Consider the following 246932-nt stretch of genomic DNA (forward strand, 5'->3'; position numbering starts at 1 on the left):
AACAGAGCTGATAATAATTACGGTGTTTAAGCGCTGACTACGTGCCAGGCGCTGTACTCAGCGCCGGGGTGGATACAAGCAAATCAGGTTCCACACGGTCCCCGTCCCATATGGGATTCACAGTCTCAAGCCCCGTTTTACAGATGAGGTCACTGAGGCCTAGGGAAGTGAAGTAACAATAATAATGATTAAGTGCTCACTATTGATTCATTCATTCGTTTAATCATATTTCTTGACTATGTGCCAAGCCCTGTTCTAAACGCAGGGGTAGATAAAAGGCAATTCATTCACCCAGTCGTATTTATCGAGCACTTGCTGTGTGCGGAGCACTGTAATAAGCACTGTGGAACGTACAGTTGTACAGGTAATAATAATTATTAAGTGCTTACTATTCATTCGTTCATTTAATCGTTTGTATTGACTGTGTGCTAAGCACTGTCTAAGCGCAGGGGTAGATGTAAGGCAATTCATTCATTCAGTCGTATTTATTGAGCGCTTACTATGCGTAGAGCACTGTAATAAGCGCTTTGGAATGTACGATTTGGCAACAGAGACAATCCCTGCCCAACAACGGGCCCACAAGTCTAAGCGACGGAGACGGGCAACAAAACAAGTAGTCTGGCGTCAATATCGTCAAGATGAAGGGAATCACACATCATTAAGGAAATAGAGTAATAAATAATATATACAAATATGCACAAGTGCTGTGGGGAGGGGGAGGGGGAAGAGCAGAAGGAGGGATTGGGGGGAATGGGGAGGGGCAGAGGGAAGGGGAGGGTTCAGTCTGGGAAGACTTCCTGGAGGAGGTGAGCTCTCAATAGGGCTCTGAAGAGGGGGAGAGAGTTAGTTTGGCGGAGGTGAGGAGGGAGGGCGTTCCGGGACAGTGGTAGAATGTGGGCCAGGGGCCGACGGCGGGGCAGGCGAGACCGAAGCCCAGCGAGGGGGTGAGCGGCAGAGGAGTGGAGCGTGCGGGCTGCGATGGAGAAGGAGAGAAGGGAAGTGAGGTAGGAGGGGGTGAGGGGATGGACAGCTCTGAAGCCGAGAGTGAGGAGTTTTTTTACTTGATCCGAAGGTTGATAGGCAACCGCTGGAGGTGTTTGAGGAGGGGAGCGACGTGCCCAGAGCGTTTCTGTAGAAAGATAATCCGGGCAGCGGAGTGAAGTATAGGCTGAAGCGGGAAGAGACAGGAGGTTGGGAGATCAGAGAAGAGGCTGATGCAATCATCCAGTCGGGATATTAAGAGAGATTGTACCAGCAAGGTAGCCGTTCGGATGGAGAGGAAAGGGCGGATCTCGGCGATGTCGTGAAGGTGAGACCGGCAGGTTCTGGTGACGGTTTGGATGTGTGGGGTGAATTAGAGAGCGGAGTCAAGGATGACACCGAGCCTGCGGGCCTGTGAGACGGGAAGGATGGTCGTACCGTCCACGGTGACGGCAAAGCCCAGGAGAGGACAGGGTTTGGGAGGGAAGATGAGGAGCTCAGTCTCGGACATGTTGAGTTTTAGGTGGCGGGCAGACATCTAGGAGGAGCCGTCCTGAAGGCAGGGGGAGATACGCGTCTGGAGGGAGAGAGAGCAGGGAGGAGATGTAGATTTCGGTGTCATCTGCTTAGAGAAGATGATAGTTGAAGCTGTGGGAGCAAGTGAGTTCACCAAGGGAGTGAGTATAAATGGAGAACGGAAGGGGGCCAAGAACTGACCCTTGAGGAACCCCTACAGTTAGGGGATGGGAAGGTGGGGAGGAGGAGCCCGCGAGGGAGACCGAGAATGAACGGCCAGAGAGAGAAGAGGAGAACCGGGAGAGGACCGAGTCAGCGAAGCCAAGGTGAGATAGGGTGTTGAGGAGAAGGGGATGGTCGACAGTGTCAGAGGCAGCTGAGAGGTCGAGGAGGATCAGGATCGAGTAGGAGCCATTGGATTCGCAAGAAGGAGGTCACGGGTGACTTTTGAGAGAGCGGTTTCAGTGGAGTGGAGAGGATGGAAACCAGAATGGAGGGGGTCCAGGAGAGAGTCGGAGTTGAGGAATTCAAGGCAGACACTGTACTAGCACTGGCCTCCGTACAAGATAATAAGGTGGATACAGTCCCTGTCCCACATAGGGTTCAGAATCGTAATTTCCGTTTTACAGCTGAGAAGACTGAGACTCAAAGAAGTCAAGTGATTCGCGCAAGGTCACAGAGCAGACCTGTGACGGACTGATCGACTGATTAGTTCTGGCAGTCGGGGGGACCCCCGATCCCCGCCCTTCCTCCAGAGCCAGTCGGCATCCTGGAAACACGAGCACCGTTGCCACGTCACCAGATTTGGGGGGCAGTCGATCCATCAGTCAATGAGTGATCAGTTTAATGAGCGCTTACGGTGTGCGGAGCACTGTGCTTAGCACTTGGGAGAGGACCATCGAAAAAGAGTGGGTAGCCACGTTCCCTCTCGAGGCTGAGGCAGTGGCTGAGGTGGTGAGATACTGGGGCTTAACACTAACATCCTGGATATGAAAGTATCCAGTGCCATATTCAGGGGCATTCATTCATTCAATCGTATTAATAAGAAGAAAAAGACGATGATGATGGTATTTAAGCGCGAGCCATAGAGCGCTGCTGACGGAAATCTAAATATAAGGTCAACTTTGTCCATTCAGTTGTATTTATTGAGCTCTTACCGTGTGCAGAGCACTGTACTTAGTGCTTGGAAGATACAGTTTGGCAGCAAGTAGAGACAGTCCCTACCCAACGGGCTCACCCTCTAGAAGGGTGGAGACAGACAATGAAATAAAGCAAGTGGACAGGCATCAATTTAAATAAATAGAATTATATATATATATATATACATCATTAATAAATAGAATAATAAATACGTACCTTTATACACAAGTGCCTATCCTTGCATGCTTAAACTCTGGCCGGCAAAACCGTTTCTTCACCTTTATCGACAACCCTGCCCGTCGTCCTCGACAGCTGTTCCAGACATTTAATTCCCTCCTCATGCCCCCTGCCTCCCTCATCCCCTGCCCGCAGTGAGCTGGCCTCTTACTTTATTAAGAAAATTGACACCCTCAGGTGTGAGCTCCATAAAATCTCCCCCGCCCTTCTCAGTCCCTCCCCCTTCCGGCCCCCTCTTCAATTTTCCCATTCTTCCCAGCGGTAGCTCTGGAGGAGATCTCCTGCCTCCTCTCGAAAGCCACCCCCTCCACCTCCGCATCCGACCCCATTCCTTCCCACCGCCCTAACTCTCGCCCCCTCCCTTCTTCCCTCCCTAACAGGCATCGGCCATCTTCAACCATTCGCTCTCCAAAGGCTCCTTCCCCACCGCCTTCAAACACGCCCGTGTCTCCCTTCTCCTAAAAGCCCCTCCCTTGACCACCCCATCTCCCTCCTACCATTCCTCTCCAAACTCCTTGAGCGAGTCGTCCACACCCTCCGTCTCAAATTCCTCTCTTCCGGTTCTCTCCTGGTCCCCCTCCGATCTGGTCACTGCCCCCTTCACTCTGCAGAAACGGCCCTCTCAAAGGTCACCGATGATCTCCTGGCCAAATCCATCAGCTTCTACTCCATCCTGATCCTCGACCGCTCAGCTGCCTTCGACACAGTGGTCCACCCCCTTCTTCTGGAAACGTTATCCAACGCTGGCTTCCCCGACTCAGTCCTCTCCTGGTTCTCCTCTTTCATTCATTCATAATAATAATAATATTGGTATTTGTTAAGCGCTTACTATGTGCAGAGTACTGTTCTAAGCGCTGGGCTACACACAAGGGAATCAGGTTGTCCCACGTGGGGCTCACAGTCTTAATCCCCGTTTTACAGATGGGGTAATTGAGGCACAGAGAAGTTAAGTGACTTGCCCACGGTCACACAGCTGACAGGTGGTGGAGCCGGGATGCATTCGTGCATTTCATTCAGTCATTTATTAATAATAATAATAATAATGCTGGCATTTATTAAGCACTTACTATGTGCAGAGCACTGTTCTAAGCGCTGGGGTAGATACGGGGTAATCAGATTGTCCCTCGTGAGGCTCACGGTCTTAATCCCCATTTTACAGATGAGGTCACTGAGGCCCAGAGAAGTGAAGTGACTCGCCCACAATCACACAGCTGACAAGTGACGGAGCTGGGATTCGAGCCCATGATTTCTGACTCCCAAGCCCGTGCTCTTTCCACTGAGCCACGCTGCTTCTCATAATAATGATGATGATGATGGTATTTGTCAAGCGCTTACTCTGTGCCCAGCACTGTTCTAAGTGCCGGGGTAGACACAAGGTGATCAGGTTGTCCCAGGTGGGGCTCACGGTCTTAATCCCCATTTTCCAGATGAGGGAACTGAGGTAGAGAAAAGTGAAGTGACTTGCCCAAAGTCACACAGCTGACAAGTGCTGGAGGCGGGATTAGAACCCACGACCTCTGACCCCCAAGTCTGGGTTCTTTCCACCAAGCCACCCTGGCTTTTATTGAGCGCTTACTGTATACAGATCACTGTACTAAGCGCTTGGTAGTTAGCACTCAGTAAATACGACCGACTGACTAGAAAAATGAAAGGACTAGAAATAGTCCGTTTCCTGGGGGTGGCCCACGAAGAGGGCCAGGATTGTCGGTGTCATTCGTTCGTTCGGACTTATTGAGTGCTTACCGTGTGTCGAGCACTGTACTACTAAGCACTTGGGAGAGGACAGCAGAACAGTAAACAGACACGTTCCCTGCCCACCGCGAACTAACCCCCTCTCAGCCCTCAGAGGACATCATCTCTCCGAGAGCAGGGAGCGTTTTCTTCAGGGTCACAACCCAGGGGAGGCCGGACAACCTTCTGGACTGGGCCGAATCTTCCCTGACGTGAGCCGCGCTTGCGGCACTCATGCATTCGATAGTATTTATTGAGCGCTTACGGTGTGCAGAGCACCGGACTAAGCGCTTGGAATGGACAATTGGGCAACAGATCCAGACAATCCCTGCCCGATGACGGGCTGACGGTCTAAACGCCTCCTGTCGCTCTGTCTCCCAGGCTGGGCCCGGCCGGAAGCCTCGGCACCAGACCGTCCGTGAGGAGAGGCCCCGGCACGTGGAGATGGCCCGCCCGGGCCGGCTAGGAGGCCGCCGGGAGGCCCGGGCCGACGACCACGAGCCGATGCCGGAGGAGCCGACGCCGGGGGAGGGGTGGGGCCGGCCCCCCGGCTCCCCGCTCGAGGCCCGGGGGTCGCCCGTGGCCGCCGACGGGGCCGCCACGCTGGCCCGCGGGACCAAGAGGAGGAGGAAGAAGGAGGAGTCTCGGCCACAGTCCGTCATCGTCTACCGCTCGGAGAACCAGGGGCCGGAGGAGGAGGAAGAGCAGGAAGGGCAGGAAGACGGGGAGCCCTCCAGAGAAGAGGAGGGAGCCAGATTCCTGGGGAACCCCTCGGTGGACGGTGAGTCTCTCGGGGCCGGTCTGGCCGCCGGCGGTGCCCGCCGGCCACCCACTGAGGGGGAAGCTCCGTACTGGAACGCCCGGGACGTTACTCGGATGCCAGCCTTCGGATGCCGGTCCGATCGGTCGATCTTTTTTTTTTCCAATCGCATTGAGCGCTTGCTGTGTGCAGAGCACTGTACTAAGCTCTTGGGAAAGTACAATCAGTCGTATTACAGTTTAAAGGCCGGGGGGGAGCGCGGTAATCAATAATAACAACAACTGTGGTGTTTGTTAAGCTATTACTATGCGCCAGGCACTGTTCTAAGCGCTGGGGTAGATACAAGATCATTGGACTGGACACAGTCCCTGTCATTCATTCAATTCATTCAATCGTATTTATTGAGCGCTTATTGTGTGCGGAGCACTGTACTAATAAGTACTTAGAGAAGCAGCGTGGCTCAGTGGAAAGAGCGCGGGCTTGGGAGTCAGAGGTCACGGGTTCGAATGCCGGCTCCGCCGCTAGTCAGCTGTGTGACCTTGGGCAAGTCGCTTACCTTCTCTGTGCCTCAGTTACCTCATCTGTCAAATGGGGATTAAAACTGTGAGCCCCACGTGGGACAACCTGATCACCTTATATCCCCCCAGCGCTTAGAAAATGCCTTGCACATAGTAAGCGCTTAACAAATACCGCAATTTATTTTACTTGGGAGTGTACAGTATAACAGTAAACAGACACATTCCCTGCCCTCAGTGAGTTTATAGTCTAGAGGGCGGAGGCAGACAATAATAGAAATAAAGGGACAGGTATGGACATAAGCGGTGTGGGGCTGGGAGGGGGGGAGATGAAGAAAGGGAGCAGGTCAGGGCGACGCAGAAGGGAGTGGGAAAAGAGGAGAGGAGGGCTTAAGTCAGGGAAGAGATGGGCCTTCCATAAGGCTTTGAAGCAGCCTGGCCTAGTGGATAGACCAGGGGTCTGGGAATCAGAAGGTCACGGGTTCTAAGCCCAGCTCCACCACTTGTCTGCTCTGTGTGACCTTAGGCGAGTCACTTCACTTCTCCGGACCTCAATTCCCTCATCAGTAAAATGGGGTTGAGAGCGTGAGCCCCACGTGGGCCAGGGACTGGGGTTAGCTCGTATCCGGTACGACGCTTGGCGCACAGTAAGTGCCTACCAAATAGCGCGGTTCTTAAGTGGGGGAGGGTGAGGCGGCTGTGAGTTTGTTGTGGGCGGGGAACGTGTCTGTCGTAGTCTCCCAGGCGCTTCATACAGTGCCCGGCACGCGGTAAAGGCTCTCTAGAGACGATTGAGCGAACGAAGGCGTGGGTGGCTCGATAGATGGGCCGGCCCGGCTCCCCTGTCCCCTCTCCCCCCCGCAGGCGCCCGCTACGTGACCCTGACGGGGACGGTGACGCGGGGCCGGAGGAAGGGCCAGCTGGTGGACATCCACGTCAGCCTGACGGACCGGGAGCTGCGGCAGCTGAGCGGGGCCGCGGACCCCCCGGGCCGGCCCGCCTGCCCCCTGGGGCCCGACCGGGGCCCCCACGTCCTCCTCTGGACGGTGGCCTGCCTGCCCGTGGTCTTCGTCCTGGCCTTCGTGGTCTCCTTCTACTACGGCACCCTCACCTGGTACAGCGTGTTCCTGGTGTACAACGAGGAGCGTGCCTTCTGGCACAAGGTGTCGTGCTGCCCCTGCCTGGTCCTGTGCTACCCGCCGCTCATCGTGGCCCTGGCCGGCTCCCTGGGCCTGTACGCCGCCCTGGCCCAGCTGGCCTGGTCCTGGGGGGCCTGGTGGCGGGCGGCCCGCGACCTGGAGAAGGGCTTCTGCGGCTGGCTCTGCGGCCGGCTGGGCCTGGACCGCTGCGCGCCCTACAGCGTCGTCGAGCTGCTCGACGCCACGGGCGCCGACACGCCCGCCGGGCCCTCGCCCAGGCCCGCCGCACCTCCCGTGGAGACCTCGGCCGTCTGAGCGGCCTCCCTTCCACCCCCCGCCCTCCGTCCGGCGTCCCCTCCCCGACTCCGGCCGGCGGAAGGGGCGCGCCCTCTCCTTCCTGGGGGGAGGAGGAGGTGACGATCACACTCACGTCGCTCTGAACTCCCCCCAGCCTGGGTGCCCATATGCCCTACATCCTCCCACCCACCCACATTCCCATGGTCTCCCAATCATGGGGGCAGGGGGGTCTCTCACTCTCATTCCACATGGGGGAGGAGAAGGTAATGACCACACCCACGTCCTTCGAGGCCCCCACCCCATCCTGGGTGGGATAATAATAATGATGGTGGTATCTGTTGAGCGCTTACTACGTGCCAAGCACTGTTCTAAGCGCTGGGGGAGATACGAGTTTATGAGGTTATGAGGGACCCCCCCCCCCCCCCACCTCCCACTCACTAATGTCACCCCCTCCCAAAACACACACACTCCCGAGGTCTCCTAAGCGCAGGGTGGGGCGCTCAGTCTTGTTCCACATGGAGGAGGAGGTGACGATCACATCACCACCCGGCTGGTTTGAGCCCCCATCCCCGGGTGGGACAGACACCACGTCCCCCTGCCCCCTCCCACCTCCCGCTCACTAACGTGAGGCCCCGCTACACACCCCCATCAGCTTCTGGGCACAAGGGGGGAGGAGGAGGTGACTATCACACCACCACACGGTCCCTCCCGCTCAGTCCAAGCCTCCCCACCCTGGGCGGCATCTACACTCCGCCCACCTCCCCGCTCACTAATGGGGCCCGAGGCACAAGAGACGGAGACGGACGCAGAGCCAGTCTGAGAAAGAGACAGAAAGTGCTCTGTCTGTAGTAAGCACTCAATAAGTACCCCTGCTTGATTGACAGGTGAGAGTGGTGAGACGAGAGAGGCGGAGAAAGAGATGAGACAGAGTTGAGCAAGGACAGAGTCAGGGAGAGAGAAGCGGAGAGAGATAAAGATGAGTGGTGAGGCGAGAGAGAGAACCAGTCAGAGAAAGAAAGAGAACCTGTGAGAGATGGAGAGGGACAGATAGAGATACGAATGATAACATGAGAGAGCCAGTCAGAGAAGGAGATGAGAGAGACAGAAACTGAGTCTGGGAGAGAGGGACAGAAAGAGATAAGAGTGGTGAGATGAGAGAGGGACAGAAAACATGAGGGAGATGAGCAAGGACACAGAGGGAGAGAGGAGCAAAGAGAGATGAAGATGAGTGGTGAGATGAGAGAGACAGCCAATTTGAGAAAGACACAAGACAGAGAGACAGAGAGAGGGACAGAAAAAGATATAAAAGAGTGGTATTACCAAAGACAGGTGAAAAAGAGGGACAGAAAGAGATGAGTGGTGAGATGAGAGAGACAGATGAAGAGTCAGAGATGAGAGAACAACAGAGAACATGAGAAAGCTGGTCAGGCAGAGGGTGACAGAGACACGGATAAAAGAGATGAGTCCTGTATGACGCCACTGTTCCAGTGCACACCTACGTAGCCAAACTGTGATGTCACTGGGTCATACTATGCACATGTTCAGTGTTCTGTACAATGTCATCGTTTCGCTAGGCACCTATGCTGTGCTTCGCGTGACCTCACCTATGTCACTCTGCGGGGCCCTGCAGTGCCAGGCCACCGTCCCCCGCCCCCGGGCCAGGCCACCATTCCCCTGTCCCTCGGGTGCTAGGATGCTGCTCCCCTACTCCTTGGTGCCAGGCTGCCGGCCCATACCCTCTCGGCTCCAGGCCGTTGCCTCTCTGGTGCCCGGCCGCTGCCCCGTCCCCCGTGTGCCCTGAGGCGGCGCTCCCCAGGGACGCCGTCTGATGCCACAGGCCCCGCGCCCCTAGGGCTCGGCCGTCCAGCCCGGGGGCTCTGACGCTCCCTTTTGTCCGCCTCCGTTTCCCACCTCAGAGCCCCTGTCGACATCCCGCCGGATTCTCCGATGCCCGACGGGAGGCTCCTGCCTCTCTCCCACCTGGGAACGGGGTGAAGAGCGATGCTCGGAATTCCGGAGCCGGAAGGGACCTTTTAGGGGTCATCGGATCCAGCCCCCAGTGTCTATGGCGTTCGGGAGAGACGCCCGCCGAGCCTTTAAAAAAAAAATTTTCGAGGGAGGAGGACTGTTTGGGTATCCTGCTCCGGGATTCATCCATCATTCTCGCTGACGATCGGGAAATCCCTCAGAACGACTAACTGAACTCTCTTTCCGGTGCGGTTAAAAGCCATTTCCTTCCTTGACGGGGCAGAGCAAGGCCTCGGAATCTCCCCCCTAACGACTCTCCAGAGACTTGAATGGATTTCTTTGTTTCCCCTCAACCTCTCCTGCCCAAAGCTAAACCACTCCAGCCCCTCTCACCCCACCTTTCGTCACCTGGCGTCCTCTTCCCCGGATCCCCATCCCGTTTCCCCTCGGCCTCCACCCAGAGCGACAGCTCAACGAGCCGGAGGCTCCGATTTCCCATTTGTTCTCCGGTGCGCCGTTTTGAAGAGTTTACACTCCCTCCCGAGACGAAGCCCCAGGCCCCCGGAGGGACGGTTTTTAACGATCCACGCTTTTCTCTGGGAAAACATCCCATTTTATGTTCTCTAAGAGAAGAGATGGGCCTGTCCCTTTTTGGTGCTTTGACAGAACAAAAAGGCCCCCACAACTCGGTGTTTGTGACTGCCAAGAGGGTCTTCGGTGCTGACTCCCGCTGCCCCTTCAAAACGTCTGGCTCACCTTGACGTTTCAGTCTTCACCCCCTGAGCGTCGATGGTCCCCCCTCTCGTCTCCCACTCCGAAAGCACTTATGTACATATCTTCAAACTTCCCTGCGTTCCCCCCAACGGTAATTTATTTCAGTGTCTGTCTCCCCCACTAGACCGTAGTAATAATTGTGGTGTTACTTAAGCAATTACCAAGTGCTAGGTACTGTAACGATAATAATAATAATGCTGGTATTTGTTAAGCACTATGTGCAAAACACTGTGCTAAGCGCTGGGGGATACATGGTGATAAGGTTGTCCCACTTGGGGCTCCCAGTCTTCATCCCCATTTTACAGATGAGGGAACCGAGGCACAAGCGCTGGGGTGGACACAAGCAAATCGGGTCGGACACAGTCCCTGTCCCAACCGGGGCCTCGCATTCTCAATCCCCATTTTACAGATGAGGTAACTGAGGCACAGAAAAACAAAGTGACTTGCCTGAGGTCACACAGCGGGTAAGTGGCGAAGCCAGGTCCTTCTGACTCCCAGTCTCGTCCTCTTATCTACTGGGCCACGCTGCTTCTAGAGGGTAGGGATCGTGTCTGTTGTTCCGAAGCACCCGGTACAGAGCCGTGCACTCGGTAGACTATGAACTCCTTGAAAGCGGGGATCGTGTCTCTAACATCTGTCCCCCCCTCTAGAGCGTAAACTCGTTGTGGGCAGGGAATGTGTCTGTTTATTGTTCTGTTGTACTCTCCCAAGCGCTTAGTTCAGTGCTCTGCACACATTAAGTCTCAATTATCCAGTGGGCTGATGATTCACTGTGTGGATTTTCCAGGCCAATTTGTGGCTACAGGACAGGGGGAGGGGTCAGAGAGGGCAGGATTTATCTGGTTTATCCTCTAGGTCGGAAGCTCCCTATGGGCAGGGAACAGATCTAATGTTGGTATTTGTTAAGCGCTTCCTATGTGCAGAGCACCGTTCTAAGCGCTGGGGGAGATACAGGGGAATCAGGTTGTCCCACGTGGGGCTCACAGTCTTAATCCCTATTTTGCAGAGGAGGTCACTGAGGCCCAGAGAAGTTAAGTGACTCGCCCACAGTCAGCTGACAAGTGGCAGAGCTGGGATTCGAACCCATGACCTCTGACTCCAAAGCCCGGGCTCTTTCCACTGAGCCACGCTGCTTCTCTCGCAACTGTTGTATCTACCAGCCGTTGTATTGGATTCTCCCCAATGTTCGGTACAGTGCTCTGCACACGGCAAGTGCTCAATCAACACTACCGATTGACTGACATTCAGGGCCAAGGGATCCCTCGGGGCTGCTCCGTGTCGCCTGGATGTGACATTCTCCCCTCCGATCAATCGAGCAATCCATCAATTGTATTTATTGAGTGCCTACTGTGTGGAGAGCACTGTACCAAGCACTTGGGAGAGTAGCGTATAACAGACACATTCCCTGCCCATAATGAGCTTACGGTCTAGAGAGGGAGATAGACACGAATATAAATAAATTACGGACATGGATTTGAGTGGTGTGGGGCTGGGGGGGGGGGATGAATAAAGGGAGCAGGTCAGCGTGACGCGGAAGGGAGTGGGAGAAGAGAAGAAGAGGGCTGAATCAGGGAAGGCCTCTTGGAGGAGGTTGGAGCCTTGGATAAAGCTGGGAAGGGGGGCAAGGTAATTGTCAGATATGAAGAGGGAGGGCGTTCCGGGCCAGGGGCAGGAGGTTGGTGGTGAGATGGGGGAGATGGAGGCACAGCGAGTAGGTTAGTATTAGAGGAGCAGTGTGTGCGGGCTGGGTTGTGGTGGGAGAGTAACAGGGTGAGGTGGGAGGGGGCAAGCTGATGGAGGGCTTTGAAGCCAATGGTGAGGTGGCCCGCCCACTTGGCTTCTCTAAAGCTAACCTACACACCGTACCTCCATCTCCCCTGTCTCTCTGTCAACCTCTCGTCCACCTCCTGCCTCTGGCCTGGAACGCCCTCCCTCTTGAAATCCGACAGGACGATGACTTCTCCCCACCTACTGAAGGCCCATCTCCTCCAAGAGACCTTCCCAGACTAAGCCCCTCCTCTCCTTTTCTTCCATTCCCGTCTCCCTGATACGGTCCCTTTAATTCATCTCCCCTTCCAGCCCCACGGCCCTTACGTACATATCCATAATTTATTTATATTAATGTGTCCTCCCTGCTCTAGACGGTAAACTCACTGTGGGCAGGGAATGTGTCCGTTATAGTGTTGTACTCTCCCAAGTGCTCAGTACAGTGCTCTGCACACCGTAAGTGCTCAATAAATACAAATGAATAACTCCCGGGCCCTTGCTCTTTCCACTAGGTCCGGCCGCTTCCCTGTGTTTTACTGTCTGTATCCCCATAGACTGAAGGTGATGTGTGAGCAGAAACCTGTCTACCATTTATATCGTACTGTACTTTCCCCAGCACTTAGGACAGTGCTTTGCACAGAATAGATGATTCAGTGTCAGTTTATTGTTATATTGTACTCTCCCAAGTGCTCAGTACAGTGCCGCGCACATAGTGAGCACTCAATAAACACGATTGACGGAATGAATGACTATCTCCTTGAAGGCAGGGTTCGTGGCTACTTAATAAGCATAATAATTGTGACTACTTAATAAGAATAATGATTGTATTTATTAAGTGCTTACCTTGTGCCAAGCACTATTCTAAGCACAAGGGCGGGCACAGAATAGTCAGGCCCGGGCTCTCCCGAGCCCTTAATACAGTGCTCGGCGCACAGTAAACACTCAATAAATACCCGGCTCTGCCACTTGTCTGCTCGTGTGACCTCGGGCAAGTCATTTCACTTCTCTGGGCCTCATTTCCCTCATCTGCCAAATGGGGATTGAGACCGTGAGCCCCATGGGGGACGGGGACTGTGTCCAACCTGATTATCTGCAGCGATCAGTACTAATGATGATGATAATTATGGTATTTTGTTAGGCACTTACTATGTGCCAGGCACTGTTCTAAGCGCTGGGTGGTTACGAGCAATCGGGTTGGACACAGTTCCTTTCCCATGCGGGGCTCATAGTCTCAATCCCCATTTGACAGATGAGGTAACTGAGAGGTACACAGTGCCTGACCCACAGTAAGTGCTTAATGCCATTAGTATTATCCATGAGGATTAATTATTATATTATACTGGGGAAGCAGCGTGGCTCAGTGGCAAGAGCCCGGGCTTGGGAGTCGGAGGTCATGGGTTCGACTCCCGGCTCTGCCACTCGTCAGCTGTGTGACTGTGGGCGAGTCACTTCACTTCTCTGGGCCTCAGTTACCTCATCTGGAAAATGAGGATTAACTGTGAGCCTTGCAGACAACCTGATGACCCTTTATCTACCCCAGTGCTTAGAGCAGTGCTCTGCACATAGTAAGCTCTTAACAAATAACAACATTAATCCCTGCGCCGCCACTTGTCTGCTGGGTGACCTTGGGCAAGTCACGTCACTTCTCTGGGCTTCAGTTGCCTCGTCTGTCAAATGGGGATTAGACCGTAAGCCCGTCAAAGGGCAGGGACTGTCTCTGTCTGTTACCGATCTGTCCATTCCAAGCGCTTAATCCAGTGCTCTGCACCTAGTAAGCGCTCAATAAATACTATTGAATGAATATAAATACTACTGAATGAATGGGGATGAAGACTGTGAGACCACGTGGGACAACCTGATGACCCCGTATCCCCCCAGTGCTTAGAACAGTGCTCTGCACACAGTAAGCGCTCCACAAATACCAACGTTCTTATTATTACGTTTCTATAAGCGTGTATGACGAGGCGGCCAGCATTAAGCGCAGCAGGAATGCGTGGCTAAGAGAAACAGCGTGGCTCAGTGGAAAGAGCCCGGGCTTGGGAGTCAGAGGTCATGGGTTCGAATCCCCGCGCTGCCCCTTGTCAGCTGGGTGGCTGTGGGTAAGTCACTTCTCTGGGCCTCAGTTCCCTCGTCTGTAAAATGGGGATTAACTGTGAGCCTCACGTGGGACAACCTGATGACCCTGGATCTACCCCGGCGCTTAGAACAGTGCTCTGCACATAGTAAGTGCTTAACAAACACCAACATTACTATTATTATTATTAATCCTCATGGGATGCAGCGTGGCTCAGTGGAAAAAGCCCGGGCGTATCCCGACTCTGCCCCTTGTCAGCTGTGGGACTGTGGGCAAGTCACTTCACTTCTCTGGGCCTCAGTGACCTCATCTGGAAAATGGGGATAAAGACTGTGAGCCTCACGTGGGACAACCCGATGACTCTGTATCTCCCCCAGCGCTTAGAACAGCGCTCTGCACGTAGGAAGCGCTTAACAAATACCAACATCATTATTATTAATAAAAGGACCTCCGGCCCGGCCCCGCCCTCCTCTCCTCCGGCTGCCAAGCAACGGCGCCTGCGCACAGCGGCCGCCGGCGCGCGCGCTCCGCGCGCCCCCCCCCCCACCGGATATGAGCTGAGGGCGGGAAGCTGCAGCCGGAAGTGAGGGCGGGGAGCGCTTCCGGGAGCCAGCATGGCGCCGCCGGGAGGCAAGGTAGAGCGGCCGGACCTGGCCTATTCTGTCATGTCCCGTCCTCCGCTCCCCGTCCTCAGCTGCGCTCAGCTCACCGGGCGGGGGCGGGAGCGGGAGCGGGGCGGCGGGCGGCGCCTTCCCCGCGGCGGAGCCGGGAGGAGGCGCCTCGCCACGGGGAGTCGGAGGGGGGCGGGGCCGTGCGTCAGGGGGCGGGGCCGTGCGTCAGCCTGCGTGACTTACGTCAGGGGGCGGGGCCGAGAGAGAGAGAGAGAGAGAGAGAAGTAATAGATTGGCATTTGTTCAGCGCCCACTAGGTGTCAAGCGCTGCTGCTGCTGCTGGTGGCATTTGTTCAACACTTAATAATAATGTCGGTATCTGTTAAGCCCTTACCATGTGCCGAGCACTGTTCTAAGCGCTGGGGGAGACACAGGGGAATCAGGTGGTCCCACGTGGGGCTCCCAGTCTTCATCCCCATTTTCCAGATGAGGGAACTGAGGCACGGAGAAGTGAAGTGACTCGCCCACAGTCACCCAGCTGACAAGTGGCAGAGCCGGGATTCGAACTCGTGACCTCTGACTCCCAAGCCCGGGCTCTTTCCGCTGAGCCACGCTGCCGTGTGCCAAGCCCTGCTGCTGATGGTACTTGATCAGCGCATAACTATGTGCCAAGCGCTGCTGCTGCTGCTGCTACTGATGGTACTTGTTCAGCGCTTACTATGTGCCAAGCGCTGCTGCTGCTGATGGCATTTGTTTAGCACTTGCCATGTGCCAAGCCCTGCTGCTGATGGTATTTATTCAGCACTTACCCTGTGCCAAGCGCTGCTGCTGCTGCTGCTGGCATTTGTTCAGCACTTACCCTGTGCCAAGCCCTGCTGCTGATGGTACTTGATCAGCGCATAACTATGTGCCAAGCGCTGCCGCTGCTGCTACTGATGGTACTTGTTCAGCGCTTACTATGTGCCAAGCGCTGCTGCTGCTGATGGTATTTGTTCAGCACTTACTCTGTGCCAAGCGCTGCTGCTGCTGCTGCTGCTGATGGCATTTGTTCAGCACTTACCATGTGCCCACCGCTGCTGCTGATGGCATTTGTTCAGCGCTTACCCTGTGCCAAGCGCTGCTGCTGCTGCCGATGGTACTTGTTCAGCGCTTACTATGTGCCAAGCAGTACTGATAATAACAATAATAATGTTGGTATTTGTTCAGCGCTTACTGTGTGCCAAGCGCTGCTGCTGATGGCATTTGTTCAGCGCTTACCCTGTGCCAAGCGCCGCTGCCGATGGCATTTGTTCAGCGCTTACCCTGTGCCAAGCGCCGCTGCCGATGACATTTGTTCAGCGCTTACTCTGTGCCAGGCACGGCTGCTGCAGATGATGGTGGCATTTGTTCAGCGCTTACTGTGTGCCAAGCACTGCTGCTGCTGCTGATGGTACTTGTTCAGCGCTTACTATGTGCCAAGCACTACTGATAATAATAATGTTGGTATTTGTGAAGCGCTTACTATGTGCTGAGCACTGCTGTAAGCGCTGGGGGAGATACAGGGTCATCAGGTGGTCCCACGTGGGGCTCACAGTCTTCATCCCCATTTTCCAGATGAGGGAACTGAGGCACAGAGAAGTGAAGTGACTCGCCCACGGTCACCCAGCCGACAAGCGGCGGAGCCGGGCTTCGAAACCATGACCTCTGGCTCCCGAGCCCGGGCTCTTGGCCCTGAGCCGCGCTGCTTCTCTATACCGCAAAAATGAAAAAAAAAATCCCTACTGTTAATTTAATAACAATAATGGCATTTGTTAAGCGCTTGCTCTGTGCGAAGCACCGTTCTAAGCGCTGGGGAGGATACAAGGTCATCAGGTTGTCCCACGTGGGGCTCACGGTCTTCATCCCCATTTTACAGATGAGGGAACTGAGGCACCGAGAAGTGAAGTGACTCGCCCAAAGTCACACAGCTGACAAGTGGCCGAGCTGGGATTCGAACCCGTGACCTCTGACTCCCAAGCCCGTGCTCTTTCCACTGAGCCACGCTGCTGCTACGTGCCGGGCACTATACAAGCGCTGGGGTAGATCCAGGCTAATCAGGTCGAACACAGCCCCTGACCCACAAGGGGCTCATAGTCTTAATCCCCAATTTAGAGACGAGGGAACCGAGGCCCAGAGAAGTGAAGTGACTCGCCCAAGGTCACACAGCAGGCAGGTGATGGAGCTGGGATTAGAACCCAGGTCCTTCTGACTCCCAGGCCGGGACTCTAACTGCTAATAATATTAATATTAGAGAAACGGCGTGGCTTAGTGGAAAGAGCCCGGGCTTGGGAGTCAGAGGTTGTGGGTTCTAATCCCACCTCTGCCGCTTGTCAGCTGTGCGACTTGGGGCAAGTCACTTGTCTGTGCCTCAGTTCCCTCATCTGTAAAATGGGGATGAAGCCTGTGAGCCCCACGTGGGACCACCCGGTTACCTTGTATCCACCCCGGCGCTCAGAACGGTGCTTGGCACGTAGTAAGCGCTTCACGGTTACCATCGTCATCGTTATTAATATTATCGCTGATAATAATAGTTGTGTTATTTGTGGAGCGCTTACTATTTGCTGGGCACCGTGCTGAGCCCCAGAGTGGATACAAGCTAATCGGGTTGGACACAGTCCCCGTCCCACGTGGGGCTCGCGGTCTCAATCCCCATTTTCCAGATGAGGTCACTGAGGCCCAGAGAAGTGAAGCGACCTACCCAGGGCCACACAGCAGACAAGCAGTAGGGCCGGGATGAGAACCTACGACCTTCTGAGTCCCGGGCCCGGGCTCTAGCCACTGCACCCCACTGCTTCTCGAGGCCACGCCGCTCCCCGTCCTCCCTCCTGCTTAGACCGTGAGTCTCCCGTGGGAGGGGGATCGGGCCCGACCTGATTTTCCCTTACCTACCACAGAGTTTAGCACAGTGCCTGGCGGCTGGGAAGGGCCAACCAAGGAGGGCAGCCGCGTCGGAGGGCGGCGGGAGCGTCCCGCCGGTCCCCGGGTGACGTGGTTCTCGGCTGCAGGCGGCGGTGGTGCTCTGCGTGGACGTGGGCTTTGCCATGGGCACCTCCGCCCCCGGCGACCAGTCTCCGTTCGAACGAGCCAAGAAGGTGATGAGCATGTTCGTGCAGCGCCAGGTGAGTGGCCCCTGAGCTCGCGGCCCTCTGGCACGGTGGGGAAATGGACGTAGAAACCCCAGCTCCGGCCCCATCCCCAGCCCAACCTCGTCCCGGCCCTGATGATGATGATATCTGTTAAGCGCTTACTATGCGCCGGGCGCCGTGCTGAGAACTGGGGTGGACACGGGCAAGTCGGTAGGACACGGTCCCCGTCCCACGTGGGGCTCACCCTCTCGATCCCCAATCGACAGTCGAGGTCACTGAGGCACAGGCAAGCGAAGCGACCTGGCCGGGGTCGAACAGCAGACGAGCGGCGGAGCCGGGCCCCGGGTCGGCTCGGCCCGGCCCCCGCCCCGGCCGGCCGGGCAGTCGTATCTACTGGACGCTTACTTACCGAGCGCGGACCCGGCCGCGGCTTAATTCCTGCCCCCGCCCAGGTCGACCCGGAGCCGGGTCCGCCCCGACCCAGCCCGGCCCCGGCCCCCGGCCTAATCCCGGCCTCGGCCCGGCCTTCACCTTAGGGGGTTCTGCCGCAGAACTCTCGGAAGGGACCCGGGGTCCGGAGCCCGGACCCGAGCCGAGCACGCTGGAATTGGCGGCCGGACCCGGGGCCGCTCGCTGCCTCCCCTTCTCGCCCCGGCCGGCGTCTCCCGGCCGGAGGAAGCGGACTCCGAGGTGTCCGCCGCTCCGGGGAACCGGGAAAACAATTTAAAGACTCGGGCTCCCGGCGGGATCCCTGTTTTCGGTTTGTCCTTTCCGCTGAAGCGGCGTGGCCTAGTGGAAAGAGCCCGGGCCTGGGAGTCAGAGGACCTGGGTTCTACTCCCAGCTCCGCCACCTGTCTGCCGGGTGACCTCGGGTAAGTCGCTTCACTTGTCCGGGCCTCGGGTCCCCCATCTGGGAAATGGAGACGAAGACGGGGAGCCCCGTGTGGGACAGGGACTGTGTCCGACCCGACCGACCAATCTGTCCCTTTTATTGAGTGCTGACTGTGTGCACGACGGCACTGTACCGAACGCTTGGGTGAATATACCACAACTGTATGAGGGACACGTCCCCTGCCCGCAACGAGCCGACAGGCAGGGTTCCTGGCTCGCCCGCGGAGCGGAACGGTTCCCTTCTCGGCCTCGGCCGGCGGCGGGTGGGGTTGGTTAGGTGGAAAGCTAGACTGTAAGCTCCTTACGGGCGGGGTACGCGTCAGTTTATTGTTGTGTTGTCCTCTCCCAAGAGGCTAATACGGTGCTCGGCACCCAGCGAGCGCTCAGTAAATGCGATCGAATGAACGAATGATGTCGCCCAAAGGCAGAAGGACTTAGATCCTCGTCCCGGCTCTGCTGCGTGACCTCGGGCAAGTCGCTTCGCTTCTCTGGGCCTCAGTTGCCTCGTCTGTAAAATAGGGATTGAGACTGAGCCCTATATGAGACAGGGGCTGGGTCCAGCCCAGTTGCTCTGTTTCTACTCCAGCGCTCAGTACAGTGCCCGGCGCGTAGTAGACGCCTAACAAATCCCACAGTTGTTATCGGTTATTATTTGGGGGTCCTGCTGCAGTAGGTAGTAGCCCCAACCCCCAGGCTGGACTGGACATGGAGAGGACACTGACGGAGACGAGAGATGGCATAGCCCGCTCGGCCTTTTCAGTCATTCATGCGATAGTATTTACCGAGCGCTTACTATGTGCAGAGCACTGTACTAAGCGCTTGGAATCTACAGTCCAGCAACAGATAATAATAATAATATTGGTATTTGTTAAGCACTTACTATGTGCAGAGCACCCCGTTCTAAGCGCTGGGGGAGATACGGGGTCATCAGGTCATCCCACGTGAGGCTCACAGTTAATCCCCATGTTACAGATGAGGTAACTGAGGCACAGAGAAGTTAAGCGACTCGCCCACAGTCACACAGCTGCCAAGTGGCAGAGCCGGGAATCGAACCCATGACCTCTGTCTCCGAAGCCCAGGCTCTATCCCGAGACAATCCCTGCCCAATCACGGGCTCACAGTCTAATCGGGGGAGACGGACGGACAGAAACAAGACAACATCGTCACGATAAATAGAATCAAGGGGATGGACGCCTCATGAACAAAATAAATAGGGGAATAAAAATATATACAAATTGGAGTTTCTTCAGACGGACAAAAACAAGACAACATAATCACGATGAATAGAATCAAGGGGATGGACACCTCATGAACAAAATAAATAGGGTAATTAAAATATAGACAAATGGGAGTTTTTCCACGGCGGTAGGGCTGGCTCAGTCTCACATTTTCAAGGCCCATTGGTCGGTCGGGTCAAGGCATCAATCCATTCATCAGTGGTATCTATTGAGCGCTTGCTGTGTGCAGAGCAGAGCTTGGGAGAGTCCAGTAGAACCGGGTTGATAGACGCGCTTTGCCGCCCACGGTGAGGTTTTGTCTCCGGGGCGGGCAACGCAGACATTAAAATACATCACGGCTAAGCCCTGGGGTGTTTGAGTGCTGGGGGACGGGGTTCACTTTGCTTCAGAAGAATTCCAAACTGGCAGAGCTGAAACATTTCACAGGATCTGGTAGCCGGGGCTCAGGGGGGGATTGGAATCTGGGCCAGGATAAAGTCACCAAAGGCGTTTTTTGGAACCCATATAGTTCACGAGAACTCTGGAGTTTGCACAGAGTATAGGCATACGTATATTTGCTCGTGATATACGCGCGCGCTCACGTCACAAGCCAGTGGATCGATCAATCGATAGTATTTACTGGGCGCGGAGCGCTGTACTGAGCGTTTGGGAGAATCCAGTACAACAAAATTAGCAGATACGTCCCCTGCCCACACCAGTCTACGATCTAGAGGAGGAGACAGATGGTAATGGAAATCAATAACTTAATAATAATATTAATCGTAGTATTTGTTAAGCACTTACATTGTGCCAGGCACCGTACCGAGCCTTGGGGCGGATCCCAGCAGATTGGTTGGACACGCTCCCGGTCCCACGTGGAGCTCAGAGTCTTAATCCCCACTTTAAAGACGAGGTGACCGAGGCCCAGGGAATGTTGGTGTTTGTTAAGCGCTTACTATGTGCCGAGCACTGTTCTAAGCGCTAGGGTAGACACAGGGGAAATCAGGTTGTCCCACATGAGGCTCACAGTCTTAATCCCCATTTTACAGATGAGGGAACTGAGGCACAGAGAAGTTAAGTGACTTGCCCACAGTCACACAGCTGACAAGTGGCAGAGCTGGGATTCGAACTCATGAGTCCTGACTCCAAAGCCCATGCACTTTCCACTGAGCCACGCTGCTTCTCTTAAGTGACTTGCCAGAGGCCACCCGGCGGATAAGTGGCAGAGCTGGGATTGGAGCCCGTGACCCGTGCGACTCCCAGGCCCGTGCTCTACGCACCACGCCGCTCTGCTTCGCCCGACATCATCGAAACCCTTATTTGTAAATTGAAAAGTAATATGCAAATTCCAGATGTGTCCGTAGGTACTGTGGGGCTGAGGGTGGGGCGAACGGCACGTGCCCAAAGGTCCCAGATCCAAGTGCGAGGCGGGAGCCGTGGGACGTGAGACTCTAAGCCCTGATCTCCGCCCCCCCCCGGGCCCAGGTGTTTGCCGAGAGCAAGGACGAGATCGCCTTGGTGTTGTTCGGCACGGAGGGCACACGGAACGCCCTGGCCGGTGACGACCAGTATCAGAACATCACAGTGCACCGACACCTGATGCTTGCCGATTTCGATTTGCTGGAGGACATTCAGAGCATCGTCGGACCGGGCTCCGAGCGAGCCGACTGTATCCTTTCCGGCGGGGACGGGGCAGGGGTGGCGACGAGTCCCTTCCCCTTCCGGGCCCGGCCCGCCCCGGAAAACTGGGGGCGGGCGGTGGGAAGCGGGAACGGGAGTCCCCGGCGCGGTCCCAAGCCGGAGGCGGGTGGGTTTGGGGCAAGAGTGGGTGGATCTTTCCGTTTCTCAAGAAGGCCCCGGATGGAAGACGCCCCCCCCGGGCCCCTGTCGGTCGGTCGGTCGTGTTTATTGAGTACTTACGGTGTGCAGAGCGCTGTCCTGGGCGCTTGGCAGGGGACAGCACAACAGTATAACAAATTCCCTGCCCACCAGGAGTCTAGAGGGAGAGACGGACGTTATTAATGAATAAATTGCGGAGATGTCCATACGCGCTGTGGAGCTGGGGACGGGGGAGTGAATGAAGGGAGCAAGTCAGGGGGATGTAGAATGGAGAGGGAGAAGAGGAGAGGAGGGCTCAGTCTGGGAAGGCCTCTTGGAGGAGACGGGCCTTCGATGAAGCTCGGAAGGAGAGGAGAGTCACCGTCAGATTTGAGGAGGGAGGGCGTTGCGGGCCAGAGGCGGGACGTGGGGGAGAGGTCAGCCGCGAGATAGACGAGATGGAGGCACACCGAGTAGGTTGCCGTTAGAGGAGCGGAGGGTGCGGGCCGGATTGGAGCAGGGGAGTAGTGAGGCGAGGTGGGAGGGAGCAAGGGTTTGGACGGCTTTACTGCCGACGGCGAGGAGTTTCTGTCTGATGCGGACGTGGATGGGCAACCGCTGGAGGGTCTTGAGGAGAGAGAAAACATGATGATAATAATAAGAGAAGCGGCGTGGCTCAGTGGAAAGATCGCGGGCTTGGGAGTCAGAGGTCACGGGCTCTAATCCAGGCTCTGCCGCTAGTCAGCTGGGTGACCTTGGGCAAGTCACTTCACTTCTCTGGGCCTCAGTTACCTCGTCTGTCAAATGGGGGTAAAAACAAACAAACAAAAAAAACCCTGTGAGCCCCACGTGGGACAACCTGATCACCTTGCATCCCCCAGCGCTTAGAACAGTGCTCTGCACCTAGTAAGCACTTAACAGATACCCCAATTTATTTTTTTTTAACACTACTAATAAATGTGGTATTTGTTAAGCGCTTACTATGTGTCAGGCTCTGTACCGAGCGCTGGAATGGATACAAGCAAATTGGATTGGACATAGACCCTGTCCCATGGGGGGCTCGTAGTATGAAGGAGATATTCATCTATCCAATTGTATTTATTGAGCGCTTACTGTGTGCAAAGCACTGTACTAAGCCCTTGGGAGACAGGAACATTCTGGCCCATAACAAGCACAGAGTCTAGAGGTGGAGACAGATATTAATATAAATAAATAGATGAATAAATAATTACGAGTACATACACATGTACTGTGGGGACGAGAGGGAGAATGAGTGAAGGCGCCAGTAAGAGAGGCATAGAAGGGAATGGGAGAAGAGGAGAGGAGGGCTTGGGAGTCAGGGAAGGCTTCTTGGAGGAGATGGGCCTTCGATATAAGGTTTTGAAGTGGGGGAGGGCAATTATCTGGCTGATAAAGAGGAGGGAGGATGTTCCAGGCCACGGGTAGGATGTGGGCGAGTGGTCGGCAGCCAGACAGACGAGACGGAGGGACCGTGAGAAGGTTGGCATTAGAGGAACGAAGTGTGCGGGCTGCGTTGGAGCAGGGGAGGAGCGAGGTGAGGTAAGAGGGGGCAAGGGGACGGCCTGCTTTAAAGCCAGTGGTCGGGAGTTTTTGTCCGACGTGGAGGTGGATGGGATGGGGACAGATTCAAGTGCATAGTTCATTCGTTCGGTTGTATTTGCTGAGCACTTGCTGTGTGCAGAACACTGTACTAAGTGCTTGGAATGTACAGTTCGGCAAGGGATAGAGACAATCCTTGCCCGACGACGGCTCCCGGTCTAAAAGGCTGTTCATTCATTCATCCGTTCAGTTGTATTTATTGAGCGCTCACTATGTGCGGAGCCCTGTACTAAGCGCTTGGAACGTACAATTCGGCAACGACGGGCTCACGGTCACGGGTGACGCAGCGGGAAGGGAAAATAGGGTGGGAAGATGGAAAGGTGGTCAGGGAGGCCTCCTGGAGGAGGCCATAACTGGGGTATTTGTTGAGCATTTACTGTGGGCGAAGCACTGGTGGGGTTGTCCCACGTGGGACTCGCGGTTTAAGAGGGAGAAGAAGCAGTGTGGTCTAGTGGAGAGACCACAGGTGTGGGAGTCAGGAGGACCTGAGTTCCAATACCGGCTCTGCCGGCTGCGTGACCTTGGGCAAGTCACTTCACCTCTCTCTATCCCCCAGGCCTCCTGTCCTCCCTCCTATTTAGCCTGGGAGCCCCACGCGGGACGGGGCCCGTGTCCGACATAATTAACTCGCGCCTACCCCGGCACTCTGAACGGTGTTTGACGCGTAGTGAGCGCTTAACGGATACCATAAAATAAAATAAAACCCGGGTAATCCCCATTTTAGAAAATGAGCTCTGAAGAAGCGAAACGACTCGGCCAAGGTTACACGGCAAGGCAAGTGGAGGAGCCCGGGATTAGAACCCAGGTCCTCTGGCTCCCGGGCTCTTGGGAGAGCGGAGACCTGTGGGGTGCGAGGGGGGGGGGGGGGAAATTATCGACGAATTAAAGCGGGCCCGGCCCGTCGCCTCTGCCTCAGTTGACTCTTGTCCTTAACCGGCTCAGTCCTGGATGCTCTCATCGTGTGCATGGACCTGCTGCAGAAGGAAACCATGTAAGTGGGGCCCGGCCGTGGGGAGGGGGCCGCGCCTGGGCTTCGTAGCGCCACGGATGGCATTCATTCGTTCAGTCAATCAACGATAGTTATCGAGCGCTTACTGTGTGCAAAGCACTGTGTTAAAGCGCTTGAGAGAGTACAATAGTTTGCTTGTTTTGCCGCCTCCCCCTTTTAGACTGTGAACCCGTTGTCGGGGAGGGATTGTCTCTGTTTGTTGCCAAATTGTACTTTCCAAGCGCTTAGTACAGTGCTCTGCACGCAGCGCTCAGTAAATACTAGCGAATGAATGAACGAAGTCATCACAGGCCGCGGGTGGAGGTGAGGCGAAGAAAGAGGCCGGGAAAATTTTCAGTCTGCAGACTCAAGTTTTTCTGGCGGAGAAGGAAGAGATGGAGCGGGCGGCCCCGAGGCCATTAAACCTGTCAGAACGGAACCATCGTTCATTCATTCAATCAATGGTATTTATTGAGCGCTTACCGTGTGCAGAGCACTGTACTAATCACTTGTGAGAGTAAAGTAGTTTACTTGTTTTGATGCCTGTCTCCCCGCTTTCTAGACTGTGAGCCCGTTATGGGCAGGGATTGTCTCTGTTGCTGAATTGTACTTTCCAAGCGCTCAGTACAGTGCTCGGCACACAGTGAGCACTCAATAAATGCGGTTGAATGAATGAACAATATAACACACACAATCCCTGCCCACCATGAGCTTACCGTCTAGAGGACGCCACCACCATGCCCTTCTCTGAGCGGTGGGACAGCTGGGGGGGGGGGGTGGGGGGGGGCTTTCACTTTGCACCCAGGCATTTCATTCATTCAATCGTATTTATTGAGCGCTTGCTGTACGCAGAGCACTGTACCAAACGCTTGGGAAAGTATACCACAGCAACAAAGAAGAGTGACAGTCCCTGCCCACAACGAGCTCACAGTCTAGGCGGGGGCAGGCAGGCATCAAAACAACTAGACATCGATAGAAATAAATAAAATAACAGATATATACATAAGTGGTGTGGGGCGCGGAGAGGGGGGAAGAGCAAAGGGAGCAGGTCAGGACGATGCAGGAGGAAGTGGGAGATGAGGCAAAGGGGGGGGCTTAGTCTGGGAAGGCCTCTTGGAGGAGATGGGACTTCAGTAAGGCTTTGAAGGAGGGAAGTGTGATTATTTGGCGGATTTGACGAAGGAGGGTGTTCCGGGCCAGAGGTGGGACGTGGGCCAGGGGTCGGCGGAGGGACAGGCGAGAACCGGGCCCAGTGAGGAGGTGAGCGGCGGCGGAGGAGCGGAGCGTGCGGGCCGGGATGGAGAAGGAGAGAAGGGAGGTGAGGTAGGAGGGGGCCAGGGGATGGACAGCTTTAAAGGCATCGGTGAGGAGTTTTTGTTTGAAGTTTTCGTTTTCGTTTGAAGTTTTTGTTAGGGGAAGCGGCCTTCCCCGGGGACGGCATCTCCCTACCGGAAGAACCACTCATCCCGGCCTGACTCCCTTGGTCCACACGTGACAAATTGGGGTTCCTCGAGGCCGCTCAGCCCCTACTTGTTTATCTGGGTCCTTTTAGAAAGGGACTCAGTACGTTGTTCCCTAATGTAACAGACCTCTCTGTCTCTCTTCTCCCTCTCTCCCTTCTCACCCCCTCTCTCCCCATTCTCACCCCATTCTCTCCGTCTTCTCTCCCCCTTCTCTGACCCTCTCCCTTTCTCTCACTCCCTTTCCCTCTGTACCTTCCCATCTCCCTCCCTCCGTCCCTCTTTATCCCTCTCTCTGCTCTCTCTTTCATCTCTCCCTCTTTATCACTCTCTGCCTGCTCTCTCATCTCTCTCCCTCCCATCATCTCCCTCTTTTTTTTTTACTCTCTCCTCTATCTCGTCTGACTTTCTCCTCATTTTCTCCTCTTTCTCTTTTCCCTCTCTCTTCCTCTTTTCCTCTCTCCCCTCTCTTTATGCTCTCTTCCTCACCTTCCCACCCCCCCCCCCCCCTTCGTTTCAGAGGAAAGAAGTTCGACAAGCGACACATCGAAGTGTTCACTGACCTCAGCAGCCCCTTCAGCCATGACCAGGTGGAAGTCATCATCAGTAACTTGAAGAAATATGGCATCTCCCTGCAGTTCTTGTAAGGATCCAGCCCCCCCCGAGAGACCCCGTGATCAGGCGGAAGGGAGAGGGAGCGGGGGACGTGGGCGTAGGGAGGACATCTAGGAAGGGCCCCGGGCCTGAGGAAGCCAGAGGGTTCTCGGGCCTTCCTCGGGGCCACCCAGCACACTCACACCACACTGGGGGTAGAGCCGGATGTTCTGTTGGACTCCCACGCTTGGGAGCGTCCGGTAGAACCGAGCCGGTTGCCACATTCCCTGCCCTCTCCGAGCTTATAGTCTAGAGGGGCAGCTCTAATGACGTTGGTATTCGTTAAGCGCCTGCTATGTGCCGAGCACCGTTCTAAGCGCTGGGGAGGATACAAGGCGATCAGGTTGTCCCACGTGGGGCTCGCGGGCTTCATCCCCATTTTACAGATGAGGTAACCGAGGCCCAGAGAAGTTAAGTGACTTGCCCCAAGTCACAAGCGGCGGAGCTGGGATTCGAACCCGTGACCTCTGACTCCCAAGCCCGGACTCTTTCCGCTGAGCCACGCCGCTCTCCAGGAAAGGGGTCTGCATCACCTCAGGATGTAACTGTCGCTCCGCAGCCTAGAATCTCCCGGGGACCTTAGCTTGCCTTTCTTTCATTCATTCATTCATTCATTCATTCATTCATTCATTCATTCATTCGTATTTATCGAGCCCTGACTGTGATACTAAACACTTGGGAAAGTACAACAACAGTAATAAGAAGAATGATGGTATTTAATAATAATAATTATGTTGGTATTTGTTAAGCACTTACTATGTGCAAAGCACTGTTCTAAGCACTGGGGTAGATAGAGGTTGGCTCAGTGGAAAGAGCCCGGGCTTGGGAGTCGGAGGTCATAGGTTTGAATCCCGGCTCTGCCACTTGTCAGCTGGGTGACTGTGGGCAAGTCGCTCCTCTGGGCCTCAGTTACCTCGTCTGTAAAATGGGGATTAACTGTGAGCCTCACGTGGGACAACCTGATTACCCTGTATCCACCCCAGCGCTTAGAACAGTGCTCTGCACATAGTAAGCGCTTAACAAATACCAACGTTATTATTGGGGAAGCAGCATGGCTCAGTGGAAAGAGCCTGGGCTTCGGACTCAGAGGTCATGGGTTCGACTCCCGGCTCTGCCACTTGTAAGCTCTGTGACTGTGGGCAAGTCACCTAACTTCTCTGTGCCTCAGTTACCTCATCTGTAAAATGGGGATTAACTGTGAGCCTCACGTGGGACAACCCGATGACCCTGCGTCTACCCCAGCGCTTAGAACAGTGCTCTGCACATAGTAAGTGCTTAACAAATGCCAACATTATTATTATTATTATTATTATTATTATTATTATTACAGGTTGTCCCAAGTGAGGCTCACAGTCTTAATCCCCGTTTTACCGATGAGGTGACTGAGGCTCAGAGAAATGAAGTGACTTGCCCTCAGTCACCCAGCTGACGAGTGGCAGAGCCGGGATTCGAACCCGTGACCTCCGACTCCCACACCCGGGCTCTTTCCACTGAGCCACGCTGGTATTTGTTAAGCACCTGTTGTCTGTCTAAGCCCCGGGGTTGATATGAACTAATCAGGTTGGATCCAGTCCCTGCCCCACATGGGGCTCACACTCTTAATCTCCGTCTTACAGATGAGGTGACTGAGGCACGGAGATGTGAAGTGGCTCGGCCAAGATCACACAGCAGACGTGTGGTATCTACCATCTGTCTACCCCAGTGCTTAGAACAGCGCTTGGCGCGTCGTAAGCGCTTAACAAATATAGTGATAACGTGGTAGAGCTGGGATTAGAACCCAGGTCCTTATGACTCTCAGGCCTGTGCTCAAATTCACTAGGCCCCGCAGAAGGCGATGCCGGAGGCCCGGGTGACCCAGGGGACCACGGTTCCCACCCCGCCATGGGGCTGATGGGTCCCACGGGTTCCCGACCGTTTGTAGAGAAGCATCACAGGAGGGACAGAGAAGCGGCGTGGTTTTTTGGGACGAGCACGAGCTTGGGAGTCAGATGTCACGGGTTCTAATCCCGGCCCCGCCGCTCGTCAGCTGCGTGACCTGGGCCAAGTCGCTTAACTTCTCTGTGCCGCAGTCACCCCGTCTGTAAAATGGGGATGAAGATTGTGAGCCCTACTTGGGACAACCTGATTACCTTGTATCTACCCCAGTGGTTAGAACAGTGCCGGGCACATAGTAAGCGCTTAACATACCAACATTATTACTACTGTTAGACATCAAAGCACTACCGTTCTTTGTCCCGTAGCCTGCCTTTCTCCGTGGGCAGAGAAGAAGGCGGTGCGGGAGACCCAGGAGACCACGGCTCCCACCCTCCCAAGGGGCTCACTGAGCAGCAGAAGGAGGGCCTGGACATGGTGAGGAAGACCATGATGACCCTCGAAGGCGAGGACGGGCTGGACGAGGTGTACTCCTTCAGGTCGGCCGGCGGCGATGGCGGGCGTCAGGGGAGGGACCTTTGGGCACTCGGCCTTTCAAGAAGAACCATTCCAACGCTTCCCTCGGGAACTCGATTTTTGGCTTTGAATCTCGTCTCCGGTCATAGCTCTCTGGGGTCCTCTCAGCTCCCCGTCCTGTCCCGGCGCTCTGGACTCCCCTCGGCGCCTCGTTCCCCTTCCTCGGCTCTCTGGTCTCCCCTCAGCGCCCCGCTCCCCATCTCCAGCTCTCTGAAATCTCCTCAGTGCTCCCTTCTCCTTTCCCGGAAATCGAAGCTCCCGTCAGTGCCCCGTTCCCCTGCCCCGGCTGTCGGGGCTCCCCTCAGCACCCCGTCCCCCTGCCCCAGCTTTCTGGACTCTGCTCAGCGCCCCGTTCTCCTGCCCCAGAAATCGAAGCTGCCTTCAGGGCCTGTTCTCCTGTCCTGGCTCTCTGAGCGGCCCTCAGGACCCCGTTGCCCTGCCCCGGATATCTGAGCTCCCCCGAGCACCCCATCCTCCTGCCCCAGCTCTCGGGCTCTCCTCGGTTCCCCGTTCCCCTTCCCTAATCCTCTGAACTCTCCTCAGCACCCCATTCTCCTGTCCCAGAAATCTGAGCTCCCCTTCAGCGCCCCGTTCTCCTGCCCCGACTCTCTGGGCTCCCCCCAGGCCCCTGTGCCCCTGCCCCCAGCTCTCTGGTCTCCCCTCAGCACCCTTTCCCCTTCCCCAGCTCCTTAAACTCTCCTCAGCACCCCATTCTCCTGCCCCCAGAAATCCGAGCTCCCCTCAGCGCCCCGTTCTCCTGCCCCGGCTCTCCGGGTTCCCCTCGGGGCCCCGTTCCCCCATCCTGACTCCCTGGTCTTCGGGCTCTGCCCCGACTCTTTGCTCCCCTCTTTCCTTCCCAGATGGACCACCAGTCGGAAGACGAAACCGATCGGTCCCGTATTCCCCCAACATGCGTACCCACACGTGCACTCCCCTAACACATGCACACTACCCATAATAACTGTGGAATTTGCTTACTAGGTGCCCGGCGCTGTACTAAACGCAGGGGTGGATTCCAGGTAATTGGGTTGGACACCCAGTTGAGCCTGTCTCACAGAGGGCTCGGAGTCTTAATCCCCATTTTACAGATGAGGTGACCGAGGCCCAGAGAAGGGAAGTGACTCGCCCAAGGTCACATAGAGGGCAAGGGGCAAAGGCAGGAATAGAACCCAGGTCCAAACTCCCAGGCCTGGGCTCTTTCCACTAGGCCACGCCACCCCTCAAACACAATCAAGTACATGCTCCCACATGTCACACACCTGTACACACACACACACACACACACACACACAGGTAGGGAATGTGTCTATTTATTGTTATGGTGTTCTCTCCCAAACACTGAGGACGGTGCTCTGCACACAATAAGTGCTCAATAAATAATAATAATGATGGTACCTGTTAAGCACTTACTATGTGCCAAGCACTGTTCTAAGCACCGGGGTGGATAGAAGGTAATGAGGTTGTCTCACGTTGATCCCCAGTTTCTTCATTCATTCACTCGATTGTATTTATTGAGCGCTTACTGTGTACAGATGTTGGTATTTGTTAAGCGCTTACTATGTGCAGAGCACTGTCCTAAGCGCTGGGGGAGATACAGGGTCATCGGGTCGTCCCACCTGCGGCTCACAGTTATTCCCCATTTTACAGATGAGGGAACTGAGGCCCAGAGAAGTGAGGCGACTTGCCCACAGTCACACGGCTGACAAGTGGCAGAGCCGGGAGTCGAACCCACGACCTCTGACTCCGAAGCCCGGGCTTCTTTCCACTGAGCCACGCTGCTTCCCCTGAAGACCTGATGACCCTGTATCTCCCCCAGCGCTCAGAACAGTGCTCCGCACATAATAAGCGCTTAAGAAATACCAACATTATTATTATTAAAGCGCTTGGGAATGTGCAATTCGGCAACAGATAGAGACGATCCCCGCCCGACGACGGGCTCACCGTCTAAAAGGGATGAGGGACCCGAGGCCCAGAGGAGTGAAGTGACTCGCCCAGAGTCACGCAGCTGATCAGTGGCGGAGCCGGGATCAGAACCCACGACCTCTGACTCCCAAGCCCGGGCTCTTTCCACTGAGCCGCGCTGCTTCTCTCTGAATATGAATGACTCACACACTCTCTCTCTGCCTCATTTTACCTCAGCGAGAGCCTGTGCCAGCTGTCCGTGTTCAAGAAGCTTCAGCGGCGGCCCATGCCGTGGCCCTGTCAGCTGACCATCGGCTCCCACCTGTCCATCAGGATCGTGGCCTACAAGGCGGTGAGCGACGGCGACGCGGGGACAGGCCGCCGCCCCCGGGCTTCCCGCCGACCCCCTCCCCTTACCGGCGGCATCGCCGGTGGGCTCTACCGAGCGCTTACTGGGGGCCGAGCACCGGGGGAGAGGACACCGCAACGGAGTTGGTAGATGCGGCCTCTGCCTACAGCGAGCTGCAGTCTCATAATAATCATAATGTTGGTATCTGTTCAGCGCTTACTACGTGCCGAGCACTGTTCTAAGCGCTGGGGCAGATACAGGGTAGTCAGATGGTCCCACATGAGGCTCACAGTCTCCATCCCCATTTTTCAGATGAGGTCACTGAGGCCCAGAGAAGTGAAGTGACTCGCCCACAGTCACACAGCTGCCAAGGGGCAGAGCCGGGATTCGAACCCATGACCTCTGACTCCCAAGCCCGGGCTCTTTCCAGTCTAGAGAGGGAAGTGGACTTTTTTGTTTTTAAATCTGTTTTTTGTTGAGCAGCTGCTATGCGCCGGGCACCGATCTGAGCACTGGGGTAGATACAAGCTCATCGGGTTGGACCCGGTCCGGGTCCCACGTGGGGCTCACAGTCTTAATCCCCGTCTCGTGGCTCAGTGGAAAGAGCCCGGGCTTGGGAGTCAGAGGTCCTGGGTTCGAATCCCGGCTCCGCCACTTGGCAGCTGTGTGGCTGTGGGCAGGTCACTTCACTTCTCTGGGCCTCAGTTACTCCATCTGTCAAATGGGGATGAAGACCGTGAGCCCCACGCGGGACAACCTGATGACCCTGTGTCTCCCCCAGCGCTTAGAACAAACTTAACGAATACCAACGTTATCACTGCTATTATTATCTTACAGAGGAGGGAACTGAGGCGCAGAGAAGTGAAGTGACTTGCCCAAGGTCACCTGGCAGACAGTTGGCGGAGCCGGGATTAGAATTCAAGTCCTTCTGACTCCCAGCCTGCTCTAGCTCGCTCTGCAGCTGGGGATTCTCTGGAGAGGCTTGATCTCTTTTTTTTTAAAAAAAAAACGGTATTGGTTAAGCGCTTACTATGTGCCAGGCACTGTACTGAGCACTGAGATAGATACATAATAATCAGGTTGGACACAGTCCGTCTCCCTCAGTGGACTCCCGGTCTGAATCTTCGTTTTACAGATGAGGTAACTGCGGCCCAGAGAAGTGAAACGTCTCGCCCAAGGTCTTCTAGACTGTGAGATCGTTATGGGCAGGGAGCACGTCTGCTGACTCTGTTGTGTTATACTCTTCCGTGTGCTTAGTACACGTGGTAAGCACTCAGTAAACACCATTGATGGCTTGAGCGGAGCTGAGATTACAATAATAATAATGTTTTTATAATAGTAATGTGACTTGTTAAGCGCTATTTGCCAGGCACTGTTGTACTGTACTTTCCCCAGTGCTTAGTACAGTACTCTGCACAGTAAGCACTGAATAAATACGATCAATTGACTGATTAGAACCTAAGTCCTTCCGACTCCCCTCTGTCTTTCCCTCCCTTGTTCTCCACCACCTCCGCTCTCCCTCCCCTTTTCCACCCTCCTCCCCTCCTCCTCCTTCCCCCTCTCTCTGTGCCTTCTCCCCCCTCCGATTTGTAGACTCGCATTCGATTGTATTTATTGAACATGTACTGTGTTTAAAGCGCTATTCTTAGAGAAGCAGCGTGGCTCAGTGGAAAGAGCCCGGGCCCGAGAGTCAGAGGTCATGGGTTCGAATCCCGGCTCTGCCGCCTGGCAGCTGTGGGACTGTGGGCGAGTCACTTCACTTCTCTGGGCCTCAGTTCCCTCATCTGTAAAATGGGGATGAAGACCGTGAGCCCCACGTGGGACGACCCGATGACCCTGTGTCTCCCCCAGCGCTTAGAACAGTGCTCGGCACATAGTAAGCGCTTAACGAATACCGACATTATTATTATACTAAGCGCTTGGGAGAGTTCAGTATAACATCAGACACATTCCCTGCTTACAGCGAGCTCACAGTCTAGAGGGGCAGACAGACATTAATATAAATAAATAGATAGATAAATACGTTACAGCTACATGCCTATGTGCCGAGGGGAAGGGAGGAAGGATGAGTGAAGGAGCAAGTATGAGTGGGGCAGAAAGGAGTGGGAGAAGAGGAGAGGAGGCCTCAATCAGGGAGGGCTTCTTGGAAGAGATGGGCCTTCAGTAAGGCTTTGAAGCGGGGGAGAGCAATTATCTGTCCGATGTGAGGAGGGAGGGCGTTCCAGGCCGGAGGTGGGACGTGGGCGAGAGGTCGGTGGCGAGAGAGATGAGATCGAGGTACACCGAGAAGGTTAGCATCGGAGGAGAGACGTGTGCCGCCTGGGTCGTAGCAGGAGAGCGGTGTGAGGTGAAGTTGGAGCGGGAAAAGTGATTAAGTGCTTCGAAGCCGACGGTGAAGAGCTTTTGCTTGTTGAAGAGGTGGTTGGGCAACCTCTGGAGTTCCTTGAGGAGTGGAGAAACGGGGTCTGCCCGTTTTTGAAGGAAAATGATTCCGGCAGCAGAATGGAGTATGGGCTGGAGTGGAAAGAGACAAGGGGCGGGAGGTCAGCAAGGAGGCCGAAGCAGTAATCAAGGCGGGATAGGATAATTGGTTGCATTCATGTGGTAGCACTTTGGATGGAGAGGAAGGGGCGCTTTTACTACCCGATAAATCCTCCACTAGAAGGTGGGCTGGCTACGGAGAGGAAATCAAATCGGCCCACCTTGCTTCTTGTGAGCAGTTCCATCCTAGGATCCTAGGGAAGCAGCGTGGCTCACTGGAAAGAGCACGGGCTTTGGAGTCAGAGGTCACGGGTTCGAACTTGTCAGCTGTGTGACTTTGGGCAAGTCACTTAACTTCTCGGTGCCTCAGTGACCTCATCTGTACAATGGGGATTAAGGCCGTGAGCCCCACGTGGGACGACCCGATTCCCCCCCCCCCCGTGTCTACCCCAGCGCTTAGAGCAGTGCTCGGCACATAGTAAGCGCTTAACAAATACCAACATTATTATGATTATTATTATTATTAGGATTTGGGACCAAGGGGAAACCAGACTTTTATCGACTCAACTGGGGATTTTTATTTCCTCGGGAATCGGAATTATCCGTCACGTTCCGGTTCCCGACCTAAGCAGTTAAGATTGCTTCTTGATGATAATGATAATGATGATGATGGCGGCATTTGTTAATTATTATGTATCGAGTACTGTCCTAAGCGATGTTCGTTTGTTTTCCGTCCTCCGGAAATAAAGATCTTAGAGGAGAAAGTCAAGAAGACTTGGACGGTTGTGGACGCGCGGACCGGAAAGAAGGAAGACTTGCGGAGAGAGACCGTCTACTGCCTGAATAACGACGACGAAACGGAGGTCCAGAGAGACGACATTCTCCAAGGTGCGTGGCTACCGGCGGGCCCTCCGGGACTGCTTGCCGCGGCGGCTCGAACGGGCGCTGTACCCAACTCCCAGGAGCTCTTACCGTAGGAGGTGAATGATTTCAAACGCGCTGTCTCGATGGTGGCTGGATTTAGAGCCGCCGGCTTTGCCAGGTTATTCCTGGATCGGTCAGCTCCTACCTCGGATCCCAAGGAGGTCGAATTATCCTTGGCTTGTTCAGCTCTCACCTCACGTCACGGGGAGGTCGGATTGCCCCTGGCTTGGTTAGCTTCTGTCTCAGGTCATTCATTCATTCATTCATTCATTCATTCATTCATTCATTCATTCATTCATTCATTCATTCATTCCGTTGTATTTATTGAGTACTTACCGTGTGCGGAGCACTGTACTCTACATTTGGGAGAGGACAATAGAACGATAAACGGACATATTCCCTGCCCACAGTGAGCTTACAGTCTAGAGGGGAGAGAGACATTGCAAGGAAACTGAATTATCCCTGACTCGGTCAGCTCTTTCCTCAGGTGCCCCGGAGGACGAATTATCCCTGACTTGGTCAGCTTCTATTGCAGGTCATTCATTCAGTTACAGTTATGGAGCGCTCACTGTGTGCAGGACACTCTACTAAGCACTTGGGAGAGTACAGTCCCTGCCCACAGTGAGCTTTTAGTCTAGAGGGGAGGGAGACGTCCCAAGAAGACTGAACTATCCCTGGCTTGGTCAGCTCCAATCTCAGGTTATTCATTCATTCAGTTGTATTACTGAGCACTTTCTATGTGCAGAGCACTGTACTAAGCACTCGGGAGAGGACGGTAGAACGATAAACGGACATATTCCCTGCCCACAATGAGCTTACAGTCTAGAGGGGAGAGAGACATTCCAAGGAAACTGAATTATCCCTGGCTCCGTCAGCTCTTACCTCAGGTCCACAGGAGGACGAATCATCCCTGACTTGGTCAGCTTCTATTGCAGGTCATTCATTCAGTTACATTTATTGAGCGCTCACTGTGTGCAGGACACTCTACTGAGCACTTGGGAGAGTACGGTAGAACGATGAACAGATACATCCCCTGCCCACAGTGAGCTGACGGTCTAGAGGGGAGAGAGAGGTCCCAAGAAGACTGAACTATCCCTGGCTTGGTCAGCTCCTATCTCAGGTCATTCATTCATTCAGTTGTATTTAGTGAGCGCTCACTGTGTGCAGAACACTGTACTAAGCACTTGGGAGAGTACAGTTTAGCGATAAACAGGCACAGCCCCTGCCCACAGTGAGCTGACGGTCTAGAGGGGAGAGAGAGGGCCCAAGAAGACTCAACTATCCCTGGCTCGGTCAGCTCTTACCTCAGGTCCAAAAGCCCCAACTACAGCCCATTCGGGCATCCTGTCCGTCGGAGTTTTAGACTGTGAGCGTCATGTGGGATCTGACCATCTCACACCTACCCCAGCGTTCAGTACAGCGGTTGGCCCGCAATAAGCCCCTGAAACGTACCGCAACTGTTGTTACGATTCAGGGTCCCAAGAGTTGGGGCTTCACTCCTGGCTTGTTTAAAAGAGGGGACGCTTACACGAGGAGGCTTTCGATGACTTCGTCTTTACTCTCTTCTTTAAGGGCAGTTGAGAGATCTGTCTGTCAGTCACTCGTGCGATAAGTGCCCGGAGGCTGATGCGGTAATCGAGGCGGGAGAGGATAAGTGCTTGGCTTAATAATAATAATGTTGGTATTTGTTAAGCGCTTACTATGTGCCCGACACTGTTCTAAGTGCGAGGGTAGATACAAGGTAATCAGGTTGTCCCCACGTCGGGCTCACGGGCTTCATCCCCATTTTGCAGATGAGGTAACTGAGGCATAGAGAAGTCAAGTGACTTGCCCAAGGCCACACAGCCGACAAGCGGCGGAGCCGGGCTTAGAACCCACGACCTCCGACGCCCGAGCCCGGGCGCTTTCCACTGCGCCACGGTAGCAGTTTGGATGGAGAGGAAAGGATGGATTTTAGCGATGGCTTGAAGGATGAACCGACAGGATTGGGCGACAGATTGAATCTGTGGGTTGAGTGAGAGAGAAGAGTCAAGGATAATGCCAAGGTCACGGGCTTGCGAGACAGGAAGGATGATGCCGTTGGCTACGGTAAGGGTTTGGGTGGGAAGACGAGTTCTGGTTCGGATAGTGTGATTTACTACTTCATTGATGCGTTAATTTTATGAATAAATATGTAATTAATTTCAACATACTTTTCCCCCGTTGGAGTGTAAGCTCTTTGAGAGCGGGGATCATGTCTGCTAACTCAGTTGTACTGTCCCAGGTCATTCATTCATTCATTCATTCATTCAGCCGTATTTATTGATCACTTATTGTGTGCAAAGCACTGTACTGAGTGCTTGGGAGAGAACAGTACAAGAAACCGAGATGTTCCCTGCCCACAACCAGCTTCTACGCTGTAAGCCCGGTGTGGGCAGGGATTGTCTCTCTCTAGTGCTGAATTCAAGCACTCAGTACAGTGCCCTGCACACAGTAAGAGAGAAGCAGCGTGGCTCAGTGGAAAGAGCACGGGCTTTGGAGTCAGAGGTCATGAGTTCGAATCCCGGCTCGGCCACTTGTCAGCTGTGTGTGACTGTGGGCGAGTCACTTCACTTCTCTGGGCCTCAGTTCCCTCATCTGTAAAATGGGGATGAAGACTGTGAGCCCCGCGTGGGACAACCTGATTCCCCTATGTCTACCCCAGCGCTTAGAACAGTGCTCGGCACATAGTAAGCGCGTAACAAATACCGACATTATAAGCGCTCAATAAATATGATTGAATGAATGAATAAAGTGGAGGAAACAGATATGAAATGAATAAATTACAGATATGTGCTGTGGGCTGTTCTGCATGCAGAATGTGCTCGATAAATATCATTGATTGATTGATTGATTGAAAAACAGTACCCCCTAGTAGAATCATGAGGAATGCCAAAAATTAAGCGCTTATCGCGGGGCTCCGCACCCGGTAAGCGCTCGAGAAATAAGATTGATCGGCGCAGTGGAAAGAGCACGGGCTTTGGAGTCAGGGCTCATGAGTTCGAATCCCGGCTCGGCCACTTGTCAGCTGTGTGACTGTGGGCGAGTCACTTCACTTCTCTGGGCCTCAGTTCCCTCATCTGTAAAATGGGGATTAAGACTGTGAGCCCCACGTGGGACGACCTGATTCCCCTGTGTCTACCGCAGCGCTTAGAACAGTGCTCTGCACATAGTAAGCGCTTGACAAATACCAACATTATTATTATTATTATTGATTTGCGCTGGCTCTCAGCAAGATTGGCCTGGCTAGAAAAGTTCCAGATTTCTCTGCTGGCCAGCTGGGCTCTGTGATGTGCTTCTTGAGGCAATTTTATTGCGTCACTTGGCCCGGTGATTCTGCGTTGCAGTGAGCCTCGGCGTCTTGGCAGCGATCATGTTTGCAAGCCTTGCTGGGCTCTCCCGTTTAGGCCCGGCCCTTTGGTAGCTTGTCAAGTGCTCGTCGTTATCCGGGGCCCCTTCTTTCAGGCGGATAGTCAATCAGTCCGGGGTATTTTTTGAGCGCCTACCGTGCGCAGAGCACTGTTCTGAACTCTTGGGGGAGGGCAGCGTACCAGAGTCGGCAGACGCGTTCCCTGCCCACAGCGAGCTTGCCGTCTAATCGTTCAATAGTGTTTATTGAGCGCTTACTACGTGCAGAGCACTGTACTAAACGCTTGGAATGTACAGATCGGTAACAGAGACAGTCCCTGCCCTCTGACGGGCTTACGGTCTAATCGGGGGAGACGGACAGACAAAAACGACAGCAGTAAATCGAAAATGTAATTACGTGTTGACGAGGATCTTGAAATGAAATGGATTGTTAGGGATCTGCGCTGTGTATGTGTGTGGTGGTTATTGTAATAATAATAATGGTATTTATTAAGCGCTTAGTATGTGCCAGGCACTCTGCCGATGCAAGCTAAGCCCCCTTTCCCTCTGCTCCTCCCCCTCTCCCTTCCCCTCAGCACTGTGCTCATTTGTATATATTTTGTATATATTTTTACTACCCTATTTATTTTGTTAATGAGGTGTCCAGCCCCTTGATTCTATTTGTCGCGATTGTGTCGTCTCGTTTCCGTCCGTCCCTCTCCCCCGACTAGACTGTGAGCCCGTCGTTGGGCAGGGATTGTCTCTATCTGTTGCCGGATGGTCCATTCCAAGGGCTTAGTACAGTGCTCTGCACATAGTAAGCGCTCAATAAGTATGATTGAATGAATAGGCTTTATTAAGCACCCACGGGGTGAGGAGCACGGAAATAAGTACTGGGAGAGAATAGACAGGTGGGAATTAGATCCGACCCTTGCCGCTCAGGGGGCTCCCGACCTAAATAATGACGACGACGGGGTTTGGTAAGCGCTTCCTACGTGCCGAGCACTGTTCTAAGCGCTGAGGCGATACAAGATCGTCGGCTTGGCCCACGTGGGGCTCCCAGGCTTCACCCCCATCTTCCAGATGAGGGAACTGAGGCCCAGGGAAGTGAAGTGACTTGGCCAAAGTCACACAGCTGATCAGCGGCAGAGCGGGGATTAGAAACCGCAACCTCTAACTCCTAAAACCTTACTCTTTCCACTAAGCCGCCCTGCTCTGTGTGTCTGTGAGTTGTTGTTGTGATAGCAGGGAGAGTAATTATTAAATGCTGATCGTGTGTGGAGCACTGTAGCGAACTTTGGGAGAGATTGCAAAGGTGGGAATCGGGGTCCCTGTCCCTCGGCGGGGGGCGGGGGGGCGGGGGCGTGTGGGCGCCTGCACGCGTGCTCGCACGCTTTTTCTCTCATTAATGGGGCGTTGAGCGCGCAGCCCGCGAGCCCGCCCCGTTGCCGTGGGCCGGCGGCTGATTTTGGCGGCCCCCGGGCCGCCGTCACGGCCTCTCCCCCCTCCGTCGTCTAGGCTTCCGCTACGGCAGCGATATCGTTCCCTTCTCCAAAGTGGACGAGGAGCAGATGAAGTACAAGACGGAGGGAAAGTGCTTCTCCGTCCTGGGGTTCTGCCGGGCGGCTCAGGTGACCCTCCTCCGACCCTTCCTTCCCCCACCCCCCGCCCCCACCTCCCCGCTCCGGCCCGGTCTGAGGCGGGCGGGCTGCGCCTGACGGGACGCGGGGCTGGGGGCTCGAGAGCCGGGTCCCCGCCCCGTTCGGCTCAGCCGCACACGCGATTCTTTTTACGGTATCCGTTAAACGTTTACGGCGTGCCCGGGCGCCGTACCAGGCGCCGGGTGGATACGAGCTCATCAGGTCGGACCCGGTCCCTGTCCCACGTGGGGCTCACGGTCTTCATCCCCGTTTTGTAGATGAGGCCCGGAGAAGTGAAGCGACTTGCCCAAGGTCAAACAGCAGACAAGCGGCGGAGCCGGGATCAGAACCCAGGTCCTCCTGGCTCCCGGGGCCGGGCTGTAGCCTCTAGGCCGCACCGATTGTCACGTGCTGCGCCCCTGCTCCTCCACTGGCTTGTTGCACCCCGGGGAAGGGACAGAAGAGTGCAAGGAATCTATAATTCATTAATCAGTCTGTCCATCGATCCACCAATCAGTGACTTCTATTGAGAGGAGAGCACTGTGAACCCCCCCGCCCAGGTCTCATGAGCACCCAAGGCAATTCATTTTTTTTCCTAATGGTATTTGTTAAGCGCTTACTGTGTGCCAGGGAGCAGCGTGGCGCAGTGGAAAGAGCCCGGGCTTGGGAGTCGGAGGTCATGGGTTCGAATCCCGGCTCTGCCCCTTGGCAGCTGGGTGACCGTGGGCGAGTCGCTTCACTTCTCTGGGCCTCAGTTCCCTCATCTGGAAAATGGGGATTAACTGTGAGCCCCACGTGGGACAACCCGATGACCCTGTATCTCCCCCGGCGCTTAGAACAGTGCTCTGCACATAGTAGGCGCTTAACAGGTACCGAGATTATTATCACTAAGCGCTGGGAGAGATGCGAGTTAATCAGGTTGGACCCAGTCCTTGTCCCCCATGGGGCTCCCGGTCATCATCCCCATTTTACAGAGGAGGGAACCGAGGCCCGGAGAAGTGACGTGATTTGCCCCAAGGTCACCCAGCGGAGGAGCAGCCTGGCCTCGTGGAAAGAGCACGGGCCTGGGAGTCAGAGGACCCGGGTTCCAAGCCCCGGGCGGCCAGATGTCGCTGGGGGACCTTGGGCAAGTCGCTTCACTTCTCTGGGCCTCAGCTCGCCTGTTCTCCCTCCTGCTTAGACTGTGAGCCCCAGGCGGGTCAGGAACAGCAAGACAGCACGCTAAGAAGCAGCCTGTTGTAGTGGATAGCGCACGGGCCCGGTAGTCACGAGGTCATGGGTTCTAATCCTCGTTCCGCCCCTTGTCTGCTGTGTGACCTCGGGCAAGTCACTTCGCTTCTCTATGCCTCAGTTCCTTCATCTGTCAAATGGGGATCGCGACTGGGAGCCCCGCGTGGGACAGGGCTTGTGTCCAACGCGATGAGCTTGTATCCACCCCAGGTACAGTGCCTGACACATAGTAAGCGCTTAACAAATGCCATAATCATTAATTATTATGATTATGATTAGGAACTGTGCACAACCTGATTCACTTGTAGCTGCCCCAGTGCTTAGAACAGCTTCTGACACATAATTTAAAAATGTGGCAGAGCAGGGATTAGAACCCAGATCTTCTGACTCCCAGGCCCAGGCTTAATGATGATGATGATAATAATGATGATGGTATCCGTTAAGCGCTTACGACGTGCCCTGCATTGTATTAAGCGCCGGGGTAGCTACAGGATCATCAGGTTGGACTCAAGTGGGTCTCACGGTCTCGATCCCCATTTGACAGATGAGGGGACTGAGGCACAGAGAAGTGAAGCGACTTGCCGGAGGTCACACAGAAGATGGGTGGCGGAGCTGGGATTTGAACCCATGACCTTCGGATTCCCAGGCCCTTGCTCTGTCTATTAGGCCATGCTGCTTATTTATATTAATGTCTGCCTCCCACGCCAGACTCTTAGCTCGCTGTGGACAGGGACCGTATCTGTCGTACTGTTATATCGTACTCTCCCGAGTGCTTAGTACAGTGCTCTACACATTGTTAACGCTCAGTAAATACGACTGACTGACCGGCTGACCCTCTCCCCGAGGGCGTGCTGTCTGTGGAGAATACTGTGGAGCAAAACTCTTCCTTTCTTGGGAAGTGCCTTGAAAAGCATTTCTAAATAATCCAGTCCCGAAGAGTTCATGTACCATTCATTCAGTCGTATTTATCGAGCGCTTACTGTGTGCAGAGCACTGTACTAAGCGCTTGGAAAGTACAGTCCGGCAACAGATAGAGACCATCCCTGCCCAACGACGGGCTCACAGTCTAGACAGGGGAGACAGCAAAACAAAACCAGTGATAATAATGTTGGTATTCGTTAAGCGCTTACTATGTGCAGAGCACCGTTCTAAGCGCTGGGGGGAGATACAGGGTAATCAGGTTGTCCCACGTGAGGCGCACGGTCTTCATCCCCATTTTTACAGATGAGGTCACTGAGGCCCAGAGAAGTGAAGTGACTCGCCCACAGCCACACAGCTGACGGGTGGCAGAGCCGGGATTCGAACCCATGACCCCCGACTCCCAAGCCCGGGCTCTTTCCAATAAGTAGCCACGGCCCCGTGTGTCACATATTTCACATGAGCATCTTTCCTCCTGTTCTATTCCTCTTCCGTTTGCCCGTCCAGGTGCAGAGGAAATTCTACATGGGGAATCAAGTGCTGAAAGTCTTCGCAGCAAAAGATGACGAGGTGAGGCGGGGACGTCGAGAGCGAAATGAAATTAAGGTGTCCCTCTTTCAGTCACTTAAGTGGTATTGATTGAGCCCTCTCCGTGGGCAGGCCACTGTGCTGAGCACCTGGGGGAGTCAACTCATCTGTCGTATTTACTGAATGCTTACTACGTGCAGAGCACTGTCCTGAGCGCCTGGGAGAGAACAGTATAGCAGAGTTGGTAGCACGTTCCCTGCCCGGAGCGAGCTTACGGTCTGGAGGAGGAAACAGATGTTCCTATCAGTAGGGGAATTAAAAATAAATAAATAGCGGTATTTGGTAAGCGCCTACTACGTGCTAAGCACTGGGGGATACGAGGCGATGAGGTGGTCCCACGTGGGGCTCACGGTTTTAATCCCCATTTTACAGATGAGGGAACCGAGGCCCGGTGAAGTGCCTTGCCCAAAGTCACGCCGCTGGCAAGCGGCGGAGCCGGGATTAGAACCCGTGACCTCTGACTCCCGTTGCGGCTGAAATCATAAGAGTAATCGTGGTATCCGTTAAGTGCTTAGTGTGTGTCGAGCACTGTCCTAAGCACCGGGAAGGATGCAGGATAATCAGGTCAGGCACGGTCCCTGTCCCGCACAGGGCTCACAATCTAAGTAGGAAGGAGAATCACTCAAGCAGTCCAGAGCACTGTACTGAATGTTTGGGAGAGGACGACGCTCCTCGTAACGGGCTCACGGTCTAGAGGGGGAGGCGGGACGTTGGTATACGTCGACAGATTACGGATGTGGACGAAAGCACGTGGGGCCCGGAGGGAGGATGAAGAAAGGGAGCGAGCGAGTCAGGGTGATGCGGAAGGGAGGGGGAGAAGAGGAAGGGGGGGGGGCTCAGTCGGCGAAGGCCTCTCGGAGGAGGTGGGCCTTCAACGAGGCTTTGAAAGGGGGGGGGGGGTCGGGGCTCAGTAGAAAGAGCCCGGCCTTGGGAGTCAGAGGTCGCGGGTTCGAATGCCGCCTCCGCCCCTCGTCAGCGGTGTGACTGCGGGCAAGTCACTCCTCCTCTGGGTTCCCTCATCCGTCAGTGGGGACGGAGACCGTACGCCTCAGGCGGGACAACCCTGTATCTCCCCCAGCGCTTGGGACGGTGCTCTGCCCATAGTAAGCGCTTAACGAATGCCAACGTCATTATTGGAGGAGGGAGGGCGTTCCGGGCCAGAGACGGGACGCGGGCGAGGGGTCAGCGGCGAGACAGATGAGCCGGAGGCCCAGCGAGGCGGCGAGCGGCGGCAGAGGAGCGGGGCGCGCGGGCCGCCGCGGAGGAGGAGAGGAGGGAGGTGAGGTGGGAGGGGGCGACGGCTTCGAAGCCCGTGGTGAGGAGTTTCCGTCGGATCCCTGCCCTCGAGGGGCTTCCAGTCGACCCCCGCGAGTACTACGTTAAGCACTTAGGAGAGGGTAATAGAGTCGGGGGACCTGAGCCCCTCCCCCTCGACCCGCGTCCAGGCCGCCGCCGTGGCCCTGTCCGCCGTCATCCACGCGCTGGACCAGCTGGACGCCGTGGCCGTCGTGCGCTACGCCTACGACAGGAGGTCCAATCCGCAGGTCGGCGTCGCCTTCCCCTTCGTCAAGGAGGCCTACGAGGTAAGAGGCGCGCTCCCCCGCGAGCCCCCCCGGGGAGGAAGGGACCCCCCCCCCCCCCCCCCCGCGGGAGAACACGGGAGAACGGGAGAACACGTAGTCAGCGCTAAACAAATGCCAGAGCACTGTGCTGAGCGTCTGGAAGAGGCCGGTGGAACAGCGGTGATGGGCGTGTTCCCTGCCCACAAGGAGCTGCCAGACTAGACGGGGAGACCGGCGGTAAATGTCAGAATCCCGAAGCGAGGGAGGAACGGCTCGCCTGGGGCAGGCGTCGAACCGCCCGACGCGATGATCTTGTATCTGCCACAGTGCTTGGCACGGAAGCAGCGTGGCTCAGTGGCGAGACCCCGGGCTTGGGAGTCGGAGGTCTTGAGTTCGAGGCCCGGCTCCGCCACCTGTCAGCTGTGTGACTGTGGGCGCGTCACTTCACTTCTCTGGGCCTCAGTGACCTCATCTGCAAAATGGGGATGAAGACTGTGAGCCCCACGTGGGACAACCTGATTCCCCTGCGTCTGCCCCAGCGCTTAGAACAGCGCTCTGCACATAGTAAGCGCTTAACAAATACCGACATCATTATTATTACCGCCGTGATCATTAGTACCAGCTCATTTTTTGAGGGAGACGATAATAATGACGTCAGTGTCTGTTAAGCACTTACTATGTGCAGAGCGCTGTTCTAAGCACTGGGGGAGATGCAGGGTAATCAGGTTGTCCCACGGGAGGCTCATAGTCCTAATCCCCATTTTACAGATGAGGTTACTGAGGCCCAGAGAAGTGAAGTGACTTGCCCACAGTCACCCAGCTGACAAGTGGCAGACCGGAAGCCCGTCAAAGGGCAGGGACCGTCTCCATCTGTTGCCGATGTGTACATTCCAAGCGCTTAGTACAGTGCTCCGCTCGCAGTAAGCGCTCAGTAAGTACTAGTGAATGAATGTTTTTCCGTTCAATTGGATCTTCTTGTCTTCCTTCCCCCCCCCCCCCCCCCCACCGGCTCAGTGCCTCATCTACGTGCAGCTGCCCTACATGGAAGACCTCCGCCAGTACATGTTCTCCTCCTTGAAGAACAAGAAGACGTGTTCTCCTAGCGGTCAGTCGGCCTCCACTCTGGGCCACTTATTCAATCGTATTTATTGAGCACTTATTAAGAATAATAATAATAATAATAATAATGGCGTTTGTTAAGCGCTCACAATGTGCCAGGCGCCGTCCTAAGCACCGGGGTGGACCCTCTGCTCCTCCCCCTTCCCCCTTCCCCCTTCCCCTCAGCACTGTGCTCGTTTGTATATATTATTTATTCCCCTATTTATTTTGTTAATGAGATGCACATCCCCTTGATTCTGTTTATCGTGATCACGTTGTCTTGTTTCTGTCCGTCCGTCTCCCCGGTTTAGACCGTGAGCCCGTCACTGGGCGGGGACGGTCTCTATCTGTTGCCAAATTGCACATTCTGAGCGCTTAGTACAGCACCCTGCACATAGTAAGCGCTCAATAGATACTACTGAACGAATGGATGAATACAAGCAAATCGGGTTGGACACAGTCCCCGTCCCACGTGGGCTTCCCAGTCTCAATCCCCCTTTGACAGATGAGGGAACTGAGGCCCAGAGAAGGGAAGTGACTTGCTCGAGGTCACACGGCAGACGAGTGGCGGAGCCGGGATTAGAACCCATGTCCTTCTGACTCTCGGGCCCGGACTCTTTCCACTTGGCCATGCTGCTTCTCGTTAGCTTGACGTTAGGGGAGGAAGGGGAGTGTAGTAAAGTTTGTAGAACCAATCCGTGTTCTCATTCATTCAGGAGTATTTATTGAGCGCTTACTGTGTGCAAAGCGCTGTACTAAGCGCTTGGAATGTACAGATCGGTAACAGATAGAGACGGTCCCTGCCCACTGACGGGCTTCCGGTCTAATCGGGGGAGACGGACGGACGAGAGCGATAGCGATAAATAGAATCGAGGGGATGAACAACTCATTAACAAAATAAATAGGGTAATAAAAAAAATATATACAAATGAGCGGAGGGGAGGGGAAGGGAGGGGGGGAGGAGCAGAGGGAAAGGGGGGAAAAGGGGGCTTAGCTGAGGAGAGGTGAAGGGGGGACATAGGGGGGAGCAGAGGGAAGAGGGGAAGCTCAGTCTGGGAAGGCCTCTCGGAGGAGGCGAGCTCTCAGTAGGGCTCCGAAGAGGGGAAGAGAGTTCCTGGGTTCTCAAGGAGCTGACAGTCTGCTGGGTGTAGAACGCTGTACCGAGCGCTTGGGAGAGGACAGTGGAGTTAGGAGACGCAATTCCCGCCTTCATGGAGCTGACAGTCTCCTGTGTGCAGAGCACCGTACCGAATGCCCGGAAGAGTACAGAAAAGGGACGAAGGCCGTGAGCCCCACGTGGGACGACCTGATCACCTTGCGTCCTCCCCAGCGCTTAGAACAGTGCTTTGCACGTAGTAAGCGCTTAACAAATGCCGTCATGGTCGTCATCATCAGTCTTCTAGAGAAGCAGCGAGGCTCAGGGGAAAGAGCCCCCCAGCTTGGGAGTCTGAGGTCATGGAGTCGAATCCCGGCCCTGCCGCTTGCGAGCGGTGCGACTGTGGGCAGGTCGCTTCACTTCTCTGTGCCTCAGCGACCTCATCTGGAAAATGGGGATGAAGACTGTGAGCCTCACGTGGGACGGCCTGATGACCCTCTATCTCCCCCAGCGCTTAGAACAGTGCTCTGCGCATAGTAAGCGCTTAACAAATACCAACATTATCATTATTATTATTATTAAAAGTGAGCAGACGGGATCCCTGCCTACAAGGAGCTGCCAGTCTACTGTGTACCGAGCACTGTACCGAGCTTTTGGGACACTACAGTAGAGAGAAGAAGCGTGACTTAGTGGATAGAGGCCTGTGCAGAAGGACCTGAGTTCCCATCCCAGCTCCTGTGTGATCTTGGCCAGGTCACTGCACTCATTCATTCATTCGATCGTATTTACTGAGCGCTTACCGTGTGCGGAGCACTGGACTGAACCCTTGGGAGAGTCCAGGAGAGTTAGAACAGGGGGAAGAAGAGCTGATTTCAGGAGCTAATAGTGCCGGGTGAGGTTGCTGTTGAGAAGCAGCGTGGCTTAGTTGCAAGAGGCCGGGCTTGGGAGTCGGAGGTTGTGGGTTCTAATCCCGGCTCTGCCGCTTGTCTGCTGGGTGACTTTGGGTAGGTCGCTTCACTTCCCTGCACCCCGGTTCCCTCATCTGTAAAATAGAGATGAAGATTGTGACGGACAGGGACTGTGTCCTACCTGATTAGCTTGTATCCGCCCCAGCGCTTAGAACGGTGCGCGGCACCTAGTAAGCGCTTAATAATACCATCGTTATTATTATTACCGGGGAGCGGCGTGGCTCAGTCGAAAGATCCCGGGCTTGGGAGTCAGAGGTCATGGGATCGAATCCCGGCTCCCAGCACCCGTCAGCTGGGTGACCGAGGGCAAGTCACTTCACTTCTCTGGGCCTCAGTTACCTCATCTGTAAAAGGGGGGTGAAGACTGTGAGGCTCACGTGGGACAACCTGATTACCCTGTGTCTACCCCAACGCTTAGGACGGTGCTCTGCACATAGTAAGCGCCTAACAAATACCGATATTATTATTATTGTCTCCCGCTCGCCACTGAGGTTCTTTCTTTTCTCTCTTTCTCGGCCCGTTCGGGTCGGCAGAGGCCCAGTTGTCCGCCGTGGACGCTCTCATCGACTCCATGAGTTTGGTGCACCGGGACGAGGAGGGAGACGTCGTCGAGGACACCTTCCCAACCACCAAAATCCCAAACCCCCAGTTTCAGAGGCTGTTCCAGGTGAGGGGCCGAGGCCCGGAAAAGGCGGCAGCAGCGTGGCTCAGTGGAAGGGGTCCGGGCTTGGGAGTCAGAGGTCATGGCTTCTAAACCTATAAGCCCGTCAAAGGGCAGGGACTGTCTCTGTTACCCATTTGTACACTCCCAGCGCTTAGTACAGCGCTCCGCGCATAGTAAGCGCTCAATAAATACTATTGAACGAATAAACCCGGCTCCACCACTTGTCCGCTGTGTGACTTTGGGCAAGTCACTTGATTTCCCGGTGCCTCCGTTCCCTCATCAGTAAAATGGGGATGAAGACTGTGGGACAACCTGACAACGTTGTATCCCCCCAGCGCTCAGAACAGTGCTTTGCACATCGCAAGCGCTTAATAAAGCGCCATCGTCATTATCCTCGATTAGTTAAACAAATGGATTACTTTCTAGTATTTGTTAAGCACTGAGGATCTGGGGTAGAGCCAGTCTAATCAGGTTGGACCTACTGTCGCTGTCCCCTGTGGGGCTCACAGACACCTGACCTTGGGCGAGTCACTCGGCTTCTCTGGGCCTCGGTTCCCTCGTCTGGAAAATGGGATTAAGATGGCGAGCCCCAGGTGGGACAGGGACTGTGTCCAACCTGATTACTTTCTGTCTTCCCCAGCGCTTACAACGGTGCCTGGCACATAGCAAGTGCCTAACGAATACCCCACACAAGAAAAAAATCTTAATCCCCATTTACCGGCTGACGGAACTGAGGCCCGGAGAAGTGACGTGACTGGCCCAAGGACGCCCAGCCGACAAGTGGCGGACCCAGGATTAAAACCCGGGACCTTCTGACTCTCAGGCCCGGGCTCTATCCGCTACCCCATGCTGCTTCGTGGCTTAGTGGAAAGAACCCGGGCTTGGGAGTCAGAGGTCGTGGGTTCTAATCCCGGCTTCACCGCTTGTGTCGGCTGTGTGACTTTGGACAAGTCACTTCACTTCTCTGGGCCTCAGTTCCTTCGTCTGTAAAATGGGGATGAAGACTGTGAGCCCTACATGGGACAACCTGATTACCTTGTATCTTCCCCAGCGCTTAGAACAGTGCTCTGCACAGAGGAAGCGCTTAACAAATACCATCTTTATTATCACTATTATTACCCCAGTGTTTAGAACAGTGATTGGCACATAGTAAGCGCTTAAACAAATACCGACATTATTATTATTATTACTATTACTTATCTGCCCCTGTGCTTAGCGCAGTGCCTGGGACATAGGGAGTGCTTAATAAATACCAGAAAAACAGAAACAAACCCGATTTAATGGAGCGACTCCCCTCGGGGCTTGTCTGACTCTGGCCCCTGGGGCCACGGGAGGAGGAGGAGGACGACAAGGAGGGGGAGAAAGAGAGAAGGAGTCAGTCAATCATAATCAATCTGAGCACTTACCGTGTGCAGAGCACTATCCTGAGCACCTGATAGAGTACAGTATGACAATATAATAGACCCATTCCCTGCCCACAATGACCTTACAATCTAGAGGGGAAGACCGACATTAATATATATAAATAAATTACAGACAGGGACATAAGTGCTCGTGGGGCTGACGGGGTGAATTTTACGGATGAGGAAACTGAGGGCCAGAGAAGTAGAAGCAGCGAGGCCTAATAATAATAGTAATGCAGTAATAACGGTATTTGTTAAGCACTTACTGTGTGCCAAGCACTGTTCTAAGCACTGCGGTAGATACAAGGTAATCAGGTCGTCCCACGTGGGGCTCACAGTCTCAGTCCCCATTTTATAATTGAGATAACTGAGGCCCAGAGAAATTAAGTGGCTTGCCCCAGATCGCACAGCAGAAAAGTGGCAGAGCCGGGATCAGAACCCACATCCACTGACTGCCAAGCCCGGGTTCTTTCCACCGAGCCACATAGATAGGGCACAGGCCTGGGAGTCAGAAGGTCCTGAGTTCTAATGCCAGGTCCACCGCTTTTCTGCTGTGTGATCTTGGGCAAGCCACTACGCTTCTCTGGGCTTCATCTCCCTCGTCTGGAAAACGGGGGTGAAGACCGCGAGCCCCACGTGGGGTAGGCAGTGTACCCGACTCGATTTGCTCCCATCCACCCTGGCGCCCAGTACGGTGCCTGGCACATAGTGAGCGCTTAACAAATACGGCAGTCGTCATTGTCGTGGTGATTATCATGGGACGTGACTCGCCCAAAGTCACCCGGCTGGGAGGCGGCGGAGCCGGGATCGGAACCCGGGTCCCCTGGCTTCCGGGCTTGGGCTCATTCCCCGAGGCCGCGCCGCTCCTCTAACCCCTGCTCCGGCTGTCCGCCCCACAGTGCCTGCTGCACAAGGCTCTTCACCCGAGCGACCCCCTGCCCCCCATCGAGCCCCACCTGCTGAGTATGCTGGGACCCCCCGCGGAAGTCACCTCCAGGAGCCAGGCCCCCCTGGCCCGCGTCAAAGCCCTCTTCCCGCTGAAGGAAGTCCTGAAGAGGAAGGACCCAAAGACGGCTCAGGACATCTTCCAGGACAAGTAAGGCCCGCCGCCGTCGAGTCGGTCGGCCCTCCGTCCTCCCCCGCCGCCTCCGCCGGGGCGGTTAGGGGTGAGGGGTCGCCCTGGGGCGCGGGGGCGGCCGGGTGGTCCGGAGAAGGCGGTCCGACGTGGAAATTGCGGCAGAACGGACCCAATTGGGATTATTCTGTCTGTCATCTATGTGTTTATGTGCATTAATGCCCGTCTCCCCCTGTAGACTGTGAGCCCATGGGTGGGCAGGGAAAGAATCACCTATTTCCTATTAGACCGTGAGCCCGTCGTCGGGCAGGGACGGTCTCTATCTGTCGCCCAGTTGTCCATTCCAAGCGCTTAGTCCGGTGCTCCGCACCTAGTAAGCGCTCAATAAATCCTATTGAATGAATGAAGTACCCTCACGGGCGCTTAGTACAGTGCTGTGCCCACCGTAAGCGCTCAGTAAATACAATAGACTGAACGAGCGAATTAATCTCCAGGAATGTGGGAGGAAGGCTCCCTTGGAGCTAGCAATAATAACAATAATATGGTATCTGTTAAACACTTGCTCTGTGTCAAACACTGGGGTAGATCCAAGCTAATCAGGTTGGTCACGATCCCTGTCCCACATGGGGCTCCCAGTCTTCATCCCCATTTTCCAGATGAGGTCATGGAGGCCCAGAGAAGCCAAGTGACTCGCCTGAGGTCACACAGCAGATCAGTTGGCAGACACATTGCCTGCCCACGAGAAGCTGCTGGTCTAGAGGAGGAGCTTACAGTCCTGAGTTCGGTCTTTAAATGCTGGTGTTCATTCATTCATTCAGTCGTATTTATTGAGCGCTTACTAGGTGCAGAGCACTGGACTAAGCGCTTGGAATGGACAAGTCGGCAACAGGTAGAGACGGTGCCTGCCCTTCGACGGGCGCACGGTCTAGTCGGGGGAGACGGTCAGACAAGAAGAATGGCAATAAATAGAATCAAGTGTTAGTAGTAGTAGTACTAATGCTGACTCTCTCCCCCTCTTCCAAGCCCTACTGAGAGCTCACCTCCTCCAGGAGGCCTTCCCAGACTGAGCCCCCTTTCCCTCTGCTCCTCCCCCCGCCCCCGCTCTTCCCCCTTCCCCTCCCCTCAGCACCGTGCCCATTTGTATATATGATTTATTACCCTATTTATTTCGTTAACGAGGTGCATTTCTCCTCGATTCAATTTACCTTGATGACGTTGTCTCGGTTTGTTTTCTTCTGTTTTGCTCTGCCGTCCGGCCCCCCCGTTTAGACCGCGAGCCCGTTGTTAGGCGGGGATGGTCTCTATCTGTTGCCCAGTTGTCCATTCCAAGCGCTTAGTACAGTGCTCTGCACCTAGTAAGCGCTCAATAAATACTATTGAATGAACGAATGAATATTTAGAGAAGCAGCATGGCCTAGTGCTTTAAACGTGAGCCTAGGGATCGGGAGGTCATGGGTTCTAATCCCGACAGTGCCACCGGTCTGCTGTGTCACCTTGGACAGGTCACTTCACTTCTCTGGGCTTCGGTCGCCTCCTCTGGCAAATGGGAATCGAGACTGTGAGCCCCGCCTGGGACAGGGACTGTGTCCAGTTCAGTTTGCTTGTACTCACCCCAGCACTTAGTACAGTGCCTGGCACATAGTAAGTGCCGAACAGATACCGTCATTACTAGTAGCGGTAGCGGTCGTTGACGTATTTATCGGGCGTCTGCTTGGTGAGGTACGCGGCGCTGTGCCAAGTGGATAGAGCACGGCTCTGGAAGTGAGAAGGACCTGGGTTCTAATTCATTCATTTATTCATTTTTTCATTCAGTCGTATTTGTTGAGCGCTTACTGTGTGCAGAGCCCTGTATTAAGCGCTTGGAAAGGACAATTCGGCAACAGATAGAGACAATCCCTACCCAACAACAGGCTCGCGGTCTAGAAGGGGGAGACAGACAACAAAACAAGTAGGCAGGCCTCAGTATCATCGAAATAGGCGAATACAATTATAGACATATCATTCTATATTTCTATATATATCGTTATTAATAAAATAGAATAATAAATATGTACAACTATGCACAAGTGCCGTGGGGTGGACAAGGAAGTAGAGCAGAGGGAGGGAGTCGGGGCGATGGGGAGGGGAGGAAGAGCAGAGCGAAACGGGGGCTCACTCTGAGAAAACTTCTACCGTGATGATCCAAGCACTTATCCTATCCCGCCTTGACTACTGCTTCCGCCTCCTCACCGCCCTCCCGGCTTCCTGGCTCTCCCCACTCCAGTCCATACTTCGCGGTGTTGCGCGGATCATTTTTGAACAAAAACGTTCCGTCCGTGTCTCCCCACTCCTCAAGAACCTTCGGGAGCTGCCCCCCCCCCCCCACCTCCCCCTCAAACAGAAACTCCTTTCCGTCGGCTTTAAAGCACTCATTCGGCTCACCCCATACTCACTGAGATCTACTGCAGTCATTCAATAGTATTTATTGAGCGCTTACTATGTGCAGAGCACTGTACTAAGCGCTTGGAATGGACAGATCGGTAACAGATCGAGACAGTCCCTGCCCTTTGACGGGCTTACAGCCCAGTCGAGCTACGGTCCAGCCCACACACCCCGCCCTGCCGGAGCCAGCTTGCTCACTGTGTCCCGATCTCATCGATCTCACCGCCGACGCCTCTAATCCCAGCTCCACGACCTTGTCGGCTGCGTTACCTTGGGTCGGTCGCCTCAGTTCCCGCATCTGTAAAATGGGGATTGAGGCTGTGAGCCCTATGTGGGACAGGGACCGTGTCCCGCCTGATTAGCTTTTATCTACCTCAGGGCCTAGCGCTTAGTCAATATCATTCATTCATTCATTCAGTAGTATTTAATGAGCTCTTACTTTGTGCAGAGCACTGTTATTATTATTATGCTCTTAGGAAGTACAGAATAAAGAAGTGACTCATTCCCTGCCCACAAGAAGCTTCCACTCTAGCGGGATTGTTTATTTCCCCCCAACAAGCAGCATGGCTTAGTGGATAGAGGGCGGGCCAGGACGTCAGAAAGTCATGGGTTCTAATCCCAGCTATGCCACATTGTCCGTCGTGTGACTTTGGGCAAGTCACTTCACTTCTGTGTGCCTCAGTGACCTCATCTGTAAAATGGGGATTAAGACTATGAGCCCCACGTGGGACAGGGACTGCGTCCAACTCGATCTACTTGTATTCACCCCAGTGCTTAGTACAGTGCCTGGCACATAGAAAGCGCTTAACTAATACCGTTATTATTATTAGTACGTGTTAAGCACTTACTATTTGTCAAGCCCTGTTCTGTGTTGTGGGTTAGATACAAGTTTATCGGGAAAGACGCAGTCCCTGTCCCACGTGGGGCTCACCGTCCGAATTGGAGGGAGGAGAACTGGATCCTCATTTTCCAGATGAGGTAACTGAGGCACGGAGAAAGGAAGTGACCTGCCCAAGGTCACACAGCAGACAAATGACAGAGCTGAGATTAGTCAGTTGTATTTCTTGAGCACTTACTGTGTGTAGAGCAGCGTACTAAGCGTTGGGAGAGTACGGTATAACGGGGGAACAGACACATCCCCTTCCCACAGCGAGCTTACAGTCTAGAGGGGAAGAAAGACATGAATAGAAATTAGTAACAGATATGGATGTATGTGGTGTGGAGCTGGGAGAAGGGATAATAACAACAATGTTGGTATTTGTTAAGCGCTTACTTGGAGAAGCAGCGTGGCTCAGTGGAAAGAGCATGGGCTTTGGAGTCAGGGCTCATGAGTTCGAATCCCAGCTCTGCCACTTGTCAGCTGTGTGACTGTGGGCGAGTCACTTAACTTCTCTGGGCCTCAGTTCCCTCATCTGTAAAATGGGGATTAAGACTGTGAGCCCCATGTGGGACAACCTGATTCCCCTATGTCTACCCCAGCGCTTAGAACAGTGCTCGGCACATAGTAAGCGCTTAACCAATACCAACATTATTATTATTATGTGCAGAGCACTGTTCTCAGCGCTGGGGTAGACACGGGGTAATCAGGTTGTCCCATGTGAGGCTCCATTTTACAGATGAGGCAACTGCGGCACAGAGAAGTGAAGTGACTTGCCCACAGTCACACAGCTGACAAGTGGCAGAGCCGGGCTTCGAACCCATGACCTCCGACCCCCAAGCCCAGGCTCTCTCCGCTGAGTCACGGGAATAAAGGGAGCGGGTCAGGGCGAGGCAGAAAGGAGTGGGAGAAGAGGAAAGGAGGGGTCAGTCAGGGAAGGCCTCTTGGAGGAGGTGGGCCTTCAGTAGGGCTTTGAAGCCGGGCAGAGTCACTGTCCGTTGGATATGAGGAGGGAGGATTACCGTGGTAGCCGTTGGGATGGAGAGGAAAGGGTAGATTTTAGTGATGTAGCGAAGGTGAGATGGACAGGATTTAGTGCCGGATTGAACGTGGAGGTTGAATGAGAGAGCGGGGTCAAGGCTAAGGCCCCAGTTACGGGCCTGTGAGACGGAAAGGATGGTGGTGGTGTCGTCTACGGGGATGGGAAAGTCAGGAGGAGGACGGGGTTTGGGTGGGAAGATGAGGAGCTCTGTTTCGGACGCGTTAGGCTTGAAGTGACGGGAGGACAGCCGAGTAGAGATGTCTCGAAGGGGGGAGAAAATGCGCGACTGAAGAGAGGGCGAGAGATTAATAATAATGTCGGTATTTGTGAAGCGCTTACTATGTGCAGAGCACCCTTCTAAGCGCTGGGGTTTTCCCTCGTGAGGCTCCCGGTGAGGTCAGTGCGGCCCAGAGAAGTGAAGTGACTTGCCCACAGTCATCCAGCTGACAAGCGGCAGAGCCGGGATTCGAACCCAAGACCTCTGATTCCCAAGCCCGGGCTCTTTCCACTGAGCCACGCTGCTTCTCCATTAGGTTAGAACCCAGGTCCACCGATTCCCAGACCTCGGCTTCTTCCACGACTTTCCACCCTGGCCTTTTTGGGCGGAAGTGCGGTAATGGTATTTATTGAGCGTTCACCGGGTGCCGCGCACCGGTACCAACCGTTTGGGAAAATCCAGCGGGAGTAAGGGACGCTTTTCCTGTCCACAAAGAGCTTCCGGTCTTATTTGTTCCAAGAAGAATGAAAGGGCAATCGCTTAGTAGAGTGCTCCGCACGCATCAAGCGGCATGGCGTAGTAGAGCCCGGGCTTGGGAGTCAGAAGAAGATCATGGGTTCTAATCCCGGCTCTGCCGTTTGTCTGCTGTGAGACCTTGGGGAAATCACTTCACCGCTCTGGGCCTCAGTTCCCTCATCTGTCAAATGGGGATTCATTCATTCATTCAATAGTATTTATTGAGCGCTTACTATGTGCAGAGCACTGTACTAAGCGCTTGGAGTGTACAATTCGGCAACAGGGACAGTCCCTGCCCATTGACGGGCTCACAGTCTAATCGGGGGAGACGGACAGACAAAAACAATAGCAATAAGTAGAATCAAGGGGATGTACATCTCGTTAAAACGATAGCAATAAATAGAATCAAGGTGATGTACATCTCATTGGCAAAATAAATGGGATAATGAAAATATATACAATTGAGCAAACGAGCACAGTGCCGAGGGGAGGGGCAGGGAGAGGGGGAGGAGCAGAGGGAAGGGGGGAAAAGGGGGTTTAGCTGAGGGGAGGTGAAGGGGAGGTAGAGAGGCAGCAGAGGGAAAAGGGGAAGCTCAGTCTGGGAAGGCCTCTCGGAGGAGGTGAGCTCTAAGTAGGGTTTCGAAGAGGGGAAGAGGATCAGATTGGCGGAGGTGAGGAGGGAGGGCGTTCCGGGACCGCGGGAGGACGCGGCCCGGGGGTCGACGGCGGGACGGGCGAGACCGAGGGATGGCGAGGAGGCGGGCGGCGGAGGCGCGGGGCGTGCGGGGTGGGCGGTGGAAAGAGAGAAGGGAGGAGAGGTAGGAAGGGGCGAGGTGACGGACAGCCTCAAAGCCTAGAGTGAGGAGTTTTTGTTTGGGGCGGAGGTCGATGGGCGACCACCGGAGGTGTTTAAGAAGGGGAGTGACACGCCCAGAGCGTTTCTGCGGGAAGATGAGCCGGGCAGCGGAGCGAATGGGGATTGAGAGTGTGAGCCCCATGTGGGACAGGGACTGTGTCCAACCTGATAAGCTTGTATCTACCCCAGCACTTAGTAGGGTGCTTGGTCCATAGTAAGCGCTTAGCAGATACCTTAATTATTATTACTGTTATTATTATGCGCTCAATAAATTCAATTGATCGATTTCCAGCTGGAATAGTCAGCAGAAGTAATTGAGCACAGAGGGTACCGTACTTTGCACACAGGCTGAAGGAAGAGGGGTAATAATTGTGATATTTGTTAAGCACTTACTCCGTGCCAGGCACCGTACTAAGCGCTGGGGTGGAGAGAAGCAAATCGGGTCGGACACGGTCCCATGTGGGGTTCACCGTCTCAATCCCCATTTTACAGTTGAGGTAGCTGAGGCCCAGAGAAGTGAAGCGACTTGCCCGGGGTCACACGGCGGACGAGTGGCGGAGGCCGGGATTAGCACCCGTGACCTTCTGATTCCCAGACCCGGGCTCTCTCCACTACACCATGCCGCTTCTTTTAACACTAGGGATGTCTGAGGGGAGGAGGGGGTCCGAGGTACTCTTCTATTCATTCGATAGTATTTATCGAGCGCTTACGAGGTGCAGAGCACTGTACTAAGCGCTTGGAATGTACAGTTCGGCAACAGATAGAGACAGTCCCTCTTTCTGCGATACCACCCTACCAATCGATCAATCATATTTGTTGAGCGCTTCCTGTGTGTGGAGCACCGTACTGAGCGCTTGCGAGAGTCCAGTGCCGCAGAGTTGCTAGTCACGCTCCCCGCCCTCAACGAATAATAATAATAATAATAATAATGTTGGTATTTGTTAAGCGCTTACTATGTGCAGAGCACTGTTCTAAGCGCTGGAGTAGACACAGGGGAATCAGGTTGTCCCATGTGGGGCTCACAGTCTTCATCCCCATTTTACAGATGAGGGGACTGAGGCACAGAGAAGTTAAGTGACTTGCCCACAGTCACACAGCTGACAAGTGGCAGAGCCGGGATTCGAACCCATGACCTCTGACTCCAAAGCCCGTGCTCTTTCCGCTGAGCCACGCTGCTTCTCGAGTTTACGGTCTAGAGGAGGAGACAGTCTGGGGCCTCCACCCATAACCCTCATTCAATCATTCAGTAGCATTTATTGAGCGCCTACTGTGTGCAGACCACTGGGAGTCAGAAGCTCCCAGCTCTGCCGCTCATCTGCTGTGTGACCTCGGGCAAGTCATTTCACTTCTCTGGACCTCAGTTCCCTCATCTGTAAAATGGGGATCGAGACCGTGAGCCCCCTGGGGGACAGGGACCGTGTCCAACCTGATGATTTCGTATCTGCCCCCTTCATTCATTCAATCGCATGTATTGAGCGCTTACTGTGTGCAGAACACTGTACTGAGCGCTTGGAAAATACACTTCTGCAACAGATAGAGACAATCCCTACCCGACAACGGGCTCACGGTCTAGAAGGGGGAGACGGACAACAAAACAAGTAGGCATCGGTAGCATCAAAATCGATAAATAGAATTATTTATCTAATAAAGCGCTTAGCCCCACTACTTAGTACAGTGCCTGGCACATAGTAGGTGATTAACAGGTACTACAATCATTATTATCATTACTGAGCGCTTAGGAGCATATGATCTAAAAATAAACACATTCCAGGCCCACAACGAGCTGACAGTCTAGAGGGAGAAACGGCCACGAATAGAAATAAAGAAATGACAGCTACGGACATGAGTGGTGCGGGGCTGGGAGGGGGGATGAAGAAAAGGAGCGGGTCTGGGCGACGCAGAAGGGAGAGGGAGAAGAGGAGAGGGGGGCTTAGAGAAGGCCTTCGGTCTCCTCCCCACCTCCCCCTCCCCAAAAGACCCAAGGCATCCGTCGTCGGCAGGCCCCGTGGGCCCCCGGCGCCCCCGGCCCACCGTCTCCCGAACCCGGGAGGAAGGCAGGGCATTTTTCACAGTGTCATTCCCCTCGTGGACCCAGCCGTAAGGGGCAGAGGCTCTGTATCGGACCCGCCCCGGGAGGCCGGGGGTGTTCGTGCCTGTTGCCGTGGTGATAGGATTCCTCCCAGGCTTAGGCTCCCCTCCCTTCCCTTTCTGGGAAAACGGTCCCCTGTCCGCAAGCCCGCTGGCTGGTTTGCCTGTCGTTCAGCAGCGGAGCGTGGCTGAGTGGGATCCCAAAGCTGTCCGTCCCTCGTCTCCTCCCTCCCAGCCTCTGTCCCTCTCCCCTTCTCCTTTCCTCTCTCCTTCCCCTCCCTTCTCCCTTCCATCTCTCCCCTTTCCCTCTCCTCTCCCTCTTTCCCTCTCTTCTCCCTCTTTCCCTCCCTCCCCACCACCCTCCTTTCTTCTCTCTTCCCTCTCCCTCCCCTCACTCGCTCCCATCTTCCTTCCTTTCCTATCCTCCTCCCTCTCCCTCCCTCCCTCCTCCCTTCCCACTCTCCTCCTTTGCTTTCCCTTCCCTCCCATCCTCCCCTCCCTCCCTCTCACCACCTGCCTCCTTTTCATCTCTGCCCCTTCCCTCTCCCCTCTCTCCTTTCCTCCCTCTCTCTTCCCTTCCCATATGTGCTTTCTCTCTCTCTCTCTCTCTCTTTTTCCCTCTCCTCCTCCCTCCCCATCCCTGGAGTTTCCCATGACCACCTCTTGGAGCCTCAGAAACTCTGCAGCTATTTGGAACCACTCCCTTCTCACTCCCCTCCCACCTCTCTCTCTCTACCTCTGTCTCTTTCTCTCCGTTTCTCTCTCTTTCTCTTTCTCCCCGTTCCCTCCCTCTCTATTCCTTTATCCCCATGGCAAGAGCCCAGGCTTGGAAGTCAGAGGACGTGGGTTTTAATTCCAGATCCGCCACTTGTCAGCTGTGTCGCCTTGGGCAAGTCATTTAACTTCTCTGTGCCTCATTGACCTCATCTGTAAAATAGGGATTAACTGTCCCACGTAGAACAACCTCCTGATTACCTTGCATCTCCCCCGGCGCACACAGTAAGCACTTAACAAATACCATAATTATCACTGTTATCTTTCTCCTCCACTCTCTCTGGCTCTTCTTCCATCTATCTCTATATCTTTCTCCCCATATCTGTCTCTCTCTTTCTCTCTCCCTCTTCCTCTCACCCTCTCCCTCTCCCAAAGCCCCAGGGCACGATCATGCTTACTGTGTGACCCTAGACTTCTCTGAGAGAAAAGTGCTCTGTAAACTCAAGCAGTATTCGTTTCTCAGCGGAGTCGTACGCAAACAGCAAAGAGGAAAACTTGGACACATTTTGCCAATTGGGCATCTTGGGAGAAGGCTAAATCCAGGCCGGATGGGTGACCCCTGGATTTTTTGCACCAGACTTTACTTTTTATGGCATTTATTAAACACTTACTAGGATCCGGGTACTTTCCTAAGCGCGGGGGTTGAGAAAAGATAACCAGTTGGGACACAGTCCCTGATCCACGGGGGTTCAGAGTCCAAATTAATGGTTGTCTTGTCTTATGCCGTCGAGTCGTCCCCGAGCCATGGCGACTCCACGGACGCATCTCTCCGAGAACGCCCCACTCTCCCTCTGCAGTCGTTCTGTTAGTGGATCCACAGAGTTTTCTTGGTCAGAATCCGCAAGCGGCTTACCATCGCCACTTTCTGCGCAGTAAACCTGAGTCTCCGCCCTCGACTCTCTCCCGGGCCGCCGCCGCCCAGCACGGGGGAGTTTCGACTTGTAGCCGATGGCCTGCCCCTCGCCGGCCGCTGCCCGAGCTAGGAATGGACTGGACGGGCCTCTGCTTGACGTAGCCGAGACCGGTAGAGGACTGGAAACTCTCCAGGTGCCATCCTGAAAGGGAGAGTACAGTAGTAGTGGAAGTAAATGGATTCTTACTTAAAATATTAATGATAATACTAATAATGGAATTTGCTAAGCACTTACCGTGTGCCGGACACTGTACTAAGCGCTGGGATGGACGCAAGCAAATCGGGTTGGGCACCATCCCCGCCCCACGTTGGGCTCACCGTCTCAATCCCCATTTTGCAGATGAAGTTACCGAGGCCCAGACTAGTGAAGTGACTTGCCCGAGGTCACGGCGGCAGGCAGGAGGCGGCGCCGGGATTAGAACCCATGACCTTCCGACTCCCAGGCCTGGGCTCTACCCGTGACGCTTTTCACCACCTGCACTTGCAGTTTTGTCCCAAACGGGACCCGGCGGTGCGATTTTGCGGCTACTGGGCGGGGAACGGTTCTACCGACTCTGTGGTATCGGACACTCCCTGGCACTTAATACAGTGTTCTTCACGCACCAAGTGTTCAATAAATACCATTGGTGGATCGATTACAGCTGCAAAACAAGCAAAGCAGGGTTGCCATCAGCCAAGAATAGCCGCCCACAGGCTTGGTGGGAGGGGTGGTGTGGGTGTGTCGGATGGGTGGGGGATCTGAAGACTTGGCGGGGAGATGGATAGGAGAGGGGAGGTTCATTCGGTGCTTTGCACATAGTAAGCGCGTAAATACCATTTTTATTATTCATTTGCTCATTTTTTTTTGAATGTTTACTGTGTGCAGAGCACCGGTGGCTCAGTGGGAAGAGCCTGGGCTTTGGAGTCAGAGGTCATGAGTTCGACTCTCGGCTCTGCCACTTGGCAGCTGCGTGACTGTGGGCGAGTCACTTCACTTCTCTGGGCCTCGGTTCCCTCATCTGTAAAACGGGGATTAAAAGTGTGTGAGCCCCACGTGGGACAACCCGATGATCTGATGACAGTGCTCGGCACCTAGTAAGCGCTTAACAGATACCAACGTTTATTTTTACTAAGCGCTTGGGAGAGGACAGTAGAACAGTAAATGGACGTACTCCCCGCCCACAGGGAGCTTACAGTCTAGGGGGGAGGAAGAAAAAATTGGTGCCCGTTAAACGCTCGCTATGTGCCGAGCACTGTTCTAAGCGCTGGGGTAGATACAGGGTCATCAGGTTGTCCCTCGTGCGGCTCCCAGTCTTAATCCCCATTTTACAGATGAGGTGACTGAGGCACGGAGAAGTGAAGTGACTTGCCCAAAGTCACGCAGCTGACAGGTGGCGGGGCCGGGATCAGAACCCACGACCCCTGACTCCTAAGCCCGGGCTCTTTCCCCCGAGAAGTCGGGCAAGGGAACCCCAGCCCCCGGTCCCCAGGCAGTCCCGGTGCCTTTCTGTGTCGGTAATTGCGTCGAAACAAAGGGAAAAGTCTTCTCCCTCGGCCTCTTTCAGCCACCAAGAGGAGCCCGGCACCAAGAAGGCCAAGATGGAGGAAGGCAGCGCGTTCTCCGTTTGCAACCTGGCCGAAGGCAGCGTCACCAGCGTGAGCCGAGCTCGCCGCCTCCTTTCTTCCCCGGGGGGGGGGGGGGGGGCGGGAGGGGCCCACATCATCGGCATCCTCTTCGTATGTCCAGTGCTCACTCTGTGTCGAGCACTTTCCTGAGCGCTGAGGGGAGATGATAGAGCCTCAGCAGGTTGGACGCGGTCCCTGGCCCACACGGGGGCTCGCCGTCGTCATCCCCGTTTTCCAGATGAGGGAACTGAGGCCCAGAGAAGTGAAGCGACTTGCCCGAGGGCACACGGCAGCCCAGGGGCAGAGCCGGGATCGGGACCCAGGTCCTTCTGACTCCCAGGGCCGGGCTCTAACCACTAGGCCACTCCCGGAGGCCTCGCTCGCCCAACCTCTGCCAGCCGGCCGGGTGGCACTGGGGAAATCGGCTGTGGCCCAATAATGATTTGCTGCGTGGCTCAGTGGAAAAGAGCCCGGGCTTGGGAGTCAGAGGTCGTGGGTTCTAATCCAGGCTCCGCCCCTTGCCCGCTGTGTGTGACTTTGGACAAGGCGCTTCACTTCTCTGAGCCTCAGTTCCCTCATCTGTGAAATGGGGATTAAAACTGTGAGCCCCACGGGGGACAACCTGATCGCCTTGTATCCCCCCAGTGCTTAGAACCGCGCTTTGCACATAGTAGTAATAATAATAATAATGTTGGTATTTGTTAAGCGCTTACTATGTGCAGAGCACTGTTCTAAGCGCTGGGGTAGACACAAGGGAATCAGGTTGTCCCACGTGGGGCTCACAGTCTTCATCCCCATTTTCCAGATGAGGGGACTGAGGCACAGAGAAGTGAAGTGACTTGCCCACAGTCACACAGCTGACAAGTGGCAGAGCTGGGATTCGAACCCATGACCTCTGACTCCAAAGCCCGCGCTCTTTCCACTGAGCCACGTAAGCGCTTAACAAATACCACCATTATTAATGGTGTAGTAAGTCCTTGGTGCCCAGGAATTTTGATTACGTATCCTATTAGGTGATTTTCATTACCTACTGGAAAAACTCAGGCTAATAATCCTTAGTTCTTTTTTTAGAAAACTCTCCAACCTCTTGTTTAAAAATCGTATTTAGTAATAATAATAGTGTTGGTATTTGTTAAGCACTTACTGTGTGCACAGCACTGTTCTAAGCGCTGGGGGAGATTCAGGGTAATCGGGTTGTCCCACATGAGGCTCACAGTCTTCATCCCCGTTTGACAGATGAGGGAACTGAGGCACAGAGAAGTGAAGTGACTTGGCCACAGTCACCCAGCTGACAAGCGGCGGAGCCGGGATCCGAACCCACGACCTCGGACTCCCAAGCCCGGGCTCTTTCCACTGAGCCACGAGTGGTATTTATTGAGCCACTTATTATGTGCAGAGCACTGTATTAAGCGCTCGGAAGAGGATAGGACAACAGAATTAGCAGACGTGTCCCCTGCCCATAAAGAGCTTACAGTCTAGAGGGTGTCGTTAAGCGCTTACTACGTGCCAGGCACTGTACTGAAGCAGCGTGGCTCAGTGGAAAGAGTCCGGGCTTGGGAGTCAGAGGTCATGGGTTCTAATCCCGCCTGCACCGCCGGTCAGCTGTGTGACTTTGGGCAAGTCACTTCACTTCTCTGGGCCTCAGTTCCCTCTTCTGTAAAATGGGGATTAAGACTGGGAGCCCCACATGGGTCAAGCTCCCCGGCGCTTAGAACAGCGCTTTGCACATAGTAAGCGCTTAACAAGTACCATCATTAATCAATTACTGAGCCCTGGCACAATACTAGCTGTGACTCCCAGGCCGGGGCTCTATCCGCTGCGCCGTGCTGCTTCTTTGTTTGCCTTTCTACTTAGGCCGTGAGGCCCGTGGGGGACAGGGACTGTGTCCAACCTATTTAGCTTGCATCTGCCCCAGCGCTTAGAACAGTGTTTTCCACTTAGTAAGCGCTTAACCAGTACCATGTCAGCTGGGTGACTGTGGGCAAGTCACTTAACCGCTCTGTGCCTCAGTTACCTCATCTGTAAAATGGGGATTAAGACTGTGAGCCCCATGTGGGACAGCCTGACCACCTTGTATCCTCCCAGGCGCTTAGAACAGTGCTCTGCACATAGTAAGCGCTTAACAAATACCAACGTTATTATTACCATAAAAAAACAAAGTCACGCACAATCCCTGTCCCAGAGGGGCTCCAGTCTAAGCATGAGGGAGAACAGGTATTGAATCCCCATTTTCCAGATGAGGAGACTGAGGCCCAGTGAAGTGACGTGACTCGTCCAAGTTCTCCCAGCAGACGTGTGGCAGGGCCGGGATTAGAAGCCAGGTCCTCTGACTCCCGGGCCCAGGGCTCTCACTGCTAGGCCGTGCGGCTTTTCTGCCTCCGTGTGGCCCCGCGCGTCTCTCGCGGAGCTCCCACGAGCCAGCCGGCCGGCCGCACGGAGCCCCGTGGGTTCTCCCGTTTCTCCGGGTCGGGGCAGAGGCGAGCGGTGACCCACGGTTCTGGTGTCGGGGGGTTGTTTCGCAGGTGGGCAGCGTGAACCCCGCCGAAAACTTCCGCTTCCTGGTCAGGCAGAAGAACGCCAACTTCAAGGAAGGTGAGCCCCGTTCCCCCCGCCCGCCCCTCGGCGGAGAGGCCGGCCCGGCCCAGGACCCTCGGCTCCCAACGGCGCGAGTTCTCCGTGTCCGGGGAACGGGTGGGCCGATCCCGTCCGATCGGCCCCTCCGATCCTTTTGTTGTTACAGTGGACTCTCCCAAGCACTCAGTGCAGTGTTTTGCACACAGTTAGTGCTCAATAGATATGATTGAATGAGTGAGTCCGTCCGTCAGTCAGTCGGCAGAGCACTTACTACGTGCGTGGTATTTATGGAGCATTTACTACGTGCATGCTATTTTGGGAGCATCTGCTATTTGCATGGTATTTATCGAGTGCTCGCTACGGGCATGGTATTTACGGAGCACCTACTATGAAGCGGCGTGGCCTAGTGGAAAGAATCCGGTCTTGGGAGCCAGAGGTCGTGGGTTCTAATCCCGGCTCCTTAGGGCAAGTCACTTCGCTTCTCTGTGCCTCAGTGACCTCATCCGCAAAATGGGGATTAAGACGTGGGGAGCCCCACGTAGAACAACCTCATTACCTTGTATCTACCCCAGTGCTTAGAACAGTGGTTGGCACATAGTAAGTGCTAAACAAGTACTGTTATTACGGAGAGCTTAATACGCGCATGGTATTTATGGAGCACTTACTACGTACGTGGTATTCATCGAGCACTTACTATGTGCCGAGTACCAGACTAACAGAATTAGCGGCCACGTTCCCTGCCCGTAATGAGCTTACAGTCTAGCAGGGGAGACGGACGTTAATCTGAATAAATGAGTGATTTAATATATGTAGAGATATGTGCATAATATGTTTTGGGCTTGCGGGTGGATTGTAAACTCATTGTGGGCAGGGATTATGGCTGTCTATTGCTATATTGTACTCTCCCAAGTGCTTAGTACAGTGCTCTGCCCCAAAGATCACAGATCCAAGTGAAGAGACAACGGGCAGGGAACGTGTCTACCAGCTCTGTTGCATTGCACTGTCCCAAGCGCTTAGTACAGTGCTCTGCATACAGTAAGTGCTCCATTATACCCTTGATTGATTGATTGGTTGATTAACAGAAGGGTTGGGGGGACGACTCTGCAGCTCAGAAATGGGGAATAACAATGTTGGTATTTGTTAAGCGCTTACTATGTGCCGAGCACTGTTCTAAGCGGGGAAGGGTCCCGGATCTCAGGGACCCAAGAGGGAGGGGAAAGGGATGAAGTTGGATGTCATGAAAGCTCGTGACCAGGCACCCAGAGGAAGTTCTTGTTACTGTTTGTTGTTAATGGAATCTGCTGAGCGCTTACTATGCTTACTAGGAGAAGCAGCGTGGCTCAGTAGAAAGAGCCCGGGCTTGGGAGTCAGAGGTCATGGGTTCTAATCCCGGCTCCGCCACTGTGGGCAAGTCACTTCACTTCTCTGGGCCTCATATACCTCATCTGTATAATGGGGATTAAGACTGTGAACCGCACTTGGGACAACCTCATTAACTTATATCCACCCCAGCGCTTAGAACAGTGCTTGGCACATAGAGTAAGCGCTTAAAAACTACCGTTATTATCATTATCATGTGCCAGGCACCGTATCAAGCGCCGGTGGCGATACGCACGAATCAGGTTGGACACGGTCCCTGTCCCACGTGGGGTTTCCGGTCTTCATCCCCATTTTACGGATGAGGGAGCCGAGGCCCAGAGAAGTGACGTGACTTGGCCGAGGTCACGCGGCTGACAAATGGCGGAGCGGGGATTAGAACCGTCCGGAGCGCTGGGGTAGAGACAGGTTTATCAGTGTGGACACAGTCCCTGTCCCTCGTGGGGCTCACAGTCTGAGTAGGAGAGAGTAGGATTTAACCTCCTCCGTGCAAAGACCCGTATCCATTGCAACCATATTTTAGAGAAGCAGCGTGGCTCAGTGGAAAGAGCACGGGCTTGGGAGTCAAAGGTCATGGGTTCTAATCCTGGCTCTGCCACTTGTCAGCTGTGTGACCTTGGGCAAGGCACTTGACTTCTCTGTGCCTCGGTTACCTCATCTGTAAAATGGGGAAGAAGACTGTGAGCCCCACGTGGGACAACCCAATATCCTCGTATCCCCCCCCCCAGCGCTTAGAACAGTGCTTGGCACATAGGAAGCGCTTAACAAATACCAACATTATTATTATTATTGTCCGTTAAACGCTTACTAGGGGTCAACACTGTTCTAAGCCCTGGCAGAGATGCAGGTTGATCAGGTGAGACACCGTATCTGTCCCACATGGGGCTGACACGTGGAGGCTTACAGGGAGAACGGGGATTGAATCCCCGTACTTTCCGTCCCTGTCTCACATGGGGCTCGCACTCTTATCCCCTTCTTAATAATGTTGATATTTGTTAAGCGCTTACTATGTGCCGAGCACTGTTCTAAGCGCTGGGGTAGACACAGGGGAATCTGGTTGTCCCCCGTGGGGCTCACAGTCTTAATCTCCATTTTACAGATGAGGTCACTGAGGCACAGAGAAGTGAAGTGACTCGCCCACAGTCGTACAGCTAAGTGGCAGAGCTGGGATTCGAACTCATGACCTCTGACTCCCAAGCCCGGGCTCTTTCCACTGAGCCACGCTGCTTCTCTGATGAGGTAGTTGAGGCACAGAGAAATGAAGTCACTTGCCCGGGGTCACACGGCAGACCTGTGGCAAACGCTGAACGAATACCATCCCAAAAGGATTCGGGATTCCTTCCCACAGCTGCCGAGCCCCGGCCCCAATCCCGGCCGACGGCAACGGCCGCGGACGACGAGAGGTCCGAGCAGGAAACGAGCGGAACCTCTCGCGGAGGTGCGGAGGAGCGGGTTCAGGCCATTAAAGCTCCCGGCGACCCCCTCCCGGGGCCCGGGGTTTGAATTTAACAGGAAAGAGGCAGCAGGCGAGGTGGGGGGTAGGTGGGGAGGCAGCCGGGCGGGACGTGCTTTTATTAGTGCAATTTCTAAGAAATTACAGGATTTAACGAGAAAATCGTTAAGCGTGAAAATAATGGGCCGAGACTTAAGTTGGGGAGCCGGGGAGCCTGGGATCGACTCAGCGAGCTATCGGTGAGGAAAAATCACCCTAGAGGGCGGGCGACGTTCTCTTCTCGGGAAGGCGGGCCGGCAACGCCTCCGCCCCCGCCGGCCCCGTTTCGTGAGCCGCCGGCCACGCTCCCGTGCTGTCCTCCGATATAGCGGGCGAGGAGCGGCGCGGCCCGGTGGGAGGAGCGCGGGGCTGGGAGTCGGGGGGACCTGGGTTCCGATTCCGCCTCCGGCCCGCTGCCTGACTGTAGTCAGTCAGTCGGTCGTATTTATTGAGCGCATACTGTGTGCTGCAGAGCACCGTACCTTAGCATTTGGGAGAGTACGATGTGACAGACACGTTCCCTGGTCACCGTGGGCTTACAGTCTAGAGGGAGAGACAGACATTAATATCAGTACAGATGAAGAAATTACAGACAGCACCACCAGCCGCCCTGCCTCACGAGCCCGTAACCTTGGCGTTATCCTCGACTAATCTTTCTCATTCAACCCACACATGCAATCCTTCCGGTCCCACCTTCGTCACATCGCTAAAATCCTCCCTTTCCTCTCCAGCCAGACCGCTACCGTCAATCCAGTCGCTCCTCCTCTCCCTCTTGGATGACTGCATCAGCCTCCTCGCTGAGCTCCCAGCCTCCTGCCTCTCCCCACTCCAGTCCATATCTCACTCTGCCGCCCAGGTCGTTTTTCCAAAAACCACTCCGTCCGCCTTTCCCCACTCCTCAAAGAACCCCCGGGGGTTGCCCGTCCCGCGTCTGCGATGGTTCTGCTGTGTGACCTCGGGCGGGTCACTTCACTTCTCCGTACCTTGGTTTCCTCATCTGTAAAATGAGGATTAATTCATTCATTCAGTCGTATTTATTGAGCCCTTAGACTGTGTGCAGAGCACTGTACTAAGCACCTGGAAAGCACAGTTCGGCAACAGATAGAGACAATCCCTACCCAACGACACCCTCGGGGTGGCTCAGTGGAAAGAGCCCGGGCTTCGGAGTCAGAGGTCACGGGTTCGACTCCCGGCTCCGCCACTCGTCAGCTGGGTGACTGTGGGCGGGTCACTTCACTTCTCTGGGCCTCAGTTACCTCATCTGGAAAATGGGGATTAACCGTGAGCCTCACGGGGGACGACCTGATCACCCTGTATCTCCCCCAGCGCTTAGAACGGTGCTCGGCACATAGTAAGCGCTTAACGAATACCAACATTATTATTATTATTATTAGAAGGGGAGAGGGGAGAGACAGACAACAAAACAAAACAAGTAGATAAGCATCAATAGCGTCAAAATAGAAATATAGAATGATAGATATATACGCAACAATAAAATAAGTAGAATAATAAATATGTACAGATATACACAACTGCTGTGGGGCAGGGAAGGGGGTAGAGCAGAGGGAGGGAGTCGGGGCGATGGGGAGGGGAGGAGGAGCAGAGGGAAAGGGGGGCTCAGTGTGGGCAGGCCTCCTGGAGGAGGTGAGCTCTAAGTAGGGCTTGGAAGAGGGGAAGAGAGCTAGTTTGGCGGCTGTGAGGAGGGAGGGCGTCCCAGGCCAGAAGTGGGACGTGGGCCAGCGGTCGACGGCGGGACGGGCGAGAAGGAGGCCCAGCGAGGAGGTTAGCGGCAGCAGAGGAGCGGAGTGTGCGGGCTGCGATGGAGAAGGAGAGGAGGGAGGTGAGGTAGGCGGGGGTAAGGGGATGGGGCCCGTTGTCCTCATTATTTCGGTAGTATTTGCTGAGTGCTTACTCCAAGTGCTTACTTAGTACAGCGCTGGGGTAGATACACCGCCATCAGATCGGACACAGTCCCTGTCCCACGTGGGGCTCGCGGTCTAAAGTCAGCCCCGATCTATATCAGTATAACAGACACATTCCGGGCCCACAATGGGCTTACAGTCTAGAGGAAGGGAACGTGCCTGTCAACTCTGTCCTATTGTATTCTCCCAAGCGCTTACTACAGTGCTCTGGAGAAGCAGCATAGTGAATAAATTGTGGTATCTGTTAAGGGCTTACTATGTGCAAAGCACTGTTCTAAGCGCTGGGGGATGCAAGGTGATCAGGCTGTCCCATGTGGGGCTCACAGCTTTTTAATCCCCATTTGACAGATGCGGTAACCGAGGCCCAGAGAAGTGAAGTGACTCGCCCAAGGTCACACAGCTGACTGGCGGCGGAGCCGGGATTAGAACCCGTGACCTCTGACTCCCAAGCCCGCGCTCTTTCCACTGAGCCACGCTGCTTCAATAATGTTGGTATCCGTTAAGCGCTTACTGTGTGCAGAGCACTTTTCTAAGCGCTGGGGTAGACCCAGGGCTATCAGGTTGTCCCACGTGGAGCTCGCAGTCTTCATCCCCATTTTACAGATGAGGGAACTGAGGCACAGAGAAGTGAAGTGACTTGCCCACAGTCACGCAGCTGACAAGTGGCGGAGCTGGGATTTGAACTCATGACCTCTGACTCCAAGGCCCGTGCTCTTTCCACTGAGCTACGCTGCTTTGGGAGTCAGAGGGTCTTGGGTTCTAATTCTGCTCCGCCACTTGTCCGCCGCCTGACCTTGGGTAAGTCACTTGTGTATATTTGTACGTATTTGTTATTCTATTTATTTTATTAATGATGTGTATATATCTATAATTCTATTTATTTTGGTGCTATTGATGCCTGTCTACTCGTTTTGCCGTCGGTGTCCTCCCTTCTAGACTGTGAGCCCATTGTCGGGTAGGGATTTTCTCTATCTGTTGCCGAATTGTATTTTCCAAGCGCTTAGTACAGTGCTCTGCACGCAGTAAGCACTCGATGAGTACAGTTGAATGAATGAATGAAAGTCGCTTCACGTCTCTGTGCCTCAGTTATCTCATCTGTGAAATGGGGTTGAAGACCGTGAGCCCCACGTGGGACAGGGACTGCATCCAACCCGATTGGCTTGTAATAATAATAATAATAATGTTGTTGGTATTTGTTAAGCGCTTACTACGTGCAGAGTACTGTTCTAAGCGCTGGGGGAGATACAGGGTCATGAGGTTGTCCCACGTGAGGCTCACAGTTAATCCCCATTTTACAGATGAGGGAAATGAGACACAGGTTAAGTGACCTGCCCACAGTCACACAGCTGACGAGTGGCAGGGCCGGGAGTCGAGCCCATGACCTCTGACTCCGAAGCCCAGGTTCTTTCCACTGAGCCGCGCTGCATCCACCCACCTTAGCGCTTAGTACAGTGGCTGGCACACAGTAAGCCTACAATTGTTATCATTATTAGGGGGGGAAGGAGAACAGGTATCCAATCCCCACTAGACAGAGGAAACTGAGGCCCAAGAAGAAGTAAAGGACTCGCCCAAGGTTCCCCCAGCAGGCCAGGGCCGGTGTCCCTGACTCCCAGGCCGGGCTCTTTGCGCACGGCCTCGGGTCACCGGTGCGGTCTGCCCTCCCCCAGCTGGGCCGGACCCACAGGGTGCCCTGAGGCTCGGGTTGGCTGGGCTCACCGGACGTGGCCGGTCCTCAACCGGTCAGTCGGTCCTATTTTTTGAGCGCTTCCTGTGTGCAGAGCGCTGTACTGAGCACTTGGGAGAATACAACACAATGGAACAGACAAATTCAACTTACTGGGGGCAGAGAACGTGTCTGCTTCTTGTCCTGTTGGACTCTCCCAAGCGCTTAGGACAGTGCTCGGTACGCAGCAAGCGCTCAGTAAATACGATGGAATGAATGAACGAACAGCCCACGAGGAGCTGACAGTCTAGAGCACCCACCCTCCCTCACCTAAAGAGAACGAGAGAGGGGGGCCAGGCCTGAGACCCCGCGAGAAACCCGGCGTTCCGCTTCCTATCTCCCCAGTGGGCCAGCAGCTGGCGAGCCGCATCCACCAGTTCCTGGAGGCCAAGGGGCTGCAGTACTACCTCAAAAGCCTCGACTGCATCAGAACTTTCCGCCAGGAGGCCGTCCAGGTAATGACGTCCCTCCCCCTCGATATCTTTCCGTTGGACGCCCCAGAGCGCTTAGTCCAGTGCTCTGCATACAGTCAGTGCTGGATAAATACAGTTGACTGACTGACATAATGATAATCGACTAGTGGAGAAAGTCTAAGCACCAAGCCAACCTTATTCATTTCAAATTTATCCTTTCCTGCCTTGACTCTGCCCTCTCCTCTGCCAGGCAGAACTATTTTTCTTCCCTCATCGACGCCCATGGCCGTCACCCCCTCCAATTGTTCCGGACTTTTAACTCTCTCCTCAGGCCCCCCGTTCCTCCCCCTCCCTCATCCCTCACCCACAATGATCTGGCCACCTACTTCGTTAGGAAAATTAACACTATCAGGTCTGAGCTCCCCAAAGTCACCCCTCCCCCTTCTCCTTCCCCTCCGCTCCCAATCCTCTCCCCTACTTTTCCATCCTTCCCTGCAGCATCTTCAGAGGAGATCTCCTCCTTCCTCGCAAGTGCCACCCCCTCCCCCTGTGCTTCGAACCCCATTCCCGCTCACCTTATAAAAACCATCGCCCCTTCCCTGCGCCCCTCCTTAACTTCTGTCTTTAACCACGCACTCTCCAATGGCTTCTTCCCCTCTGCCTTCAAACGTGCCCAAGGCCGCCCCCCCCCCCCCATCCTTAAAAAAACCCCTCTCTCGACCCCACCTCCCCTTCCAGTTATCGCCCTATCTCCCTACTACCCTTCCTTTCCAAGCTCCTAGAACGAGTCGTCTACACTCGCTGCCTAGAATTCCTTAACTCCCATTCTCTCCCGGAGCCCCTCCGATCTGGCTTCCGTCCCCTCCGCTCTACCGAGACTGCCCTCTCTAAGGTCACCCGTGACCTCCTTCTTGCCAAATCCGATGGCTCCTACGCTATCCTAATCCTCCTTGACCTCTCAGCTGCCTCTGACATTGATGACCATCCCCTTCTCCTCCACACCTTATCTCACGTTGGCTTCACAGACTCCGCCGTCTCCCGGTTCTCCTCTTATCTTTCTGGCCGTTCATTCTCGGTCTCCTTTGCGGGCTCCTCCTCCCTCTTCCATCCACTAACTGTAGGAGTTCCTCAAGGGTCAGTTCTTGGCCCTCTTCTGTTCTCCATCTACACTCACTCCCTTGGAGAACTCCTTCGTTCCCATGGCTTCAACTATCATCTCTACACAGATGACACCCAAATCTACATCTCCTCCCCGGTTCTCTCCCCCTCCCTTCAGGTTCGTATCTCCTCCTGCCTTCAGAACGCCTCCACCTGGATGTCGGCCCGCCACCTAAAACTCAACACGTCCGAGACTGAGCTCCTCATCTTCCTCCCAAACCCTGTCCTCTCCCTGACCTTCCCGTCACCGTGGACGGCACTACCATCCTTCCCGTCTCACGGGCCCACAACCTCAGTGTAATCCTTGACTCTGTTCTCTCATTCACCCCACATATCCAATCCATCACCAACACCTGCCAGTCCCCCCTTCACGACATCGCCAAGATCCGCCTTTTCCTCTCCATCCAAACGGCTATCGTGCTGGTACAGTCTTTCATAACATCCCAGCCGGATTATTGTGTCAGCCTCCTCTCTGATCTCCCTTCCTCCTGTCTCTCCCCACTCCAGTCTACTCTTCGTTCCGCTGCCCGGATCATCTTCCTGCAGAAACGCTCTGGGCATTTCACTTCCCTTCTTAAAAACCTCCAGTGGTTGCCTATCGACCTCCGTACAAAACAAAAACTTCTCACTCTGGGCTTCAAGGCTCTCCGTCACCTCGCCCCCTTCTACCTCACCTCCCTTCTCTCTTTCCACCGCCCACCCCGCACGCTCCGCTCCTCTGCCGTTCACCTCTCACCGTCCCCCGTCCCCGCCTGTCCCGCCGTCGATCCCCGGCCCACGTCCTCCCGCCGTCCCGGAACGCCCTCCCTCCTCACCTCCGCCAAACTACCTCTCTTCCCCCCTTCAAAGCCCTACTGAGAGCTCACCTCCTCCAAGAGGCCTTCCCAGACTGAGCTCCCCCCTTTTCCCAGCGCAGGTGAAAAGTAGTAATTATGGTATTCCTTACGCACGTACTCTGTTCCAGGCACTGTACGAAGCGCTGGGTTGGATACAAGCAAATCAGGTTAGATAGAGTCCCTGTCCTATGTGGGGCTCACAGCCTCGATCCCCATTTTACAGATGAGGGAACTGAGGCACAGAGAATTCACTCATTCATTCAGTCATATTTACTGAGCATTTAGTGTGTGCAGAGCACTGTACTAAGCGCTTAATTGAAGTGATTCGCCCAAGGTCACACAGCAGACAAGGGGCGGGACTGGGATTATAATAGTAATAATAATGATAATCATGTTGGTATTTGTTAAGCGTTTACTGTGTGCTGAGCACTGTTGTAAGCGCTGGGGTAGGTACAGGGTAATCAGGTTATCCCACGTGAGACTCACAGTCTTCATCCCTGTTTTACAGATGAGGTCACTGAGGCCCAGAGAAGTGAAGTGACTTGCCCAAAATCACCCAGCTGACAAGTGGCAGCGCCAGGATTAGAACCCATGACCTCTGACTCCTAAGCCCGGGCTCTTTCCACTGAGCCATGCCGCTTCACAACCATGACCTTCTGACTCCCGGGCCTGAGCTCTACCCAGAGAAGCAACATGGCATAGTGGCAAGGGCCTGGGCTTGGGAGTCAGAGGTCGTGGGTTCAAATTCTGCCTCTGCCAGTGATCAGCTGTGTGACTTTGGGCAAGTCACTTGACTTCTCTATGCCTCGGTTCCCTCAGATGTAAAATGGGGATTAAGTCTGTGAGCCCCATGTGGGACAACCTGATGACCCCGTATCTATCCCAGCGCTTAGAACAGTGCTCGGCACATAGTAGGAGCTTAACAAATACTATCATTATTATTATTATTACCCACAAGGCAGTGCTGCTTCTGAATGGACTTTGGCGCTTCGGCCTAGACTTTTCCATTCTGGGTAGCCCTGATGACAGATTATCTCTCAGTGGCAGAGCTGTAAACCTCATTGGCAAAGGCAAACTCTCCTGCCACGATAAGACTTTGCTTCATAGGCGAGCACTGGACTAAGTCCTGGGGTCGATAAAAAAAAACAGATTGGACCTAACCCCTGTCCTAAATGGGGCTCACAGTCTAAGGGGAAGGAAGAACCGGTATTGAATCCCTGTTCGATAGATGGGGAAACTGAGGCCCAGAGAATAATAGTAATTGATTCTATTTATTGCCATTGTTCTTGTCTGTCCGTCTCCCCGATTCGAGACGGGCAGGGACTGTCTCTATCTGTTACCGATTTGTACATTCCAAGCGCTTAATACAGTGCTCTGCACATAGTAAGCACTCAATAAATACTATTGAATGAATGAATGAATGAATCATAGTAATTGCGGTGTTTGTTAATAGTAGTGATGGTATTTGTTGAGCGCTTACTATGTGCTGTTCTATGCGCTTGGGGGGATACAAGGTGATCGGGTTGTCCCACGTGGGGCTCCCAGTCTTCATCCCCATTTTCCAGATGAGGTCACTGAGGCACAGAGGAAGTGAAGTGACTGGCCCAAGGTCACACAGCTGACAAGTGGCGCCGCCGGGATTAGAACCCATGACCTCTGTCTCCCAAGCCCGGGCCCTTTCCACAAAGCTATGCTAAGCACTTAGTATGTGCCAGGCACTGTACTAAGCACTGGGGTGGATTCAAGCAAATCAGATTGGACACAGTCCCTGTCTCACGTGGGGCTCACAGTCTCAATCCCCATTTTCCAGATGGCACCGGGGCACAGCAGACAAGTGGCAGAACTGGGATTAGAACCCATGGCTTTCTGACTCTGAGGCCTGTGTTCTCATTCATTCATTCAGTCAGTGGTATTTATTAAGCACTTACTGTGTGCAGAACACTGTACTGAGCGCTTGGGGGAGGACAGTACAGCAATAGAGAGACAATCCCCGCCCACAGCGGTCTCACAGTCCAGACCCGGGGGGAGACAGACGTCCATCCCAGTAAACAGGCATCAGTACGTCGTGCTGCTTCTACAGAGAAGTGAAGTGCCTTGCCCAGGGTCACCCAGCAGGCCGGTGGCGACGTCAGGATTAGAACTCCGATCCCACGACTCGCAGGCCCGGGCTCTTTCCGCTAGGCTGCTTCTCGGGTTTCCAGTTCACCCATGTAGAGGGAGCTTTGGTGTGGGTATCGCCAGGCTTTGGGGTTACGCCGGTTGGATTTTTCTGTTCTCTCTGTCTCTCCGACCGCTCATTTTTTCCTTTAAAGTTATCAGGAGAGCAGCACTTTAATGATTTCCTCCGGGCCCTGCGAGATCAAGTGGAAGAAAGGAAGTTAAATGACTTCTGGGAAAGCGTCACTGAAGGTAAGGTAAGGGGGCCACTGACTCTCTAGTTCCCCTTTTGAAGTGGAAACACCCCAAAAACACTTGTAGAAGAGGTGAACGCTGCGGGGGGGAGGCGGGGAGGACGGGGAGAAGGAGCCGCAGAGCCCAGTGGAAAGAACCCAGGTTTGGGAATCGAGGAAACTTCTTTTTATTGATTGATTTTTAAATGGTATTTGTTAAGTACTTACTAAGTGCCAAGCACTGTACTAAGCACACTCAGCAGCATGGCATAGTATGAAGCAGCAAGACGCAGTGGAGAGAGCACAGGCCTGAGAGTCAGAAGGTCATGGATTCTAATCCTGGCTCCGCCACTTGTCTGCTCTGGGACCTTGGGCAAGTCACTCCACTTCTCTGGGCCTGTGTTACCTCATCTGTCAAATGGGGATCACTGCTACTACTACTAATAATGTTGGTATTTGTCAAGCGCTTACTACGTGCAGAGCACTGTTCTAAGCGCTGGGATAGATAGAGGGGAATGAGGTTGTCCCACGCGAGGCTCACAGTCTTCATCCCCATTTTCCAGATGAGGGAACTGAGGCACAGAGAAGTGAAGTGACTTGCCCACAGTCACACAGCTGACAAGGATCAAGACCATGCATGAGACTCTTGTGGGACAGGGATTGTGTCCAATCCGATTTGCTTATATCCACCCCAGCGCTTAGTACAGTGCCTGGCACGTAGCCAGCCCTTAGCAAATATAATAATTATTATTTTATCCCTCATTACATCCCTGGGAGGTTGGGCAAGGTAAGTATTATTATCTTTGTTTTTTTCCTATGGTATTTGTGAAGTGCTCATTATGTGCCAGGCAGTTTACTAAGCACTGGAGGAGAGACAGGCTCATCGGGTAGGGCACGGTCCCTGCCCCACATGGGGCTCACAGTCTCAATCCCCATTTTACAGATGAGGGAACTGAGGTCCAGAGAAATTAAGTAATAATAATAACGTTGGTGTTTGCTTAGCGCATACTATGTGCCAAGCACTGTTCTAAGCACTGGGTTAGATACAAGGTAATCAGGTTGTCCCAGGTGGGGCTCCCAGTCTCCATCCCCCTTTTACAGATGAAGGAACTGAGGCACAGAGAAGAGAAATGACTGGCCCAAGGTCACACAGCAGACAAGTGGCGGAGCCGGGATTAGAACCCACCACCTCTGACTCCCAAGCCCGGGATCTTTCCACTAGGCTGGAGGGGGTTGGCGGGGGGGGGCTTGGACCTGGAATGTTGTTTTACCAGGTGATTTTCTTTTCAGACGGGATTACTCTGATCACCAAAGACGAAGCTCCGGGAAGCTCAGTCACCACTGAGGAAGCCCAAGAGGTATTTATGATTCTTCTTATTATCATGAGAAAAACAATAACGATGGGGTGTATTAAGCGCCGACTCTGCGCTAAGCGCTGGGGTGGAGAGCACATAACTAGATCGGCCACAGTCTCTGTCCCACACGGACTCACAGTCTACGAGGGCGAGAGAGGACAGACAGTCGAGGCTTGGAGAGGCGAAGTGACTCGCCCGAGGTCACGCAGCGGGCCAGCGGCCGAGCCGGGACCGGACCTGGGCTCTTGTGCTCTTTCCACTAGGCCATACCGCCTCCCCGGCATTTTAGTGACTTCTTCAATTCCTTACCCTCGGCTTTAAAGCTTGGCCCCCTCCTACCTCACCTCCCTGTTTTCCTGCTACAACCCAGCTCGCTTCACTCCTCTGATGCCAACCTCCTCACTGTCCCTCCATCTCGTCTACCTCGCCGCCCGACCTCTCGCCCACCTCCCGCCTCTGGCCCGGAACGTCCTCCCCCTTCACATCCACCGGACGATGACTCTCCCCGCCTTCAAAGCCTTACTGAACGCCCACCTCCTCCAAGAGGCCTTCCCCGACTAAGCCCTCATTTCCTCTCCTCCACTCCCTTCCGCATCACCCTCGCCCTTGGATTTGCAACCTTTATTCACCCCTCCCTTATCCCCACAGCACTTAGGTCCCTAACGGTAATACATTTATTATGTGCCAGGGACTGTACTAAACGCTGCGGTGGATGCAAGCGAATGGGGTCGGACACAGCCCCTGTCCCACCAGGGGCTCACGGTCTCAATCCCCATTTTACAGATGCGGTAACTGAGGCCCAGAGAAGTGAAGTGACTCACCCGAGGGCACACAGTTGACAAATGGCCGAGGCAGGGTTAGAAGCCGTGACCTTCTGATTCCCAGGCCCGTGCTCGATCCACTATGCCGTGTTACATCTCTGGCTCCCTCTCTAGAATCTCTAGACTCCCTGTCCTCTTCCTGACTTCCCCATCACTGTGGACGGTACGACCATCCTTCCCGTCTCTCAGGCCCGCCACCTCGGTGTCATCCTTGACTCGGCTCTCTCGTTCACCCCACACGTCCAATCCGTCACCGACACCTGCCGGTCTCACCTTTACAGTATCGCCAAGATCCCCCCTTTCCTCTCCACCCAAACGGCTACATTCCCGGTACAAGCTCTCATAATATCCCGGCTGGATTACTGTGTCAGCCTCCTCTCTGATCTCCCTTCCTCCCTTCTCCCCCTGCTCCGGTCTATTCTTCATTCTGCTGCCCGGATCATCTTCCCGCAGAAACGCTCTGGGCCTGTCACTCCCCTCCTTAAAAACCTCCAGCGGTTGCCCATCGACCTCCGCACGAAACAAAAACTTCTCACTCTGGGCTTCGAGGCTCTCCATCCCCTTGCCCCCTCCTACCTCTCCTCCCTTCTCTCTTTCCACCGCCCACCCCGCCCGCTCCGCTCCTCCGCCGCCCACCTCCTCGCCGTCCCCCGTTCTCGCCTATCCCGCCGTCGACCCCCGGGCCACGTGCTCCCGCGGTCCTAGAATGCCTTCCCTCCTCACCTCCACCAAACTAAATCTCTTCCCCTCTTCAAAGCCCTACTGAGAGCTCACCTCCTCCAGGAGGCCTTCCCAGACTGAGCTTCCCCTTTTCCCTCTGCCGTCTCTCTTCCCCCCTTCACCTCCCCTCATCTAAGCCCCCTTTCTCCCCTTTCCCTCTATCTGTTGCCGAATTGTACATTCCAAGCACTTAGTACGGTGCTCTGCACATAGTAAGCGCTCAAGAAATCCTATTGAATGAATGAATGGACTGTAAGCTCCTTGTGGGCAGGGAACCAGTCTACCAACTATGTTGAATCGTACTCTCCCAAATCCTTCGTACAGTGCTCCTCAATTCATTCTTTCATTCATTTGTATTTATTGAGCGCTTACTGTGTGCAGAGCACTGTACTGAGCGCTTGGAATGTACAATTCGGCAACAGATAGAGACAATCCCTGCCCAACAGTGGGCTCACAGTCTAAAAGGGGATCAATAACTATGATGGGTGGATTGATTCACTTCTGACCCAGCTGGCTGTTTTGGCAGCAAAGTGGAATTCATTCCTCTTTGAGAGGATCCTTCCCCTAAGGCCTTGTTGATTCGACTCATTCATTCATTCATTCATTCATTCAGTGGTATTTATTGAGCGCCTACTAGGTGCAGAGCACTATACTAAGTGCTTGGAATGTACAATTCGGCAACAGAAAGAGACGGTCCCTGCCCAACTCCCCTCATTATTCATTCAGTCGTATTTATTGATCGCCCACCGTGTGTAGAATATTGTACTAAGTGCTTGGGAGAGTTCGATAGAACAATAAACAGACACATTCCCGGCCCAAAACAAGCTTCCAATCTGGGGTTGGTGTGGGGGCCACAGCCTCCGACAGCCACAGGAAGTCAGCATAGACTCCCCAAGGATTTCCTGAATAGTCTCAGACTGCAGAGCCCTCAGCGAACCCTGGGGGGCTCGAACTGGGGAGCATCCCCCGATCCCCGCCTTCCCTTTTCCCTCCCTCCGCACCCCCAGCCCAACCTCCAAAAACCCCAGAGCGGCCCAGGACGGCCCTCTCTGTGTTTTCCAGTCCGGGGCCCGGAACAGTCCGTTTCGGCCGGAGGGAGCGGACACAGAGGCGAGGGAGGCCAATCGGTCAATCAGTCAGCGTTATTTTTCCGGGGCGCTTTCTGCATGCAGAGCACTGTCCTCAGCGCTTGGGAAACTACAAAACAACAGAGCCGACAGACACGTCCCCTGCCCACAAGGAGCTTACCGTCTGCTGGGTGGGGACGGACATTAAAGTAGGTTAGGGAGAGGCTCATTTTGGGTGGGGAATGTCTGGTATGTTGTAATAATAATAACTATGGTATTTATTAAGCTCTTACTATGTACCAGGAACTACACTAAGCGCTGGGGCACATACAAGCAAAGGGGGTTGAACACAGTCACAGTCTCAATCCCCATTTTACAAATGAGGTAACTGAGGCCCAGAGAAGTGACCTGCCCAAGGCCACATAGACAGGTGGTGGAGTGGGATTAGAACCCATGACCTTCTGACTCCCAGGCCCGGGCTCTGTCCACTACACCATACTGCTTCGATATGTACTCTCCCAAGTGCTCTGCACACTGTGCTCAATAAATAGGAGTGATTGATTGGTTGATTAGGGAGAGGGGACATAAGAGAGGGTAAGGATATTAATGAAGTGTTGTGATGCTGGGGTGAGAATCAGAGTGCTGAAGAAGTGCACGGTTGACAATGCAGAGGCGAGGGTGGCTGGGGGAGGAACGCGCGGCTAGACCCCCTCCACCCCCGACCTCTCCTCCGCAGCCTCGAAAGTAATTTCCAACCCTGCCAACATCTGTTGGCCCGTTCTCCTTTCTCCCAAGAGTGAGGTAAAAGAATTTGCATTTGTGATGGCCCACTTGGGGTGATTAAAGGTAGTCACCCCGAGCAAGTTTCTATCTGGTCTCCCCCTCAAGCCCGGCGGGTGGTGTGTAATGCAGATCAGTGGTTATCACTCCCCACTGGCCCGAGGGGAGAGGGAGAGGACGAGGGAGGAGGAGGAGGAGGGGGACAGGCTGGATCCGTGACAGAGAGGGGTCAGTCAGAGAGGAAATCAGCATGGCTTCATCCCCCGCTCCCGGCCCGTAGCTCGAATTTGTTTATATTGGTGTCTGTCTCCTCCTCCAGACTGTAAACTCATTGTGGGCAGGGATTGGGTCTCCCCAGCACTTCGTACAGGGCTCTGCACACGGTAAGCGCTCAGTAACTACGACTGACCTACCGACGTGACTCGGAGTTGGAGGCCCTGGATGCTAATCCTGGCTCTTGCCTCTTGCCTACTGGGTGACCTTGGGCAGGTCCCGTAACTTCTCTTCCCTTCAGTTTCCTCATCTATAAAGTGGGAATTCAATACCTGTTCTCCCTCCCCCTCAGAGCCCCAGGCGGGGCAAGGGGAGGTCATCGGTGACCTCGCATCGGTGACCTCGCAGAGGGTCATTTCCATGACGTGAAGGGGGCAGAAGCCCGACGAGAGGGGTTCAGGGTGAGAATCGGAGGAGAGGAAGTGGAGGCGGCCGGGGTAGACAACTGGCTGAAGGAGTTTGGAGGGGAATGGTAGGAGGGAGCCGTCGGGTCAAGGGAGGGTTTTTTAGGCTAGCCGATGCAAGAACATGTTTGAAAGTATGGAAGAAGTGAATGCTTGAAGATGGCAGTCAGGGAGAGGACGGCGAGGGGGGCAAACGTTTTGAAACGAGAAGGGATGGAGTCGGAGGCAGAGGTGGAGAGGGATGGATTTTGAGGGGAGGCAGGCGATAATAATAATGTTGGCATTTGTTAAGCGCTTACTCTGTGCCAAGCACTGTTCTAAGCACTAGAGTAGATACGTCATCAGGTTGTCCCACGTGGGGTTCACAGTCTTCATCCCCATTTTACAGATGAGGGAACTGAGGCACCGAGAAGTAAAGCGACTTGTCCAAAGTCACGCTGCCGACAGGTGGCAGAGCCGGGATTAGAACCCACGACCTCTGACTCCTAAGCCCGGGCTCTTTCCATTCGAAGGCGATCTCCTTTGAGATCCTGCTGGGAAAGATGGGGGAGTCAAAAAAAGGGGTGGGAAGAGGGAGGAACTGAAAAGGAGCAGAGGTGATTTTAGGGAGATCACGCCTGTTGGTTTCAGTTTATCAGTGAACTAGGAGGCCCGGTCATCAGGGGCAAGAGATCGGCAGGGCTGAGTGGGGGAGGATGGAGGCGGGAGCGGAGACGGGAGATTCGAGGGATTTAAACGTCTAGAACATCCGGCGTGGGCAGTGGGCGTGGGAGTCAAGAAGGATGGAGAAGTCCTGTTGCTGACAAGCGAGGGGCAGAGTTAAAGCAAGAGGGATGAAGGTGAGATGGAAGAGGTCGGTTTTCTGGGTTTCCTCCAGCAGCGCCCTGCAGCTCGAGCACGAGAGCGGAGGAAGCAGGCTGTGGAGGGGATCCAGGGCTGTGGGTTAGGTGGTATGAGATCGACGGAGGGACAGGGGAGCGAGTTCAGTGGCGAGGATGGAGTTGAGAGTGTGGGTTTGTGCGATAAGAGAAGGAGGTATAGGGGTGGGACGTGACGGCTTTGGAAAATGGGAAGAGGTTGAGGGATCGGATGTCTCTTTGGGGAAATAGGATGGGTTTTGGAGGTCGGGGGAGAAGGCAGGTGAGGGGGTCGTGGTCGGATACAGGGATCTCCGAGTTGGTGAGGGTGGAGATTGGGCGGTGATTGGATAAGATGAGATGGCGCTTGTGTCCAAGCTGGCGAGTGGGTGAGGTGGAACCAGTGGTCAGTGGAGTTGAGGAGTGCGGGGAAGCGGCAGCAGAAAGGTCGTCAGGGACACTGAAGTCCCCGAAGATCCATGTGAATGTTCCGGGAATTCTGGAATGTTCCATCCTCTGTCTCACAAGCCCACGAGCTTGGCATTACCTCCAACTCATCTCTCCCATTCAGTCAGCCTATTCGATGGCCAAATCCTGTCAGTTCTATCATCCCAATAGCTCCAGAAGCCTCCAGGGACTCGTCACGTTTTCCTCAACTACTGCATCCAGCTGCTCGCCGGCCTCCCTGCTTCCTCGCCTTAGCCTCTCTCCAATCCACACTTGACTCTGCTCCGTGGATCATCTTTCCTAAAAAGACTTAAGGCCGTGTTTCCGCCCTCCTCAGGAACCTCCAGTGGTTGTCCATCCACCTGCACGTCAAACAGAAACTCCTCACCGTTGGCTTTAGGGCACTCAGTCACGCTCTCCCTCCTACCTTACCTTGCTGATCTCCTACTACAATAATAATAGTAATGATGGCATTTATTTAAAAAAGTTGGTATTTTGTTAAGCGCTTACTATGTGCCGAGCACTGTTCTAAGCGCTGGGGTAGATACAGGGTAATCAGGTTGTCCCACGTGAGGCTCACAGTCTTCATCCCCATTTTCCAGATGAGGGAACTGAGACACAGAGAAGTGACTTGCCCTCAGTCACACAGCTGACAAGTGACAGAGCCAGGATTCGAACCCATGACCTCTGACTCCCAAGCCCGGGCTCTTGCCACTGAGCCACGCTGCTTCTCTATAAGCGCTTACTATGTGCAAAGCACCGTTCTGAGTGCTGGGCCAGCTCACACACACCACTCCTCTCACGCCAACGTACTCTCTCACGCCCTCCCTCCTGCCTAGAACTCTCTTCTCCTTCACATCCAACACACTCCTACTGGCCTCTGCAGTCCCGAGTGTTTAGCAGAGTGCTGTGCACATTGGAAGCACTCAATAAATACCATTGATTGATTCCAATCGCTTAATAGAGTGCTCTGTACACAGTAAACTGTAAGCTCCTCGAACCCGTACTCTCCCAAGTGCTCAGTACAGTGCCCAGTACAGAGTGAACGCACGGGTCTGGGAGTCAGAAGTACCTGGGTTCTAATCCCGGCTCCGCTACCTGTGTGACCTTGAGCGAGTCACTTAACTTCTCTGAGCCTCAGTTACCTCATCTGTAATAATGGGGATTGAGACTGGGAGCCCCCTGTGGGTCCACCTGATGACCTTGTATCTACCCCAGCGCTTAGAACAGTGCTTAGCACATAGCGATTAACAAATACCATCAGCTTCATTATTGTTATTATTATTACGAGGCAGAGGATGGAACATTCCAGAATGTCTGGAACATTCACATGGATCTTCGGGGACTTCAGTGTTCCGGGCGGTGAGATAGGCGGGATTTGAGACACAATGAGAAGGTTAGTATTAGAGAAGCAAAGCGTGCGGACAGGGTTGGGATAGGAGAGGAGCGAGGTGAAGTAGGAGGGGGCGAGGGGATGAACGGCTTCAAAGCTGGTGGCGAGGAGTTTTTCTCTGATGCAGAGGTGGATGGCCAACCACTGGAATTTTTTTGAGGATTGGGGTGGCACATCCTGAACATTTTGTAGGAAAATGATGGGCAGCAGAGTGAAGTATGGACTGGTGTTGGGAGAGGCAGGAGGCTGGGAGGTCAGCAAGGAGGCTGATGCAGTAATCCAGGCCAGATAGGATGAGTGATTATAATAGTAATAATAGTGGTATTTGTTAAGTGCTTACTATCCGCCAGACACTGTACTAAGCGCTGGGGTGGATACAAGCAGATCAGGTTGGACACAGTCCCTGTCCCACGTGGGGCTCACGGTCTCAATCCCCATTTTCCAGATGAGATTAACTGAGGTCCAAAGAACTGAAGTGACCTGCCCAAGGTCACGCAGCGGACAAGTGATGGAGCCAGGATTAGAACCCATGACCTTCTGAGTCCCAGGCCCGGGCTTTAGCCACTAGGCCATGTGCTCTGCACCCACAGAGCTATAAGCTCCTTTAGGGCAGGGATTGTGTGTACTAACTCCATTGTCCTCGTCCAAGTGCTCAGTATAGTGCACAGTAGACTGTAAACTCTTTGAGGGCGAGGTCATGTCTGTCTAATAATAACGATCATGGTATTTGTTAAGCTCTTACTATGTGCCAAACACTGTTCTAAGTGCTGGGGTAATATAATAATAATGATGGTATTTAAGTGCTTATTATGTGTGAAGCACTGTTCTCTGCGTTGGGGGGGGATACAAGGTGGTCCCATGTGGGGCTCACAGTCTTAATTCCCATTTTACAGATGAGGGAACTGAGGCACAGTTAAGTGATTTGCCCAAAGTCACCCAGCTGACGAGTGGCGGAGCGGGGATTAGAACCCCCGACCTCTGACTCCCAAGCCCGGGCTCTTTCCACCGAGCCACGCTGAACCCACGACCTCTGACTCCCAAGCCCGGGCTCTTTCCACTAAACCACGGTGCTTCTCTAACCACCTCATTGTCCTCTCCCAGGCACCAAGTCCTCAGTGGGTACTATCGACCAGTTGACTTAGTAAAAATAATGATGGTCTTCATTAAGTCCTTAGTATGATGCCGTGTACTGTGCTGATCCCTGGGACAGATACAAGATAATCAGATGAGACAGAATCTCTGTCCCACCTGATCTTCTTGCCAGACCCAACGGCCCCTACTCCATCCTAATCCTCCTCCGCCTCTCAGCTGCCTCCGACACCGTGGCCCACCCCCTTCTCCTGGAAACGTTATCCAACCTCGGCTTCCCCGATTCTGTCCTGTCCCGGGACGGACTGTTCTTCTCTTATCTCGGGCCGCTCCTTCTCAGTCTCCTTCGTGGGCTCCTCCTGTGCCTCCCACCCTCGCACTGTGGGGGTCCCTCATGGCTCGGTTCTGGGCCCCCTTCTCTTCTCCATCTACACCCACTCCCTCAGAGAACTCATTCGCACACGTGGCTTCAACTATTCATTCCATCGAATTTATTGAGCGCTGGGTGCAAAGCACTGTACCGAGCACTTGGGAGAGTACACTATAACAACAGACAGACACATTCCTGCCCACAGTGAGCTCACAGTCTAGAAGGGGAGACAGATATTAATATATGTAAATAGATAAATACATTATAGATTATACATAGGTGCTGTGGGAATGGGAGGGAGGATGAATGAAGGAGGAAGTCAGAGTGGCACAGAAGGGAGTGGGAGAAGAGGAGAGGAGGTTTTAGTCAGGGAAGCCTTCTTGGAGGAGATGGGCCTGGACGGATGATCCCCCCTGCCCCCCACGCCCAGAGCGCTTCCTCATCCCCCTCCCCACGGGCCGGCCCTCCTCAGTGCATTCCCATCCGACCCCTCCCCACTCCTTCACTCCCCCCACCCCCTCTCCCCTGCCCTGTCATACTTTCCCAAGCGCTTAGTACAGTGCTCTGCACACAGTAAGCACTTAATAAATATGATTGAATGAATGAATCCTGTCCCAGCGCCACCCCTCAGCCCCCTCCCCCTCTACTGGCTCCCACCACCTCACTCCAGTCCTTTTCTCCCACTCTTATTGTCCCCACCCACGGCCCCCTCCCCACAGCCTCAGCCAGGCGCGGCCTGTGGATCCCCTGCTCCGTCACGGGGAAGCTCCCCTTCATCCTTGACCTGTTCCCGTCTCAGTCCCTCCTCCTCCTCGCCATCGCCGAAACCGGGCTCTCCCCAGACGACGGAGTCTCCCCTGCCGCTCTCTCCGGAGGGGGACTCACTGGAAAAAGGGGGAGAAGGTGGCTTCCTTCTCGATCCCCCTTCCTTCTGGGTTCTTTCCACTGAGCCACGCTGAACCCCCAACCTCTGACTCCCGAGCCCATGCTCTTTCCACTAGACCAACGGTGCTTCTCTGACTACCTCATCGATGGCTTTCGCACCATCCCGCCTCCCCCATCCCTCTCTTTCCCTTCCTTCCAAGCCCAACTCATCCGCCTCTACTACCCACTCCGATTACTAGTCCCGGTCATCTACCAGTCCCAGCTCCCACCTCCAACCTTCTGAACCATTTTGATGCCTTTCTCACATTCCTTCCCTCCTTCTCCATCCCTACGTCGATCCTTGGGGACTTCAGGAGCTATGCGGATGATCCCGATGATCTTTCCACTGTCCACCTCTTCTCACTCGTTTATTCTAGTGACCTCCTGCTCCATCCCACCTCACACGCTCACCAATTTGGGCACTCACATGATCTCGTCATCTCCAGGAATTGTTCAGTCTCTTACCCTCACCAAGTCTGAAATTCCTCTATCTGACCACAGCCTCCTCACCTGTTCACTTTCCCGTACACCCACCCCCCAAACACCCATTTCCCCCAATATTTTTGCCCACGGAGGCCTCCGTTCTTTCAACCCTCTCCAGTATTCGACAACCATCCTTCCCCATTTGGTCTCTATACTCAAACTACCTTCTCCTCAGGCACAGATCGACACATTCAACACCACCCTCTCCACTGAATAATAATAATGCGGGTATTTGTTAAGCCCTTACTATGTGCCAAGCACTGTTCTAAGCGCTGGGGTAGATACCGGGTAATCAGGTTGTCCCACATGAGGTTCACACTTTTAATCCCCTTTTTACAGATGAGGTAACTGAGGCCCAGGGAAGTTAAGTGACTTGCCCTACGTGACACAGCAGACGGGTGGCGGAGGCAGGATTAGAACCCACGTGCTCTGACTCCCAAGCCTGTGCTCTTTCCACTAAGTCACTGCTTTCCTCCCTGCCCCTCCACAGGTCTCTTACCACTAACCCACAGCCCTGCATCCTCTCCTGTGCCCGAGCTGTGGAATGCTGTTGGAGGAAATCCACACATCTCTCTGACCTTGTTCACCTGAAATTCATTCTTCTCTGCTTCACTCAGGCCCTCTCAGCTGCCCGACAACAATATTTCTCTTTCCTCATTCACTCCCAAACCCACTGCCCCCGCTAGCTGTTCCAGAAGTTTAACTCTGTTCTCAAACCTCCTGTCCCCCCACCCTCACCATCTCTATGCCTCAGTTAATTCATCTTTAAAATGGGGCTTAAGACCGTGAGCCCCACGTGGGACAACCTGCTCACCTTGTATCCCCCTTGCGCTTAGAACAGTGCTTTGCACATAGAAAGCGCTTAACAAATACTATCATCATCACTATTATTATTATCTCTTTCCTCTAATGATCTGGCTACATACTTCATCAGCAAAATTGACAGCATCAGGCGTCATCTCCCTAAAATCTCCCCTGCGCCTCTCCAATTCACCCTCCTCTTCCACCGTCTTCGGCTCTCCCTACGTTCCCTGCGGTAACTCAAGGTGGAATCTCCCTCCTCCTCTCTAAACCTACCCGTCCGCCTGTGCTTCTGACCCCCATCCCCTCATACTGTTTTAAAACTCGCCCCCTTCCGTCTTGACCGCCCTCTTCAACCGTTTGCCTTCTAACGGCTTCTTCCCCGCCGCTTTCAAACGCGCTCATGTCTCTCCTACCCGAAAAAAAACCCTCCCTCGATCCCACGGCTCCCTCCAGCTGTCACCCCATCTCCCTCCTACCGTTTCTCTCCAAACTTCTTGAGAGAGTTTTTAACCCCTCTGTCTCCACTTCCTCTCCTCCAGTTCGCTCCTACATCCCGTCAAATCTGATTTGTGCCCCCTTCACTCCACAACGACAACTATCTCTAAGGTACCCAGTGGCCTTCTTCTCGCCAAATCTGACAGCTTCTACTCCATCCTCATCCTCCTGGACCTCTCAGTTGCTTTTGATACTGTGGACCCCACCCCCTTCTCGAAACTCTATCCAACCTTGGCTTCACTGACCCTTTCCTCTCTTGGTTCTCCTCCTATCTCCCTGCCCACTCCTTCTCAGTTTCTTTGGCGGGCTTCTTCTCCTCCTCCCACCCTCTGACATTGGGGCTCCCTCCGAGCTCAGTTCTGGGTCCCCTTCTCTTCTCCCTCAAAACCCACTTTCTCAGAGAACTCATTCGCCTCTACAGCTTCGACTCCCACCTCTGTGCAGTTGATTCCCAAATCTCCATCTCCAGTCCTGATCTCTCTCCTCTCTGCAGTCTTGCGCTTCCTCCTGCTTTCAAGACCTCTCTACTCGGATGTCCCGCTGACTCCACAAATTAAACATGTCCAAAACTGAACTCCTTATCTTCCCACCCAAACCCTGTTCCCCCCGTCTTTCGCATCACTGTAGACAGCACCACTATCCTATCTCACATGCCCATAACCTTGGCATGGTCCTCCACTTATCTCACTCATTCCACCCACGTAATCAATGTCACCAAATCCTGTCACTTCTACCTTCCCAACATTGCTTAAATCCACCCTTTCCTCTCCATCCAAACTGCTACCAAGCTGATAAGAGCACTTGTCCTATCCCACTTTTTCTAACGCGTCTGCCTCCTCTCTGACCTCCCGGCCTCCTGTCTCTCCTCACTCCAATCCATACTTCACTCTGCTGCACAAATCATTTGTCAACAGAATTGTTCGGTTCATGTCTCCCCACTTCTCAAGAACCTCCAACCTCCACATCAAACAGAAACTCCTCCCCATCGGCTTTAAAAGACTCAATAAACTCGCCCCCGCCTACCCCACCTCACTAATCTCCTCCTCCGGCCCATCCCGCACACTCTTCTCTAGCACCAGCTCTCTCACTCTATCCCAGTCTCATCTATCTCACCGCCAACCCCTTTCCCACATCCTCTCCCTTAGCCTGGAACTCCTTCCCGCCCCATGTAAAATAAAAAATTATGGTATTTGTTAAGCGCTTACTATGTGCAAAGCGCTGTTCTAAGCACTGGAGTTGATACAAGGTAATCAGGTTGTCCTCCGTGGGGCTCACAGTCTTGATCCCCATTTTACAGATGAGGTAACTGAGGCACAGAGAGTTAAGTAACTTGCCCAAAGTCACACAGCTGACAAGTGGCGGAGCCGTGATTAGAATCCACGACCTCTGACTCCAAGCCCGGGCTCTTTCCACTAAGCCACGCTGCTTCCCTAATATAGGCCAGACCCCTACTGTCTCTCCACCTTCAAAGCATGACTAAGGTCACATCTCCTCCAAGAGGCCTTCCCCGATGAAGCCCTCTTTTTCCGGGCTCACTCTCCATTCTCCGTCGTCTGTGCACCTCGATCTGCGACCCCTGGACATCTGCTATTCGCCCCATCCCCATCCCCACAGCGTTTACGCACATATCTTTAAATTGCATATTATAAATTATTTAATCGTATTAACGCCTGTCTCCCCCTGAAGACTTGTAAGCTCATTACGGGCAGGGAACGTGTCTGCTAATTCTATTGTATTGTCCTCTCCCAAGCGCTTAGTACAGTGCTCTGCATATAGTAAGCACTTAATAAGTGCAGTTGATTGATTGAAGATTCCCAAATCTCCATCTCTCCCTCTGCAGTCTCACATTTCCTCCTGGCTTCAGAACATCTTGACTTGGATGTCCCATTTGAATCCTGGCTCCCTTTGATTTTCTCCCTTTGTTATGCTAGGCTTCTTCTGGGCCCTCAGTAAATCCGAGCAACCGGATTGATTTTGCTCACCTCCCGTTGTTATTGTTTAGCATCTCATTAGCACTAGGTATGTGCTCGGGGGTTCATTTGGCAGACGGGCTGACGGGATATTTGCCACCATTTGCCAGCTCATCCTCCCAGAGAAAGAGGCAGGGGAAGCAACGGGAAGTGCCCCGATCTGGGAGTCAGAGGACCTGGGTTCTAATGCTGGCTCCCCCACGTGTCTCCTGTGTGACCCTGGGCAAGTCACTTCGCTTCTCTGTGCTTCAGTTATCTGCAAAAGGCGGATTAAGACTGTGAGCCCCACGTGGGTCAGGGACTGTGTCCAGCCTGATTACTTTGTATCCATCCCAGCGCTTAGTACAGTGCCTGGTGCATAGTAAGGGCTTAACAAATGCCATCGCTCTCCCTGGTCCCTTCCAGCTCCCAGGCTCTAAGGTGTGGTTGGGGTCGGGGTGGAGGGAGGGTGGTGAGGTGAGGGGTAAATCAGGGAAGGCCTCCTGGAGGAGATGGGGCTTTTTAGTAGGACTTGTGAATCTAGAAAGCCTTTATGGTTTCCCAGAGCTGAAGTTGCAGCTCAGTGATGTTGAGATGGGGGAGGGTGTGTGTGTGTGTGCGTGTGTGTGAGAGAGAGAGGAAGAAAGGAAGGAAGGAAGAAAAGAAAGGAAAAAAAGAAAGGAAAGAAAGATATTCCTGACTTTGGGGTGGGGCAGCTCCCTGGCTCGTCTGTTGCTTGAGGGAGAATTAGCGTGGCCCAGTGCATAGAGCCCAGGCCCGGGAGTCAGATGAACCTGGGTTCTAATCCTGTCTCCACCACTTGTCTGCTAGCCTTGGGCAAATCGCTTAACTTCCTTAGTTACCTTATCTGTAAAATGGGGATGAAGACTGTGAGCCTCATGTAGGACAGGGATTTATATCCACCCCAGTGCTTAGAACAGTGCCTGGAAAATGGTAAGTGCTTACCAAAACCCACAGTTATTATTGTTATTAATAATAATAATAAGCATTGGTGCAGGATTACAGCCTTCCTTCACTCCGTTGAGATGGTACCGTTTGTTAAAAAAGCAGCCGTGATCCAGACTTTCATTCCATCACGGGCTGACCTTCTGTTATTAGCACAATTTTCCAAGCAGCTTAAATTGCCAGGATTGGTCCACAGACCACCCCTATTTACTGAATTTAAAGATAGTCGATTAAGTGGAAAGAGCCTGGGCTTCGGAGTCAGAGGTCCTGGGTTCGACTCTCGGCTCTGCCACTTGTCAGCAGTGTGACTGTGGGCAAGTCACCTCACTTCTCTGGGCCTCAGTTACCTCATCTGTAAAATGGGGATTAACCGTGAGCCTCACGTGGGACAACCTGATGACCCTGTATCTCCCCCCAGCGCTTAGAACAGTGCTCTGCACATAGTAAGCGCTTAACAAATACCAACATTATTATTATATTGAGCCCCCGAAGCGAGACAGGTACTGTGCCCAACTCGAGCTTTGAACAGTGCCTGATACATACTAAGCACTTCAATTCCTTAAAAAAGAGATAAAAAGAATCAGAACCCGGGGTCCTGGGGTCTCGCCTGAGCCTCGGTGCCTGGCTTCAAAATTCAGTGGAGCTCTCGTCTCTGGCCTTGTGGGCCCCTGCTCGGGCCCCGGGATCCTTCGCCGCGCTGCCCTGGTGGGGAGGTGGCGGCGGGGGAATCCGCCCGGCCGGGGAGGGTCTCGTTTGGGAGGAGGGTCTCGTTTGGGAGGAGGTAGGTAGGGAGCGATCTTAGGCCCGTAGGAAGCGGAGGCTTTTTCCGGCCAAGGAGGCGGAAGGACCCGTTGTTGACTGCGGCTGGCTCCGTCTCGTTGCGTTGCAGTTTCTGGCCCCGAAAGAGAAGGCGGCGGTGGCGGAGGCGGCCGTGGGCGAGGACGGCGGAGACGTGGACGATCTGGTGACCGGCGGGAGCCCCCGCCGACGGCCCGGAGGGAGGGAGGGAGGGAGGGAAGGCCGGCCACGGAGTCGTCATCCCACCCCACTCCACCCCACCAGCCGGCAGTCCCCGGCACGCTAGCGCTCCGACACCCAGGCACGCGGGCACACGCTCCATTCGTTCATTCAGTCGTATTTATTGAACGCTTACCGTGTGCAAAGCACTGTATTAAGCACTATGGAGAACTTCTCTCTGCTTCAGTTCCCTCATCTGTAAAATGGGGATGAAGACTGTGAGCCCCACGTGGGACAACCTGATTACCCTGTATCTACCCCAGCGCTTAGAACAGTGCTCGGTTCATAGTAAGCGCTTAACAGATACCAACATTATTATTACAAGAGAACGATAGAGAAAGCCACATTCCCTGCCCACAACAAGCTTACCCTCACCCCCGCCAGCACACAGCTCCTAAGAGGTCACAGGAAGTGGAGAAGCAGCGCGGCTTAGGTGATAGAGCCCGGGCCTGGGATCAGAAGGACCTGGGTTCCGATCCTGGCTTTACCACTTCTCTGCTGTATGACCTTGGGCAAGTCATTTCACTTCTCTGGGCCTCACTTTCCTCATGTGGAAAACGGGAATTAAGACCGTGAGCCCCATGTGAGACAGGGACTGCGTCCAACCAGATTTGCTTTGTATCCACCCCAGTGCTTAGTACGGTGCCTGGCATGTAGTAAGCTCTTAACAAGTGCCACAATTATCATTATTATTATTAGAAAGGCGATGGGAGCGCTCAATGCAGCCGGCACTGCTCCTGGGGTCCCAGGGGAGCAGCGGTCAGGATTTATGAAAGCGGGGAGAGCTCCTCAATCACTGGTTTGTATTCATTCAATAGTATTTATTGAGCGCTTACTATGTGCAGAGCACTGTACTAAGCGCTTGGGATGAACAAGTCGGCAACAGATAGAGACGGTCCCTGCCGTTTGACGGGCTTACGGTCTAATCGGGGATTGAGCACTTTCTGTGTGCAGAGCCTTTTACTAAGTGCTCAGGAAAGTCATTAGAACACAGTTGGTAATAATAATGATGATATTTGTTAGCGCTTACTATATGCCAAGCACTGTTCCAAGCGCTGGGGGAGATACCAGGTAATCAGGTTGTCCCACGTGGGGCTCCCAGTAAAAATCCCCGTTTTCCAGATGAGGCAACTGAGGCCCAGAGAAGTGAAGCGTGTTGCCCAAGGTCACACGTTTGAAAGTGGCGGAGCCGGGATTAGAACCCACGACCTCTGACTCCCAAGCCCGGGCTCTTTCCATTAAGCCACGCTGCTCCTCTGTGGTAGGCACATTCCCTGCCCACAAGGAGCTTCTGGTCGAGAACTGTCCCTGACTACTCCCTCTTCTCTCTTGCAGCTGGACATGATGTGAAGGCTCCCGGCTGGAGTCCCGGCGGCCCGAGGGATGCCCCGAGGCCTGCTTGGAGTTGGGGGGGGCGGCTGTGGGTCGGGGGGAGGGGAGGCAAGCGGCAGGGGAGACCTTCTCCCCTCACCGGCCTCCCAGAACCCATCCGGGGTCAGGACACCGAGCAGTGGCTTCCGAAGGGGCCGCCGTCTGAAGAATGAAACAGACGGGCCGCCCCGTCCCCCCCCCCCGCTCCGTCCCCACCCACGCCCCACCCTGATCGTGGAGCGGACGTGGATCCACCCACGCACATAAAGAGAGAGAAAGAAGCAACGTCACTTTGGTGCCTCGGTCATTAGCCTTTCCGCCGTTCGAGTCCTTCCCGGTGACTCGGGCGACATCTTCGCCTCGGCCGGCGGACGGAGAGGGCACGAGACCTCCCGGCGGGGCCGGCGTCACTCTGGACGGCCCGGATCTTAGCTGGGCTGTCTGCCGTCGCCCGCCCCCAGCTCCAGTCTGAAATTGCGTTTGCCCCGCCCCCGCCCTCTGCCCCAAAGGAAAGGGTACCGGATGCCTTCTGCGCATCCAGCCTCCCTCCACCGAGGCCGGTGCCGTTTCCCGGGGCCCGTCTCCCCGCGCCCTTCCGGGAGGTCCCGGCAACTCCCTCTCCGAGCACGTGCCGCCCGCCGGGCTGGACTTTGGCCGTTGACACGTCCCCGCCCTCAGAGAGTCTCGCGTGGGCGCAAAGCCCCTGATTGCCGGGCCACCAATCCGCTTCTTCATCCGGTCAGTGGTCACCGCCACCAGAGTCCAATCTCACTGGCGGGGCAGGCCAGGACCCTCCCTCTTGGGTCCGGTGCCATCGCTTGGCTGTTGTCTGGGCCCTCAATTAATGAATTAATTTAATGATGGTATCTGTTAAGCTCTTACTATGTGCCAAGCACTGTTCTAAGCTCTAGGGGAGAAACAAGCTAATCAGGTTGTCCCATCTGGGCCTCATAGTCTTAATCCCCGTTTTACAGGTGAGGTCACTGAGGCACAGAAAAGTGAAGTCACACAGCTGACAAGTGGCGGAGCCGGGATTGGAACCCACCACCTCCGCCTCTCAAGCCCGGGCTTTTGCCACTAAGCGAGTGCCGGGCTGAGGTGAGGTGTCGGATTGGAGCCCGGGGTTCCCCCCGCCACGCGGCTGAGAGCTGGAGAGGGGGAGGGGAAGGAGGTGCCGGAGAGGGGCGGGACCCCCGTTGGACTGCAGAGCACAGGGGGTGGACCCCGGGTCCCTCCAGAGTGGGGGAGAGCGCTGGGGAGGGCCGGACTGCAGAGGGAACGGAGCGGCTCCCTCCACCGCGGATCTGAACTCAGGACGGTGGGAGGGGAAGGAGGTGCCCCGCCGCTCAACTCCAGAATGTGTAGGGAGGTGAGGAAAACGGGGGCGGAACCCGGGCTCCGATGGAGCTGGGGGAGGGGGAGCGGGGGATCCCCACGACAGCGGCGGCCCGAGCTCTCCGTGGGGGTTCCCGAGCCCACCCTCGCTCCCGTCCACCCCCCAGCCCCAGGGCCACCCTCCCTCGCCACCACTCTCCCGCTTCCTGGACCTCGGAGGGGCTGGCGCTAGATTGTGTAAACTCACCGTAGGCAGCGAATGGGTCAGTCGGATTGTTCTATTGTCCTGGATCCCGGCCAGAGAGAGATGCTAATAATAATGTTGGTATTTGTTAAGCGCTTACTATGTGCAGAGCACTGTTGTAAGCGCTGGGGTAGATACAGGGTGATCGGGTCGTCCCACGTGAGGCTCACAGTTAATCCCCATTTTACAGATGAGGTGACTGAGGCCCAGAGAAGTGAAGTGACTTGCCCACAGTCACCCAGCTGACAAGTGGCAGAGCCGGAATTCGAACCCATGACCTCTGACTCCCAAGCCCGGGCTCTTGCCCCTGAGCTGGGGAAGGGGGAGGACCGGGAGGCTGTGGCTCCCCCAGAACCAGGGCAGAGGGCCTCCGGGGTGGCCCGAGGGGTGGGGGCGAGGGGCTCGGGGGTCCCCTGGGACACGGGCAGAGGTCTCCAGGGTGGCGGGAGCCAATCAGTCAGTTGTATTTATTGAGTGCTTGTTGTGCAGAGCGCTGTACTAAGCGTTTGGGAAAGTACAACAGTAAACGGTGAAATTCCCTGCTCACAACGAGCTCACGGTCTAAAGGTGGGGAGAACGGTCATTCATCCATTCAATTGTATATATATTGAGGGCTTACTGTGTGCAGAGCACTGTAGTAAGCGCTTGGCAAGTACAATACAGCAATAGAGAGAGACAGTCCCTGCCCGCGACAGGCTTACACCCGTGGCCCAACTGGGTGCCGGGTGGGATGGTCTTCCCACGGATGCGGACCCCATGACGGCGAATGTCCCCCAACCTCGGTCCCGCCCACCCGGGACCAACCACCTCCCAGGGGCATCCCCGGGGGGGTCCCGGCTGGGGCTCAGGGGGCCTCTCGGTTCTGATCCGCCTGTCCGGCCAGCTCCGTTCCCCGGGATGCCGCAGTCCCCCGTGCCCACGGTTGGGTGTCGGGGAGCCGGGAGGCGGGCCTGGGGCGGGGAGGAGGGGGCGCGACAGCCTGGCTGATGCCTCCCCATCCCGGGGGCTCTGCCCGCCTGGGGGTGGGCCCGACTTCTCTGGGGCGGCGCCTTTGCCTGGGGATGGGGGCGAGGGCTCTGCCTGGGGCCAGGCCCAGCTTCCCTGGGGACGGGGTGGGGGGGCTCTGCCTCGGGGTGGGCCCGGCTTCTCCGGGGCGGGGGCTCTGCCTGGTCACAGAGGAGGGGCTCTGCTTGGGGATGGACCCGGCTTCTCTGGAACCGGGCCCAGCTTCACCGATCTCTAACAATATAACGGACACGTGAACAACCCCTCTTTTCCTCTTCTCCCACTCCCGTCTGCGTCGCCCTGACTTGCTCTCTTTATTCATTTATTCCGTCATTTACTGTGTGCAGAGCACTGTACTAAGCGCTTGGAGAGTACAATTCAGCAGAAGAGACAATCGCTGCCCACAGTTTGCTCAGTCTAGATGGGGGGAGACAGACATTGTTACAAGTAAACAGGCATCGATATAAATCGATAAAATGACAGATATGTACATAAGTGGCGTGGCGCGGGAAAGAGCAAAGGGAGCGAGTCGGGGTGACGCAGAAGGGAGGGGGAGATGAGGAAAAGCGGGGCTTAGTCGGGAAGGCCTCTTGGAGGAGATGGGCCTTCAGTAGGGCTTTGAGAAAGGGGATAGAGTCGTCGTCTGACTCTATGAATGTCCATCTCCCCTTCAAATAATAATAATAAGAATAATGTTGGTATTTGTTAAGCGCTTACTATGTGCCGAGCACTGTTCTAAACGCTGGGGTAGACACAGGGGAATCAGGTTGTCCCACGTGGGGCTCACAGTCTTGATCCCCATTTTACAGATGAGGTAACCGAGGCACCGAGAAGTGAAGTGACTCGCCCAAAGTCACACAGCTGACAAGTGGCCGAGCCGGGATTCGAACCCATGATCTCTGACTCCAGAGCCCGTGCCCTTTCCACTGAGCCACGCTGCTTCTCTAGACCGTAAGCTCGTTGTGGGCAGTGAATGCATCTGTCATATTTTTACATCGTAGGCTCCCAAGCGTTTAGCGCAGGGCTCTACACGCAGTAAGAGCTCCATAAATACAACCGACTGCTCACGAGGAGCTTACAGTGTAGAGGCTCTCCCCACCACTTTCCGGTCAGTCCCCAGATGGGGGGGCTGGTGGCCGGGAGGGGCTCGGCGGCCAGCAGACTCCTCTCCAGACCTGGCCCGCAGCCAGCCCCGGGAGCCGGATAAAAAATGAGTCGACTATCCCCGGGCTGGACCGCCGACAGACCCACCATCTGCTGCCGCCGGGATTAATTAAAACCGGACCTGACCGCGGCGGGGCCCGGAAACCGATCACTCAGTGGCGTCCTCCCGCTGGCCGCGGACTCCTCGGGCTGACGGGGAGAGGGACGGGCCTCTCGGGACCCGTGCCGTGGAGGAGAAGCTGCCAGGCCAGCACCGCCATCCCCCTCTGCCCACGCTCTCCTGGCACAACCCACGCCCGCCCTGCGTGAAACCTCCTTCAAGGCAGGAATCGTGTCGATCCACTCCATAGTGGACAGGTCACTTCTCTGGGCCTCGGTTACCTCTTCTGTAAAATGGGGATTAAGAGTGTGAGCCCTGTGTGAGACAGGGACAACCTGACTAATTTAAATCTACCCCAGAGCTTAGAACAGTGCGTGGCACATAGTACGTGCTTAACAAGTACCATAATAATAATTATTATTATTATAATAAACTCCGGCCCAGCCTCAGAACTTCCCAGGGGGTGTCTAGCCGGCCAGGTACTCTGCGGAAGGGGAGATCCGAGGCCCACACCCCTCACGGGAGCCGGGATGTGTCAGGCCACGATGGGAGACGGCCAGATGATGTCATGCGGCACCCGTGTGACGTCACTCGTTGCAGGCAGAGAACGGGTCCGTTTATTGTTCTGTTGAACTCTCTCAAGTGCTTAGTTCAGTGTTCTGCCCACAGTAAGCGCTCAATAAATACCACTGAATAAACGAACATCACTCTGTGGGATGAATTGGGGTTTTTCAGATTCAAGTCAACACCTTTAACCCTAACCCCAACCCTATCCCATCTCCTGCCCTGGGCCGCAGAGTCCCCCCCACGCACCCTCCCCACACTGTTCAGTCGTATTTATTGAGCGCTTACCGTGGGCAGAGCACTGTACTAAGTCCTTGAGAGAGTACAGCTGGTATAGTGAATGAATCATGGGCTTGGGAGTCAGAAGATCATGGGTTTTAATCCCGATTCTGCCACTTGTCCGCTGTGTGACTTTGGGCAAGTCACTTTACTTCTCTGTCCCTCAGTTACCTCATCTGTAAAATGGGGATGGAAACTGTGAACCCCCAGTGGGACTGGCTCTGTGTCCTACCCGATTTGCTTGTATCCACCCCAGCACTTAGTACAGTACCTGCCACGTAGTAAATGCTTAACAAATGCCACAATTATTATTATTAATAACAGACACATTCCCGTTCCCTAGCCACAGCGAGTTTCCACCCACCCCATGCCCCGACGCCAAACCCCTCTTCGGTCTGGTGAGCAGGTGATGATCCCGGCTCAGTCTGTCGTGAGCCGGTCCCCGGGCCTTGTCCCCTCGTCCCCGGCGGGCCCTCGCCACCGCCTCCGGCACGCTGCTCTCCACCTAGGGCCTCATCCTAGAGTGCCCATCCCGGGGGGTCTCATTCTGGGGGTCTCGATCCCAGAGGGAGGCCTTATTGTTACTGTTGCCTTATTGTACATTCCAAGAGCTTAGTACAGTGCTCTGCACCCAGTAAGCACTCAATAAATACGATTGAATGAATTCTGGTATTTGTTAAGCGCTTACTGTGTGCCAAGCACTGGTCTAAGTGCTGAATAATAATTTCGGTATTTGTTAAGCGCTTACTGTGTGGCAGGCACTGTACCAAGCGCTGGGGTGGATATAAACAAACCGGGTTGGACACAGTCCCTGCCCCACGTAGGGCTTACAGTCTCCATCCCCATTTTCCAGATGAGGAATCTGAGGCCCAGAGAAGTGAAGTGACTTGCCCAAGGTCACGCACACAACAGACAAGTGGCTTAGCTGGGATTAGAACTCAGGACCGTCTGACTCCTAGGCCCAGGCTCTATCCACTACACCATATATGCCAGGCACTGTAGTAATAACAAAGTTATCTGTTAAGCGCTTACTATGTGCAGAGCACTGTTCTAAGCGCTAGGGTATATACAGGGTAATCAGGTTGTCCCATGTGAGGCTCACAATCTTAATCCCCATTTTACAGATGAGGTAACTGAGGCACAGAGAAGTTAAGTGACTTGTTCACAGTCACAGCTGACAAGTGGCAGAGCCGGGATTCGAACCCATGATCTCTGACTCCCAAGCCCGGGCTCTTTCCACTGAGCCACGCTGTTTCTCTAACTAAACACTGGGATGGATACAAACAAAACAGGTTGGACACAGTCCCGGTCCCACGCGGGGCTCCCAGTCGCAATCCCCATTTGACCGATGAGGTCACTGAGACCCAGAGCAGTGAAGGGACTTGTCCGCGGTCACACAGCGGACAAGTGACGGAGTCGAGATTAGAACCCACGAGTCTCTGACTTAACCTGTCCTGTGTTCTATCCACTACGCCGTGCTGCGGCACCCGACCACCCCTCCGGACCCTCTCCCCGCGTCCCCTGACGAAGAGGGGGGTCCGGGCAGTTCCCCGCTGCCCTTGGGGTCTGAGGAAGGAGAAGGGCGGGGCAGGCAGAGAGAGGGAGGACAAAAGCTCCCCAAGTTTAAATAAGTGGAGCTAGTCAAAGATTCCTTCGTTTTGGAGGGTGGGGAAGCAGAGGATCTCGGTAAAAATGAAGCTCGAGATGTCGGCCAAGTGCACGCAGAGGGAGAGGAGGGTGAGATTGCTCATACCTAGGGTCCTCTTGAGGTGGGCGCCGTCTTGAATGTCTCAAGAGGTCATTTTGAAGGGATCAGAGACGTTATGCCATCCCTGCTGCACAGAGATGGGGAGGGACAGGCATCGAATGAATACCCATTTTACAGAGGAGGAAACCAAGGTGTAGAGAAGTGAAGCGACTTGCCTAAATTCACGGAGCAGGCAAGTGGTGGAGCTGGGATTCGAACCCAGGTGCTTTCGACTCCCAGCCCTGGGCGCTTTCCATTAATCCACGCCGCTTCTCGAGATAGACCAAAGAAAAGAAATATTCTGACCGAAAAAAAGTTGTGTTTGTTTTTCTTAAAAAAAAGAGGGAAAAAATCAGATTTGATATTATGGTTTCCAGAAGGAGAGGGGAGGCAGAAGTGTGGTCGGTTCCATGACAGACTGCCATATTTTGGGGTATGACATGCTAAGTAAGCGCTATCAGTCAATCAACCAATCAATAGTATTTATTGAGTGCTTACTATGTGCAGAGCACCGCACTAAATGCTTGGGGGAGGACAAAATCCTTCAAGATGATCTGACAAACGAGCGGTTTCTAGAAACTCTTGATCGATCGTCTTCGGAGTTGAAAGGACGGAGTTTCGCCCCCATCTGAGCGGTTCGGGGGGGCAGAGGTAGGAAGAGGGAGGCGGAAGGTTTCTCCGGAAGTGCATCTGAGCACCTCAGGACGATGGGAGAATGGGGTGTTAGTATCCATTCTCCTGAAAGAATAAATCTCGTGGAATTTCTGGTTTGGAGCTTGGTTTCTTGGAGAAAAGTTTTGAAAGATCATTGTTGGCTCATGGGTCAATTGGCCAAAGGGACCTACACATACACACTCACACTCTCTTACTCTCTCTCTCTCTCTCTCACTGTCTCATATCTGTCTCACTGTCTCCCCTTGCCTTGTTCACCCTTTTTCATCTTTCTACCCCCTCTCTCTCTTCCTCTCTTTCCCTCTGTCTCGCCATCTCTGCTCTCCATCATACTCTCTTTCCCTCTCCATCTCACTATCTCCTGATCTTTCTCTTTCACTCTGTCTCACTGTCTCTTGCTCACTATCATGCTGTTTCCCTCTCTGCCTCACTCTCTTGCTCTCCATCATTCTCTCTTTCCCTCACTGTCTCATTGTCTCTTTCTCTCTGTCTCTTTCCCTCTCTGTCTCACTATCTCTTGCTCACTCTCATTCTCTTTCCCTCTCCATCTCACTGTCTCTCATTCTTTCCCTCTCTGTCCCAGTGTGTCCATTGTGTCTCTGTCTCACGCTACCTTTCTCTGTGATATGCTCACTCTTCGTTTCCTTCCCGCCTCTGTCATAGTCCCTGTCTCTCTGCCACTCGTAGGCCTGGTGGACTCATTCAATCATTTATTTATTGCTTACTGTGTACAGAGCACTGTACTAAGCACTTGGAGGAGTACGATAGGACAGAGGTAGTAGACACATTCCTTACCCACAGCAAGGTCCCAGTCTAGAGGGGCATACAGACAATATAAACCCCACCTCCACCATTCCTGCTCTGGTCTCAGGAAAGGTTTGTGGTTTCCCGGCACTCAGAAGACTCGGAATTCGGCCGTCAGATGAGAAGAAGAGGGAGAGAGGAGGTCATTCTCTGGCTGACTGGATGGAGGGGGACGGAGGTAGGAGAGACTGGATATTGGTGGACTGCTTGGGGGAGAGGGGGTTGGGGAGGAGGCAGATCCTTGTCGCCATGGAGTAGATGCCACCAGACACTGGGCTGCTTCTTACCAGCTGCTGTGATAACTCTAATAATAATAATGATGATTCTTAAGTGCTTACTATGTGTCAAGCACTGTTCCAAGCACTGGAGTAGATACAAATTAATCAGCTTGGACACAGTCCCTATCCCACATGGGGCTCACACTCTTAATTCCCATTTTACAGATGAGGTAATTGAGGCCCAGTAAAGTGAAGTTACTTGCCCAAGGTCACACAGCAGACAAGTGGAGGAGCTGGGATTAGAACCCAGGTCCTTTTAACTTCCAAATCTGTGCTCTAGCCACTAAGCCACAATGCTTCTGTATAGGAGGGGACAATCTAGCTGAAGTGTCCCTCCCTCTTCAGTACCCTGAGTCACAAAGAGGAGGTGGGGCAGGTGTTGCCAGGGGCCAACAGGCAGGGGGGTTTACCCTTCCTCCTCCTCCTCGGCTTCTCCTTCCTTTCCCTTTCCTCCTCCTCCTCCTTCTCTTCTTCCTTCCCTGTCCTCCTCCTTCCTTTCCTTTTTTTCCTCCTCTTCCCCTTCCTTTCCCCCTCCTCCTCCCTCTCTTTCCCTTCCTCTTCCCTTTTTCCTCCTTCTCTTCACCTTTCTTTCCCCTTCCTCCTCCCTTTCCCTCCCTCCTCCTTCTCTTCCCCTTTCCCCATCCTCCTCTTCCCTTTTCTTTCCCCTTCCTCCTTCTCTTCCCCTTCCTTTCCTTTTCTTCCTCTTCCTGCCCTCCCTTTCCTTTTCCTCCTCTTCCTGCCCTCCCTTTCCTTTTCCTCCTCTTCCTGCCCTTCCTGTTCCACCACCTCCTCGACACCCTGAACCTCTAGGCCCAACAAAATGGCCACTTCCCCCGCCCCCCCCCCGCCCCCCAGCTAACTTTTAACCCAGAGTTTCCAGCTGTGTGATGTGGTACATCAAATCTCCATCTCCATCCCTGTTCTCTCCCCCTCTCTGCAGTCTTGCATTTCCTCCCGCTTTCAAGACATCTGTACTTGGATGTCCTCCCGTCACCTCAAACTTAATATGGTTAAGACTGAATTTATCTTCCCACCCTGTCCTCCATCGTACCTTCCCGTCACTGTTGACAGCACCATCATCTTCCCTGTTTCGCAAGCCTATAACCTTGGCATTGTCCTTTACTCCTCTCTCATTCAACCCACATATTCCATCCATCCATCCATTCATTCATTCATTCATTCAATAGTATTGATTGAGCGCTTACTGTGTGCAAAGCACTGTTCTAACATTTGGGAGAGTACATTATAACAATAAACAGACACATTCCTGCCCACAACGAGCTCACAGTCTAGAGGAGGAGACAGATATTAATAAGCCACCACAAAATCCTGTCAGTTCTACCTTCACAACGTTGCTAAAAGCCACCCCTTCCTCTCCATCCAAATGGCTACCACATTAATGCAAGCACTTATCCTATCTTGCCTTGATGACTGCATCAGCCTCCTTGCTGCCCTCCCTGCCTCCTGTCTCTCCCCACTCCAGTCCATAGTCCATTCTGCTGCCCAAATCATTTTCCTTCAAAAACGTTCAGACCATGTCTCCTCACTCCTCAAGAAACTCCAGCGGTTGCCCATCCACTTTGCCTCAAACAGAAACTCCTCACCTTTGGCTTTAAAGTACTCAATCCCCTTGCCTCCTCCTACCGCACCTCTCAGTTCTCCTACTCCAACCCTGCCCGCACATGTTGCTCCTCTAATGCTCACCTCCTCACTGTACCTCAATCTTGCCGATCTCGCCCCCGACCTCTTGCCCATGTCCTGCCTCTGGCCTGGAACACCCTCCCTCCTCATAATAGGTGGACAATGACTCTCCCCCACTTCAAAGCCTTATTGAAGGCCCATCCCTCCCTCCTCCCCTTTCTTCCCACTCCCTTCTGCATCCCCCTGACTTGCTCCCTTCATTCATCCTGACCCCACAGCGCTAATGTATAGATCTTTCATTTACTTATATATATTAATTTCTGCCTTCCCCTCTAAATTGTGAGCTCGTTGCGGGGAATGTGCTTGCTGGTTGTTGCATGGTAGTCTCCCAAGCGCTTAGTACAGTGCTTTGCACACACTAAGTGCTCAATAAATACGATCGAATAAATGAATGTGGTAACGTCAACCCAGGTTTGACCTTTGACCCTAGAGAACATGTCTACCAATTCTGTTCCATTGTACCTTCCAAAGTCCTTAGTACAAAGTTCTGCACATGGTAAGTGCTCAATTTTTTTATTGTATATGTTAAGGGCTTACTATGAGCCAGGCCCAGAAATGAGCATTGGGGAAGATTCAATATAATCAGGTGGGACCCAGTCCCTATCACATAGCAGAATCCTCATTTTACAGGTGAGGGAACTGAGGCATGGAAAAGTGAAGCGATCTGCCCAAGGTTGCACGGCAAATGGTGGAACCAGAATTAGAACCCAGGCCCTTTTGACTCCCAGGCCCGGCATCTAACCACTAGGCCACGCTGTCTCAGATCCAACAGGCCAAACTCCAGGTCCCGGTTTAGCTGTTTGAGCCCCACACAGACTCCCCAAACTCCACGGACTGTCTCTCTTTATGATGATGGTGTGGCTTAAGCGCTTACCATCTGCCAAGCACTGTTCTAAGCTCTAGGGGAGCTACAAGGTAATCAGGTTGTCCCACCTGGAGCTCACAGTCTTCATCCCCATTTTACAGATTAGGTCACTGAGGAACAGAGAAGTGAAGTGACTTGCTCAAAGTCAGACAGCTGACAAGTGGCAAAGCCGAGATTGGAACCCATGACCTCTGACTCCCAAGCCCGGGCTCTTTCCACTGAGCCGAGCTGCTTCGCTGAATTGTACTTTCCAAGCGCTTAGAACAATACTCTGCACACAGTAAGTGCTCAGTAAATACAATCGAATGAATGAAAGAATGAATGAATTGAATATTCCTGCCTGGTGGGCTGGTGGGGCTGAGTGGGGGGATCGTCAGGGATGAAGAGGAGCACGTGTGTGCTTTCCCAATGGAACAGGATACTGACAGTAGGGAAAGAAATTTTATTTTCAAGCTTTTAAGAGAATATTACAAACAACGGAGAGTTAAAAAAACCCTAAAAACTATTTAAAAAAGTAGTTGACAGTGTCCCCTGATTACCCACCCGGGACTCGGCTTTTGTGCATCCAACAGGAAACTCCTCTCGGCACCAACGGGCTCGCGTCCTGGGGTGGCGGGTCCAGAGAACTGGACTTTTGGGGGGGACGCCCCCTCCCACCTTACGCTCCGAGCCCTGGCTAACGGGGTGATCCGGTGGGGTCGGGGGGTCGGGGAGAGGACAAGGTGCAGGCCTGTTAGGTTTGTAGAATTCCCTCCCCGATCTTCCCTTCTTGACCTCCCGTCCTGCCTCCCGGGCCAGACGGATACTTTTCGAGGGGACGGTACGGGGCTGGGTTTGTGCCTCTCCGTCGGTGCCGGGGACGGGGGAACAGGCCGGGAGGGGGTCCCCGGCGGCCCCTCTCCCGGAGATCGGGGTCCCGGTCGCTGGTGCCACCGTCGGGGACTGCGTCGGGACTGTGCTCGAGAGGCCCACCGGGAATCCGAGATGCCGTCAGCCGGGTCATCTAAAAACGCCGGCGGGGGTCCCCGGAGGGCTCCTGCCCCCTCCCCCAAACTCCCCAGGGGCCGTGTGGGGGAACGGGGAGCTTTGGTAAACGCCTGTGGGGGGAGGAGATACCCTATCTCTGACCCCAGCCCCAGTGCCCACCCCTCGCCCCCCACCCAACCCCTTGTCGATGACCCTTGCCCGGGCCCAGGCGGGAGGGCTGGCTTGCAGCCCCCCGCACTCCCCTCCCTCACCCTACCCACCCTCCCCCCAAACCTTCCTCTCGGCCCTCCCACTGCCCCGCCTCAACACGGTCTGGGGAAAGAAAAGTTAAAAACAAAACAAGGCTACGAATACTTTGCGTCATTCAAATCACCTTCACATGTGGATCTTCGTGTGTGTCTGTTTGTGTGTGTGTGTGGGTTTGCGTTGAGGGCCACTGCCTCGGTGACACAACAGCCGGCCAGGCCAGTGTGGTCCCCCGTTCCTCTTGGCTGCCTTGTCAGGATGCGGTGTGTGTGTGTTTGTGCCGAGGGCCAGTGCCACGGTGAAATAACAGCTGGCCGGGCCGGTGTGGTCCCCATTTCCTCTCGCCTGCCTTGTCAGGACGAGTGTGTGTATGTGCTCGTGTGTGTGCGTTTGTGCCGAGGGCCACTGCCGCGGCGACACAACGGCCGGCCGGGTCAGCGCGGTCCCCATTTCCTCTCGCCTGCCTTGCCAGGATGAGGTGTGTGTCGGGTGCCCGTGTGTGTGTTTGCGCTGAGGGCCACTGCCACGGCGTCACAGCCGGCCAGGCCAGTGCGGTCCCTATTTTCTCTTGCCTGCCTCGTCGGGACGGGTTGCGTGGGTGTACGCGGGGGTGCGTGTGCGTTTGTGCTGTGGGCCACTGCCACGGTGGCACAACAGCCGGCCAGGACCGTGTGATCCCCAATTCCTCATGCCTGCCTTGTCAGGACGAGAGGTATGTGTGTGCCTGTGTGTTTCTGCGCTGAGGGCCGCTGCCACGGCGACCCAACAGCCGGCCAGGCCAGCGCGGTCCCCAATTCCTCTTGCCTGCCTTGTCAGGACGGGGGGCGCGCGCGCGCGCGCGCCCGCGTGCGGGCCGACGAGCGCGCTTTAGTCGATATTGCATTTTGTCATGGTTGTGGTTCTGCCGTATTTACCGGCCGGACGGCAGGTGGAAGGGCGTGACGGCTGCGCACCGCGTGCGCGGCACGTGCCCCGCCTGCGTGAGGCTCCGGCTCCGACTCGGGAGGCCCCGGCCGGGGCTCGGGCGGGTCCGGCCGGGGCCGGGCTCCGGCTCCGGCGGGTTCGGCTCCGGCGGCGGCCCCGCCCGTCACACGGTGGTCACCCTCATGACGAGCTCGCGGCGGCCGCCCGGAGGGCCGCGCTGCTCGTGCGTCCGCAGGTGGCTCAGGATGTGCAGGATGGTGTAAGCACAGTGGTGGTCGGCCAGGGGGCCCGAGGCGGGGCCGGGGGCCCGGGTCGCCCCGGAGGCCGGGGCCGGGGCCCCCTCGGCGGCCGTCGCGGCGGCGGGGGCCGAGGGGTTGGGCCGGGCGGACGAGGAGGCCCGGGGGTGCGTCCTGCCGCCCGACTTCTGGTCCTCCAGGTCCTTGGCCTTGTCGTAGTTCAGCACTTTCCACTGCTGGTTGACGGCCTGCCAGCGCTTGAAGATCCGGTAGACCGACGGGCCCTCGTGGATGATCAGCCCTGCGGGACCGACCAGAGCGGCGGGGGCCGTCAGGGCCGGGGTCGGGGCCTGGGTCGGGACCCGGGGAGAGGGAGGACCTGGGGGCGGGGCCAGTCAGAGGACGGGGCCGGGGGGGGGGGGGAGGGGGGGCGTCTCCGTTGGGGCCCCGGGGGCCTTTCCTGCCTCACAATCAACCACTGGTATTTCATTCATCCAATCGTATTTATTGAGCACTTACTGGGTGCGGAGCACCGGACTAAGCGCTTGGAATGTACAGTTCATCCCACTCTCAATCCCACTTTTATCGAGCTAAAACTCCTCACCTTTGGCTTCAAAGCTGGTCCATCCCCTTGCCCCATCCTACCTCACCTCCCTTCTCTCTTTCTACTGCCCACCCCATAGGCTCCACTCCTCTGCCGCTCACTTCCTCACCCTCCCCCGTTCCCGCCCATCCCGCCGTCGACCCCTGGCCGTCCTCCCGCCGTCCCGGAACGCCCTCCCTCCTCACCTCCGCCAAACTCACTCTCTTCCCCTCTTCAAAGCCCTACTGAGAGCTCACCTCCTCCAGGAGGCCTTCCCAGACTGAGCCCTCCCTTTCCCTCTGCCCCCCCCCCTCCTCCCCATCGACCCTTCTCCAGCCCTCGGCTCTTCCCCCTCCCCCTCCCCACAACACTTGTATATATTTGTACACATCTATCATTCTATTTATTAATAGTGTGTATATATATCTCTAATTCTACTTATTTATATTGACGCTATTGATGCCTGTCTACTTGTTCTGTTCTCTGTACAAACAGAACAGAGCCCTGTTGCCAAATTGTACTTTCCAAGCCCTTAGTCCAGCGCTCTTCGCACAGTAAGCACTCAATAAATACGATTGAATGAATCGAATGAAAGAACACATTTTTTTTCCTTAAGACATTTGTTAAGCACTTACTTACTGTCGACCCGGCACTGTCCACTGCAGACAGGGATTGTCTCTCTTTACTGCTGAACTGTACTTTCCAGTACTAGTCCAGTGCTCTCCACAGTGAAAACTCAACAACTGAGGGACCTGAGGCTCGGAGAAGTAAAGCGACTTCCAGGTCACACAGCAGAGAAGTGGTGGAGCCGGGATTAGTACCCAGGTCCTTCTGTTTTTATGTTTTTAAAAGTTTTTAAAAAGATAGGTTTTTAAAAAGACGTCCCCCGTCAGGCCTGGATGGTCTAACCGCACAACTTTCCGGAGGCAGAGGACTGGACTAGATGGAGCTGTGGAAGCCCCTGACAGCCCTAGGAGAGCAGGGTTCGTTGATGGTGATTCTCTGGGCCGGCGACTTGGGGGCCAAAGGGGAAACGTCCCTCTGGGGATCACGGAAAATGAGGAAAAAAATCATCATTTGGTCTCTTGTCTGCCTCCGGGGGGGGGGGGGTGGTTTTTCTGAAGCGGTGAATTCATTTGCTCTCGTTAAATCGTAATAATTGGACGCACCGAAGCAGAGGACGCCTGATTCGTTTATCTGCTGAGAGGCTCACACGTAGCCTCTGGCGGGGCTGTGCTGTGGCAGCGGGTCATAATAATAATCGTGGTATTTGTCAAGCGCTTACCGTGTGGCTCTGCACGTAGTAAGCGCTCAAGAAATACTACCGAATGAATGTATTTTAACGTTCGTCTCCCCCTCTAGACTGGAAGGTCCTTGCGGGCCGGGATCGCAACTCGGTCGTACCGCACTTTCCCAACCGCCTAGTCCGGCGCCCCGCACCCGGTGAGGGGGACAGAGTCACGACGATAATCCCGCTAGTGACGGTGATGGCGATTCTCCGTCCGTCCCCCGTCCCCCCGCACGCCCCGTGTCCACGGAGCCGCGTGGCTCGGTGTCCCCGCCGTCACCCACCTACGCACACCATGTCCATGAAGCCGTACATCCCGTAGCAGATCTGGAAGAGGAGGTCCTGGCGCTGCCACTTGGCGGAGGGGCTGAAGGTCGACCAGATGAGCCAGGAGATGCTGGCGATGAGGAAGAGGGAGCCCAGGATGGCCGCCGCGATCTGCACCTTCTCAATGACGGTCAGGGAGATGGCCTGCCACTGCCCGGGACACCGCCGCACCTCAGGGCCTGCCCGGGCTTTAGCCGGCCCCGCCCATCTCCTCCTCGCCCACGGGCCGCCCCTCGCCCCGTCGGGGCTTCGACCGCCAGGTCGCCCTCTGCACCGTCGGGTTCTCGCCCGCTTGGTCGCCCCCTGCCCCATCTCCTCCTCGCCCGTCGGGTCACCCCCTGCCCATCTCCTCTTAGCCCACGGGCCGCCCCTTGCCCCGTCGGGTTCTCTCCCGCTTGGTCGCCCCCTTCCCCATCGGGTTCTCTCCCGCTTGGTCGTCCCCTGCCCCATCACCTCCCCGCCCGTCGGGTCACCCCATGCCCATCTCCTCCTCGCCCACGGGCCGCCCCCTCCTCCATCTCCTCTTCGCCCGCCGGGCCGCCCCTCGCCCCGTCGGGGCCTCGCCCAGCAGGCCGCCCCCTGCCCCTCCTGACACCCTCCTCTCGTTGGGCGACCCCCCGTCCCCTGCCCGCTTCCCCCCGCCCGCTGCCCGCTGGCCCGTCCGGTCCTTTCCCAGAGGCCCCCGCGAGGCTGCGGCCCATGGGGCCGACAGGGCGGGCCCACCGCGGGGGACGGGGCTGGCCGGGGCGCACATCATGGATGGATGGATGGGTGCATGGATGGATGGATGGATGGGTGCATGGATGGATGGATGGGTGGGTGGATGGATGGGTGCATGGATGGATGGATGGGTGGGTGGATGGATGGATGGATGGGTGGATGGATGGGTGGATGGATGGATGGATGGATGGATTGACGGCCGGGGACGGGGCTCCCGAGGGGCTGCGAGGGGCGGAGCGGGGCCCCGTCGGGACGAGGTGGCGTGGGATACCTGGAGCGGGTTCTTGGTGCTGATGGCGATGACGTGGTACTTGTAGTAGCAGAGCTCGCAGCTCCAGCAGCCGCGCTCGCTGATCCACTTGATGAGGCAGGGCTGGTGCGTGCACCGGACCGACCCGTCGCAGCGGCACGGGCTCAGCAGCTCCCCCTGCCGGCCACGGCGGAAAAGGCCCTCAGCGCCGGACCCAACCCACCCCGCCCGGCGCTGCGGCGCCCCCTGCCGACCGCAGCCGGCCTGGGCCTCAGCGTGCGGGCAACCGTTCGTTCCTTCGTTTATTCATTCATTCATTCATTCATTCGTTCGTTCGTTCGTTCGTTCGTTCGTTCGTTCGTTCGTTCGTTCGTTCGTTCGTTCATTCGTGCTTAATGAGCGCTTACTGTGTGCAGAGCACTTCACTAAACGCTTGGAGTGGACAATTGGGCAACAGATAGACACCATCCCTGTCCAACAACGGGCTCACGATCTAATCTCCCTTGATTCTATTTATTGCTATTGTTCTTGTCTGTCCGTCTCCCTCGATTAGACCGTAAGCCCGTCAAAGGGCAGGGACTGTCTCTATCTGTTACCGATCTGTCCATTCCAAGCTTTAGTACAGTGCTCTGCATATAGTAAGCGCTCAATAAATACTATTGAATGACTGAATGATCCCGGCTCTGCCACTTCGTAGCTTTGTGACTGTGGGCAAGTCACTTCACTTCTCTGGGCCTCAGTGACCTCATCTGGAAAATGGGGATGAAGACTGGGAGCCCCACGTGGGACAACCGGATTACCTTATATCTACCCCAGCGCTTAGAACAAGTGCTCTGCACATAGTAAGAGCTTAACAAATACCAACATTATTATTATTATTAACTTCTCTGTGCCACAGTTATCTCATCTTTAAAATGGGGATTGACTGTGAACCTCACGTGGGACAACCTGATGACCCTGTATCTCCCCCAGCGCTTAGAACAGTGCTCTGCACATAGTAAGCGCTTAACAAATACCAACATTATCATTATTATTATTATTATTAAAAGGGAGAGACAGACAGCAAAACGAAACAAGACCGCCCCCTGCCGACAACAGCAGTAATGGCAGCGAGCCCCGGACCGACCCGGCGTCGCGGCGCCCCCTGCCGGCCGCAGCAGTAATGGCGGTGAGCCGGGGATTGACCCGTCGCCGCGGCGCGGGCTCAGGAGCGCCCCTGCCGGCAGACCTATACAGGTGCACGTCGGCGAGGCACTTCATTCCTTCACTCCTTTACTCATTCAGTCATTTTGTCGTATTTAATAGTAATAAGAATAATGATGGTATTTGTTAAGCGCTTACTATGCGCCAGGTAATGTTCTAAGCACTGGGGTGGATGGATCCAGGTCATCAGGTTGTCCCACGTGGGGCTCACAGTCTTCATCCCCATTTTCCAGATGAGGTCACTGAGGCCCAGAGAAGTGAAGCGACTTGCCCAAAGTCACACAGCTAAGTGGCAGTGCCGGGATTAGAACCCGCGACCTCTGACTCCCAAGCCCGGGCTCTTTCCACTGAGCCACACTGCTTCTCACACACTCCACTCCACTCCATTCCACTCCACTCCACTCAACTCCACTCACTCACCAGCCTAGCACGTGGACACAGAGCTCGGGACTGGGAGTCAGAAGGTCATGGGCTCAAATCCCTACTCCCCCCCCCCCCCCCCCCCCCCCGCCTGCAGTGTGACCTTGAGCAACTCATTTCACTTCTCTGGGCCTCAGTGATGTCATCTGGAAAATGGGGGATTGAGACCGTGAGCCCCTCCTGAGATGGGGACTGTGTCCAACCCCATTATCCACCCCAGCGCTTAGTACAATGCCTGGCACGTAGTAAGCGCTTAACAAATATCGTAATTATTATTTCTTCATTCAATCATATTTATTGAGCGCTTACTGTGTGCAAAGCACTGGAGTAAGCGCTTGGGCGACAGTGGAAAGAGCACGGGCTTTGGAGTCAGGGGTCATGAGTTCGAATCCCAGCTCTGCCACTTGCCAGCTGGGTGACTGTGGGCAAGTCACTTCACTTCTCTGGGCCTCAGTGACCTCGTCTGTAAAATGGGGATTAAGACTGTGAGCCCCACGTGGGACAACCTGATTCCCCTGTGCCTACCCCAGCGCTTAGAACAGCGCTCTGCATGTAGTAAGCGCTTAACAAATACCAACATTAACATACATATTCCTCGACTACAACAAGGTCACAGCCTAGACAGGGAGACAGACATCCAGTGGTGCCTAATCAAACATTATTATTGCCATTGCTATAACTGCTAGGGCAGGTTCATTCATTCATTCATTCATTCATTCATTCATTCATTCATTCATTCATTCATTCATTCGAGTAGCAGCATAGCATAGTGTATAGAGCCCAGGCCTGGGAGTCAGAAAAGTCTTGTCCCGCCTCCGCCAGTTATCTGCTGTGTGACCTCAGTCAAGTCCCTTCACTTCTTTGGGCCTCAGTTCCCTCATCTGTAAAATGGGGATGAAGACTGTGAGCCCCACGTGGAACAGGGCCTGTATCCAATCCGATTTGCTTGTATCCACCCCAGCGCTTAGTACAGTGCCTGGCACATAGTTAGCGCTTAAATATCATAAGTGATGTTCATTCATTCATTCTATCGTATTTATTGAGTGCTAACAGTGTGCAAAGCACTGTACCAAGCGCTTGGGAGAATACAACAACAGACACATTCCCCTCCCAAGGACTCAGAGTCTAGAGGGGGAAACAGACATCCAGCCGTGCCTAATCAAACATTATGATTATTATTGCTCTTATTGTTGTTCCTCGAATTGCCTCTCCCTCCCTCTAGACTCTAAGCCCGTTGTGGGCAGGGATCGGCTCTCTTTATTGCTCTATTTACTTTCCAAGCACTTAGTACAGTCATTCATTCATCCAGTTGTATTTATTGAGTGCTTACTGTATGCAGAGTAATAATAATGTTGGTATTTGTTAAGCGCTTACTATGTGCAGAGCACTGTTCTAAGCGCTGGGGGACATACAGGGTAATCAGGTTGTCCCACGTGAGGCTCACAATCTTCATCCCCATTTTACAGATGAGGTCACTGAGGCACAGAGAAGTGAAGTGACTCGCCCACAGTCACTCAGCTGACAAGTGGCAGAGCCGGCATTTGAACCCATGACCTCTGACTCCCAAGCCACGCTGCTTCTCTGCTGGACTGAGCGTTTGGAAAGCACGATTTGGCAACAGATAGAGACAATCCCTGCCCGACAACGGGCTCACAGTCTAGAAGGGGGAGACAGACAACAAAACAAAACGAGTAGACAGGCATCCATAGCATCAGTATAAATAAATAGAATTAGAGATATATACACATCATTAGTAAAATAAATAGAATAATAAATATGTATATATGTACATTTGAGAATCAGTGTGGCTTAGTGGCAAGAGCCTGGGCTTCGGAGTCAGAGGTCGTGGGTTCTAATTCCAACTCTATCACTTGTCAGCTGTGTGACTTTGGGCAAGTCACTTACCTTCTCTGGAACTCAGTTTCCTCATCTGCAAAATGGGGATGAAGACTGTGAGCCCTATGTGGGACAATCTGATCACCCTGTAACCACCCCAGTGCTTAGAACAGTGCTTGGTACACAGTAAGTGCTTTCCAAATACTATCATTATTATTACCGAAGCAGCGTGGCTTAGTGGAAAGAGCACGGGTTTGGGAGTCAGAAGGTCATGGGTTCTAATCCCACTCTGCCACTTAGCTGTGGGACTTTGGGCAAGTCACTTCACTTCTCTATGCTTCAGTTACCTCATCTGTACAATGAGGATTGAGACTGTGAGCCCCACGTGGGACAACCTGATCACCTTGTAACTACCCCAGAGCTTAGAACAGTGCTTGGTACATAGTAAGCGCTTAACAAATACCATCATTATTATTAGAATGGTGCGTGGCACATAGTAAGTGCTTCATAAAAACCATCATTATTATCATTAGTATTATTATATACTCAAGTGCTGTGGGGCTGGGAGTGGGGTGGGGCAGAGGGAGGGAGTTGGAGAGAAGCAGAGGAAAAGGGGGGCTTAGTACAGTGCTCTGCACATAGTAAGCACTCAAGAATCCCCGCTCCGCCACTTGTCAGCTGTGTGACTTTGGGCAAGTCACTTCACTTCTCTGTACCTCAGTTACCTCGTCTGTAAAGTGGGGATGGGGGTTACTGTGAACCCCACGTGGGACAATCTGATTACCTTGTATCTATCCCAATGCTTAGAACAGTGCTTGGCAAATAGTAGGCGCTTAAATACCATCATTATTATACTTTTAGACTGTGAGCCCACTGTTTGGGCAGGGATTGTCTCTATCTGTTGATGAATTGTACATTCCAAATGCTCTGCACACAGAGCAATAAATACGATCGAATAAATGAGTGAGAGAATGAATGAATAAACGAATGAACGAATGACCGGATGAACCTGACCGAGCCGTCTTGGCGGCCCCGGGCTCACCAGCTCCTCCGACCGCAAACGGACACACGGCCACTCGGGTGAAACAACGATAATAGAATAATAGTAATATCAATGATAATAACAGAAATGATTAGTATTATTATTGTGTTTGATTAGGCAGGGCTGGTGAATATACCTGACCAAGCCATCACAGCAATCACATGCGCAAACCAATTACAGGAACAGCAATAATCATAGTAGTATTAGACTGAAATAATAATCACGGTATTTGTTAAGCGCTTACTATGTGCCAAGCACTGTTCTAAGCGCTGGGGTAGGTACAAGGTAATCAGGTCATCCCACATGGAGCTCACAGTCTTAATCTTCATTTGACTAATGAGGTAACTGAGGCGCAGAGACGTGAAGTGACTTGCTCCAAATCACCCAGCTGACAACGGCGGAGCCGGGGGCAGAACCCATGACCTCTGACTCAGGGAATGTCACCTTTTATTGTTGTATTGTACTTTCCCAAATGCTCAGTGGAGTGCTCTGCACACAGTGAGTGCTCGGTAAATATGATTGAATGAATGAATAATAATAATAATAATGATAATTTTTTATTAGGTCCGGCTGGTGCATGCACTGGACCGAGCCATTGCAGTGTCCCGGCTCAGCCTCTCCCTCTGCCGACAGACCAACACATGGGCCCGTTGGTCAAACAATTAAAGGAACGACAATAATGATAATAATGACTGTGGTATTTGTTAAGCGCTTACTATGTGCCAGGCACTGTGTTACGCGATGGTTTGAGACAAAGTAATCAGGTAGGACACAGTCCCTTTCCCCCGTGGGGCTCACAGTCCTAATCCCCATTTTCCAGATGAGGTAACGGAGGCCCAGAGAAGTGATGCGACTTGCCCAAGTTCATACAGCAGACAAGTGGCAGAGGCAGGACTAGAACCCAGATCCTTCCGACTCCCAGACCCGTGCTCTATCCACAGGCCATGCTGCTTCTAGACTACCAGACCACGACAGCAATGATAACAATAATCATTGTGTTAAGCGCCTGCTACGAGCCACGACTGTGATAAGCGTTGGGGTAGATACAATATTCTAGTCTGTGAGCTCATCTTCTAGATTGTGAGCCTGTTGTTGGGTAGGGATTGTCTCTCTATCTGTTCCCAAATTGTACTTCCCAAACGCTTAGTACAGTGCTCTGCACACAATAAGCGCTCAATAAATACGATTGAATGAATGAATGAATATTATCCAATTGGACAAAGTCCCCATCTCACACAGGGCTCACCATCAAAAAGAGAGGGAAACGGGTATTTAATCTCCACTTTGCAGATGGGGAAATTGAGGCACAGAGCCATGAAGCATCTTGGCCAAAGTCACCCTGCTGGCTAGAGGCAGAGTCAGACTTTCATTCATTCATTCAATGGTATTTATTAAGCTGGTCCATCTCCTTGCCCCCTCCTACCTCTCCTCCCTTCTCTCTTTCCACCGCCCACCCCGCACGCTCCGCTCCTCTGCCGCCCACCTCCTCACCGGCCCCCGTTCTCGCCTATCCCGCCGTCGACCCCTAGCCCACGTCCTCCCGTCGTCCCGGAACGCCCTCCCTCCTCACCTCCGCCAAACTAACTCTCTTCCTCTTCAAAGCCCTACTGAGAGCTCACCTCCTCCAGGAGGCCTTCCCAGACTAATCCCCCCTTTTCCTCTGTTCTCCCTCCCCTCCCCATCCCCCCGACTCCCTCCCTCTGCTCTACCCTCCTCCCCACCCCATGGCACTTGTGTGTGTATATATGTACATATTTATAATTCTATTGATTTTATTAATGATGTGTATCTATCTATAATTCTATTTACTTATATTGATTCATTCATTCAATAGTATTTATTGAGCGCTTACTATGTGCAGAGCACTGTACTAAGCGCTTGGGATGAACAAGTCGGCAACAGATAGAGACAGTCCCTGCCGTTTGACGGGCTTACGGTCTAATCGGGGGAGACGGACAGACGAGAACGATGGCACTAAACAGCGTCGAGGGGAAGAACATCTCGTAAAAACCGATGGCAAATAAATAGAATCAAGGCGATGTACAATTCATTAACAAAATAAATAGGGTAACGAAAATATATACAGTTGAGCGGACGAGTACAGTGCTGTGGGGATGGGAAGGGAGAGGTGGAGGAGCAGAGGGAAAAGAGGAAAATGAGGCTTTAGCTGCGGACAGGTAAAGGGGGGATGGCAGAGGGAGTAGAGGGGGAAGAGGAGCTCGGTCTGGGAAGGCCTCTTGGAGGAGGTGATTTTTAAGTAAGGTTTGAAGAGGGAAAGAGAATCAGTTTGGCGGAGGTGAGGAGGGAGGGCGTTCCGGGACCGCGGGAGGACGTGACCCAGGGGTCGACGGCGGGATAGGCGAGACCGAGGGACGGCGAGGAGGTGGGCGGCGGAGGAGCGGAGTGTGCGGGGTGGGCGGTAGAAAGAGAGAAGGGAGGAGAGGTAGGAAGGGGCAAGGTGATGGAGAGCCTCGAAGCCTAGAGTGAGGAGTTTTTGTTTGGAGCGGAGGTCGATAGGCAACCACCGGAGTTGTTTAAGAAGGGGAGTGACAGGCCCAGATCGTTTCTGCAGGAAGATGAGCCGGGCAGCGGAGTGAAGAATAGACCGGAGCGGGGCGAGAGAGGAGGAAGGGAGGTCAGAGAGAAGGCTGACACGGTAGTCTAGCCGGGATATAACGAGAGCCCGTAATAGTAAGGTAGCCGTTTGGGTGGAGAGGAGAGGGCGGATCTTGGCGATATCGTAGAGGTGAAACCGGCAGGTCTCGGTAACGGATAGGATGCGTGGGGTGAACGAGAGGGACGAGTCAAGGATGACACCGAGATCGCGGGCCTGCGGGACGGGAAGGATGGTCGTGCCATCCACGGTGATGGAGAAGTCTGGGAGCGGACCGGGCTTGGGAGGGAAGATGAGGAGCTCAGTCTCGCTCATGTTGAGTTTTAGGTGGCGGGCCGACATCCAGGTGGAGACGTCCCGGAGGCGGGAGGAGATGCGAGCCCCGAAGGGAGGGGGAGAGGACAGGGGCGGAGATGTAGATCTGCGTGTCATCTGCGTAGAGATGGTAGTCAAAGCCGTGAGAGCGGATGAGTTCACCGAGGGAGTGAGTGTAAATGGAGAACAGAAGAGGGCCAAGAACCGACCCTTGAGGAACTCCAACGGTTAAAGGATGGGAGGGGGAGGAGGCTCCAGAGAAGGAGACCGAGAATGACCGGCCAGAGAGGTAAGAGGAGAACCGGGAGAGGACAGAGTCCGTGAAGCCAAGGTGAGATAAGGTATGGAGGAGGAGGGGACGGTCGACAGTGTCAAAGGCAGCAGAGAGGTCAAGGAGGATCAGAATGGAGTAGGAGCCATCGGATTTGGCAAGAAGGAGGTCACGGGTGACCTTAGAGAGAGCAGTCTCGGTAGAGTGGAGGGGACGGAAGCCAGATCGGAGGGGGTCTAGGAGAGAATGGGAGTTAAGGAATTCTAGGCATCGATTGTAGACGACTCGTTCTAAGATTTTGGAAAGGAAGGGTAGTAGGGAGATAGGACGATAACTGGAGGGGGAAGTGGGGTCAAGAGCGGGTTTTTTGATGCTATTGATGCTATTGATGCCTCTTTACTTGTTTTGATATCTGCCTCCCGCCTTCTAGACTGTGAGCCCATTGTGGGCAGGGATTGTCTCTGTTGCTGAATTGTACTTTCTGAGCGCGTAGTACAGTGCTCTGCGCACAGTAAGTGCTCAATAGATATGATAGAAAGAATGAATACCGTGTGCAGAGCACTGTACTAAGTGCTTAGAAAAGTACAATAGAGCAATAAAGAGAGACAATCCCTGCCCACAATGGGCTCACAGTCTAGAAGCGGGGGAGACAGACAGCAATACAAAGAAACAGACATCGATATAAGTATAAATATAGCCCAGGGTCCAGGAGGAGGGCGGAGTGGGCCGGGGGGGCTTGGAGATAGAGGGGGTCTGTCGGTCATCCAGCCTAGTCTCAAGCCCCAGCTCCCAGAGGTCGGGGTCCACGTGAGAGAATTGGCCCCCGCAAAGAGCCTGCAGTCTGCTCAGGGTGAGGGGTGAAACTCTGGGAGAGGGGCAGGCCAGCCTCCTGAACAATTCTTGAAATCCACTCTCCTCCCTATTTCCCCTCGCCCCTCTCCCATGACACCCCAGCTCGCACCCTTCGCTTCTCTCAAGCCAACCTGTCACCCTCGCCACCGTCCCCCCCGCCCCGGCTCACACCCTCACTCTTCACATTCTTTCGTTCCATTCGATCGTATTTATTGAGGGCTTACTGCGTGCAGATCACTATATTAAGTGTTTGAGTACGCTAGAATCATAGAGAGACACATTCCCTGCTCCCGACGAGCTGATAGTCACTGCTCTTCAATACCCTTCTGAAATTCCATCTCCTCCAGAAAGTCCTCCCTGATTCATCCCTCACCTTCTCACCCTTTACCCACCCCTACTCCACTTCACTTCAGCACTTCCCCAGCATCTAAGCATTTCGTGTTCATTCTTTATACACTAACCCACCCCACTCCCTATAATCAATCAGTGGTATTTATTGAGCACCTACTGAGTACAGAGCACCGTATTAAGTGCTTGGGAGAGTGCAAAACAACAGAGTGGGTAGACACATTCCCTGCCCGCAGTGAGCATCCAGTCTAGAAGACTGTACTTCTCAAACACATAGTACAGTGCTGTGCACGCAGTAAGCTCTCAATAAATATGATCGAATGAATGAATAAAAGTCCGTCTCCCAAGTTAGGCTCTAAGTGCCTTTTTTTCATAGTATTTATTAAGCGCTTGTGCCGAGCACCGTTCTAAGCATGGGGGAGAACAAAGTTTGAGCAGGTTGGACACGGTCCCTGTCCCATGTTGGGCTCCCTTTCTAAGGATTTGTTAAGCACTTACTGCATGCCAGGCGTTGTTCTAAACGCTGGGGTGGATCCAAGCAAATTGGGTTGGACACAGTCCCTGGCCCGCATAGAACTCACGGTCTTCACCCCCATTTTACAGATGAGGTAACTGAGGCCCAGAAAAGTGAAGTGACTGGCCCAAGGCCACGCAACAGACAAGTGGCGGAGCCGGGCTTAGAGCCCATGACCTTCTGACTGCTGGGCCTGGGCTCTATCCACAAGCCACTTTCATTCATTCATTCAATCATATTTAATGAGCGCTTACTGTGTGCAGAGCACTGTTGTAAGCGCTTGGAAAGTACAATTCGGCAACAGATAGAGACAATCCCTGCCCAACAACGGGCTCACAGTCTAAAAGCCACGCTGCTTCACTTAACAGTACTATAACACGCACACACCGACACCCAAAACCCATTTTCATTTTCACAATAATCATTTTCTCCACGGGAGCTGTTCTCCCCAAGAAGCCAAATGTACCGATTCACCTCTAACTGCTTTGAAATGTCCTCGACTACAACTAGAAGGAAGGCACTAAACCTTCGCCAAAATTGAATTGAAATGACGCCCCTCCCCTCCCCTCCCTACCCCGAATGGAGGATGCCAAGCCTCAATCTGCAGACCAGACTGGTGAGGCCTGAGATTCCTTGCCCTGAAGAAGAGTTTGAGGGGAGGGAGGACCTGGGTTCGAATCCCGCCACCACCACTTGCCTGCTGGGTGACCTTGGACAAGTCACCTAACCTGTTTCCTCATCTGTAAAATGGGGATTCAGTACCTCTTCTCCCTTCCCATTAAACCATAACACCCATGTGGAACAAGGACCTGACCTGTTTATCTTGTATCTACCCCACCACTGAGCTCAGTGAAGCAGAGATGCAGTGGGGCCTATTGTGTGCTGAGCACTGTACTAGGTGCTCCCGGGACTGGGAGTCAGCGATTTATATTTATTGAGCACTTATTGTGTTCATAGCACTGTAGAGTACAGTAAAACAAAAACAGACCCATTCCCTACCCATAATGATCTACATCAGCCTCCTCTCTGATCGCCCAACCTCCCGTCTCTCCCCGCTTCGGTCTCTTCTTCACTCGGCTGCCCGGATTATCTTCCCGCAGAAACGCTCTGGGCCTGTCACTCTCCTCCTCAAAAACCTCCAGTGGTTGCCTGTCAACCTTCGCATGAAACAAAACCTCCTCGCTCTTGGCTTCAAAGCCCCCCATCCCCTCCTACCTCACCTCCTTCTCTCCTTCTCCATCGCAGCCCGCACACTCCGCTCCTCTGCGGCCGCTAACCTCCTCACGGTCCCTCGTTCTCTCCTGTTCCGCCGTCGACCTCTCGCCCACGTCCCGCCCCTGGCCTGGAACGCCCTCCCTCCTCACAGCCACCAGACAATGACTCTCCCCGCCTTCAAAGCCTTACTGAAGGCCCATCTCCTCCAAGAAGCCTTCCCAGACTAGGCCCCACTTTTCCTCATCTTCCACTCCCTTCCACGTCACCCTGACTTGCTCCCTTTGCTCTTCCCCCATCCTTGCCCCACACCATTTATGTATGTATCTGTAAATTTTTTTATTTCTACCAATGTCTGTTTACTTGAATAGATGTCTGTCTCCCTCCCTCTAGACTGTGAGCTCATTGTGGGCAGGGAATGTCACTGTTTATTGTTGTATTGGACTTTCCCAAGCTCTCAGTAGAGTGCTGTGCACACAGTAAGCGCTCAATAAATACGATTGGAAGAATTGAATGAATGAATGATCTTACTGTCTTGAGGCAGAAGGACCTGGGTTCTAATCCCAGCTTGGCCACTTGTCTGCTTTGTGTCCTTGGGTAAGTCACTTCACTTCTCTGGGCCTCAATTCCCTCATCTGGAAAACTGGGGTTAAAACTGTGAGCCCCATGTGGAACAGGGACTGCCTGCAACCTGATTAGCTTGGATCTACACCCAGTGTTTAGCACAGAGTCTGGCACGTAGTAAGTGCTTAACAGATGTCACAGTTACTATTATTAGAAACCCTTCCCGAGCACCATAATTATTATTATTGTTTTTAGATCAATCAGTGATATTTACTGAACACTTACTATATGCAGAGCACTGTTCTGAGCGCTAGGGAGAGTACAACAGAATTGGCAGTCACATTCTCTATCTATAATGTGCTCACGGTCTAGGGATATCTGCTATCTCAATTCCTTTGTCCTCTCCCAAATGCTCAGTTCAGTGCTTTGCACAAAGTAAGCGCTCAATAAATACCAGTGATTAATTGATTGATTAGATCCCAAAGGCCACCTGACTCCCTGTCCTGAGCTTCTTCTGCTCTGCCTCGTGGCTTCGCTAAGAAGCAGGAGAAAGGGCAGAGAGGATGAGGAGGGGGAACCTTTTTGTTTTGTTGCCTGTCTCCCCCCTTCTAGACCGTGAGCCCGTTGTTGGTTAGGGCTGTCTCTATGTTGCCGAATTGTACTTTCCAAGCGCTTAGTTCAGCGCTCTGCACGCAGTAAGCGCTCAATAAATACGATTGGATGAATGAATGAAGCTCTTGCGAGGTTTGAGATTTTCTGCTGACTGAGAAGCAGCATGACCTAGTGGATAAAGCTGTGTGGCCTTGGGCAGGTCACTTCATTTCTCCGGACCCTAGTGTCCTCAGCTGCAAAACAGGGATCAGGACTGTGAGCCCCATGTAGGACAGGGACTGTGTCCTTCCTGGTTAACTTGTATCTTACTTTGTACTAAGTGCTTAACAAATACCGTCTAAAAAAATATGTATATTTCCAGATCTGTGCGCTCAGATCTGTCAGGCTAGGTCACAAGGTTGAGGAGAAACCATCTCCGCACCTCACCGCCCCCCTCCATCTCTCTACTGAGAAGCAGCGAGGCCTAGTGAATAGAGACCGGGCTTTGGGAGTCAGAAGGACCTGGGTTCTATCCCGGCTCCACCACGTGCCTGCTGCTGCGTGACCTTGGGCCAGGTCACTTCACTTCTCTGGGCCTCAGTCCCTCATCTGTTATAATGGGGCTAAGAGCCCGAGCCCCACGTAGACGGGGACCCGTATCCAACCTGATTACCTTAGTGTCTACCCCAGCGCTTAGAATTGTGTTTGGCATATGGTAAACGCTTAACGAACACCGTAATTAGTTATTATTAAGGACGTCTTCCATTTCTTCCTGCTCTTTCATCGGAGCCGCTCAGCGCGATCCAGACGGGGTGGTGGGGAGGGAGGGTCGGGAACGCGGAACCCCCCGAACCTGGCTGGCCTGCTTGCTGCACCTCTCTAGTCTTCCCTCTCTCCTGCCTTTGATGCTGATGTTCAGAAGACGCCGGCCTCCTTTTCCTCAGAGACCATTTTGAAGCGTCTCCGTTGGGATGGAGGCCCCTGGAGCTTCTGGCAACCGCTCTGACAGGGCAGAAGAAGCAACCCCTCCTCAACACCACCCCCCGGTTTCTACGATTCTGGGTCAGTCGGAGCTCCAAGGGCGATGTCACTGTAGTACTAGTAATAATAATAATCATCATCATAATGGTGGTATTTGTTCAATGCTTACTTTGTGCCAAGCACTATACTAAGCGCTGGAGTGGATACAAGCAAATCGGGCTGAACACGGTCCCTGTCCCATATGGGGATCCCAGTCTCAATCCCCATTTTACAGATGAGGTCACTGAGGCACAGAGAAGTGAAGTGACGTCACTCAGACAGGTGGCAGAGCCGGCATTAGAACCCACGATCTTCTGACTCTATCCACTTGGCCATGCTGCTTCTCGCACCTAGTTGGGGAGACAGACGTTAATGTAAACTACGGGTCGGGGGAACAAATAGAATATGAAGAGATATTGCACTGGATAGGTGTGAGGACCCAGGGATTTAGGTGACATGGACATGCTGAAATGACAATTGAAGGGGAAATAAGCGGCGTGAGAAGCAGTGTTGCCTAGTGGATAGAGCACAGGCCTGGGAGTCAAAAGGACCTGGCTACTAATTCCAGCTCTGCCACTTGTCTGTTGGGCAAGTCACCTCACTTCTCCGTGCCTCAGTTACCTCGTCTGTACAATGGGCGTTAAGACTGTGAGCCCCAGATGGGATATAGACCGTGTCCAACCTGATTAGCTCTTATCTACCCCAAGGCAAGGATGTGTCTTATCGCCTTATCTGTTCATCCTTTACCCCAAATAGCTAATGAGAGAAGTCGGATTGGATGAAGACGAATGGGTAGGAAAGATTGGAGAAAGGAATATCAACAACCTTCGTTATGCTGATGATATAACCCTACTAGCAGAAAGTGAGGAAGATTTGAAGGGCTTATTATTAAAAGTTAAGGAACAGAGCAAAAAGATGGGCCTACATTTGAATGTCAAAAAAAACCCCAAAGAATATGACAACTGGAAGTTTTAACACATTTGTAGTGGATGGAGAGAAGATTGAAATAGTTGACAGTTTTTCTCTCCGGGATCGGTAATCAACAATAAAGGAACCAGTAGCCAAGAAATACGCCGAAGATTAATGTTAGGGAGACTTGCTATGAAGAGCCTGGAAATAGTCATGAAACGTGCCGATGTAACAATTGCCACAAAAATACAAATTGTCAACTCTGTGGTGTTTCCAGTGACGATGTATGGATCAGAAAGCTGGACAGGGAAAAAAACAGGATAGAAAGAGCATCGATTCTTTTGAAACGTGGTGTTGGAGAAGGCTTTGGCGAATACCACGGACTGCCCGAAAGACAAACAAATGGATTTCGGAGGAAATTAAACCGAAGTGTCTTTGGAAGGCCAAATGACTCGACTTAGATTAGCATATTTTGGACACATAATCAGGAGGATTGATTCTCTGGAGAAGATACTAATGCTAGGAAAAGTCCAGGGAAAACATGGAAGAGGCAGACGGGCAGCTAGATTTATTAATTCGTTCATTCATTTAATAGTATTTATTGAGGGCTTACTAGGTGCAGAGCACTGTACTAAGCGCTTGGAATGTACAATTCGGCAACAGAAAGGGACAATCCCTGCCCAATGACGGGCTCACAGTCTAAACGGATAGAGACCATAACAAAGATAATAGAAGAACTGTTAGAAAGGTTGCGGATTACGGCAGAGTATGGAACGTTCTGGAGAAAGCATATTCTTGGAGTCGCTGTGAATCAGAAAGGACTCATCGGCGATTAATAAAAAAAAACCACCCAGAACATATTACAGTGCCTGGCACATAGTAAGCATTTAACAAATACCATAAAAAAATAGGGTGGGAAAATGAGAGATTAATCAGGGAAGGCTTCTTTGAGGAGATGGGATTGTAAAAGGTCCTTAAATATGTCGAGAACAGTGGTTTTCCAGATATGAGGTGGGAGGGAGTTTCAGGCTGGAGGGAGGGCATGAGCAGAGAGGGGTCTCTTAGACGAAAAGGGTAGACAATAAGTAGTTTGGCTTTAGAGGAGCAGTGCCAGTGAGTCAGGCAATTGCATTTATTGAAAGCTTACTTTGTGCAGAGCACTGTACTGAGCGCTTGGGAGAGGACAATTCGACAATAAAGAGAGGCATTCCCTGCCCACATTGAGCCTAGAGGGAGAGTCAGACATTATTATTATTAAATAAATGACAGAGTTGGACATAAGAGGTGTGGGGCTGGGAGAGGGGGATGAATAAAGGGAGCGAGTCAGGGCGACGCAGAAGGGAGGGGGAGAAGAGGAAAGGAGGGCTCAATCAGGGAAGGCCTCTCGGAGGAGAGTGTGTGTGGGCTGGGCTGTAGAAGGACTTCAGCGAGGTGAGCGGGGAGGGAGAGCGCTGATTGAGGGCTTTAAAGCTTATGCTAAGGAGTTATAGGAGTTATACCCCGATCTCACCTATCTCGCCTCATAGAAGCAGCATGGCCTAGTGGCTAGAGCACGGGCCTAGGAGTCAGAAGGTCATGGGTTCTAATCCCGGCTCCTCCACTTGTCTGCTGTGTGACCTTGGACAAGTCACTTCACGTCTCTGTGCTGCAGTTACTTCATCTGTCAAATGGGGATCGAGACTGTGAGCCCCGTATGGGACAGGGACTGTGTCCAACCTGATTTTGCTGTACCCATCCCAGTGCTTAGTACAGTGCCTGGCACATAGTAAGCACTTAACAAATACCTTTATTAAGCACTTAGTACAGTGCTCCGCACACAGAGAGTGCTCAATAAATACCATTGAATGAATGGATGACCCCTTTCCCACGTCCTCCCCCTAACCTGGAGCTCCCTCACCCTCCGTACCCACCAAAAAACCACTCTCTCCACCTTCAGACCATTATTAAATTCCCATCTCCTTCAAGAAGCTTTCCTGGATTAAATCCTCTTTTCCCCGACTCAATCTCCCTTCTACATCATCTATGCATTTGTATCTGTGACTTATGGATATTTGGATATTCTCTCCACCTCACCGCACTTCGTGTGCATATCTTAAAATTATATATTATAAATTACCGATTTAGTCCTTTATTGTCTGTCTCCCCCTCTAGACTGTAATTTTGGCAGGGAGTGTGTCTGCTAATTCTGTTGGATTGTACTCTCCCAAGCGCTTAGTACAAGTGCTCTGCACATAGTAAGCGCTCAGTAAATATCATTGATTGACAGAAATTTCTGTTTGATGTGGAGGTGGATGGGCAACCCACTGCAGGTTCTTGAGGAGCGGGGAGACATGGACAGACTTTTTGTAGAAAAATGATCCAGGCAGCAGAGTGAGGGTAAGCGCTTAACAGATGTGAGCCCGTTGCTGGCACGGAAAACTCTCTGTCTGTTGCCGAATTGTCATTCCAAGTGCTTATTACGGTGCTCTCCACACCAGTTAAGCGCTCAATAAATAGGATGAATGAATACCATCATTATTATTATTAATAAGGGTGGAGTGGATGGGGAGTTCTAGGTAATAATAATAATTGTGTGTTTTGTTAAACGCTTACTATGTGCCAGACACCGTATTAAGTGCTGGGGTAGGTACGAGATAATCGAGTTGGACACAGTCTCTGTTCCACATAGGGCTCACAGTCTTAATTCCCAATTTAGAGATGAGGTACCTGAGGCCCAGAGAAGTGAAGTGGCATGCCTCAAGGACAAATGGGTCAGGGGTAGGAATTTCAGAACAAATACTGCAATTATTAATAGTAGTAGCTGTCATGGTAATAATATCAGCAGTATTAGTAACCATAGTAGTAATATCAGCAGCAGAAGAACTTACATCCAGATATCTAATTTATTTATATTATATTTACATTATTTATTTCCATTTATGTCTGCCTCCCCTGTACTGTAAGCTCGTTGTGGGCAGGGAATGTGTCTGTTTATTGTTCTGTCCAACTTGATTTGCATGTATCCACCCCAGCGCTTAGTGCAGTGCCTGCCACATAGTAAGTGCTTAATAAATACCATTATTATTAATTTATCATTATTATAAGGGTTCTTTTGACTCCCAGACCATGCTCTATCCACTAGGCCACGCTGCTTCTCTGTTGTGGTATTTGTTAAGTGCTTAGTCTGTGCCAGGCACTATATGACGTGCTGGGGTAGATGTGTGTGTGTGCCAGCCTCTTCTCGTGCCCAGAAGCTCCAGCCCAAGTGCTCTGCACATAGTAAGCGCTCAATAAATACGATTGAATCAATGGCCCAAGTGCACACGATGAGGGGTACATGCCCAAACCAATCGAGGCCCACCCCCTCACCTTGCACGTAGACACATCCACGTACAGACTCGTATATCCAGGGGCACCCACATCTGCTTCCCCCTACTCCTCCAGGAGGCCTTCCCTGACCGAGCCCTCTTTTCCTTTTCTTCCGCTCCCTTCTGCGTCACCCTGACTCACTCCCTTTCTTCATCCCCTCTCCCAGGCCCCCACCCCACTTATGTCCCCATCCCTCATTTATTGATTTCTATTAATGCCTGTCTCCCCCTCTAGACTGGAAGCTCATTGTATGAGAAGCAGCGTGGCTCCCTGGAAAGAGCCCGGGCTTGGGAGTCAGAGGTCATGGGTTCAGATCCCGGCTCTGCCGCTTGTCAGCTGTGTGACCGTGGGCAAGTCACTTCACTTCTCTGTGCCTCAGTTACCTCATCTATGAAATGGGGATTAAGATTATGGGCCCCACGTGGGACAACCTGATCACCTTGTATCCTCTCCAGCGCTTAGAATAGTGTGTTGCACATAGTAAGTGCTTAACATTATTACTTCCACTAAGTCACGCTATTTCTCTGTTTGTGTTCCCCTAAACACACCGTGGGCTATGACATTCTGGAGAGAACGTGTCCCTGACTTAGAAATGACTCGATGGCAATAGAAGAAGAGAAACACACCGAGCTGCCTGTCAAATCAATGGTAGTTTGCAGGCTTCACGCCTCCCAACCTCCCCTGGTAACTGCACTTCCCCTCTTGATTTTGCCACCTCCTTCTCCTCACTCAACTTCCTTCTCCTGGAAGTTCCTCCCTCCTCCCCGGATCGACCCGACCACAGCTCTCTCCACTTTAAAAATCCTCCTAAAGCCCAGGTCCTCCAAAAGGCCTTCCCTGACTCAGCCCTCATTTCCTCTTCTTTCACTCCCTTCTGCGTCACCCTGACTTGTTCGCTTTATTCATCCCCCCCTCCCAGCCCCTCAGCACTTATGTCCATATTAGCCGTTTATATATACTGATGTCTCTCTCCCCCTTTAGACTGTAAGCGCTTTGTGGGCAGGGAATGTGTCTGTTACAGTGTTGAATTGTGCTGCTTTGTGCGGTGGACAGTAATTGTCTGACGGATAGTTGGGTGGGGGTTGGGGGGAATCAAGTAACTAGTAGATACAAGACAGACCTATTGTACTCTCCCAAACACTTACTACAGTGCTCTGCACACAGTAAGCGCTCAATAAATACCATTGATTGGTAAATCAAATCAGGCGGAGTCCCTATTTGACAATGGACTCACAATCCAAGTAGAGTTTTTACAGATGAGGAAACTGAGGCAAAAATAGGCTAAATAAATTGCCCGAGGTCACCCAGCAGGCAAGTGGAGCAACTGGGACTAAAGCAAAATTATTCTTCTTTGACCATTTTTTTTTTCCTTCTAGGTAAAATGATCTTGTCTAGTTCTGTCTCATGGACAGTTGAAGAACTAACCACAACCTGAATCAAAATACTCCACACCCACATTCATACCCATCTATCTACTACTACTAATAATAATAACGATACTTGTTAAGCAATTACTTTGTGGCAAGCACTGTTCTAAGGACTGAGGTAGATACAAGTGATCAGGTTGACACAGTCTCTGTCCCACGGGGCTCACACTCTTAATTCCCATTCCCAGATAACTGAGGCACAGAAAAGTGAAGTGACTTGCCCAAAATCACACAGCAGACATATAGCGTGGCTCAGTGGAAAGAGCCTGGGCTTGGGAGTCAGAGGTCATGGGTTTGAATCCCAGCTCTGCCACTTGTCAGCTGTGTGACTGTGGGCAAGTCACTTTACTTCTCTGTGCCTCAGTTACCTCATCTGTAAAATGGGGATTAACTGTGAACCTCACGTGGAAAAACCTGATCACCTTGTATCCTCCTCAGCACTTAGAACAGTGTTTTGCACATAGTAAGCACTTAACAAATGCCATCAATATTATCATTATTATATCTCTACTTCTTAAATGCACGACATTCACCCCATCCTCAACCCCACAGCACACTTACAAACCAATCCTTTCAGTCTGTCATTTCCCCTATCTGCAATTTTATTTTAATGTATGTCCCCCTAGCACTCCCAAGCCCATGCTCTTTCCACAGAGCTACGCTGCTTCTCTAATAATGTTGGTATTTGTTACGCGCTTACTATGTGCCGAGCACCGTTCTAGGTGCTGGGGTAGATAAAGGTAATCACGCTGTCCCACATAGGGCTCACAGTCTTAATCCCCATTTTACAGACGAGGTCACTGCGGCACAGAGAAGTGAAGTGATTTGCCCAAAGTCACACAGCGGACAAGCGGCGGAGCTGGGATTTGAACCCATGACTCCAGAGCCTGGGCTCTTTCCACTAAGCCACGCGGCTTCGGATGCTACAGATATCTCTGTAGAGGTCAGGGACTCAGAGGGAATGAAGTGAAAGGGATGTGATATTAGGTCGGGGAAGGCCTCTTGGAAGGGATGTGGTATTAGGAAGGTTTTGAAAGTAGGGAGAGCGATTATTCGTCAGATATTTATTCATTCATTCAATCATATTTAGTGAGCGCTTACTGTGTGCAGAGCACTGTACTAAGCGCTTGGAATGTACAATCCCTGCCCAACATGGAGCTCACAGTCTAAAAGGGGGAGACAGATGACAAAACAGAACAAGTAGACAGGATATGAAGGGGGAGGGAGTACCAGGCTAGAAGGAGAACATGGGAAAGGGGTCGGCGGCGAGAGAGGAGATTGAGGTGCAGTGAGTAGGTCGGTGTTAGGGAAGCCAAGTGTGCAAACTGGGTTGTTGTAGGAGATAAATGAGGTGAGGGAGGAGGGGTCGAGCTGATTTGAGGGCTTTAAAGCCCACGGTGAGGAGTTTCTGTTTGATGGGGAGGTGGACGGACAACCACCGGAGGTTCTTAAGGAGTGGGGAGGCACGGACTGAACTTTTTTGTTGAAAAATGGCCTGGGCAGCAGAGTGGAGTATGGACCGGAGTGGGAAGAGACGGGAGACTGGGAGCTCAGCAAGGAGGTCGATGCGGTAATCAAGACGGGAGAGGATAAATGCTTGGATTAACGTGGTAAGCGATTTGGCTGGAGGGAGAGGGTGGATTTTAACGATGTCGTGAAGGTTGAACTGACAGGATTTAATAATGTCGGTATTTGTTAAGTGCTTACTATGTGCAGAGCACTGTTCTAAGCGCTGGGGGGAGATACAGGGTAATCAGGTTGTCCCACGTGAGGCTCACAGTGAATCCTCATTTTACAGATGAGGTAACTGAGGCCCAGAGAAGTGAAGCGACTTGCCCAGTCACACAGCTGACAAGTGGCAGAGCCTGGATTCGAACCCATGACCTCGGACTCCCAAGTCCGGGCTCTTTCCACCGAGCCACGCTTAATGACGGATTGAATATTTGGGTTGAATGAGAGAGGAGCGTCGAGGATAATGCCAAGGTTACGGATTTGTTAGACGGGAAGGATGGTGGTGCCGTCTACAGTGACAGGAAAGGGGGGGGTATGAGTGGGAAGATAAGGAATTCTGTTTTTGGCATGCTGAGTTTGAGGTGACAGCAGGACATCCAAGTAGAGATGTCTCGAAGGCAGGAGGACACGTGAGACTGCACAGAGGGAGAGAGATCGGGGCTGGAGATGCAGATCTGGGAACCGTCTGCATAGAGGTGGTAATTGAAGCCATGTGGGCGAATGATAACGATGATAATAATAATAATTATAGTATTAGTTAAGTGCTTACTATGTGCCAGGCACTGTACTAAGCGCTGGGGTGGATATAAGGTTGAGTACAGTCCCTGTCCCCCACAGTCTTAATCCCCATGCTATAGATGAGGTAAATGAGGCCCAGAGAAGTGAAGTGACTTGTCCAAGGTCACACTGCAGACAAGTGGCAGATCCAGGATTAGAACCCAGATCCTTCTTACTCAAGGCCCAGACTCTAGCCACAAGGGAACGCTGCTTCCAAGGGAGAGGGAGACTAGAAGGGTCTGAGAACTGAACCCTGAGGGACCCGCACAGTTAGGAGGTGGGAAGCAGAGGAGGAGCCCAGCGTGGCTCAGTGGAAAGAGCCCGGGTTTGGGAGTCAGAGGTCATGGGTTCGAATCCCGGCTCTGCCCCTTGTCAGCTGTGTGACTGTGGGCAAGTCACTTCACTTCTCTGGGCCTCAGTGACTTCATCTGGAAAATGGGGAGCCTGACGTGGGACAACCTGATTACCCTGGATCTACCCCAGCTCTTAGAACAGTGCTCTGCACATAGTAAGCGCTTAACAAATACCACTGTTATTATTATTATTAAAAGATGGAGAATGAGCATCCAGAGAGACAAGAGGAGAACCAGGGAAAGACAGAGTCACAGAAGCCGAGGTTGGATAACGTTTCCAGGAGAAGGGGGCGGTCGACAGTGTCGAAGAGAGTTGAGAGGTTGAGGAGGATTAGGATGGAGTAGAGGCCGTGGGATTTGGCAAGAAGGAGGTCACTGGTGACTTCTGCGATGGCGGTTTCAGTGGAGTGAAGGGGCCGGAAGTCAGATTGGAGAGGGTCAAGGAGAGAACTGGAGGAGAGGAAGTGGAGACAGTGGATGAAGACGACTTGCATGTTCCCTGCCCGAAAGGAGCTAATGCTGGGGTAAGTGTCTGCCCCCTTTCTTCCAACTACCTCTCAATCGATCGATTGATCGATCATCTTTACCGAGTGCTTACTATGCAGGGCACTCCACTAAGTGCTTGGGAGAGTACGATGTAACAGTTGCTAGACATGTTCCCTGCCCACAGCCAGCTTACTCTATATTAAGAATAATAATACTATTTATGAAACGTTTTCTTTGAGTCAAGCGCTGTACCAAGTGCTGGAGTAGATACAAGATAGTCACATCATTCATTCAGTCGTACTTATTGAGCACTCACTGTAATAATGATAATAATAATAATAATGTTGGCGTTTATTAAGCGCTTACTATGTGCAGAGCACTGTTCTAAGCGCTGGAGTAGATACAGGGTAATCAGGTTGTCCCACGTGAGGCTCACAGTTAATCCCCATTTTACAGATGAGGTAACTGAGGCCCAGAGAAGTTAAGTGACTTGCCCACAGTCACACAGCTGACAAGAGGCAGAGGCGGGATTCAAACCCGTGACCTCTGACTCCCAAGCCCAGGCTCTTTCCACTGAGCCACGCTGCTTCTCCACTGTGTGCAAAGCACTGTACTAAGCACCTAAGCGTCATCACATCAGTACCTGGGGCTCACAGTCTAATGGGGAGGGAGAACAGGTATCAATCAATTAGTCAATCAATCAACATGGCATTTTTTGAGTGCTTACTGTGAGCAGAGCACTGGGCCAAGCGTTTGGGAGAGTCTAGTAGACACAATCTCCGCTTTCAGGAAGTTTACGGTCTGGTAAGTATCGAACCGCCATTTTACAGATGAGGAAACGGAAGCCCAGAGCAGTGAAGTGACTCGCCCAAGGTCACCAGCAGACAAGCTCTGCACGCAGCAAGCACTCAATAAATACGATCGATCGATTGACAAGCGGCGGAGACGGGATTAGAACCCAGGTCCCCGGACTCCCAGGCCCGGGCTCCTCCTGGAAGCTTGCCCAGAGTGGGCTGAAGGAGGTTGATACAAGTCACTGTGGGTTCCTGCAGTTTGATTTCTGTATTGTGTGTAAAGGGAGGTGAAAACGGGAAATATAAATCGGGCCAGGCTATTTGTAGGGGGCTTTCTTGGCCGCTTGCCTGCCATATGGCCTTGAGCGAGTGACTTGCCTTCATAATAATGATAATAATAATGGTATTTATTAAGCACTTACTATGTGCCAGGCACCGAACCAAGGGCCGGGATGGATACAAGCATATCGAGTCGGACGCAGTCCCTGCCCCATATGGGGCTCACGATCTCAATCCCCATTTTCCGGTGGAGAGAACTGAGGTCCACAGAAGCGAAGTGACTGGCCCAAGGTCACACAGCAGACAAGGGGCGGAGCCGGGATCAGAACCCCTGACCTTCCGACTCCCAGGCCCTCTCTCTATCCACTACGCCGTGCTGCCTCGGCGTCTTCCTCTGCAAAATGGGATACCTGTTCTCCCTCTCGCGAAGGCCACGGGCCTAGTCCCCTGTCACCCCCTGACAAGAAGCCCCCACAGCCTCCGCCCTCCGCCACCAACCCTGCCCATGGCGGGGCGGCGGGGGTTGTTGTTAGGGTTACTGCCTCCCAGCCCTCCCCCCCCGGGGGCTCTGGGGCGCGGGGAGGTGGGGGGTGAAGGGGGGAGGGGGAAGAGGAAGGTGGGCAGGAGAGGCCTCCATCCAACGGGGCTCCTGCTTGGGAGTCGGAAGCTCCCCTTCCTCCCTCCCTTCCTCCTTCCTCCCTCGCTCCCTGCCGCTGCTGCCCGGTCCGGTGCGGCGGGGCCCGGCCTGGCCCGCTTCCCGGGAGATGGATGATTTCCCTCCGGGCCCCTGAACGGATCCATCCACCACAGACTCCCCCATCCTCCACCACCGCCACCACAGGGGCCAACCAGGCTCCCTCCCTTGCACGCATGTGCGCACACACACACACACACACACCCCCCCCCGCACAACCACACATACCGCACACCACACACACACTCTACACCAAACAGAAACACCATTCGCATCCCCCCCCCATCTACACTCCCCACAGAGACACACATGCCACATTCCCCACGCAATTATACATGCCACACATACCACACACACACACACACACACACTACACCACACGGCACAGAAACACCATTCACATCCCCCCCACATCCACGCCCCTCCACCTAGACAGACACGGCATATTCACTACCAAAATACACAGACACGCCCCCCACATATGGATCACACAAACACACATATGCCCCACCACCCAGACACCCCCACACGCACGCCCCCCAACCCCCCCCCCCCACTACACTGACACAGCAGGCACATCTCCCACAGACACGTACCATATACACCACACAAACACACAGTCACCCCCCCCCAGGTATAACACACGAGCGCGCATACCCCACCACCCGAACACGCACACACCACATCACACACTACACCGACACAGCGTACACATCTCACGCAAACATACGCACCATATACACCACGCCCACAGACACACCTTCCATATGTGTACCACACAAGCACACACATACCCCACCCCCCGGACACACACACCACACCCCCCACCACACTATACCGACACATCTCACACATACACATTCACAGACACACCCGGACACACACACCACACAAACACACAGACACACACCCAGGACATGTCTCCCCCTAAAACGCTATACAGACAGAGCATATAAAAGCACCACACACAGTCCTGGACTTTTACCCCATCCAGGACTTAGAGGAGAGAGCCATGAATTGCAACTCAAACCAGCCCTGAGGGACGGGCCAGGGGTGAGGGGAGTGGGGAAGTGGGGTGGCATCTAGATAGCAGATTTGGCACGGTTCCCTCCGCTGCCACCAGGCAGCCTGCCTGCCTGCCCTCTCTGCGATGAGATGCAACGACCATCCAAGAAGCCCTTGGCCTGTCCTGAGATCTTGACCCTCAGGTAGGCCTCATTTGGTCCCCAGCCAGGTCCGGCCCAGCGCCCGGCCCGGGCCGGTGGACCTGCCGATTGGCTTGTGCCCCTCCCCGAGGGTTTAGGGGAGGGCAGCGCCGGCGGGGTGGAGGCCCAAGTCAACCCGGGCTGGCGGGTGGGCGGCCTTCCTTCCTGCCACTCACTGACACCTGCACCTGTTTCTGGACTCTTACCTGCCCCCTGCTCATCTTAAACTATCCCACCCCCGCCCCTGCCCCTAGCGTGGCTGCCCTCCCTCCCTGCCCCCGAGGGTCCATGCCCCTGCCTCCGATTGGGGCCATCAGCCCTCCCCACCCCTGGAGGTCATTCCTCTTCCTCCGACTGGGGCCATCCATCTCCCCGCCCGAGGGTGCCTCCCCGGCCCTCCGGCTGGGACCTCGGGATCCTCCTCGGCCTGTGAACGGACGGTCACCGGAGAGGCTGCCGCCGGGCCCCGTGACCAGGTGGCATGAAATAACCCCAGCCCAACTAGAAGCGGAGAGCAAGAGCCCGGGGGAGGGAGCGGGAGGGACTGCCTGGGAACCCCCTCCCCGCAGATCTGGCCGAGATCTGGACGGCGGAGAAGTCGAGGCCAAGAATGAGCACGAGTAAGCGGCCTATTCCCCTGAAGAGGTGGGCTTCATTCATTCACGCGGTTGTATTTATTAAGCGCTTACCGTGTGCAGAGCACTGCACTAAGCGCTTGGGAGAGGACAACCACACAGTAAACAGATCATATTCACTCCCCACAACGAGCTGACGGTCTAGAGCTGTTGAACGAAGCAGCCACAGTGGAGACCAACCGACTCCACCCACCGGCAACTTTCTGTGGCTGCTTCTTCCTGGGTGGTGGGCAGAAGAAACATAATAATCGAGAAACTGGAGGATTTTTTTAAGTGCTTATTGTGTGCCAGACAATCTACCTGAGCGCTTGGGGTGGGACACAAGCAAATCGGGTCGGACCACAATCCTTCGTCCGCATGGGCTCACAGTCTCCATCCCCAATTTTAGCAGCTGAAGTAACCTGAGGCCCCGAGAAGTGAAGTGACTTGCCCAAGGTCACCCAGCAGACAAACAGCGGAGCCGGGATGAAAACCCAGGCCCTTCTGACTCCCAGACCCGGGCTCCTAGCCATTAGGGCACCGCTGCTTCCCGAGCTGAGCTGAATCTCCCCTATTCCACAGGTGGGAAGATCGAGCGACCGGAGGGGAAAGGGGCCTTAGGGGGACGTTGTCAAGGTCACCCTGCAGGTCAGAGGCCTCCCAACTCTCATTCAGTCATTCGATGGTGTTTATTGGAGAGCTTTTTGTGTGTACAGCGCTTGGAGAGTAGCGTGGGCTAGCAGAAAAGAACATGGGCCTGGGAGTCGGAGGACGTGGGTTTCTAATCCCGGCTCTGCCACGTGCCTGCTGGGTGACCTTGGGCAAGGCACTTCACTTCTCGGGGCCTCAGTTACTTCGTCTGGAAACGGGGATGGAGACTGTGAGCCCCGTGTGGGACAAAGGACCGTGTCCGACGCCGATTTGCTCGTGTCCAGCCGGTGTTAGTATACGAGAAGCAGCGTGGCTCAGTGGAAAGAGTCCCGGGCTTGGGAGTCAGAGGTCTTGGGTCCTAATCCCGGCTCCGCCACTTGTCAGCTGGGTGACTTGGGGCAAGTCACTTCACTTCTCGGTACCCTCAGGTGACTTCATCTGTAAATGGGGATGAAGACCGTGAGCCCCAAGTGGGACAACCTGATGACCTTGTATCTACCCCAGCGCTTAGAACGGTGCTTGGCAGATAGTAAGCGCTTAACAAATACCATCATTATTATTAGTGTCTGGCACACAGGGACGGGAACTGGGTCCAACCCGATTACTACTTCGTATCTGCCCCGGCGCTCACAATGGTGCCCGGCACATAGTAAGCGCTAACCGAATACTGCAATTGTTATTCTTATTCTTCTTACAACAGAGCCTTAAAAAGGCACCTCCCCTGCCCACCGCGGGCTTAAAAGTCCAGAGGGGCGTAGACAGACATTCATAAGGAGAAATGACTGACAGATGTGGACCTCGGCGGTGCGGGGCTGGGTACAGGGGAGGATGAACAAAGGGAGCGAGTCGGGGCGGCGTGGAAGGGAGCGGGGGAAGAAGAGCCCCTCGTCCAGTAGGGTCCGTCACTATCTGTTGCCGAATTGGACTGCCCAAGCGCTCAGTCCAGTGCTCTGCACACAGTGAGCGCTCGACACCCAGGATCGAATGACCGAGAAGAGGAAAGGAGGGCTCAGTCGGGGAAGGCCTCTGAGGCGGAGGAGGTCGTGCGCTCTTTCCGGCAGGGTGGCGACCCCTCTCCTCCTTCCCGCTCGCTCGAGGGCCGGGGCCAGGGCGGGCGAGGACCGCCGGGACCTATCTGCAAGGCTGCGGGGAGTCGGGGGGGACTGACCTGCTCGGGCCCCTGGAAGCAGATCCTGCAGAGAGGCGTCCTCATGCCACTGTCCAGCGGGCTGCCCAGCGAGCCGCCGTCCCCGGCCCGCCCCTTGCCCCAGTCGTCCGAGCCGGGGCTGCTGCTCGCCAGGGAGGTCGGGGGGTCGGGAGGACCCGGGGGCGTGGGGACGGCCCCGGGGTCGGCCGCCAAGCCGGGGGGCTGGGGGTCACCGGTCATGGGCGGCGCAGCACGAAGGCCTTCAGGTCATCCAACCGGGATGGGGTTGGGTGGGTGGGTGAGGATGGGGGGGGGGGTCTTAGCATGGACCCCGCTGGAGGTCGGGGGGGGTCCTCTGGGCTTCCCTTCTCCTCCTGCTCCTCTCCCACCCCCGGACCCTCCCTCCTGCACTGTCCGGGCCTCGGGTCGCCCCCGGAGACCACCACCCTGCGCCCCTACGAAGCCTCTCCTGCCTCCTTTTCCCCCAAAGCTGCCCTCGGTGCAAGGCGGGGGGACAGTGAGGAGGGGGCGCCCCTCTGCCGGGGGCGGGGGGAGGTGGGGGTGGCCTGTGGGCCTCTCTGGCTCTCTTTCTCTCCCTCTTGGAGGATGCCGGGGTGGGGACAGGCAAGGACGGAATTGGAGCTGAACTGCAGGAAAGTCCTCCCCCCCCTTTTCTCGGAGGGGGTCCCCCCTCCAAAAAAACGGGGTGTAGGGGGGGAGGGGGCTGGGGGAAGTTTGCAGCCAGAGGGAGGAGGGACAGGGAAAAGCCCCCGGGAGCGCGGGAAGAGGGAGCTGGGCCTCGCGCTTCTGCTTGGCAGGGGCGTCGGGACACGCAGAAAAATCATGGAAAAAAAAGGATCCGGAGAATCAAGGAGGTTTTTGTACTTAGATGAAGGGTGGGGGGAAAAGCACGTTTAATCCCTCAGCTCCTGGCTCCGTCCTGGACCCGGAATCCGGGGCGGGAGGGAGGGCAGAGCAGAGGGGTGTGTGGGGTCAGGGGTCACGGGGCAAGGGGCAGGGGGCAGGGGCAGGGTGGTCACATGGTGTGGGACCCCTTCCCGCCCCGGCGCCCCCTAGAAATCCTGCCCCCTTGGCTCTCTCAGAACCTCCGGCCGGAGGAGGGGCTGGGCCAGAGCCAGCTGGGGGCGGGGGGGGGGGGGGGGTGGAGGGCTCTCCCCTTCTTCCTCCTCCTCCTCCTTCTCTTCCTCCTCCTCCTCCTCCTCTCTTCCTCCTCCTCCTTCTCTTTTCCCTCCTCCTCCTTTCCCTCCTCCTCCTTTTCTTCCTCCTACTCCTCCTTTCCCTCTTCCTTTTCCTCCTCCTCCTTCTCGTCCTCCTCCTCCTCCTCCTTTTCCTTCTTTTCCCACTTCTCTTCCCCTTCCTCCTCCTGCTCCCCCTCCTCCTCTTCCCCTTCCTCCCCTTCCCCCTCCTCCTCCTCCTCCTCCTCCTTCTCCTCCTCCTCCTCCTCCGTCCTGGGCCTGGGCCTGTGCGGCCGTGGGTTCGGGTCCGGGTTTGGGTCCAGGTCCGGCTCTGTCCCGGGCGGGGGTCGGTCCGAATGATGGTGCCGGTCCTCTTCCTCCTCCTCCTCCTTTTCCTCCTCCTCTTCCTCCTCCTCTTCCTGCTGCTGCTGGTGGTGGTGTCGGTGGTGGTGTCGGTGGTGGTGGTGTCCGCCGCTCGGCGCGGCCGCGGGGTCTTCCTTCATGTCCCCCCTCCACCTCGTCCTCTTCCTCCTCCTCCTCCTCCTCCTCCACCACCACCTCCTCCTCCTCCTCCTCTCCTTCCTCCTCCTCTCCTTCCTCCTCCTCCTCCTCCTCCTCCTCGGGGGCCCAGCCCCGAGCCCCGTCCCCAGGCCCGCCGCGCCATGCAGCCGGGACCCCCCGGACCCCCCGGACCCCCGGGACCCCCGGGACCCCCGGGACCCCCGAGGCCGGGGCCGGGCCCGGACCGCTCAGCGGGATGGAGGAGGATGGAGGACGGAGGACGGAGGACGGAGGACGGAGGACGGAGGGGGATGGAGGATGGAGGATGGAGGAGGATGGAGGAAGGGTGGGGAAGGGGTGGGGGGCGGCCGCAGCCGGGGGCCGGAGGCGGCTGGGGGGGGGGGGGTCAAAAGAAAAAGGAAGAGAGCATCCTTCGGGGGCGGTGGTCGCCGCTCGGACCCTCGCCCCCCTCCGGCCCCTCCAGCAGCCCCCGGGCCGGCTCCGCTCGCCACCGATGCAACCGGGCAGGGCCTGCGTCTGGTGCAGGCTGGGGAGGGGGAGGGGAGGGGGCGGGGAAAGGACAGGGGAGGGGGAGGGGGCGGGAGGAGGGGGCTGGGGGGGGTCTCCCCTCTCCCCCTTTAACTCGCCCACCCCCCCAAAAAGAGAGAGATCTCTAGCTCCATAGCGCAGAGAAAAAGGCAAGCGAAGAGGAAAAGGCTGGCAGGTCCCGGCGCTTGTCCGTTGAGTCCGGGGTCCAGCGGTGGGGCGGGGGAGGCGACGTGCCGGGGGGGGGGGGGGGGGCGGACACGTCGCGATGGCGCGCTTATTTATCGCCGCTGTCGACGACTCTGCTTTCAGAACCCCGAGCTGGAGAACAGCTCCCCGGCAGCCCAGGTCCTTAGGTGGGAGGGATGAGAGGGAGGGATGAGAGGGATGGAGGGAGGGATGGAGGGATGAGAGGGAGGGAGGGAGGAAAGGGAGGGAGGGAGAAAAGGATGGATGGAGGGATGGAGGGATGGAGGGATGGAAGGGAGGAAGGGATGGATGGAGGAAGGGAAGGGGGATGGGTGGGGGTCGGGGGAGAGGGGGCGGCAGGGAGCCAGAGAGGCCGTGGGAGGGAGAGACGGAGACGAACGGAGACACGGAGACAGGAATCCTCAAATAAGGGAAAGAAACTGGGGGCGGGGGGGAGGGGCGGGGAAGAGAGAGCGGAGAGAGAAAATGGAGAGGGAGAAGTGGGAGGGGGAAAGCAGTAGAAAGGGAAAGGGAAAGGGGAAGAGGGAGAGGAGGAGAGGCAGGATGATGGAGTGGGGGAAAGAAGGAGAGATGAACGGAGAGAGATAGTGGGAAAGTGTGTGTGTGGGGGGGGGGGGGGGTGTCACTCCGGAACAGGAGAAAGGGGGATGAAAATTCAGAATCGTAAATGAATACGAATCGGCAGGGACAGTCCGAGAGCCGGAGAAAGTGGAGAATACAGAGAAGAAGACAAAGAGGCGGAGAGAGGCAGAGAGTAAGAGAGAGAGGGGCGGGTGTTGCTATTGCTGTTGGAGACCCCTCTGCAGAAACAACCGTAGAGGAGAAGCTCTAGGGGCCGAATCTCGGTGGAAAGAGGACGGATCGGCAGACTCGAATGAGTTTTGGGGATAATTGGTGGATTTCAATTATTATTATTATTACGGTATCAGTTAAGCGCTTACTACGTGCCAGGCACTGTACTACGTTATCGGGGGGCCCCTCGTCCCCCTCAAGAGTGTGGATGTTAGAGAAGGGATATTACTATGGCGCTGTGTGATGTTCGGGAACGGGTTTCCTGAAATGATACTAGAATGATAATAATGACATTGATGATATTCATTACTCGATCACATTTACTGAGTGCTTAGTGTGTGCAGAGCACTGTACTGAGTGCTTGGGAGAGGATAATAATGATAACCGTGGTATTTATGAAGCACCCGCTGTGGGCCGAGGCCTGTGCTAAACACTGGGGTAGCTACATTCATTCATTCGATAGTATTTATCGAGCGCTTACTATGTGCAGAACAGTGTACTAAGCGCTTGGAATGTACAGTTCGGCAACAGATAGAGACAATCCCTGCCCAGTGATGGGCTTACAGATACAGGATAATCAGGTCAGACACATTCCCTGTCCTACACGAGGCACACAGTCTAAGGCGGAGGCAGAACAGATATTTTTAATCCCCATTTAATCCTCACCATCCAAGTAGGAGGGAGAACAGGCATCGATCCCCATTTCACGGGTGAAATGAAGTGACTTGCCCGAGGTCACCCAGCAGACAAGTGGTGGAGCCGGGTGGAGAACCCAGGTCCCCTGAATCCCAAGCCCGGGCTCTATCCACTAGGCCACTTGATTAAAAAGCTGTTATGTCGTGCAAAGGTACTAAGGATCTGTTCGATGCCTTGGGGTTGGGGGAAGCCCGGTTTCCTCCATCCCTCCCCGCCGGCCTCTCTCTCCTGGTGTGTTGTCAGGGGCTTTGTGGGCTGCATACGGTGGACTAGGGTGAGGGAAATTTAAATTCTGAGGTATGTCAACCCTGGGGGAGGTGGAGGAAAACAGAAGGAGAGAGAAACTCAAGCTCACGTCTGAACAGAGAGGAGTCCAAATTCGTTTGCTGATATCGTCTCCCCTTCCCGTCCTCTGCCCCGTCCACGATGGGAATGTAGTAAGCAGGAAAATAAATGGCCTCGGAGAAGTTGGAGGAGGGGCAGGTGGAGCTGGATAGTAGGGAGTGGGCTGGACAAATATCAAGCCATCGTTTAGACTGTAAACTCGCCGAGGGCAGGGAATGTGTCTACCAACTCGGTTCTATTGTCCTCTCCCAAGCGCTTAATAGAGTGCTCTGCACACAGCAGTTGCTCGGTAAATGCCGTCGATTGATTGACTGATTGATGATAATAATAGTAATAATAATGGTATTTTTTAAGCGCTTACTATGTGCCAAGCACTTTTCTAAGCGCTGGAGTAGATGCAAGGTGATCAGGTTGTCCCGTATGAGGCAAACAGTCTCAATCCCCCTTTTACAGATGAGGTAACTGAGGCACAGAGAAGTTAAGTGATTTGCCCCAAGTCACTCAGCAGACAAGTGATGGAGTCGGGATTAGAATCCATGACCTCTGACTCCCAAGCCCGGGCTCTGGCCATTAGACCATGCCGCTTCTCTTAGCTGTCCTTTGAACTTCCAGGTCCGCAAAGTAGGTTCTCCTGTATCTTTCATCCCAGTGGACAATCCATCAGTGGAATTTATTAAGCAACATCTGGGTGCAGAGCGCTGAAGGAGCGTGGCTCAGTGGAAAGAGTCAGGGCTTGGGAGTCGGAGGTCATGGGTTCGAATTCCGGCTCTGCCACTTGTCAGCTGTGTGACCGTGGGCAAGTCACTTCACTTCTCTCTGCCTCAGTTCCCTCATCTGTCAAATGGGGATGAAGACTGTGAGCCTCACGTGGGACAAGCTGATGACCCTGTATCTCCCCCAGCGCTTAGAACAGTGCTCTGCACATAGTAAGCGCTAAACAAATACCAACATTATTATTATTAATGAGCGCTTGGTAAGACTCCATCCCAGGCACCCCTGCATCATGGCTGGAGCAATTAATATAATAGCTCGTTGTGGGCAGGGAATGTGTCGGTTTATTGTTCTATTCTACTCTCTCCACCGCTTAGCAATGTTCACCATGTCACCCCCCTCCTCAAAAATCTCCAGTGGTTGCCCATCCGCTTCCGTATCAAACAAAAACTCCTCACTCTTGGCTTCGAAGCCATTCATCCCCTGGCCCCCTCCTACCTCACCTCCCTCCTCTCCTCCTCCATCGCAGCCGGCACACTCCGCTCCTCTGCTGCCGCTAACCTCCTCGCTGGGCCTCCATCTCACCTGTCCCGCCGCCGACCCCTCGCCCAAGTCCTGCCTCTGGCCTGGACACCCTCCCTCCTCAAATCCGCCAGACGATGACTCTTCCCCTCCTTCAAAGGTTTATCGAAGGCCCACCTCCTCCAAGAAGCCTTCCCAGACTAAGCCCCATTTTCCTCATCTCCCACTCCCACCTGCATCACCCTGACTTGCTCCCTTTTCTCTGTCCCCTCCCCCCGCCCCAGCCCCACAGCACTTACGTATAGATCTGCCATTTTATTTATTTATATTGATGTCTGTCTCCCCCTCCAGACTGTGAGCTCGTTGTGGGCCGGGAATGTCACTGTTTATTGATGTATTGGACTTACTCAAGCGCTTAGTTCAGTGCTCTGCACACTGTAAGTGCTTAATAAATACAATCGAATGAATGAATGAAAGAATGCTCTGCACACAATAAGCGCTCGGTATTTTGATGTGCATATATCTATAATTCTACTTATTTATATTGATGCTACTGGTGCCTGTTTACTTGTATTGATGTCTGCCTTCCCCCTTTTAGACTCTGAGCCTGTTGTGGGCAGGGATTGTCCCTCTTTGTTGCTGAATTGTACTTTACAAGCACCTAGTACAGTGCTCTACACACCGTAAGCGCTCAATAAATGTGATTGAATGAATGAATGAATAAATATGATTGAATCAATAATAATTGCTGAGGAGCACCATAGCCTAGTGGAAAGAGCATGGGCTTGGGAGTCAGAGGACCTGAGTTCTAGTCGAAGCTCTGGCATGTGCCAGCTGTGTGACCTTGGGCAAGTCACTTCATTTCTCTATGCCTCAGTTACCTCATCTACAAAATGAGGCTTCGATACCTGTTCTCCTTCCTACTTAGATTGTGAGTCCTGTGTGGGACAGGGACCGGATCTGATCTGATGACCTTGTACCTTCCCCAGCTCGTAGAACAATAATAATAATAATAATAAAATAATGATGTATTTGTTAAGCACTTACTGTGTGCCAAGCACTGTCCTGAGCGCTGGGGTAGATACAAGGTGATCAGGTTGTCCCACATGGGGCTCACAGTCTTCATCCCCATTTTACAAGATGAGGGAACTGAGGCCCAGAGAAGTGAAGTCTCTTGCCCCAGGTCACACAGCAGATGAGCAGCAGAGCCGAGATTAGAACCCATGTCCTCTAAACTCCCAAGCCCGGGCTCTTTCCACTGAGCCACGCTGCTCCAAACACTTGGTAAAGTGCTCTGCACCCAGTAAGTGCTGAATATTGAGCGACTGACATCCATCCGCTGTATAGCCATCCAAATCTGAAAAAAAGGAGTCTACCCGGTGAGACACAGCAGAATTGGGGAAAGTCCAGGTGTCAGTCGGACCTAGCACACTGTGGGGGGGTTGGAAGAAATCATCATGAATGTACAAATGGACTCAGGCATGGCAGGAAAGGGGGGACACCACCCGCGTATTCTTACCCAACACTCAGTACAGTGCTCTATACACAGTCACCCCTTAATAAATACTCTGGCCTGGAACACCCTCCCTCCTCAAACCCGATAGACAATGACTCTCCCCGGCTTCAAAGCCTTATTGAAGGCCTGTCTCCTCCAGGAGGCCTTCCCTGACTAAGCCCCACTTTTCCTTATCTCCCCTGCCCTTCTGTGTTTCCCTGATTTGCTCCCTTTGCCCTTCCCCCCTCCCCAGACCCACAGAATTTGTCCTCTCCTCCGTATTGACGTCTGTTTCCCCGACTCTAGACTGTGAGCTCGTTGTGAGCAGGGAATGTCATTGTCTATCGTTGTATCGTACTTTCCAAGTGCTTTGTACAGTGCTCTGCCCAGAGTAAGCACTTGATAAATACGATTGAATGAAAGAATGAATGAATACTTCTACTGTAACATGTGTTTTCCTTACCTGCATGCATGCAAGCTTTCTGGGCTGGGAGATCTGGCGATAGAGAGAACTGGTTTATATACCAGTTTATATACCTCCTACCTCTCTTTCTACCGCCCACCCCGCACGCTCCGCTCCTCTGCCGCCCACCTCCTCACCATCCCCCGTTCTCGCCCATCCCGCCGTCGACCCCTGGCTCACGTCCTCCCGCGGTCCGGGAACGCCCTCCCTCCTCACCTCCGCCCAACTCATTCTCTTCCCCTCTTCAAAACCCTACTTAAAGCTCACCTCCTCTGAGAGGTCTTCCCAGACTGAGCTCCTTTCTCTCTGCTCCCTCTGCTCCCTCTACCCCCCTTCACCTCTCCTCAGCTAAGCCATCTTTTCCCCCCTTTCCCTCTGCTCCTCCCCCTCTCTCTTCCCCTCCCCTCAGCACTGTACTCATCCGCTCAACTGTATATATTTTCATTACCCTGTTTATTTTACTAATGAGATGTACCTCACCTTGATTCTATTTATTTGCTATTGTTTTAATGAGATGTTCATCCCCTCGATTCCATTTATTGCCATTGTTCTCGTCTGTCCGTCTCCCCCGATTAGACCGTGAGCCCCTCAAACGGCAGGGACCGTCTCTATCTGTTGCCGACTTGTTCATTCCAAGTGCTTAGTACAGTGCTCTGCACATAGTAAGCGCTCAATAAATACTATTGAATGAATAAATACCCAGCATATGCTCAATTAGCAGTTTTGATTGATTGCCTGTGGGTCCAAGCCGGTCCTGCTTTCCCACTATCAAGGCACATCTCCTCCAAGAGGCCTTCCCAGACTAAGCTCCCCCCCTGGGCTTTTCCTCTTCTCCCACTGCCTTCTGCATCACCCTGACTTGCTCCCTTAGTTCTTCCCCCTCCTCCCGGGCCCACACCACTTCTGTTGCCGACTTGTTCATTCCAAGCGCTTAGTCCAGTGCTCTGCACATAGTAAGCGCTCAATAAATACTATTGAATGAACTGAATGAATACATATCTGTCATTTATTTGTATTGACGTCCGTCTCCCCCAGCTCTAGACCGTAAGCTTGTCATAGGAAGGGACTGTCTGTTTCTTGTTGTGTTACCCCTCTCAGGGTCGCACCTGGAGAGTTTCCAGTCCTCTATCAGTCTCGTCTAGGGGAGGGAGAGTCGAGCAGAGGCCTGTCCAGTCCATTCCTAGCTTGGCCGGTGGCTAGCGAGTGGCAGACAATCTGCTACAAGTCAAAACTCCCCCATGCTGGGCAACAGCGGCACGAGAAAGAGTTGAGGGCCGAGACTCAGGTTTCCTGCACAGAAGGAGGTAATGGTCAACCGCTTCTGGATTTTGACCAAGAAAACTCTCTGGATCCACGACCAGAACGATTGTAGATGGAGAGTGGGCCGTGCTGGAAAAGATGTGTCTGTGGCGTTGCTACAGCTTGGAGACGACAGCACAAGACAAGACAACTGTGCTTTCCCAAGCGCTTGGTCCAGTGCTCTGCACACAGTAAACGTTCAATAATTACAATCGAATGAAAGAATGAATGAACTTCATGAAGGCCAAGGTTCTGCCGTGTCCTTCTTCTGTCCCTGCCGACAGCACCCCATTCTAGGTTCATTCATTCAATAGTATTTATTGAGCGCTTACTATGTGCAGAGCACTGTACTAAGCGCTTGGAATGTACAATTCGGCAACAGATAGAGGCAATCCCTGCCCGATGACGGGCTCACAGTCTAATCGGGGGAGACAGACAAAAACAAGACAATCACGATAAATAGAATCAAGATAAATGATGGCATCTGTTAAGCGCTTACTATGTGCAAAGCACTGTTCTAAGTGCCGGGGAGGATACGAGGTGATCGATCAGGTTGTCCCACATGGGGCTCACAGTCTTCATCCCCATTTTACAGATGAGGTCACTGAAGCACAGAGAAGTGACTTTGCCCAAAGTCACACAGCTGACAAGTGGCGAAGCAGGGATTAGAACCCATGACCTCTGACTCCCAAGCCCGGGCTCTTTCCACTGAGCCAATCACATCTCCTCCAGAGGCCTTCCCTGATTTTGTTTTTCTGCCCCCACTGGGCACCAAGACAACTGGGGATGGGCAGAGCAAGAGGTGACGGAAGGACCGAGGTGGGGCAAACCTTTGGGACCCAACTGTAATCGGGCAAGGCACAAGGTGCCACAAGGACGGTGGGCATGGTTATCTCGTCTAGCTCATTCATTCATTCAATCGTTTTCATTGAGCGCTTACTGTGTGCAGAGCACTGTACTAAGTGCTTGGGAGAGTACACTGTTACAATAAAAGGACACATTCCCTGCCCACAACGAGCTTATAGTCTAGAGAGACCTCTCTCCCACATCCTGCCTCTGGCCAGGAATGCCCTCCCTCCTCATATCCAACGGACAATGACTCTCCCGCTTCAAGGCCTCACTGAAGGCACGTCTCCTCCAAGAGGCCTTCCCAGATTAAGCCCCGTTTTTCCTCATCTCCCACTCCCTTCCGCGTCACCCTGACTTGCTCCCTTTATGCCTCCCACCCGCCAGCCCCACACCACTTATGTCTATATCTGTCATTTATTAGAGAGGGAGCATGGCCATGAGAAGCAGTGTGGCTCAGTGGAAAGAGCACGGCCTTAGGAGTCAGAGGTCGTGGGTTCTAATCCCAGCTCCGCCACCCGTCAGCTGTGTGACTTTGGGCAAGTCACTTAACTTCTCGGTGGCTCAGTTACCTCATCTGTCAAATGGGGATTAAGACTGTGAGCCTCACATGGGACAACCTGAATACCCTGTAACTACCCCAGCGCTTAGAACAGTGCTTGGCACATAGTAAGCACTTAACAAGCACCAACATTATTATTATGATTATTTCTATTAATGTCTATCTCCCCTTCTAGACTGGAAGCTCATTATAGACAGGGAATGTGTCTGTTTATTGTTAAATTGTCCTCTCCCAAGCGCTTAGGACAGTGCTGTGTACACAGTAAAACTCACAATAAATCAGATTAACCGATAAGCTATGAAGCACTTACTATGTGACAAGCGCTGTACTAAGCACTGGGGTAAGTATAAGTTAATCAGGTCAGAACAGTCCCTGTCCCTTAAGGAGCTCCCGGTCTAAGAGGGAGGGAGAGCAGGGATTGAATCCCCATTTTACAGATGAAGAAACTGAGGCCCAGAGAAGTGAAGTGTCCTGACCTCTGACTCCCAATCCTGTGCTCTCTCCGCTAGGCCGTGCTCCTTCTCCAGGAAAGAAGCCATCATGGTCCTTCACAAAAGAAGAGGGCAGCAGCATAGCCTAGTGAAGAGAGCCCTGACCTGGGAGTTAGAGAACCTGGGTTCTAATCCCAGTTTTGCCACTTGTCTGCTGTGTGACCTTGGGCAAGTCACTTCACTTCTCTGGGCCTCAGTTTCCTCATCTGTAAAATGAGGATTGAGACTGTGGGCCCCACAGGGGACAGGGACTGTGTCCAACCTGACTGCTTAGTGGAAAGAGCACAGGCTTGGGAGTCATAGGTCGAGGGTTCCAATCCTGGCTCCGCCACTTATCAGCTGTGTGACTTTGGGCAAGTCACTTCACTTCTCAGTGTCTCAGTTCCCTCATCTGCAAAATGGGGTTTAAGACTGTGAGTCCTACGTGGGACAACCTGATTACCATGTATCTACCCCAGTGCTTAAAACGGTGCTTGGCACATTGTAAGCATTTAACAAATACTGTTGTTATTATCTACTTCAAGGCTTAGAACAGTGCTTGACACATAGTAGATGCTTAACCAATACCACTGTTATTATTAGCATTCCTTCATTCAATCATATTTATTGAGCGCTTACTGTGTGCCGAGCACTGAACTAAGCCCATGAAATGTACAATTTGGCAACAGAGGGAGACAATCCCTGCTCGACAGCAGGCTCACGGTCTAAAACGGGGAGGCAGACACTAAAACAAACCAAGTAGTCAGTCATCAAAACCATCAAAATAGATAAATAGAATCAAAGATATATACACATCATTTAAAAAATAGTAAGAAATAATACCTACAAATATAGACAAGTGCTGGGGGAGGGGAAGAGGGTAGAGCAGAGGGAGGAGTAGGGGGAATGGGGAGGGGAGGAGGGGCAGAGGGAAAGGGGGGGCTCAGTGTGGGAAGGCCTCCTGGAGGAGGTGAGCTCTCAGTAGGGTTTTGAAGAGGGAAGGAGAGTTAGTTTGGCAGACGTGAGGAGGGAGGTCAGTGGTAGGATGTGGGCCGGGGTCGACGGTGGGACAGCCGAGAACAAGGCCCGTGAGGCTAGCGGCAGAGAAGCAGAGTGTGAGCGCTGGGCTGTAGGAGGAGAGAAGGGAGGTGAGGTAGGAGGGGGCAAGGGGATGGACAGCTTTGAAGCCAAAAGTGAGGAGTTTTTCTTTCATGTGAAGGTTGATAGGCAACCACTGGAGGTTTTTGAGGAGGGGAGTGACAGGCCCAGAGCGTATCTGGAGGAAGACGAGGCAGATCTTGGCGATGTTGTGAAGGTGGGACCGGCAGGTCTGGGTGACAGATTGGACGTATGGGGTGAATGACAGAACAGAGTCAAGGATGACACCGAGGTTGTGGGCCTGTGCGACGGGAAGGATGGTCGTAGTATTTATTGAGCGCTTACTATGTGCAGAGCTCTGTACTAAGCGCTTGGAACGTACAATTCGGCAACAGAGACAATCCCTGACTACCGACGGGTTTACAGTCTAATCTGGGGAGGCTTTTTTAAACCAGGACCTGTAGAACCAGGACCCAGAGAAAGAGGATCTATAGAAGGAAGGCTTATTGAAGGCCCATCTCCTCCAAGAAGCCTTCCCTGACTAAGCCCTCCTCTCCTCTTCTCCCACTCCCTCTACGTCGCCCTGACTTGCTCCCTTCCCTCATCCTCCCTCCCAGCATCAAACCCCACTTAGGTCCAGATCTGTCACCGATTTAATTATTTCTGTAGATTAATGTCTGTCTCCCCCTCTAGACTGTGAGCTCACTGTGGGCAGGGAATAGGTCTGTTTGTTGTTCATGCATTCAGTCGTATTTACTGAGCACTTACTATGTACAGAGCACTATTTTAGGCACTTGGAAAGTACAATTCGGCAACAGAGAGAGACAATCCCTACCCAACAACGGGCTCACAGTCTAGAAGATATTGTACTCCCCAAAGTGCTTAGTGCAGTGCTTGGTACACAGTAAGCGCTCAATAAATACGATTGAATGAATGAATGGATGCACAAGGACCTCCAGAACAAGGGCGTGGAACATGAAGGACTTCAGAGTAAAGCCCTCTAGGACCAGAATTCAGAGAACAAGGAGCTGCAGAACAAGATTCTGGGCAACCAGGACCTAGGGAAGAGTTATCTGAACCCCTGTGGAGAGGACTCAGGAAAGGAAGGTAGGATCACCCCAGACCCTCATGGTTCCCGGCCTGATCCACAGCCTGGAGTTCTCGCTCCACGGAGGCCGCCTCCCTAAAGGAACCGAACCCTGCCCAGACTAACCCTGACCCAAACCCCAGCCCTTAGGACCTCAAACCCCACAAGGGGGAGAGGCGAACCCCAGGGTCCCGCAACCCTCCGGGAGGAAGTTTGGAGCCGAGCGCCCGGCCCGACCCACCCCTGGTTACTCTGAATCTTCCCCGGGCCCTTTTCTGGAAAGGAGAATGAGATTATGAAATATTCAACACGCCTGCAACGAAGCAGCAAGCATGATGGAATGCTGCGTCTCTCGGTCATGCCGACGGGACAGTTTGGGGGCTCGCGGTCTGACCGGGGGGGCTTCCGTCCGTCCGCTCTGAAATCTTTCCCCGGATCCCTGCCATCCGGCTGACTCCCCCCTTCCCTTGGATCCAAGCGAACGGGGGCTCCCCCCAGCCCCGGGGGTCCCAGGGGACTTTCCGGAACAGACTGTGATAGGCTGGAAATCGTCTCTCTCTAGACTCAATTTCCCTCCAAAAGACCCTGACCCAAATCGATCAATCAATCAATGGCTTGCCACTGACCCCTCCCCCATATCCTGCCTCTGGCCTGAATCACCTTCCCTCCTCAAATTTGCTGGACGATGACTCTCCCCTCCTTCAAAGCCTTACTGAAGGTCCATCTCCTCCAAGAGGCCTTTCCCAATCAAGCCCCGCTTTCCTCTTCTCCCTCTCCTCTGCGTCACCCTGACTTTCTCCCTTTATTCATCCCTCCTCCCAGCCCCACAGCATCTGCATCCATCTCCATCATTTATTTACGTATATTAATGTCTGTCTCTGTCTGTCTCCCCCTCTAGTCTGCAAGCTCACTGTGGATAGGGAATGTGTCTCTTTATTGTTCTATCGTACTCTCCCAAGCGCTTAGTTCAGTGCTCCGCACACCGCGCTCAATTGATACGATTTTTTGATCGATTATTCATTGAGCTCTAACTGGGTGCAGAGCGCTGTACTAAGCACTTGGACAGTATAACAGAGTTGGTAGATAAGTTCCTTGCCCACAGTGAGCTTATGGTCTAGGGGGAGAGACAGACATTAATATAAATAATTGAATTATACATAGGAGCATAAGTGCTGTGGGGCTGACGAGTGAGTAGAAGGAGCAAATCCAAGTAAAAGGACAACACGGAAGGGAGAAGGAGAAGAGGAATTGAGGACGTAATCAGGAAAGGTTCAAATACCCAACTCCTGATCTGACCCAGAGGTCTCCAGGACATGGTTCTGGCCTGTGGCATGTACACGGCACCGTCTAAATCCCAGCCCACACACTCCGCTCTTCTGCCGCCGCCAACCTTCTCACCGGGCCTCCTTCTCGCCTGTCCCGCCGTCGACCCCTGGCCCACGTCACCTCTCTGGCCTGGAATGCCCTCCCTTCTCGAATCGTCCCAACTAACACATTTCCCCCCTTCAAAGCCCTACTGAAAGCTCACCTCTTCCTGGAGGCCTTCCTGGACTAAAGCCCCCATTTCCTCTGCTCCTCCTCCCCTCCGCATCATCCTGACTCCCTCCCTCTGCTCTACCCCCTTCCCTGCCCCAAAGGATTTGTGTGTATAGATGTATATATTTATAACTTTACTTCTTTTTACTAATGAAGTGTTTTTGTCTATAATTCTATTTAATTACACTGATGCCTGTTTACTTGTTTTGATGTCTGTCTCCCCGTTTCTAGACTGTGAGCCCACTGTTGGGTGGGGATTGTCTCTGTCTGTTGCTGACTTGTACTTTCCAAGTGCTTAGTACAGTGCTCTGCACACAGTAAGCACTCAATGAATGTGATTGAATGAACGAATAAATAAAGCCCACCCTCCTTCGGGAAGTGTGAAGTGTGGTTTCCGTCGGCGCCTGATCGACAGGGACGTCTCCGTTGGCAGATTTGGCTCCAGACCATTTTCACAGTCAACATCTTCCAAGAACAACCCTTAGAGAAACAGCATGACCTAATGGAGAGAGCCCAGGCCTGGGAGTCTGTTGGACCTGAGTTCTAATTCCAACTCTGCCCACTTGTCTGCTGGGTGACCATGGGCAAGTTACTTCATTCTTTGTGCCTCAGTTACCTCATCTGGAAAATGGGGATTAAGATCGTGAGCTCCATGTGGGACAGGGACGGGGTCCAACCTGATCAGCTTGGGTTTGCCCCAGTGCTTAGTTCACTGCCTGGTACATAGTAAGTGCTTAATAATTGCCATTATTATTACTCCCCGCAAATCCCCCCGATGGCACGGACACCCTCAGAGTGGGGTCCTGGTCTGGAGGAATGAACGTGGCCAAGCGAGGTGGATGGAGGGAAGCAATGTGAACTAGTGGAAAGAAATTGCGCCTGAGACTCAGAGGACCTGGGTTCTAATTCCAGCTCTGCCAATTGCCTGCTGGGTGACCTCGGGCAAGTCACTCTTCCTCTCTTTTCAGGGCCTCAGTTTCCTCATCTGTTTAGCGGGGATCCAACACCCGTTCTCCTTCCTACTTAGTCTCTGAGCCCCTTGTGGGACTGGGATTGTGTCCAGCTTAATAATGACAAATAATTGCCAGAAGCAGCGTGGCTCAGTGGAAAGAGCACGGGCTTTGGAGTCAGAGGTCATGGGTTCAAATCCCAGCTCGGCCATTTGTCAGCTGTGTCACTTTGGGCAAGTCACTTAACTTCTCGGTGCCTCAGTTACCTCATCTGTAAAATGGGGATTAAGACTGTGAGTCCCACGTGGGACAACCTGATTCCCTTGTGTCTACCCCAGCGCTTAGAACAGTGCTCAGCACATAGTAAGCGCTTAACAAATAACAACATTATTATTATTATTGTGCTATTTGTTTAGCGCTTACTATGTGCCAGGCACTCTTCTAAGAGCTTGGGTGTATACAAGCAAATCGGGTTGGATGCAGTCCCTGTCCCATGTGGGGCTGACGGTCTCAATCCCCATTTTACAGATGAGGTCACTGAGGCACAGATAAGTGAAGCGACTTGCCCAAGCTCACACAGCAGACAAGTGGCAGAGCAGGGATTAGAACTCAGGTTCTTGGACTCCTGGGCCTGGGCTCTTATTCACTATGCCATGCTGCTTTGTATCTCCCACCACATACTTAAAACAGTGCCTGTCACATAATAAGCACCTAACGAATAATAATAACGATAATTGCGGTATTTGTTAACCGCTTACTATGTGCCAGGTACTGTACTAAGCCCTGGGGTGGATACAAATATATTGGTTTGGACATTTGGACATAGTCCCTGTCCCACATGGAGATCACAGTCTCAATCCCCATTTTACAGATGAGGTACCCGAGGCCCAGAGAAGTGAAGTGACTCACCCAAGGTCACCTAGCAGACAAGTGGCAGAGCCAGGATTAGAACCCATGACCTTCTGACTCTCAGGCTCGCTCTATCCACTACACCCTGCTGCTTCTTGGCATCATTATTATAATGGTGGTATTTGTAATAATGTTGGCATTTGTTCATTCATTCAATAGTATTTATTGAGCGCTTACTATGTGCAGAGCACTGTACTAAGCGCTTGGGATGAACAAGTCGGCAACAGATAGAGACAGTCCCTGCCGTTTGACGGGCTTACGGTCTAATCGGGGGAGACGGACAGACGAGAACAATGGCACTAAACAGCGTCAAGGGGAAGAACATCTCATAAAAACCATGGCAGCTAAATAGAATCAAGGCGATGTACAATTCATTAACAAAATAAATAGGGTAACGAAAATATATACAGTTGAGCGGACGGGTACGGTGCTGTGGGGATGGGAAGGGAGAGGTGGAGGAGCAGAGGGAAAAGGGGAAAATGAGGCTTTAGCTGCGGAGAGGTAAAGGGGGGATGGCAGAGGGAGTAGAGGGGGAAGAGGAGCTCAGTCTGGGAAGGCCTCTCGGAGGAGGTGATTTTTAAGTAAGGTTTTGAAGAGGAAAAGAGAATCAGTTTGGCGGAGGTGAGGAGGGAGGGCGTTCCGGGACCGTGGGAGGACGTGACCCAGGGGTCGACGGCGGGATAGGCGAGACCGAGGGACGGCGAGGAGGTGGGCGGCGGAGGAGCGGAGCGTGCGGGGTGGGCGGTAGAAAGAGAGAAGGGAGGAGAGGTAGGAAGGGGCAAGGTGATGGAGAGCCTTGAAGCCTAGAGTGAGGAGTTTTTGTTTGGAGCGGAGGTCGATAGGCAACCACTGGAGTTGTTTAAGAAGGGGAGTGACATGCCCAGATCGTTTCTGCAGGAAGATGAGCCGGGCAGCGGAGTGAAGAATAGACCGGAGCGGGGCGAGAGAGGAGGAAGGGAGGTCAGAGAGAAGGCTGACACAGTAGTCTAGCTGGGATATAACGAGAGCCCGTACAGATGAGGTAACTGAGGCACAGAGAAGTGAAGTGACTTGCCCACTTAAGTGATCCGTGAAGTGCTTACTCAGACACCCCCAAATCTCTATCTCCTCCCCTGTTCACTCTTCCTCCCTCTAGGCTCGCATCTTCTCCTGCCTTTGGGACATCCCTACGTGGATGTCCTCCAGCAACCCAAAACTCAACAAGAGCAAGACAGAGCTCCTTATCTTCCCTCCCAAACCCTATCCTCTCCCGGACTTTCCCATCACCTTGGACGGCACCACCATCCTTTCCGTCTCACGAGCCCGCAACCTTGGTGTCGTCCTCGACGCCGCTCTCTCGTTCACCCCACACATCCAATCCGTCACCAAAACCTGCCGGTCTCACCTTCACGACATCGCCAAAACCTGCCCTTTCCTCTCCATCCAAACGGCTACCACGTTAGTACAGTCACTCATCCTGTCCCACCTGGATGACGGCATCAGCCTCCTTCCTGACCTCCCAACCTCCTGCCTCTCCCCGCTTCAGTCTATACTTCGCTCCGCTGCCCGGATTATCTTTCTACAGAAACGGTCCGGGTACGTCACCCCCCCCGCTCAGAAATCTCCAGTTGTTGCCTATCAACCTCCACATAAAGCAGAGACTCCTCACTCTTGGCTCCAAAGCCGTCCATCCCTTTGCCCCCTCCTACCTCTCCTCCCATCCCTCCGTCTCCATCCCAGGCCGCACATTCCGCTCCTCTGGTGCCGCTCACCTCCTCACTGTGCCGCGTTCTCACCTGTCCCACTGTCGACCCCTGGCCTGGAACGCCCTCCCTCCTCAAATCCGCCAATCACACTTCCCCCCCTTCAAAGCCCTACTGAAGGCTCACCTCCTCCAAGAGGCCTTCCCAGACTAAGCCCCCCTTTTCTTCTGCTCCTCCTCCCTCCCGTGTCACCTCCACTCTCTCTCTTTGCTCTTCGTCCTTTTCCCTGCTCCACAGCACTTATGTATATATGTTTGTATCTACGATTCTATTTATTTCCACTGATACCTGTTCACTTGTTTTGATGTCCGTCTCCTCACTTCTAGGCTATAAGGGCAGGGATTGTCTCTATTGCTGAATTGTATTTTCCAAGTGCTTATTACAGTGCTCTGCACACAGAAAGCGCTCAATAAATACGATTGAATGAATGCATGAATGTGCAGAGCACTGTGCTAAGAGCCAGAGAGATACGAGCGCGTCAGAGTTTTGCCTCTTCCTGACTAGCAGTCAGCCTCCATCATCCGAAGCCCCCCTAAAATCCCATCTTCTCCAGGAAGACTTCCCTGACTAACCTCTCATCTCCTCCCATCAACCGATGGTGTTTACTGAGCACTTCCTGTATGCCCGGCACTGTGCTAAGCATTTGGGAGAGTACAATACTACAGAATTAGGAGTCTATTTCCCCTCCCTGCTACTCTGCCTGTGCACTGGGTTGTGAACCCCTTAAGCACTTTGATCCTCCTCCCAGAGACATAGAGCTTATGTCCACCTCCGTATAGTTCTCGGCTTCCCTCTCTGTAATTTATTTTATTGTTAATTTATTATTATTAAGTGGCTACTACTAATAATAATTGTGGTATTTGTTAAGTGCTGGGTTAGATACAAGGTAATAATAATAATAATTATGGTATTTGTGTGACTGTGGGCAAGTCACTTAACTTGAAGCAGCGTGGCTCAGTGGGAAGCAGCGTGGCTCAGTGGAAAGAGCACGGGCTTTGGAGTCAGAGGTCATGGGTTCGAATCCCGGCTCGGCCACTTGTCAGCTGTGTGACTTTGGGCAAGACACTTTACTTCTCGGTGCCTCAGTTACCTCATCTGTAAAATGGGGATTAAGACTGTGAGCCCCACGTGGGACAACCTGATTCCCCTGTGTCAACCCCAGCGCTTAGAACAGTGCTCAGCCCATAGTAAGCGCTTAACAAATACCAACATTATTATTATTATTCTCTGTGCCTCAGTTACCTCATCTGTAAAACGGGGATAAAGACTGTGAGCCCCACACGTATCTACCCTGTATCTACCCCAGCGCTTAGAACAGTGCTCTGCACCTAGCAAGTGCTCAACAAATACCAACATAAAGAGCTTACTATGTGCACAGCACTGTTCTAAGCGCTGGGGTAGATACAGGTTAAGCAGTTTGTTCCACGAGGGGCTCACAGTCTTAATCCTCATTTTACAGATGAGGTAACCGAGGCACAGAGAAGTTAAGCGGCCTGCCCAAGGTCACATAGCAGACAAGTACGATCGCGATTACGATTAGACTGTAAGCCCGTCGTTGGGCAGGGATTGTCTCTATCTGTTGCCGAATTGTATATTCCAAGCGCTTAGTACAGTGTTCTGCACATAGTAAGTGCTCAGTAAATACTATTCAAAGAAGTAGCAGAGCCTGGATTAGAACCCACATCTTCTGACTCCCAAGCCCGTACCCCTTCCACTAACCCACGCTGTTACTCTGTACAAAGCCCTGTTCTAAGCACAGGGAGAGAGAATACGCTGCTGGGAATTGGGCATTTTTCCTTTTATCCCCCCCAAAAGTCAATCAGGTGGGGGCTGGAGCGGTGCTGATGCCCCCTCCGACCCTCACCCGCCACGGGCCATCTGGATGGGCGTTGGGGCTACTGTGGGGAGGAGGCGGGGGAGCCGGGGAGGAGCAGGTCCGCTCCTCTGGCCAAGACAGATGGCCGGTCTCACGAGTCTGGCTGCCAGCCTGCTGCTGCTGCCATTCTCAGTCTGACGTGAAGCCAGCTGGAAACGGGATGCTGGGAGCCGGGAGCCGGGAGCCGGGAGATGGGAGCCGGGATCCAGGCCCTGAGAAGCAGCGTGGCTTAGTGACAAGAGTCCGGGCTTGCGAGTCAGAGGTCACGGGTCCTAATCCCGGCTCTGTCACTCGTCAGCTGTGTGACCTCGGGTAAGTCACTTAACTTCTCTGGGCCTCGGTGACCTCCTCTGGAAAATGGAGATTAAGACTGTGAGCCCCCCGTGGGACAAACTGATGACCTTGTATCTCCTCCAGCGCTTAGAGCGGTGCTTGGCACATAGTAAGCGCTTAACAAATATCATCATCATCATTATTATTAACTGGGGAACTGGGAGCTGGGAGCCGGGAGCCAGGGTCTGGAGAGCCAGGAGCTGGAATGGGAATTGAGAGCTGGGAGCAGGGAGCTGGGACCCAGGAGCTGGGAGCTGGGAGGCAGGGATTCTGGAGTCTCATTCATTCATTCATTCATTTGTATTTATTGAGCACTTACTGTGAGTAAAGTACTGTACTAAGCACTTGGGAAAGTACAATATAACTATAAACAGATTCACTCCTGCCTACAGTGAGCTCACGATCTAAAGGGGAAAACAGACAGTAATATAGATACACAAATAAATAAATAGATGACAGTTATATACAGATATATACGTATATACTCTGGGGATGGGAGGGAGGCTGAATGAAGGCGGAAGTAAGAGCTGCACGGAAGGGAGTGGGAGAAGAGGAGAGGAGGGCATAGTCAGGGAAGGCTTCTTGGAGAAGATGGGCCTTCAATAAGACTTTGAAATGGGAGAGAGCAATTATCTCCCTGATATGAGAAAGGAGGATGATCCAGGCCACGGGTAGGATGTGGGCGAGAGATCGACGGTGAGATAGAAGAGATGGAGGGACAGTGAGAAGGTTGGCGTTAGAGGAGCCAAGTGTGCGGGCTGGATTGGAGTAGGAGAGTAACGAGGTGAAGTAGGAAGGGGCAAGCTGATTGCTTTAAAGCCAATTTTGAAGAGCTTTTGTTTGTTGTGGAAGGCCAGCACTGGATTTCTTGAGGAGTGAGGAGACATGGTCTGAACGTTTTTGAAGGAAAGGAGCAGCATCCAGTCCAGGCCCCTCCAGCCGGGACAAAGGGACAGGATGCCGTGGCAGGGCTGGCTGAGGACCTCCGGCGGAAGCCCCCCACTCTAGCCCCCTGTAACCCCAGACCTCAGCCTCTCCTCCCCCACCCCGGAGCTCACTGCCCCCTCCAACCCCGCTGGAGTAGGATGTGATTATGAGAGGTCGTCTGGTCCATCCCCCTGCCCCGGGGCAGAGCGGCACCAGACCAGTCAGTCAGTAGTATTTATTGAGCACTTAGTGTGTGCAGAGCACTGCACTAAGCTCTTGAGAGAGTCCAGTAGAACAATAAACAGGCACATTCCCTGCCTTACAGTCTAGAAGGGGAGACGGGCATTAATCGAAATAAATACATAAATGACAGAGATGGACATAAGTGCTGTGGGGCTGGGAGAGGGGATGAATAAAGGGGGCAAATCACGCAAAAGGGAATGGGAGATGAGGAATGGAGAGCTTAGAGAAGGCCTCTTGGAGGAGCTGGGCCTTCGATAAGGCTTTGAAATTGGGGGAGAGTGATTATCCGTCAGATTTGAGGAGGGAGAGCGGTCCAGGCCAGAGGTAGGACGTGGGCGAGAGGTCGGCGGTGAGATAGACGGGATGGAGGTCCAGTGCCCAGAAGGCCGAGCGTTTGATCCCAGGATTCTGGGCTCTCTTCACATTTGTCCCCTGAGGCGGCTCGTCGGAGGAGAGGGGCGAGGGGGAGGGGCCGGAACCAGGGCCAAACAGATGGCTGCTTTATAAATGATTCTAATTTAATAACTCACAGCTCTCCGCTTAATTAAAAGGCTTTTCCCTAAATGATTTCCTGATGAGAAAGCGGAGGAGGTCACGGGGTGGAGGAGGGGCCGGGGGTAACGGAAGGAACTGGGAGGCGGAGGGTGAGGGGGAGACACTGGAATTTTTCTCCCCACAGCCCCACACCTCACAGGTTTCATGTGTACGTGTGTATGTTTCTGTGTGTGTATGCGTGTGCGTGTGTCTATGTCTGTGTGTGTGAGATCATTATTATTAGCAGCATCCTTGATCGACCTCTCTCATCTCCCCTACCTCATTCCCTTGCCAACTGGCAATATAGCCAGTATGTGACCCCTAAGCCCATTTTTTTTTTACAGCATTTGTTAAGCACTTACTCTGTGCCAGGCACTGTACTAAGCGCTGGGGTAGATACAAGCTAATCGGGTTGGGCACACAGTCCAAGTCCCACATGGGACTCCCAGCCTTATTCGCAGTTTCACAGCTGAGGGAATTGAGATTCAGAGACTCAATCAGTCAATCGTATTTACTCTCCTGCACTTCAAAACCTTTTTGAAGGCCCATCTCCTCCAAGAGGCCTTCCCTGACTAAGCCCTCCTTGCCTCTTCTCCCACTCCCACCTGCGTTGCCCTGACTTGCTCCCTTTATTCATCCCCCCTCCCAACCCCACACCGCTTATAATAATAATAATAATAATGTTGGTATTTGTTAAGCGCTTACCATGTGCAGAGCACTGTTCTAAGCGCTGGGGTAGACATAGGGGAATCAGGTTGTCCCACATGGGGCTCACAGTCTTAATCCCCATTTTTAGAGATGAGGTGACTGAGGCCCAGAGAAGTGAAGTGACTTGCCCACAGTCACACAGCTGACAAGTGGCAGAGCTGGGATTCGAACTCATGACCTCTGACTCCAAAGACCGTGCTCTTTCCACTGAGCCACGTCTTATGTCCACATCTCTCATGTATTAATTTCTATTGATTGTCTGTCTCCCTCCTCTAGACTGTAAGCTCACTGTGGGCAGAGAATGCGCCCGTTTATCGTTGTATTTTACTTTCCTAAATGCTTAGTACGGTACTCTGCACACAGTAAGTACTCAATACATACGATTGAATGAATGAATATTTATTGAGTGCTTACTGGGTGCGGAGTGCTCAATAAATATGATCGAATGAGCGATTGAGGAGTGACTTGTCCAAGGTTACACAGCAGTCAAGTGGCAGAGCTGGGATTAGAATCCAGGTCCTTCTGACTTCCAGGCCCGGGCTCTACCCACTAGACCACATTGTTTCTTTTGGGATAGGTGCCCTCCCATGCCCCACAAAGGATTGCATGCCCTTTAGTCATTCATTTATTAATTCAATAGTATTTACTGAACCCTTATTATGTGCAGAGCACCGTACTAAGCGCTTGGAATGTAAAATTTGGCAACAGACAGAGGCAATCACTGTCCAGTGACGGGCTCACAGTCTAATTGGGGGAGACAGATGGACAAAAACAAGACAACATAATCATGATAAATATCTTTATACTTTGTTGCATCCTACTAACTGCAATTTATTTTAGGGTCAGTTTCCCTCACTAAATTATAAGCTCCCTGAGGGCAGAGATCGGCCCTACTAACTCTGTTATACTCTACCAAGCAGTTGGTATAGAGCTCTGCTCACAGTAGACTAAGCTCCTTGGGGGTAGGGCTCATGTCATTCCAAAGAAATGTACTGGGCACATCACCTGCCTCCTCGAAAATCTCCAGTGGTTGACGCCCTGTCCTCTCTTCCCACTCTCGACGAGCGGGTCTCCGCTCTCAACTCCACCCTCTCTACTCATCTCGACTCTCTCGCCCCCCTTTCCCTCCGCCGCTCTCGCTCCACTAACCCACAGCCCTGGATCACCTCCTCCGTCCGCCTCCTACGCTCCTATGCTCGAGCTGCTGAGCGCTGCTGGCGAAGGTCCAAGCACCGAGCCGACCTCACACACTTCAAATTTATCCTTTCCTGCCTTAACTCTGCCCTCTCCTCCGCCAGGCAAAGCTTCTTCTCCTCCCTCATCGACACCCATGCCCGTCACCCCCGCCGATTGTTCCGGACCTTTAACTCTCTCCTTAGGCCCCCTGTTCCTCCCCCTCCCCCATCTCTCACCCCTAATGATCTGGCCACCTATTTCCTCACGAAAATCAACACGATCGGGTCTGAGCTCCCCAAAGTCACCCCTCCGCCTCTCCCCTCCCCCCCAACGACCCCCTCCCCTACTTTCCCATCCTTCCCTGCAGTATCCTCAGAGGAGATCTCCTCCCTCCTCGCAAGTGCCACCCCCTCCACCTGCGCCTCGGACCCCATTCCCTCTCACCTTCTTAAAACCATCACCCCTGCCCTCCTCCCTTCCTTAACTTCTATTTTTAACCACTCGATCTCCAAGGGCTCCTTCCCCTCTGCCTTCAAACACGCCCACGTCTCCCCCATCCTAAAAAAACCCGCTCTCGACCCCACTTCCCCCTCCAGTTATCGTCCTATCTCCCTACTACCCTTCCTTTCCAAAATCTTAGAACGAGTCGTCTACAATCGATGCCTAGAATTCCTTAACTCCCATTCTCTCCTAGACCCCCTCCGATCTGGCTTCCGTCCCCTCCACTCTACCGAGACTGCTCTCTCTGAGGTCACCCGTGACCTCCTTCTTGCCAAATCCAATGGCTCCTACTCCATTCTGATCCTCCTTGACCTCTCTGCTGCCTTTGACACCGTCGACCATCCCCTCCTCCTCCATACCTTATCTCACCTCGGCTTCACGGACTCTGTCCTCTCCCGGTTCTCCTCTTACCTCTCTGGCCGAGCATTCTCAGTCTCCTACGCCGGAGCCTCCTCCCCCTCCCATCCTTTAACTGTTGGAGTTCCTCAAGGGTCAGTTCTCGGCCCTCTTCCGTTCTCCATTTACACTCACTCCCTCGGTGAACTCATCCGCTCTCACGGCTTTGACTACCATCTCTACGCGGATGACACGCAGATCTACATCTCCGCCCCTGTCCTCTCCCCCTCCCTTCGGGCTCGCGTCTCCTCCCGCCTCCGGGACGTCTCCACCTGGATGTCGGCCCGCCACCTAAAACTCAACATGAGCGAGACTGAGCTCCTCATCTTCCCTCCCAAGCCCGGTCCGCTCCCAGACTTCTCCATCACCGTGGATGGCACGACCATCCTTCCCGTCCCGCAGGCCCGCGATCTCGGTGTCATCCTTGACTCGTCCCTCTCGTTCACCCCACGCATCCTATCCGTTACCGAGACCTGCCGGTTTCACCTCTACAATATCGCCAAGATCCGCCCTCTCCTCTCCACCCAAACGGCCACCTTACTATTACGGGCTCTCGTTATATCCCGGCTAGACTACCGTGTCGGCCTTCTCTCTGACCTCCCTTCCTCCTCTCTCGCCCCGCTCCGGTCTATTCTTCACTCCGCTGCCCGGCTCATCTTCCTGCAGAAACGATCTGGGCATGTCACTCCCCTTCTTAAACAACTCCGGTGGTTGCCTATCGACCTCCGCTCCAAACAAAAACTCCTCACTCTAGGCTTCGAGGCTCTCCATCACCTTGCCCCTTCCTACCTCTCCTCCCTTCTCTCTTTCTACCGCCCACCCCGCACGCTCCGCTCCTCCGCCGCCCACCTCCTCGCCGTCCCTCGGTCTCGCCCATCCCGCCGTCGACCCCTGGGTCACGTCCTCCCGCGGTCCCGGAACGCCCTCCCTCCTCACCTCCGCCAAACTGATTCTCTTTCCCTCTTCGAAACCTTACTTAAAAATCACCTCCTCCGAGAGGCCTTCCCAGACTGAGCTCCTCTTCCCCCTCTACTCCCTCTGCCATCCCCCCTTTACCTCTCCGCAGCTAAAGCCTCATTTTCCCCTTTTCCCTCTGCTCCTCCACCTCTCCCTTCCCATCCCCACAGCACCGTACCCGTCCGCTCAACTGTATATATTTTCGTTACCCTATTTATTTTGTTAATGAATTGTACATCGCCTCGATTCTATTTAGTCGCCATTGTTTTTACGAGATGTTCTTCCCCTTGACGCTGTTTAGTGCCATCGTTCTTGTCTGTCCGTCTCCCCCGATTAGACCGTAAGCCCGTCAAATGGCAGGGACCGTCTCTATCTGTTGCCGACTTGTTCATCCCAAGCGCTTAGTACAGTGCTCTGCACATAGTAAGCGCTCAATAAATACTATTGAATGAATATCGACCTCCATATCAAGCTAAAACCCCTCACCCTTGGCTTCAAAGCTGTCCATCCCCTGGCCCCCTCCTACCTCACCTCCCTTCTCTCCTTCTCCATCGCAGCCCTCAGGCTCCGCTCCTCTGCTGCCTCTCACCTCCTCACTGGGCCTCCTTCTCGCCTGTCCCCCCGTCCATCCCGGCCCCACGTCCTGCCTCTGGCCTAGAACTCCCTCCTCCCTCCTTAAATCTGCCATACAATCACTCTTCCCCGCTTCCAAGCCCTACTGAGAGCTCACCTCCTCCAGGAGGCCTTCCCAGACTGAACCCCCCTTTTCCTCAGCTCCCCCTCCCCATCGCCCCAGCTCCCTCCCTTTGCTCCACACCCCTCCACACCCCACAGCACTTGTGTCTGTATGTACGTATTTATAATTATATTTATCTTTACTAATGGTGTGTATATATCTATAATTCTATTTATATTGATGCAATTGATGCCTGTTTACTGGTTTTGATGACTGTCTCCCCCCCTTCTAGACTCTGAGCCCATTGTGGGCAGGGATTGTCTCTATTTGTTACTGACTTCTAATAATAATAATAATGGTGGTATTTGTTAAGCTCTTACTATGTGCAGAGCACTGTTCTAAGCGCTGGGGTAGACATAGGGGAATCAGGTTGTCCCATATGGGGCTCACAGTCTTAATCCCCATTTTACAGATGAGGTAACTGAGGCCCAGAGAAGTTAAGTGACTTGTACTTGCCAAGCACTTAGTACAGTGCTCTGCACTCAGTAAGCGCTCAATAAGTACAATTGAAGGAATGAATGCTCTGCACATAGTGAGCACTCAATAAATACGAGAAGCATGAGAATATGAGAAGCAGCGTGGCTCAGTGGAAAGAGTCCGGGACTCTTGGGACTCAGCTAGGGACTCAGAGGCCATGGGTTCGAATCCCAGCTCTGCCACTTGGCAGCTGTGTGACTGTGGGCAAGTCACTTCACTCCTCTCTGTGCCTCAGCTCCCTCATCTGTAAAATGGGGATGAAGACTGTGAGCCTCATGTGGGACAACCTGATGACCCTCTATCTACCCCAGCGCTTAGAGCAGTGCTCTGCACATAGTAAGCGCTTAACAAATACCAACATTATTATTATTATTATTAAATATGATTGAGTGGATGAATTAATGAATGAAGGAATATAAGCTAATTCTATGTACTCTCCCAATAGCTCGGTCCAGTGGTCTGCACCCAGTAGACTGTCAGTGACTTGAGGGATCATGTCTGACTCCATCGTCCTCTCCCGAATCCTCGCCCAGTCCGTTGTTCTGCACACAGTAGCACCTAGTCTCCTTGAGTGCAGGGATCTTGTCCACTAATTCTATTGGACTCTCCCAAGCGCTCAGTACAGTGTTTGGCACACAGTAGACTGTCAGCTCCTTGAGAGCAGAGATTGTGTCTACTAACTCTAAACAGCACGGTGCAGTGGATAGAGCCCGGGCTTGGGAGTCGGAGGTCGTGGGTTCTAATCCCGGCTCCACCACTTGTCTGCGGTGTGACCTTGAGCATGTCATTTCACTTCTTTGGGGTCTCAGTTTCCTCATCTGTTAAATAGGGATGGAGATTGTGAGTCCTTTGTGGGACAGGGACTGTGTCCAACCTGATTTGCTTGTATCCACTCCAGCATTTAGTACAGTGCCCAGCACACAGTAAGTGCTTAACAAACACCACAATTAATAATAATAATAACAATTATTATTAATAATAATGATTTATTATTAATATGTGCCAAGCGCTGGAGTAGATACAGACTTAATCCCCATTTTACAGATGAGGTCACTGAGGCACCGAGAAATGAAGTGACTTGCCCAAAGTCACACAGCTGACAGGTGTCAGAGCCGGGATTAGAACCCACGACCTCTGACTCCTAAGCCCGTGCTCTTTCCACTGAGCCACGCTGCTTCTCTATTATTATTATTGTTATTAAGTGCCAGCACTTAGAACCGTGCCTGGCACATAGTAAGAACGTAAGAAATGCCACTTAAAAAAAAAGAGTGCTCAGTACAGTGCTTGGTGCAGGGATTGTTTCTACTGAGAATCAGAGTAGCCTAGTGGCAAAAGCATGGCCTTGGGAGTCACACAGTCACGTAACTTCTCTGTGCCTCAGTTACCTCATCTGTAAAATGGAGATGAAGACTGTGAGCCCCCTGTGGGACAACCCAATTACCTTGGATCTACCCCAGCGCTTAGAACAGTGCTTGACACATAGTAAGTGCTTAACAAATACCATGATTATTATTATTACTACTACTAACTCTTATTTATTGAGCTGCTTCATCCTGCCATATTTGTACCGTTTCCTGCTCCTATTTGTGAATTATTTCTGTCTGCCTCTACTAGACTGGAGGAAGATGTTGGCTTTGCACTCAGTAGATGCTCAATAAAAACCACTGAACAACTCTTTAATTGTAAGCTCCTTGTGGGCAGGGAATGTGTCTACCCACCCTGTTGTTCCGTACCCTCCTGAGTGCTTAGTCGGCTGCTCTGTACACAGTGAAAGCTTCATAAATATCATCGATTGATTGAACAATGATTGACTGAAGGATATGGGAGAGCATCAAGTATTTCATTCGCTTATTCAATCGTATTTATTGAGCGCTTACTATGTTCAGAGCACCGTACTAAGCTCTTGGAAAGCACAATTCAGCAACAGATAGGGACAATCCCTGCCTACAACGGACTCACAGTCTAGAAGGAGGGAGACAGACATAAAAATAAGTATCAGGCATCAGAGGCATCAATATAAATAAATAGAATTATAGGTATATACACATCATTAATAAAAATAAGTAGAATTTTAAATATATACATATATACACAAGTGCTGTGGCACAGGGAAGGGGGTAGAGCAGAGGGAGGGAGTAGAGGTGATAGGGAGGGGAGGATGAACGGAAGAAAAAGGGGGTTTAGTCTGGGAAGGCCTCCTGGAGGAGGTGAGCTTTCAATAGGGCTTCGAAGGGGGGAAGTGGATCACTGGACTAAGCACTGGGGAGAGGACCAAGACAACAATAAACAGATACATTCCCTGCCCACAACGAGCAAAGAGTCTAGAGGTGGAGTAAGAGGAGGAGAGGGGGAGGAAAGTAAGGTTGGACTAGGAGAAGGAGGAGGAGGAGGAGAGCGGGAAGTGAGGAGGAGGAAAAGGAGGAGGAAGAGAAAGGGGGAGGAGGAGGAGGAGGAAGAGAAAGAGGAGGAGGGGGAAGAGGAGCAAGAGAAAGATGAACAGGAGGAGAAGAGGAGAGGAGAAAAAGGAAGAGGAAAGGTGAAGGAGGAGAAGGAGGATGAAGGGGAGAAGGATAAGGAAGAGGATGAGAAGGGGGAGGAAGAGGAGGAGGAAGAGGGAAGAGGAAGAAGAAGAGAAGAAACAAGAGGAGGAGAAGGAGGGAGAACACTGCAAACTGAAGAGCCTGCTTCACAAGATAAGTTGAACCGGCTGCTGTGTGACTGCGTTCCAGTGAGTGTGGCTGAGGTAGGCGAGGGCCGGAGGTCACCTTCTATTTCACATCATCTTCTAGGTGACTTATTGTGCCCCCCGTTACTAGGAGCTCAGTTGGGAGGACCAGGGGCCAGACATTTCCCCGTTTGGGCCGCAAAACATCCAGAGACGGGAATTGGCTCCACCGGATGGCTGCTTTAGACATCTTCTCCCAGGCGGAATTAGGCTCCTCCAGACAAATCATTTGTGAGATTTCCCATGCTAGTGAGAGTGATGATAATAACGGTGGTGTTTGTTAAGCGCTCACCATGTGCCAAGCACTGGGCTAAGTGCTCGCGTAGGTACGAGTTAATCAAGTTGGATACAATCCCTGTCCTACATGGGGCTCCGTCTAGGGGGAGGGGGCACAGATATGGAATCCCCATTTTACGGAGGAGAAAACTGAGGCCCAGAGGAGGTAAGTGAGCTTTTTTATGGTATTATTAAGTGCTTACTTTGTGCCAGTCGCTGTACGAAGCGCTGGGGTGGATACTAGATAATAATAGTGATAATAATGATGGTATTTGTTAAGCGCTTACTATGTGCCAGGCACTGTTCTAAGCTCTGGGGTAGATACAAGGTGATCAGGTTGTCCCACGTGGGGCTCACAGTCTTCATCCCCATTTTCCAGATGAGGGAACTGAGGCCCAGAGAAGTCAAGTGACTTGCCCAAAGTCACACCGCTGACAGGTGGCAGAAGCGGAATTAGAACGCACGTCCTCTGACTCTCAAGCCTGGGCTATTTCCACTAAGCCACGCTGCTTCTCTAATCAGGTTGGCACAGTGTCTGTCTCACAAGGGGCTCACAATCTTATCCCCATTTTACAGATGAGGTAACTGAGGCCCGGGGAAGGGAAGTCACTCGACCAAGGACACACAACAGAGCGTGGAGGAGTCGGAATTAGAACCCAGGTCCTTCTGACTCCCAGGCCCGGGCTCTATTCACAAGGCTATTATAATAATAATAATAATAATGATGGCATCTATTAAGCACTTACTACGTGCAAAGCACTGTTCTAAGTGCTGGGAGGATACAAGGTGAACAGGTTGTCCCTCAGGGGGCTCACAGTCTTCATCCCCATTTTACAGATGAGGTGACTGAGGCCCAGAGAAGTGAAGTGACTTGCCCAAAGTCACACAGCTGACAAGTGGTGGAGCCGGGATTCGAACCCATGACCTCCGACTCCCAAGCCCGGGCTCTTTCCACTGAGCCACGCTGCTTCTCGTGCTTCTTACTATGTGCAGAGCACTGTACTAAGCGCTTGGAATGTACAGAGAAGCAGCGTGGCTCAGTGGAAAGAGCCCGGGCTTTGGAGTCAGAGGTCATGAGTTCGAATCCCGGCTCCACCACTTGTCAGCTGTGTGACTGTGGGCAGGTCACTTAACTTCTCTGGGCCTCAGTCACCTCATCTGTAAAATGGGGATGAAGACTGTGAGCCCCATGTGGATAAGCGCTTAACACGTACCAACATTATTATTACAATTCGGCAACAGATAGAGACAATCCCTGCCCATTGACGGGCTCACAGTCTAATCGGGGGAGACGGGAGGACAAAAACAAGATAACTTAATCACTATAAATAGAATCAAGAGGATGGACACCTCATTAACAAAATAAATAGGGTAATAAAAATATATACGTATTTATTGAGCGCTTACTATGTGCCCAGCACTGTACTAAGCGCTTGGAATGTACAATATAGCAATCAACAGACACATTCCCCCCCCACAGTGAGCTTTACAGTCTAGAGGGGGAGAAAGACATTAATAAAAATAAATAAATGACAGGCATGGGCATTAATGCTGTGGGGCTGAGAGTGGGGATGAAGCGGTCGGAAGTCCAGGGCTAATGTGGAAACGGAGCTGACAGGAAGCCAACCTTTGGCTCGGAGCTTGATAATATTTTCCTAAATCCCAGGAGGTCTCTGGCACTCGTTTAGGCCGAAACGGTCTTCCCCATCGATCCATTCCTCTGATCTGTCGTCCCAGCTGGCGGCACCGAGGCTTCCGTCAACCTGCGGTCGCCCATTCATGAAGCAAATGGCAAAGACAGTTCCAAGAAGCAAGGGGCAACGAAAAATGCTAGTCGTCATCTCTGCAGCGTGGTCTAGTGGATAGACCCCGGGCCTGGGAGTCAGAAGGACCTGGGTTCTAATCCCAGCTTTGTCACTTGTCCGCTTTGTGACCTTGGGTGAGTCACTTCACATCATTATTATTGCTAATAATCGTACTGTTTGAGCGCGTACTGTGTGCAAAGCACTGCATTAAGTGCTTGGGAGAGTATAATATGACATTAAACACATTTCCTGCCCACACGAGTGTGCAGTCTAGGGGGGGAGACCTAATTAATACAAATAAATTCACTGCTCTGGGCCTCAGTGACCTCATCTGGAAAATGGGGATTAAGAATGTGAGCCCCATGTGGGACAGGGACTTTATCCAACCTGATTAGCGTGTATTCATTCAAGAGTATTTATTGAGCGCTTACTATGTGCAGAGCACTGGACTAAGCGCTTGGAATGTCCAATTCGGCAACAGATAGAGACCATCCCTGCCCAGTGACGGGCTCACAGTCTAATCGGAGGAGAGGGCAGAGCAAAAAAGAACGAAACAAAAACAAGACAACATCATCCCCATAAATAGAATCAAGGGGATGTACACCTCTCTAACAGATTAATAGGGTAATAAAAATATATATGCAAATGAGCACAGTGCTGAGGGGAGGGGGAGGGAGGAGAGGGAGGAGCAGAGGGAAAGGGGGGTTTAGCTGAGAGGAGGGGAAGGGGGAAGGGGAAGGAGCAGAGGGAAAAGGGGGGAGCTCAGTCTGGGAAGACTTCTTGGAGGAGGTGAGCTCTCAGTAGGGCTTTGAAGAGGAGAAGAGAGTATGTACCCCAGCGTTCAGTACAGAGCCTGGCATAGAGTAGGTGATCAATAAATATAATTTTTTTTTTAAAAAAAAGGACTCTCTGAAGACCCCTGGTAGCCACAGGATGCCTAGCGTCAGTGGGGCTGTAACATTCATTCATTCAATAGTATTTATTGAGAGCTTACTACGTGCAGAGCACTGTACTAAGCGCTTGGAAAGGACAAATCGGTAACAGATAGAGACGGTCCCTGCCCATTGACGGGCTTACGGTCTAATCGGGGGAGACGGACAGAAAAGAACAATAGCAATAAATAGAATCAAGGGGATGAACATCTCATTAAAACAATAGCAAATAGAATACAATAACATTGCCCCTTTGTGGCTGGGGAGAGTCGAGGCTTTACTTATATTCTTTCATTCATTCCATCGTATTTATTGAGCGCTTTCTGTGCGCAGAACACTGCACTAAGCGCTTGGCAAGTCCAATTCAGCAACAGATAGAGACGATCCCTGCCCACGACGGGCTCCCAGTCTAGAAGGGGAGAGGCAGACATCAAAACAAGTAAGCAGGCATCAATAGCATCAATATAAATAAATAGAATTATATATACACATCATTAATACAATAAATAGAATTATAAATGTGTACAAATATACACACAAGTGCTGTGGGGCGGGGAGGGGGGAATTATATTAATGTCTGTCTCCCCCATCTAGACTGTACGCTCGTTGTGGACAGGGAATGGGTCTGTTGTATTGTTATACTGTGGTGTCCCAAGCGTTTAATACAGTGCTCTGCTCACAGTGAACGCTCAATAAATATGACCGATTGACTAACTTGACTCCCCACAAAGTGCCTCGCTTCCTGGAGCTGAAGCTCTGCAAGAACCAGACTCAATATGCTGACGATGGATCGGTGTTTGTACTGTAGATAATAACACTAATAATGATGGCATTTGTAAAGCGCTTACTATGTGCCAAGCTCTGTTCTAAGCGCTGGGGTAGATACAAGGTCATTAGGTTGTCCCACGTGGGGCTCACAGACTTAATCCTCATTTTACAGATGAGGTCACTGAGGCACAGAGAAGTGAAGTGACTTGCCCACAGTCACACGGCTGACAAGTGGCCGAGCTGGATTTGAACCCATGACCTCTGACTCCCAAGCCTGGGCTCTTTCCACTAAGCCAAGCTGCAGACTGTAAGCTCCTTGTGAGAAGGGATCGCTTCAACCGACTCTGTTATATCACATTGTCTCAAGAGCTTGGTGCCCTTCAGCCAGTCAGTACTCAATAAATACCACTGATGGATTGATGGTATTTATAAAATGCTTACTATAATAATACTAATAATGATGGCATTTTTAATAATAATAATAATAATGGCATTTGTTAAGCACTATGTGCCAGGCACTGTATTAAGTGCTGGGGGGGATACATGCAAAAAGAGTTGGACACAGTCCCTTCTCCCACTTGGGATTCATAGTCTCAATCCCCATTTTCCAGATGAAGGAACCGAGGCACAGAGAAATGAAGTGACTTGCCCAAGGTCACGCAGTACACAAATGGCGGAAGCAGGATTAGAACCCACGGCTTTCTGACTCCCAGCTTGTGCCCTATCCACTGTGCCATGCTATTTCTCCTCCTACAGCTGCTATTGCTATTACTGCTATTAATAATAAAAATGAGGGTATTTCTTAAGCGCTTACTATGTGCCAAGCACTGTTGTAAGCGCTGGAGTAGATACAAGGTCAGCAGGTTGTGCCACGTGGGGCTCACAGACTTAATCCCCATTTTACAGATGAGGGAACGGAGGCCCAGAGAAGTGAAGTGACTCGCCCAAAGTCACACAGCGGATAAGTGGAGGAACCGGGATTAGAACTCCCGACCTCTGACTCCCAAGTCCGGGCTCTTTCCACTAAGCCAAGCTGCTTCTCACTACGATTCTTACTATCTGCCAGACACTGTAATAAACTCTGGGGTAACTGCAAGATAATCAGATTGGACACAGTCCACGTGTCCCATGTGGGACTCACGGTCGTAATCCCCATTTTACAGGTGAGGCCACTGAGGCCCAGAGAAGTGAAGTGACTTACTCCGGGTCACACAGAGGACGAGTGGCAGAGCTGGGATTAGAACCCAGGTCCTTCGGACTCCCGGGCCTGAGTTCTTTCCACTAGGCCACACTGCTTGTCTAATAGTAGTAATGGTATTGATTAAATGTTGACCGTGTGCAGAGCACTGTACTAAGCCCTGAGTGAGAATTATCGGCTGGGAACTAGACTCAATCCCTGTCCCTCAGTGGACTAAATCAATCAGTAGTATTTACTGAGCTCTTCCTGTGTGCAGAGCACTGTACCAAGCCCTGGGGAGAGTCGACTCCCGGCTCTGCCCCTTGTCCACAGTCACTTCACTTCTCTGGGCCTCGGTGACCTCATCTGGAAAATGGGGATGAAGACTGTGAGCCTCTCGAGGGACAACCTGATGACCCTGTATCTCCCCCGGCGCTTAGAACAGTGCTCTGCACGTAGTGAGCGCTTAACAAATACCAGCATTATAGAGAGGCAGCGTGGCTCAGTGGAAAGAGCAAGGGCTTGGGAGTCAGAGGTCATGAGTTTGAATCCCTGCTCTGCCACTTGTCAGCTGTGTGACTGTGGGCAAGTCACTTGACTTCTCTGTGCCTCAGTTCCCTCATCTGTAAAATGGGGATTAAGACTGTGAGCCCCACATGGGACAACCTGATTACCCTGTATCTACCCCAGCGCTTAGAAGAGTGCTTGGCACATAGTAAGCACTTAACAAATGCCAACATTATTATTATTATTACAGTATAACAGAGTTGGTAGACACATTCCCTGCCCACAAGGAGCTTACAGTCTAGAGGGGGAGACAGACACTAATAGAAAGAAATAAATGACAGATCTGGACATAAATGGTGTGGGGCTGAGGGTACAAATAATAGTAATGTTGGTATTTGTTAAGCTCTTACTATGTGCAGAGCACTGTTCTAAGCGCTGGGAGAGATACAGGGTCATCAGATTGCCCCACGTGAGGCTCACAGTCTTCATCCCCATTTCACGGATGAGGGAACTGAGGCACAGAGAAGTGAAGTGACTTGCCCACAGTCACACAGCTGACAAGTGGCAGAGCCGGGATTCGAACCCATGCCCTCTGACACCCAAGCCCGGGCTCTTTCCATTGAGCCACACCGCTTCTCAGCATAGAGATCTCATACAAATTCATTCAATAGTATTTATTGAGCGCTTACTATGTGCAGAGCACTGTACTAAGCGCTCGGAATGTACAAATCGGTAACAGATAGAGACAGTCCCCGCCCTTTGACGGGCTTACGGGCTAATCGGGGGAGACGGACAGACGAGAACAATGGCAATAAATAGAATGAAGGGGATGAACATCTCATTAAAATAAAAGCAAATAAATAGAATCAAGATGATGTGCATCTCATTAACAAAATAAATAGGGCAAATCCAGGTGCAGGGGCGAAACAGAAGGGAGAGTAAGGAAAATGAGGGATTAGTCAGGGAAGACCTCTTGGAGGAGGTGGGACGACATGGGTGAGGGGTGGGCGGCGAGACAGATGAGATGGGGGGGACAGTGAATAAGTTGACATTTAAGGAGTGAAGTGTGTGGACTGGGCTGTAGAAAGAAATCAGAGAGGTGAGATAGGAGGGGGCAAGGCGATTGAGGGCTTTAAAGGCGATGGTAAAGAGTTTCTGTTTGATTCAGAGGTGGATCGATCGATCCATCGATCATATTTATCAAGGGCTTACTATGTGCAGGGCACCGTACTAAGCAGTTGGGAGAGAACAACACGAGAATATAACCGGCACGTTCCCTCAAAGCTCTCAAAGCTCAACCTTGATTTCCTTTACCAAATCCAACAGCCTGTACCCCATCCTAATCCTCCCCAGCCTCAACGAGCATACAGTCTGGAGGGGAAGACAGATGTTAATATAAATAAGTAAATTATGGATATGTATATAAGTGGTGGGGGACTGGGAGGGAGGGCGGTGAGAGGCAGCGTGGCTCAGTGGAAACAGCACAGGCTTTGGAGTCAGAGGTCACGGGTTCGAATCCCAGCTCCGCCACTTGTCAGCTGTGTGACTTTGGGCAAGTCACTTAACTTCTCTGGGCCTCAATTCCCTCATCTGTAAAATGGGGATGAAGACTGTGAGCCCCACGTGGGACAACCTGATTCCCCTGTGTCTACCCCAGCGATTAGAACAATGCTCGGCACATAATAAGCGCTTAACAAATACCAACATTATTATTATTATCATCAGACTGTAAGCCCGTGATTAGACTGTAAACCTGTCAGTGGGCAGGGATTGTCTCTATCTGTTGCCGAATTGTCCATTCTAAGCGCTTAGTACGGTGCTCTGCACCTAGTAAGCGCACAATAAATACTATTGAATGAATGAAAAGTAAAGGGAGCAAATCAGGGTGATACAGATGGGAGTGGGAAAAGAGGAATTGGAGGCTTAGTCAGGGAAGGCCTCTCGGAGGAGATGGGCCTTCAAATAAGGCTTTGAACGGAGGGAGAGTCATCGTCTGTCGGGCAGGGAGAGGGAGGGCGTTCCAGGCCGGAGGTAGGATGTGGGCGAGGGGTCGGCGGTGAGATAGACGAGATGGAGGTACAGTGAGAAGGTTGGCGTTAGAGGAGCGAAGTGTACGGGCTGGGCTGGAGTAGGAAATCAGGGAGGTGAGGTAAGAGGGGGCGAGGGGATGGGCTGCTTTAAAGCCCATGGTAAGGAGATTCTCTTGGTCGCGGAGGTGGATGGGCAACCACTGGGGAAATATGGACTGAATGACTTTAAAGAAATGATCCAGACGGAAGAGTCAAGTATGGCCTCAAGTGAGGTGGCGGGGAGGTCAGCAAGGAGACTGATGCAATAGTCAAGATGGGATAGGATAAATGCCTGGATTAAGGTGGTAGCTTTCTAGATGGAGAGGAGAGGGTGGATTTTAGCAATGCCGTGGAGGTAGAACGGACAGGATTGGTGACAGATTGAATATGTGGATGGAAAGAGAGAGAGGAGCCCAGGATAACGCCGAGGTTACGGGAGATGGTCAAGGGAGGATTGTGGTGCTGCCTACCGTGATGGAAAAATCCGGGAAGACAGGATCTGGGTGGAAAGGTGAGCAGTTCTCTTTTGGACGTGTAACTCTGCGGTGTCGGTAGAGAGGTCCTGAAGGCAGGAGGAATTGTGAGACTGATGCATATTTTGCATCGTATTAAACAGAACTGTGACCCAGATGCATAAGCAGCAAAGGAATTTCTCCTTTTTTTCAACGTTATTTGTTAAGCACTTACTAATCAGTGCTTAGAACAGTGCTTGGTTCATAGTAAGCACTTAACCAACACCATAATTATTATTATTATTGGACTAAGTGCTGGGGTAGATACAGGCTAATCAGGTTGGATCCAGTCCCTTAAAAATTACTCATTTATTCATATTAATGTCTGCCTTTCCCTCTAGACTGTGACCTTCTTCTGGGCAGGGAACGTTTCTGCTAAGTCTGTTGCACTGTACTCTCCCGAGCACTCAGTACAGTGGCCTGCATATAGTAAGCACTCGATAAATTCGAGTGATCGATTGATTAATTGATTGTCCCACGGGGGGCTCACAGTCTTAATCCCCATTTTACAATTGAGGTAACTGAGGCACAGAGAAGTGAAGTAATAATAATAATGGTATTTGTCAAGTGCTTACTACGTGTCACGCGCTGTTCTAAATGCTAGGGTGGATACAAGATAGGTTGGACACAGTCCCTGTCCCCCATGGGGCTCACAGTTTTAATTCCCCCTTTCACAGATGAGGGAATGTGGCACGGAGAAGAGAGGTGACTTGCCTAAGGCCACCCAGCAGACAAGTGACAGAGCCGGGATTAGAACTCAGGTCCTTCTGATTCCCAGGCCTCTCCACTAGCCACTAGGCCATGCTGTTTCATTCATTCGTTCGTTCCTTCAATCGTATTTACTGAGCACTTACTGTGTGCAGAGCACTGTACTAAATGCGTGGGAGTGTCCAATACAACAGTAAACAGACACATTCCCTGCCCACATTCCTCTGATCCTCCACTCCCTTGCCCGTCCCTCTCTTGTAGGAAAGAGGCAAATGAAAAAGCAGGGCGGCGTAGTGGATAGGACTTATGTGTACATTTCTATATTTATAATTCTATTTATTTCTATTGATGCCTGTGTATCTATTTTGATGTCTGTTTCCCCCCTCTAGACGGTGAGCCTGGTGTGGGCAGGGATTGTCTCCCTTTATTGCTGTATTGTACTTTCCAAGTGCTTAATACAGTGTTCGGCACCCAGTAAGTGCTCAATAAATATGATCGAATGAATGAATGAACTCATCAAAGGCCCCGGGTGGAGCGGAGCTGAAGAAAGAGAGGCGGGGAAAACTCTCAACCTGCCAACTCAAGTTTTTAGGGAGGAAAACGGAGAGATGGAGCCGGCGGCCTCGAGGCCGTTAAATCTGTCAGAATGGAACCATCGTTCATTCATTCAATTGCATTTATTGAGCGCTTACTGTGGGCAGAGCACTGTACTAAACGCTTGGGATGTACAATTCGGCAACAGATAGAGACCATCTCTACCCAACAACGGGCTCACAGTCTAGAACCATTGCTTAAGAAGGTGAAATTTTTGCTTTATAAAGCAGGGCATGGCTCCTCAGTGACGAAAATGTGCTCGCCGGCTGGCAGAGGGGACACGGCAGGCAGCCTACTCTTTTGCCTCACATTTCCTCCATCCCAGGAATCGTGACCATTCATTTATTCAATAGCATTTATTGAGTGCTTACTATGTGCAGAGCACTGTACTAGGTGCTTGGAATGTACAATTCGGCAAAAGATAGAGACAATCCCTGCCCAGTGACGGGCTCACAATCTGATCGAGGGAGACAGATGGACAAAAACAAGACAACATAATCACGATAAATGGAATCAAGGGGATGGACACCTCGTTAACAAAATAAATAGAGTAATAAAAATGTATACAAATGAGCACAGTGCTGAGGGGAGGGGAAGGGAGAGGGGGAGGAGCAGAGGGAAAAGGGGAAGCTCAGTCTGAGAAGGCCTCCTGGAGGAGGTGAGCTCTCACTAGGGCTTTGAAGAGGGGAAGAGAATGAGTTTGGCGGAGGTGAGGAGGGAGGGCGTTCCAGGACAGTCGGAGGACGCGGCCCGGGGGTCGACGGCGGGACAGGCGAGAACGGGGGACGGTGAAGAGGTGGGCGGCAGAGGAGCGGAGCGTGCGGGATGGGCGGTGGAAAGAGAGAAAGGAGGAGAGGTAGGAGGGGGCAAGGGGATGGAGAGCCTCGAAGCCCGGAGTGAGAAGTTTTTGTTTCGTGCGGAGGTCGATGGGCAACCGCTGGAGGTTTTTAAGGAGGGGAGTGACAGGCCCAGAGCCTTTCTGCGGGAAGATGAGCCGGGCAGCGGAGTGAAGAATAGACCGGAGCGGGGAGAGACGGGAGGAAGGGAGATCGGAGAGGAGGCTGACGCAATAATCCAGCCGGGATGTTATGAGACCTTGTACCAGGGCGATAGCCGTTTGGATGGACCAAGCAACGAGGCCTACTGGCTAGTAGCCAGAGAAGCAGCGTGGCTCAGTGGAAAGAGCACGGGCTTTGGAGTCAGAGGTCATGAGTTCGAATCCCGGCTCGGCCACTTGTCAGCTTGTGTGACTGTGGGCAAGTCACTTCACTTCTCTGTGCCTCAGTTACCTCATCTGTAAAATGGGGATTAAGACCATGAGCCCCACGTGGGACATCCTGATTCCCCTGTGTCTACCCCAGCGCTTAGAACAGTGCTCGGCACATAGTAAGCGCTTAACAAATACCAACAAATACCAACATTATTAGTAGCTAGTGCCTGGGCGGGTGGGTTCTAATCCCAGCTCCACCCCTTGCCTGCTGGATGACCTCGTGCAACTCACTTCACTTCTCTGAGCCTCAGTTACCTCATCTGGAAAATGGGGATTGACACTGTGAGCCCATGCAGGACAAGGACTGTGCCTGACCCAATTTGCTTGTATAATGCTAATAATAATAATGTTGGCATTTGTTAAACCCTTACTATGTGCAAAGCACTATACTAAGCGCTGGGGAGATACAAGGTGATCAGGTTGTCCCACATGGGGCTCACCGTCTTAATCCCCATTTTGCAGATGAGGCAACTGAGGCACAGAGAAGTAAAGTGACTTGCCCTAAGTCACACAGCTGACAAGCGGCGGAGGCGGGATTTGAACCCAGGATCTCTGACTCCTTAGCCCATGCCCTTTCCACTGAGCCATGCCCAGCACTTAGTACAGTGCCTGGCACATAGCAAGTGCTTAACAAATACCATCATTATTATTATTATTATTATTATCAGAGAGAGGTCTGTTGTACTGGGCTCTCCCAAACGCTTAGTCCAGTGCTCTGCACACAGTAAGCGCCCAATAAATAGCCCAGATTGGAGTCTGGGAAAGTGGAAAGTAACAGAAAGAAACCTGTTGTAGTGGATTCTCCCCAGTGCTTAGTCCAATGCTCTGCACACAGCAAGCGCTCAGTAAATAGCATTGATTGATTAGAAGCTGGGATACTGGAAAGTAACAGAGAGAAGCTTACTGTACTGAACAGTCCCAAGTGCGTAGTTCAGGTGCTCTGCCCACAGTAAGTGCTCAATAAATAGTATTGATTGATTGATTGGCAGTTAGAAGACAGTCTCTTAGTAACACCCAGGTTTTATTCATTAATTCATTCAATCGTATTTATTGAGTGCTTACTATGTGCAGAGCACTGTACTAAGCGCTTGGAAGGTGCGATTTGGCAACAGAGAGAGACAATCTCTACCCAACGACGGGCTCATAGTCTAGAAGGGGGCAAGACAGAAGCAGAGCAAAACAAGTAGACAGGCATCAATAGCATCAAAATAAATAGAATTATAGGTATTCATTCAATAGTATTTATTGAGCGCTTACTATGTGCAGAGCACTGTACTAAGCGCTTGGAATGAACAAGTCAGCAACAGATAGAGACGGTCCCTGCCGTTTGACGGGCTTACGGTCTAATCGGTATATACGCATCGTTAATAAAATAAATAGAATAATAAACATGTACATCTATACACAAGTGCTGTGGGACGGGGAGGGGAGTAGAGCTGAAGGAGGGAGTCGGGGCGATGGGGGGGGGAGGAGGAGCAGAGGGAAAGGGGGGGTCAGTCTGGGAAGCTTTCAGTAATAATAATAGTAATGTTGGTATTTGTTAAGCGTTTACTATGTGCCGAGCACTGTTCTAAGCGCCGGGGTAGATACAGGGTCATCAGGTTGTCCCACGTGAGGCTCACAGTCTTAAGCCCCATTTTAGAGATGAGGTCAGTGAGGCACCAAGAAGCGAAGTGACTTGCCCAAAGTCCCTCAGCTGACAGGTGGCAGAGCCGGGATTAGAACCCATGACCTCTGACTCCTAAGCCCGGCCTGCTGTATGACCTCGGGCAAGTTGCTTAGCTCCTCTGGGTCTCAGTTTTCTCATCAGTAAATAATAATGATAATAATAGTTAAGGTAATTTAATAATGACATTTATTACATCCTTATTATGGGTCGAGCACCCTTCTAAGCACGGGGGTAGTTACAAGTGAATCAGGTGGACCCAGATTACATGCCTATGTGCAATTTATGTAAACTATGTAATAAATTCTTTCATTCAATCACATTTATTGAGTGCTTTCTGTGTTCAAAGCACTGTAGTAAGTGCTTGGGAAATGCAATATAACGATAAAGAGACATATTCTTGTCCACAGTGAGCTCACAGTGTGGAGAAGGAGAAATATCTGTAATTTATGTTATTTATTCACAGTAATGTCTGTCTCCCCCTCTAGACTGTAAGCTCATTGTGGGCAGTGAATGTGTCTTTTTATTGTTATAGTCAATGGTATTTACTGAGCGCTTACTATGTGCGCAGCACTACACTAAGCGCTTGGAATGTACAGTTCATAATAACGTTGGTATTTGTTAAGCACTTACTAGGTGCAGAGCACTGTTCTGAGCACCGGGGTAGATACAGGGTCATCGGATTGTCCCGCGTGAGGCTCCCGGTCTTCATCCCCATTTTCCAGATGAGGTCACTGAGGCCCAGAGAAGTGAAGCGACTTGCCCTCGGTCACACGGCTGACAGGTGGTAGAGCCGGGATTTGAACGCACGACCTCTGACTCCCAAGCCCGGCCTCTTTCCACTGAAGCCACGCCGCTTCTCATAGGCACTCTCCTGAGAACTTAGTACAGTGTTTTGCACACAGTAAGTGCTCAGTAAATACTACCCCTCTTCAAAACCCTACTTAGAGCTCACCTCCTCCAAGAGGCCTTCCCAGACCGAGCTGCCCTTTTCCCTCTGCTCCCTCTACCCTCCCCTTCACCTCTCCGCAGCTAAACCCTCTTCTCCCTCCTTCCCTCTCCTCCTCCCCCTCTCCCGTCCCACCCCCTCGGCACCGTACTCGTCCGCTCGACCGTATATATCTTCATCGCCCTATTTATTTCGTTTCATGAGATGTACATCGCCCTGATTCTGTTCATTTGCCATTGTTTTTACGAGACGTTCTTCCCCTCGACTCTATTTATCGCCATCGTTCCCGTCGCTCCGTCTCCCCCGATCAGACCGTGAGCCCGTCCGAGGGCAGGGACCGTCTCTACCTGTTGCCGACTTGTCCATTCCGAGCGCTTAGTCCAGTGCTCTGCACATAGTAAGCGCTCGATAAATACTATTGAATGAATGAATACTGAACGAATGAACACAGTCCCTGTTTCCCATGGAGCTCGCAGACCAAGAAGGCAGGAATCTATTATATTGTCTTTTCTATTGTTCGCTTGGTCTCTCCCAAACGCTTAATACTGTGCTCTGCGTACAATAAGCGCTCAATATATATGATTAATTGATTGATTGAATCCCCTTTTTACAGATGAGGAAACTGAGACACAGAGAAGTGAAATGACTTGTCCAAAGTCACCCATTAGGCAGGTGGCAGAGCCTGGACTCAAACCCAGGTCCTCTGACCTCCAGGTTTCGGCTCTTTCCATTAGGCCACGTTGCCTTCCCAAGTGGGAATAAGATGGTGAAACTAAAATCCGATAAGATTTCCAGTACTCAGAACGGTGCCTGGCACGTAGTAAGCACAGAGGCTGGGATTGAAAGAGAAAGATAGATTGATGATAGACAGAGAAGCAGCGTGGTGCAGTGGAAAGAGCCCGGGCTTGGAGGTCAGAGGTCATGGGTTCGAATTCTGCCTCTGCCACTCGTCAGCTGGGTGACTGTGGGCAAGTCACTTCGCTTCTCTGGGCCTCGTTTACCTCATCCGTAAAATGGGGATTGACACTGTGAGCCCCCACGTGGGACAACCTGATTACCTCGTACCTACCCCAGAGCTTAGAAGAGTGCTTGGCACATAGTAAGTGCTTAACAAATACCATTATTATTATTGTTATTATCATTCTGTTCGCCCCGCTTCTAGACTGTAAGCCTGTTGTGGGCAGGGATTGACTCTCTATTGCTGAATATTACTTTCCAAGCATTTAGTACAGTGCTTTGCACACAGTAGACGCTCAATAAATACAATTGAATGAATGAGTGAATGAATTCTCTGGGCCTCAGTTACCTCATCTGTAAAATGGGGATTGAGACTGTGAGCCCCACATGGGCCAAAGACTGTGACCAATCTGATGACTTTGCATCTACCCAGCAGTTAGAACAGTGTTTGGCACATAGTAAAAGCTCAACAAATACCATGAGTAGAAGCAGCGTGGCTCAGTGGAAAGAGCCCGGGCTTGGGAGTCAGAGGTCAAGGGTTCGAATCCCTGCTTTGCCACTTGTCAGCAGTGTGACTGTGGGCAAGTCACTTCACTTCTCGGTGCCTCAGTTCCCTCATCTGTAAAATGGAGATTAAGACTGTGAGCCCCATATGGGACAACCTAATTACCCCATCTACCCCAGTACTTAGAACAGTGCTCTGCACATAATAAGCGCTTAACAAATACCAACATTATTATTAATAATAATAATAATAAACAAGAGTCAGCATGGCCTAGTAGATACAGCACGGGCCTGGAAGCCAGAAGGATCTGGGTTCTAATCCCACTCTGCCACTTGTCTGCTGTGTTTGGCCTTGGGCAAGTCACTTCACTTCTCTCAACCTCAGTTCCCTCATCTGTAAAATGGGGATTGAGACTGTGAGCCCCACGTGGGACAGGGTCTGTGTCCAACCTGAAAGGTTTGTATCTAGCCCAGCGCTTAATACAGTGACTGGCACATGTAAGTCCTTAACAAATGAAAAAAAACCCCCAAAACAGAAAAAAAAAAGGATTCAGTACAGTGCCCTGAACGCAGTAAGTCGCTAATGAATACCACTGTTGATGGAGCCTTTCATTTTTGGTCCGATCTGAACCTCTCTTTATTCTTTAAAACTGCAGTTCCTTGCCTTTTTGTAATAATAACTATAATAATGAATATGAATAACAGTTATAATAACTCTGGTATTAGAGGCCCAGAGAAGTTAAGTGACTCGCCCAAGGCCACAGAACAAACGAGTGATGGAGTCAGGATTAGAACCCAGGTCCTCTGATTGTGAGGCCCATGTGGGACATGGACTGTGTCCAACCTGCTTAGCTTGTATCTACCCCAGTGCTTAGTACAGTGCCTGGCACATAATAAGTGCTTTACGAAGACTGTAAAAGAACAATCATTCATTCATTCATTCATTCGTATTTATTGAGCGCTCACTATGTGCAGAGCACTGTACTAAGCGCTTGGAATGAACAAGTCGGCAACAGATAGAGACGGTCCCTGCCCTTTGACGGGCGCACGGTCTGATCGGGGGAGACGGACAGACGAGAACCATGGCAATAAATGGAACAATCATGTTTTCTGAGCTCTTACTCCCTAACTTGCGTGGCTCAGTGGAAAGAGCCCGGGCTTGGGAGTCAGAGGTCATGGGTTCGAATCCCAGCTCTGCCACTTGGCAGCTGGGTGACCGTGGGCAAGTCACAACTTCTCCGTGCCTCAGTTCCCTCATCTGTAAAATGGGGTTGAAGACTGTGAGCCTCAGGTGGGACAACCTGATTCCCCTGTATCTCCCCCAGCGCTTAGATCAGTGCTCTGCACATAGTAAGCGCTTAACAAAAAAAAAAAACCAACTTCTCTGTGCCTCAATTACCTCATCTGTAAAATGGAGATTAAAACTGTGAGCCCCATGTGGGACAGGGACTGTGTCCAACCTGATGACCTTGTATGTCCCCCAGTGCTTAGAACAGTGCTTGGCACATAGTAAGTGCTTAACAAATACCATCATTATTATTATTATCTGGAAAAGGGGGATTAAGACCGGGAGACCTATGTGGGCCGGGGACTGAGTTCAACCCCGATTTTCTTCGTTCATTCACTCATCCAATCGTATTTATTGAGTGCTGACCGCGTGCAAAGCATTGTGCTGATCACATTGTACTGAGAAGCAACGTGGCTCAGTGGCAAGAGCCCGGGCTTGGGAGTCAGAGGTCTGCTGTGTGACTGTGGGCAAGTCACTTCACTTCTCTGTGCCTCGGTTACCTCATCTCGTGGCTCAGTGGAAAGAGCACGGGCTTTGGAGTCAGAGGTCATGGGTTCGAATCCCAGCTCGGCCACTTCTCAGCTGTGTGACTGTGGGCAAGTCACTTCACTTCTCTGGGCCTCAGTTACCTCATCTGGAAAATGGGGAATTGATTGTGAGCCCCACGTGGGACAACCTGATTCCCCTGTGTCTACCCCAGCGCTTAGAACAGTGCTCTGCACATAATAAGCGCTTAACAAATACCAACATTATTATTATTATTATTATCATCTGTAAAATGGGGATGAAGACCGGGAGCCCTACGTGGGACACCCTAATTACCTAGTACTTCCCCAGCGCTTAGAACAGTGCTTTGCCCATAGTAAGCGCTTAACAAATACCAACCTTATTATTATCACTTGGGAGAACACACTGTAACAATAAATGGACGCAACTTCTAGATTTTAAGCTCGCTAGGAGCAGGGAACCTGCCAAGTTCTGCCATTTTGAGGGATTGGTTGATATCTACCCCAGCGCTCAGTACAGTGGCTGGAATACTCTCTCCCCCGCTTCCAAAGCCTAATTGAAGGCCCACCTCCTCCAAGAAGTCTTCCCCGACTAAGCCCTCCTCTCCTCCTCTCCACTCCCTTCTGCAGCTCCCTGACTTTCTCCTTTATTTATCCTCCCTCCCACCCCCACAGCACATATTTATATATCTGTCATTTATCTGTGTACATTAAAGTCTGTCTCCCCCTCTAGACCGTGAGCTCGTTGTGGGCAGGGAATGTGTCTGTTGTTACACTGCACTCTCCCAAGTGCTTAGTCCAGTGCTTTGCACACAGTAAGCGCTCAATAAGTACGCTTGAATGATTGAATGAATGAATGGGAACAGCCGCTACACTCTTCCAGACTGTAAGCTCCTTATGGGCAAGGAATGTGTATATTATATTGGTATATTGTAGTCTCCCAATAGGTTAGTAATAATAATGTTGGTATTTGTTAAGCGCTTCCTATGTGCCGAGCACTGTTCTAAGCGCTGGGGTAGAAACATGGTAATCAGGTTGTCCCACGTGAGGCTCCCAGTCTTCATCCCCATTTTACAGATGAGGTAACTGAGGCCCAGAGAAGTGAAGTGACTTGCCCACAGTCACACAGCTGTCAAGTCAGCTGTACAGTGCTTTTGCACACAGTAAGCGCTGAATAAATACGATCGACTGATTGGCACATAGTACGCGCTTAACAAATACGCCTTTTTAACGAATTTTAAAAAAAGGAAGAAATAAAAGACTTCAGAGCCCGCCCTGACCGCCGTGGTGTTAAACCAAAAGGGGCCACCAGGGGGAGCTACAACTCCCGGCCCGTAGCGGGTCCCGGGAGCCGGCCAGGGGCCGTTATTTCCCGGCATGCAGCGCCCGCCCCGCCAGGGCGCGGTCGGAACTACAAGTCCCAGCCTGCCCCGCGGGGCCGCGCGGCGTCGTGCGGCCCGGCCGCCGCCGCGCTGCCTGCTGGGAGATGTAGTCCGCCTCCGGGAGGCCCGGACGAGCCCAGGCGGGAACCAGAGCTAGGGAAGGTGCCGGGTCGGGGGAGGCGAGGGATCGGGTCGGGAGCCTCTGGATGCCCTCTGCTCAACGCTGTGCCCAACGTTCTGCCCCGGGCCCTGCTTGAGGCCCCGACCAGAGCCTTCCCCAGGCCCCGGATGGAGCCCACTTCCCAGGTTGGACCGAGAGAGGGGCGGGGGGGAGTGGGTGGGCCAAACCATTTCTGACACGGGGGGGGGGGAGGAAAATGAATTCCTCCCGAAAACGGGGCGCAGGAGGAGGCAGTGACCCTCCCAAGGGAAGAAGGCCGAGTTATAATTAGTCTTCAGTTCGTCTGCGGCTCATCCAGGGCAGGGAGCGCCCTGAGGGGCGAGAGGGATGGGCTGTCCCCCCCCGTCTCCCCCCCCCGGCCAGGAGTAGGACCGGCCGGCAGAGGACTGGCCCAGCCGCCTGGGAAAATAATCATCCCAATAAGAAGAAAAATAGTGTTCTTTGCAAAGGGCTCGTTCTGTGCCGGCCACTCTGCGAAACGCTGAGACGAGATAATCAGGTGGGGTGCAGTCGTCGTCCCACGTGGAGCTCACGGTCCAAAAACTCGGTTGGGGTGTGATGCCAATAAGCATGATAATAGTGATGGCATTTGTTCATAATGATAATAATGGTATTTGTTAAGCGCTTATTATGTGCCAAGCGCTGTTCTAAGCGCTGGGGGAGATACAAGGTCATCAGGTGGTCCCACGTGGGGCTCACAGTCTCCATCCCCATTCTACAGATGAGGCACCGAGGCACAGAGAAGTAAATTATAATTATTATAATAATGTTGGTATTTGTTAAGCGCTTACTATGTGCAGAGCACTGTTCTAAGCGCTGGGGGAGATACAAGGTCATCAGGTGGTCCCACGTGGGGCTCACAGTCTCCATCCCCATTCTACGGATGAGGCAACCGAGGCACAGAGAAGTGAATTATAATTATTATAATGCTGATATTTGTTAAGCGCTTACTAGGTGCCAAGCACTGCTCTAAGCGCTAGGGGAGATACAAGGTCATCAGGTTGTCCCACGTGGGGCTCCCAGGCTCAATCCCCATTTTTCAGATGAGGTCACTGAGGCCCAGAGAAGTGAAGATCACGCAGCAGACAGATGGCGGGGTCGGAATTGGAACCCACGACCTCTGACTCCCAAGCCTGGGCTCTTTCCACTAAGCCACACGGCTTCTACATAATATTAATAATTGTGATAGACGCCAGGCGCTGTACTAAGCGCTGGGTGGACACAAGCAAATCGGGTTGGACACGGTCCCTGTCCCACGTGGGGCTCAGAGTCTCCATCTCCATTTTACAGATGAGGGAACTGAGGCACAGAGAAGTAAAGGGACTTGCCCAAGGTCACGCAGCAGAGAAGTGGTGGAGCAGGTTTATTCTCCCAAGTGTTTAGTACAGTGCTCCGAACAGAGTAAGTGCTCATTAAGTGCCGTTAATTGATTGATTAGTTAGGAGGGAGAACTGGTAATCAAGGGTACAGTAAGCACTCAATAAATACGATTGAATGAAGGGTATTCATTCATTCAGTAGTATTTATTGAGCGCTTACTATGTGCAGAGCACTGTACAAAGCGCTTGGAATGGATAATTCGGCAACAGATAGAGACGATCCCTGCCCAGTGACGGGCTCACAGTCTAATGGGGGGAGACGGACGGCAGAGCAAAACAGAATGAAACAAAAACAAGACAACATCATCACGATAAATAGAATCAAGGGGTTGTACACCTCATAGGGTACTGAGCGCATACTATATATAGGGCACTCTATTGAGCTGTAGGGAGAGTAATAATAATGTTGGTATTTGTTAAGCGCTTACTATGTGCTGAGCACTGTTCTAAGCACTGGGGGAGATGCAGGGTAATCAGGTTGTCCCACGTGAGGCTCACAGTTAATCCCCATTTTACAGATGAGGTAACTGAGGCACAGAGAAGTAAAGTGACTTGCCCACCACAGTCACACGGCTGACAAGTGGCAGAGCCGGGATTCGAACCCATGACCTCCGACTCCCAAGCTGGGCTCTTTCCAGTGAGCCACGCTGCTTCTCTAGTTCAGTTCAAACTAGAGTTGGTAGACACATTCCCCGCCCACAATGAACTTATAGTCTACAGGGGGAGATACACATGCATATAAATTCATATTTAACTCCAAGCGCTTAGGACAGTGCTCTACACACAGTAAGCACTGCATTTAATCTTTTTTATTGAGCGCTTACCGTGTGCCGAGCATTGTGGTAAGCACTTGGAAAGTACAATTTGGCAATAGAGACAATCCCTGCCCACAACGGGCTCGCCGTCTAAGAGGGGAGAGACAGACATCAAAAGAAGTAAACAGGCATCAATAGCGTCACTATAAATAAATAGAATTATAGATATATATGCACATCAAAATAAGTAAACGGGCATTAATATAAATAGAATTATAGGTGTGCACATATACGCACAAGTGCCGTGGGGCGGGGAGGGGGGTAGAGGAGAGGGAGGGAGTCGGGGTGATGGGGCGGGGACGAGGGGCAGGGGGAAAGGGAGGGCTCAGTCTGGGATGGCCTCCTGGAGGAGGTGAGATTTCAATAGGGCTTTGAAGGGGGGAAGAGAGTTAGTTTGGAGGATGTGAGGAGGGAGGGCGTTCCGGGACGGCGGGAGGACGTGGGCCAGGGGTCGACAGCGGGACTGGCGAGACTGAGGCTCAGTGAGGAGGTGAGCGGCACCAGGGGAGCGGAGTGTGCGGCCTGGGATGGAGATGGAGAGAAGGGAGGTGAGGTAGGAGGGGGCGAGGGGATGGAGAGCTTGGAAGCCAAGAGTGAGGAGTTTTTGCTTCATGCGAAGGTTGATAGGCAACCACTGGAGATTTTTGAGGAGGGGGGTGACAGGCCCAGAGCATTTCTGTAGAAGGATAATCTAGGCAGCGGAGTGAAGAATAGACCGGAGCGGGGAGAGACGGGACGATGGGAGATCGGAGAGGAGGCTGACACAGTAATCCAGTCAGGATATTATGAGACCTTGTACTAGCACGGTAGCCGTGGGGATGGAGAGGAAAGGGCGGATCTTGGCCATGTCGTGAAAGTGAGACCGGCAGGATTTGGTGACGGATTGGATGCGTGGGGGGAATGAGGGAGCAGGGTGGAGGATGACGCCGAGGTCGCGGGCCCGTGAGACGGGAAGGACGGTGGTGCCGTCCACAGTGACGGGGAAGTCAGAGAGAGGACAGGGTCTGGGAGGGAAGATGAGGAGCTCGGTCTTGGATATGTTTAACTTTAGGTGGCGGGGGGGCTTCCAGGTGGAGATGTCCTGAAGGCAGGAGGAGATACGAGCCTGGAGAGAGGGAGAGGGAACGGGGGAGGAGAGGTAGATTTGGGGGTCATCCGCATAGAGGTGGTAGTTAAAACTGGGAGCGAATGAGTTCTCCAAGGGAGTGAGTGTAGATGGACAATAGAAGGGGACCGAGAACTGAACTCTGAGGGTCCCCGACAGTTAGATGATGCTTTCAGCAAGACTTTGAAGATAGAGCGATAGTCTTTTGGTTATGAAGTGGAACAATGTTCCAGGCCAGAGGCAGGAGGTTGGCGAGAAGTCAGCGGTGAGATAGGTGAGACTGAGGTACAGTGAGAAGGTTGGCATTAGAGGAACAAAGTGTGTGGGCTGGTTGGAGTGGGAGGCCGGTGAGGTGAAGTAGGAGGCTGAGTGCTTTATAGCTAATGGTGAAAAGTTTCTTTTTGATGCAGAGATGGATTCTACATTTTTGTAGAAAGATAATCCGGACAGCAGAGTGAAGTATGGACTGGAGTTGGGGGAGAGACAGGAGGCAGGGAGGTCATTCATTCATTCATTCATTCATTCAGTTGTATTTATTGAGCATTTATTGCATGCAGAACACTTCACTGAGCGCTTAGAATGAACAGTTCGGCAACAGATAGAAACAATCCCTGCCCAAAGACGGGCTCACAGTCTAAAAGGGGACGACAGACGGCAAAACAAAACCAAGTCAACAGGTTAAGTGGTTGGGATGACATAGTAGCAGTTTGGATGGAGAAGAAAGGGTAGATTTTAGCAGTGTTGTGAAAAAATAGGATTTGGTGACGTTGAATATGTGGGTTGAATGAAAGAGATGAGGATAACGCTAAGCTTAAGGGCGTGTGAAACAGAGAGGTTGGTGATGATGTTGATGGCATTTGTTAAGCGCTTACTATGTGCCAAGCACTGTTCTAAGGGCTGGCGTAGATACAGGGTAATCAGGTTGTCCCACGTGGGGCTCACAGTCTTAGTCCCCATTTTACAGATAAGGTCACTGAGGGCCAGAGAAGTGAAGTGACTTGCCCAAGGTCACGCAGCAGACGAGTGGCGGAGCTGGGATTAGAACCCGTGATCTTCTGACTCCCAGGCTCGTGCTCTAACCACTGCACCATACTGTTTCCACGGTCACACGGCAGGCAAGCGACTCGGGGTTCGATTGTCTTTTCAGGTGTCTCTGGCCCTCTGAGGGCCCAGGAGTCCCCGGGCCAAGATGTCCTCGGCCCTCACGGAGGAGCAGAAGAAGAAGATCGAGGAGAACCGGCAGAAGGCCCTGGCCCGCAGAGCTGAGAAGCAGGCACAGCGCCATCAGAGCCGCGGGCCGGGACCCCCCGGCCCCGCCGCCCCCACGGCCCCGCCGCAGCGCAACGGCCGGCCGGCCCACGGGGGCCAGGCCCCGGACGGCTCGAGGACCCGGACGTCCGGGGTAGTCCCTCCCCTCGGCCCTGCCGACCAGCCCACGGCCGGACTGAGGCCGGGCGAGGACCGACCGGACCGGCGGACTCCGGGGACCACCGCTCCCCCGCCCTTCCCCGCGGCAGGCCGGGAGCCCCCCACTTCTTCCCCGTCGGCCCCTCCGGCTAATCCCCCAGGGCGGCCCGAGCGGGAGCCCGGCTACCGGCCCCCTGCCCCCGGCCCCGAGGCCTTCCGGGAGGAGGCGGCCGGCCGGCCCTGTGCTCGTCCGGGCCCGCGGGACCCTGGAGCCCCTTCCCGCGGGACCGGGACCCACGGGAAGTGTACCAGGAGGGCCGGGAACCGCTTCCAGGTGGAAGTCGGCTACGACGCCAAGCTCCTCGCCGTGTTCAAGAGTCTGCCCAGCAGGATCTACGGTCATCCCGCCCCCACCCCTGCCGCCCCCATCCCTCTTTCTCCTCACCTTTCCCTACGCCTTGACCGGACTCCCCCCCACCTCCCAACCCTGCCACTCCCCCGCTCCTTTCCCATCCCCTCTCCCAGAGCCTCTCCCGCCGGGTCGGACTCAGTGTCCGGCTTACCTGCCATCAGTTTTGTTCGGCGACAGGGCCATCTGCCTGGGTGTGGGAAGAGGAGGTGGCCGGAGTGATAGAAGCGATAATAGCAAGAGCAGTAGTAGTAATAATAATAATGTTGCAATCTGTTAAACGCTTACTATGTGCCGAGCACTGTTCTAAGCGCTGGGGTAGATACAGGGTCATCGGGTTGTCCCACGTGGGGTTCACAGTCTTAATCCCCATTTTACAGATGAGGGAACTGAGGCACAGAGAAGAGAAGTGACTTGCCCACAGTCACACAGCTGACAAGTGGCAGAGTAGTAGCCATGATAATGATGATGATAATTATGTTATTTGTTAAGCACTTACTCTGTGCCAGGCACTGTGCTGGGCACTGGGGTAGATACGCGACAGTCAGGTTGGACACAGTCCCTGTCCCTCATGGGACTCACCGTCTTAATTCCCATTTTCCAGATGAGGTCACTGAGGTCCGGAGAAGTGAAGTGACTTAGGAGCAGTAGTTAGTTATAGTAGCGGTAGTAATAATGATAATAGTAGTGATAATAGTAATATCATAATAGATAATAGCAATAATAGTGATCATAGTAATAGCTTTAATAATAATGATGGTATTTGTTAAGCGTTTACTATGGGCCAACCACTGTTCTAAGCGCTGGGGTAGATAAAAGGTAATCAGGTTGGACACAGTCCCTGTCCACACAATAATAAGAATAATTATGGTACTTGATAAGCATTTACTATGGGCCAACCACCGTTCTAAGCGCTGGGGTAGATAAAAGATAATCAGGTTGGACGTAGTTCCAACCCACATAATAATAATTATGGTACTTGTCAAGTGTTTACTATAGGCCAAGCACCGTTCTAAGCGCTGGGGTAAATACAAGGTAATCAGGTTGGACACAGTCCCTGCCCCACATAATAATAATAATTATACTCGTTAAGCATTTATTCTGGGCCAAGCACCGTTCTAAATGCTGGGGTAGATCCAAGGTAATCAAGTCGGACACAGGCCCTGTCCCACATGGGGCTCAAACTCTTCATCCCATTTTACAGAGGAGGTAATTGAGGCCCAGAGAAGTGAACTGACTTCCCAAGGTCACGCAGCAGACACGCGGCAGAGCCGGGATCAGAACCCAGGTCCTCGGCCTCCCGGACTCGTGTTCTATCCGCTAAGCCGTGCTGCTTCCCGGCTTCGCCGCTTGTCTGCTGTATGACCTCGGGCAAGTCACTTCACCTCTCTGTGCCTCAGTTACCTCGTCTGGAAAATGGGGATTCAGACTGTGGGCCCTGCGTGGGACAACCTCGTTACCTTGTATCTATCCCAGCGCTTAGAACGGTGCTTGACGCATAGCAAGCACTTAACAAATACCGTAATTTTTATCAATAGTAGCAGTAATCATTGCAATAGTGGTCTTAGTAGTAATCATATTTATTTATGGCACTAAACACTTGGGAGAGAGCAGGATAACAATAAACAGACACATTTCCTGCCCGCAAAGAGCTTACAGTCTAGAGGGGGAGGCGGACGTTCATAGAAATAAGTAAGTGACGGAAATGGTTCCAAAGGTCAGGGGACTGAGGGAGGAGTGAATAAAGAGGGATAATAATATTAATGATGGTATTTGTTAAGCGCTTACTATGTGCCGAGCACTGTTCTAAGCGCTGGGGGGAGATAGAAAGTCATCAGGTTGTCCCACGTGGGGCTCACAGACTCAATCCCCATTTTACAGATGAGGGAACTGAGGCACAGAGATCCAAAGCGATTTGCCCAAAGTCACACAGCTGATAAGCGTGGCTTAGTGGAAGGGTGTATATCTCCTTGATTCTATTTAGCTTGATGATGATGTCTCGTTTTGTTTTGTTCTGTTTTGCTCTGCCGGCTGCCTCCCCTGTCTAGACTGTGAGCCCGCCACTGGGCAGGGATGGTCTCGATCTGTTGCCAAATTGTCCATTCCAAGCGCTTAGTACAGTGCTCTGCACATAGTAAGTGCTCAATAAATACTATTGAATGAATGAAGAGCCCGGACTTGGGAGTCAGAGGTCGTGGGTTCTAATCCCGCCTCTGCCACCTGTCAGCTGTGTGACTTTGGGCAAGTCACTTCACTTCCCTGGGCCTGAGTTGTCTCATCTGTAAAATGGGGATTATGACAGTGAGCCCCATTTGGGACAACCTATTTACCTTGCATCTACTCCAGTGTTTAGAACAGTGCTTGGTACATAATAAATGCTTAACAAATACCATGAACATTGCTATTATTATTATTATTACTCCCCCAAAGACTCAGTACAGTGCTCAACAGACACCATTGATTGATTGACAGAAAGGTCCTCGTGGGCAGGGAACGGGTCTACCAGTTAATAATGTTGGTATTTGTTAAGCGCTCACTATGTGCCGAGCACTGTTCTAAGCGCTGGGGTAGACACAAGGGAGTCAGGTTGTCCCACGCGGGGCTCACAGTCTTCATCCCCATTTTACAGATGAGGTCACTGAGGCACAGAGAAGTTAAGTGACCTGCCCACAGTCACACAGCTGACAAGTGGCGGAGCCGGGATTCGAACTCATGACCTCCGACTCCAAAGCCCGTGCTCTTTCCACTGAGCCACGTGCTTCTCAGTTCTGTTCTGTTCTGTACCAGTTCTGTTTTGTGGTCCTCTCCGGAGCGCTTGGTACAGTGCTCTGCACCCAGTAAGCGCTCAATCGATACCACTGATTGATTGAATGACTGTCAGGCCCTTGGGGGCAGGGAACAGGTCTACCAATCCTGTTACTTGGTACTCTCCAGAGCGCTTCGTTCAGTGCTCCGCACCCAGTAAGCGCTCACTAAATACCACTGATTGATCAACTGAGTGTTTGGGAGAGTACAAGTAGAATTGTTAGACACAAACCAGAACCCCAAGGAGCTTAGAGGCTGAAGGGGGAGACCGGCAGAAAAATAATCGACAGATAGAAGGGAGGAAAAATGAGTATTTAAGTGAGCGAGCGCTTACATTAGAGGGTCCGGAACTCCTGGGGGTTGTCGTGAGTGGGGAGTTGGGGCAGAAGTCCCCGCTGTGGCAGCTGGGGAAATGTGCCGTGGGGAGGAGGGAAAAATCAATCTGGGAAGGCCAGGCGGAGGGATGAAATTCCAGAAGGGCTTTGAAGAGCCGCCCTCAGCTTGCGAAGCGGCGTGGGGCAGATCCAGGTTTTCAGGTCGACACAGTCCCCGACCCCTCTCAGAGCTCACATAATCTAAGTAATAATAATAATAATAATAATAATGTTGGTATTTGTTAAGCGCTTACTATGTGCCGAGCACTGTTCTAAGCGCTGGGGTAGTCAGGGGGGAATCAGGATGTCCCACGTGGGGCTCACAGTCTTAATCCCCATTTTACAGATGAGGTAACTGAGGCACAGAGGAGTTAAGTGACTTGCCCACAGTCACACAGCTGCCAAGTGGCAGAGCCGGGCTTCGAACTCATGACCTCTGACTCCAAAGCCCGTGCTCTTTCCACTGAGCCACGGTATTGAATCCTCATGATGAGGATATTGAGGCCCAGAGAAGTGAAATGGCTTGAGCTTGGGGTCTCTCAGCGGGCCGGTGGGCTGAGGGCCACGGGTCCCAGAGGCACGCGTCATTAAGTTGTCAAAAATCAATGTTACAATCATTATTATTGTCATGATCATTGTTAGGAGCTTACTAGGCATCAAGGACTGTATGAAGTGCTGGGGTAGATATAGGTTAATAATAATAATAATGACGTTGGTATTTGTTAAGCACTTACTATGTGCAGAGCACTGTTCAGTAAGCGCTGGGGTGGATACAGGGTCATCAGGTTGTCCCACGTGAGGCTCCCAGTTAATCCCCATTTTACAGCTGAGGTAACCTGAGGCACAGAGAAGTGAAGTGACTTGCCCACAGTCACACAGCTGACAAATGGCAGAGCCGGGATTCGAACCCATGACTGCTGACTCCCAAGCCTGGGCTCTTTCCACTGAGCCATGCTGCTTCTCACAGTCCCTGTCCCACTGAGGGCTCCCAGACTAAATAAGAGGGAGCACAGGTGTTGAATCCCCAAGCACGAAGAGCACGGGCCTGGGAGCCAGAGGACCTGGTTTCGCCACGTCGACTGTGTGACCCTGGGCAAGTCGCTTTGCTCCTCTAGGCCCTCAGTTACCTCATCTGTAAAATGGGGATTAAGACTATAATTTCTACTTGGGACATGGACTGTGTCCAGCCCAGTTATCTTGTCCCTACCCCAAGCGCTTCACAGATACTGTAATTGCACATCTTCCCATTCCTCAAAAATCTCTCATGGTCCCGGCTCTGCCACTTGTCAGCTTTGTGACTGTGGGCAAGTCACTTCACTTCTCTGTGCCTCAGTTACCTCATCTGTAAAGTGGGGATTAACTGTGAGCCTCACGTGGGACAACCTGATGACCCTGTATCTACCCCTGCGCTTAGAACAGTGCTCTGCACATTGTAAGCGCTTAACAAATACCAACATTATTATTATTTGGGTCGCCCACCCACCTCCTCACAGAGCAGAAACTCCTGACCATCGTCTTAGAGGCACTCAATCAGCTCTCTCCTTCTTGCTAATTATTATTATTATCATTATCAAGTGCTTACTACGCATCAAGGACTGTATTAAGTGCTGGGGTAGATACAGGTTAATCAGACGGGACACAGTCACAGTCACAGACTGAGGAGGAGGGAGGACAGGTGCTGAACCCCCACTTTGCCATTGAGGGAACTGAGGCCCAGAGAAGTGAAGTGACTTGGCCAAGGTCACATGGCAGGCAAGTTGCCAGGTCCTTTGACTCCCAGGCCCCGGGTCTAGAGAAGCAGCGTGGCTTCGTGGAAAGTGCACGGGCTTGGGAGTCACGGGTCATGGGTTCTAATCCTGGCTCCGCCGCTTGTCAGCGGGGTGACTTTAGGCAAGTCACTTCATTTCCCTGGGCCTCATTGACCTCATCTGTAAAATGAGGATTAAAACTGTGAACCCCACATGGGACAACCTTATTACCTTGTATCTATCCCAGTGCTTAGAACAGTGCTTGGTACACAGTAAGCCCTTAGCAAATGCCATCAGGGTTATTTATTTCCACTCCCAAGGCCAATTTCCTCCCAAGGCCAATGGTCATATTTTAAGTTGTGGCCTCAAAGCCTGAACAGGTTATGTTTTGGGAGGTTGATTTTTGCGGCTATTGAACTTTTGACTCTTTTCCTGCAGCCAAGGAGATTAACTTCTTAGTGTTTTGACAATTTAGTGTGGCTTGCCCTTGGGACCCGTGGTCCTCGGCCCACTGGCCCGCTGTGTGACCTTGAGCAAGTCATTTTTATTTCTCTGGGCCTCAATTTCCTCATCCTTCTCATGGGGATTCAATCTCTGCTCTCCCTCCTACTTAGATTACGTGAGTCCTGTGGGGTTCAGGGTCTGTGTCGGCCTGAAAACTTGTATCTACCCCAGCCTTCAACAAATATTATCATCTCTGTTGTTATCATTGTGGTCATTCACTATAATCATTACTATTTGAGAAGCAGCATGGCTCAGTGGAAAGAGCGTGGACTTGGGAGTCAGAGGTCACTGGTTCTGATCCAGGCTCCGCCGCTAGTCAGCTGTGTGACCTTGGGCAAGTCACTTCACTTCTCTGTGCCTCAGTTACCTCATCTGTCAAATGGGGGATTAAAAAACTGTGAGCCCCACGTGGGACAACCTGATCACCTTGTATCCCCCAGCGCTTAGAACAGTGCTTTGCACATAGTAAGCGCTTAACAAATGCCACAATTTGATTTATTGTTGTTATATCATTAGGATGTGGAGGATCAAAGGGCCCGGAGGATCAAAGGGCCCGGCTCCCAGGAATCCAGTGCCCGTGTCCAGTAATAATAATAATTTATTAATAATTTCATTATGATTATTATTGTATTTCTTAAGTGTTTCGTATGGGCCAAGCACTATACTAAGTACTGAGATAGATACAAGATAATCAGGACCCACAAGGAGCTTCACAGTGTTGGCAGGAGGGAGAACAAGTATTGAATCTCCATTTTGCAAATGAGGGAACTGAGGCCCAGAGAAGTGAAGCGACTTGCCCAAGGCCACGCAGCAGACACGTGACGGATCCGGGATTCGATCCGAGGCCCTCTGACTCCCAGACCCGGGTTGGCTCAGTGACAAGAGCCTGGACCTGGGAGGCAGAGGTCGTGAAGTCAGAAAGTGACTTTCCCGAAGTCTCACAACTGACAAGAGGTGGAGCCGGGATTAGAACCCACGACCTCTAACTCCCAAGCTCAGGCTCTTTCCGCACTGCGTCTTCCCTCTCCCTCCTCCCTCTTCCTCCTCCCCCCGCCTTCTCTCCTCTCTCTCCTTCCCTCCTCCCTCTTCTTCCTTCTCCCCTTCTCCCTCCTCCTTCTCCCGTCCCCTCCTTCTTCTCCCCTCCTCCCTCTCCCCTTCTTCTTATTGATAATAATTATTTTTATGGTACACGTTAAGCGCTTACTATGTGCCAAGCACTGTTCTAAGAACCGTGGAAGGTACACGTTAATCAGGTTGGACACAGTCTCTGTCCCACATGAGGCTCCCGGTCTTAATCCTCATTTTACAGATGAGGGAACCGAGGCCCATTGAAGTAAAGTGCCTTGCCCCAGGTCACACAGCAGAGAAGTAACAGAGCTCAGGATTAGAACCCAGGTTCTTCTCACTCCCAGGCCTGGCCTCTATCCACTAAGCCATGCTGCTTCTCTCCTCTCTGTCCTCCCCTTCTCCCGCCTCCCTTTCGTTCCTCCTCCTCCCTTCCCCTCCTCCCTCTCCCTCCTTCCGCTCTTCTCTTCCTTTCTCCCCTCATCCCTCATAATAATAACAATAACGGTATTCGTTAAGCACTTACTATGTGCCAAGCACCGTTCTAAGCACTGGGGTCGATACAAGGTAATGAGGTTTTCCCACGTGGGGCTCACGGTCTCAGTCCCCATTTTATAGATGAGGTAACTGAGGCACAGAGAAGTGAAGTGCCTTGCCCAAAGTCACACAGCTCCGCCGGGACTAGAACCCACGACCTCTGACTTCCAAGCCCGGGCTCTTTCCACTAAGCCACGCTGCTTCTTCTCTTCCCCTTCTTGTGTCCTCGCTGTTCGGCGGGGCGACTGTGGGGATCGAGCGCTTAGTTCGGCGCTCTGCACATAGTAAGCGCTCAGTAAATACTTGAATGAATGATTAGAGACCTCCAGTTGCCCAGAATTTTGAACAGCCCAGCCGGAAGGGTCAGTGAAGGACAGGGAACGTGGCTGTCGACCCTTTCGTATCGGACTTTCCCAAGCATTTAACACGGCGCTCTGCGTACGGTAAACTCTCATTAAATGCCACCGATGGATTGATACCTCCGGTCACGTTGGTCTTCGTGGACTGACCGCTCCCTCCTTCTCCGTTGCAGATCCGACCACGCAGCTGTGGAACTTCAGCCTGGCCGACTACGGCGATCTCAGTAAGTAGAGCCGGCCGAGAGCGGGCCCGGACTCCTGCCGCTGACCTCGCTGCCCTCCACCTTTCCAGAGGTGGTGGGTCCTCCCCCTCGATCCGACTGGGCGCCGTCGGCCTTCGGAGCGGTGGGGGCCGGCGGCGCGTCATCCGTCCTCCCCGGCTCCTTTTCCCTGGAGCTCAAGGGCCCGTGAAACGAAACGGCAGCACGAGGAGAGCGGGGAGATGGGGACCGTTGACCGAGACAGCTCCTCAGCCCCACTTCCTCCTCCTCTCCCCTCCTTCTCGCCTCCCCGTCCACGTCCGAACTGTGCCGTCCTGGTCCTCCTTGCCCTCCCACCTTCCTCCTTGCCCTCGGCCTTCCACACCTTCCCCTCCAACCCCAAAGGCCCATTTATGCCGCGGGCTAGTGGTCAAGGGGTTTGTCCTCCTCTCCGTCCTGCCGCTGCACGTCCCCCTCCCCTTCCCCCCTGCCCGTAAGGGCACATTTGTGCCTTGGGCTAGTGGCCAAGAGGCTTGTTCTCCTCCTCACTGTCCCCCCCGCCAGACCTCCCCCGCCTCGGAGGGCACAGTCGTGCCCCGGACTGGTGGTCAAGGGGCCTGTGCTCCTCACTGTCCCCCCCAAATGCATCTCCCTCTCACCCCCCCCAACCTAAGGGCCAGCTGTACGGTAGGCTGGTGGTCAGGGAGGTCTGCCATCTTCACTCTGCCCCTGCCATACCTCCCCCTCCCTTTTCCCCGCTGCCTCTGAAGGCCCAGCTGTTCCGTGGGCTGGTGGTCAGGGTGGCCTGACGTCCTCGCCCTGCCACATCTCCCCCTCCACCCCTGAGCGTCCAGTTGTGCCGCGGGCTTGTGGTTGGGGCGGGGACGGGGGGGGTCTGTCCTCCTCGCCCTCCCGCCGTCTCCCAAGGGCCCAGCTGTGCCGTGGGTTGGTGGCCCGAGGTCGGAGGGGCCCGGCCGTCCTCACCCCGTACTTCCTTCCTCGCAGTGAAAGCCGTCCGGAGCCTCCCCGGGGTGTCCCTGCAGCCCCTGGCAGGGCCGGACACCGCCTCCGTCGGCGCCGGGGAGCCCCGGGCGGCCGCTCCCCCAGAGCCGGGAGGCCCCCCTTCGGCCCGCATCCAGGGCCGCTGCGTGCTCCTCTCCCGCAGCCGCTTCGAGGTGGACGTCGGCTACTCCGCGGAGCTGGTGGGCCTCTTTCAGCAGATGGGGTCCAAGAACTACGGCGAGTGTCCGGGGAAGGGGCCGGGGGAGGCGGCGAGGGGGTCGGGTTGGTCCTGACTCAGTGCCGGTAATGGCAGGACCTGGGTTCTCGTCCCGGCTCCGCCACTTGTCTGCCGGGTGACCTCGGGCAAGTCGCTTTGCTTCTCTGGGCCTCAGTTCCCTCATCTGGAAAATGGCCATTAAAACAGCGAGTCCCATGTGTGACAGGGACTGTTTCCAACCTGATTGCCTTGTATCTGCCCCGGCGCTTAGTACAGTGTCTGGCACATAGCGCTTAACAAATACCGTAATCATTATTATCATCCTTATGCTGTCGCTTCACTGGGCCTCAGTTACCTCATCTGTAAATTGGAGATTGACCGTGAGCCCAATGTGGGACCCTGGACTGTGTCCAACCGGATTACTCTGTGGATGCCCCAGCAGTTAGAACAGTCCTCGGCATGTAGGAAGCGCTTAACAATGCCATTAAAAAAAAATAGTACCATCCCCTCCTTCCCAGTTCTCATCTTGCCCGGCCACGCTTCCGGGACTGCCCAGCAGGAGGAAATGGGCAAGGGGCCCTAATAAGAAGAAGAAGAAGAAGAATGATAATAATGATGGTATTTGTTAAGCGCTCACTACGTGTCAAGCCCTGTTTTCAGCGCTGGGGTAGATACAAGGTGATCAGGTTGTCCCATGAGGGGCTCCCAGTCTTAATCCCCATTTTACAGATGAGGGAACTGAGGCACAGAGAAGGGAAGTGACTTGCCCAAAGTCACACAGCTGCTAAGTGGCGGAGCCAGGATTAGAACCTACAAACCCCTACCTGCGCGAGAGCTGGCGGGCGGCCGGTCCCTTTCGGCCCGCGGCTTCACGGCCTCTTCTGTCTTTTCCCCACAACAGACGGGAAGACCCGCAAGTGGAATTTTCTCTTGGAAGAATACTCGAAGCTGAGTGAGTGTGTCCGTCCCCCCCGCCTGCCCAATCCCTTCCCTGAGCCCCCCACAGCCTCCCTCTCCCCAATTATCGCTAGAGTCATTCGTTCATTCATTCGATCTTAATTATTGAGGGCCTACTGTGCGCAGAGCACTGAACTAAGCGCTTGGGAGAGTATAATACAACAATAAACAGACACAATCCCTGCCCACAAAAACTTACAGTTTAGAGGGACTATCGCAGCTGCTCGTGAGCTCGTCCCCCCTTGCCCAAGGTCACAACAGACAGGTGGCGGAGCCAGAATTAGAACCCAGGTCCTTCTGACTCAGAAGATGATTGACTAGATGATTGGGCGGGAGTCATTCATTCATTCAATTGTATTTATTGAGCGCTTACTGGGTGCAGAGCACTGTACTAAGTGCTTGAAAATTACAATTCAGCAATAAAGAGAGACATTCCCTGCCCACGTCGGGCTTCGGTCTAGAAGCGGGGAGACAGCAGGGAGCGGGCGTTGGTAAGGCTGCATCCCAAGGCAGCAAGGGACCTGGGAGAAGAGAAGGATTTTCCATGGAGGGACAAGGGAAAGAGAGAAGGATTTCCAAAACCCAGGCAGGAGGGAAGACGTGAGCAAAGAGTTGATGGGGAGAGAGAAGAGAGCCAGGCACAGTGAATTGGTTATCTTGAAGGTCACAGAAAGTGCACAGTGGGGGTGTGGTGGGAGAAAAATGGGTAAGTAGTAATAATAATTGCGGCATTCACTATGTGCCAGGCACTTTACGCAGCGCTGGGGAGGATACAAGCAAATCGGGTTGGACACAGTCCCCGTCCCATCTGGGCCTCACAGTCTTAATCCCCATTTTCCAGATGAGGGAACTGAAGCACAGAGAAATGAAGTGACTTGATTCTATTTAGTCGCCATTGTTTTTACGAGATGTTCTTCCCCTCGACTCTATTTATCGCCATCGTTCTCGTCCGTCCGTCTCCCCCGATCAGACCGTGAGCCCGTCAAACAGCAGGGACCGTCTCTATCTGTTGCCGACTTGTTCATTCCAAGCGCTTAGTACAGTGCCCTGCACATAGCGCTCAATAAATACTATTGAATGAATGAATGACTTGCCCAAGGCCACCCAGCAGACAAGTGGCAGAGCTGGGATTAGAACCCACAACCTTTTGATTCCCAGGCCCGGGCTCTACAATAATAATAATAATAGTATTTGTTAAATGCTTACTAAGTGGCAAACACTCTTCTAAGTGCTGGGGTAAATACAAGGTAATCAAGTTCATTCATTCATTCAATAGTATTTATTGAGCGCTTACTATGTGCAGAGCACTGTACTAAGCGCTTGGAATGAACAAGTCGGCAACATGTGGAGCTCACAGTTTCAATTTGTACATCCCAAGTGCTCAGTACAGTGCTCTGCACATAGTGCTCAATAAATACGATCGAATGAATGCATCCCCCTTTTATTCATTCATTCCTTCAATCATATTTATTGAGCGCTTACTGTGTGCAGAGCACTATACTAGGTACTTGGAATGTACAATTGGGCAGCAGATAAAAACAATCCCTGCCCAACAACAGGCTCACAGTCTAGAACGGGGAAACAGACAACGAAACAAAACAGATAAGGTAAACTGAGGTACAGAGAAGTGAAGTGACTTGTCCAAAGTCACACAGCTGAGAAGTGGCAGAGCCGGGATTAGAACCCACGACCTCTGACTCCCAAGCCCGGGCTCTTTCCACTGAGCCAAGCTTCGTCTCTACCCGTGCCGTATAGCAAATGGCCAGGATTTTGAGCTTGCGCAAAGATGGAGTGGCAGCCATTAGAGGGGCGGGAACCTACCGACCGAATGGTTTTCCGGGAGAATAATCCACGACGCAGAGGATAGGTTGGATTAGAGAGGAGTGAGTCTGGAGACAGGGAGGCCAGCTGATGTGGTAGTCAAGGCGGGATGTGACGAAAGTTCAGTTGGCTTGGAGGCAGTTGGGATGGAGAAAAAGACAGATTCTGGAAATATTCATATAGAATGTTATATTGTACTCTCCCAAGCGCTTAGTACAGTGCTTTGCGTACAGTAAACCCTCGATAAATACTACTGACTGCTAATAATAGTAATTATCGTATTTGTTAAGCCCTTACTATGTGCCAAGCACTGTTCTAAGGGCTGGGGTAGATACAAGGGAATCAGGTTGTCCCACTGTGAGGTCTTCATCCCCATTTTACAGATGAGGTCACTGAGGCACAGAGAAGTGAAGTGGCTTGCCCAAGGTCACACAGCAGACAGGCGACGGAGCCGGGATTAGAACCCAAGTCCTCTGAATCCCAAGCCCGGGCTCTTTCCACTAAGCCACTCCTGACTGAATATGCAGGATGAAGGAGAGGGATGAGTCAAAGCTAATGACAAGGCTACGGGCTTGGGTCAGTAAGTCAGTCGTGTTTATTGAGCGCTTACTGTGTGCAGAGCACTGTACTAAGCGTTTAGAAGGGGACAGTAGAACAGTATGAGAGGGACATTCCGTGCCCACAGCGAGCTTATGGCCTAGAAGGGGAGACAGACATGAATAGAAATAAATAAATGACACCTATCCATTCATATAAGTGGTGTGGGGCTGGGAGGGAGGATAAATCATGGGAGGAAGGCAGGACCATGCAGAAGGGAAAGAGAGAAGAGGAAAGGGGGGTTTAGTCAGGGAAGGCCTCCTGGAGGAGATGGGCCTTCAATTCATTCATTCATTCAATAGTATTTATCGAGCGCTTACTATGTGCAGAGCACTGGACTAAGCGCTTGGGATGAACAAGTCGGCAACAGATAGAGACGGTCCCTGCCGTCTGACGGGCTCACGGTCTGATCGGGGGAGACGGACGGACGAGAACGATGGCGATAAATAGAGTCGAGGGGAAGAACGTCTCGTAAAAACCTATGGCGACTAAATAGAATCGAGGCGATGTACAATTCATTAACAAAATAAATAGGGTAACGGAAATATATACAGTTGAGCGGACGAGTACGGTGCTGTGGGGATGGGAAGGGAGAGGTGGAGGAGCGGAGGGAAAAGGGGAAAAAGAGGGTTTAGCTGCGGAGAGGTAAAGGGGGGTGGCAGAGGGAGTAGAGGGAGAAGAGGAGCTCGGTCTGGGAAGGCCCCTTGGAGGAGGTGAGTTTTTGAAGCGAGATTATCACCCCGCGCACACTCAACTCCCTGATTCTCATTCATTTATTCAATTCATTCATTCAGTAGTATTTATTGAGCGCTTACTATGTGCAGAGCACTGTACTAAGCGTTTGGAATCGACAGTTCGGCAACAGATAGAGACGGTCCCTGCCCTCGGACGGGCTCACGGTCTAATCGGGGGAGACGGACAGACGAGAACGATGGCGATAAGTAGAGTCGAGGGGAAGAACGTCTCATTAAAACAATGGCAAATGAATAGAATCAGGGCGATGTACATCTCATTAAACGAAATAAATAGGGCGATGAAGATATATACGGTCGAGCGGACGAGTACGGTGCCGAGGGGAGGGGAAGGGAGAGGGGGAGGAGCGGAGGGAAAGCGGGGAGAAGAGGGTTTAGCTGCGGAGAGGTGAAGGGGAGGGTAGAGGGAGCAGAGGGAAAAGGGCAGCTCGGTCTGGGAAGGCCTCTTGGAGGAGGTGAGTTTTAAGTAGGGATTTGAAGAGGGGAAGAGAATCAATTTGGCAGAGGTGAGGAGGGAGGGCGTTCCGGGACCGCGGGAGGACGTGGCCCGGGGGTCGACGGCGGGACGGGCGAGACCGGGGGACGGTGAGGAGGTGGGCGGTAGAGGAGCGGAGCGTGCGGGGTAGGCGGGAGAAAGAGAGAAGGGAGGAGAGGTAGGAGGGGGCGAGGTGATGGAGAGCCTCGAGGCCTAGAGTGAGAAGTTTTTGTTTCGTGCGGAGGTCGATGGGCAACCCCTGGAGGTTTTTAAGGAGGGGAGTGACAGGCCCAGAGCGTTTCTGCAGGAGGATGAGCCGGGCAGCGGAGTGAAGAATAGACCGGAGCGGGGAGAGACGGGAGGAAGGGACATCAGAGAGAAGGCTGACGCAGTAATCTGGCTCCCACCCCCCCCCACGCCTCCCTCCCCGGCCCGTCCGGTCACCCCCGGTGGCGCTTGCCCGCCGCCGCCGTGGCGTGGGCCGCTGCTGACGGCGGCCGGTGGTCTGTCGCGCCCAGTCCAGGCCGCGCGCGGGCTCCCGGGCGTCCGGCTGGAGCCCCTGCCCCGCCCCGTGCTCCAGGCCTTCGCCGCCCAGCTGGACAAGACGTCTCCCCAACCGGCCGAAGTCCCCGAGGCCGACCTCTCCGGCGTCGACCCCCAGCTCGTCGGCAGTCTCATGCCCTTTCAGAGGGATGGGGTCAAGTACGTGCCGGGGGCGGGCGGGGACGGCGAGGATCGTGGGGGGCGGCGCGGGGACGAGGTGGGGGCTGGGGGGCCGAGGGGCGAGGCGGGGGGGCCGTACCTGAAATCCGGAGAGAAACCCGGCCTTCCGTCCCACCCCCTGGCAGAAAACCGGTGTGGCCTTGTAGCTGGAACCCGGGCCCTGGAGTCAGAAGGACCTGGGTTCTCATCCTGGCTCCCCTACTAGTAATAATGATGGCATGTGTAAAGTGCTTACTGTGTGCGAAGCATTGTTCTAAACACTGGGGGGGATACAAGGTGATCAGGTTGCCCCACACGGGGCTCGCAGTCTTAATCCCCGTTTAACAGATGAGGTCACTGCGGCCCAGTGAAGTGACTCGCCCACGGTCACGCAGCCGACAAGCGACGGAGCTGGGATTCGAACCCAAGTCCTCTGACTCCCAAACCCGTGCTCCTTCCACTGTGCCACGCTACTAGTCTGCTGTAGGACCGCGGGCAAGTCGCTTCACTTCTCTGGGCTTCAGTTCCCTCATCTGGAAAATGGGGATTCATTCATTCGGTTCATTCGAATGAAGTATCAAGCGCTTATTGTGTGCGGGGCACCGTATTAAGCGCTTGGGAGAGTACAGTAGAACAACAAACAGACACATTCCTGTCCACAGCGAGTTCGCGGTCTAGAGGGGGAGACAGACATTCATGTAAATAAATTATAAATAAACAATAAATTATATAATAAACATTATATATATATACACACATTTATTGTTTTCATTTCGTGAGCCCCATGTGAGACAGGGACTGTGTCCAACCCGATTATCTCGTATCTACTTCTGTGCTTAGAATAGCGCCTGCCACGCTGTAAGCACTTAAGTACCACAATTATTACTACTATTAATATGATCATTATTATTATTGTGGCAAGGGGATGCCGGAGAGTGGGATAAATCTCGCCATGACGTCGCAAGCTTCCTCTTCCCATCCGGTCATCGCCCCCAGGAGTGAGCCAACTCGGGGCCACGGCTGCCCGCCTCCAATCAATCGGTGGTACTTATTAAGCGCTTAATAGGTGCCGAGCACTGTACTGAGCGCTCGGGAGAGGACAGCACAACAGAGTCAGCAGGCACGTGCCCTGCCGACAGCGAGTTTGCCGTCTGGGGGGAGGGGGGGACAGGTGATAATATAAAAAGAAGAAATAAAGGATATTCATTCATTCAGTAGTAGTTATTGAGCGCTTACTATGTGCAGAGCGCTGTACCGAGCGGATGTGACACGAGTGCCGTGGGGCTGAAAGAGGGGTGAATAAAGGGTGCAAATTTAAGGACGGGGGTGATGCAGAAGGGAGTGAGAGAAGAGGAAATGAGGGCTTAGTCAGGGAAGGCCTCTTGGAGGAGATGGACTTTCAATAAAGATTTGAAGCGGGAGAGAGACCTCGTACTTTGCATTTATCCCAGTGCTTAGAGCAGTGCTTAATAATAATAATAATAACGGTACTTGTTAAGTGCTTACTATGTGCCGGGCACTGTTCTAAACGCTGGGGTAAGTACAGATTACTCAGGTTGGACACGGTCCCTGTCCCACATGGGGCTCACGGTTTTAATCCCCATTTTACAGACGAGATAACCGAGACCCAGAGAGGTCTAATGACTTTCCCAAAGTCACACACGGTAGGCAAGTGGTGGAGCCAGGATTAGGATTCTGACTGCCAGGCCCGGGCTGTATCCGCTAAGCCGTGCTAAAAGAGTCTCTGCAGATTTCGAAAGCGTGGGGACTTGAGGTTCGGCTCGACGAAGCCAGGCGACCCCGTCGGGGAGCACCGCTCCCGGCCCCAGAAGTGACGATAATCGCTGTGCTGTTGGTTAAGGGCTCACTGTGTGCTAAACGCTAGGGTGGATTACAAGCGAATCGGGTTGGACGCGGTCCCTGTCCCACGTGGAGCTCGCGGGCTCGGTCCCCGTTTTACAGACGAGGGAGCTTTTATTAAAATTCTTTTCTTTATGGCATTTGTTAAGCGCTTACTATGTGCAAAGCACCCTTCTAAGCGCCGGGGAGGATACAAGGTGATCAGGTTGTCCCCCGTGGGGCTCCCAGTCTTCATCCCCATTTTCCAGATGAGGTCACTGAGGCCCAGAGAAGTGAAGTGACTTGCCCAAAGTCACACCGCCGACAAGCGGCGGAGCCGGGATTAGAACCCACCACCTCTGACTCCCGAGCCCGGGCCCTTTGCGCTGGGCCACGCTGCTTCTCGGCTGAACTGGAACCGAGGCCCAGAGCAGCCAAGTGACCTGCCCGGGGTCGCTGGTCTCGGGGAAGCGGCCGTGGACGACGGTGTGGACGGGAGGGACGGGATTCCAGGGTTTCGAGCCCGGGCCCGGGAGTCAGAAGGTCGTGGGTTCCAATCCCGGCTCCGCCACGTGTCCGCTCTGCGACTCTGGGGTCGCTTCCCTTCCCGGGGCCTCGGCGCCCCCGTCGGCCGAACGGGGGTTGAGACGGCGAGCCCCGTGTGGGCCGGGGACTGCGTCCGACCCAGATGGCTCGTACGCGCCCCGGCGCTTAGTACGGCGCCTGCCGCGGAGTCAGCACGTTATTCCTCGCCGCCCGGTCTCCTCTCAGCTTCGCCGTCGCCAAGGAAGGGCGCTTGCTCCTCGCGGACGACATGGGCCTGGGTAAGACCGTCCAGGCCATCTGCATCGCCGCCTACTACCGGGAGGAGTGGCCGCTGCTCGTGGTGACCCCGTCGTCCGTCCGCTTCGCCTGGGAGCAGGTCTGTCCGGCCGCGGGTGTGGACGCGGGGATTTGGGGAGGGGGCGGCCGGGGGAGGCCCGGGAGGGCCGGCTCCTTCGAAGAAAGGAAGCGAGGAGCGAGCCTCTCCGGGAGGAGGAATAATAACGACGGCGGGGCGCTCGGAAGCGCCTGCTGTGTGCCAGACACCGTCGGCTGTGTGACCTTAGGCAGGCCGCTTAAATTCTCTGCGCCTCGATTTACCTCATCTGCAAACTAGGGATTAGAGTGCGAGCCCCTCGCGGGACGGGGACCGCGTCCAACCTGATCGACCTGGATCTACCCCAGCGCTCAGAAGAGCTCTTGGAACGTAGTAAGCCCTTGGCAGGTTCGTTTATAGGTCACGGGTTCGACTCCCGGCCCCGCCGCTGGTCAGCTGGGTGGCCGTGGGCAAGTCACTTCGCTTCTCCGTGCCTCAGTTACCCCATCTGGAAAATGGGGATTAACTGTGCGCCTCACGTGGGACGACCTGAGGACCCAGCGCTTAGAACAGTGCTCCGCACACGGTAAGCGCCTAACGGATACCAACGTTATTATTTATTCATTCGATCATATTTACGAAGCTCCTAATGTGTGCAGAGCGCTGTCCTGAGCACTTGGGGAAGTTCAGTAGAGTGATAAGCAGTGGCATTCCCTGCCCACAGTGAGCTCACAATCTAGAGCGGGGGAAACAGACATCAATACAAATAAATGTTGGTATTTGTTAAGCGCTTACTATGTGCAGAGCACTGTTCTAAGCGCTGGGGGAGAGCCAGGGTCATCAGGTTGTCCCACGTCAGGCTCCCCATTTTCCAGATGAGGTCACCGAGGCCCAGAGAAGGGAAGCGACTCGCCCACAGTCACCCAGCTGACCAGCGGCAGAGCCGGGAATCGAACCCATGACCTCTGACTCCCGAGCCCGGGCTCTTTCCACTGAGCCACGCTAAATATATATATATATATATTTACATTTATAAGTGTTGTGGGGCGGGGGCCGGGGGGAAGGGCAAAGGGAGTGAGGCAGGTTGACGCGGAAGGGAGTGGGAGATGAGGAAAAGCAGGATTTAGTCTGGGGAGGCCTCCCGGAGGAGATGCGCCTTCGACAAGGCTTTGAAGGGGGGAAAAAAATCATCGTTGGATTTGCGGAGGGAGGGCGTTGCGGGCCAGCGGTCGACGGCGGGACAGGCGACGACGAGGCTCAGTGAGGAGGTGAGCGGCACCGGAGGAGCGGAGCGGACGGGCTGGGTTGTGGGAGGGAAGTGAGTCGAGGTAATAATAATAATGACGACGGCATTTGTTAAGCGCTCACTCTCTGCAGAGCGCCGTTCTGAGCGCGAGGGAGGATAATGTTGGTATTTGTTAAGCGCTTACTATGTGCAGAGCACCGTTGTAAGCGCCGGGGGAGATACAGGGTCATCGGGTCGTCCCACGTGAGGCTCCCGGCCTTCATCCCCGTTTTACAGATGAGGTCGCTGAGGCACAGAGATGTTGGTATCTGTTAAGCGCTTACTATGTGCAGAACACCGTTCTAAGCGCGGGGGTAGATTCAGGGTCATCGGGTCGTCCCAGGCGGGGCTCCCAGTCTTCGTCCCCGTTTTCCAGATGAGGTCACTGAGGCCCAGAGAAGTGAAGTGACCTGCCCGCAGTCACACAGCTGCCAAGCGGCGGAGCCGGGATTCGAACCCATGGAGCAGCGTGGCTCAGTGGCAAGAGCCCGGGCTCCGGACTCAGTGGTCACGGGTTCGACTCCCGGCTCCGCCGCTGGTCAGCCGCCTGACCGCGGGCAAGTCACTTCGCTGGGCCTCCGTTCCCTCAGCTGGAAAATGGGGATGAAGACTGTGAACCCCACGTGGGACGACCCGACGACCCCGTCTCTCCCCCAGCGCTTAGAACGCTGCTCTGCACGTGGTGAGCGCCTAACCGATACCGACGTCATCAGCAGTAGCGTTAACGATCGCCGACTCCCGAGCCCGGGCCCTTTCCACCGAGCCGGGCTGAGTGCGAGGGGCCGAGCGAGCGACACTCACCGCTTCTCTCCGCTCCCCGTCCTCCCAGGCCTTCCGGCGCTGGCTGCCCTCGCTGAGCCCGGGGAGCACCAACGTCCTGGTGACGGGCAAGGACAGGCTGGCGGGCGGCCTCGTCAACATCGTCAGCTTCGACCTCCTCGGCAAGGTGGACAAGCCGCCCGGGACCGCCTTCCGCGTGGTCATCGTCGTAAGTGGCGGCCGGGGCGTCCCAACGGGCCGTGCTATTTATCGAGCGCTTCCTGTGGGCGGAGGGCCGGGCCGAGCGCCTGGGAGAGCGCGGCGTCCCGAGAAACGGTCCCGTCCCCGGCCCGCCGCGGGCTTCCGGTGTAGAGAAGCGGCGTGGCTCAGCGGAGAGAGCGCGGGCTGGGGGGGGGGGGGGGGGTCGTGAGTTCGAATCCCAGCTCCGCCACTTAATAATAACGGTGGTATTTGGTAAGCGCTTACTATGTGGAGAGCGCTGTTAACGATAGTAATGTTGGTCTTCGCTAAGCGCTCACTGTGTGCCGAGCGCTGGGGTAGACCCAGGGGAATCAGGTTGTCCCACGTGGGGCTCACGGTCTTCAGCCCCATTTTGCAGACGAGGTGACTGAGGCGCCGAGAAGTGAAGCGACTCGCCCAAGGTCACACAGCTGACACTGTTCTAAGCGCTGGGGTAGATACGCGGTCATCGGGTGGTCCCACGTTTTCCAGATGAGGTAACTGAGGCGCAGAGAAGTGAGGTGACGGGTGGCAGAGCCGGGAGTCGAACCCATGACCTCTGACCCCCGAGCCCGGGCTCTTGCCACTGAGCCACGCTGCTTCCCACTTGTCAGCTGTGTGACTGTGGGCAGGTCGCTTCACTTCTCTGGGCCTCAGTTACCTCATCTGTCAGATGACCCCGTATCTCCCCCAGCGCTTAGAACGGTGCTCCGCACGTAGTGAGCGCTTAACAGATACCAAAATTATTATTCTTATTAGAGGGGTGAGGCGATTCCGGTCCGTCAGCAGGTTTGGCGGAACACTTGGCCTGAGCCGGGTTGGAGAGAGTAGACGCGATCGCTGCCGTCAAAGAGCTGACGGTCTGCTTGGTGCGAAGCACTGTGCCGAGTGCTCGGGAGAGTGCTTCGCACACCGTCAGCGCTCAATAAATACACCGAATGAATGAACGAATGAGAGGCCGACAGATTTAGAGAAGCAGCGTGGCTTAGCGGGAAGAGCCCGGGCTTGGGAGTCAGAGGATGTGAGTTCCAATCCTGGCTCTGCCACTTGTGTGATGTGTGACCTTGGGCAAGCCCATTTCACTTCTCTGGGCCTCAGTTTACCTCACGAGGGGATGAAGACTGTGAGCCCCACGTGGGACAACCTGATTAACTTCTCTGTACCCCAGCGCCTAGAGCAGTGCTTGGCGCGTAGTAAGGGCTTAACAAATACCCTAATTATTATTATTATTATTATTTAGTAGACGTGATCTCTGCCTTCAAGGAGCTTCCAGTCTACTGAGTGCAGAGCACTGTACTGAGCGCTTGGGGGAGGACAATAGAGTGAGTAAATAGGATCCCTACCCTTAAGGAGCCGACGATCCAATGATGTTGGTATTTGTTAAGCGCTCACTATGTGCCGAGCAGCGTTCTAAGCGCTGGGGTAGACACAGGGGAAATCAGGTCGTCCCACGTGGGGCTCACGGTCTTCATCCCCATTTTACAGATGAGGTCACTGAGGCCCAGAGAAGTGAAGTGACTCGCCCACGGTCACACAGCTGACAAGTGGCAGAGCTGGGATTCGAACTCCTGACCCCTGACTCCAAAGCCCACGCTCTTTAGAGCACCGTGCCGAGCGCTTAGGAGAGGACAGTCGAGTTAGTAGACACGAGCGCCCTCCTCGTGGAGGCGACAGTCTCCTGGGTGCAGAGCGCTGTGCTGAGCACGTGGGGGAGTCCAGTAGAGTTAGTAGGCACAATCCCTGCCTTCAAGGAGCATCTGGTCTAGTACGGGCAGAGCACCGTACTGAGCTCAGTAACTCCGTAGCTTGGAGAAGCAGCGTGGCTCAGTGGAGAGAGGCCGGGCTTGGGAGTCGGAGGTCATGAGTTCGAATCCCGGCTCTGCCGCTTGTCAGCCGACTGTGGGCAAGTCGCTCCACTTCTCTGGGCCTCGGTGACCTCATCTGTAAAATGGGGATTAACTGTGAGCCTCACGTGGGACGACCTGATGACCCTGTATCTACCCCAGCGCTTAGAACAGTGCTCTGCACGTAGTAAGCGCTTAACAGATACCAACATTGTCATTATTATTATTAAGTCACTTAACTTCTCTGTGCCTCCCTTACCTCATCTGTAAAATGGGATTAACTGTGAGCCTCACGTGGGACAACCTGATGACCCCCGTATCTCCCCCAGCGCTTAGAACAGTGCTCGGCACGTAGTAAGCGCTTAACAAATACCAACGTTATTATTATTAGCTTAGGTGAGTTCACTAGAGTCAGCAGACAAGCTCCCCGCCCTCAAGGACCTTCCGGTACGCTGCAGGCGGAGCGCTATACTGAGCACTCGGAAGAGTCCAATAGAGTTTCTAGACACAGTCCCTGCCCCCGAGGAGCTTCCAGGCTGAGCGCTGCACCGAGCGCTTGGGGGAAGACGAAAGAGTCAGCGGACCCGATCCCGGCCCTCCAGGAGCTGACAGTCTACAGGGGGCAGAGCACTGTACTGAACGCTTCGGGGAGGACAGAGTGTTAGCAGACACGATCCCTGCCTTCCGGGACGTGCAAGTCTAATCGTTAAAGAGCTAAGAGGGTACAAGCCCTCCCTCATTTGGCGTGGCTCGGTGGAAAGAGGATGGGCTTAGGAGTCAGAGGTCATGGGTTCGAATCCCGCTCCGCCACCTGTCAGCTGTGTGACTTCGGGCAAGTCACTTCACTTCTCGCTGCCTCAGTTCCCTCATCTGTAAAATGTGGGTGAAGACTGTGAGCCTCACGTGGGACAACCGGATGACCCTGTATCTCCCCCGGCGCTTAGCGCGGCGCTCGGCACATAGTAAGCGCTTATCAGATACCGACATTTTTATTATTATTATCTTCTCAGCCCCGACTGTGCTGGACGACAGCCGGGGGGAAGCCCCCACCTTAGCGAAACAGGTTTCTCTCTTCGGGATGGTTCCGCCCTCGCTGATTCATTCATTCACCCCTTCCTTCGTCACGGCGTATTTATTGAGCGCTCACCGTGTGCGGAGCGCTGTACTAAGCGCTTGGGAAAGTAAATACAACAATAAAGAGCCCCCGGACATCGGTAGAAATGGAGAAAATGACGGAGCGGGACGTGAGTGGGGGGAGGGCCGGGAGCGGGGGAGGGAGCAAGTCAGGGCGAGGCAGAAGGGGGTGGGAGATGAGGAAAGGGAGGGCTTCGTCGGGAAAAATCCTCCCCCGCTGCCCGGGCTCCGACGGGGGCTCCGGCAGGAGCCGAGAGGGTCCCGAACCCCTCAGACTCGGGGGGGGTCCCTCGGGGGCAGACCAGCACCCCCACTCTGGCGGCTCAATCCCCAGCCAGACACCCCCGACCCCGCCATCTATTCAGTCGTATTTATTGTGAGCGCTTACTCTTCACTCAGTAGTATTTATTGAGCGCTTACTATGTGCAGAGCACTGTACTAAGCGCGCGGATACCACCCTGAACGCGCCCCATCTCGTCTGATCTCGGAAGCTGAGCGGGGTCGGGCCTGGTTAGTACTTGGATGGGAGACCGCCTGGGAATGCCGGGTGCCGTAGGCTTTGAGGAGCAGCGTGGCTCAGTGGAAAGAGCGTGGGCTTGGGAGTCGGAGGTCATGAGTTCGAATGCCGGCTCTGCCGCCTGGCAGCTGGGTGACCGTGGGCAAGTCGGTTCACTTCTCTGGGCCTCAGTTACCTCATCCGGAAAATGGAGATTAACCGTGAGCCTCACGTGGGACAACCCGATGACCCCGTATCTCCCCCAGCGCTTAGAACGGTGCTCTGCACGTAGTAAGCGCTTAACAAATACCAACGTTATTATTCTTATTACAAATCGGTAACAGAGAGAGACGGTCCCTGCCCTTTGACGGGCTCACGGTCTAATCGACGTGCTCCCCCTGCCCCTCCAAACCCCCCCTGCTACTGACCGCCGCCGGGACGGCCCCTCGCTCACTCGGTCATATTTATGGAGCGTTCACCGCGTGCAGAACACTGGACTCATCGCTCGGGGGAGGACAACAGAGCGATATAAGAGACACATTCCCTGCCCACAGCGAGCTGACAGTCCAGACGGGGAGACGGACATCAATAGAAAGGAATAGATGACAGATAGGGACGTAATAATAATAATAATAATGTTGGTATTTGTGAAGCACTTACTATGTTCCAAGCGCTGGGGTAGATCCAGGGTCATCGGGTTGTCCCACGTGAGGCTCCCAGTTAATCCCCATTTTACAGATGAGGGAACCGAGGCACAGAGAAGTGAAGTGACTCGCCCGCAGTCACACAGCTGACAAGTGGCGGAGCCGGGAGTCGAACTCATGACCTCTGGCTCGGAAGCCCGGGCCCTTTCCACTGAGCCACGCTGCTTCCCATAAGTGGTGTGGGGCTGGGATGGGGGTTGAATAAAGGGGGCGAGGCAGGGTGACGCAGGAGGGAGCGGGAGAAGAGGAAGGGAGGACTTAGGGAAGGCCTCTTGGAGGAGTTGGGCCTTCAGTAGGGCTTTGAATTGGGGGGAGACTCATTGGCAGATATTCTTTCATTTGTTCAGTCGCATTTATCGAGCGCTTACTATGGGCAAAGCACTGTACTGATCACTTAGGAGAGTACGCTATAACAACAAACGTACACCTTCCTGCCCTCGATGAGCTCACGGTCTAGAGGGGTAGATAGACATTAGTAGAAATAAATAGATAAATACAGTATGAGCCCGTTGGGGGCAGGGATTGTCTCTAGCTGTTGCTGAATTGTAGTTTCCAAGCACTTAGTATAGTGGTCTGCACTATAGTATTGTGCGCTAAATAAATACGATTGAAAATAGACATATATATATATATATATATGAGGAGCAGCATGGCTCAGTGGAAAGAGCACGGGCTTGGGAGTCAGAGATCATGGGTTCGAATCCCGGCTCTGCCAGTTGTCAGCTGTGTGACTGTGGGCAAGTCGCTTCACTTCTCTCTGCCTCAGTTCCCTCTTCTGGAAAATGGGGATGAAGACTGTGAGCCTCACGTGGGACAACCTGATTACCCTGTATACCCCAGCGCTTAGAACAGTGCGGTGCACATAGTGAGCGCTTAATAAATACCCACATTGTTGTTATTATTATACCTATGTGCTGTGGGGATGGGAGGGAGGATGAAGGAAGAAGCAGGTAAGAGTGGTGCAGAAGGGAGTGGGAGAAGAGGGCTCAGTCGGGGAAGGCTTCGTGGAGGAGATGGGCCTTCAGTAAGGTTTTGACGGGAGAGGGGCAATGATCTGTCTGATATGAGGAGGGAGGACGTCCCGGGCCAGAGGCAGGATGTGGGCGGGAGGTCGGAGGCCAGATAGGCGACCTCGAGGCGCGGCGGGAAGGTTGGCGTTCGCGGAACCAAGCGCGCGGGCCGGGCTGGACTAGGAGAGGAGTGAGGTGACGTAGAAGGGGGCAAGCGGATCGAGGACTTGAAAACATAACGCGAGCCCCCTGAGACGCCGAAGAGAGCGGCGCCCCGGCCCGCTTCCTCCACGGGAGCCCTCAACCCCGGAGCTTCAGGCGAGCGCAGTGGCGATTGCCCTCCGGGCACGAGTCCTCCTCTAGCCCCCATCCCTGCCCCCAGCCGGGCCCGGTGGTCCGGTGACAGCCGCTTGCTCTGGGGCATCTGGATTGGCAATTTCAGGGGGGCGGAGAGGGGCGGTTTCCCCGCGTCGGGGCCCGGATCCCACCCCTCCACCCTCGTCTCTCTCCTCAGGACGAATCCCATTTCCTGAAGAACCTCAAGACGGTGCGCTGCCAAACTGCACTGCCACTGTTGAAGGTGGGTCTTGTCTATTCGCTCAGTCAGTCCATCGTATTTATCGAGCGCTCGCTGTGTGCAGGGCACCGTATTAAGCGCTGGGGAGAGGACACTGGAACAGTATTATTCCTTCAATATTATTGAGCGCTTACCACGTGCAGAGCACTGTACTGAGCGCTTGGAGTGGACATTCGGCAACGGATAGAGGCGATCCCTGCCCGTTGACGGGCTCACAGTCTAATCACAATAATTTGTTGGTATCTGTTAAGCGCTTACTATGTGCAGAGCAGTGTTCTGAGCGCTGGGGGAGGTGCGGGGTCATCGGGTTGTCCCGCGTGAGGCTCACAGTCTTCATCCCCGTTTTACAGATGGGGTAACTAAGGCACAGTGACTTGCCCACAGTCGCACAGCTGACAGGTGGCAGAGCTGGGATTCGAACCCATCACCTCTGACTCCCAAGCCCGGGCTCTTTCCACTGAGCCACGCCGCTGATCCTACAGTCGCATTCCCTGCCCACAGGAAGCTTACAGTCTAGTGGGGGAGACAGACACGCCCGAGGTCACGCGACAGGCGGGTGGTGGAGCCGGGATTAGAACCCATGTCTTCTGACTCCTTGGCTTGGCCGACGGGGGACACTGAGGCCCGGAGAAGCTGAGTGGCTCTCCAAAGGTGACACAGCTGAAGAGTGGCTTAGCGGATAGAGCTCGGGCCTGGGAGTGAGAAGGACCTGGGTTCTGATCCCGGCTCCGCCACTTGTCTGCTTTGTGACCTTGGGCAAGTCACTTGGGAAGCAGGGAAGCAGCGTGGCCTAGTGGAAAGAGCCCGGACTTCGGAGTCAGAGGTCATGAGTTCGACTGCCGGCTCTGCCACTTGTCAGCTGTGTGACTGTGGGCGAGTCACTTCACTTCTCTGGGCCTCAGTTCCCTCATCTGGAAAATGGGGATTAACTGTGAGCCTCACGTGGGGACAACCCGATTATCCTGGATCTCCCCCAGCGCTTAGAACAGTGCTCTGCACATAGTAAGCGCTTAAATACCAGCATTATTATTTCACTTCTCTGGGCCTCAGTTCCCTCATCTGGAAAATGGGGATCAAGACTGGGCCTCACATGGGACGGGGATTGGGTCCAACCTGATTAGCTTGTATCTACCCCGGTGCTTGTATCTAAGAGAAGCAGCGTGTCTCAGTGGACAGAGCCCGGGCTTGGGAGTCAGAGGTCATGGATTCGAATCCCGGCTCTGCCACTTGTCAGCCGTGACTGTGGGCAAGTCACTTCACTTCTCTGGGCTTCAGTTACCTCATCTGTCAAATGGGGATGAAGACCGTGAGCCTCACGTGGGACAACCTGAGGACCCTGTATCTCCCCCAGCGCTTAGAACAGTGCTCTGCACATAGTAAGCGCTTAACAAATACCAACGTTATTATTGCCCCGGTGCTTAGAACAGTGCTTGACACATAGACAACGCTTAACAAATACCATTATTAGTAGTAGTAGTAGTAGTAGTAGTGGTGGTCATAGAAGATTTTTTCGGTTCTAATTCCGGCTCCGCCACTTGTCTGCTGTGTGACCTTGGGCAAATCACTTCACATCTCTGGGCCACAGTTCCCTCATCTATAAAATGGGGATTCGAACCCGGGTTTTCGGACCCCCAGGCCCGGGTTCTTTCCTCTAGGCCACAGTGCTTCTCTACTTGTCGATCAACGAGCCAGACGAGCCTCCGTGAGCCCAGGCTCCTCTTCCGTGGAGCCTCCTCTGTCCCAAGGAGGCAGGCTGACGTGGCTCTGCCTCTGCCCCCTAAGGTGTGGGTTAATCCTCATGAGAAGCAGCGAGGCTCAGTGGAAAGAGCCCGGGCTTGGGAGTCAGGGGTCGTGGGTTCAAATCCCGGCTCCGCCGCTTGTCCGCTGTGTGACTGTGGGCAAGTCACTTCACTTCCCTGGGCCTCAGTGACCTCATCTGGAAGATGGGGATGAAGACCGGGAGCCTCACGTGGGACCACCCGATGACCCTGTATCTCCCCCAGCGCTTAGAACGGTGCTCGGCACATAGTGAGCGCTTAACAAATACCAACATGATCATTATTATCCCGGCTCCACCACTCGTCAGCTGTGTGACTTTGGGCAAGTCACTTCACTTCTCTGTGCCTCAGTCGGTCATGAGTTCGAATCCCGGCCCTGCCACTTGTCAGCTGTGTGACTGTGGGCAAGTCACTTCACTTCTCTGGGCCTCAGTTCCCTCATCTGGAAAATGGGGATTAAAACTGTGAGCCCCACGTGGGACAACCTGATGACCCTGTATCCCCCCCCAGCGCTTAGAACAGTGCTCGGCACCTAGTAAGCGCTTAACAAGTACCAACATTATCATTATTATTATTCATGTCTCTGGGTCTCAGTGACCTTATCTGTAAAATGGGGATGAAGGCTGTGAGTCCCACGAGGGACAGCCTGATCACCTTGTATCCCCCCAGTGCTTAGAACAGTGCTGTGCACATAGTAAGCGCTTAACAAATACCAACATCATCATCATTATTATTATTATCATCAATCCGGCCATCGGTGGTGTTCATGGAGCGCTTACTCTGGGCAGAGCCCTGGACTGAGTACCTTTGTCCGCCTCCCCCGCCCCCTTCCTCGCCCCCCCAATAGCCCGGCCCATCCCAGATGGACACGGGAGGGGACCCGTGGGGTTAATGATTGGCCTCGATGGCGGGGAATTCAGGTTTGAAACCCGAAAACTGACCGAGGCCCCCAGAAGACTCCCGTTTCGGAAGGAAATATCTTTCCCCGGTGTCGATTGGCGAGTTGGAAAGTGCATTTCTCCCCCCCGAAGGAAGCAAATCTCGGATTCACATTCAAGAACCTCCCCCACTGCCACCGAAGACCCCTCGGTTGGCCCGAATTTTCCTAGAGGACCCCGGTTCTAATCCCGGCTCCGCCACTTATCTCCTGCGTGACCTTGGGCAAGTCACTTCACTTCTCTGTGCCTCAGATCCCTCATCTGTAAAATGGGAGTTAAGACTGTGAACCCCATGTGGGACGGGGACCGTACCCAACCTGATTAGCTTGTATCTATTCCAGCTGTTAGTACGGTGCTTTGCACAGAGTAAGCGCTTAACAAATACCATTAAAAAAAAGAATCCATCTCATCCCCCCCGATTAGACCGTAAGCCCGTCAGAGGGCAGGGACCGTCTCTATCCGTTACCGATTTGTCCATTCCAAGCGCTTAGTCCAGTGCTCTGCACATAGTAAGCGCTCGATAAATACCATTGAATGAATGAATTTATTGAGTGCTTACTGGGTGTATTTTATTTAGCTCTTGGGAGAGTTCAGAGTTGGTAGACCCGTTCCCTGCCCGCAGTGAGCTTACAGTCTAGAGGGGGAGGCAGACATGAATATAAATAAATGAATTAGGGAGGTGGACATAAATGCCGTGGGATTGAGGGAGGGATGAATAAAGGGAGAAAATCCAAGTGCACGGACGACCCAGACGGGAGTGAGAAGAAGAAGAAACGGGAGCACTGCTTCGGGTGCGATTGGAAGAGTGGGAGAGTGAAAGTGAAGCAGCGTGGCCTAGTGGAGAGAGTACGGGCCCGAGAGTCAGGACCTGGGTTCTAATCCCAGATCCGCCACTTGTCTGCTGTGCGACCTCGGGCGACTCACGTCGCTTCTCCGGGCCTCAGTTACCTCATCCGGAAAATAGGGATTAAGACTTCGAGCCCCACGTGGGACAGGAACTGTGTCCGACTCCGCTTGCTGGTTTCCACGTGGCTTAGTGGAAAGAGCCCGGGCTTGGGAGTCAGAGGGCATGGGTTCGAATTCCGGCTCTGCCCCTCGTCAGCTGTGTGACTATGGGAAAGTCATTTCACTTCTCTGTGCCTCGGTTCCCTCATCTGTAAAATGGGGATGAAGACTGTGAGCCTCACGTGGGACAACCTGATGACCTTGGATCTCCCCCAGCGCTTAGAACAGTGCTCTGCACACAGTAAGCGCTTAACAAATACCAACATTATTATTATTATTATTACTTGCAGTGACAATCACCTCAAAGAGCGCGTGTGAGTGTGTACACCAATCGATGGTATTTATTGAGCGCTTACTGTGTGCAGAGCACTGTACTAAGCGCTTGCGGGAGCACAATGCAACCGAATTAGCAGACACGTCCCTGCTCGTAGCTTACATTCTACAACAAGGCGCTTAACCGTTCAGCCTCTCTTTTATGGTGTTCGTTAAGAGCTTACTACACATCAAACGCTGTTCTGAGCGCTGTGAAAGGTACAAGTCGATGAAGTTGGACACCCACCCTGTCCCGTGTGGGATTCATAGTCTAAGTAAGGAGAACAGGCATTGAATCCTGATCTTACAGCCGAGGAAACTTGAGGGACAGAGGAGTGACCTGCCCAAGGTCACAGCCGGCAGACGCGTGTACGCGTGGCGGAAAAAGCCTTTACGGGGTCCTTAATTCCAAACATACCGGGCACAAACAAAGCCCGTTGCCTTTCGTGGTGGTGTTGCAAACGTGTTCCCGGCGTGCTTCTGTAGTCTCTTATTTTCATTCATGGGATCTTTCCATCGCATTTATTGAGCGCCGACTGTGTGCGGAGCGCCGTACTAAGCGACTGGGAGACTCCAGTACAATAAACCGGCACAGTCCCTGCCCGCAACGAGTTGCTCAGGAGAAATTGCCCAGGGCGGGAATCAGGAGACGCGAGTTGTAATCCCTGCTTCTCCACCTGACTGCTGTGTGACCTCGGTCAGGTCGGTTGGCTGGGCCTCAGTTTCCTCAACTGTAACTGCAGGCCAGAGACGGCGTCCAAGACCGTAAGTTCGTTCTGGGCCGAGAACGCGGCTGCCGACTCCGTTGCAGCGTATTCTCCCAGGTGCTTAGTCCGGTGCTCTGCGTATGGTAATCACTCAGTAAATACGATTGATTAAGCTGATTATCTTGTAGGAGCTACCCCAGTGATAAGTACAGGGCTCAGGAATAATCACAATAATAATTACGGTATCTGTTAAGTGCGTACTATTTGCTGAGCACTGTTTTGAGCGCTGGTTCAGAAACAAGACTGTAAGCCCGTCAAAGGGCAGGGACTGTCTCTGTCTCTTACCGATTTGTCCGTTCCAAGCGCTTAGTCCAGGGCTCTGCACATAGTAGGCGCTCAATAAATACTATTGAATGAATGAATGAATGAAAGCTAATCAGCTGGACACAGTCCCTATCCCACATGGGGTGCAAACTCTTAATCCCCATAAATGCCACTGGTGGGTTGTTTCGATTCTATTGGAGAAGCAGCGTGGCTCAGTGGAAAGAGCACGGACTTTGGAGTCAGAGGTCATGGGTTCGAATGCCGGCTCTGCCACTTGTCAGCTGTGTGACTGTGGGCGAGTCACTTCACTTCTCTGGGCCTCAGTTACCTCATCTGTAAAATGGGGATGAAGACTGTGAGCCTCACGTGGGACAATCTGATTATCCTGTGTCTACCCCAGCGCTTAGAACAGTGCTCTGCACATAGTAAGCGCTTAACAAATACCAACATTATTATTGTTATTATTATTCAGGAAATTGCAGACTGGGTCCTTTGGAGAATTAGAGAAGGAGAAATTCAGAATTCTCTCATCAAAATGGAGTTAGGTTCTGGCTGAGAGGGCTAAAGGAGCCTCTTGAGGGTGGCGAGGAAAAATAGAATCATTTCTGTCCCCCCCCCGTTTGCCCGGAGCTTTTTCCTAGTTATTTTACAAGACAGCGCTTCCAATTTTTTTTCCCTCTCTCTCCCTGGTGATTTACCGCAAGCGATTTTCTTCCCCTCTCGTTAATAACTCGAGGCTTCAAGCGGCTCAGATCCGCTGCAGCGTTCCTTCCGTGGCTGAGACGGATCAGCGCGCTCGTCGCTTTCGGTTTCTCCTGTTTCCCCTCACTCCCAGCAGCGGGAAATTTATCCTTTGGGTTGTGGAAGTAGTAGGAGTAGTGGTATATATTGAGGCCTGCTGAGATAGTAATAATAATAATGGTATTCGTTATATTTGTGCCAAGCACTGTTCTAAACACCAGGGTAGATACAAGGTAATCAGATTGTCCCACCTGGGGCTCACAGGTCTCATCCCCATTTGACAGATGAGGGAACCGAGGCACAGAAAAGTGAGATGACTTGCCCAAAGTCACACGGCTGGTATGTGGCGGAGGCGGGATTAGAACCCACGACCTCTGACTCCCAAGCCCGGGCTCTTTCCACTGAGCCACATTGTTTCTCTAGTAGTAGTATTAATAGTAAATAATATGTAATAATATGCAGCACAGCAGCATCGACTAAGACTTGGATTAGAACTCGGGTCTCTGAGCTCTCTGCACTGGGCCTCTTTGCCCCCCCTCCTTGCATAAAGTATCCTTAATAACAATAATAATAATAATAATGTCATTCACTAAGTGCTTACTATGGGCCAAGCACTGTTCTAAACACTACGGTAGATACAAGTTAATCAGGGTGGACCCAGTCCCTGTCGCACATGGGGCTCTCAGTCTTAATCCCCATTTTCCAGATGAGGGAACTGAGGCCCCAGCGAAGTGAAGTGACTTGCCCCAAGACCCGAGGTGGAGCCGGGATCAGAACTCACATCCTCTGACTTCCAACCCCGAGCTCTTTCCACTAGGTTACCCTCGGCCAGCCTTGCCAAGCCCTGGGCTGGGGGGGGGGGGGGGTCTCCGTGTTGGGGCCCGAGGCACAAGCCGGATCTGGGGGTGTGGGCGGGGGGCAGCCGGACGGCTCGCGGACGTGGTCGGGCCCGATGGGATCGGCTTTTTACGGGGGTGGTCCCCGGGGCGTCCAGGCGGCCCGGAGGGTCATCTTGCTGTCGGGGACGCCGGCCATGTCCCGCCCAGCGGAGCTGTACACCCAGATCGTCGCCGTCCGCCCCGACGCCTTCCCGCAGTTCCACTCCTTCGCGCTGCGCTACTGCGACGCCAAAAAGGTACCGGCCTCCTCCCTCCCCCTGCTTCGCGCCCCCCCCGGTTCCCCGTGGCCTCTCGACCCGGGGCCCCCCGATCCGGCGGGACCCTGTGCCCTTGGGCCGTCACGGCCTCGCGTCGGGGGTCCGTGATCTGTCGTGGCCTCTCAGCCCGGGCTCCCCTGGTCCGTCGTGACCTGACAAGTACGACCCTATTTATTTTGTTAACGAGATGTCCGTCCCCTTGATTCTATTTATCGCTATCGTTTTTGTCCGTCCGTCTCCCCCCGATTAGACCGTGAGCCCGTCAGTGGGCAGGGACTGTCTCTATCTGTTACCGATTTGTCCATTCCAAGCGCTTAGTACAGTGCTCTGCACATAGTAAGCGCTCAATAAATACTACCGAGTGAATGAATGAACGGTGACACAGTCTGCTGTGTGTGGAGCTCTGTAATGAGCGCTTTGGAGGGTCCATTAAAGTTGGTAGAGATGAATCCTGCCCCCGAGCCGGTCTGTCGTGCGCGGGGCAGTGGGGTGGGGGAGCGGCAGACGCCCCCTCCCTCGATCCCCGGAGATTCACGTGCCGGTGCCGTTCTGGAAATCAACGGGACGTGAGGCCCGGGCACCTACCTTCCCCGTGCCATCTCTCCGGCTTGGGGGAGTCAAAAGCGGTCAGTCGGTCGTATTTATTGAGCGCTTACCGAGTGCAGAGCGCTGTACCGAGCGCTTGGGAAAGGACAGTAGAACGGTAAATAGATACGTTCCCGGCCCACAAGGGACTGACGGTCCGGATGAATCTGGGAATAATAATAATGTTGGTATTTGTTACGCGCTCACTATGTGCAGAGCACCGTTCTAAGCGCTGGGGGAGATCCAGGGTCATCGGGTTGTCCCACGTGAGCCTCACAGTTAATCCCCATTTTACAGATGAGGTAAGTGAGGCCCAGAGAAGTGAAGTGACTTGCCCACAGTCACACGGCTGACGAGTGGCAGAGCCGGGAGTCGAACCCGTGACCTCTGACTCCGAAGCCCAGGCTCTTTCCACTGAGCCACGGGAAGGCGTCTGGGAGGAGGCCGGAGAGAGCAGAACGGGGGGACCGGCGTGGAGGATGGGGGGCGCCGGGTGCTTGATTTGGCCGCAGCAGAGAAGCGGCGAGGTTGAGCGGAAAGAGCCCGGGCTTGAAAGTCCGAGGTCGTGGGTTTTAATTCCGCTTCTGCCACCTGTCAGCTGTGTGACTTTGGGCAAGTCGCTTCACTTCTCTGGGCCTCAGTTCCCATCTGTAAAATGGGGATGAGGTCTGGGAGCCCTAGGTGGGACACCCAATTACCTTGTATCTACCCCAGTGGTTGGCACAGCGTGGCTCAGTGGAAAGAGCCCGGGCTTGGGAGTCAGAGGTGATGGGTTCGAATTCCGCCTCCGCCACTTGGCAGCTGTGTGACAGTGGGCAAGTCACTTCACCTCTCTGGGCCTCAGTGACCTCAACTGTAAAATGGGGATGAAGACTGTGAGTCTCACGTGGGACAATCTGATTAACCCGTATCTCCCCCAGCGCTTAGAACGGTGCTCGGCACATAGTAAGTGCTTAACCAATACCAACATTATTATTATTATTATTATTATTAATAAATGCCATCATCATTGTTTCCGGCTCCACCACATGTCTGCTGTATGACCTTACCAGGTCACTTCCCTTCTGTGGACCTCAGTTCCCTCATCTGGAAAATCAGAATGAGAACCGTGAACCCCATGGGGGACCGGGACTGGGTCTAACCTGGTTAACTTATCAACCCCAGCGCCTAGAACAGCGCTTGGCACATAGTTAGCACTTAACTGTGGGGAAGCAGTGTGGCTGAGTGGAAAGAGCCGGAGCTTGGGAGTCAGAGGTCCTGGGTTCTTATCCCGCCTCGACCACTTGTCCGCCGGTGACCTCGGGCAAGTCACTTCACTTCTCCGGGCCTCACTTACCTCATCCAGAAAATGGGGATTGAGACTGTGAGCCCCACGGGGGACAGGGCCTGTGTCCGACCTAGTATGCTGTGTCTACCCCAGCGCTTAGTACAGTGCTTGGCACATAGTACTTTCCAAGGGCTTACTAATAATAATGATGATGATGGTATTTGTTAAGCGCTTACTATGTGCAGAGCACTGTTCTCAGCGCTGGGGTGGGGGATCAGGTTGTCCCGAGTGGGGCTCGCCGTCTTAATGCCCATTTTACACATGAGGTAACTGAGGTCCGGCGAAGTGACTTGCCCGAAGTCACACAGCCGGGGCTAGAACCCATGACCTCTGACTCCCAAGCCCAGGCTCTTTCCAAGGAGCCACGCTGCTCTGCTCAATAAATACGACTGAATGACTAGCAAGTGCTTCGCAGATAGCCCAGTTATGAATCATTATTATGACGATTAACAAGCCGCATGACCGTTGTGGTGATTGTGATTATTAGCAGCGCTGGGGCTGGGACTACTCGGGCTCGTCCCACCTCGGGGAGCTGAAAATCCTGCTGGAAGAGACCGTCCTGCTCCGCCGCCTCAAGGCCCAAGTGCTCGCCCAGCTCCCGGCCAAGCAGCGCACGATGGTGGTCATGGGCCCCGCGGGGATGAGCCCCAAGGCCCGGGCCGTCCTGGAGGCCGCCGCCGGGGACGTGGCCGCCCTCACTCGGAACGTGAGTCCCCGCGCGGGGCCGGAAAACGTGGGGAGGGGCGGGGACGAGGCCTCCCCAACTCGGGAAGCAGGGCCGCAGACACGTGTGTCTATTTGTACGTATCTATTACTCTCTTTTATGAATGATGTGTACGTAGCTACGATTCTGTTGCTAATAATGGTGGTATTTGTTCAGCGCTCACTATGTGCCAAGCGCTGTTCTGAGCGCTGGGGGGATACAAGGTGATCAGGTCATCCCACGTGGGGTTCGCGGTCTTAATGCCCATTTTATTCATTCATAATCATAATAATGTTGGTATTTGTTAAGCGCTCACTGTGTGCAGAGCACTGTTCTAAGCGCTGGGGGAGGTAACAGGGTCATCGGGTTGTCCCACGTGGGGCTCACAGTCTCGTGGCTCAGTGGAAAGAGCACGGGCTTTGGAGTCAGAGGTCATGAGTTCGAATCCCAGCTCTGCCACTTGTCAGCTGTGTGACTGTGGGCAAGTCACTTCACTTCTCTGTGCCTCAGTTCCCTCATCTGTAAAATGGGGATGAAGACTGTGAGCCCCCCCGTGGGACAACCTGATTCCCCTGTGTCTGGAAAGAGCACGGGCTTTGGAGTCAGGGCTCATGAGTTCGAATCCCAGCTCTGCCACTTCTCAGTTGTGTGACTGTGGGCAAGTCACTTAACTTCTCGGTGCCTCAGTTCCCTCATCTGTAAAATGGGGATTAAGACTGTGAGCCCCACGTGGGACAACCTGATTCCCCTGTGTTTACCCCAGCGCTTAGAACAGTGCTCTGCACATAGTAAGCGCTTAACAAATACCAACATTATTACCCCAGCGCGTAGAACAGTGCTCTGCACATAGGAAGCGCTTAACAAATACCAACATTATTATTATTATTATTATTCACCCCCCCTTTTACAGATGGGGTAACTGAGGCACAGAGAAATGAAGTGACTTGCTCAAAGTCACACAGCTGACAAGTGGCGGAGCTGGGATATGAACCCGTGACCTCTGACTCCCAAGCCCGGGCTCTTTCCACTGAGCCACGCTGCTTCTCTATTCATTCACTCATTCAATAATATTTATTGAGCGCTTACCATGTGCAGAGCACTGGACTGAGCGCTTGGCATATACACTCCGACAACAGATAGAGACAATCCCTGCCCAGTGACGGGCTCACAGTCTAATCGGGGGAGAGGGACGGACAAAAACAAGACAACATCATCACGATAAATAGAATCGAGGGGATGGACACCTCATTAATAAAGTAGGGTAGTAAAAACATATACAGACGAGGTCACTGAGGCCCAGAGAAGTGAAGCGACTTGCCCAGAGTCACACAGCTGGCAAGCGGCAGAGCCGGGATTAGAACCCACGACCTCTGACTCCCAAGCCCGGGCTCTTTCCACTGAGCCACGCTGCTTCACTGATCTATTTTGCTGGTATTGATGCCTGTCGACTTGTTTTGGTTCGTTGTCTGCCTCCCCGTTTTAGACCGCGAGCCCGTCACTGGGCAGGGATCGTCTCTATCTGTTGCCGAATTGTACCTTCCAAGCGCCTAGTACAGTGCTCTGCGCCCAGTAAGCGCTCAATAAATACGGTTGAATGAATGAATGAACACTGCCCCCTCCCAGCCGCTCACTGCGAGTCACTTCCCGAGGACCCGTCGAGAAACCAGTGGGTCCACAAGTCAGTCGACTGTATTTATTGAGCGCTCACTGTGTGCAGAGCACCGTTCCCAGCGCTTGGGAGGGGACAGCAGGACAGTAGAACAGACGCGATCCGTGCCCGCGGCGAGCTTGCGGTCTAGAGGAACTGGAGCCGAAGAGGCAAAAATCAATCAGCGGTATTTATCGTACGCTTCCCGTGTGCGGAACACGGGGCTAAGCGCTTGGGAGAGGACAGTAGAACAGAATTGAGAGACAAGTTCCCTGCCCACAGTCAGCTTACGGTCCAGAGAGGGAGAGAAACATTGATATAAATGAATAAGTGACGGATAGCAACGTAAGCGTCGTGGGGCTGAGAGGATGGTGAATAGAGGCTTAGTGGAAAGAGCCCGGGCTTGGGAGTCAGAGGATGTGGGTTCTAATCCCAGCTCTGCCACTTGTCTGCTGTGTGACCTTGAGGAAGTCACTTAGCTTCTCTGGGCCTCAGTCACCTCTTCTGTAAAATGGGGATTAAAACTGCAAGCACCACGTGAGGCAACTTGATTACCTTGCGTAGAAATACAATCGTTATTATCATTATTATTATCATTAAAGGGGAAACACAGAAGAAAGTGGGAGGAGAAAAAACAAGGGCTTAGTCAGGGAAGGCCTTTAGGAGGAAGTGCGGTTTTAATAAGCCTTTGAAGGGGAGAGAGCGATGGTCTGTCGGATATAATAATAACGTTGGTATTTGTTAAGCGGTTACTATGTGCGGAGCACTGTTCTAAGCGCTGGGGGAGATTCCGGTTAATCGGGTTGTTCCGCGAGAGGCTCACAGGCTTAATCCCCATTTTACAGATGAGGTAATTGAGGCCCAGAGAAGTGAAGTGACTTGGCCACATCCCACAGCTGCCAAGCGGCAGAGCCGGGATTCGAACCCATAACCTCTGACTCCCAAGCCCAGGCTTTTTCCACTGAGCCGCGCTGCTTCTCCAATGAAGAGGATATGAAGAGGGAGGGCGTTCCAGGACAGCAGCGGGATGTGGGCGAGAGGAGAGGCAAAAGAGAAAACGGCGGCAGGCAGCAAACGGGCAGCAAAACAGGGAGAACGTTCTTGGTAGGGTCGGGACTGTGGATTCCAGTGTGGATAAGCGCTTAGTACAGCGCTCTGCGGAAAATACGATCGAATGAACTCATTCATTCATTCATTCATTCATTCAATAGTATTTATTGAGCACTTACTATGTGCAGAGCACTGTACTGAGCGCTTGGAATGAGCAAGTCGGCAACAGATAGAGACGGTCCCTGCCCTTTGACGGGCTCACGGTCTGATCGGGGGAGACGGACGGACGAGGACGATGGCGATAAATAGAGTCGAGGGGAAGAACGTCTCGTAAAAACAATGGCGACTAAATAGAATCAGGGTGACGTACATCTCGTTAAACAAAATAAACAAAATAAATAGGGTGATGAAGATATATACAGTTGAGTGGACGAATTCCACATTGGCCTTTCCAGCCACGCAGGCCCTCACGGGCGTCCTTCCCCGTCGGGGGCATCTTCTTCGAGCACGGAGGACACAGCTCCGTGTCTGCAGAGCGGAGAGGGGAGAGGGTTGGAGACGGGGAGCCCAGTGAGGACGTGGTGGGAAAGCAGCCCCGCTATCGAGACTCTGAGCTGTCTGTGAGCAGGGAATGTGTCATAAGAACGATGGTATTTGTTAAGCGCTTACTATGCGCCAAGAGCCGTTCTAAACACCGGAGGAGATACAAGGTAATCAGGTTGTCCCACGTGGGGCTCACAGTCTTCATCCCCATTTTACAGATGAGGGAGCCGAGGCACAGAAAATAGCAACAGTAGTGATGGTATTTCTTAAGCGCCTACTATGTGCCAAGCACTGTTCTAAGCACCGGGGGAGATACAAGCTAATTAGGTTGTCCCACGCGGGGCTCACATTCTTTATCCTCATTTTCCAGATGAGGTCACTGAGGCCCAGAGAGGTGAAGTGACTTGCCCAGAGTCACACAGCTGCCAAGTGGCAGAGCCGGGGTTAGAACCCACGACCTCTGAATAAATTCATTCATTCATTCAGTAGTATTTATTGAGCGCTTACTATGTGCAGAGCACTGGACTAAGCACTCGGAATGGACGGTTCGGCAACGGATAGAGACAATCCCTGCCCGACAACGGGCTCGCAGTCTAATCGGGAGACGGCCGGCCGAGCGAAACAGAACGAAACGGAAACAAGACAACATTCGGTCATTCAATCATATGTATTGAGCGCTTCCTATGAGCAGAGCACTGTACTAAACGCTTGGAATGTCCAATTCGGCAACAGTTAGAGACCGTCCCCGCCTATCACAGTCTAATCGGGGGAGACGGACGGCGGAGCAAAGCGGAACGAAGCGAAAACGAGACAACATCATCACGATAAATAGAATCAAGGGGATGTAGACCTCATTAACAAAATACATAGGGTGATAAAGAATATATCCAAATGAGCCCAGTGCTGAGGGGAGGGGAAGAGGAAGGGGGAGGAGCAGAGGGAAAGGGGGCTCAGCCGGGGGGAGGTGAAGGGGAGGAGCAGAGGGAGGAGGGGGAGCAGAGGGAAAAGTGGGGAGCTGAGTCTGGGAAGGCCTCTTGGAGGAGGCGAGCTCCGACTGAAGGCGTGAAGACCGTGGCGATTTCTAACCTCCGTCCCTCCCTGTCCCCAATTCCCAGAAGAGGCAGCAGAAAGAAGCCCTCCTCATCTTCTTCTCCCGAACGGCGGAAGCCAAGCTCCAGTCTGTCGTGTGAGTGAGGGCCGGACGGGCCCGGGGGGACGGGCCCGGGGGGACGGGCCCGGGGGGACGGGCGGGCCCGGGGACGGCGGCTCCTACGTCGTCCGCGACCGCGGCCTCTCGGGCGCGGGGGGAGACCAGACCATCTCCAGGGAAGCGATGCCCGTCACCCTGAACCAGGACCCATCCCCTAATCGAAGCAGCGTGGCTCGGGGGAAAGAGCCGGGGCTTGGGAGTCAGAGGTCATGGGTTTGAATCCCAGCTCTGCCACTTGTCAGCTGGGTGACTTCACTTCTCTGTGCCTCAGTTCCCTCATCTGTAAAATGGGGATTAACCGTGAGCCTCACCCGGGACGACCTGATGACCCCGTATCTACCCCAGCGCGTAGAACAGTGCTCTGCACGTAGTGAGCGCTTAACAAATATCAACATTATTAGTAGTAGTAGTAGTAACAATAGGGAAGCAGCATGGCTCAGTGGAAAGAGCCCGGGCTTGGGAGTCAGAGGTCGTGAGTTCTAATCCCGGCTCCGCCACTTGTCAGCCGTGTGACCTTGGGCAAGTCACTTAACTTCTCTGGGCCTCAGTTACCTCCTTTTAGATTATGAGCCCGTCGTTGGGCAGGGGCTGTCTCTATCTGTTGCCGAATTGCACACTCCAAGTGCTTAGTACAGTGCTCTGCACACGGTAAGCGCTCAATTGATATAATTGAATGAATGAATAAAATGGAGGTTAAGAGTGTGAGCCCCATGTGGGATGACCTGATTACCTTGTATCCCCCCAGCTCGTAGAACAGTGCTTGGCACATAGTAAGCACTTAACAAATATCATTATTATCATTAGTCTAATCCCAGCTCCGCCACTTGTCTGCTGTGTGACCTTGGACGAGTCGCTTCACTTCTCTGGCCCTCAGTGACCTCATCTGTAAAATGGGGATTGAGACTGTGAGCCCCACATGGGACAGGGACTCGGGCTTGGCAGTCAGAAGTGGCGGATTCTGATCCCGGCTCTGCCACTTGTCCGCTGTGTGACCTTGGACAAGTCGCTTCACTTCCCTGGGCCTCAGTTCCCTCGTCTGTAAAATGGAGATGAAGACTGTGAGCCCCACGTGGGACAACCTGATGACCTTGTATCCACCCCAGCGCTTAGAACGGTGCTTGGCACATAGTAAGCGCTTAACGAATACCATCATCATCCAACCTGACTTGCTAGTATCCACCCTGGTGCTTAGAAGAGTGCTTGGCACATAGTAAGCGCTTAGTAATAACAATAATAATGTTGGTATTTGTTAAGCGCTTACTAGGTACAGAGCACTGTTCTAAGCACTTAACAAATGCAGTGATAATAATAGTAATAATAATAATAACGTACTTGTTAAGCACTTACTATGTGCCAAGCACTGTTCTAAATGCTGGGGTAGGTACACGTTAACCAGTTGAACACAGTCCCTGTCCCGCAGGGGCCTCACCCTTTTAATCCTAATCGCACTCTTAGAGGAGAAGCATGGTTTAATGGATTGAGCCCGGGCCTGGGAGTCAGAAGGTCATGAGTTCTAATCCCGGCTCCGCCACTTGTCTGCTGGGTGACCTTGGGCAAGTCATTTCACTTCTCTGTGCCTCATTAACCTCATCTGTCAAAAGGGGATTAAGTCTACGAGCCCTTTGTGGGACAGGGACTGTGTCTGACCCAATTACCTTGTATCTACCCCAACGCTTAGTAATAATAATAATAATAATAATAATAATGGTGGTATTTGTTAAGCACTTACTATGTGCAAAGCACTGTTCTAAGTGCTGGGGGGCTGCAAGGTGATCAGGTTGTCCCACGTGGGGCTCACGGTTTTAATCCCCATTTTACAGAGGAGGTAACTGAGGCACAGAGAAGTTAAGTGACCTTGCCCACAGTCACACAGCTGACAAGAGGCGGAGCCGGGATTCGAACCCATACCTCTGACTCCAAAGCCCGTGCTCTTTCCACTGAGCCACGCTGCTTCTCTTAGATCTCTTCCTTCTGGTGGGTTCTTAACATGTGTTTAGTACAGAGCCTCGCCCCCAGGGGTTGCTCAGCAAGTGCCCTGACCCTGAAGGAGGCTTTAGTGAAGGCAGAAAGAATCAGAGCTAGAAGGAAACCAGGTTGAAGGGAGGAGGTGATCAAGACTGTGAATGAAAGAATATCATGCGGCAGAATTAGCAGACACCCATAACGAGCTTAGCGTCTACCTGGCAGAGGACAAGAGAGTTAGCAGACAGGATCCGTGCCCTCAGGAGCATCCATACAGCCCACTGTGGGCAGAGCACTGTACTGAGTGCTAGGGAGAATACATTAGTTAGCAGACACAATCCTTGCCTTCCAGGAGCAGAACACTGCATTCGTTCATTCACTCGGCTGTATTTATTGAGCCATACTGTGTGCAGAGCACTGTACTAAGCGCTTGGAAAGTACAGTTCGGCAACAGAGACAAGAGACAATCCCCAACCAACAACGTGTTCACAGTGTAGAAGGGGGAGACAGACGACAAAACAGAGCAAAAACAGGCATCAATCGCATCAAAATAGATAAATAGAATCATAGATATATACACATCATTGATAGAATAGAGTCATAAATATGTACAAATATACACAAATGCTGCGGGGAGGGGAAGGGGGGTAGAACAGAGGGAGGGAGAAGGGGGAATGGGGAGGGGAGAAGGAGCAGAGGGAAAGGGGGGCTCCGTGTGGGAAGGCCTCCTGGAGGAGGTGAGCTCTCGGTAGGGCTCTGAAGAGGGGAAGAGAGTTAGTTCGGCGGAGGTGAGGAGGGAGGGCGTTCCGGGACGGCGGGAGGACGCGGGCCAGGCGTCGACGGTGGGACAGGTGCAAATGAGGCTCGGTGAGGAGGTGAGAGGCAGAGGAGCGGAGTGGACGGGCCGGGGTGGAGAAGGAGAGAAGGGAGGTGAGGTAAGAGGGGACAAGGGGATGGAGAACTTTGAAGCAGGAGTGAGGAGTTTTTGCTTCGTGCTAAGGGTGATAGGCAACCACTGGAGGTTTTTGAGGAGGGGGGTGACATGCCCAGAGCGCTTCTGTAGAAAGATAATCTGGGCAGCGGAATGAAGAATAGACCGGAGCGGGGCGAGGCGGGAGGAAGGGAGATCGGAGAGGAGGCTGACGCAATAATCCAGTCAGGATGTTATGAGACCTTGTGCCAGCACGATAGCCGTTTGGATGGAGAGGAAAGGGCGGATCTTGGCCATGTCGTGAAGGTGAGACCGGCAGGTGTTGGTGACGGATTGGATGCGTGGGGTGAATGAAAGAGCCGAGTCGAGGATGACACCGAGGTCGCGGGCCCGTGAGACGGGAAGGACGGCGGTGCCGTCCACGGTGACCGGGAAGTCAGGGAGAGGACAGGGTCTGGGAGGGAAGATGAGGAGCTCGGTCTTGGACGTGTTGAGTTTTAGGTGGCGGGCCGACATCCAGGCGGAGACGTCCCGGAGGCGGGAGGAGATGCCAGCCTGAAGCGGGGAGGAGAGGACAGGGGAGGAGATGGAGATTTGGTTGTCATCTGCATAGAGATGATAGTTGAAGCTGTGGGAGCGAATAAGTACTAAGCAGTTGGGAGAGTTCAGTAGAATTAGGCGCGATCCCTGCCCTCAAGGAGTTTACGGTCTTTGTGCACAGCACTGTACCGAGTGCTTGGGAGAGGATAATATAACAGTTGGTAAGAATGATCCGTATTATTATTGTTAATAATAATAATGGTGTTCGTTAAACTCCGAGCACTGTTCTAAGCGCTGGGGTATAGACAGGGTAATCGGGTTGGCCCACATGGGGCTCACAGTCTTAATCCCCGTTTTAAAGAGGAGGGAACTGAGGCCCAGAGAAGTGAAGTGACTTGCCCAAAGTCACACAGCTGACAAGTGGCAGAGCCTGGATTAGAACCCACGACCTCTGACTCCCAAACCCGGGCTCCTGACACTAAACCATGCTGCTTCCTTACCCCTGAGTTTACAAGCTAGAGAAGTGCTCAATAAATGTCAAAATATTAATGTTAGTAATGGCATTAATAATAGTAACAATAATAATAATAATAGGCAAGAATAAGGTTCTCAAGTGCCAAGTAACTTGAGCTTGGGAGTCAGAGGTCGTGGGTTCTATTCCCGGCTCCGCCACTTGTCAGCTGTGTGACTTTGGGCAAGTCACTTAGCTTCTCTGTGCCTCAGTTACCTCATCTGGAAAATGGGGATGAAGACTGTGAGCCCCACGTGGTACAACCTGATGACCTTGTATCTACCCCAGAGTTTAGAACGGTGCTTGGCACATAGTAAGCCCTTAACAAATACCTTTATTATCGTTATTATTAAGGAACATCCCTACCGACTGTCATATTGACACACGATAAGCACTTAACAGGAGCATTGGACTGAAAGTCAGAAGGTGCTGTGTTCTAATCCCGGGCTTCACCACATGTCAGCTGTGTGACCTTGGGCAAGTCACTTCACTGCCTCTGTGCCTCAGTTCCCTCATCTGTAAAGTGGGGATTGAGGCTGTGAACCCCGTGTGGGACAGGGACTGTTTCCAACCCGATTAGCTTGTATCTACCCCGGGGCTTAGTTCAGGGCTTGGTACCATTTGAAAAAAAACAGACCAAGCCATAAAAAAACCAAATGGGCGTCAAATTGGGGTGAGTGGTGAATTGATGTGTTTTCCTCAAAATGCAGGGAATACATCCTGGACCTGCTGGAAAGCGGGAGAGAGAAGTTCCTCGTGTACGCTCACCACCGGTTGGTTCTGGACGGGATCTGCGCCGCGCTGGACAGAAAGGTAGGCCGGGCGATCCCTGTGGCCGGAAACGGCCCCCGGCCCGACCGGGCAGCCCGGGCTCGAGCATTCCGACGGAGACCTCCGGAGCCGAGGTCCCGGTCGGCCCCCCGGAGAGCCGAGGCCCTGATCGCGGGGCCGCCCCCATCCGCCCCAGTCCGCGGGGGTCATCGGGGTCTTCCTCTGGGCCCCCAGTTTTCCAGGCTCATAGTCCCCTGGGGTCCCAGCCCCCAGGGACCCCGCCCTCTGCCAACCGACAGGAGGAAGGAGGAGGTGGGCCAGGAGGGGGAAGTCCAGCAAGCCAGAAGGGCCTAGAGGAGCGAGCCCCGCACCTGAGGGCCCGTGGAGGGCGAGTCTGGCCAGGTGACCCTTGGGCTTTGGCCCGAGCGGAAGTTGCCCTGTCTGGCGGAGGAAGAAGCAAAGAGGGAAAGGGATAATAGTAATGATGGTATTTGCTAAGCTCTGGTCTAAGCACTGAGGCTGATTCAAGGTAATCAAGTTGTCTCACGTGGGGCTCACAATCTTAATCCCCATTTTACAGATGAGGGAACTGAGGCGCAGGCTTGCCCAAAGTCACACAGCTAGCCGACGAGCGGCGGAGTCGGGATTAGAACCCACGACCTCTGACTCCCAAACCCGTGCCGTTGCCCCTAAGCCGCGCCGCTTCTCAATCAGGCCACCGGCCCCCGGGCCCCAGCCACAGGAAGCAGCGGGGCTTGGAGGATATTCATTCATGCTTTCATTCATTCAGTCGTATTTATTGAGCGCTTACTGGGTGCAGAACGCTGTACTAAGCGCTTGGGAGAGTACAATACGACAATAGACGGACACATTCCCTGCCCACAGCGAGCTCACAGTCTAGTGGTGGGGACCAACATCAATATAAGTAATTAAAATGACACTTATGTACATAAGTGCCATGGGGCTGGAAGCCGGGGAGAGAGAGTGGTGAGGGAGTTCCAGGATTAGGGGAGAAGAACAGGTGATAATTGTGGCATTTGTTAAGTGCTTACTATGTGCCGAGCACTGTGCTAAGCACAGGAGTGGATGCAGGATAATCAAGACAGACCCAGTCCCACATGGGCTCCCGCCTTAAGGGAGAGAGATAGCACGTGTCTCTTCCCCACTGTACGGAGAGGAAACTGAGGCACAGAGAGGTGATGTGACTCGCCCCGGATCTCCCAAAAGGCAACAGGCAAAGCTGGGATTAGAACCCAGGTGTCCTCACCCCCAGCCCTGGGCTGTTTGCCCTTTCTCTCTCCCTCTAGACTGTGGGCTCACTGAGGGCAGGGAATGTATGTGTTTATTGTTGAATTGTACTCCCAAATGTTTAGTGCTCAATAAATACGATCGAATGAATTTGACGTCTGTCACCTCTGCTCCCCTTCCGATCTGTACGGCTTCATCTCTGAAACCTGTTCAGTTTGACTTTTTGATTCCCATCTCTGCCACCGGCCCGCTGTGTGGCCAAGGACACGTCACGTGTCCTCTCTGGGCCTCGGTTTCTCCATCTGTACAATGGAGATAAGATCCCTGTTGCTCCCTTCCCAAGCCGCCCCTTATTCATTCATTCATTCATTCATTCATTCATTCATTCATTCATTCATTCAGTCGTATTTTTTAAGCGCTTGCTGTGTGCAAAGCACTATACTAAACACTTGGGAAAGTACAGTACAACAATAAAGAGTGACAGTCCCTGCCCACAACGAGCTCACAGTCTAGAGGGAGGGGAAATGGGTTTGGACCCAATCCCTGTCCCACATGCGGCTCACAGTCTTAATCCCCATTTAACAGATGAGGGAACTGAGGCACAGAGAAGTGAAGTGACTTGCCCGAGGTCACACAACAGACAAGTGGTGGAGCGGGGACTAGAACCCAAGACCTTCTGACTCCCGGACCCGTGCTCCATCCACTGGTCCATGCTGCTTCTCTGAGAACTCTGAGCCCGAGTGGAGAATATCTTATCTCCTCACATCAGACAAATAATTGCTCTCCCTCACTTTCAAAGCCTTATTGAAGGCCCGTCTCCTCCAAGAAGCCTTCCCTGATTTAAGCCCTCCTCCCTTCCCACTCCCTTCTGCATCTCCCTGATTTGCTCCCTTCATTCATCCTCCCTCCTAGCCCCACAGCGTATATGTATAGATCTGTAATTCATTTACTTATGTATGTAACATCTTTCTCCCCCTTGGACTGTGAGCTCACTGTGGGCAGGGAATGTGTCTGTTATTCTAACGTACTCTCCCAAGAATTTAGTACAGTGCTTTGCACGCGGTAAGAACTCAATAAGTCCGAAGGAAAGGAAGGAAAGGAAGGAAAGGGAGGGAAGGAAGGGGAGGGAAGGGAGGGAGGGAAGGGAAGGAAGGAAGGGAAGGAAGGGAAGGAAGGGAAGGAAGGAAGGAAGGGAAGGAAGGAAGGGAAGGAAGGAAGGAGAAGGGCACTCAGCCCACAGAAAGCACGGAAAGGTCAGGCGGTCCCAACCACTATCACATTAGTAGAATCCCTCATCCTATCCCGACTGGATGACTGCATCGGCCTTCTTTCTGACCTCCCAGCCTCCCGTCTCTTCCCACTCCAGTCTGTCCTTCACTCTGCTGCCCGGATTATCTTTCTATAGAAACATTCAGGACACGTCACCCCCCTCTTCAGAAATCTCCAGTGGTTGCTCATCCACCTCCGAATCAAATAGAAGCTCCTCACTCTTGGCTTCAAAGCTGGTCCATCCCCTCGCCCCCTCCTCCCTCACCTCCCTTCTCTCCTTCTCCATCCCAGCCCGCACGCTCTGCTCCTCTGGTGCCGCTAACCTTCCCTCTGGGCCTCCGGCTCACCTGTCCCACCATCGGCCCCTGGCCCACATCCTGCCTCTGGCCTGGACGCCCTTCCTCAGCGGAAAGAGCCCGGGCTTGGAAGTCAGAGGTCAGGGGTTCGAATCCCAGCTCCGCCACTTGTCAGCTGTGTGACTGTGGGCAAGTCACTTAACTTCTCTGAGCCTCAATTCCCTCATCTGTAAAATGGGGAATAAAACTGTGAGCCCCACGTGGGACAATCTGATCACCCTGTATCTACCCCAGCGCTTAGAACAGTGCTCTGCACATAGTAAGCGCTTAACAAATACCAACATCCGCCAGATAATCACCCTCCCCCAACTTCGAAGCCTTACTGAAGGTGCACCTCCTCCAAGAGGCCTTCCCAGACTAAGCCCTGCTTTTCCTCATATTTCCTTACCTTCTGTGTCACCCTGACTTGCTCCCTTTGCTCTTCCCCCCCTCCAAGCCCCACTGCACTTATGTATGTATCTGTCATTTTATTTATTTGTATTGATGTCTGTCTCACCCCCCCCCCCCCATCCGACTGTGAGCCCATTGTGGACGTGGATCGTCACTCTTCATTGTTGTACTTTCCCAAGTGCTCAGTACAGCGCTCTGCCCACCGTAAGCACTAATTAAATACGATCGAATGAATGGGAATCACTGGGGCACCGTTTGACGGCTGGCAGGCGGAGTCTGGGCAGGTCCAGAGGGTTCCCGGTGCCCCGACCCCAAAGCCCGCTTCTCGTAGGTACCCCCCTAACCCCAACACCCGTCCACCAGGACATCGGCCACATCCGCATCGACGGCTCCACCTCTTCGGCCGATCGCCAGGCCCTGTGCCAAGCTTTCCAGCGGTCCACGAGGCCCACGGTGGCCGTCCTGTCCATCACCGCGGCCAACATGGGGCTCACGCTGTCCTCGGCCGACCTGGTGGTCTTCGCCGAGCTGTTCTGGAACCCGGGGGTGAGTGACAGCCCCGGCTGGCGGGGACGGGCGGGGACGGGAGGGGGCGGGCCGTTGGCCTCAGGGAGGGTTGAGAAGCAGCATGACACGGGGCCTCCGGTCTGGGCCTTGGAGTCAGAAGGTAATGGGTTCTAATCTGCCATTTTCTGCCGGGTGACCTTGAGCAAGTCACTTCACTTCTCCGGGCCTCAGTTACCTCCTCTGTAAAATGGGGATGGAGACAGCGAGCCCCATGTGGGACAGGAACTGTGTCCACCCCGATTTGCTTGTATCCACCCAGTACGGTACAGTGCTGGCACATAGCACATAACAAATACCACAGTTATTATCATTATTACCATTGTTATTATTAGAGAGAGTTTCCTGTCATGAGCCCGGCCACCACCCCCACTCACCCCGGGGCAGCTGCCTCATGGGGATCAATCAGTTAATTGACCACTTAATATGTTCGGAGCACTGTATTCATTCATTCGGTCAGTCATATTTATTGAGTGCTTTCTGTGTGCAGAGCACTGTACTAAGCGCTTGGGAAACTACAATACAACAATAAACACTGACATTCCCTGCCCCCAATGAGCTTACAGTCTTGAGGGGGTGGGTACTAAGCACCTGGGAGAGTCCAGTACAACAGAACATTGTTACAGTATGACAGGGGACGCATTCGCTCCGCCCGGGGATCCTCAGCCCGGGCCGGGACCCACAGTTGGTGGTTCGGGGGCCGCCGCGTTCGGGGGTGAAAGGGACTGCCTTGTTCCACGTAAAGAACCTCTGGGTGGGCGGTCCAGGGGAACAAGGCTGTCCTAGTCCGTCAGTCGTGTTTATTGAGCGCTCACCGGGTGCAGAGCACTGTACTAAGCACTTGGGAGAGTAAAATAGAGCAATATAAGAGATACGTTCCCTGCCCACAACGAGCTTACAGTCTAGAGGGGGAGACAGACATTAATAGTGAGGAAGAAATGACGAATGTGGACATAAGCGGTGTGGGGCTGGGTGCGGGGGGATGAAGAGAGGGAGCAAGTCAGGGCGACGCAGAAGGGAGTTGAAGAAGAGGAAAGAGGGCTGAGGGAAGGCCTCTCGGAGGACACGTGCCTTCAATAAGGTTTTGAAGGCGGGGAGCGTGATTGTCTGTCAGATATGAAGAGGGAGGGCGTTCCAGGCCGGGGGCCAGAAGTCAGAGGCGAGATAGACTAGATTGAGGTACAGTGAGGAGGTTGGCATTAGAGGAGCGAAGTGTGTGGGCTGGCTTATAGTAGACCGTGAGCTCATTGTGGGCAGGGAATGTCCCTGTTTATTGTTGTATTTTCCCAAGCACTTAGCGCAATGCTCTGTGCACAGTAAACGCTTAATAAGTATGACTGAATGAACGAGCGAATGAATGAAAGGGGAGTAGCGAGGCGAGGCGGGGGGGAAAGTTTATTGAGGGTTTTAAAGGCAACGGTGAGGAGTTTCTGTTTGATGTGGAGCTGGCTAGTCACCCCTCCACAACTGCCGTGATCAGCCGGGAAGGTGGCCAGACGTTTTCGTGTTCTCGTACTCTTTGTCCTAGTAATAATAATTGGGTTATTTGCTAAGCACTCACTAGGTGTTAGACATTGGGGTAGATATTCGATAATCAGATCAGAGTCTCTGTCCCACGTGGACTCAGAGTCAAGGGAGAGGGACAACTGGTATTGAATTCCCATTTTAGACGCAAGGAAACTGAGGCACAGACAAGTTAAGTGACTTACCCAAGGTCACACCGTAGACAAGTGGCAGAGCTGAGATTTATTTTTTTACTGTATGGCATTTGTTAAGCGCTTCCTATGTGTCAGGTACCCTACTAAGAGCTGGGGTCGATACAAGTTAATTGGGTTGGGCACGGTCCCTGTTCCACGTGGGGCTCACAGTCTTAGTCCCCATTTTACAGATGAGGTAACTGAAGCACAGAGAAGTGAGGTGGCTTGCCCAAGGTCACACAGCAGAGAGGTGGCAAAGCCAGAATTAGGACCCAGGCCCTCTGGCACCTGGATCCTTTCCGCTAGGCTATGCTGCTTCTCTCCACCTTTTCTATAAACAAAAGACAGGCGTGAAGTCCAGAGAGGTGAAGTAACAGATCCAAAGTCACACAGCGCATCTGGGCAGAGCTCAGCCAGTGACTGTGCCCGAGCCAGGGTTCCAGGCACAAGGCTCCAGGCTGCCTTCCCACCACCTGGAGTAACCTCTGAAGGAAGAAGAGGAGAAGGTGGAGGGAGAGAGGGAAGAGAAGGAGGAGAATGAGGAGGAAGAGAGAAGAGGAGGGGGAGCGGTCTGTGAGCGGAAACTCTCTGCCGTCTGACAGGAGGAGGGCCGGAGGGGACCAGTCTGTGAGCAGAGACCCCCCGTGGTCTGACAGGAGGAGGAGGGCCAGAGGGGACCGATATGAGGACGGAGACCCCTGTGGTCTGACAGAAGGACAGTTAGAGGGGACCAGTCTTTGAGCAGAGACCCCCGTGGTCTGACAGGAGGAGGACCAGAAGGGACCAGTCGGAGGGCAGAGACCCCCATGGTCTGACAGGAGAAGGACTGCGGGAGGCCAGTCTGTGGGCAGAGACCCCTGAGGTCTGACAGGAGGAGGAGGGCCAGAGGGGACCACTCTGAGGGCAGGGACCCCCATGGTCTGACAGCTGGAATCCTGGAATGGGGAGGAAGAGGTGGGAGGAAGAGGTGGGCTGGAGGGGACCTGTCTGAGGGCGGAGACCCCCATGGTCTGGCAGCTGGACACCTGGCATGGGGAAGAAGGGGAGGAAAAGGGAGCGGGGAAGGAGGGCGAGGAAGAGAGGAGGAGGGTGAGGCGGGCCAGAGGGGCCAAGTCTGTGAGCGGAGACCCCCTTGGTCTATCTGCCAGGTGGAAGCCCGGTGAGGGGAGGCCGGGAGGCCGGGGATTTCTGCAGTCAGGCCGGGGGCTACGTTCCGGACCTCATCGAGATTTGCTCCCTGTCGGGGCCCAGGTGCTGATCCAGGCCGAGGACCGTGTCCATCGCATCGGCCAGACCCGCTCCGTCAGCATCCACTACCTGGTGTCCAGAAACACGGCCGACGACTACCTGTGGTAGGGTTCGGCCGGACGCCGGGGCCACCGTCCGGGTCGCTTGGGCCGGGGAGGGAAGTAGAGACCCATGGAGGCGGGGAGGCAGTTTTCTTTGACTATTTTGAGGTTGCTAGAGAAAATCAGTCAGTCGATCATATTTACTCAATGCTTATCCAAGCACTGCACTAAATGCTTGGGACAGTACAGTATAACAATTGGTAGACATGTTCCCTCCCCACAAGGAGCTTACAGTCTAGAGGGGGAGAACAGGCATTAAATCAACAAATTACAGATATTTACGTAAGGGCCGTGGGGCTGAGGGAGGGGTGAATAAATTCAAGTGCAAGGGTGACGCGGAAGGGAGTGGGAGGAGAGGAAATGAGGGCTTAGTCGGGGAAGGCCTCTTGGAGGTGATATGCTTTCAATAAGGCTTTGAAGAACATATTCGAATGTCGAATATGAAGAGGGAGGGTGTTCCAGGCCAGAGGCGGGACGTGGGCAAGATGTTGGGGTGAGATAGACAAGATCGGGGTACAGTGAGTAGGTTGGCATTAGAGGAACGAAGTGGGCGGGCTGGATTGTATTAGGAAATCAGAGAAGGGGTAAGGTGATTGAGTGCTTTAAAGCCAATGGTATGGAGTTTCTGTTTGATGCAGAGACGGATGGGCAACCACTGGAGGTTCCCAAGGAGCAGGGAAATGTGGACTGATTGGTTTTGTAGAAAAGATGATCCAGGCAGCAGAGTGAAGTATAGATTGGAGTGGGGAGAGACAAGAAGCAGGGAAATCAGCAAGGAGGCTGATGCAGTAATCAAGGCGGGAATAGGATAAGTGCTTGGATTAACATAGTAGCGGTTTGGATGGAGAGAAAAGGGCTGATTTTAGTTGTGAAGGTAGAACCGGCAGGATTGGTGACGGATTGGATATGTGGGTCGAGTGAGAGAGATGAGTCGAGGATAAAACCAGAGTTATGGGCTCGTGAAGCAGGGAGGATGGGGGAGCTGTCTACAGTGACAGGAAAGTCAGGGGAAGGGCAGGGTGCGGATGGGAAGATGAGCTCTGTTTGGGATAGTTAAGTTTGAAGGGTTGGCGGGATATCCAAGTAGGGATGTCTTGAAGGGAGGAGGAAATACGAGACTGCAGAAAAGAGAGATCAGTGCTAGAGGTGGAGGTTGGGGAATCATCTGCTTAGAGATGGTAGCGGGAGCCATGGGGGCGAACGGGTGAGTTCTCCGAGGGAGTTGGTGTAGATGGAGAATAGAAGGCGACTCGAAACTGCACCTCGAGAGACTCCCACAGTTAGGGGATGGGAGGCAAAGGAGGAGCCCGCGAAGGAGACTGGGAATGAACGGCCAGAGAGCTAGGAGGAGAACCAGGAGAGGAGAGTGCCAGCGAAGCCGAGGTCGGATAGTGTTTCTAGGTGACGGGGGTGGTCCCGTGTCGAAGGCAGCCGAGAGGTCAAGGGGGATTAGGATGGAATTGAGGCTGTCGGAAGACGGTTCACATTTCCTGTCACCCCCACAGGCCCCTGATCCAGGAGAAGATTAAAGTTCTCGGCCAGGCCGGGCTGTCCCACTCCAATTTCTCCGAAACCACGGAAACCACGGGCTTCTTCTACAAGGTACCCACCGTATGCTGTGGCAGAGCTGCCAGCCGGGCCTCTGGGCCCCGCGGGCAGGGGAGGCGGGGGCTCCCATCGCTCACCCCCCTGGATCCGGCAGAGGGGGCAGGGCCCGGTGGCCCAGGGGAAAAGAGACTCGCTCTATGTCTTTATCACCTCTCTATTTTGTGGTCCTGTGAGGCCCAAACTTCATGTGAGGAAGAGGAGCCGGGCTCTCCTTGTCCCCTGACCACCTCGGCAGGGCGGAGACGTCGGGGGGAGGAGGGGGAAGGGGACGGGGGTCGCTCTCCGGGTCATCTTTGGCTCCCCACCGGAGAGCCGTAGGGAGAGGATTTGCTCAGCGGATCTCCACCCGAGGCCATTTAACCTCCACCGTTGGCTGCGTGCGGGGCGGGTTGAGGAGGAGGGGCGCGGGCAGAACCCTGGGCTGCAGGGGAGGGGCCCGGGGCAGAGCCGGATGGGCGATGGGTGCGGGGGTCCGGGCGCCCTCTCGGAAAGCCGACGCCGATTCTCCCCTGTCCCCCGTGGCCGCAGGACCCGAAGCAGAAGACGATCTACGACCTTTTCCAGACTTCCTTCGCCGAGGACGAGGACCCCTCGGAGGAAGCGCTGCTGCTGGAGGCGGCGGGAGCCTCCGAAGCCCCAGAGACCTCCGGGGCAGCAGGGAATGACTTCCCGGCGCCCGGAGGCCCGCCCGAGGGGACCCCTCTCTCCGCTAGTCCCAATAAGAGGCGGCGGATGGAGGACTTCTTCGCCCAGTCTTGACCGTGGCAGGGAACGCCTGTGATTCTTTGGGCCAGGGACGGGACGTGGAAGAGGCCACGGACCCTGGGTATTTTAACGCACTGTTCACTGGAATAAAGCGGGGGGCTTCAAGCTCAGAAGTGACCGTGTGCTCAACTCGCTGGGCCCGGGTCGTTGGGGCGGTCTGCTGGTCTTCCCACCCGGGGCCCTTCCTGTCTGCAGCCTGGTACCCACCCGAGCTATCCCCACCTCAGGGGGCGGAGGCAGAGGATCCAAGCTGGATCCCGGGACCCGGAAGGCGTGCGCGGTGCCAGCGGAGACCTTTTGGGCCGGTTTTGGGATGGAGGGGTGATCCGCCTCTCTCTTCAGAAGCAGCGTGGCTTAGTGGAAAGAGCCCGGGCTTGGGAGTCAGAGGTCGTGGGTTCTAATCCCGGCTCCGCCGCTTGTCCGCTGGGTGACTTGGGGCAAGGCACTTCACTTCTCTGGCCCTCAGTTACCTCATCTGTCAAATGGGGATTAAGACTGTAAACCCCCCCGTGGGACAACCTGATGACCTTGTTTCTACCCCTGCGCTTAGAACAGTGCTTGGCACATAGTAAGCGCTTAAGAAATACCATCATTATTATTATTAATAGCAGTAATAGCAATAGCAGCGGTAGGAGGAGAAACAGAATGGCACGTGGATAGGGCACGAACCTAGGAATCAGAAAGCCGTGGGTTCTAATCCTGCTCCGTCACTTGTCTACTGTGTGACCTTGGGCAAGTCACTTCATTCATTCAATAGTATTTATTGAGCGCTCACTATGTGCAGAGCACTGTACTAAGCACTTGGAATGTACAAATCTGTAGGGAAGCAGCGTGGCTCAGTGGAAAGAGCACGGGCTTTGGAGTCAGGGCTCATGAGTTCGAATCCCAGCTCTGCCACTTGTCGGCTGTGTGACTGTGGGCGAGTCACTTCACTTCTCTGTGCCTCAGTTCCCTCATCTGTAAAATGGGGATTAAGACCGTGAGCCCCTCGTGGGACGACCTGATTCCCCTATGTCTACCCCAGCGCTTAGAACAGTGCTCGGCACATAGTAAGCGCTTTACAAATACCAACATTATTATTATTATTATTACAAATCGGCAACAGATAGAGACAGTCCCTGCCCATCGACTTCATTTCTCTGTGCCTCAGTTCCCTCATCTGTGAAATGCGGATTGAGACTATGAACCCCAAGTGGGAGAAGGGACCAGTGTCCAACCCGATTTGCTTGTATCCACCTCAGCGCTTAGTACAGTGCCTGGCACATAGTAAGCGCTTAACAAATGCCATAATTATTATTATCAACAGAAGCAGTAGCAGCAGCGGTATTTATTGAGTGCTGACTATGTTCATATACTGAACTGAGCACTGGAAAAGAATCCGTAGGTGGGAATTAAACCCGGCCCTTGTCTCTCTGGAAGCTCCCTGGATGACTCACTCTCACTGACCAGGCCCAGCATGGGAAGAGCAGAGAAGCGAGTTATCGGTGCAGTGTAGACGCAGCCTCGCGGACTTCCTTCGGACTCGGACGGGATCCAGCTCGCAGCGAAACCGGGTTGGGAGTCGAGATTCGATCTGGGACCGTCAGCAGCCCCTAGCAATCAATCGATCAGTGGTATTTATTGAGCCCTTACTATGCGCAGAGCACTGTTTTAGGCACTTGGGAGAGTACAGTCCAACAGAATAAGGGGAAACTTTCCCTGCTTAGAACGAGCTTACGGTGTGGAGGGGGTCTTGTCTTGCCGACGAGTCGTCGCCGACCCATAGAGACGCCAAGGACACGTCTCTCCCGGAACGCCCCGCTCTCCATCTGCCGCCGTTCAGGTAGTGGAGCCGCAGTTTTCTGGGACAAAATCCGGAAGCGGTTGACCGTGGCCGCCTTCCGTGCGGTAAACTCGAATCTCTGCCCCGTGCTGCCCGGCACGGGGGAGTTTGTAGCCAACGGCCTGCCACTCGCTAGCCACTGGCCGAGCCGGGAATGGAACGGACAGGCCTCTGCTTGACTGTCCCTCCCGTAGTCGAGACTGGTAGAGGGGAGGCAGACGTTAATATGAATAAGTAATTTATAGTATATAATTTAAGGATATTCATTCATTCAATAGTATTTATTGAGCGTTCACTACGTGCAGAGCACTGTTCCAAGGGCTCGGAATGGACAGTTCGGCACAGATCCAATGCTGTGGGGCTGTGGGTGGGACGAATAGCAAATGTCTGAAATTCGCAGATTGAAGCGTATAGACAAGGCAGAAGGGAGAAGGAGTCGGAGAACAAGGGGCTTAAGCGGGGAAGGCCTCTTGGAGGAGATGTGACCTTAGGAATGGTTTGAAAATGGAGAGAGTGGGGGGTCTGGTATATTTGGAGGGAGAGGGAGCTCCGGGCCAGGGGGAGGACGTGGGAAAGGGGTCGGCGGCGAGCTAGACGACATGGGGGCACGGTGAGGAAGCTGGCGCTGGAAGAGCGGACTGTGCGGGCTGGGCTGGAGTAGAAGATCAGCGAGGTGAGGGGGGAGCGGGGACGAGTTGATTGAGGGCTTTAAAGCCGGTGGTGAGGAGTTCGACGCGGAGGTGGATGGGCAACCGCTGGAGGTTCTTGAGGAGCGGGGAGACGTGAACTGATTTGTTTTTGTGGATAAATGGTTCGTGCAGCAGAATGCAGTATAGATGGGAGTGGGGAGAGACAGGAGGCAGGGAGGGCGGCCAAGAGGCATTTGCAGTCGTCAAGGCGGGATAGGATTAGCGCTCGGATCGGCGTGGTGGTAGGTTGGATGGAGAGGGAAGGGCCTGCAGCGTGGCCCAGTGGATAGAGCCCGGGCCTAGGAGTCAGAAGGTCGCGGGTTCTAATTCCGGCTCTGCCATTTGTCTGCTGTGTGACCTTGGACAAGTCACTTCTTTATGCCTCAGTACCTCATTTGTAAAATGGGAATTAAGACCATGAGCCCCGTGTGGGAAAGGGGACTGTGTTCAACCCAATTTCCTTGTATCCACCCCGACACTGGGTACAATGCCTGGCACGTAGTAAGCACTTAGATACCACAGTTATTATTCTTATTATTGTACCTCCTGGAGCTCTCACGAGCTCAATGACGATTCCGCGCCTGTCTCCCTCATTGGGCTGTGGAGCTCCCCGAGGGCAGGGAAACCGTGCCTTGCTCATTTATTCATTCAGTCGTATTTATTGAGTGTTTACTGTGTGCAGAGCACTGTACTAAGCGCTTGGAAAGTACAATTCAGCAATAGAGACAATCCCTGCCCACGACGGGCTCACAGTCTAGAAGGGGGGAGACAGACATTAAAACAAGTAAACAGACATCGATAGCATCAATATAAATAAAATTATAGATATATATACACATCAAACGAGGAAACAGGCATTAATGTAAACAAATAGAATTATAGATAGGTACATGTATACACAGGTGCTGTGCGGCGGGGAGTCAGGGTAGAGCAGCAGAGGCAGGGTGGCTAAGTGGAAAGAGCCCAGGCTTGGGAGTCAGAGGTCACGGGTTCTAATCCCGGCTCTGCCGCCTGTCAGCTGTGTGACCTTGGGCAAGTCACTTAACTTCTCTGTGCCTAGTTTTCTCCTCTGTAAAATGGGGATTAACTGTGAGCCTCATGTAGGACAACCAGATTACCCTGTATCTACCCCAGCGCTTAGAACAGTGCTTGGCATATAGGAAGCGCTTAACAAATACCAACATTATTATTGTCATTATTATTATTAAAATGGGGATGAAGACTGTGAGCCTCTGTGGGACAACCTGATTACCTGTATCTGTTGCCGATTTGTACATTCCAAGCACTTAGTACAGTGCTCTGCACATACTAAGCGCTCAATAAATACTATTGAATGAATAGAATGAATCTCCCCCAGCACTTAGAACAGTGCTTGGCACATAGGAAGCGCTTAACAAATACCAACATTATTATTATCATTATTATTATTAAAATGGGGATGAAGACTGTGAGCCTCTGTGGGACAAGCTGATTACCTTGTATCTCCCCCAGCGCTTAGAACAGTGCTTGGCACATAGGAAGCGCTTAACAAATACCAACATTATTATTATCATTATTATTATTAAAATGGGGATGAAGACTGTGAGCCTCTGTGGGACAAGCTGATTACCTTGTATCTCCCCCAGCGCTTAGAACAGTGCTTGGCACATAGGAAGCGCTTAACAAATACCAACATTATTATTATTAGAGCAAAGGGAGCAAGTTGGAGAGAAGGGGAGGGGGAGCTGAAGAAAAGGGGGGCTTAATCTGCAGCTGTTCTCTCCCAGAGTCAGAGTGGAGGGGCGGAGGGGTCGCACAGTGACAGACCTGGCCCCGGGTGGCCTTGGGGACAGTGACGCCCTGACAGCCATCGCCCAGGGCAAGAAGTGGCCCCCCTGAGGTGCGTGGCCCAGAATGACCCGGGGCCAGGGACACCCTGAGATGCCAAGCCGGGGCCAATTTCTCTGTGTCTCTGGAACAGTGCACATCCTGCTCCGTGTGGCCCGGAGCAGTTTCCTTATTCATTCATTCAATAGTATTTACTGAGCGCTTACTATGTGCAGAGCACTGTACTAAGCGCTTGGAATGTACAAATGGGCAACAGATAGAGACAGGCCCTGCCCATTGACGGGCTTACGGTCTAATCGGCGGAGACGGGCAGACAAGAACAATGGCAGTAAATAGAATCGAGGGGCTGTACAGCTCATTAACAAAATAAATAGGATAATAAAATATATATACAAATGAGTGGATGAGCACAGTGCTGAAGGGAGGGGAAGGGAGAGGGGGAGGAGCAGAAAGGAGGGGAAAAGGGGGCTTAGCTGAGGGGAGGTGAAGGGGGGGTGGCTAGAGAGGGAGCAGCGGGAAAAGGGGAAGCTCAGTCTAGGAAGGCCTCTTGGAGGAGGTGAGCTCCAAGTATCCTTATCCTCAGAACAGCGAGGCCCGGTATAGTGGATAGAGCACGTGCCTCGGAGTCAGAAGGTCATGGGTTCTAATCCCGGCTCCACCACTTGTCTGCTGCGTGATCTTGGGCAACTCACTTCTCTTGATTTGCTCATATCCACCCCAGTGCTTAGTATAGTGCCTGGCACACAGTAAGCACTTAACAGATACCACAATTATTATGAGAAGCAGAGTGGCTTAGTGGAAAGAGCACGGGCTTGGGAGGAATTGGGTTCTAATTCCGGCTCCACTACTTCATTCATTCAATCGTATTTACTGAGCACTTACTGTGTGCAGAGCACTGCGCTAAGCGCTTGGAATGTATAATTCGGCAACAGAGACAATCCCTG

At 53.3% G+C, this 246932-nt stretch overlaps 4 protein-coding genes and 1 pseudogene across 8 annotated transcripts; 4 read left to right on the forward strand and 1 right to left on the reverse strand.

The window, feature by feature from the left end:
• The first annotated feature begins 4941 nt into the window (after window positions 1-4941).
• On the forward strand, window positions 4942-7667 carry TMEM169 (transmembrane protein 169). The gene is made up of 2 exons (XM_029075656.2): window positions 4942-5386; window positions 6745-7667. The coding sequence occupies exons 1-2, from the start codon at window positions 5050-5052 to the stop codon at window positions 7332-7334; spliced, it is 927 nt and encodes a 308-aa protein (XP_028931489.2). The 5' UTR covers window positions 4942-5049; the 3' UTR covers window positions 7335-7667.
• Window positions 7668-14486: 6819 nt separating this feature from the next.
• On the forward strand, window positions 14487-93043 carry XRCC5 (X-ray repair cross complementing 5). Of its 2 annotated transcripts, none has more exons than XM_029073001.1 (21): window positions 14487-14534; window positions 17534-17647; window positions 21208-21391; window positions 24103-24151; window positions 26129-26251; window positions 28503-28673; window positions 30850-30964; window positions 34192-34330; window positions 39251-39363; window positions 42028-42090; window positions 43554-43691; window positions 44685-44775; window positions 47366-47499; window positions 49799-49995; window positions 61223-61313; window positions 63806-63875; window positions 70717-70826; window positions 75091-75187; window positions 76459-76526; window positions 91255-91329; window positions 92718-93043. In XM_029073001.1, the coding sequence occupies exons 1-21, from the start codon at window positions 14514-14516 to the stop codon at window positions 92730-92732; spliced, it is 2178 nt and encodes a 725-aa protein (XP_028928834.1). In that variant the 5' UTR covers window positions 14487-14513; the 3' UTR covers window positions 92733-93043. The 2 variants fall into 2 exon arrangements, with proteins under 2 accessions (XP_028928834.1, XP_028928839.1); XM_029073006.1 differs by lacking the exon at window positions 14487-14534 and adding an exon at window positions 17347-17364.
• Window positions 93044-105797: 12754 nt separating this feature from the next.
• Window positions 105798-136793, reverse strand: MARCHF4 (membrane associated ring-CH-type finger 4). The gene is made up of 4 exons (XM_029049826.1): window positions 136092-136793; window positions 109094-109249; window positions 108060-108252; window positions 105798-106205 (listed from the first exon to the last, which is right to left on the reverse strand). Exons 1-4 carry the CDS (start codon window positions 136308-136310, stop codon window positions 105832-105834), a joined length of 942 nt encoding a protein of 313 aa, XP_028905659.1. The 5' UTR covers window positions 136311-136793; the 3' UTR covers window positions 105798-105831.
• A 46819-nt stretch (window positions 136794-183612) lies between these two features.
• Window positions 183613-241760, forward strand: SMARCAL1 (SWI/SNF related, matrix associated, actin dependent regulator of chromatin, subfamily a like 1). Of its 4 annotated transcripts, none has more exons than XM_029072196.2 (17): window positions 183613-183811; window positions 188132-188789; window positions 196366-196416; window positions 197398-197631; window positions 198513-198563; window positions 202732-202915; window positions 205526-205676; window positions 207728-207886; window positions 213600-213665; window positions 220462-220602; window positions 223023-223241; window positions 227595-227665; window positions 232344-232446; window positions 236031-236213; window positions 239180-239280; window positions 240783-240879; window positions 241414-241760. In XM_029072196.2, exons 2-17 carry the CDS (start codon window positions 188174-188176, stop codon window positions 241642-241644), a joined length of 2658 nt encoding a protein of 885 aa, XP_028928029.1. In that variant the 5' UTR covers window positions 183613-183811; window positions 188132-188173; the 3' UTR covers window positions 241645-241760. The 4 variants fall into 4 exon arrangements, with proteins under 4 accessions (XP_028928029.1, XP_028928044.1, XP_028928052.1 ...); XM_029072211.2 differs by having other exon boundaries at window positions 223026-223241; XM_029072203.2 differs by lacking the exon at window positions 183613-183811 and adding an exon at window positions 183931-184185.
• LOC114817378 lies at window positions 211318-211434 on the forward strand (annotated as a pseudogene).
• Window positions 241761-246932: the final 5172 nt, after the last annotated feature.

This window comes from Ornithorhynchus anatinus, chromosome 1 (assembly GCF_004115215.2).
Source record: "Ornithorhynchus anatinus isolate Pmale09 chromosome 1, mOrnAna1.pri.v4, whole genome shotgun sequence".
Taxonomy (NCBI): Eukaryota; Metazoa; Chordata; class Mammalia; order Monotremata; family Ornithorhynchidae; genus Ornithorhynchus; species Ornithorhynchus anatinus.

What these genes read in the sequence shown, in the direction of transcription:
- TMEM169 (XM_029075656.2), top strand. Translation starts at nt 5,050, where the DNA reads ATGGCCCGCCCGGGCCGGCTAGGAGGCCGCCGGGAGGCCCGGGCCGAC. An exon ending in GGGGAACCCCTCGGTGGACG is followed by an intron (nt 5,387 to 6,744) that starts GTGAGTCTCTCG and finishes TCCCCCCCGCAG; the next exon opens with GCGCCCGCTACGTGACCCTG.
- SMARCAL1 (XM_029072196.2), top strand. Translation starts at nt 188,174, where the DNA reads ATGTCCTCGGCCCTCACGGAGGAGCAGAAGAAGAAGATCGAGGAGAAC. An exon ending in CTGCACTGCCACTGTTGAAG is followed by an intron (nt 213,666 to 220,461) that starts GTGGGTCTTGTC and finishes CGGGGCGTCCAG; the next exon opens with GCGGCCCGGAGGGTCATCTT. An exon ending in TGGCCGCCCTCACTCGGAAC is followed by an intron (nt 223,242 to 227,594) that starts GTGAGTCCCCGC and finishes CCCAATTCCCAG; the next exon opens with AAGAGGCAGCAGAAAGAAGC.
- MARCHF4 (XM_029049826.1), bottom strand. Translation starts at nt 136,310, where the DNA reads ATGACCGGTGACCCCCAGCCCCCCGGCTTGGCGGCCGACCCCGGGGCC. An exon ending in GCTTCCAGGGGCCCGAGCAG is followed by an intron (nt 109,250 to 136,091) that starts GTCAGTCCCCCC and finishes CGTGGCCGGCAG; the next exon opens with GGGGAGCTGCTGAGCCCGTG. An exon ending in CATGGACATGGTGTGCGTAG is followed by an intron (nt 106,206 to 108,059) that starts GTGGGTGACGGC and finishes TCGGTCCCGCAG; the next exon opens with GGCTGATCATCCACGAGGGC.
- XRCC5 (XM_029073001.1), top strand. Translation starts at nt 14,514, where the DNA reads ATGGCGCCGCCGGGAGGCAAG. An exon ending in GCATGTTCGTGCAGCGCCAG is followed by an intron (nt 17,648 to 21,207) that starts GTGAGTGGCCCC and finishes CCCCGGGCCCAG; the next exon opens with GTGTTTGCCGAGAGCAAGGA. An exon ending in GGTTCTGCCGGGCGGCTCAG is followed by an intron (nt 39,364 to 42,027) that starts GTGACCCTCCTC and finishes TTGCCCGTCCAG; the next exon opens with GTGCAGAGGAAATTCTACAT.